The sequence below is a fragment of the Loxodonta africana genome, chromosome 19 (assembly GCF_030014295.1).
Source record: "Loxodonta africana isolate mLoxAfr1 chromosome 19, mLoxAfr1.hap2, whole genome shotgun sequence".
NCBI classification, from domain to species: Eukaryota; Metazoa; Chordata; class Mammalia; order Proboscidea; family Elephantidae; genus Loxodonta; species Loxodonta africana.
In genome coordinates this window covers 8279419-8562399 of record NC_087360.1, presented here as the reverse complement: position 1 = coordinate 8562399, position 282981 = coordinate 8279419, and the positions used below count along the sequence as shown (strand labels likewise).

Sequence of the window (282981 nt, the reverse complement as noted above, 5' to 3'; positions counted from 1 at the left end):
ATAAACGTTTTTAAAAGGTCCAGGCGGTTGAGTACACATTAAAGGCATACCGGTGGGCCACAAGGAAGGAAACAAGGACAGAGAAGAGTCGGGGAGCCTTAAGGAACGCTGTAAAGTTTTATTTCTTTTACTTAAAAATGGATTTGAAGCAAATAGTAAAATGTTAGCAACAGTCACTTCTGAATGGTGGATGCCTTGTTCTATATTTTTCTATTTTCTCCCCCAAAAAACATGTATTGGGGCTGGTGAAAAGCATTTGGGGCACTTATGACTCTGAGAAAGGGGTCAGCGAACTTCTTCTGTGAAGGGCCAGATAGTAAATATTTTAGACTTTGCTGGCCATATGGTCTCTGTCACAACTACTCAACTCTGCCATTGTAGCAGCCATAAACCAAAACCGAGCCAGTTGCCATGGAGTCAATTCCGACTCACGGCTCCATGTGTGTCAGAGTAGGACCGTGTTCCATAGGGTTTTCAGTGGCTGTGACCTTTTGGAAGGAGATCACCAGGCTTTTATTCTGAGGCACTTCTGGGTAGATTCAGACGACTGTCCTTTTGGTTGGTAGCCAAGTGTTTACCCATTTGTGGCCATAAACCCAAAACCCAGTGCCGTCAAGTCGATTCCTATATATGTAGCAACCCTATAGGACAGAGTAGAAGTGCCCCATAGAGCTTCCAAGAAGCGCCTGGCGGATTCAAACTGCCGACCCTTTGGTTAGCAGGCATAGCACTTAACCACTACGCTACCAGGTTTTCCATTTGTGGCCACAGACAACAGTAAATGAATGTGCATGGTAGTTCCAATAAAACTTTATTTATGAACACTGAAAGCCATATTTCATATAATTTTCATGTATCACAAATTATTATTATTATTTTGGGCTTTTCATCCAACCATCTAAAAATGTAAAAAACATTCTTAGTGGATCATATAAAAACAGGTGGCTTGCCAGATTTGGCCCAGAGGCAGTAGTTTGGTGACTAAAAGAAACAATTCTGTATGTTTATATCATGTTACTAAATTGCCTAGGTTTTATTGGAACACTGTAGCTAAAACAGTCGGTAACTATATATAACAGAAACTTAGATATACATGTATCTGTACAAAGTTAGGGTCCCTGTGTGGTGCAAGCAATTTGCGATGGTGATTTGAAGCCATCCAGTGGTGCGTGGAAGAAAGGCCTGGCAATCTTCTGTAAAGATTACAGCCAGGAAAACTCTCTGGAGCAGTCCTGCTATGTAATGCATAGGGTTGCCGTGAGTTGGAATCAACTCAACAGCAGTGGGCTGGGTTTTGTTAGAAGCCAATTCAGTAAGAAAGGTTAGAAAGTGCCCACACAAATCCAAACCCTGGCCCAAGATTCATTTCTTCCTGGAAGAATTCCCAGAAATACCATGATCTAAGCCCTCCTTGGCCTCACCTCTCTGATCTAAAGGACTGTAACATTATTTGGTGCTCAGTCACTATATTCTTTTTTTCTTTACTTTTTTCACTCATACCAAAAAAGCCATTGCCATCAAGTCGATTCCGACTCCTAGTGACCCTATAGGACAGAGTAGAACTCCCCTGTAGGGTTTCTGAGGCTGTAGTCTTTACGGAAGCAGGCTGCCACATCTTTCTCCCACAGAGCAGCTGGTGAGTTTGAACCACCAACCTTCCAGTTAACAGCCGAGTGCTTAACCACTGCACCTCGTGGAGTATAGGTAGGACCCACACCCACGACACTGGTATACTTTCAGCACTGTGGTTGACAGCAATGGCTTTGGAGTCAGACCTAGTTCCAGGCCCAGCCCTGGGCAAGTGACTTAATCTCTCTCAGTTTGATTTTACCATCTGTTAAATGGGGATAAAAATTGCACCTACCTCACAAGCTTGGTGTGAGGTTTAAATATAATAACTGTGTTACAAGCGTAGCTCAGTGCCTGCCCGTAAATGCTCACTGATGCTAGTTCTTATTAATACACTTAACACAGAGCTAAAAACTCCACTGTTATGTGCCTTCCTTATGACAGTAAATCAGAGTCAAGCAGAGAACATCACAATTGCCTTTGCTGAGACTCGACCCCTCTTACAATAAGAACCGTCCCAAACCATTCTTTTCGTAGATATCAAATATAAATATTAGCTTTGCCTTTTGGGTTTCCTCCTCCAAGAACACTGGAAAAATCCTATTCTAGGCAAACAGACCCTGTTGTCTTGACAACACAGGTTGCCAAAAGAATAAGCAAACAAAACATCTGAATCTTATTTTTTAAGAAAACTTAAAGAGTACGAGGGAGGGGGCTGAGAAGTAAGACTTGAAAATTCTCTCAACCACTGGGAGAGCCTCACAAGCTCCTGTCAGGGCTTTGTCCTTCCTTTCTGAGCTGTTCTGTGTTCCACTCACACTTGTTCACTGGAATGTTCTGCCTCCCGAACCTTGAACATCCGGACAGACACAGCACGATCAATCACACCGCTGTACTTTATTTGCTGCAATCTTTCCCATGCAACAGGGTGGCAGAAAAACAATGGCAAAATAAATACGTAAATAAAAGGACCCTGAGAAGTTTCCCTTTTACAGGCAGTTGAGATGAGTATGTTCAATGGTCCCAGACATAAACAACATCGTAAAAGGAGAAGCTAGAGATGAGGAAGCTCTCCGTTTGTCTTAGCATAGATCTCAAAGGAAGGAAAAAATTAACACAAACACTGAAACCGTCAGGACAAAATTTAAAGCACTCGGGCCAAGCAGAAATATTCAAGTTATATAAGTAAACACAAAGGCAGGCTGATGACGAGACAGAGTGTAGCTTTGGAGCCTCTCAGACCTGGAATGGAGTCCTGACTCCAGTCTGCACTTGTGATGGGCTAGGTGAGACCATATCTCTGGGGCTCAATTTGCTCACCTGTAAAACTGAGATAGAAGTCCCTGGCGGTACAAATGGTTAACGAGCTTAGGTGCGAGCAAGCTGTGCAGTAGCACAGGGCCCCGTGCTTAAAAGGCCCCGCACTTGGCTTAATGCTCTGCTGTTGCCACCTTAAAATTTTTAATGGTTTTTAAATAGACGCCTCATATTTTCACTTTACACTGGCCCCCACAAGTCATGCAGCTGGTCCTGGTCAGGCTTGATGTCTGGTTTCTACGTTGGTCCCTATGGAGTCAGTCAAACAACCTTGCCCCATGTCTTGGAAGTCCCTATGATGAAGGAGAGTAGAGAGAGTTAAGGTCACTTCTTACATCAGAAGGATCTTACTTTACATTAATCAAAAATGGTATCAGGTGTAGACTTTAAGACAAAATCTGCCAGAAGAGATAAAGATGGACATTATATAGTGATAATCATTAAAAGCATATTAAAAGAGTCATATACCATGACCCAGTAGGATTTATTCCAGGAACGTAGGGATGGTTCAACATTAGAAAATCAATCAAAGTAATACACCATATCAACAGAACAAAGGAAAAGAACCACATGATCATCTCTATGGACACAAAAAACATTTGATAAAATCCAAACACCCTTTCTTAATGAAAGTCCTAAAGAATAATAGAATGAAAAGGAAATTCCTCAGTATAATCCAGGGCATATATGAAACGCCAATGATCAACATTGTACTTAATGGAAGAAGACTGAGAGCTTTCACCTTGAAATTGGGACAAGTGGGAGAGGGTGCCCACTCTCACCATTTCTATTCAGTATTGTATTAGAAGTCCTAGCCAGAGGAATAAGACAAGAAAAAGAAAAAAAAGGTATCCAGATTGGAAAAGAAGAAGTAAAATTCTCTCTATTCCCAGATGATATGATTTTATACATAGAAAATCCCAACAAGTCCACAAGAAAACATCTAGAGCTAATAGAGGAATTTAGCAAAGTTGCAGGGTACAGGATCAACAAACAAAAATCAGCTGGGTTTCAGTCCTGGGCAGAGCTGAAGAAAAATGTAAAACAAAATTCTAACTCAAAAAGAAAGACAAGACTTGCTGGCCTGACAGAGGCTGGAGAAACCCTGAGAGTATGGCCCCTGGACACCTTTTCAGCTCAGTAATGAGGTTACTCCTGAGCTTCACCCTTTAGCCAAAGATTGGACAGGCCCATGAAACAAAACAAGACTAAAGGGGCACTTCAGCCCTGAGACAGGGACTGGAAGGCAGGAGGAAACAGGAAAGCTGGTAATAGGGAACCCAGGGTTGAGAAGGAAGAGTATTGACATGTCATGGGGTTGTTAATCAGTGTCATAGAACAATGTGTGTATTAACTGATGAGAAATTAGTTTGTGCTGTTAACCTTCATCTAAAGTACAATAAAATAAATAAATAAGATTACAGCCAAGAAACCTGAAAAAAAAAAAAATCAGTTGGATTTCTATACACCAAGGGAAAAAAAAAAAAAAACCCAAACCCATTGCTGTTGAGTTGATTATGACTCACAGTGACCCTATAGGGCAGAGTAGAACTGCCCCATGGAGTTTCCAAAGAGCACCTGGTGGATTTGAACCAGCGACCTTTTGGCTAGCAGCCATAGCACATAACCACTACACCACCAAAGAGAAATCAGGGAAACAACTCCACTTACAATAGCATCTACGAGAATAAAATACCTAGGAATAAATTTAATCAGGCACATGAAGGACTTATACAATGAAAACTATAAACCACTGCTGAAAGAGAGTAAAGAAGACTTAAATACAGGCAAAGATGTTCCACGTTCATGGACTGGAAGACTTAATACTGTTAAATGTAACTACCACTCAAAGCGATCTAGAGAGTCAAAGCAATCCCAATCCAAATTTCAACAGCCTGCTTCATAGAAATAGAAAAACCAATCCTCAACTTTATATGGAATGGCAAAAGGCCTCAAATAGCTAAAGCAATGTTGAAAGAGAAGAACAAAGTAGGAGGACTTATACTTCCTGATTTTAAAACATACTATACTCCTCCAATAATCGAAACAGCCTGGTATTGGTATAACAACAGAAACATAGACCAATGGAATAGAACTGAGAGCCTAGAAATAAACTCACATATCTATGGTCAACTGACTTTTTTTTTTTTTAGTTGTGCTTTAAGTGAAAGTTTATAGTTCCAGTCGGCTTCTCATACAAAAATTTATACACACATTTTTATGTGATCCTAGTTGCTCTCCCTGTAATGTGACAGCACATTCCTGCTTTCTACCGTGTCTGTTTCCCATGTCCATTCAACCAGCTCCTGTCTCTTTCTGCCTTCTCAGCTCGCCTCCAAACAGGAGCTGTCCATTTAGTCTCATGGATCCACTTGAGCTAAGAAGCACTGTCTTCCCGAGTATCATTTTTCTGTCTTATAGTCCAGTCTAATCTTTTTCTGAAGAGTTGGCTTTGGGAATGGTTTCAGTTCTGAGCTAACAGAGTCCAGGGGCCTTGTCTTCCGGGATCCCTCCAGTCTCGGTCAAACTTTTAAGTCTGGTCTTTTTACTAGAATTGGAGTTCTGCACGCCACTTTTCTCCTGCTCCGTCAGGGACTCTCTATTGTGTTCCCTGTCAGGGTGGTCATTGGTGTTAGACGGGCACCATTTAGTTCTTCTGGTCTCAGGCTGATGGAGTGGCTGGTTATGTGGCCCTTTCTGTTTCAAGGGCTAATATTTCCCTTGTGTCTTTGGTGTTCTTCATTTTCCTTTGCTCCAGGTGAGTTGGGACCAATTGATGTATCTTAGATGGCCGCGCGCTAGCTTTTAAGACCCCAGATGCCACTCACCAAAATGGGATGCAGAACACTTTCTTAATGTTCTGCCAACTGGCCTAGATGTGCCATGAAACCAGGGTCCCAAGACCCCCGCCCTTGCTACTCTGTCCCTAGAAGTGTTTGGTTGCATTCTATGGTCAAGTGATTTTTTACAAGGGTGCTAAGTCTATGTAATGGGGAAGGAAGATTCTCTTCAATAAACGGTGCTGGGAAAATTGAATTTCCTCCTGCAGAAAAATGAAATAGGATCCATGCCTCACACCATACACAAAAACAAATTCAAAACAGGTTAAAGACCTAAATGTGCAAAGTAAAACCAGGCGTAACACTGTCAGGCCTAGCTGTCAACAACGTATTACCTTATATAACAACAAAAGCACAAACAGTAAAAGACAAAATAATAAATGGAATTTCAAAAAAATTAAAAACTTTTGTTCATCAAAAGACTTTACCAAAAAAGTGAAAAGACAAGCTACCAATTGAGAGTATCTTCAGAAACCATATATTCAACAAGAATCTAATAACCAAAATATATATAAAACTTCAACAACTTAACAAAAAAAAACAAATAACCCAATCATAAAATGGACAAAAGACCCGAACAGACATTTCACCAAAGAGGACATTCGGATGGCCACCAAGCACATGAAGAGAGCATCATTAGCCATCAAAGAGATGCAAATCAAAACCACAATGAGATATCATTTCACTCCCAGTAGGATGGCCAAGATTAAAAAAACAAAAAAAAAAGAAAATAACAAATGTTGGGAGGATGTAGGGAAATTGGAACCCTCATCCACTGCTGATGGGAATGCAAAATGTTACAGCCGATGTGGAAAACAGTGTGGTAGCTCCTCAAAAAGCTAAAAATAGAATTACTAAATGACCCGTCAATTCCATTCTGAGGTATACACCCAAAAATCTTGAAAGCAGAGACTCGAAAAGAGACTCATACACCAATATTTATTGCAGCAATACTCACAATAGCCAAAAGGTGGAAACAACTTACATGCCCATCAGCAGATGAATAGATTAACAAAACGAAAATGTGGCACATACACACATGGAATACCTACTCAGTCAGTAGGAGAAGTGAAGTCTTGATACATGCTAGCGTATGGATGGAGCTTGTGGACATTATGCTGAGAGAAATAAGCCAATCACAAAAGAACAAATATTGTATGACCTCACTTGTATAAAAAGAAAAGGCAAATGTATAGGGACCAAAATTTATCAGTGGTTACCAAGGGCAGGAAGCAGGAGATGGAGACGGTTAATGGTGATAGGAAAATCACACTGGTTGAGGGTAGGGTTGCACAGCCAATTATTGTAATCACTGTCAACAAGCTGTATACCTGTGAGAAGTTGAACTGGCAAAAATTCTGTGATATTGTCTTCGTTATCTAGTGCTGCTATAACAGAAATACCACGAGTGGATGCTTTAACAGAAATTTACTCCCTCTAGTCTAGGAGGCTAGAAGTCCGAATTCAGGGCGCCAGCTCCAGCGGAAGGCTTTCTCTGTTGGCTCTAGAGGAAGGTGCTTGTCATCAATTTTCCCTTGGTCTAGGAGCTTCTCGGTGCAGGGACCCCAAGTCTAAAAGACGTGCTCTGCTCCTGGCACTACTTTCTTAGTGGTATGATGTCCCCCGTCTCTGCTAGCTTCTCTCTTTCATATCTCAAAAGAGATTGACTCTAGATACAATCTAATTTTGTACATTGGGTCCTGCCTGATTAACATCATAGAGGTTAGGATTTACAACCCATAGGAAAATCAAATCAGATCACAAAATGGCGGACAACCACATACAATACTGGGAATCATGGCCAAGCCCAGTTGGTAGATATTTTAAAAAATTCAATCCATAGCAGATATATTTATAACGATGGACAAAAAAAAAAAAAAAGAGCAGCTGCTGAGGCTGCTTATGTACAACCAAACACCTCATGGGATACGGTCCTTGGTCTAGATGTTTAGGGTCATGGTTTCATGGAACATCCCAGTTAATTGGCCTAATAATGTGCTTGGTGTTTCTGTTCTACTTCCTACTTCATTGTGTAGTATCTGGGTTCTTAAAAGCTCACAAGCGGCCATACAAGGGACAACTGGTCTCTATTCACTTGGAACAACAGAGGAAAAAGGAGAGTCAGGAATAGGAGGAGGATATGGAACACACAGCTTACTGCCTCCATGAACAACTGCCTCCTTTGCCATGAGACCAGGAAAGCTGGATGCTGGCCAGCTACCATTACTGAACATTTTGGTCAAAGATTCTCTAGAATTCTGATCAAAAGGGGAAAAACGTAGAACAGAATTTCAAATTCTTACAGTCTCTAGAGTTTCTAGAGCCATGGACAGTGAATGAACCCCTGAAACTATTGCCCTGAGATAATCTTTAAACCTTAAACCAAAAATATCCCCTGGAGTCATCTTAAAACCAAAGAATAGCTCAGTTTAACTAGTAAAAATATCTGCCTTAAGCATTATGCTATTTTAAGAACTATCTATATGGGATCAAATTGACAAGAACAACTCAGAAGATTAAAGGGGCAGTGAGTTCATGTTACTGGGAGAGCAATAACCCAGAAAAGGGGGCTGAGTATGGTTACACAACTCAAAAAATGTAATCCATATCACTAAATTGTACACGTAGCAACAGTGGAATTGGTGTGTGTTTTGCTGTTTATATTCTCAACAACAAAAAACAAAACAAAACGAAAAATGGCATCAGGTGAGAGTATATATCTGCAAAAACAAAAAGAAACTGATAATAGCAGTTACTTCCTGGGAAACAGAATTACTTTTTACTATATAGCCTTTAATAGCTTTTTAATTTTATTAAATGCATGTGTAACCTTTTTAAAAAATTTTTTAAGAAAATATTTTTAATCATCAACCTACCAGTGAGTGTCTCTGTCTCTACACTGAAACTCTTGTTTCCAAAGCTGCTATTTTTGGCCAGCAAACATGCCCTAATGGGTGGGAGTCATTCACACTGTTTCAAAGAGCTCTGGAGATAAATTATTCTCAACCCAAGGTTGAAATTCAACAGAGAAAGAGCCAATGATGCAAGCTGCAAAATATGGTTGGTTCTTTGTTGCTCTGTAAGAGCTGTTTACGTACAGATGCGTTTTTGCATTTGAAACACTGGGATTTTGCTGCAAATACTCAAGGATAAGATAAATACGTGAACGGACAGGGCAGTAACTGGTTTTTGCTTAATTACAGGGTTGAGATCTATAAATTTTGTACCATATATTTGAATGATAGCATCCATATACCTCTGAGCTTCTGACTCTTTTGTAATGTATAAAAAAAATTTATTGTGCTTCAGGTGAAAGTTTACAGAGCAAATTACTTTCCCATCCAACAGTTTGCGTAACTACCTTATTTATGATGAATTCTTAGACTTATTATCCAAAAACCAAAACCAAACCAGTTGCTATGAAGTCGGTTCCGACTCATGGTGACCCCATGTGTTGCAGAGTACAACTGTGCTCCACAGGGTTGTCATGGCTGTGACCCTTCGGAAGCACATCGGGCCCTTCTTTCAAGGTGCTTCTGTGTGGGTTCAAACCACGTGCTTAACCATTTGCGCCACCCAGAGACTCCTAAGTTATCTTCAGCCCTTATTTACATAATTAAATATAGAAAAAATATGCCCAAGCAGAAGACATAAGAAAGCCAGCACCCAGTGAATGAAATATGCTTTGTCACTGGTTTTAAAACCACAAAAAGACCTTTTCCTTTTGAATCCCCAGTCAGGGACTGATGCAGGCTCGGAAACCCTCACTGGCCCAGCACGAGCACCAATTCAGTGCAAGAAGGTAGAGGGCTCAGACGGTAAACCTGAGCTTCACAGAAGTCTGCGCTGACCCCTGTAGGGATCCACCAACATGCAAAGAGCTCTTGTCCGAGAGCGTAGGTGGCAAACGAGTTTACCTAACAATGTAGTGTGAGCACAACGTCTAATAAAGATACTGGCAATTCTGCCCAGAGTGCATGATCTGTGACACTGGCACCAACTGGTTAGCAAAGAGTTGTTTATTCATAAAAAGGTGGTGTACTTTGCTACCAAAAAGAGAGAGAAGGGGGAATAAAACAAATATGTACTTTCTAGCAACAAAATAAAATTACTCAGAGTACAGTTTATTGACCAGAGAGACAGGGTGTTACAAACACGTCATTCACATGGAGGGAGGGTTGAATAAGTCCTCAATCGTATCCACTGCACAACAGGTCCTGGCCTACGAGGCCCTCACTAGAGATGGTTGATCAAGGGCACCCCGTGAGAGGGCAGCTCCTGGTGCAGCTGCCGGAAGAGCATCGCACAACGGTTCCTCTCCTGGGTCTTCCCCAACGTGTGGTAGAGCCTGGCCTGGTAGTAAACCACATCTCGGATCTGCTCTTTGCAGTCGACCTTTGCAAAGTAGCTCTTGGCTTCGTTGAGGTTCTCGATGGCGGCCTCCAGAGCTGACAGAAGAGGGGAAAAAATACCACACACATTTAACTCAACACTACGTACAGTTTTTGAACTTGCCATCTAATTTTGTTGAACTTGCAGTACATACTTTTCTATCGCTGACAGAAAATAATAACACACTAGGGTGAGATTTTTAAAAGGTCTTCATCTTGATTTCCAACCTGGAACTTAGCTCTCAGGGTTAAAACAACCATTCATGCATCCTCAGCCCTCCTTCAAAGCATGCACATAAGAGCACCTTAAAAGCTGCCGGAAATTATAGCATAAATTTGTGAAGATTCAGGACTTAAGTACTGTTCCAAATTTAACGTCTTTTCTCCTTCTGGCCCCTAAATTTTATGTGTTTTCTGGAAAGGCACTTCCAGAATGCCTACCTTCTACTTTCTTTGGTGGATCGTAGGAAGCTGCCGAAGCCACCTGGCACTTGGCCACCAAGAACATGGCGCGGCCTTTGTCCAGGACTGCCCCGTCGGCCAGGATGGGTTCAATGGCTATGTGGAGAAGACTCAAAGCCTGTTCTGGGATTCCAAGGATGAGCTGAAAAAGAAACATCACAGACATCCACAAGGTCCACACCCACACCAACTGCCCGTGACCAAGAAGGACTTTGTTTACGGCTGGTCTCCACCTCTGGCTTATCTTCTTTTCCCTGACTACTACATTACAGCCTGCACCACACTCCTTGAAAACATGACGTGGGACAATCTGATTACGATGTCTATGGGGGGAACAGTTACTCTCCCTTGGGAAAGGTTTGTCTTTACAAAAAGATTCAGCATAGATATCCTTGAGATTAGCAACTCCCAAGGGTGGGGGAAAGGCAACTACTAAGAAAATAACTCAAAGGTACACAGTAAAAACAAAAAAAGAGTGTGTAATAAAAGAAATAACAAGGGGATCAAGATGGTACATTAGAAAATATCTGTTGCACACAAATTGAACATAATGGAGTAACTAAGGAACAAAGAAAACTATTAGTTTTTTTTTTAAGGAACAAAGATGATATAAGACGTACAGAGAGCAGCAAAATGGCAGAGGTCCTTCCTTATCAGCAATTACCTTAAGCGTAAATGCGTTAATGAAGGCAGACAGTGGCAGAACGGATTATTAAAAAAATGATCTAACTACATTCTGTCTACAAGTGACTCATGCTCTTGAAGAAGGAAGAGTCTCAATTCAGAAATGATGCTGAAACACCTGGATACCCACATGCAAAAGAATGAATCTGGACGCTACCTCACACCATACACAAAATAACTGAAAATGGGTCAGAGACCTAAATGGAAGAGCAAAAACTGTAACAGCTTAGAAGGTAACACAGGTGTAAAGCTTCAGGCTCTCGAATTAGGAAGGGTTTCTTAAATATGACACCGAAAGCACAAGCAACAATAGAAAAAAAGAATAAATGAAACCTTATCAAAATTAAGTTCTGTGCATTAAAAGACACCATCAAGAAAGTAAAATGACAACCCACAGAATGGGAGAAAATATTTGCCAATCATATATCTGATAAGGGTCTAGTACCCAGAATATATAAAGAACTCCTACCACTCAACAGTAAAAAGACAAACAATCCAAATAAAAATGGTCAAAGGACTTGCACAGACATTTCTCCAAAGAAGACATACAAATGAACAAGTATTTGAAAAGATGCTCAATGTCATCAGTCATTAGAGAAATGTAAACCATTGTGGCTTTGATTTACATTTCTCTAATGACATAACTTTGAGCACCTTTTCATGTGCTTGTTGTCCATTTGTATGTCTTCTATGGGGAACAGGCAGATACCACTTCACACCCGTTAGGATGTTTATAACCAAAATGGCAGAAATTAGCAAGCGTTGGCAAGAATGTGAAGAAACTGGAACCCTTGTGCATTGCTGGTGGGAATGTAGAATAGTGCAGCCACTATGGAAAGCAGTCTGGCAGTGCCTCAAAAAGTTAAACATAAAGTTACTGTAAGACCCAGCAATTCTACTGCTAGGTAGGAGCCCAAGAAAACTGAAAACATATTTGAACAAAGCAAAAGCTTGTACACAAATGTTCACAGGAACATTACTCATAATTACCAAAAAGTAGAAACAATCCAAATGTCTATCAGCTGGTGACTGAATAAGCAAATAGTGGTTTATACATACAATGGAACATTGCTGAGTCATAAAAAAGAATGAAGCTCTGACACATGCTACAACTAGATGAACCTTGAAAACACTACGCTAAGTGAAAAAAGCCAGACACAAAAGCCCCCACGTTGTATCACTGCATTTATATGAAATGTCCAGAATATTCAAATGCGTAGAAACAAAGAGTAGATCAGAGGTGGCCAGGAGCTGGGGGTGGGGGGCAATGAGGAAGGACTGTTTACTGGGTATGGGATTCCTTTTAGGTGAGATGAAAATGTTCTGGAATTAGATAGTGGTGATGGTTGCCCAACGTTGTGAATTATACATTTTAAATTTAAGTTGTACTGACAAACTGTTCTAATGGGGGCCACAACAGATGAACCCTGACAGAATGGGAGAAAAATGTGGTTAAGACTGGAGGACTCCCTGAGACTATTCCCCTGAAATACCTTCAAACCTTGGACAGAAACTAACCTCTGAGGTCACCTTGTAGCTAAATGACAGATTGGCTCAAAAAAATAATAAACATTACCTGTAAGTACTGTGCTCTTTTGGAAAATCACCTATATGAGATCAAATGGTCAACAGTTACTTTAAAACAATGAGGATGTAAAGGGACAGGGAAACTAGATTAATGGAAACGGAACAAGCAGAATGGAAATAATGTGAATGTTCACGCATTGTGAAGACTGTAACCAATGCCACTGAAAATTTGTGTAGAAACTGTTGAATGCGAACCTAAATTTCTGTGCAAACCTTTATTGAAAACACGATAAGATATTAAAAATTCTTTTAATTGTACTGAAGTATGTACTTTAAAATGGTTAAAATGGTAAATTTTACAGTATATGAATTTTATCTCAATTTAAAAAAATGAAAGAAGACTCACTGGGGAGACTGGTTAAAAAAACAGATTCCTGGGCTCCCCCCTCCTCCGCCGTCCCCGCAGAGATTCCAACTAGCAGGTCCAAGGCAAGGCCAGGTAGGTACAGATTTTTTAAATCTCCCAAAGTAATTCTAATGCACAGTTTGGGGTACCTCTGCTTTAGCTCCTCCAGTAAGTTCAAAATTCATCCATTTGCTCAATAAATGTTTATTGAAAGCCTACCATGTGTCTGGTTCTACTAGGGACAAAAATCAGTCCCTTCCTTCGTGTCATTTATATTCAACTGGGGAAGACGGAAAACAAACACCAAATACAATGTGATTTCCAAAGTCTCTCCATGAACACATGATTTCCTCATCTCCTTATTCTCCCCCTTGTTAAAGCAGGCAGTGCTCCGGCCAAATAACCACGGCGTGATGCCAGCATGCTCCCTGAAGACGAGGCCCCTGACTAGACTCGGTAAGTGAGTGCCACTGGACAGTGTCGCCCTGCCACCAAGTTCGTGACTCCACGGACTGCCTAGAGGGTTTTTCACTGCAGAATACGAGTCCAGACTTCAGTATTAACGGGGGAGTGCTCATTGTTATAGTTTTCCAAACCACAAAGTAGTAATACACTCACCAGGTCTCGAACACAAATAGGTACTGTGCTGTGAAACACAGGCCGGCTTACCTGGGCGAAAGCCAAGTTCAACACTGTTTCGGAGGCCAAGTACTGCAGCCGGTACTCCTTGGAGAGGGCCAGAGCCTGCAGGAGCACGGGCAGCGCGATGGTGGGGGAGGAGGATCGCCAGTACAGCTCGGCCACTGAAAGCAGGACGCTGGCCGCAGAGAGGGAAACAGGGGTGAAACGTCCTGCACACAGTCACGTCGGCGGAAGAGGTGGGAGCGCACGCTCACCTGATCACCATCTCTGTGTTTTTCACCTTCTGACAATGGATCAACAGCTTCTGTAAGAGCCTGTGTGCCTCCGACATTTGGTTCTGAGCTTGTAGTACAACTGCCTTTCTGTAACGGGAACAAAAGAGACACAAGAAGTTCTGCTGATGCCTTAAGTGTTAGAACTACGGTCAGCCTCGGGGTGGTGTTATCGTTGTGACGTATTCATCGATTCCCACTCACAGCGGCCCCCTGTGACAGAGCACAACTGCCCCATAGGGTTTCCTAGCTGTAATCTTTAAAGGTGCAGACTGCCAGGTCCTTCCCCCACGGAGCCACTGGGCGTGTTCAAACCGCCAACCTGTCAGTTAGCAGCCGAGTGCTTACCCCTTGCCTACCAGGGCTCCTTATTTCGGGGCTAGAATCTCTAATTCCTCAACTAGACTGCAAACCTCCCCTGGGGAAGGACTGGGCCTAATATAATTTTGGTTAAAAGAAAAAAGGTATGCATATGTATGAATGTGTGAGAAAGCATGTATACACACACACAAATATATGCATGCAAAAAAAGTTCTGGAATTACACACAGCAGAGTGTTAGCAATTATCTCTGGGGGATACTGATTGTTTCACATTGCTTATCTGTTTTTTTCTAATTTCCTGTAGTAGGGAGGTAATGAATAGAAAAAAGACCATTAATAATGACCCATTCACAAACTCTACAATGCATAAATAAAAATAAAGCCACTTAGAAATTCCTTCAGTCTGGGGCTGGAGTCGTCAATGTTTCTTACCTATATACGCCCTCTATGCTATTAAGAGCTGTGATTCCTGCCACAAGTGAGTCAGCCAAGTGGTATTTGCCATCATTCATTGCTCTGTCAAACTGGATTTTCTGATCACATAGCATCCATAACTAGAAAGAAAAAAGCAATTACGGAAAAAAAAAGGCCCATGTTCACCGCATTATTCAATGGGGATAAAAAGGTATTTTGGCTTGCTGAGAACACCCTTAGAACAATTCACTCACAGTTTTTTTCTTTTTAGATTTAGACTTAGAAAAAAAAAATTTAAATATTACAAGGATGTGATAAGGCACGAGAATAAAATAACAAACACAAGTATTCCAACCACCAACTTTGTCCAATTACACTCGCTGCCGCACTCGCTACAGATACCATGAGATACTACGAAGTCCCCTGTGTTTCCTTCACAAATTCCATTCCCCTCTCTTTTTCAAAGAAAGCACTTAATTTGGTGTATATTATTCACTTTTACAACATATACATTTATCCATAAGCAATACCACACCCATTGCTATCAAGCTGATTCCGACTCATAGGCTATAAATTTTTATGGAAGCAGACTGCCATATCTTTTGCCCATGGAGCAGGTGGTGGGTTCGAAGCACTGACCTTTTGGTTACCAGCCACGTGCTTAGCCACTGCACCACGAGAGCTCCTTTCATAAACAATTTACAGTATTATTTTGTACGCTTTTAAACCGTGTATAAATTAATAGTATCATAGCATACGCATCCTTTTGGCAACCTACTTTTTATTTTTTAGCTCAACATGATTTTTCTGAGACTTAACCAAAAAACCTGTTGCCATCGAGTCAATTCCGACTCACAGGGACCCTATACGACAGAGTAGGACTGCCCCATAAAGTTTCTAAGGAGCGCCTGGCAGATTCGAACTACAGACCCTTTGGTTAGCAGCCGTAGCCCTTAGCCACTGTGCCACCAGGGTTTCCTCCTGAGACTTACCCAGTTCTAGTTCTAGTTCATTTGTTTTCACCGCTGAGTAGTTTTCAACTATATGACAACAGTGCCTGCCACCGCCTGTTGCTCCACATCCTCCCCAACACTTGGTGTTGTCAGATACGTTACTTTTGGTCAATCTGATGGGTATGAAATACCTCATTATTGTTTCAATTTCTATTTCCCTGGTCACCAGTCAAGCTGAGCATCCTGTAATTATTTTCTGGCCAAACACATTTCTTCTCTGAACTGTGAATTCAATTGATTCATTTGTTTACTGTGCACCTTTCTGAAAAAACAACTGGAACTAAAACTGTTCCATCGCATTAGAGCTACTACATTTCATTCTTCCCTCCCGCAGCATCCCTGACTTCATTTTCTATCTTCTATTTTGCTTGCCTGCCACCTTTCCATCTGGGAACTCTGAATTCGGGTCACAGTCTAGTGAAAGGCAGGAAGGAGACTCCAGCACGAGCCCCACACGCTGACAGCCACTCACACCACATACAATGAGGTGGGGATAATGACCCAGGCAAATGACAGTCTCAGGGACCAGCATTAGGCGACTCCTAGACCATGGGGCTCTTACAATTTCAAATTCCCTAATCCACTGAAGACTAAACTTGTGAGTGAAGGAAGAAAAAGGAGCCCCCTTGAGACAGCTTTCTCGGCCCCCTCAGAGATGGAAATTCAGGCAGTAAGGAACAGAGGATCTTGGACTGCTTTGACGTTTATCCCCTCTGGGTCCGTGTTCCCGAAAAGTTATTCAACTTTGAGAGGGCAAGATTACAGTTGCCATGTAACAGACAACAAAACTGAGACATAATTCCTGATCTAGCCAAAGACACTGATGATTTCCATCTTACCCCTACACAGTTAGAGATGTACAGGATACTAACTTACACTCTGAAGGCGAGAAGGAGAAAATACCCTCCTGTAAATCTCAGCTTCTCAGCTTTCTTAAATGAACTCAGCTTACAGAGTCTCACACACTCCCCTCCTCACGCGGGTGAAGTAAAGGAGCCATGAGAAACTGAGGGGGTCCCGGTCTGACAACAGTATCGTAAAGACGATCTTTGCAGAAATAAATCGGATGGCACACAGAAGGAGGTTACCTGGGCGTGCTGACTGTTGGGTGGGAATCGTTCCTTCAAATGCTTTAACACTTCAGAAGCTGCAGCGAAACAACCCTAAAGTAGAAAGACGCCATTTGATTAGGGCGTCTGTGATGAAACCACTGCAAGCAGACAAGGACGCCGACACCACCCACGCGTTCTCGGGGCAACAACCTGCAAAACACTGGGCGGAGGCTGTGAGACTTCAAAGGGCCGTGCTTTCTGGGTTCTAATATATTTAATTTTCAAAAATTACACAGGTAATGCATGTCTACTCTAGGAAAAACGTACAAAATACATGGAAACAAGAAGAAAAGACAAATTACTTTTAATCCCGCCAAAGGAAATCACAGTTAACGTTCTTGTCTCTCTCCTTCTAGACTTTTTTCTGCACCTAAATATAAAAAATATAAATATCTCCAAAATAAGTATATACACTATTTCTGTAAATTGTCTATAACAGTTACATAGCTACGTAGGAGGCACGCAATAAATACTTTTTGAATAAACCAATCTTTCCAGTGTCAATCAATACAAACCTATGTCATCATTTTTGAGGGCTGCACTGTATTTCAGGAGGTAAATAGATTATGATACATCCAATAATCTTCTGCTTTGGGATATTTGGGTTATTTCCAATTTTTCCCTATTTTAAAAGCACTACAATAAGCATCTTGGCGCATACATCTTTGCATACTTGTCCAATCATTTTCTTAGCATAAAACCTTAGAAGCAGAATTGCTAAGCCAAATGATAGGCCTTTTTAAGACCTTGGGTACATATTACTAAATTGCGCTATAGAGGCATACCAAGTACCTTTATACAAGCCTTCTATGTCCTTCTCCTTGCCCAGTACTTGTGTCTTTGCCAATTTTATTGGTGAAACTGGTATTTCACTATTTTAATTTCTTTGATGACTAGAATGAAATATTTTTCATGTTTATTTGGCCACTTATACTTTTTCTGTGAAGACTTGTTTGTATCTCTTTTACAGTTTTCTATTGTTGTGATGCTTATCTTTATCTTGTTGTTAGCTGCCGACGAGTCACCCTCTGACTCATGCTGACACCGTGCACAACGAGGTTGGACCACTGCAATCCATAGACCCTTCACTGGCTGACTTTTGGAAGCAGCTCACCAAGCCTTTCTTCCTACTCCGTCTTAGTCTACAAGTTCCCCTGAGACCTGCTCAGCATCACAGCAACATGAAATCAAGAGAATTGTATAAACGACTTAGGCTGTAAGTCAAGGTTATGTTCAACTCTCAGTGCCCTTCTATGGAGTCAGCCAGACTTAGGTTGGGGGCTGAGCTCTGACATTTATGGTTGTGGGTATAGGATTTCTCTCCCTCGGCCTCAATTTCTTGCTCTGTGAAATAGGGATAATAATAAGTTGACCTCATAGGGCTATTGTAAGCCTTCAGTAAGATAATACGTGTATGACACCAGATACAAGGCCTGGCACAGAGTAAATGTATGACAAATATTCATAATTACCATTTTAGCTACATGTTTATTGCATTCTCCCTGCTCCTACAAACACACACGCGCCTCTACTACCTGAAACTTGAAAGACTCCTTTTTATTTCATTTGTGACATGGAAGTGGATGACACTCTTGTTCCCAGAAGGGAGCAAGTTCCACAAGCTCTGCAGACACCCTACTCAGTCCATTCTCAAGCCCTAAAGAAAAACAGCAGTGTCACCTGCATTGCCCCAGAAGCGCGCTGGCCCAGCCACCTGCCTACCTGCTCAGCGTGTAGCTCCGCAAGGTGGCAGAGTGCGACAGCAAAGGACTCGGTGTTGTTCTGCTGCACGCCGGCGTTTAGCGACTCCAGGCTGTTCATGCTGAGCAGCATCTGGGCTTGCTGAAGGGCCATGGTGCTGGGGGACGAGAGGGAAGACGAGGCGCCTGCAGTCAGTGAGCCCAGACTGCCCCTCAGCCACATCCTGAAGTCAGCTCCAGTGGAAATGGAAGAAAGCTAAAGCCCCCTCCGGACACAGCAGCTGTCTCGCAGTGCCAACGCTCCCACTGCAGGACAGGGAGCGCTGAAAGGCGCCCAGGTGTGCAGCCTTCAAGGGAACACTCAGCGGCTACGGCACAACCAGGAGCTTCCACCCCCACGGCCCCACCTCCCCATTGCTCACACGTGTTAATTCATTTCCACAGGTCAGTGCCGACCCGAGGTCGGCCTAGCCCCGGCTGCTCAGCAGCGTGCGCAGTGGCCGGTGTCTACAGCTGTCTCAGGCCACACCAGGCCAAAAAGCTCTCTGAAGTTCAGAAACAGGCAAAACAGGTGCTTCCTTTTATTATGGCATACGAAGAAAAAGTAGACTGGCTAGGTGGGAGGTGAGGTAAGGCTAGGGCTCCAGGATTAAAAATCTGGTCAAGAAGTTTATTTCTGACCCAAAGAAGGCTGAATGGAAAAGTAAACACGACGCTGGGGATATTCAAGAGCAGACACCTTTGTTAACGGGGAAGCCACTCTCTTCAGACAAGAGATTTGGGGTTCAGGGGATGCTCGATTTGAGCGCCTACAGACCAGGGCTTCTGTGAACCAGAGGAGTACCTGCTCCTTCCAGAAGTACAGGAGCACAGTCCTTGGAGTCAGGTGGCTGGGTCTGAGTTCCAGCTCTGTCAGCTGCTGACCACATTTGTGACCTGGGGCAGAACAGCTGTGCAAACCTGGGTTTACTCCTTCTGAATCATGGATAAACCATCCATTACCTCACCAAGCAGCTGCCAGGAGTAAATAAGAACATGTACGGGAAAAGGTTTGCAAAGTCCATGCAAAATACAGAAGTTTCTAAACTATAAAGGATTTTCTTTAATCCCCTGCATGAGTAATTTCTACCCAAGGAAGGGAAATAGTGTATGGCCTTTCATAGAATCAGGTGGCTACATCCTGCTTATCTCTAAAAGACTCGTGCTTCCATGGCCTTGACCACCGGCCTGGACGCCCACCTGCGGCCGTAGAGCCTCCAGATGGCCGTTTTCTGGGCAATGCTGATGTCGATGAGCTCCGACAGGCTGTGCTTCCAGTGCAGGAGGTCGGAGTCCTTCAAGGCGTCCATCAGCTTGTTTGCCGTCTTCCCAGCAAAAGCTCTCTGCTGCACCAGGGACTGTATTCCCAGGGACGCGAGGTACTGAGAGCACAGGCCCATAACCAAGGAGGGGAGAGAGGACAACACAGAATTTTTTCTTTTGCTGTTCAGAAATCTGGCATTTTTCACATTTTGGCACATGTACAGTGACAGGACTACTATTTAAAAAGAAAGTAAACACAGGTTAGAGGACTGAGCAAAAGGACTGCTCAAGATTCCTTCCAGTCAAAATCTGGTATGGGTTTACCCTGTTTTAGGCAAATCTAATACCCTAAATCCAACTTACAAAATTAAAAAAAAAAAAAGTGCGCAGGGGCTGCAGACGTATACTACAAAAGGGCTTTTTATGTATTAAAGAACCTTTACGAGTTTAGTTTAAATAACAAGCTGCCTCCTAGTAGACTTAAACCAGTGGTTAGTAAACGACAGCCGTGAGCCAAATCTGGCCTGCTGTTTTTGTAAAAAGGTCTTACTGGAACGCATAAACACAGACACACGCAGAAAGTACCCACAGCCTGACCTGGCTTTAACATATGCAACGTGTCCCTAAAAAATTGGTGATGAAAGAGAGGCTGATGATCTGAGCTGAACCACTGCCTCCGCCATTGTGTCACTTGGGACCAGTCACTTAGCTTCTTAGCTATGCCTCAGGTTCCTCATCTATAAAATGGGCTTCAAACCTGCCACGAAAAACTGTTGTAAGGATAAGATGAAATAATAAATGCAAAACACAGTGTGGGGCAATATACTAGGCCATAAAAAAAAAATTTATGATGCCTATCATGGACCATGGAGCCCTGGTGGTGCAGTGGTTAAGAGCTCGGCTGCTAACTAAAAGGTCAGCGGTTCCAATCCACCAGGTGGTCCTTGGAAACTCTATGCGGCAGTTCTACTCTGTCCTATAGGGTTGCTTCGAGTCAGAATCGACTCGACAGCAATGGGTTTGGTTTTGAGTTTGTTCTTTTTTATGAACCACAAATTATCTTTTCATTAACTCCTGGTATAATTTTCAAAGATGAAACCTCACCTAAAAAAAAAAAAAATCACTTTAAATCCATAACAAAAATTGTACTTAAGAAGTCTATCATTAAAAAAAGAAAAAAGAAATCTTTTATCATTTATTTCCAGGAGCTGCTTGCTGTTGGCATTATAATTAATTCTGTACATAAAAGTTTCCTTTCCCAGAAATGAGTCCAATGGACAATCTACAGAGTTCTCTCTCTTTAGTTAAAAACATACAGATGAAATTATTGCACACAATTACTGTCACCTTTCCCAGACTTTGTCCCAGGCTTTAGGAGACAAAGTGCTCTAAGTGGTCTCGCTGCCTCTGGTCATTTGCAGGACGTATTTTTGAGACAGAATAAGGTTCTTCGTGCAACAGAAATCTAGATTCTAACAGGTATTGCTATTTCAAAGGTGGAGTCCATGATCCCTCAGTGTATGTTTCAAAGATGAAGCCATTAAGGACTATAATTTGGGTGCTTCTCTGTCATTCACCACGAGAAATGACAGAGTTGCACATCAGGTTTACCGTTTCCTGGCTTTGTTTACTATTTACAATAGGGATCGGCAGTCTTTTTCCTGTAAAGGGCCAGAGAGTAAATAATTTAGGCTTTGCAGGCTACATTCAGTCTCTGTTGCATAACAGTTTCCCCCCCCCCCCAACCATTTAAAAAATCTACAAGCCATTCTCGGCTTGAGGGCCATATATAAACAGACAGGGAGTAAGACGAGGCCCAGCGATTTGCCAACCCCTACCTTAAAAATAAGCCTTTCCTAAAATTTTTCTAAGTAAAGATGCGCTAAGTTAATGTTGATCAATAAACTAAACAGCTCTTATCGAGTTGATAAATTGCAACTTGCACTGATATTATTAGGATAGAAGGAGCAGGGAGAAACCCATCAAACAGAACTTGGCGGCCTGATTAATAAGTAAGGTCATGTGAAGCTAACAAGAGCGAAAGCACACAATGAAACAGCCGTTCTAAACCCATCGCTGGTTCGCTCCAAAGGAGGGCAGAAATACCACTTCTTCAGTCAGTCTCCCCGTAAGATGGTGCCTTACCGGTAACCCAAAATGCACTGCCTTCTTCACAGAGTGCTCCAGCAGAACACAGCTGTCAGATCTCTTCTGCCCCAGCACGTAAAGCCAGCTCTGGCAAGAGAAATCATCAAAATGTGCCACAGTGAGGGGAGTGGCTAAAGTTCCACTGAAACAGCAGTGTGGCCACAAGAAAGAATTAACAATTTACAAGGGAGAAAATAAATCCTCTAAAACACTCTGTCAGGAGTTATGAACCTAAATGGAACCTGTCGAACACATTAAAACCCTCAGACTGAAACAAACAAGCCACTGATCTTTTCCACCTCTGACAGCTGTGAGGGGCGAGTGTTCCAGAAAAAAAGGATCCAGGCCCACACGGCCTTAAAGTGCAGAATGTGGTTCTCAGGTGACTGTAAATGAACCCTGTGTTCTACTTCTGCTGGGTGATTATCTTTTACAGAACACTGTCTCACCCAGTTACTGGGTGTAGCACACACCTTTCTGTTAATGTCAACGTTAAATGTGGCACTTAAAGGCTTACTCTTTTGCATGGCAAGTTGCATTAAAATTTGTAGACAGGAAATGCCCCAAAGCAGAACAGATGCCACGAATGAAGGAAAACTTAAATAAATATGGGTTGCCCTTCCTAAACTCCCACGACCACCTAACCAGTCTCCGTTCACTGCCAAGGACCTTGGAATCCAAATCAAATGAGGCCTTCCCAAAGCCAACACAACCCAGGCACAAAGGCCCCAGACAGGAGGGTGGCCTTACCAAGCAATGCTGCAGACACACATGATCGTTGGACTCCTGGGCAATCCTGATGGCCTCCTGGAGGGCGAGCTCGGCCTGCTGACTGATGACAGACTGAATGTTAACATCCCATTAACAACCACAGGCATGCTTGCCCAACGGGAGCAGGAAGGAGTGCCGCACTTGGACTTGGCTGTTGTAGCTATTTATGGGGCCATCCGGCAGCAGGAATCACTGACAGTGGACTCGTCCCTTCAAAGGTAAATTTCCAAAGAAAGGGCCATGAAGGAACGCTTTTCTCTCCCTCGGTTCCCAAGATTTTTATTTTAGCTTTCTACTGCCCGGGGGAAGGCCAAGGAGAAGACACAATTTTCACTTTTCACTGCATTCTTTTCTGCATTATTTGAATTTTTTAAAACCAGGTGGGTTTATTACTTTTATAATTTTTTTTAAAAACTAGTTATAAAAAGTATTTGGAGGGTTCCCACTTCTGAGATTTTGTGTGTAGCTGTGCTTAAGTGATTTCCTTCCATCTAGAATGTCTCCCCAAACTTCTCAACTTCTGGGGCTGTCATGGTCCCCCCAGTGCTGAAAACTCCCACAGCATTGCTGTCGGCACCGCACCTTGCTGTGTTTCATTAAACACCTTGGGGGTATCCCCTTCTATTTATTTAATCTGTGTTCATTTTATTTCTTCAACTAGTTTACAAACCTCCAGCAGGCATGGGTCACATCTTAAACGTTGTGTCTGCAGTGGCCAGTAATATAATAGAAGCGCTAGAAACACTGGTTCACTGAGGATCTCAAAATCAGATCCAAAATGCTGAGTGTCGCTTGTTTGTTTCTTTTTTAAAAAATTTATTTTGTTGTTGAGGATATACACAGGAAAACATAAACCAATTCAACAGTTTCTATGTGTACAATTCAGTGACACTGACTACATTCTTCAAGTTGTGCAACCATTCTCACCCCCCTTTTCTGAGTCATTTCCTCCCCCATTAACATAAGCTAACTGCCTCCTAAAGTTCCTATGTAATCTTTCAAGTTGCTGTTGTCACTCTGATCCCATATAGATAGTTTTTAAAAGAGCACAATGCTCGAGGCAGATATTTTTTACTAGCAAAGCTAATCTATTGTTTGGTTTTCAGAAAACTTCAGGGGACCAGACGGCTTCACTAGAGAATTCTACCAAACACTCAGAGAAGAGCTGACACCAATTCTACTCAAACTATTCCAGAATATAGAAAAGAAACAAACACTCCCTAATTCATTCTATGAAGCCAGCAAAACCCTGATACCAAAACCAGGCAAAGACACCACTAAAAAAGAAAACTACAGATCAATTTCCCTTATGAATATAGACACAAAAATTCTCAACAAAGTTCTATCCAACAGAATTAAACAGCATATCAAAAAGATAATACATTACGATCAAGTGGGATTCATACCAGGGATGCAAGGATGGTCCAACACTAAAAAATGAATCAATGAAATTCACCACATAAATAAAACAAAGGCTAAGAATTACATGATCATCTCAATTGACACAGAAAAGGCATTTGATAAAATCCAACACCCTTTCCTGATAAAAACTCTCAGCAAAATAGGAATAGAAGGGAAATTCCTCAATATAATTAAGGGCATATATGCAAAACCAACAGCCAACATTATTCTCAGCAGAAAAGATTGAGAGTATTTCCCTTGAGAACAGAAACAAGACAAGGATGCCTTTTATCACCACTCTTACTCAATATTGTATTGAAGTTCTAGCTAGAGCAATAAGGCAAGAAAGGGAAATAAGGGGGCAAACAAATTGGAAAGGAAGGAGTAAAAGTATCCTTATTCACAGATAACATGATCCTATACCTAGAAAATTAAAGAGACTCCACAAGGAAGTTGCTGAAACTCATAGGGTTCAGCAGAGTGTCAGGGTTCAAAACCAACAAACAAAAATTGCCTGGTTTCCTCTACACTAACAAGGAGGACTCTGAAGAGGAAATCAAGAAAACAATACCATGTATAATAGTCCCCAAAAGGATAAAATACTTAGGAATAAACCTAACCAGGGACATAAAAGACTTACACAAGGAAGACTATTAGCAACTGCTGAAAGAGACCTACATAAATGAAAAAACATTCCATGCTCATGGACTGGAAAACTTAACACTGTGAAAATGTCAACAGCACCAAAAGCAATCTATAGTTACCACGCAATCCTGATCCAAACCCCAACAACATTCTTTAATGAAATGGAAAAACTTATCTTCAACTTTATATGAAAGGATGGAGGCCCTGAATAGCTAAAGAAACCCTGAAGAATAAAAGAGTAGGAGGCCTCACACTTCTCAATTTCAAAACTTATTATATGGCCTGGTAAACAAAACAGCCTGGTTCTGGTTCAGTGACAGACACAAAGATCGATGGAGTAGAACTGAGAACCCAGAAGTAAATCCATCCAGCTATGGGCAGCTGATCTTCAACAAAGGGTCAAAGTCCATTCAACGGGGAACAGTCTCTTTAACAAATGGTGCTGATAAAACTGGAAATGCATACACAGAAAAATGAAACAGGATGCATACCCACACCACGCATAAAAACTAACCCAAAATGCATCAAAGACATAAATGTTGGAGCTAAAATTATAAAGATCCTGGACGATAACATAGGGTCAAAACTAGGGGACCTATTTTTTGGCATAAATAGTATACCGAACAAAACCAAAAATGCACAAATGACAGAAGATAAATTAGATAACTGGAACTTCCTAAGAATTAAATACTTAAGCTTATCAAAAGACTTTACCAAGGGAATAAAAAGAGAACTTACAAACTGGGGAAAAAAATCTTTGGCAACAATAAATTTGACAAGGTTCTAATCTCTAAAATATATAGAAAGCTTCAACAACTCAACAACAAAAAGACTAACAATCCAACCAAAAAATGGGCAAAGGACAGGCCAGACACTTCACCAAAGAGGACATTCAGGAGGCCAAAAAATAACATGAAAAGATGCTCACCATCATTAGCCATTACAGAGATACAGTGAGATACCATCTCCCCCCTGCAAAAATTGCACTGATCAAAAAAACAGGAAATAACAAATGCTGCTGAGGTTGTAAGGGGACTGGAATTCATATACATTGCTGGTGGGGTTGTAAAAATGGTACAAAAACTATGGAAAACAGTATAGCACTTCCTCAAAAAGCTAGAAATAAAAATACCTTATGATCTGGCAATCCCACTCCTAGGTAGATATCCTAGAGATCTAAGAGCAGTAACACGAATAGACATAGGTGCACCTATGTTCACTGCAGCATTATTCACAATAGCAAAAAGACGGAAACAACCTAAGTGCCCATCAGTGGATGAACAGATAAACAAATTGTGGTATGTATATACAATGGAATACTATGCAGCTACAAAGAATACCGAGGAGCTCATGAAACATAACATGATGAATCTGGAGGGCATTATGCTGAGTGAAATAAATCAATCAGAAAAAGATAAATATTGTACGGTCCCACTATTATAAACAGTAAAGAATAGATACACGTCCAGAAAGCAACGCTCTTTGATGGTTAACAGGCATGGGAAGGAGAGGGAGGGGACATCACTTTCTGGATAGAAGACACTCGTTAGTTTTGGTGATAGGGAAGGCAGTCCCAAATATGGGTGAAGTCAGCACAACTTCACCAAGGTAAATACACTAAGAAATACATTAAAAAAAAAAAAAAGGGATAATTTCAGTAAATGCTGTAATAAATACAATTTTGCAACAACCATAAAAACAGCTAAAAAATATGTGTATGGTTACACAGGTAGATACGGATGCATGTATACGTATAGGAAGACATAGGTGAGCAAATACACGTGTGTGTATGTACAGGTGTATCTGCAGGCATGTGTACAGCCACATACATAGCAAACCACTAGGGGGCACAGTTACAGAGGCTTCCTTAAAAAAAACCCAAAACTGCGGACTTACTGGTCAGCAGCCTGGTATCCGTAGCACTTAATGACTACGCCACCAGGGTTTCTGGAGGCTTCCGAGACTTATGCAAACAACTCATGGGATTCATTTACTGGGTTAAAAGCCTGGGGCCATAGTCTTGGGAACAATTTAGTCAACTGGCCTAACGTAATTCACGTAATATTTTACATCCTAGTTCAGTGAACAGTGTCTGGGGTCTTAAAAGCTTGTGAGCGCCCATCTAAGATACAACTATTGGTCTCTACTCATACGCAGTAAAACAGAATGAAGAAAATCAAAGGCTCCAAGGAGAAACTAGTCCATAGGACTAAGAGACCACATGACCCAAAGCCTCTGTTAACCTGAGAGCAGAAGAACTAGATGATGACCAAATAAATCTTATGTTTAGGAAAAAAGCTATTGAGAGAACTGCACAGGTAGTATGCTAAAACAGACTAAAAAGAGCTTATTTTTCCCAGGTAGGAGAAAGAGGTAGATCGCCAACACAGAAACTTGAGGAAAGTCGGATAAATCCTTCAGCGACCTTACGGGTCTCCAACACGGCTAATCAGAAAATCCACTGGGAAAAAACATTCAGTAAAAAAGTAAGAGGCAAACTGGTTGTGGTATCTCATACGCACAAGCTACTATTTCCAAAATGCCAGAGATAAAAGGTGTGTGGTCTCTAAATCACGGTTTCCTATGTCACTCTGAGTAAAAGCCGAAGTTCTGATCTGGGCCGACAGGACCCTAACTGCTCTGACCCCTGCCACTTCTCTGACCTCATTCCCTTCTATTCCTCCGTCACTTACACACTCCAACCACCTCCACCATGTCCAGTAGCCCTGCCTCAGAGCCTTTGCACTTGCTGTTCTCGCTGCTTTGAACAGTCACATCCACACCACTCACTCCCTCACTTTCTAATCTCTGTTTAAATAGAAAGATGGCAGGTCAGCCCTCCCTGGCCTCTGTGACTTAATATTCTGAGTTTTAAAGGGGTTGAGGGAAGCAGTGGTCTGTGCATATATCTGGAGGAAGGGTGCTCCTTAAGAAAAAACACAACACTCCCCAACAGCACTTCCTAACCCTGTTTCCTTACCCGTAACTACCTGATGTAATTATATTTAGTTTTGCTTATTGTACGTGTCTCTCACTACAGTATGAGCTCTATGAGAACAGGGTTTTTTCCCTCTTATTTTGCTGCTGTAACCTCAGCACCTAGTGCACAGGAGATGACCAAAAAATAACTATAAGGATTCCCAAGAAATTTGCACAGTCCCTGTTAGCTAAGTGACACTCACACGGGCCCACAGACCCAGGACCGGAAACCAAGAAGTCTGAAACTGAACAAATCAAGGACGAAGAAAAAGCAGCACATTAACACACAGTCTCCCTTCGGTGTACATATCCACGCACTCAGCTGCCTCCCCCCGATACACACAGTCCCCCTTTGGTGTGTATATTCCATGCACTCAGCTGCCTCCCCACTGATACACACAGTCCCCCTTTGGTGTGTATATCCATGCACTCAGCTGCCTCCCCGCTGATACACACAGTCCCCCTTCGGTGTGTATATCCATGCACTCAGCTGCCTCCCCGCTGATTGTACTGTAACGGGAAGGAAATTCTGTACATCAAAAGATTCTTTGGATCTAACCAGAAGGCTGTATGCAAATTTCCAAACTCCACAGGAAGTCTGTGTTTTTAACATAGAAATGGGTTACTGATATTTAATACAAATGGTAGTGCTATTTACTATGACTACCAAAAAAAAAAGAAAGGTCCTGAAGAAGAGGTTATTAAAGCTGGGCAGAGATAAAGAAGTTGGTTATTAAAAGATAGTATGAAATCTCACCAAATCCAGGAGTTTGGAGTGGCCTTAAATATTTTCAGGTCCAAGAACCAACCTGATGCTTGGATTCCTTTAGTGACACCTCCGGTCTAGGCTTGAGCAATGCACTGACACGTTTCTCAGAGGGTCCGTACGGGGAAACACGTTCCTTGCAACGAACAGAAACACTCTGCGTTTCAGCTTGCACTCCCCAGCTCTCAGTCTTCTCTAGGAGGCACACAGCTCCATCAGTCATAGTCCCTTTCATGTGACCTTTACCTACATGGAATGTCACACACATGCTTGGCTAAATCCTTTTTTCTCCAGGCTCAGTGTGCTCACATTCTTTATATGACACAACTGTGAGCAGTACGGCCTTCAACAACCTGAACACTGTCACCAATACAAGCCCCAGATTACCAATGCCCCTTTTAACATGGGACAACCAGAAAATACTGGAATTTTCTGCCTGGCTGTTGCATGGCCCATACAGAGAGAGGTAGAAGTCTCAATTATTGGACACTATAAAAACCAAAAAAAACAAATTCATTGCCATCAGGTCGATTTTGACTCATAGCATCCCTAAGGACAGAGTAGAACTGCCCCTTTGGGATTCCAAGGCTGTAAATCTTTACGGAAGCAGATTGCTACATCTTTCTTCCACAGAGCAGCTGGTAAATTTGAACTGCTGACCTTTCAGTTAGCAGCCAAATGCTAAACCACTGCACCACCAGGGCTCCTTTGGACACTATGATTCTGTTAATGCACCCTAAAGTCTCTAACCAAAAGCATTCGACTGTGTGGGTCATAACACATTATGGATAACATTGCAAAGAATGGGAACTCTAGAACACTTAAATTGTGCTCATGAGAACCTGTACTTAGACCAAGAGACAGTCATTCAAACAGAACAAGGGGATAATGAATGGTTTAAAGTCAGGAAACGTGTGTATCAGGGTTGTATCCTGTCACCACACTTGTTTAATCCGTATGCTGAGCAAATAATCTGAGAAGCTGGACTATACCAAGAAGAATGCGGCATCAGGACTGCAGAACGACTCATTAACAACCTGCAATATGCGGATGACACAACCCTGCTTGCTAAAAGTGCGGGTGACTTAAAGCACTTACTGATGAAGATCAAAGACTACAGCCTTCAGTACAGATTGCACCTCAACATAAAACAAAAATTCTCACAGCTGGACCAATAAGCCACATCACGATAAACGGAGAAAAGACTGAGGCTGTCAAAGATTTCATTTTACTTGGATGCACAATCAACACCCATGGAAGCAGCAGTCAGGAAGTCAAATGACATATTGCATTGGGCAAACTTGCTGCAAAAGACCTCTTTAAAGTGTTAAAAAGCAAAGATGTCACTTTGAGGACTGAGGTGCACCTGACCCAAGCCATGGTATTCTGAATTGCCTCATATGCCTGCAAAAGCTGGACAGTGAATAAGGAGGTTCGAAGAAGAGTTGATGCCTCTGAATTACGGTGTTGGCGAAGAATATTGAACACACCACGGACTGCCAGAAGAACTAACACACCTGTCTCGGAAGAAACACAGCCAGAACGCTCCTTAGAAGGGAGGATGGTGAGACTTCGTCTCACATACTTTGGACATGTTATCAGGAGGGACCAGTCCCTAGAGAAGGATATCATGCTTGGTAAAACAGAGGATCAGTGAAGAAGACCCTCAGTGAGATGGATTGATACAGTGGCTGCAACAATTGGCTCAAACATAATGACTGTCAGGATGGCTCAGGACCAGGCAATGTTTTGTTCTGTTGTACGCAGGGTCGCTCTGAGTCTGACCCGACTCAACGGCACCTGACAACAACAGAGTCTCTTTTCCAAGATGCCTGTACAAAGACCACATCTCCCTTAACTGGGACAACGCGACAGAGAACAAGGACTCTTTCAATTAATAATTTCCTATTAATTCACTTTTTTTTTTTTTTACTATTATTCACATTATTTCCTTGTTTTCAAAATAGCCTCCATATTTTCAGAGTTTTTATCTACTTGGTTCTATATAAAACCAAAACCAAACCCATTGCCGTTGAGTCAATTCCAACTCATAGTGGCCCTACAGGACAGAGTAGAACTGCCCCATAGGGTCTCCTAGGCTGTGATCTTTATGGAAGCAGACTGCCACATCTTTCTCCCATGGAGCGGCTGGTAAGTTAAAACTTTTGGTTAGCAGTCAAATGCTTAACCAGTGCGCCAATAGGGCTTCTTTACCTCTATATAATAGGCAATAATTGATCTATTTTCCTATTTTTATTCATTACAAACATAGGCACACCTGAGCAACTGAATAAACTAGAGTCCCCTCACTGACCTGCCTGACTGAATTCCATTCAAAAGCAAAAAGGAGGCTTTTAGTAAGCCCGTGCACTCTTGTACCCAGTAAAGGCACAACATCCTTTTGGCTTTATGAAATACTGAGAATAGCTTTTGCACCCGTTATTAGCTCCGAAAAATCCTTTTGGGAGTTTCTGGCCTGATGATCTCATTTCCTTTTAATTCAACGGCTGTTGTTCTTAGAAGTAATGAAAGAAAAGAGGCCATGCACTAAGATGGTGATCCCAAATAGTGACGCCAGGGGGCAGACTATTTAGGCAGAAGGTTTTGATTAACTTTTGTCCCAGTGCAAAAAGTTACCTCTTTAGAAGTTACCAACAAGTCCAGGTTCAAAAGTCTTTTTGTCTCTTTTTGTCCTTCCTTCCTCCCTCCCTCCTTCTCTTCTTTCTTTTTTTTTTTTTTTCTTTTAATACCTCATGATATTTGCAGGCTAATTTCTTCCACATCTGCACGGGCAAAGGTCTATAAACTTACTAGTGACCGAAGCGGCAGTGCAGGGCGGCCAGGTTCAGTGCTGCGTATCTCAAGCTCCGGCCGTAGCCCTCTTCCCCATTACTTTTGCTCTCAGCTCCGGTAAGAATCAGGCGGTCAAAATAATGAAGGAGGCTGTGTGTTGAACTGAAAACATCTTGGACCCGGAGATTGTTCAAGTAGCTGAGATAATGCTAAAATAAGAAACAATCAGCATATCTTAAACGTTCCGCTTCCTCTTGGGCAAGACTGCAACAAACACCACCTTCCTACCAAGACGGCCACAGTTTAGCTTAGTCTTTTCCCTACATGGGGAAAGAATAAGTTCACACTACACTGCCTTGGCACAGTTCCCTCTAGTGGGAGTCTCCAACTGAAAAATGGGAGTTTGGTTGGCATGTGTGTCAGTTTTATTCTAAAAATGCATACGTGATGCCACTAATTACATCAGGACCAATGGGTGATACATGAGGACAGACAGGGAACTCACTTAGTTTGGATATTAAGTATTATTTTAAAATAAAGATTTAAACCTGAACTCATATATAATTTATGAAATTAATTTTTCTAAACATCCAAGTTAAAGCACAGTGAAACTTTTACTAGCTTACTAAGTTAATCATGTTCTATTTTGAAACCATTTTTGTTTTGTTTGAATCAATGAGTTAAGTTTTCTTCCAAATGCAGCAATGTCAGTTACTGAGAAGCAAAACAGATCTATTTCTATATGTGGGTAGAGTCAGTTGACAAATCTAGGCACTACCAAGAAAGTCTTCAGAGAAAAAAAAAAAAAAAACCTGGTAAGGAATGGAGTTATTGGAAGAAACTCTGTCAAAAGAGGAGAGGGGAAAAGAATCGTTTGGCTCGAAAACTCTTTTTTTAAATCAGCCTACCTACTCTATCCTCTCCTGTCCATAATTAGCAACATCAGAGAGATGATGAATGAAAGGGAACATCAGTACTGTAAGACACTCCCTCTGGCCCAAGGGGCTTAGCGACCTATGCCAAGGTGTTTACCTGCCAGGAACATGATTTCTTTCAAGCACCCGGACGAATGGGCCAATCCTTATTTGCATGACTACTCAACATAAAAAATAACCCTGTTTTCCAAACTCAGCGACACATTCTGGAAAGACTCACCGCTTCGGCAAAATCAGGGTTAAATTTCAACAAGTTGTTCAATTCTTTCTGCAAAGAAGCTGGCGTGAGGGCTTTAGTCTCATCATTCTTTAACAAAGAAGCCTGAAATTTTAAAATGACCAATAAATACATGGAAATGTACATTAAACAGCCTCACCTGAGTACTTTTCTGCAGAGGCCTCTGCATGGTCTGGCCCCCACAGCCACCAGGCTCAGCACACTGCCCCTTACTCCGGATACACTGAACCACTATGGACCCGCCATGTGCCCGCTCCTCCTGGCCACACAATGCTGTGTCCACTGCCCAAAACAGCAGGCCTCCCAGCCACGCCTCCCCATCCACTCATGGGCCCCATGCCTAGCAAACTCCTGCTCATCCTTCAGGTCCCAGCTTCAACCCAGGTACCTGTTTCTACAACCTTCTAGACTAAGTAAGCTCCTATAAGCTCCTGCATATTCCCATAAACCCCCTGCACTGACCCTTCCTGTGGTACTTATCACACTGTATTAAACTTGCCAGTCTGACCTCGCCTGCCCCCAGACTGTAAGCTCCTTGAAGGTAGGTAGTGTGGTTTCCTTATCCTGGTCTCTGGAAGCACTTGTCAAGGGCCTTACGGCACCCAGTTGTCCTGCCGTGCCCCCACTGATTTGTTTCATATGAAGGGTCTCAATAATGAGTGCACAAAACACGTAGAAACCTAACTGTAAATTAAATGATAGGACTTAATTGGGTTACAGATACCTTACTCCAATATTACCATGGCAAGTTACTCTTTATAAGCAATCATTTCTAATCCGTAGAGAATTCCAAAAATATGGAAAAGCATACAAAAGAATAAAAAATCATCTGCAATCTTACCATCCAGAAGTAACATTATTAATGCTTTAGGGTATCTTATTCTAATCTTTTTTCTCTGTGTGTGTGTGTGTGTATGTGTGTGTGTGTGTGTGTACATGCACACATATATGCATATGTAAGGAGCCCTGCAGGCTCAACAATTAAATGCTCAGCTGCTAACTGAAGAGCTGGCGGTTCAAACCCACCCAGGGGCTCCATGGGAGAAAGGCCGAGCCATCCGCTTCCGTGAAGACGACAGCCTAGGAAACCCTGCGGGGCAGTTCCACTCTGTCACACGGGGTTGCTGTGAGTCGGAATCAATGTGACGGCATGAACATCATATGTGTGTATATATGCATATGTATGTCTATGTGTATCATATTTTTAATAAAATTAGAATATTATCAGTTTACTTTCTGCTCTTTCACTTAATACTACATTATAAACTTTGCCTTATCATCAGTCTTTGAAAATATGCTTTTTCTACCAAAAATATTAACCCTCTAACTGTCATATTTCCTGCAAGTGCTTTTTCCCATTTGGTTGTTTGCCTTTCACGGTGAAAACGGTGAGAGGGGAACTTGACGGGGCTGCCTTTTCTATTGCTACTTTTAGTGGAAAATGCTTGAGCAACCTTCTCTCCCACGGGTTTCTGCCTTACACAGGTCCTGGCTTTCTCAGGTTTTACTGTAATTTTGTTAGAACATGTTCTGACATGGGACATTTCAAATTTTTATGCTGAAAAATCAAATGATCTTCTCCTACATGCTTTCTTCCCCTGCTTTTATGTTTAGAAAGTCTTTCCCCACCCTGAGTCCAGTTGAAAGTTAATGTGTAGTTCCTTCTAACCTAATTACAGCTTTAGAGATTTATATTTAACCCTTTCATCCACCGGCAGGGTAGGAGGTGTGAGGGTGAAGTGAGGACTCAGCTTGGCTGTGCCCCCCAGAGTTGGCCGACTGTCTGGACAGGCTTTCCTAACCTCTTCAAAATTCATCTGCAGGGGTGAGTCAACCACTTGTACCTGGATCTCAAGATTACAACTTTCTGAAGAAAAAAACTAATAACAAAATGAGGAGAAACTAGAAAAACAGAACAAAAAAACAAAATTTGATGCTGGAAATAACATGGGAGAAAAACGTTCAGCTGACAGTACTGAAAAAATGAAAAGTATAGCTCAAAAGCAACAGCAAGAAATGCACCAAAGAAATACGCACCAAAGACTAAGATGAGACAATGGATCGATAGAGGGTGTGTGGAAAGTAAATACAGCACACTATCAACTGTAGGATCTAGGTAAGGGGTACATGGGAGCTCGCCGTGTCATGCTTCTCAGCTTTTCCTTCTGTCTCAAAGGATCATGATAAAATGCTGGGGGAGGAGAAGCAAGTCTCCCAAATCACATCCTTTTAAAGGGTGATAGTCACATACCATTACTAAATGAGCCTGCGTTGTAACTTTAATAAAAATAAAATAAAATCACACACAAAATAGGAAGGGACGCACAGACATATCGGCATCATTAGTGAAGAAAAGAGGACCAAGTGTCGGCGGTAATGCAGAGTAATTAATAAACCCACTGACCTCAGAGGCATTTTTAGTGCCATGGGATAAAAAACAGTTTATGATAAATTACAGAATGAACATACCTGTTGAGAAAGAAAAACCTCTGCTTGCTTTTGGGACAGGGGCCCACTGCAAGATACTTCTTCTTCTCTGGAAAAAAATTAAAATATTAAAGAGTTACACAATAGTACAAATGGTAACGCAAAGTCAGACAGACTGCTGCAGCAGGAGTTCAAAACTTCTTAAATTAACTCTCTTTTCAGAAATAGAAGATGTACTTAAAATGTGATGGTAAACAACCTACCAAAGTTCACTGTCAACACGGCCAGACAGAGACCTAAATTCCACACAGCTCCCAGCAGGATCCTTTGAAAATGCAGAACTACCGTGCCTCCTGATTTAAATCCCTCCAGGGGTATCCCATCACTTTCCACAATAAAGCCCACACTGCTTGGCAGGGCAGGCGCCATGCCTCCTGAGAGCTCCCACCTCTCCTCAGCCTTCTCTTTCTCGCCTACACGCCAGCCCTGATGAACTCCTTCCAGGGCCCCTGTCAGGCCAGGATGTTTCCGTTGCTTCCTCAGCCCACAGTGCCCGCCTTCCCAGTCCTTGTCAGACTGCTGGACACTACCCATCTTTCAAGGCTCGCTCAGTGTCATATCCTCCATGGCAACAAACGACATCTCTCGTTTGAGCTCTGTCTGCTAGAGACATTCATCATAGCACCTGTGCATCACCATGCTGACTGCTCTTACTTGTATCTGTATGCAGATACCCAGTACTGCGCCCAGGCAGACAACAGGTGCTCAAGGTTTAGGAAATGAATGAAGGAAGAGGCTCTATATAATTCTTTAGACAAAGAATTATAATTATAATACTTAATTAGAATTATTTACAAAAAATTCTATAAACACTTTAAGTAACAGAAATTCAGTGTACTAAATATTTATTATTATCAATATTTATTAATATTTATCATTTAGACGTATATTTACTAAACATTTTCTAAAACCCATACACCTTTATAGTAAATATGCTGGTTATACACGACTAAATTCTTAGAATAGGATAAAAACAAAAAGATGCAGTTAGACCTGACTAAATCAGATTGATCTGAAAGAAAGCCAAGCTAAAGTAAGAAAACTCTGAATTTTAGCAAATTTCTGAAGTGACATTTTACTCTATGAGGCAGAGAGTAGCTAGAACTAGGATGACACTACTGCCTAGAAACGTTCCTTAAAAGAATTAACAGAAAATAGATCTTAATAATGTGATAAGAAAAAAAATAACAAGCCCATCTGGGTCAATCTCCGGGCAAGGGGGCAGGTGGCTGAGGGGTGGAGGGTCTACCTGGAGAACAGGTGGCGAGGGGTGGAGGGTCTACCTGGAGGGCAGGTGGCGAGGGGTGGAGGATCTACCTGGAGAACAGGTAGCTGAGGGTTGGAGGGTCTACCTGGAGAGCAGATGGCTGAGGGGTGGAGGGTCTACCTGGAGAATAGGTGGCGAGGGGTGGAGGGTCCACCTGGAGGGCAGGTGGCTGAAGGGTGGAGAGTCTATCTGGAAAACAGGTGGCAAGGGGTGGAGGGTCTACCTGGAGAACAGGTGGCTGAGGGGTGGAGGGTCTACCTGGAGAACAGGTGGCGAGGGGTGGAGGGTCTACCTGGAGGGCAGGTGGCTGAGGGTGGCACGAGGACTCCGGATGAAAGAGGACTTACTGTGCTGGAAATCCTACTACTGCCCAGGCCTCGGCCCCTGTAAGAGGAGAGGGACCCTGCCAGGATAACCCAGCTTACCTGACAGAGACATCCAGCTCCTCTTTTTCCATTTTTCTTTCACTCTCCTCCCTATTTGTCAGTTCCATGTCAGTATCTTCCACTGTCTTTTTCTCACCATTTTGAAAGTACTGTTGAAGGGCAGTGTACAGTTTAAACACTTGACTGAAAGAAAGCTTACTGTAGGCCAGGATCATGTGACGTAGAAATAAACCTACCAAGTAAGAAAGGAACCAGGTAAAGCATTAGCTGAGGTCCAGGCTAGGCAATGTCAATGACTATTTGTCGCAATCCTGTCCTCAAAAGAAATAAAATAAGACACTTGCTACTGCCATTCTCCACACCTGATATGCTCTCGCTGACCCTCTACAAAGCTAGTCTCCTCTTAATGGTCAGGGCTCAGGCCCCAGGCTACCATCACTACCTCCATTTTATCCTCATCACAGCTGCTACTGTTGTTAGCTGCTGTTGAATCCGTCTCAGGCTCACGGTGACGCCACGCACAACAGAACAAAACACCGCCCAGTCCTGCGCCGTCCCCACGATCAGTCTGCTGAACCGGTTGCGCACGGCTTCCAGACTCAGCCCAAAATGGCTGTTACAACTACTTGAAATTCTCTTTGTTTACTTTTTACTGTCTGGCTCTCCCAAGAGAATGTAATCTCCACAGGGGGAAGGTCCATTTCGACCTTATCTTGTAAGTTCAGAGCCTGCCACACAGAAGGAGATCGACTGTCACCTATCTAAGCCTGAATAACAGAAATCTCCATGCAAAGAGCCAGCTGGACTAGGGCATGGATCTAAAGGTGATAGGAATCTGTCAAGAACTCCAATCTAATGCTCAGAAAGAATCTTTAGACCTTAAACCAAAACTATTCCATGAAGCCATCATTCAACTAAACAACAGCCCAGAAAGAACGCTGGCCTCGAGCATTAGAGAATTACCTATGCTAGGGTAAACTCCCAACAGTTAATCTAAAGCACAGATGAGAACTTTAAGGGGCAGAGAGAAGAAACAATATGGGTGGGGACAGAACGGTTACACAACGGGAAGCATGTAAGCAATGTTACTGAACTGTTTACGCAAAAATTGTGAATGGATGTTTATGTTTTGTTGTCTATATTGTCAATAAAAATAAAAATGTTTTTAAAAAAAGTATCGAGAAATTTCTTGTATGTCCTCACCTTAGACAGTATTTGAAATGATATCTATTTTACTTGCTTCTATTTCGTAAAAGTTTGGTGGGTGAACACAGTTGCACGATGCAATCAAGAAACCCAGAGGATGGTGAGAATGAGCCCAGAAACCCTAAGAGCCCCCAGGGACCAGGCCAATGCTCGGACCACTGCAGACAAAAGCAGAACATGCTTTTCCACAAGTTGATTATTTAAACATAGATCAAAACGGCAAGGCAATAAATATAAACTATGACAGGTCCAAAAGGCCCACTGTGTTGGCTCTCAGATACGGAAGAGTAATGATACATGTGAGTTAGGAAGCTGCTCACTTCGGTGCGAACTGATCTTCTTAGAAGAGTTTCATACCTACAACGCTTGTTTTGTGAACCTCTGGTTCAGTTCCAGAAAAAGAATCTGAAAGGTCATCAAAAAACTGTTCCATATCCTTTAATTCACCTTCAGCCATCAGTTTGATTCTGAATGAAAAAATTGAGGTACGTATTTTAGTAACGCCCTTTGAACGCTTTCACACATTTCATACTTCACAATTACTATCTAAAGTTAGTCTGTTTTAAAAGCAATTGGCATAAAGGTTACTTCCAGATGTTTTTTCTTTAGGCTGATTTAGCCTCTACATCTGCATGATCCATTATGATAGCTACTAGCCACAAGTGGCTGTTTAAATTTAAATTAAACCAAGAATTCAGTTCTTCGGTTATACTGACCGCACTGCAAATCCTCAAAAGCCACATACAGCTAACAGCTACCATGCTGGGCAGCACAGATATAGAGCATTCCCATCACTCCAGAAAGTTCTATCACACAAGCTGCTTAAAAGAAAAAAAAAAAAAAGGCAATTCAGAGTCATATAAAATGGTGGCGCATAAAAAAAACCTGATGCTGCAAAATGTCACTCTTCCATTTCTCAAATACCATTGCTATCTTTTTTTTATCATAAAATTTGTCAAAGTATCACATCAACCAGTAAAAATCGAATTCTCTGCAACAACTAAAAAGAACAAGGTAGACTCACAAAGAATGACAGACTTTGAAAAAAAAAGCTGTAAAATAGTGTATCTAATGTTATCCATTAAAAAAAATTTAAGTAAAGGTACTTAGAAAAACAACCAGTATTAATAAAAATAAAACCAACCCACTGCCGTCGAGTCAATTCTGACTCATAGCAACCCTATGGGACAGAGTAGAACTGCCCCACAGAGTTTCCAAGGAGTGCCCGGCAGATTTGAACTGTCGATCTCCTGGTTAGCAGCTATAGCACTTAACTACTACACCACCAGGGTTTCCTCATTAATAAAGATACCTTTTTTAAATAATTAATTAACACATGCCCTTTTTGGGCTTTCATCTACCCTGGTGCTTTTCATACATACAGAAGAAAACGGAGTTTACCTGATCTGTACCGAATTTGCCAGCTGAGGACAAGATTCTTCAATTAACTTGTATAGTTTTGACAGTGTAATATCAGGGCCCTGGGTAAAGGAGACACAGGAAGGTTATGGATGAATTTTAAAAACTTGGAGGTTGACAATGAATTGCAAACATGAATACATTTATCAACCACTGTACTGTAACCACCATCCCAAACATGAAATCTCAGATCAAGAAGGAAAATAAGCACTAGGCCACTTTAAAGAATAACAATGAATCCTCGAAACATCTCACGACACCGATGAACCTAGAGGACGTTACGCTGAGTGAAATAAATCAATCACAAAAGGGCAAATATTGTATGAGTCACTGTCTTAGTCATTTAGTGTTGCTATAACAGAAATGTCACAAGTGGATGGCTTTAACAAAGAGAAATTTATTCTCTCACAACCTAGCAGGCTACAAATCCAAATTTAGGGCATCAACTCCAGGGGAAGGCTTTCTCTGTCGGCTCTGGAGGAAGGTCCCTTGTCGTCAGTCTGGACTAGGGCCTTCTCCGCACAGGAACCCAGGGTCCAACGGATGCGATCTGCTCCTGGCGCTGCTTTCTTGGTGATATGAGTTTCCCATGTCTCTCTGCTCACTTTTCTCTTTTATATCTCAAAAGAGATTGGCTGAATACACTATCTTATCTTGCAGATCTCATCGATATAACTGCCACTAATCCATCTCATTACGTCATAGTGATAGGATTTATAACACACAAGAAATCACATCAGATGACAAAATGGTAGACATTCATACGATACTGGGAATCATGACCTAGCCAAGTTGACAGGTATTTTTGGGGGGACATAATTCAATCCATGACAATCACTATTATAAAAAGTTGAGAAAAGGTTTACAAACATTCTTTGATGGTTACCAGGGATGGGATAGGGAGGAAGGGAAAATCGCTAACTAGATAAAACCAGAAAAACCAAACCCAGTGCCGTCAAGTCGATTCTGACTCATAGCGACCCTATAGGACAGAGTAGAACTGCCCCACAGAGTTTCCAAGGAGCGCCTGGCGGATTCGAACTGCCGACCCTTGGGATAGCAGCATGTAGCACTTAATCACTACGCCACCAGGGTTAACGACACAGTAGACACATATTAACTTGGGTGAAGGGAAAGGCAATATACAACAAGTGGGAGGTCAGCACAACATGACCAAGGCAAAGGCAGACGCTGGGAGGAATGCAAGAATAAAACGAAACAACAGTAAAAACTACACCTACACAGTCCTGCAGTGACAACAATAACAAACAATAATTTACAAGCAGACACATGGGTAGATATGTAAGCTGAGCAGGTGTGGGGAGGCCAATGGGAGTACACCAGTTAGTACATATAGGTTTGGCAGAGGATATTTCTACATACGTGTTTCTACGTGCTGCAAATAGAACATACAGGCAGCAAAGTTATGAAAACTTCTCAGCCATAACTGAGTCACTGGGCTTGAGGGCTTAGGGCCATGGTCTCCGCGGACATCTAGGTCAACTGGCATAACAGTTAGTAGCAGTTAACAGTGTACACCATCCAGGGACCCCATTCACATTACTATTGCCATGGCCAAAATGGGATATGCCTGGAAGCTTTTTTTAAACTGTGCTTTAGGTGAAATTTTACAGGGCAAATTAGTTTCCCATTCTACAATTTATGTACCTTTTGTTTCCTGACATTCGTTGCCATCCCCTCAATGTGACACCATTCTACTCCCTTCCTCCCTGGGTTCCTCGTTTCCATCCACCCATCCTTCCTGCCCTTTCCTGCCTTCTGAGCTTTGTTTTTGGGCAAATGCTGCCCTTTTGGTCTCACTGGGTTGACTGTTCTGAGGAGCACATTCCTCATGGGTGTTATTGTTCACTTTATACGCCTGTCTAGACCACCAGCTGAAAGGCTGGTGGTTCAAATCCACTCAGAGCTGCCTTGGAAGACAGGCCTGGCAATCTGCTTCTGAAAGGTCACAGTGCTGAAAACCCTATGGCGCTGTTCCACCCTGCACAGGAGGTGGCCATGAGACAGAACTGACTGCTGGTAACTAACAACCAGGAGGGGACTAGAAACTGCAAGTTACAGAGACCACACTCCCTTCATTTAACTGACTGGCCATGTTAGTTAACCCCATCACCACCAAGATCAAATACAGGTGATGGATTAAAAAAAAAAGGCCCTTTATAAACTATCTTGAACTGCAGATATGCAACTCTGGGTAATAATGTTATTATATCCACCTCTTCAGATCCCATGACTTGGGTTCCAGGTACCCAGATTTTTGTGTCTTAAGCCACTGCTCCTTAACAGACAACTGCTCATCCCTCACGCCCCAACCTAACCCTCGCATCCTCTGAGAAGTCCTCCCCCTTCACCTAAGTACACCCATTTGCCTTTAGGAGGGCATAACACATTTCATTCATTCCACAAATATTGACTCAGGCACTGTGCTCGGCTTCTGAGGGATGCAAGGATGAACAAAAACAGGACAAAGCCCTGCCATCATGGAACTTACAGTCTAGTAGGGGAGGGAAATACCAACCACATCAATGGAAAAACCACAACTGATATCAGGGAGGTGCACGTCCTATGAGAATAAATTACAATGAAAATAAGAGTTAAGACTGAGCACTGACTGTGTGCCATGCTTTGACGTGCTTCACATGGATTTTCTCATCTAATACGGCTAGCCAATGAGATAGTGTCTATTACTGTTCCCATTTTACAGTGGTAAACCTGAGACGCAAATAGGTTAAGGAGCCTGGCCGAGTTGTACAGCTAATAAGTGGTAGAGCCTACGACCTGAGCCTGCAAAATGAAATATAACATGTAAAGTGCTTAGCAGCGCTCAGGAAGTAATCAATGTTGGTTGTCAGTTTCATGTCATTATTACTATTGATTACGGTCCTCGAGGGTAGGGGGCCTGTATTTCATCTCTGTATCTCCAACGCTGGGGACAGCGTGCAGCCCCGTTTTACAGAAGACGGGGGATCTGGGAAGGTCATCGCCCCCAGTCACTCGGCTAAGACTGCTGGCGCCAGGGTGTGACCTCGCGGGGAAACTAAGGCACGCAAAGCGCCGGGCCCGTTGTAGCCGCTCAGTAAGCGCTGGCTGCCGGGGTTGCTAGCGTCCTTTCCTCGCGGTCCTCCTGGGGACCTGGCGTGTCTGCCCGTGTCCCCAGGCTCAGAGGGGCGTCCGGCACAGGGCAGGTGCCCAGGGGGGTCTGCTGAGTAAGCGGGAGCCGCCGGGCGCCCCTCACCTGCAGCAGCGGCAGGAGCAGCTGGTTGAGCCTCCGCCGCTCCATCAGGCTGACGGCGCCGTCGCCCGTGCGGCCCATCTCGTTCAGCAGCACCAGCACCGCGATCTTGTACGGCGTCACCCAGTCCTTGATGCCGAACACGTTGGCATGCACCACCCCGTTGGTCATCATGGGGTTGAAATAGAGGCTCTCGTGAACACTGGCCATGGTGGCTCGAGCCTCAGTCCGGGGACCTCACGGCACCGCAGGCCCGGGCTCCACCCCGCGGTACCCCGGCTCGCGGCCTCCGTTCGCCGGCGCCGTAGCCCGGGAAACAGGGGCTCCTCGGCGGGGCGCCATGCCATCAGCCAATCAGAGCAGCGAGAGCAGAGCACGTGAGAGAAGTACAGCCAATCAGGCTATCCAGGCGTGCGATGAGGGGTGGGGCAAAGACGGTGCTCCTAAAGACTGTTCCCTACAGAAACTCTTGCAGAAGAAGAGCAAGTTCCTGTGCAAGAGCTGTTTCCTCAGCGACGTGGCCCGGGACCAAGTGAATCCGAGAGTCGACGTCTGCGGGCGGGGGCTGAAGGACTAGAGAGGCTACCTTTTTGTTCATTTATTTTTAAAGCAACTAAAATTGAATCTTAATGGAAAGCTCCTGTCCAGAGGCGAGATGAGAAGGCAGAAAGGCATAGGAGCTGGTTGAGTAGACAAGGGGAATACAGGGTAAAAAAAAAAAATGGTGGAGAGGAGAAATGTGCCGTCACATTACAGGGATAGCAACTAGGGTCCCATAAAAATGTGTGTATAAGCTTTTGTATGAGAAACTAACTTGAGCTGTAAACTTTCACCTAAAGCACAATAAAAAAAATTAAATTTTAAAATGATTATGTTTAAAAAGCAACAAACTTACCAGCCTGAGCCCAGAAGTAGACGGTGCCCAGCTACCACCACCTACCACCCGTGAAAAGGTGGTCACAAAAATGTAGAACAAAATTCAAATTCATAAAAAGGACCAGATTTACTGGTCCGACAGAAACTGGAGGAACCCCCAAGAATATGACTCTCAGACACCCTGTGAACTCAGAACTGAAGCCACTCCTGAAGTCCACCTTTTCATGAAAGGTACGACAGTACACAATACTGGGGAAGTCAGCACAACGTGACCAAGGCGAAGGCGTGGAAGTTTCATAGACACAACCAGACTCCTTGAGGGACCAAATTACTGGGCTGGGGACCATGGTCTCGGGAGACATCTAGCATTGGCATAGCATAGCTTATAAAGAAAATGTTCTACATCCTATTTTGGTGAGTAGCATCTGGGATCTGAAAAGCATGTGAACAGCCTTCTATCATACTGCACTGTTCTCACCCCATCTGGAACTAGGGAGAATGAAGAAAACCAAAGACACAAGGGAAAGATTAGTCCAAAGGACTAATAGACCACAGCTACCACAGCCTCCCACCAGACCGAATCCAGTACAACTTAGATGGCGCCCAGCTACCACCCCTGACTGCTCTGACAGGGATCATAATAGAGGGTCTCAGACAGAGCTGGAGAAAAACGTAGAAAAAAATTCTAACTCACAAAAAAAGACCAAACTTATTGGTCTGACAGAGACTGGAGAAACCCCAAGAGTATGGCCCCCGGACTCCCCTTTTAAATCAGTGCTGAAGTCACTCCTGAGGTTCACCCTTCAGGCAAAGATTAGACAGGGCCATAAAGCAAACAGTAATACACATAGCTCAACCGTGTATACAAGACTAAAGGGCACACCACCACAGAGGCAAGGAAGCACTGGAAATGGGGAACCCAAGGTCAAGAAGGGGAGAGGATTAGCACGTCACAGGGTTGGTAACCAGTTTCACAAAACAATATGTGTATTGGTTAATGAGAAACTAATTTGCTCTGTAAACCTTCATCTAAAGCAAAAAAAAAAAAAAAACGAAGCCCACCTTTCAGCCAAAGACAAGTCAGGCCTATAAAACCAACAATAACACTATCAAGTATATGAGACCACACGGGCAACACCTGCCCAAAAGCAAAGATGAGAAGGCAGGGAAAGGAAAAGTGGACAAATGGAAATGGGGAACCCAGAGCATAAAAGTTGGGAGTGCTGACACTTTGCAGGGATTGCAGCCAATGTCACAAAACAATTTGTGTATAAATTTTTTAATGAGAAACTAATTTGTGCTGTAAACCTTCATCTAAAGCACAATAAAATTTTTAAAAAGCAACAAAGTTAAACTTGCATCTTTAAAGCTTGTATTTGATTTACTACACTAATTTTTAAACTCAAAAGCCTGGGGGTTTCACTTAATTCTTTGCCTTTTTAAATACACGAATAATTTTTTTTTTCCTCGGCATTTCACAAATGCCATTTACCAACAGCCAGACCAGGTTACAAGAGGCCATGTATTCTTACATGAAATAGAATATAAATAATGTCACCTCCCTGTGGTGAATCTGTTTCCTCAGTGAAGCACAGGATTTTAGTCTGGCATTCAAAGCCCTCCACGGTCAAGCCCCAGTCAATACTTTCCATCTGATTTTTCACAAGCCCTCTTCCACGTACCTTCCCTCGAGAAACTTAGCTCCCTGTGTAGCCTAAATTATCATCAATAATGGTTACCCAGTAGAACTGGTCCGTGGATTTTCTTGGCTGTAATCATTACCCAAGCAGGTAACCAGGCCTTTCTTCCACAGTGTTGCTGGGTGGGTTAGAACAGCCAACCTTTAGCTTAGCAACTGAGCACAAAATTCAGTCCTCTTTCCTGCTTCCTTCTGACAGACTCCAGCACCAGTATCGCCTGTCAATTGTTTCCTTTCTCCATATTGCCTACTAGAAAACAAAATGCCCCTAAATCATAAAACACCAAGTCTTTCATGTGCATGTATGTTTCTTAAAATGTCTAACCAAAAAATTAGTATCTTCATAATAATACTCAGAAGTTGTAAGGTTTGGAAGACCCGGTTGTTGTTGTTGTTGTTAGGTGCCATCGAGTCAGTTCTGACTCATAGCGACCCTATGCACAACAGAACGAAACACTGCCTGGTCCTGCGCCATCCTTACAATCACTGTTATGCTTGAGCTCATTTTTGCAACCACTGTGTCAGTCCACGTCGTTGAGGGTCTTCCTCTTTTCCGTTGGCCCTGTACCCTGCCAAGCATGATGTCCTTCTCCAGGGACTGAGCCCTCCTGACAACATGTCCAAACTATGTAAGACGCAGTCTCGCCATCCTTGCCTCTAAGGAGCATTCTGGCCGCACTTCCTCCAAGACAGATTTGTTCGTTCTTTTGGCAGTCCATGGTATATTCAATATTCTTCGCCAACACCACAATTCAAAGGCATCAACTCTTCTTCAGTCTTCCTTATTCATTGTCCAGCTTTCACATGCATATGATGCAATTGAAAATACCATGGCTTGGGTCAGGCGCCCCTTAGTCTTCAGGGTGACATCTTTGCTCTTCAACACTTTGAACAGGTCCTTTGCAGCAGATTTACCCAGTGCAATGCGTCTTTTGATTTCTTGACTGCTGCTTCCATGGCTGTTTATTGTGGATCCAAGCAAAATGAAATCCTTGACATTTTCAATCATTTCTCCACTTATCATGATGTTGCTCACTGGTCCAGTTGTGAGGATTTTTGTTTTCTTTATGTTGAGGTGTAATCCATACTGAAGGCTGTGGTCTTTGATCTTCATTAGTAAGTGCTTCAAGTCCTCTTCACTTTCAGCAAGCAAGGTTGTGTCATCTGCATAACGCAGGTTGTTAATGAGTCTTCCTCCAATCCTGATGCCCCGTTCTTCTTCATATAGTCCAGCTTCTTGGGTTATTCGTTCAGCATACAGATTAAATAAAATAAATTTTTTTTTTTTTTTTTTTTACAGATTAAATAGGTATGGTGAAAGAATACAACCCTGATGCACACCTTTCCTGACTTTAAACCAATCAGTATCCCCTTGTTCGGTCCGAACAACTGCCTCTTGATCTATGTAAAGGTTCCTCATGAGCACAAGTAAGTGTTCTGGAATTCCCTTTCTTCGCAGTGTTACCCATAGTTTCTTATGATCCACACAGTCAAATGCCTTTGCATAATCAATAAAACACAGGTAAACATCCTTCTGGTATTCTCTGCTTTCAGCCAGGATCCATCTGACATCAGCAGTGATATCCCTGGTTCCACATCCTCTTCTGAAACTGGCCTGAATTTCTGGCAGTTCCCTGTCCATATACTGCTGCAGCCGTTTTTGAATGATCTTCAGCAAAATTTTGCTTGTGTGTAATATTGTTCTATAATTTCCACATTTGGTTGGATTACCTTTCTTGGGAATAGGCATAAATATGGATCTTTTCCAGGCAGTTGGCCAGGAAGCTGTCTTCTATATTTTCATATTTCTTGGCATAGACGAGTGAGCACCTCCAGCACTCCAGTAGTTTCACATAATTCTGAAAGGAACTTGCATTAGTATAGCCCTGAGAAAGGTTCATCTGTCAGGATAAAAAACAAGAAATAGAGAACACTCTAGATGTTTCAAAGAGAGGGAAATCAATACAGGGAAATTGGTTACGCAGGTGATGGAAGATCTGAGAAGCCACATGGGGAATAGAGATTAGTGACAAGAAGATGCTCCCACTACCAGGACAGGAGGGACAAGGAAAAGGGGTGGTGTCATCAGAGCCTAGAGCTAGGACCAGTGGGTGGGAGCTGGAGCTACAGGGTAAGACAGAGCCATTGCAAGAGATGTCGCCTCATGCAGAGAGAAAGGGCAGGAAACAGCCCGGCTTCTCCCTTTCTCCCTCCCTCCAGTCTCCCTCCAGAGCTTCCTATTAGTTGAAAGCAGCCAGCTGACTCGAGGATGTGGGGAAAGGATGTGTGTAACCATTATCACTATCCACTGTGAGAACATTATCATCACCCCAAAAAGAAATTTCTTAATCCTTAGCAGACACTCCTCATTCTTTCCTCCCCCTACCACCACTCAACCACTAATCTACTTCCTGTCTCCATGAATTTGCCTATTCTGGACATTTCATATAAGTGGAATCATATAATATGTGCTTTTTGTGGCTGGTTTCTTTCATTTAGCATCAGGTTTTCAAGGTTCATCCATGTCGTAGCATGTATCAGTATTTCATTCCTTTTTTATGGCTGAATAGTATTCCATTTGTATGGATAGATCACATTTTATGTATCCAGTCATCAGTTGATGGACATATGGGTTGTTTCTACTTTTTGGCTATTATGAGTAGAGCTGCTGTGAACATTCACGTACAGGTTTTTGGGTGAATATATGATTTCAATTCTCTAAGTACACCTAGAAGTGGAGTGACTGGGTCGTGTGGTAAGTGTATGTTAAGAAAATGGCAAACTCAGGGCTGCAATATATAGACCCTGATAGAATGGGTAAAAAATATGGAACAGAACCTCAAATTCCTAAAAAAAAAAAACAAAAACCAGACTTACCGGGCTGGTTGAGACTGGAGGACTCCCCAAGACTACTGTTCTGAGATATGCTTCAAACCTTGAACCGAAACTAATCTGAGGTCACCTTGTAGCTAAATAACTGACTGGCTCATAAAACAATGAATATCTCCCATAAATACTGTACTCCTTTAAAAAATCATCTATATTGTAGTCAACAATTACTTTAAAACAAAGATGAGAATGTAAACGGGCAGGAAAACTAGATTAACAGAAACAGAGCAACCAGAAAGGATATAATGAATATGTTCACACATTGTGAAGAATGTAACCAATGTCAACTGACCAATTTGTGTAAAAATTGTTGAATGGGAACCTAAACTATTGTGTAAACCTTCACCAAAAACACAATAGAATATTACGGGAAAAAAAAAGAAAGTGGCAAACTTTTCCAAAGTGTCCACACCATTTGACATTCCCACTAACAATGGATGAGGACAGAATGCACATTTCAATGAAGATAGGGAAGCCAGCTTACTATTTAATCAGGAATCACGTTCAGCAACGTCATGGTTAGGAAAGAAGTGAATAATTAGCAAAGATTTGTAAATTATTCTGAGTAATGGATAATGATGTCTGTGAGTTTATGTTTCTCTGAACACTGTACACCCCAAGTATAATTGGGCCACAGCCAATGGTCCTCAACGCTCATGACACAATAGCTCACCACCCGCAAAGCGCTGCCTGGTTATTGGCAGCTCCCTCAGCAGATGTGAAACCCGGCAGCATTACATAACTCAAGCCCTACCTGCTGCTGCACAGATCCAAAACTTAGGAAAATGACCAACCCTAAGCGAGGTGGTTGTGGAACCTAAGCCTAGGGAAAAGAGAAAATCGCTTGGATTGCTCTGAGCAAAGAAAGTGTAACGAGTGAACCAGTTCTCCTGCGTGCGTTTGTAAACAGTCTCTTGAAAAATTCCCCCAAAAAAAACAGCTGAGAGGGAAGAAAACACCTCCTACTGAATACAATGAGCCCTGACTTTGAGAGAGTTGAGCAGAGTTTAACTGCTCAATCAACACAGAAAGTTCTGGGGAATTAGCTGCTGGGGAAACTTGATCGCTAACCTGACAAGCATCACTAAGTATTTCCAGACCTAAGGTAACATTCCAGCTTCTCAAAGCTCACGGACTGAACTGACCTGGCTCCCCAGAGAAAGGAACCCTCGCTGTTGTCCCTGGACCTCCAATTTCATCTGCGGAGACATCACCAATTGCAGCTGGGAGGATCAATGGGCAAATTAATTAACTGGGGTTGGGTTTACATTTCTATTGTCTGCTCTCATCTTTTGTTTGTTTTAACCTACCTCAAGTATCTCTTAAGGCACATTCGGTCATTTTTACGAGTAGATGAGTGCATTTGACATCTTTTTCAATGCTTTGCGGAGACCCTCCCTCTCGATACTTGACCTAATGGAAGTTTCCCGTAAAAGTGGCTGCTTTTAGTAATAGAAGTGGAGACTAAATTTGCTCGTTGCTTTTTCTTCTTTGTAGGAGGTCATTTCCTTGGTTTGTAAAAATTGCACACATTTTCAGTTTGAAGGAGTTTCTGGACCTGTAACGTTTGATGCCACCACCCATCTCTCCGTTTGTGACACTGTGGTGGCCTGTGTGTTGCTGCGATGCTGGAAATTATACTGCCGGCATTTCAAATACCAGCAGGGTCACCCATGGTGGACAGATTTCAGCAGAGCTTCCAGACTAAAACGGACTAGGAAGAAAGGCCTGAGGATCTACTTCTGTAAATTAGCCAAGGAAAAACATATGGATCACAACAGAATAGTGTCCAATATAGTGCTAGAAGATGAAACCCCTAGGCTGGAAGGCACTCAGAGAATACACAGTAGCCAGAACAATGGACTCCAACATACCAATGATCATAAGGATAGCACCGGACTGGGCAATGTTTTGTTCTGTTATATATGGAGTCTCCAAGAGTCAGAGCCAACCCGATGGCAACTAACAACAACGTTCGATAAACTTTTAGTACCAAATAGTGGCGGCGTCTCGGTTCTCTACTGACACAGAATGCCGTGTAACAACCACAAGCCCACAGAGGTACAACAATAAACGTGTTTGCTTACACATCTGGGGTGGTTGGCTAGGCAGCTCTGCTCTCTTGGTGTGCTTCATCACAGGTCTGAGGGCTGGCTGGCCCACCTGAAATAGATGTGGCTGGGACAACCAGGGTGGCTGTCTCTCTGTATCTCTCCTCCTCTAGCAGGCTAACCCAGAGAATGTTCTTGTGGTGGGGACAGAGGTGCAAAAGAACAGGTGGAAACAATTCTGGAGTTCTGAGCTCAGAAGAGCACACCACTACTTCCTTATGTTCTACTGGACAAATCACACAGCCACTCCAGATTGAAGGGTTGGCTAAAAAAAAAAAAAAAAAAAAAAAAGATACTATCTCCCTAGCAAGAAGAGTCCCTAGGTGGTGCAAACAGTTAACATGCTCAACTGCTAACCAAAAGGTTGGAGATTTGAGTCTACCCAGAGGTACCTTAGAAGAAAGGCCTGGCAACCTACTTCTGAAAAATCATTTAAAACCCTACAGAAGGGGTCAGAGTTATGGACACTTACTAGTCAAAACCAAACACCTCACAGGATTGATTTTTACTGGGTTTGAAGGCTTAAGACCATAGTCTTATGGGGCAACTAGGTCAATTTGCACGATGTTCTAAATCCTAGTTTGGTAAGTAGCGACTGGGGTCTTAAAAGCTTGCAAATGGCCATCTAAGATACAACTATTGGTCTCTACTTGTCCACTGCAAAAGAGAAAGAAAGAAACCAACGACTCAAATAGGAAACTAGCCTACAGAACTAACATAGTCTACACAAACAACAGCCTCACTTGCCTTGAGACCATAAGAACTAGATGGTGCCCAGCTACCACTACCGATTGTTCTGACTACCAGGGACTCGATAAATGGTCCCACATACAATGCGAGAAACATGTAGAACAAAACCCAAATTCCTACCAAAAAAAAGGCCAAACTTACTGGACCAGTAGAGACTGGATGAACCCCCAAAATTATTGCCCTGGAATATCCTTTAAACTTGGAACCTAAACCACTCACAGAGGTCAGCTTTCAGCCAGGCGACAGATCAGCTCATAAAATAAATAATATCACCTGTGAGTACAGTGCTTCTCTAAATAATCATCTGGATGAAACCAAAGGGTAAATGTTTTCCCTAGACTAAACATGAGAAGGTAAGAGGGGACAGGGAAGCTAGATCAAGGGAAATAGAGCAACCAGAATGGAAAAAATGAGATCGGTGATATATTGTGAAAGATGTAACCAACGTCACTGAATGATAACATACAGGAATTGTTAAATGAGAACCTAATTTGCTGTGTAAACTTTCACCAAAACCACAACAAAATATTAAAGAAAGAAAACTCTATGGAGCACAGTTCTACTCGGACGCACATGGGGCGCCATGAGTTGGAGTTGACTCCCTATCAGTTGGTTTTCCATAGCAACAAGAAATGCAAAGTCACAGGGCAGAGAAGTGTGGCTACATGAAGGGGTGTAGAATTGAGGCCATAAGTCAGCCTACCAGAGGCAGCCAGCCCCTTTTCAGTCCATACATAACCCTCAGCTTTTTAGGCAAAGGGAAGGATGGAATCCAAGAAGAAGAGACCTGGCTGATTCTGTGTTTTTAACTGTGACAAGAAATTCTATTAATACATTTATGGGCTTAAGTCTAATAATTCAAGATTTAGTATCTTAATTCCTTTTTAATTCTTTCCCCAAAATACCTGTTTAATTTCTCATTGGGACCAGCTGTGAATAAACCCTCCTAACATAAGAACTCAAAGTCAAAATATAACTTTACAAAGTCTCAGATGTTGATTACAACAACTTGGAAACACAACTGTAGCATTTGTTCATCAGTCTTTAAGAAACACCTCTATGTCTACTATATATAGCTCAGGATACAATATATACATGATCAAAGCCTAACCGATTTTCAGGAAATGATTAACCTATCTTTGGCAGGCCCGATTTATTGGAAAATTCAAAGAGCTTTCCTGGTTCCCAGTCAAAGCATGGGAGGGCATGTTTCTCATAAAGTCCTAAAATGTCTAAGCATTATTCATTCAATTTTAAAAAGTGGATGATTCCTTTATTCTTAATTTCCATGCTCTTAATGGCCTTGAACCACAAAAGCAATTAAGTTGCCAGAGAACTTCTCTCCTATCCTACTCATTTTAAGTTCTTTGAAGGGATTTTATACATTGTGTGTTGGAGAGAAAGGAAGGAAATTCTTCTTTAGGCTCTTAATTTGTGTCAATTAATGAGTAAAAGGAGGAGCTCTCCTGGCACAATGGTTAAATGCTGGGCTGCTAACCCAAAGGTTGGCAGTTCGAACACACCCCGTGGCCCTGTGGGGGAAAGACCTGGTGGTCTGCTCCTGTAAAGATTACAGCCTAGAAAACCTGTGGTGCAGTTCTATTCTGTCACATGGGGTCTTTATGAGTAGAAATTGACTCGACGGCACCCAACAACAGCAATCAGTAAAAGAATGAAAGATTTTTAGAAGGGAGAAAGATTTCAGGGAAGAAACCCATTATTCCAGGGAAAAAAATGACATTAATTCATTTAGGGAACGACTGAAGATGGACTGAAGTATTTGCAATGAATTTCTAACCTGGATCCCCACACTCCACACCTGGAGAGGTGTAGCCATGGGAACAGACATTCAAGTTCTAGTTCAATCTTATCAATCTTATGGCAACAGCATTATTGATCAATTTTAATCAGCAAAAAGTTTTAAGAGTTTTTCCACCACCAATGTTACCATACTAAAAAAAAAAAACAAAAAACCCCGTTGCAGTCCAGTTGATTCTGACTCATAGCGACCCTATAGGACAGAGTAGAACTGCCCCATAGGTTCCCAAAGGAGCAGCTGGTAGATTGGAACTGCTGACCTTTTGGTTAGCAGCCACAGCTCTTAACCACTACAACACCAGGGCTCTGTTGCTATACTACAATATAGTAACATGGGAGGAATTTACGAAATAAAAGCTGGATTGTTGTTGTTGGGTGCCATCAAGTCGATTTTTGACTAAAAGTGACCTCCTGTGACAGAGTAGAATGGCCCCATAGGGTTACCAAGGCAGTAATATTTACGGGAGCAGAGCAGTTCACCTCTATAACACATAGGGTTGTCATGAGTTGGAAATGACTTGAAGGCAATGAGTTTGGCTTCCTTTTCAAAGAAGTTGTGCTAGATTGGCCTGTTTAGTTAATACCTTCTACCTTGTTTTCCAGCTCAAGCATGTTTGGGTTAGTTACTTGCAAATGAAGGATCCTAAGCAATAGAAGAGGAAAAAATATTAAAAGCCAATAACCCGGATTGAAATTAATTAATTAAAAATACACCAGATCCCATTGTGAAGAATGTAACCAATGTCACTGAACAATTTGTATACAAAATGTTGAATGGCAACCTAAACTGCTGTATAAACCTTGACCAAAAATACAATAAAATATTGTTTTTTAAAAAAAACACTGAATTACAAATAATTTGAAATCAAATATAACTGCTTCATCTGCTAGTCATGCATGTATATATTTCTCCTCTTGTTTCACTGAACAAGATGCTATATCTCAAATACTGTAAGATTCCTCTCTTAAGTATATCCTTGGGCTCTGTTTTAAACATAACCTAGGACTTTCTGTACCTCACAAAAAGTAATTTTTTCAAGCACCAAATGGTGAAATAACTATTCAAATAAAAGAGACCATTCTACATCAAGAGCTGAGTTGAATAAAAGAGATTAAAATGAAAACGAGACACCAAAGACATAATCTAAAGAATGGGAGAAAATATTTGGGAACCATATATCTGGTAAGGGTTTAATATCCAGAATACATAAAGCACTCCCACAATTCAACAGCAAGAGGATAAACAACCCAATAAAAAGATGGGAAAAGGACTTGAATAGACAATTCTCCAAAGAAGACATACAAATGGACAATAAACATGAAAAGATGCTCAACATCATTAATCATCAAGGAAATGCCAATCAAAACAACAATGAAATACCACTTCACTTCCACCAGATGGCTGTTATCAGAAACACAGAAAATAACAATTTGGTGAGGATGTGGAGAAATTGGAACCCTCGTTCATTGCTGGTGGGAAGGTACAATGGTGTAGCTATTGTGGAAAACCTTTGGGTGGTTCCTCAAAAAGCTAGACATAAAAATTCCGTATGATCCAACAATTCGACTCCTAGGTATATGCCCAAGAGACTTGAAAGCAGGGACTGAGATACTTAAATACCAGAGTTCTTGTTCACAACAGCCAAAAGGTGGAAAAAATCCAAGTGTCCATTACAAATCAATGAATAAACAAAACGGATATACAGACAATGGAATATTATTGAGCCGTAAACAGAAATAAAATTCTGATACCTGCTACAATGTGTATGAACTTAATGACATTATGTTGAGTGAAATAAGTCAGATACAAAAGGACAAGCATTGTATGATCCCACTTATATAAAAATATCTAGAATAGGCAAACACATACAGACAAAACTTTATTACTTATTACCAGGGCCTGGGGGGAGGAGGGAGTGGGAGTCATTGCTGAAGGAGCACTGAGTTTCTGCTTGTTGCTGTTACGTGCCATCAAATCTCTTCCAACTCATAGCAACCGTATGCACAACAGAACAAAACACTGCCCAGTCCCGGGCCATCCTCACAGTTTTGTAGTGCTTGGGCCCATCATTGCAGCCACTGTGTCAATCCAACTCATTGAGGGTCTTCCTCATTTTTGATGACTTTCGACTTTACCAAGCATGACGTCCTTCTCCAGGGACTGGTTCCTCCTGGTAACAACTCCAAAGTATATGAGACAAAGTCTAACCATCTTTGCTTCTGAGAGCATTCTGGTTGTACTTCTTCCAAGATAGATTTCTTCATTCCTTTGGCAGTCCATGGTCTATTCAATACTCTTTGCCAACATCATAATTCAAAGGCATCAATTCTTGTTGTTGTTAGGTGCCTTCAAGTCAGTTCCGACTCATAGCCATCCTATGTACAACAGAATGAAACATTGCCCAGTCAGTCCTACACCATCCTCACAATCATTGCTAAGTTTGAGCCCATTATTGCAGCCACTGTGTCAATCTATCTCAGGAAGGGTCTTCCTCTTTTTTGCTGACCCTCTACTTTACCAAGCATGATGCCCTTCTCCAGGGACTAATCTCTCCTGATAACATGTTGAAAGTATGTGAGATGTAGTCTTGCCATCCTTGCTTCTAAGGAGCATTCTGGCTATACTTCTTCCAAGACAGGTTTGTTTATTCTTCTGGCAGTCCATGGTATATTCAATATTCTTTGCCAACACCACATTTCAAAGGCATCAATTCTTCTTCAGTCTTCCTTATTCATTGTCTAGCTTTTGCATGCATATGAACTGACTGAAAACACCATGGCTTGGGTCAGGTGCACGTTAGTCTTCAAGGTGGTATCTTTGTTTTTCAAAACTTTAAAGAGGTCTTTGCAGCAGATTTGCCCAATGTAAATGACGTGTCATCTGCATAACGGAGGTTGTTAATGAATCTTCCTCCAACCCTGATGCCCCATTCTTTTTCATATACTCCAGTTTCTTGGATTATTTACTCAGCATACAGATTGAATAAGTATGGTGAAAGGATACAACCCTGACGCACACCTTTCTTGACTTTAAACCATGCAGTATCCGCTTGTTCTGTTTGAAGACTGCCTCTTGGTCTAAGTACAGGTTACTCATGAACACAATTAAGTGTTCTGGAATTCTCATTCTTTTCAATGTTATCCATAATTTGTTATGATCCACACAGTCGAATGCCTTTGCATAGTCAATAAAATACCGGTAAATATCTTTCTGGTATTCTCTACTTTCAGCCAGGATCCATCTGACATCAGCAATGATATCCTTCATTCCACATACTCTTCTGAACCCAGCTTGAATTTCTGGCAGTTCCTTGTCAATGTACTGCTGCAACTGCTTCTGAATTACCTTCAGCAAAATTTTATTTGTGTGTGATATAAATGATATTGTTTGATAATTTCCACATTCTGTTGGATTGCCTCTCTTGGAATGGGCACAAATAGGGATCTCTTCCAGTCGGCTGGCCAAGTAGCTGTCTTCCAAATTTCTTGGCATAGACAAGTAAGCACTTCCAGTACTGCATCCTTTCTTTGAAACATCTCAATTGATATTCCATCAATTCCTGGAAAAAAAAAAAAATTTTTTTTATGTTTAGTCATTGCCTTCAGTGCAGCTTGGACCTCTTCCTTCAGTACTGTATTAGTCTCTAGAGAAGCAAAACCAGTAAAGCATATAAATATACATACCCATTGCTGTCGAATCGATTCCATCTCATAGGTACCCTACAGGACAGAGTAGAACTGCCCCATAGAGTTTCCAAGGAGCACCTGGTAGATTCAAACTGCTGACCTTTTGGTTAGCAGACGTAGCTCTTAACCACAACACTACCAGGGTTTCCATAAGTATATACAGAGAGATTTATTTCAAGGAAACAGCTTACGTGGTTGCAGAGGCTGGAATGTCCCAACTCCATGGGTCAAGATAGAGGGTTCTCCTGATTCACATAGCCACAGGGGCTGGCAAACCCAAGATTGGCAGGTCAGAGAGCAGGCCTCTTGCTCACAGGCTGTGAAGATTGATGAATCCCAAGATCAGCAGGCAAGACCACCTGTAAGCTGCTAGCTCAGGTCCCAAGAATTAAAGGCCAGATGAACAGAAGCCAGCTGCAGGATCCAGCACAAGGAAAAAGCCCCCAAGCCTTGCCAGACTATCCACTTATATTCAATGCAGGCCACACACCCAAGGAAATTCCCTTTCAACTGACTGGTCACTCACAGCAGATCCCAACATGGAGGTGATCACATAATATCAAATCTCATCATGGAAGTGATCAGAACATCACGCGATTGCCAAAAGAATCAGGGCCCAGCAAAGTTGACACACATCCTTAACTATCACAAGTACCATCAGTTCTTGATCATATGCTATCCCCTGAAATGGCTGAATGTTGATCAATTCTTTTTGGTACAGTGACTCTGTGTATTCTTTCCATCTTATTTTGATGCTTCCTGCATTGTTTAATATTTTCCAGTAGACTCCTTCTATATTGCAACTAGAGGCTTGACATTTTTCTTCATTTCTTTCAACTTGAGAAATGTTGAGCGTGTTCTTCCCCTTTGGTTTTCTAACTCCAGGTCTTTGCACATGTCATCATAATACTTTACTTGGTCTTCTTAAGCCACCCTGTGATATCTTCTGTTCAATTCTTTTGCTTCATCATTTTATTCCTTTCTCTTTAGCTACTCGACATTCAAGAGCAACTTTCAGACTCTCTTCTGACATCCATTTTGGTCTTTCCTGTCTTTTTAAGGACCTCTTGCTTTCTTCATGTATGATGTCCTTGATGTCATATCACAATTCATCTGGTCTTCAGTCATTAGTGTTCAATGTGTCAACTCTATTCTTGAGATGTCTCTAAACTCAGGTGGGATATACTCAATGTTGGACTTTAGCTCTCGGTGACTTGTTCTAATTTTCCTCAGTTTCAACTTGAACTTGCTTATGAGCAACTGATGGTCTGTTCCACAATCGCCCCCTTGTCTTGTTCTGACTGAAGATACTGGGCTTTTCCATCATCACTTTCCACAGACGCAGTCGATTTGATTCCTGTGTATTCCATCTGGTGAGATCCTCATGTGTAGTCACCATTTATGTTGTTGAAAAAAGGTACTTGCAATGAAGAAGTCATTGGCATTGTAAATTCTATCATGCGATCTCTGATGTCATTTTTATCACCAAAGCCATATTTTCCAGCTACTGATTTTACTTCTTCGTTTCCAACTTTTGCATTCCAATCACCAGTAATTATCAATGCATCTTAATCACATTTGATCAATTTCAGACTGCAAAAGTTGGTAAAAGTCTTCAAATTCTTCATCTTTGCCCTCAGTGATTGGTGCACAAATTTGAACATTAGTCGTATTAACTGGCCTTCCTTGTAGGTGTATGGATATCATCCTGTCACTGACAGCGTTGTACTTCAGAATAGATCTTGAAATGTTCTTTTTGACAACGAATGCAACACCGTTCCTCTTCAATTTGTTATTCCTGGCATAGTAGACCGTATGATTGTCTGATTCAAAACGGCCAATACCAGTTCCATTTCAGCTCACTAATGCCAAGGGTATTGATGCTTATGCATTCCATTTCATTTTCGATGATTTCCAGTTTTCCTAGAGTCATACTTTGCACATTCCACATTCTGATTATTAATGGATGTTTGCAGCTATCTCTTCTCATTTTGGGTCCTGCCACATCAGCAAATGAAGGTCCCAAAAGCTCAACTCCAGCCACGTCATTAAGGTCAACTCTAATTTGAGGAGACAGCTCTTCCCCAGTTGTATTTTGAATGCCTTCCAACCTGAGGGGCTTATCTTTTGGCACTTATCAGACAATGTTCTGCTGCTATTCATAAGGTTTTCACTGGCCAATTATTTTAGAAGTAGACTGCCAGGTCCTTTTTCCTAGTCTATCTTAATCCTGAAGCTCTGCTGAAATCTGTCCACCAAGGGTGACCCTGCTGGTATTTGAAATACTGGTGGCAAAGCTTCCGGTATCACAGCAACTTGCAACCCACCACAGCATAACAAATTGACAGACACGTGGTGGTGAGTTTCTATTTGGGGTGATGTAAAACTTTGGGAAAATGGATAGTAGTGATGGGTGCACAACACGGTGACTGTAATTAATGTCAATGAATTGTACATTTAAAAGTGGTTAAATTGGCAAACTTTTTGTTATACATATTTCATCACAATTAAAAAAAAATAGAATTGAGTGAGTTGAAACAAAAAAACCCTTCAATACAAGGTCAAAAGGGCTATGTTTTGAAAATCTTGTCAACAGTCTTCAAAGAAAAGGCTCCTTTTAACCTTCAAGCAAAGATTAAGCAGACCCATAAAACAAATGAGACTATATGGACACACCAGCCCAGGGGCAAGGACAAAAAGGCAGGAGGGGACAGGAAAGATGGTAATGGGAACTTAAGGTGAAGAAGGGGAGAGTGTTGACATGTCGTGGGGTTGGCAACCAATGTCACAAAACAATATGTATATTAATTGTTTAATGAGAAGCTACTTTGCTCTGTAAATCTTCATCTAAAGTACAATAAAAAAAAAAAAAGACTAGGCTAACTGGTCTGACAGAGACTGGAGGGATCCCAGAGAATGTGGTCCCAGACACCACGCTAACTCAGTACTGAAGCCACTCCTGAAGTCCACCTTTTAGCCGAAGATTAGATAGGCCAGATAGGCCTATAAAACAAAAAATAACACACGTCAGCAATGTACTTCTTAGTTCAAACTGTACATGAGACCAAATGGGCAAGACCTGTCCCAAAGCAAAGATGAGATGGCAGAAAGGGAATGGAAAACTGAACAAATGGGCACGGAGAACTCCAGGTGGAAAAGGAGTGGGAAGAGTATTGACACATTGTGGGGATTGCAACCAATGTCACAAAACAATTTGTATATAAATTTTTGAATGAGAAACTAATTTGTGCTGTAAACTTTCACAGTAAAAAAAATTTTTTTTAAATTAGGGGGGAAAAGAAAAGAAAAGGCTCTTTAAGCAAAATTGTTTGGGAATAACGTTCAGAATCATGGTCTATAATAAACGATTTAAAAACATCATGAACCTGGACAGTGGAAGGGTTTTAGAATGAGGGTGAACAAAAGGCTGACATTTTAGGGAACAGTTATGAGGTGTTCACATATTTTTATATGATATTAAATCCATGTAGTGGTATAAAATCCAGATCAAACCCAGCGCCGTCGAGTCGATTCTGACCATAGTGACCCTATAGGACAGACTAAAACTGCCTCATAGAGTTTCCAAGCAGCGCCTGGTGGATTCGAACTGCCGACTCTTTGCTTTGCAGCCATAGCACTTAACCACTACGCCACCAGGGTTTCCATGTAGTGGTATAGAACGGAGGAAAAAGCTAACCTTTTATTTTGCAGAGCCTGAAATTGGAATTTTCAACAAGGCTGTCATTATCTCTACCATCTGAATGTCTTTCTCAGTGTTTAGCTTGTTTGTTTATGAGCTGACTTGATGATCGGGGGTCACTATATGTGTCCCATTTGGCTGGAAATGTCCATGAGCGTCAGCCTGTCTGTCTTGGATTGTAAACTGTTAGAGAGAGACAAAGTTGAGCTAATTCTCTCTGTGAATCATTTAGCCTGGCAGAGCACCACGCACAATTAGGGACTTAATAAATGTGTTGATTGTGGTCTTTAGAATAAGGCTTAGTCCTCCTTCGTGCCTTCATGATCCTGCCAGTGCTTCTCAAGAGGGTGGGGAAGGTTAACTTGATCTACTTTTAATACATTGTTAGCCTGGAAGCATAGGCTCAATGTGATAACTGAGGCCTGTAAGTGATGTCCATTGGTGAATGTCTGAGATGACATATTTCACATTTCTGTAGCTGTTTGATATGCTATTATAGCCGCTTGGAAATTTGACTTGGATAAATATGTTTTAAGGCTTGATTCACTTTACTGCAAGATTCAAATTTCATGGAATTCAAAGTGATTCCATGGACATAAGCGTCCATCAACTGATGAATGGATAAACAAAATGATGTCTACCCTAACGATGGAATATCATTCAGGATAAAAAAGAATAACGTAACAGGTTTAGTGCTTCTGTTCTGCCTCCTAGTTCCTTGCATAGTGGCTAGGGCCTTAAAAGTTGCAAGCAGCCACCCAAGGTACAACAATTGGTCTCTATTCACCTGGATCAACAGAGGAAGAACAAGAGTCAGGAAAAGGAGGAGGATATGGAATTTGTGGCTAATTGCCTCCTTTCCCATGAGAACAGAAGAACTGGATGGTGCCCAGCTACCGCTACTGAACATATTGATCAAAGATTCTATAGAAGAATCTTGATCAAAAATGGGGAAAAACAGAACAGGATTTCAAGGTTTCATGGATTCCAGGCTTTCTGGAGCCATGGAGCCTGGATGAACCCCTGAAACTAAGAGCCTGAGATAATATTTAAACCTTAAACCAAAAATACCCATGAAGTTCTCTGAAAATCGAACAACAGCTTAGCTTAAACTAGTAAAAAATACCTGCCTTGAGGCTTATACTCTTTTAAGAACTATCTATATGGGATCAAACTGACAACAGCAACTCAAAAGGTTAGATAGGAACCTTAGGGGGCAGTAAGTTCATGTTAATGGAGGAGGAACAACTCAGAAAAAGAGGTGAGAATGGATACACAACCTGAAGAATGTTACCAATGTAAATGACTCAGACATGTAGAAACTTAAGTGCTGTATGTTTTGCTGAGTATATTCTCAACAACAACAAAAAATAAATAAAATTTTTTAAAAAAGAAAGAAAAGAAAAAGGAATGAAGTTCTGATACATCTTCAACATGAATAAAATATGAAAATTGAAAGCACTTATATTGGCCATAGCTAGATAGCTAGATAACCAGTAATGCTTGCCTCACCTATTTCTCTGTTCTCTCACTTCATTTTGTTATTTTATTATCACATCTTGGTTTAGAAGTTTTAAAAGGACTTTTATATTTGTATCCATATCATCTTGTCTCTGATAGCAACTACATTTTCAATAATCGTAAACCTATTTCATGTTTACATATGGAATGAATATATTATGCTTTCTCTTAGTTTTTAAAAACTACATTTAATTCCTCGACATAGAATTTCCTGGAGTTTAGAGGATACAATTTGTCCAGGCACAATTCCCAAAATCCTCATTAAGCAGAGTCATCAGACAGTTTCAGACTCCAAGGCCTGGGTTTTCTTTGAAGTTAGAATAAAGAATGGTCAAGTTTTTCTGAAGTTGCCAGGAAAGGGCCTCAGCTTGAGAGACAAGAGACTTGGCTTCTGGTCCCAGCTTTGCCTGTAGGTAGACATGGGATCCTTGGTACATTTAACTCTTCAGTTGTAAAATGAGAATACCACTTCTGGTATTTCTGTTACAGCAGAACTAAGAAATTAAGACACCATACATTGGAAGCAACCAAGGTGCCCATCAGCAGATGAGTGGATAAATAAATTATGGTATATTCACACAATGGAATACTATGCATCGATAAAAAACAGTGATGAATCTGAAACATTTCATAACGTGGAGGAACCTGGAAGGCATTATGCTGAGTGTAATTAGTCAGTTGCAAAAGGAGAAATATTGTATAAGACCACTATTATAAGCACTCGAGAAATAGTTTAAACAGAGAAGAAAATATTCTTTGATGGTTACGAGAGGGCGTAGGGAGGGAGGGTGGGAGAGGGGTATTCACTAATTAGATAGTAGATAAGAACTACCTTAGGTGAACGGAAAGACAACACAGAACACAGGCAAGGTCAGCACAACTGGACTAAACTAAAAGGAAAGAAGTTTCCTGAATAAACTGAATGTTTCGAAGGCCAGCGTAGCAGGGGCAGGGGTTTGGGGACCATGGTTTCAGGGGACATCTAAGTCAATTGGCATAATAAAATCTATTAAGAAAACATTCTGCATCCCACTTTCGAAAGTGGCGTCTGGGGTCTTAAACGCTAGCAAGCAGCCATCTAAGATGCATCAATTGGTCCCAAACCACCTAGAGCAAAGGAGAATGAAGAACACCAACAACACAAGGTAATTACGAGCCCAAGAGACAGAAAGGGCCACATAAACCAGAGACTACATCAGCCTGAGACCAGAAGAATTAGATGGTCCCCGACTACAACCGATGACTGTCCTGACAGGGAACACAACAGAGAACCCGTGAGGAAGTACAGGGGGATGCAGACTCCAAATTCTCATAAAAAGACCAGACTTAATGGTCTGACTGAGACTGGAAGGACCCCGGTGGTCATGGCCCCCAGACTCTCTGTTGGCCCAGGACAGGAGCCATTCCCAAAGCCAACTCTTCAGACAGGGATTAGACTGGACAATGGGATGGAGAGGGATGCTGGTGAGGAGTAAGCTTCTTGGATCAGGTGAACACTTGAGACTATGTTGGCATCTCCTGTCTGGAAGGGAGATGAGAGGGTAGAGGGGGTTAGAAGCTGGCGGAATGGACACGAAAAGACAGTGGAGGGAGGGAACAGACTGTCTCATTAAGGTGAGAGCAATTGGGAGTATGTAGCAAGGTGTATATAAGTTTTTGTGTGAGAAACTGACTTGATTTGTAAACTTTCACTTAAAGCACACACACAAAAAAGTAAAAAAAAGACACCATACATAAGCTGTCTCCTACAATTGCAGCTTGCTGTTACCCTGTCCCCAGGGGGAACCCCTGTATGACCCAGCCTGGTAGCTGTCTCTCCTTTGGAAATGTAGGTAACAACGCATCCACCATTCATTTACCTGAGTGTCTTTATGTAGTGTCCTACCATCTAAAGAACCTGTAAACACACCTGATATCATATGATTATTAAAAGTCCTTGTGCCTCAGTCGATGACTGCCCTGACAGGGAGCACAACAGAGAACCCCTAAGGGAGCAGGAGATCAGTGGGATGCAGACCCCAAATTCTCACAAAAAGACCATACTTAATGGTCTGACTGAGACTAGAGGAATCCCGGCGGTCATGGTCCCTAAACCTTCTGTTGGCCCAGGACAGGAACCATTCCTGAAGACAACTCATCAGACATGAAAGGGACTGGACAGTGGGTAGGAGAGAAATGCTGATGAAGAGTGAGCTAATTATATCAGGTGGACACTTGAGACTGTGTTGGCATCTCCTGTCTGGAGGGGGGATGGGAGGATAGAGAGAAAGTTGGAAGCTGGCAAAATTACGATGAAAGGAGAGACTGAAAGGGCTGACTCATTAGGGGGAGAGCAAGAGGGAGTATGGAGTAAGGTGTATATAAACTTATATGTGACAGTCTGACTTGATTTGTAAACGTTCACTTGAAGCTCAATAAAAGTTAAAAAAAAAAAAAAAAGTCCTTGTGCCTTTTGGCCACAGAAGTTCCACTGAAGACCTTGGCTCTGACTTCCTCAGCCAGAGAACAAGAGCAGAGGCCGGTTTTTACTCTGTCACATATGGTGTGGGAGGCCAGGAGTTGCTTTGCGACATCAGGAAACTGAGTTCTCTATGTCACAGTTATGATAAAGGGAATACAGATATTTGAGGAAGCTCATTTCAAAGTACTGAGATAGAGAAACTTGTGGTATTTTTGAGTATAGAACCAGTACCACCAGTTTTCCTCAATCTTCCCCAGTCTAGCGGCTTCTCGCGTAGTAAACCTGGGTCCAAAGGATGCGCTCTGTTCCTGGCTCTGCTTTCTTGGTGGCAGGAGATCCCTGTGTCTCTCTGCTGGCTTTTATATTTCAAAAGAGATTGACTCAAGATACAACCTAATGTCCTAGATTGAGTCCTGCCTCATTAACATCACAGAGGCGGGGTTTACAACACAGGAAAATCACATCAGATGACAAAATGGGGGACAATCACACAATTCTGGGTATCATGGACTAGACAAGTTGACACACATTTTTAGGGAGAAACAACTCAATCCATAACAAGAGCCTTCTCCCTTTGAGCCTTCAGAGGGAGCACATCCCTGCTGACAACCTGATTTCAGACTTCTGTCCTCCAGAACTGTGAAACAATAAATTTCTGTTGTCTTAATCCACCAAGTGTGTGGTGTTTTGTTACAGCAGCTTTGTTGTTGTTGTTGTTAGGTGCCATCAAGTCAGTTCCAACTCGTAGCAACCCTGTGTACAACAGAACGAAACACTGCCTGGTCCTGCGCCATCCTCAGAATCGTTATACTTGAGCGTGTTGTTGCAGTCACTGTGTCAGTCCTTCTCATTGAGGGTCTTCCTCTTTTTCGCTGACCCTCTATGTTACCAAGCATGATGTCCTTCTCCAGGGACTGATCCTTCCTGATAACACCACTTCTGACTTTTTTTTCTTTTATAGTGGCTGTTTGAGCTCCATGAGAAGAGGGGCTGTGTCCCTCTGTTTGGTGCTTGGCACATAGTGGGCACTCAGTGTTTATGGAATGCAATGAGATATGAATATCAGTGGGAAATTGTGTGCACCCAGTGTTTCAGTGGTTGGTTAATTGTCTCCCCAACACTGATGTTTACAGTATCCATAAGAGGCTATATGTAAATGAAGAGTTAATGTACAAGAATTAACTTGTTTTGCAAGGTTTGTCTCTTTATTAGAAGAACAGTAATGCAGGTGAGAGCCTCATGCTGGAGCACACATTTCTGTCGCTCAGTTTCCCAAGCCATGAAAAGAAGAAAGCCTGTGCCCTTTCTGCCTACCAAGGATGATCATCAGGAGGGGAGGAAGCTTGCAAATTGCTCCAGCTTACTTACAAAAAATACTAATTGGCCCTACATTATTTGTTTTACTTTCTAGAATCCAATTAGAGTTCTCTTTCTGTTTCACTTTCAATATCAGGAGTTTTCAACTCATCAAAAAAGTGTAAGACATAAGCCACCAGTTAATAATCACTATTTGCAATCCCTGGAGAAGGATGTCATGCTTGGAAAAGTCAAGGGTCAGTGAAGGAGAGGAAGATCCTCAATGATATGGACTGACTGCAACAGTGGCTGCAACAATGGGCTCAAATATAGCTACTATTGTGGGGATGGCGCAGGACTGGGCAGCGTTTCGTTCCAAGTAGCTGTAAGTCACAGCTGCCTCAACAGCAGCCCATGACAACCACACAACAGCATCGCCATTTTAAGGATTGGGAAAACTAAGGCAGGGCTATAAGTCCAAGTCAGCAAAGCCATTCACTGGCACCATTCTAGAAAGATTCTAGGAGTCTAAGACAAAATGGCTCTGTGCAACCAACTCTTCTCCAGTTGTAGAGATGGTTTTCTGAAGTAGAGTAAGTATGGTTTCAACCATAATCGCTGTGGAGGAAGCCAGTCGGTCAGGATTCAGGTAAGATCCAGATGAGACATTTAAATGAAGAGATACTTTTTCATCCTACTAGTGAGTAGATTTTATGACCTATCTACAACTTTGGCAGATGCAAACTCAAGCTAGCTGAGGGTGGTCAGAGTCTTTCTGATCTTTTAAGTCATGAAATTGAAGCAATGGCCACAAAGAAGGTGGATTACCTTGACTGGGTAAAACAGGTATGTTTGTGAAGGCAGCTAAGGATAAATATAACAGAGCAAACCAGATCCAATTCTGAGATACTTTCATCTGGCTCATATCTAGGCAACCAGAGTCAAACACTAATTTAAGGTTGAAACTGAACTCAGATGGGGGGCAGGTGGGGAGTGGATGGGGAGATACAAGTGCTGGAGATGAGATACAAATGGCAGAACGTAGAGAATAGTGAAAACTGAGTGATGGAAGTTAAATATAGAATTATTATATGATCCAGCAATTCTGCTTCAAGGCAAATACCCAAGAGACATGAAAGCAGGGACTCAAACAGATACTTGTACACCAATGTTCGTTGAAGCACTATTTACAACAGCTAAGAGGTAGAAACAACCCAAGTGGGTCATCAAAAGTTAAATGGATAAACAAAATTTAGTATAGCCACACAATGGAATATTACTTGGCCATGAAAAGGAACAAAATTCTGTACAGTGTGAATGACCCTTGAAAACATTATGCTAAGTGAAAGAACCCAGGCATGAGGGAAATAATATTGTACGGTTCCACTTCTATGAAGTATCGGGAAGAAGCAAATCCACAGAAACAGAAAGTAGATTTGTGGTTACTGGGGTCTGGGGAGTTATGTCTTAAGGGGTGCAGGGCTTCCATTTGGAGTGATGAAAAACTTTTGGAAATGGTTGTACAACATGGTGAATGTAATTAATGCCACTAAATTGTACACTTAAAAATAGTTAAAATGGCAAATCTTACACATATTTTACACACACGCACATACACACATAGACACGCATGAAGCCAACAAGGTGATAGGCCCATGAGGGTTCATTGTACTATTCTGTTTATTTCATATATGTCTGAAATTTTCCAAAATAATAAATGGCTTAGTATAGCAAGTTGGCTGACCAACTTCAGGAAAAGGCTTACCTGGTCTTCCTTCAAAGACTTGTTAACTTTCATTCTGTTACTAGGATAAAAATAGCTATTCTCTACCCTATTGACTTATGAGTATATACTATATTGAAAGGAATAAATCCAGCAACTTAAAACTGGCTAAGAAAACTTTTGCTGCTTTTTGAACTTAATGAGGGGGCTTTTGGAATGATTAAGTCGGTTTTCAGGGCACTGTGAATTCAATAATGGGATTTTTCTTGAGGGTTTAAAAATTAAAAAAACACACAACGCAAAACAATCTAACTCAGAGAGCAGCCCCCACTACATCCTAGCAAGTCACTGAGGTGCAATAAATGATCCCATATGTCTTGGCAACCTAACTTTCTGTCTGTGGGATATAGAGTATTAGGCTGCTGTGATTGGCAAGCACACCAATTTTTCTGAACCACAATTGATACAATTAGCACACAATTAAAAAAAGGGTTTCATTACATAAAGTTTGAGACAAAGAACAAAATTGTGACCATATAATCTATGTCTAAGGAAAAACTATAATATTTGAGCACAAAATGCCTCTCCACCTTCAGGAGGCCAAACTGAAGTAGTTTGGGATTACCAATACATGAGTACCCTGTTCACTCTTTAAGATTTTTTTTTTTCCAATATCATATTCCTTCTCAGTCTTCCAGAAGAATTTACTCAACAAATATTTGTTGGGAGCTTGCTTTATGCTAGGCATAGAGCTGTGTGCTGGGGACAAAATAAGACAAGTCTTCTTTCTTCTTCAAGAGCTAATTGTACTGTTTTAGGAGAGGAAGCAAATAACCCGAATAAGAAATGAGATGGGCGATATCACAATAGATCTGATTGAAATTAAAAGAATCATATCAGATTACTACAAAAAATTGTACTGTAACAAATTTGAAAACCTAGAAGAAACGAATGAATTTCTAGAAGAGCACTACCTACCTAAACTAACACAAACAGAGATAGAACAACTAAATAAAGCCATAACAAAAGAAGATATTGAAAAGGTAATTTAAAAACTTCCAACAAAAAAAAAAGCCCTGGCCAGGACAGCTTCAGTGGAGAGTTCTACCAAACTTTCAGTGAAGTTAATACCACTACTACTAAAGGTATTTCAGAGCATAGAAAAGACTGGAATACTCCCAAACTCACTCTATGAAGTCAGCATATCCCTGATACCAAAGCCAGGTAAAGACACCACAAAAAAAGAAAATTACAGACCTATATCCCTCATAAATTTAGATGTAAAAATCCTCAACAAAATTCTAGCCAATAGAATTCAACAATATATCAAAAAAATAATTCACCATGATCAAGTAGGGTTCATACCAGGTATGCAGGGATGGTTCAACATTAGAAAAACAATTAATGTAATCCACCACATAAATAAAACAAAAGACAAGAATCACATGATTTTATCAATTGATGCAGAAAAGACATGTGACAAAGTTCAACACCCACTCATGGTAAAGACTCTCAGCAAAGCAGGAATAGAAGAATAATTCCTCAACACAATAAAGGGCATTTATACAAAGCCAACAGCCAACATCATCCTAAATGGAGAGAGTCTGAAAGCATTCCCCTTGAGAATGGGAACCAGACAAGAATGCCCTTAATCACCATTCTTTTTCAACATTGTGCTGGAGGTCCTAGCCAGAACAGTTAGACTAGATTAAGAAATAAAGGGCATCCAGATTGATAAGGAAGAAGTAAAAGCATCTCTATTTGCAGATGATATGATCTTATACACAGAAAACCCTAAAGAATCCTCAAGAAAACTACTGAAACTAATAGAAGAGTTCAGCAGACTGTTGGGATACAAGATAAACATACAAAATCAGTTGGATTCCTCTATACCAACAATCAAATCAATATCATTTACAGTAGCCCCAAGAAGATAAAATACTTAGGAATAAATCTAACCAGAGACATAAAAGACCTATATGAAGAAAACTACAAAACACTACTGCAAGAAACCAAAAGAGACTTACATAAGTGGAAAAACATACCTTGCTCATGGACAGGAAGACTTAACATTGTAAAAATGTCTAGTCTACCAAAAGCGATCTATAGATACAACGCAATTCTGATCCAAATTCCAAGGACATTTTTTAATGAGATGGAGAAACAAATCCACCAAGAGGCCCCAGATAAGTAAAGCATTGCTGAAAAAGAAGAACAAAGTGGGAGGCCTCACACTACCTGATTTCAGAACCTATTATACCGCCATAGTAGTCAAAACAGCCTGGTACTGGTGCAACAACAGATACATAGACCAACGGAACAGAATTGAGAATTCAGACATAAATCCATTCACGTATGAGCAGCTGATACTTGACAACGGCCAAAAGTCAGTTAAATGGGGAAAAGATAGTCTCTTTAACAAATGGTGCTGGCATAACTGGATATCCATCTGCAAAAAAATGAAACAAGACCCATAACTCACATCATGCACAAAAACGAGTTCAAAATGGATCAAAGACCTAAATATAAAATCTAAATGAAAAAGATCACGGAAGAAAAAATAGGGACAATGCTAGGAGCCCTAATACATGGCATAAACAGTATACTAAACACTACTAACAATGTACAAACACCAGAAAAGATGCTAGATAACTGGGAACTCCTAAAAATCAAACACCTATGCTCATCCAAAGACTTTACCAAAAGAGTAAAAAGATTACCTACAGACTGGGAAAAAGTTTTTAGTTTTTAGCTATGACATTTCCGATCAGCATCTGAGCTCTAAAATCTACATGATACTGCAAAAACTCAACAACAAAAAGACAAATAATCCAATTTAAAAATGGGCAAAGGATGTGAACAGGCACTTCACTAAAGAAGACATTCGGGTAGCTAACAGATACTTGAGGAAATGCTCACGATCACTAGCCATTAGAGAAATGCAAATCAAAACTACAATGAGATTCCACCTCACTCCAACAAGTCTGGCATTAATATAAAAAACACAAAATAATAGATGTTGGAGAGGTTGTGGAGAGACTGGAACACTTACACACCGCTGGTGGGAATGTTAAATGGTTCAACCACTTTGGAAATCGATTTGGTGCTTCCTTGAAAAGCTAGAAATACGACTACCATATGATCCAGCAATCTCATTCCTTGGATTATATCCTAGAGAAATAAAAGGCTTTACACGAACAGATATATGCACACCCATGATCATTGCAGCACTGTTTACAATAGCAAAAAGATGGAAGTAACCAAGGAGCCTATCAACAGATGAAGGGATAAATTATGGTATATTTACACAGAGGAACACTACACATCGATAAAGAACAATAATGAATCCGTGAAACATTTCATAACGTGGAGGAATCTGGAAGGCATTATGCTGAGTGAAATTAGTCAGTTGCAAAAGGACAGATATTGTTTGAGACCACTATTATAAGAACTCATGAAATAGTTTAAACAGAGAAGAAAATATTCTTTGATGGTTACATGAGTGGGGAGGGAGGGAGGGAGGCAGAGGGGTATTCACTAATTAGATAGTAGATAGGAACTACTTTAGGTGAAGGGAAAGACAACACAATACAGGCGAGGTCAGCACAACTGGACTAAACCAAAAGCAGAGAAGTTTTCTGAATAAACCCAACGCTTCGAAGGCCAGAGTAGCAGGGGCAGGGGTTTGTGGACCATGGTTTCAGGGACATCTAGGTCAATTGGCATAATAAAATCTATTAAGAAAACACTCTGCATCCCGCTTTGGTGAGTGGAGTCTGGGGTCTTAAATGCTAGTAAGTGGACATCTAAGATGCATCAATTGGTCTCAACCCACCTGGAGCAAAGAAGAATGAAGAACATCAAAGACACAAGGAAATTATGAGCCCAAAAGACAGAAAGGGCCATATAAATCAGAGACTACATAAGTCTGAGACCAGAAGAACTAGATAGTACCCGGCTACAACCAACGACTGTCCTGACAGAGAACACAACACAGAATCCTTGATGGTGCAGGAGAACAGTAGGATACAGACCTCAAATTCTTGTGAAAAGACCAGACTTAATGGTCTGACTGAAACTAGAAGGGCCCTGGAGGTCATGGTCCCCAGCCCTTCTGTTAGCCCAAGACTGGCACCATTCCTAAAGCCAACTCTTCAGACAGGAATTGGAGTGAGTTTCTTGGCTCAGATAGACACATGAGACTATGTGGGCAGCTCCTGTCTGGAGGGGAGATGAGAAGGCAGAGGGGGACAGAAGCTGGCTGAATGGACATGGGGAATAAAGGGGGGAGAAAAGGAGTGTGCTGTCTCATTAGGGGGAGAGCAACTAGGAGTATATAGCAAGGTATATATAAATTTTTGTATGAGAGACTGACTTGATTTGTAAACTTTCACTTAATGCACAATTTAAAAAAAGAGTTAATTGGACTGTTTTAAAATTCTCTCAAATACTCAATGTCTCCCTACCCTTGGTTGTTTTAATTGTCCTTTTCTGGCCACCCTCCAGCTGCATTGACTCTTTTTCACTGTTTCTTGTTGTTGTTGTTATAACAGCTTTATTGAGATATTCACGTACCACATCAACATGCAATTCAATAGTTTTTGAATGGAAAGTGCACTGTCTACATTCCCACCACCACCATTTGAGGATTCCTCTTTCCCCAAATCCTCACCAACACTCAGCACCTGTTATTTTCATTTTAGCTATCCTAGTGGGTGTGAAATGGTATCTCATTATGGTTTTAATTTGCATGTCCCTGATGGCTAGCAATGTTGAGCATCTTTTCATGTGTTTATTAACTCTTGAGGTAGACATGCCAGCTTTCTTCCCAATAAGAGAGAACTGTGGCTTTGTATAACCAGTGAGTTTTTATTAAGTTTCTTTGTCCCTAGATCACTAGTGGAGTTAATTAATATTTTCTCTTCCTCTGAAGCTCAGCTGCTGCCCTGACATGGTGAATGAAAGGCTTTCTCTACATTTTTCCAAAGAAGAAATCTCGGGACTGTCCTGGATAAGAAGTTAAATTACATTATCTGAGCAGTGCTTGAAGCAGTAAAAGTGAGTAAGTAAGCTAATATAAGGAGCCCCAGTGGAACAGTGGTTAGGTGCTCGGCTGTTAACGGAAAGGTCGGTCAGTGGTTCGAACCCACCATCCACTCTACAGGAGAAAGACCTGGCAATCTCCTTCCATAAAAATTACAGCCTTGGAAACCTCGTGGGGTCTATAGGGTCACCATGAGTCAGAATCGACTCACCGACTCACTGGCAATGAGTTTTTAAAGTTAATGTATTATTTCAGTCTGAGAGGGGAGTGGTGTGGTTTTGTGTGCATGCTTTAATCTGACATACGATACATAAGCAAGTCTGTTAAGAAGGGACGGAACAATTTTAGGTCTTCATGAGAAGTGAGGTGACACCATCATATCTCTCTCTTTCCTTATTTAAATACTTAAATACTGGCTGAGATACAGGTGAGAGGAAGAGGAGTAGGAACACTGGCAGAACGTCATCAAATCCCAGTTTTCCTAGTATCTGACATATTCTGAAGAAATCAGTACCTTAATTTACAACCTCAACTTCTCTGTCTGAAACAGTCAGTTCCAAGGGACTGTGCTAGTATTTGGTTATTTTGACATTACTTTAAAAGAGCAGTTGATGCTGGTGAGAATGTAAAATAGATCAGATGCTTTGGAAAACAGCCCAGCAGTTCCTTGAATGATTAAACACAGTTGGCATATGACCCAGCATTTCCACTCCCAGGTATATACTCCCAGAGTATGAAAGCTTATGTCCACACAGAAACTTGTACACATGTTCATAGACAACAGCATTACTCGCAATAGCCATTAGGTTGAAACAACCCCATAACCCATCAAATGAATGGATAAACAAAATGTCGTCCATCCATACAATAGAATATTGTTTAGCCATAAAAAAAGAATGAAGTACTGACTCATGCTATGACACGAATGAGCCTTGAAAACACGCTAAGTAAAAGACCCACTCAACACCCAGTGCCGTCAGTTTCCAAGTGAAAGAAGCCAGTCACAAAAGACCATATACTACAGGCAGTCCCCGAATTACCTATGCGTTCTGTTCCTAAATTTCTCTTTAAGTTGAATTTGTACGTTAAGTCTGGACAGTTGGGTATGGCTCCTATCTAATGTCAGTTAGTCAAATGTTTGTCATAGTATACAGTATGTAGTGTAGCTTACTATGTATAAACACATTAAATATTTCCAGATACTCTAAAACATCTTTAACCCAATAAAACAGTAATAATAATGTTTTGATGTGTGACACAAAGTGGCACCCGTTTTGTAACTGGGGGTTGGTTCTAGGGGTTGTACGTAAATCCGGTTTGTGACCTGGGGACTGCCCGTTTAAGGCTCCATTCATATAAAATCTGTAGAAAGTAGGTTAGTGGTTGCTTGTGTGTGTGTGTGTGTGTGTGCGCCGTTTGGTGGTGAGAGAAGTGACAGTTAATGGGGATTTCTTCTTGAGGGGAGGAAAATGTTCTAAAATTGCACATATCTGAATATGCTAAAAACCATTAAATTGTATGGTATATGAATTATATCTCAAAACTGCTTAAAAAAAGCAATAGGGATTTGTGAACTCTTGGTCGTTCAAGTATTTTCAATTTAATCTTTTCTTGAAAGGCTCCTCACTGGCCCTCGAATGAGGATTGAGGTTCATTAAGAAGCGTGAGAGCCTTGATGCCCTGCTCAGACGGTTATAACAAAAGCCATCAAACCAGCCGGCGTCTTCAAGTTTGCCGCGGCCCTTCCCGCCCTCACTACCCCAGGAACTTGACTACCCTCCCCCTAAGGCCAAATTCCTGCAGCAGGGGTCTCTCAAAGGCAGCCAACTCCGAGCTCCGCGACCGAACCTAGACAGCCGCTAAGAGAGCAGCCCTCGCCACGCCCAGACCCGCCCACCTCCGTGCGGGGCGGGATGGAGTCTTCCCTCCTCCCAGCCGGCAGCGCCGGAGGCCCCGCCCCACTCCCTTTCCCTTATTGGCTCTGGTGACCGTGCCCCTGAATATCGGCTTCGGATTGGCTGACTCGGCCGCCGCTCGGCGCTCTTCCCGGGGGCGCGCGGCGAGCGTGGCCACGCCCCTTACGTCCGGACGCTCGGTCGCCGCGAGAGGCGCCGTAGTCGCCGCCCAGAAGGAAGGAGGTCGGGCGTGCGAGGAGCTGCTATGGTGCTGAGCTCCCGGGCAGAGCCGACCGAGTCGAGGCGGTCGCGGCCATGAAGGTGAGGGGCCGGCGGATCTGGGCAGACCCTCCTCGCCTCTCTTGTCCCGCCGGGGCCCGCCCGAAGGGCTTTCTTTCGGCCTTAGCGGCTACCCCGCCGGCCGGCACCTCGGAGAGCTCCGCCTCGGGTCTCCCCGGCCGGCGTCTGGGGCCCTGAGCGCCCAGGGCTGAGATCCTGGGCTTCCTGACCCTCTCGAGCGCCCCCAGCGCCTCCAGTCAGAGATCCCGAGCGGGGGACGAGGCCGGCGCCCCTCGCCCTCGTGCCGGGGCCCCCCTCTGCCCGGGCCCGGGCGGCTCCTTGGGGAGCCTGGGGCACAGCCACTAAAGCTCGCCTCGGCCTCCGCGCCTTTGCCTGCAGCGTGCCCTCTCCCGCCCCGAGTCCTTGAACTAACCCACATGTCGGGGGCACGGCGGGACTGGGGCAGGATGGGGACTGCAGGACCCAAGGGAAGAGTGGTGGTGTGGGGAGACGGGAGGCTGGGGCCAGGCTCACAGGTCGGAGATGCCTCGGGGTGGGGGTCCCACTCTGAAGCTTTCTTCTTAGACCTAACGTGGTGGCCGTAACCTACAGCGCTAGCAGACTAGATGCGTCTCCATCACCACTAGGTGCGCAGCAAGTAATTTGGCAGCTTGAGTTCTCCAAGGTGGGTGTAAGCGCGTGGGAGCGTCACCAAGTGAGAAGTTTAACAAAAGGTGAGGGGAAGGTTCTCTCGACTTGGTGGCTAAGAGTTCTGAGGATCTCGGTGTACAACCATCAGTGCAGGTATATTGATTCATTTGCTGAACTCAACCCAAGTGGGGTGAGTCATAAGGTGGTGATACTCTTTCAGACACACGACTTCATTAATCTCAGTGGAGAGGTGTGCTCGATGTGGGTAATGGAAACAGCAAAGTGAACTGCTAAATAAAAACTCTACCTTGAGGAAGCGTCGAAGGTCTACTGTTGGAAGGCTGAAACGGAGCGCGACGTGGCTAGAGAAATGTTAGGCTTCTGGACAACTATATCTAGTAAATATTTTGTTGAACATTTACTGTGTGCCAGCTGAGAGGGAGCATGATGAGTGGAAGTTAATTTCAAATGCAGCCCTCACTCTTCAGGAGTTTGCCATTCTGAAGAGATGAGACCTTCACAAGTAACCACAGTACAAGGCAGAAAGTGATGTACGTATCAATAAAATGCAAAATCCTCAGGAGAAAGAAAGGATAGTCAGGGCTGCAGGAAGCAAGGAAGATTTTTGGAATAGGTAACTTTTGAATCGTGCCTTGAAGTGTGACAATATTGTAAGACTTTTTAGCCTCCTAGTTTAGTTATAAAGTATTATTTCAACTCAGAATACCTATTAAAATATTTACAACTAGCTTTATTTCTTGAAAACCATCATCTTGCTGTGTTAAGACCCCCAAAACAAAGCAGGGATCTTTAGCCTATATATAAAGCCTCAAAGAATGTTATTATCTTTATTCGTTTTAATTTCCTGGCCCTTCAAGGAATGAGATGTGGAAGGAGAGAATTAGGGACAGGTCCATTTTTAATCAAGAGCTTTAAAAACAAGTGTTTTTGAACTAAAGTGGATGGAAGACACGGCTTTCTGAGTTGGAATTTTAGAAGCAAGTTTCAGTGGCAGTTGGAAACATAACACGTGTATATTTTCTGAAGCAAAATGCAGGTTTATAAAGACATCATTTATTGAAAGATGACAGGAAGATGCTTCTTTTCATTTATATTTTTGTGAAACTGGATTCACAAAATTTAGGAATCCAAGCTGTTAAATTATTATTTAATTTTATATTGATTGATAATGAAATTGTTTTGATTGTGGGTGTGCTCATCTGTTCAGAGTCACTGATTCCTGCTGTAACAGGAATTCTAATGTGTGAATGTTCACATAAGCAGTACTTCTTTCAGTGGAATTAAAATTACTTTAAAAGCTAGGCAATTAGATAAGTACAGCTTCACTCAAAGCCAGGAGCAGCTAATTTTAGTATACTATGTGAGGAGTAGATATTTACTTTCTCCCTTTAATTTCTTTGTTTAGAAACATGTTGAAATAAGTTTTACCTCTCAAACAAAAACTCAGGGAGTAACTGGGTCTAAGTAACGTCTAAGAGTAACACCTAATTAACTCCCCATAAAGAATTTTTTAAGAAAATCCAAATTGGTGTCCCGTGTTAGTAATTTGATTTAATCCTCCTTCCTGTTTCTCCATATTTATATTGATCTCACTCTTAAGTGTTCAGAGCCCTGTTAGCGCAGTGGTTAACAGCTCGGCTGCTAACCAAAAGGTCGGCAGTTTGAATCCACCAGGTGCTCCTTGGAAACCCTATAGGGCAGTTCTACTCTGTCCTATGGGGTCACTATGGGTTGGAATCAACTTGTTAGCAGTGGGTTTGGTTTGGTCTTTTTTTTTTTCTTAAGTGTGCTAGTCATGTTCATTCTTCCAAGCTCAGAATGAGGTATCAAGGAGAAAGTAATCTACTGAATGTAATTTCCTTTTTTTCTAGTGAAAGGTGAGGAAATTAAATGTACTGTTTAAAAAAAAGAAAACAAAAATACAAACATATGTAAGGTAACATTTATGATCTACAGCACATATTATTTTAAAAATCTATCAATCACTTTGGCCAGATGTCTTGCCTAAAAATAATATAAACAACATCTTTTTTTGCAAGCTGCTTAATATCAAAATGATAGACATTTTAGGATGTAGAATTTTCTCCTTCCTGGTGTATGGTCAGATACTTGTTCATTAAGAAAGTAGCGTTCCCTGGCGTAGGACAAATAACTTCGTTTGTGCCTTTGACTCTGGTTTCAGAAAATAACCCAAGCAATCAAGGTGCCTTTATTTTCCAGAATTGTCAGGCAAGGAGGGACTACACAGGTCCCACACCTGGTGAACTAACTTCAGGAATAGAGGAGGCATGATGCAGTCAGTCATGCATATTCATTGATTGGATCGATCATAACTATGCATTAAGGCCCAAATCATGCATATTCATTGAAGTCCCAATGACTAGGGGTTCTCAGACCTTGGAGCATTCTTTGGGGCCTCCTGGATCAGGGGAGGGATCGGCACATCCCTGGGGACAATGGAAGTCCCATGCTGGGAACTCTACCAGATTTTACCTGATGCATCTCTTCTTTGCTTTTATCCTTTCTGATTATAATAAATGGGTAACTGTAAATACAGGTAATAAAACCAAACCCATTGCCACTGAGTCAATTCTGACTCATAGTGACCCTACAGAACAGAGTAGAATTGCCCCGTAGAGTTTCCAAGGCTGTAATCTTTACAGAAGTAGACTGCCACAGCTTTCTCGTGGAACGATCCGCCAACCTTCTGGTTAGCAGCAAAGAACTTAGCCACTGAGCCACCGGGGCTCCTCGTAGACACCTTAAGAGGTGGCATTTATTATTACTGCCATTTACCTAGTTTAATCAAAAGCAACTGACTTAGATCATTAGTTCTCTGCTGCTTTCAAACCCATCCATTTCTACTGTTTTCTGTCTCCCTTGGCTGTCATTTAATCTTTACAGAAACCAACATAGCTTTTCTTATTCTTCACTCTAGTCTGGTTGGTTAATACTGTATTTGGTGGAGTCAGTCAAAGGGATCATACCTTGATGTCATTTAGAATAGGATTCAACCTTTGTAGTAAGCATTCTTTCTTTAAATTTAGCATTTTGAAGTATTTTGCCCTCATAGGGATTGTAAAAGCACATTAGTTCATATATATACACATGCACTTTCTAAGACAGCTGAACCTTGACGCCATTTGAGAGCTCTGGCACTCTGCCAGAAACCGGGCTGGGCTGCTGCTCTTGGCAGAGAAACAACACATTTCCTCTTGCGTTTGTGGACTGAAATGATGACGCAGAGAAGGCTTAAGTTGTCTGACTCTGACTGAGGAGCCTGAAGGCATGCTTATAAAATTGGTGGTTTGTTGTAGTAGTGGAAATAGGTGTCACATAGTGGGGACTGTCACCCTGTTGTCACACAGACTGTGGAAACTTGGAGATAACATTGCCCTCCACTACTCTTAAGCTCCTACAGAAGGGTGAGAATTTCTAAGTCATTCCCCAAGAGGAACAGTATGGGAGGAACACTTCTAACTTGTCTGCTACCAGAGGAAGAAGAGGGACTTTATGTTGGTGAGTTTCAGAAAAGAAACTAAGCATCTTGACTCAGTGCTTTCTGGGACCTTCTCAGATCTGTCTTCCCACAGGAGGATGCCTTCTGGTCTCATCAGTGAGGTGGTAAGCTGCACCGGTCACCTGTGCTGTGACTAGGTGGCATACTGCCAGGACTAGTCGGCTGCAGAGCTAAGTCTTGTTCTCTAATTGATGTTATCAGTAAAAAAATATATACATTTTAATTTCCATTTGTCTGCCTTATTTCTCAATTAGCTCCAAATTGGGAGTGGGAAGAAAGTGTCATCATCCTTCTAAAATCCAAACATCTTGGTGTACTAGCTTTGAATCTTGAAAAAGAGACAAGGACTGGCAGTGGATACCAGAATAGCATAAGGAGATCTAGGTGATGGGGCAGTCCAGACCGGGGCTTCAAAGCTGAATTTCTTACTGTGGGCCATGTAAGCTTTTAATAGGATGGCTGGTTTTTAAATGATGCAAACCAGTCCGACCTTAGTAGACAAGGATTTAATGATCCATGGCTGCTGTATTCAGGAGTAGTTTTGACCTGAGGGGATGTGTCAGAAAGGGGTTAGATTATCAGGCAAAGTCTTATTTTCAGTAGTCACTGGTGGCTAGAAAATAAACTGCAAACACAGCTGAACTCCCTGAACTGGGAGCTGGTTTGCTGCCAGGCACAAGTAGGTGGCTGCCTCGTTCCATTATTCTCTACGTAGGTCACGGGAGGGAAGGTAACTGTCTTTACAGCTTACGGTTCTTTCTAACTTCTTGGATTCACGTGGTTTAGCCTGTGGAGTTACACTGTCAACCATAGTCCTGAGTAATATCTGGATTGTTAATTACATAAGCCCAAACCAAAAACCATTGCCCTCGAGTTGATTCTGACTCATGGTGACCCTGTAGGACAGAGCAGAACTGTCCCATAGGGTTTCCAAGGAGTGGCTGGTAGATTTGAACTACCGACCCTTTGGTTAGCAGCTGAGCTCTCAACCACTGCACTACCAGGGCTCCCGCTACATAAGCCCAGATCATGGCTTTGTATTTCAGAGATCCAGACTTTGGCTTCACTCACAGATGGATGGTGGATCTTTTTTTTTTTTTTTAATGAACATATAAAAGATGAATGGGGACCCTTAATAAGGAGTATACCTTTTTAGAGTAGAGGCAGAGAAACAACTCAGTGAGTTTACTGCAAATTCAAAACCTGAAGTGCTGTGTCTGGTATGCTGTCTGCCTAGGAGTAGGGTTTACTCAGAAAATCTAGAAATGGAATGGCTTGGAAAATAATGCTTCAATCTTACTATCAAGATGGAAGTGGTGAGTGAATAAAAGAAAATTAAAAGAGCGGTGGCTGATTGAACTGGGGAAGTTCTGAGAAGGCGGGGAAGACAGAAATGAAAAGAAAATGAACTTAAGTCTCTAAAACTGAAAGGGAGGATCCAGAAAGAGAAGTATTTGGTTATTCCCCTTTCAGATAAGAGAAAGTAATGGCTCCAAGAAAGAGTCTAGAGCCCAGAGAATAAATTGGCATGTCCGCCTCACACTCCTACACACTTTTTGAGAGCCCAGATCCAATGAACTGTTGGAAAATGCTCTCTGAAATAGTTCCGTAATTACTTTTATAGATTCTGTTGCTTGAAAACTGGGACCATTATGTCAGGTAGTTACAGAAAATTCGGACAGATTTGAAAGGGGGAAGATCAGTAGAGAGCACTTCAAGCATTATTAGTGAACGTCAGGTGACAGTTGTATGTAGGGATACCTGTGCCCGGAGGGGACATGCAGAAGAAATTTATGAAATTGGGACTTGAAAGTACAGAAAGATGAAATGGATTAAAGGAGAGCCATATAGATGGAACTCAAGCCTGGGAGAATTTGTTTTCTCGGTGGGATTTCTTCACCTTGCAAGCGAAGGACAAACAGAGTGTGAGCAATGGCTGCTACTGACAGACCAGAAATCATTGACTTTGTCTCAGCCTTGGAGATTCCCAGCAAGAAAACATTTAGAGGAGTAAGTTAGGGGAAAAAAAAGCTTGGGCAAAAGAGCAAATAAAATGAAGGAAGGCACCAGATTCCAGCAGACAGTTCCAGACCAGTGTGTGGTGAAAAGGAAAGGAACTAATTTAAGGATCAGATGAAATTGTTAAAACTCAGCCAGGCAAAGCTTGTGAAGGGATTAGGGGAGGCTGTAGAGGGAAAGGAAACACTACAGGCATATCCCACTACTGCAGAGAAGAAAACGTGGACAAATCTTGAGGCGCACATGGCCGAGGTGTCGGTCACAGAACTCTAGAGGCTTCAGAAGTAACCACGGGTCCTTCAGGAGTCTGCTGAGGAGAGTCTTGAGCTGCAAAGACGTCAGCAGGAGGGAGAAGTCTTAGACTGAGCAGGGGTTCCTAGCCACGGACCACCTAGGGGGTTTTAAAAAAAATTCTGATGCTCAGACCATACCCTGGACCAGTGAAATCAGCATCTCTGGGAGTGGGCCCAGTATCAGCATTTTTTATGGCTCCCCTGGTGAGCCCAGCTGCCAGCCAGGGTTGGGAACCACTGCTTAAAGGCAGTTTCATAGGCCTAGGCAGTTCCTTAGCAAGGGGCAATGCAGGCAGCCACTGTGGCACAGAACTAAAAATGCCTGCTCCAAAGAAGTTGGGGGGTACACGCACTAAAGGGTTCACTTTCATTTCCACACTGGGAAAGTGAAACAGAAATTAAGTTTTTAAAATATACCAGATGGGAAAGCAAGGTACTTCAAATAAAACGGGTTACTGGGGCTTTGACTGTTGTAAATTTGTAAACTTTGAAGAGGGCTGGAGTTTTGCAGATGCTACTCTCAGGATAACACAGGTAGACTCACCCCCGCTATGCTGCTAGGAGGATTTATTCTCTTGTTGGCAGATTTTGTCCAAATTTAAATTCACAGATCCTGTTGTTATTGTGTGCCATTGAGTCGATTTCAACTCACAGCGACCCCATGAGACAGAGTAGAACTGCCCCATAAGGTTTCCTAGGCTGTAGTCTTTTCGGGAGCAGATTGCCAGATCTTTCTCCCCCAGACTGGTGGATGCGAGCTGCTCACCCTTCCGTTAGCAGCCGAGTGCTCAGCCACTGCGCCACCAAGGCTCCTCACAGATCTAGCAAGGGTGAAACCTACATATTTTGTTTCTTCCTCTTTCCCTCTGCTATGGTTTTTGGCTGACAACAATAATATCTGTCTGGGTCGTACCTAATATTGGATTATAGCAACACACTGTTGTTTTAGAAGGTAGCTTGGGTTTTTTGTTTTTGTTTTTTTAGTTAAGAACTATAACCAATATTCTTGCATTTCTGGGATAAATCCTACTTGTTCAGTTATTATTTGAAGTCACCATTGAATTTGGTTTGTTAATGGTTGCATCTAGGTTGGTCAGTCAGGTTGGCCTGTGGTTTTCTTTTGATGTTCTCCTCTGACTTTAGTGTCAAGGTGGTGCTCACTTTTAGGAATAGTCCTTTTGGAAAAGCCTCCAGTAGAACTGCTAGATCAAGGAGTCTGTGCATTTTTGTTTGTTTTTGTTTTTTAATAATGAGAGGGCAGAAAGAAGAAATGTTCTTTTATTATTTTCCCTTCTGGGAAATGAAAAGGAAATCCCTCCCCTCCCCCCCTTTTTTTAGAAACAGGAGCCCAGGTGGTGCAGTGGTTAAGTGCTTGGCACTAACCAAAAGGTCGCCGGTTTGAACCCTCCAGCCACTCCCTGGGAGAAAGATGTGGGAGTCTGCTTCCGTAAAGAAGACAGCCTTGGAAACCCTATGGGGCAGTTCTACTCTGTCCTATAGGGCCGCTGTGAGTTGGACTCTACGGCAACGGGTTTGGTTTTTAGTTTTATAGAAACATGAGGAGTGGGGCAAAATTGTTACCCCCCAGTACTGATGTCCACAGAGATTCCACCTATTTTCTCAAAACAAACCCTTCTGTTCCCTTCACCACCAGAGCTGTGGTTGAAGAAAATACCTTTCAGCCTAGAATTGTAACGATAATAATCATGACCGTGGTTTCAGAATGTGTATCCTGCTTTCTGATCATTGTAAAATGCTGGCTCTGGTAGAAAGGGCAGTGTGTGCAGAGCTGTCTTTAAAGGGAGTATTTTTTGAGATTTCGGGCCTGCTAGGTCAGAATCATTTTTACCTTGATTATTCTTTACCAATAAGACACAATTTGAACTTTCTAAGTAGCATGCAAAATTTAAACAATGTTAAACTGCCTTTAGGGAGGTAATATAAAGAAACCTTTTACACAGTTATTCACTTGTCAGTGATATGGTGGCCAAACTAGATGCTATGGGAGAAGGAAGGAACTTTCACTCCACGTCGGGAGACAAACATCACACAAAAGTCGCAGGGGATAAAGCTAACCTAGTTGTTTAATTGCCTAGTAGCTAGGTGAGTAGGAAACTCAAGCTCCTCAACCATGATGGCTTCAAGCTCCGTGAATGAAGAGAAGTCTCTCCTTGTGGTACGTTCTGCAGGTGAGGGGTTTACGCCCTCCACCCCCCCCAAAAAAAAGTTATGTGCAAATTGAATTTTTAAAACACAGTATTTTTGGTGGTTTTAAGAGAGCTCACTGTTTAAAAGACAGCAGCTGAATCTTTTGGTAAAAGATCAATTGCCTAAAATTAATTGTTGGTAAGTTCGGATTTTTCCTGTAGCAGGCTATTAATTTTACCTGAATTTTAAAGGCATCACTATTGAGAACTACAGGGTGTAACGCCATATAATATTTGTATCAGTGACCCTGGTACTTAAGACTGTTTGAACCTTGTCCTGTGGTTTCTTATTGCTCTACTGTCTCCTTTCTCTATACTTAATATAACAATACTTGTGGGTAGCAGGAAGAATAGCCTCGTCCTTCTTGAGCATTCCAAATAGCCTTTTCCGATTGTTAAAGAGCTTGTCAGGCAAACTGTATACATTTTGACGGACTCAGATAATAAAGCACATGGAACCGCCTTACTGTTACGTGCTGCCATGGTAACTGATGATGCCTCACCTGTCCGGGATGCCGTATCTATCGCATGATCTAGGTTACAGAATACGTTTAGGAATCAGGACGAGGGCAAAAGCCTCTTGGCTCCAAACATCATAGCTTTTATACTTTAAGCATCGGAAAAGGCCTTGGTCCCCACTGAAAGTCTCTATTCTTTTAGACATACTTCTAACAAGTTTGGTTATGGAGTTTCTGAGTCTTCAGGAAAGAGACAAGTTGCCACAGTGAGTATAGTGAGAGCAGTGCTGCTCAGAGACGAGAAGAGAAAACAAGACCGTTCATTAGTTCTGGGGCCAGTTAATGGAGTGACAAACAGCCCTCACGCCTCGGGAGATCATCTTGTAGTGAGTCATTACAGTTACATATTTAGTATTTTCAGTTTGAAAAGGTAGGATAACTGCTTTTTAAAATGATAGTTTCCTTGATGTCAAATTTATATATTCTTTGTAAAGAATTTAGGAAGTAGACAAAACCACAGGAAAATAAAAGGCAAAAAAAAAAAAAAAATTAAATCTAGAGATTGTTTTATTTGATATTTTGATGTTTAGCCATTTTCTTAATAATAAATGTCTTATTTATATATGCCATAGTTTATTATACCCAGCTACAAATGAGAGAGAGAAGAGAGGTTTAATGAAATTAAGTAATAATTTGAATTTCTGTTCTTTCTGCTAAGTGACAGCTGGGAGAATGTGGCCCAGGCTCTAGAGCTATGCTATATGGTAGCCACCAGCCTGAGGCTGTCAGATAAAACACAGGACATCCAGTTAAATTGAATTTCAGATAAACAACAAGTAAGTTTTTAGTATGTCCCAGATATTGCATGGGACATACTTGTATCCAGTTGCTTTTTCTATGCTCTTGTTTGTGTCTGTGCGTATTTTGTCTTTTACAAAATTGGGACCGTGTTGTATTTAGGGCCCACGTCTCTCCAGAATGGCAGCCCCTGTGGATCAGAGCCCAGGAGTTACTGAGGTTTAAGCTGTGGTCCTGCTGTGTTCCTCTTCAGGCGGGCGCCACGTCCATGTGGGCTTCATGCTGCGGGCTGCTGAATGAGGTCATGGGAACTGGAGCTGTCAGGGGCCAGCCGGCAGGATTTGCAGGAGGCACTGGCCCATTCAGATTTACACCAAACCCTGATTTCTCCTACCCACCAGCAGCCGCAGAAGGGCCTAATATCGTTTGCAAAGCCTGTGGACTCTCATTTTCCGTCTTCAGAAAAAAGGTGAGTTGGATGCGTTACCGTTACATACAAGACCCCTGGTGAGAGTTCCCGCTGTAGGTTATTCTGAATAGCTAGTCTTCGTTTCTTTTTACAAAGGGACTGTATTCTGATGGGACAGTGTTCCATCAGGCATCCTTTCTGCCGAACTTTGGCCAGGTTTCACTATTTGATTCTTCTTGATTCTTTTTGTTGTTGTAGAGGATGCACACAGCAAAACATACACCAAAATTCGACAGTTTCTGCGTGTACAGTTCAGTGACACTGATTACATTCTTCGAGTTGTGCAGCCATTCTCACCCTCCTTTTCTGAATTGTTCCTCCCCCACTAACATGAACTCACTGCCCCCTAAGCTTCCTGTTGAACCTTTCAGGTTGCTATTGTCAATTTGATGATGCTTATTTTTTGAAGCAAGAGATTTACTTAGATTGTTTATTTCAGAGATGCTTTAGTGTAACTTGGACCTCAATTTTGCAAAAAATTCATCCCTAATCATATTCTTAACTCTCAAATGAAGCAATGAGTATAATAAGACAAATACTGTTTATAGAGTCAACATAAAATACTTAGTTTAAAACAGTTACTTTCCCCAGGAAGTAGTTCTTTCTACTCGATCATCAATTCATTCCTTCTGATACACTTAAGGAAACAAGTGTTAGCTTGTGGGAACAATGCCTGAAGCAGAAGTGACCGCACCACGGAACACTCCGTAAGCCTCATGAGGAGACTGGCTCTGGCAGTGAGTGAGGCTATGGAGGGTGTGGACGCCTGTGTCAGTGGGGTCCTTCGTTTTCTTGGATTGACCTTGAGATATCAATTGCCCTTATTTTTCCTTCTGTCATGGTTATTTCTTCCTCTTTCAGTGGGGAACATTGTTCACATAGGAAGAGAGTTTGTGCTTGTGCTTTCTGCTCAGTGTGGTTTAAGTCAGCTCTGTTCTGCTAATTACATGTTTGCACTAGGGGGTGGAAAGGTTTTAATTCATTAACACAAGAGTGTATGTTTTTCTTAAAGTGCTGTATTTGAACTTCTGTGAACCCAAAGAGCCTCAGCAGCGACTGTTGTGATTTTCCTGGCTTTTGGAACACTAAGCTGTCTGTGAAAATAGTCCAGTGCCAGAGAGGGCTTCAGAAGAACTCAAATGGAATTTTAATAGAAGCAAGAAGAAAACTAGTGCTTTCGTAACTGTTTGTATCTGAGTCTCAGTAAATGCTTCTTTTCTCTCTCTTTCTTGCAGCATGTATGTTGTGACTGCAAGAAGGATTTTTGCTCCGTTTGTTCAGTCTTACAAGAAAATCTCCGCCGATGTTCTACTTGTCACTTACTACAAGAGACGGCCTTTCAGCGCCCTCAGTTAATGCGACTGAAGGTGAAAGACCTACGGCAGTATCTCCTCCTTAGAAACATACCAACAGATACTTGTCGAGAGAAAGAAGACTTGGTGGATCTGGTACTGTGCCATCATGGACTCGGCTCCGAGGACTTGGACACGAGCAGTCTGAATTCTTCAAGGTCCCAGACTTCTAGCTTTTTTACACATTCATTGTTTTCAAACTACACAGCCCCCTCTGCTACCATGTCTTCATTTCAGGGAGAGGTTGTGGATGGAGACCGAACCTCAGCGCTGGCACAGGTACAAGGGAGTGACTGCATCGCAGCCTGGCATGCTGACTCTGCCACAGACGGTGCAGCCTTCAGGGCTTGATGACTCCAGATAAAGGAGCACCACAAGCGGGAACAGAGGTTCCACATCTGCTGAACACACACGTGCAGGCTCTTCTGATGTGAAGTCTCAGTAGTTAGGGGCTATCTGAAGGGTCCAAAAATAGCTCATCAATCCTTTGGCCTTAGTTACCTCGGTTTCTGTATCTTATATAGGATAGCATTTGCCCATAACTACTGTTTATTGGGGCTGTTAACATAACCAAAAACCTGAAACCAAATCTGTTACCATCTAGTTAGTTCTGACTCACAGCGACCCTATAGGACAGAGTAGAACTGCCCGGTAGGGTTTCCAAGGAGCGACAGGTAGATTTGAACTGTCAACCTTTTGGTTAGCAGCCAAGCTCTTTAACATATGTTAAAATAACACAAACTACTGAAATAATGACTGAAAAGCAGAGTACAAACGTTTGTAGGGTATTTGTGTAGGTATCAGTGCTCAGTTGCCTTACTACAGTAAAATTGTTCTAATTTAGGTTATGGGAACGAACCATAGGAATTAGTGGAAATCCAGGTTATTTACTAATTTCCGAGAAGTGCCAGTGCAGAGTATCACCCCAGTGAGGCCTTCCTGGGGCATCCTGACTGAACAACATGCAAGGGCTTGTAATTAATATTCATTTGTTTACAGGAGTGATTCTAGGGGGCTGAATTTTTTTTTTTTTTTTTAACAATTCTTGCACATTTAATTTCCTTCCCTGAATAATAATAAAAAAAAAAACCCAGATGTTACCAAGTCAGTTTCAACTCATGGTGACCCCATGTGTAAGGGCTTATTAAAAGCAGAGGGAAATTTAGCCTAGTTATCTTCCAAATAACCATAAATTAGGTAAGTCTAGGTAGGAGTTTTATTGTTTTCCCAAATGAGAATCGACACATCTGCCTTTTTTGCCATCTACCCAGAAGACCGTTTGGGAGGTGGCTCGGGTGCTACCGTGTGAATGCTTGAGTCAGTGGGGCAGAATATTTGTAGCTGGGAACTGACCTAGACTCTTGCAGAGCTATGGTCAAAACACAGTCAAAAGGAAAGACGTGAAAGAACGTAAAGACTCAAGTCTAAGGAATCTCTCCTTTTCCTAAAGGAGAGTACCTCTGATTGTTGAGGAATTTTTAAAAACTTGAGCTAGCATCAGCCACCAGTAAAGTCTAGAAAGCATTCTTGGAAATTAGGACGTCTGTGTACAATGCAGTAGGACTGAGATCTTTCAAATCCTATGCCCCTCACACTTGGGCTGATACCAGTCAGAGCTTTAGTGTCTATCTGTATGGTTGAGGCTCCAGTCAAAGCAGTCACCTGCAAGTCCTCTGACATGAGGCAGTGCTATCCCAGTGGTAGATGTATGCTTACAGCTTTGGCATTTCATGATGGGACCTTCCTCAGGGAGTTAATACTTTGGTTAGGTTCTACACATTCACAGACACACAGAAGTTGGCTTTTGAGGTAACTTGGAAAGTAAGTTCTTTATGAAATCACATAGGGTCCAGCTCTCAGGGAGGGGTAGCAGCATTCTGGATCCACAGAAGATGCCAGGTGTTGGGGTCATCTTGGGGAGGACTTATGGAAAGGCCTTCTCTAGTGGTAAATAGGTTGACACTGTTCAGAAAATATGATTCTTGTCCTAATCAGATACACTGTGTATATAGGTACACAGTGAACTAGCTTCAGCAAATACCGAAGACGACGACGACGATGATGATGATGATGATGACGACGACGATGATGACGATGACAACTTGGATGAGCAGGTAAGACGGCCTATAAAAACTGGTTTCCCTGACATATCGGCCTGGCAGGGAGGGGAGGTGCCCATCTAGATGATTTAGCTAGATCAGCTCAGGCTGTTCATTCTGGTTTGAATTCAGGGCCTTGTAACACTTCAAGGACTTATGAGAAGGAAGTCTGGGAAGAGTGTCTGAGGCCAGCAACAGATTAAGAGTGAGGGGAACAGACCCCTGACCTTGCTATGGGAGGTCTGGACTTGTAGGAATAGAAATAATGGAAACTATCTGTAATTTCAGACCCCTGGGCTCTCCAGAAAGAGAGCGAGAGCGTCTTTGTCTGATCTGTCAAGCCTTGAAGATGTCGAAGGGATGAGTGTGCGCCAGCTGAAGGAAATTCTGGCTCGGAATTTTGTCAGCTATTCCGGCTGTTGTGAAAAATGGGAGCTGGTAGAGAAAGTAAACAGATTATACAAAGAGAATGAAGAAAACCAAAAGTCATGTAGGTTTCTTTTTCCCCCTATAGTATCCTTCCTTAAGCTTTTAAAAGCTGGGCTGTAAATTAATTACTGATGTTGGCTTTGAGACCACCGCTGCAAGCGAGTCAGAGACTTTGTTCAGTCTGGTTTTTCTTGCCATAATTAACTACTTGGTAGAACCCTACTGAAATTCCCTGTCTTTAGAAAAATGCTCGTTTTCTCATTAACCCCTCTGGCAGGCCAGTGCTTTGGTTATTTTAATTGTTGCTTTCAAATCCTAACAGTAGGGGGAAAATTCCCTACAGCCAAGATGTTAAGTAGGTCTCAGCATCAGTTATCAGTAGGTTTCTTTGTACGTAGGAAGAGCTGAGGTCAAGAACTTCGGAACTATTCATCCATGAAGCTATGGAGAAGAAACCCTCCCTCAACCGGTGACAGGGCCAAGCCACAGAGCATTTATGATCCAGAAAACCTAAATTCAGTGGTGTTCAACAAATCTTATATGCCTGAATAGTCCTCTCATCATTAACTTTTATGACTGTTTTTGTTAAAGCTGGTTGTAATACAGCACTTGTTGATAAAGCGGCTTATTACCCAGAACGTGCAGCAACTATTCTGGCACACCTGTTTTTAAAATGATGCCACAGTGGTGGATACAGGAATCTTAATCCTCAGAGGCTTCATCCTGGTGGCAAAGAGATGACATTCTAGCAGGGAGGGGCAGAATCCTCTATTTAATAAACAAATGCCAGCCAGGCACAGTGTACTATGGTAACGCACGGCCATTCCCACCCCCCAGGAGGCCAGATGTGCCTTCCTTAACTCACTGCTTAATTGAACCCAGGTTCTGTCTACAAGTTTGGGTGGGACACATTTTGTTTCGAGCACAGCTGAAATCTTTCCTAGTTTGACTTTGGCTCCAAGCCACTTCTGCCAAGATTCACCCAAATAGCCTCACCTAATCGCCTTGACAGATTGGCTTCTCTGCATTATGCTCCTAGGTTGTAGAGTTGGAGGGAATCCTTCCAGAGAGGAAAAGGAGACCAGGGCCAAGACCTTTGGTTTAATCTCAAGAGCCCTTTAGCGTCTTCCCCTTTGGCTTTTCTGTCAAGGGATCCCATGGACCCTTTCTCCCCCAGACCCCAAGGAGTAGTCATAGGCCACAAACTAGACCCCAGGTGAGAATCTCCTGCCAAGGCCAGCTATGAGGTGTTTTCTTCTCTCCAAGCTAGAGACCACCGGCCCATCAAGCTTGAGTTCCTCTTGTTCTAACCATATTCATGACTCCCATGAGTCCCCTCTGTGGTTGGTAGAAAGGGAAGCCTCAACATCCATAGCTGTAAGCCAGATCTCAGGTGGAAGTTGACTTAATAAACCAATCATCCCCTTTCTTATTCAGCGCCTGGCTGGCCCTGCCCTTTTATGCCACAGTTAGATGGCTCCAGACGATTCTGAGGCTCGGGCTGCCTCCCCCAGCGTCAGCCACTTGCTGGACGATTCTTCTAACTCCCCCGAGTGCGGAAACGAACGCTGTTACTCCTGAGGCGATGAGGCTGAGGAGACTGTGGCTCTCCCACGGTCACACAGCTAGAGCAAGGTCAAACCTGGAAACTCTCATAGTGTTCTGATCCCACAACCTATGTGCAGGGCAGCCTAGTTTCCTTACTTCTGTTTTTCCTAGGGCCTTAAATATGTCCACTATAGAAATGACAGATCCTTATAACAAAAACTAAATTACATAGCAGTATAAGAGTTAAATAGCCAACGCTTGACTACTTCCTGTGTGGCACTAAGCCAAGCATTTCTCATTAATTCTTCATCAGACCCTCGGAGGTATAGGCATTATTATTACTGCCCTTTCTGGGTGAGGGGACTGGAAACCCTGGTGGCATAGTGGTTAAGAACTATGGCTGCTAACCAAAAGGTCAGCAATTCAAATCCATGAGGCTCTCCTTGGAAACTCTGGGGCAGTTTACTCTGTCCTATAGGGTTGCCATGAATCAGAATCGATTCGATGGCAAGGGGTTTGGTTTTTTTCTAGGTGAGGGGACTGAATGCAGAGAAGTTGGGATGGTTTCTTTTATAAACCCTGCGTCCTGCTGGGCCTGCTGCTGTCGCTGGCAGATGGCGGGTGGCCGTGCCGCAGTCCCATCTCTCTGTTGCCTTCCAGATGGTGAGCGGCTGCAGCTGCAGGACGAGGAGGATGACAGCCTGTGCCGCATCTGCATGGATGCCGTCATCGACTGCGTCCTGCTGGAGTGCGGGCACATGGTCACCTGCACCAAGTGCGGCAAGCGCATGAACGAGTGTCCCATCTGCCGGCAGTACGTGGTGCGCGCCGTGCATGTATTCAAGTCCTGAGGCCGGGGCCCTCAGAGTGGAGCCCAAACACCTCTGTGCACAGGAAGGGACTGTGCACAGGAAGGGACTGGAGACGTCCTGTTTGGAGGCTGAAGATATTTTATTTTCACTACTAATTGTGGACAGAAAGGTTCCTCCTAAGTTGTGGAAATACTGGTCCACGCTGTAAGCCCACCTGCCCGTGGACAAGCCCAGTTGCCCCCCGTCGGCCAGGCTTTGTCACCCACACCTGGTCACAAACTCTGGCAGCCAGACCATCTACAGCCTATCGATCTCAGCCCCTGCTCTCTCTGGAGAACACGTCGCCTGTTCTCTTATTTCCCCTTCATCCTATTTTTAACTCAAACAACTCAGATGTTTGAAACTTATGTTCCCTTTGAGTGAGTGAATGAGATCACTGTCCACAAGCAGCCTTCATGGTGTTTGATGAGCAGCGGGCCCTCTGAACGTCCACTTCAGTAGTCATGTATATTTTAAATGCTAAGTTTGATGAATGTAAGTTTCCATTGTTGCTATTCCCGCATTTAAACATAGTTGGGAACAAATGACATTCTATAGACAATTGCCAGGGCCTTAGACTAAACACATCCATTTCTGTTCAGGTACAGCTTTTGATAGCAAGGGCTGCATCTAGCTTCTTTCATTAGACGAGTGTGTGCGTGTGCGTGTGCATATTAAATTCTTTACTAATGTGTAATTCGTTTCCACGGTTTTGTATAGTGAAAGTGTATTTTCAGTGCTACCGGCTAGCTAATTTCAACTTTAGGAATAAAATTAGATTTTAAAAGATTTGTGAATACTGCCTTGGTCAGTCGCTAATCCACTTGGTTACAGCAGGAATGGGTGTCTGTGCCCTGGGCTAGCACCCTCTGCACAAGACATGGGATCGCCTTCAGGGATGCCCCCATGGAGCCACAGCCCCAGGGGCTCCCTCTGCTGCCACCTCGTCAGTAAGAGGTACTGAGCTGACTCCCTGTTTACTCTGACCACGCGCTGTGCTAGGTGCTGTATCGTTCTCTCCAGCAGCTCCCAAACCAGCACTCTTGATAGATACTGCCTGTCTTCCCAGATGGGGAACCTGAGCCCTGAGAAGTTAAGGAACTTGGCAAAAATCTCAGTTACAAAGTGACCTCATCAGAATTTGAACGTAGCTCTGCTGCTTAACTTTGTTTCTTAATCCTTTCAATACCGCACAGCAGATGAGAACCTTGAGACATTAGCTTATGCAAACAGATTCTTTGGTCAGGTCATTCAGGACCTGAAATTTGTTTTCCAGGTCCAGTTCACATCAGGGTGTTTTGGGTTTAGTCGAGATGGATTCGGTCCCACTGGTAGTAGGCAGACATTCTTTAAAGACATGCCTAACTTCTCAGCTGAGTCCTCCTGTTGATTTTTTTATTTTATTTATTTTTTTTGATTTTTATCTTTTGACCCTGCATCAGGTCTCACACACATGCCCTCCGGTACTCAGCGATCCACTAAACCTGAAAACAGTCTTGAGCTCAGGGAGGCAGGTGGTCCGTACCTGTGCTAAGGGCAGAAAGCCTGGCTTACTATGAAAAAAAAAAAAAGTCTACCTTTTCTGTTTTTGAGGGCCAAATCCTATAAAGCAAGGCCTCGCGGGCATTTAAATGCCCTCCCTCCGAACAGATGGCTCTTGTTTGCTGCAGAGCCAAGGGGCTTGCCTGTAACTGGCTTGAACAGGTCCCTGCTTCCCTACCGCAGCTGGGGCAGCTCAGCACCTGCTCAGCTTTACGGCGCGCTTGGCTTGTCTGCCTGCACCTTCCCTGAGATAACGAACTCTAAAATTCCACAACCCCCTCAAAACAGCTAATTTGGTGGTAGAAAGTCTTTAAATCTAGGCCAGCAGGTGATAGTAAAGAAACCCAAATAGAAGGCAAGCAGCAGGTGCTAGTTCTGTCTAAAATTAAGTTAGAAAATTCAGACTTTTAAGTTTCAGCTTAAAACCACTTGTTTAATGTTTTCTCCTGCATTTACATATAGTCTGAGTTGCTTGGAAACCCTGGTGGCGCAGTGATTAGGAGTTATGGCTGCTAACCTTAAGGTTGGCAGTTGAATCCACGAGGTGCTCCTTGGAAACCATGGGACAGTTCAACTCTGTCCTATAGGGTTGCTATGAGTCAGAATCGACTTGGCAGCAACAGGTTTTTTGTTGTTTTTTTCAGTTGCTTGTTTTTCTGAAGAGTACAAAAACTCTTCACGGTATGCTTTCTGGGTAGCATCTTGAAGTAATTGGTTTAGTGGCCTGACCTTTGGAATAACTGAGGTGCATGGTCCTAACTTAACTTGGCAGAGGCAGTCACTCTCCCCAGTCTGCACTCTTTAATAACTGGCATGCCCTGTCCTTTTAAATTAATCTTTTAAATAGGTAATATATCACATGGATAAAATTCCAAAGGTCCACAAGGGAACACAGTGCCGTCTCTTGTGCTGTTCTTGGGGAGCAATGCCCCTCCCTGAAGGAACTGGTGTTACCAAGGTCGTTGGGTGTGCTTCCAGAGATTTCCCTGTGGTGTGTAAAATCAAACCGAGTGAAAGCATTCCGATGTTCTTAGATGCGCCAAGTACCTTCCTTTGCAAAGAGCCAAATTCCCTGGAGAAAGGTGTGGCGTCTCCCCTCTTTGGCTCAGGAGATGCAGGCTAACACAGGAAGCACTTCTAATGATGCGGGCCTTTCATTACGTCATTGGATCCGGGGTGTGGGCTCAGAGCAGCTGTTGGCAGCAGCTATTTTAGGCTGTCCTCAAGCTCCTCATTTTTTGAAGTAAAATGTTAATGCAGAGACTGTGGGCTTGTCAGGCAGCAGCATCTCACGGGATTGTTCGTGACATGGGGGAAGTTCTGGGGTGGAAGGGGCCACTGCACTCCTGCAGCCTCTGAACCTGACGGGGGTCTGTGTCTTGGCTCCACTGGTGTCCCTGTTGTAGCTTTCAGCCCCACTTGTCAGCGTTCAGCCCCTTCTTAGCCTCCTCTCTTAGCAGATCTGTTGTGTGCTCTGGGAAACATGACAGGAAGAAAGTGCCTTCTAACCCCAAGCCCTGCGCCCCTTAGCCAGCCCCAGCTGCAACAAGGCTCGACGTCTGCTGGTAATGGGTGACCAGGAGGACAGTTCACCTGAAAGCCACGATTTCCCCTAAGGTGCTTGCCATGGAAGCCAATGGCCTTTGTGATTGTCAGAGTAACTCAGTCTTCTTTGGAGGTTCAAAGAACTCAGGTGCCAAGAAAAGAGAAACTTTACCTGTTGTAGGTAACATTCCGTCAAAAGATCAGGCTTGCAAAAATAAGCTACGTTTTTATAACTACACCAGAGTGTTAACTAATCTTAACTCTGCAAGTGGGTCTCCTCAATTACATTCTGGGGTGCAGAGGCTTCTGAGTTCTTAAGAAAGGGTCTTTAAATCCACAAGAGATTGGATTTTTATCCTACTTTAATAAAACCTTTTGGCTAGGGCAACCAAAAAGGATAAAGGGGCAATGATGAAATGATCATTAGTAGAAAAGGCTTGGCCCACGAGGTCAAAATGTTTACATCGCTATTGATTACTGAGGAGGGAAGGTGGTTATTTTTTCCATCTTCAAAATGACAGGTGGCAGGGCACTATCTTTTAAAAAAAATTCTGTGGTCTAAAATGACTTCTCACTGGTTTGTGTCTCCCATCTGGGACGTTTCCTCACCATCAAGTGCTTCCTCCCAGCCTGAGGCTACCAGAGCACAGCCTCCAGGGGAGGTTGAGGAAATGTCCCTCTTCCCACAGTGGGATCCTTTCAGCCTATGAGTAAGGCCAAATGGCCTAGCAAGTTGTTTTTTGGACAGGTGTGAGCCACCTGCCCCTGGAGGGAGTCTGTATGTGAGCCCTACAGCCCTACACATGGGCGCTGTCAGAGCAGTTCTTTCCACTGCCTTCAGGAGCCACAAATAGTAAGGTCTCTTTCTAAAGAGGGATAAAGAAAAAAAATGTTCCAAGGGCCACCGCATTTCTCAAGTGAATGAAAAACCACAGACTGTTTCGCCTCAAAACAACATATTCCAGTGCTGAGACCCTACTACTTGGGGCTTTCCAATTAAACATACAGTCTACCCCCAGAACAGAAACGCTCCAAGTCCAAGAATGATTTTTTTGTACAACTGTTTATACAAAGTCAACAAAGGTAAAACCGCATCAGGGGAGGTCTAGGAAAACACCACCTCACAACAATGGCACTTAGGAATGCGTACTGTTACAATGAGGAAAGGGCCATGTTATAAACCTTAACCGAGAACTCAACTCACACTTCAAAGGAGAGAAAACAGGAAAAGAAAGGCTATGTTGGGTCATTTATTCTACTTCTTGATTCACCGTATAAATTAGATCTAGACAGTACAAGAGCTCATGCTGGAGCGAAACCCTCCTGAGTGCAAAGGCTGAAGTCCGAATTTTAAAATCTTGAGAAAAAGGTGAACTCTATACAGAGAAAACTTGGCAGAGTGTCTTACTTCAACTATAATTTACATAATTCCACAACATGCTTATGTAACTTCTGGCCATCCAAAGCAGACTCCCAACCTCCAGTTAAACATGCTCTGGAATGGAAGGTCCAGCCCACTTTGTCAGATCCGGGACGTCTGTCGATGAAGTTCAGGTGAAGTTCTCTCCTACCTTGAGGAAACCATGAAAGTTGGCAATCTCCAAACAATAAAAACATTGCTATGCATTCAAACCTTGGCATAAATAACTTTTAAACAATTTGTACAAAAATAGTTCTGCGTAACGTAAGATGTAACAAAACCAAACAAAAAAATGTGTTGAGACGGCGGCAGAGATGTGGTGTGTGGTCCACTTTACGAGGACACCAGGAGCCTCAGAGATGTCGGGAATGAGGTGTCCAAAAACAGAAAACCAAACGCCACCACCAAAGACTCCTAAGCTCATGCTAAAATGAGACAAGTTCTCCAGAGCCCATCCTCCACCGATGGGAATGTCTTCTTGCTCAAGGCCGCCATAGAAATGGTCCAGAAAGCAGTGCAGTCACGGTTCAGAAAGACCCAAGGAAAGGGTCTGGCTCACTCATTCCAGAAGTGGCTGGTGGGACAGCTTTTTCCTTGGCAAGACTTGCAAAATGGAATCGTTCCCGTGGTTCATTGTTCCGTGTTCCAAATGAAAATAAAATCCCTCCTTTTTTTGTAAAGTCTTTCCCCCTCCCGCACCATCTCCCTCCCCCCACCTGCCCAGTATTTACATACTTGACCTTGGACTAACTCAGTTTTTGCAGGAGTTTTTCTTCCACTTGCCCAAACTGGACACTCACAGACATTTCAGCTATGAACTGCTCACAGCCTTCCTTGGTGACTTGCTTGCAGTACCTTAGGTCAATGTGACAGATATTTCCACAGCGTTTGAAGAAGGACAGGCACTGATCAGTGACCTTATTGCAGTCTGCAGGGACGAGGAAACAATGTGCGGTGAGACAGTGCGGAGCCCAAAGGCCCCCAAATCCCAGGCGCTCAGCGTTCGAGAACGGGACACAGCTCTGAAGCATTCAAGCCCCCACTGCCCTCAAGAAAACGGCAGGTGTTTAAAAGCTCTCTTCTCCAAACAGGGGTAGTTTCATCTACCAATTATAAAGACTAAGATATGCCTGAAAAACTTTCAGACGGTCGCAAGAGAAAACCACGTTTTATACGTAGGTCTCCCTACCTGGCTTTTTTTTTTTTAAAAAAACAAAGACAGGATCACATGCAATGTGGTTAAACAGCTTGCTTTTCCATCTGGTATACTACCGATGCACATTTCTCTCTGTATGAACATTTCTCTCTGTGCATCAGTGCACACCTAGCTGCTTATTTCCTGCAGATAAATCCCCCGAGAGAGTGGCTCAGTCAGAACAACTGCAGGGGCATCTCGCAACCTGTCCCTTCATCACGCTTTCTGGCCCATGGGCATTTTCTCCTGACCTCATTCCTGGGTGTTCTACCTGAATCCTAAGCAGAGAGCTGGAGAGGTTCTGTCTACCAAAAGCAGAACAGAACACAGACTCCTCCAGCAGCCCCTCCGCTGTGGACTCACTGTCTGACTGTGGGCTTCTGTCAACTTGTACTTTTCTTCTGTCGTACTCTTAGAACTGAATCCAGTCAACTGGCTGAAATGCCACTCAGCATCCAACTGAAACTTGGGGTCACTGCTCTGGGCCAGACTAGTGATTCCTAACTTCCTCCCGGGGTATCAATGTCAGGCCTTTGCCTAGCATCACTAGCATCCGCACTTTCATTTTTCCAGTCAGTGGAGCAGGAATAGAAACAGCGAGGCAAGCTGAGACAATGGGTAAGAACCTGTGCTATCTAATGTCATCGGAGTCCTTGCAGGTCAGCAGGTGGTTGGCGTGAGGAAGTACGAGTCAAAGCCCAACACCAGTCAATAATAAACTGGACGCTTTTGTAGAACTAGCCCCTTCAAGCCATCTCCTTGGGTCTGCACAAAATTTTTACACAGATACTCACAAATTCTTGGACGTAAATTTCAGATAGTGTAAATGTAACAGTCTCATGATGGCACCAGGATTTTATAAACTTGGAACAAATAATGTTGGAAAACTGAATAATACCCATAGCCACTAAAAAATGATGACTGGACAATTAGGTAACAGAAGAAGAGAAAATGAACAAGGATGCAGACAAAAACAGATGCTTCAAAAGATACATCCTAGAACTTAACAAACAGCCCAATTTAAAAAATGGGTAAAAGACCTAAACAGACATTTCATCAAAGAAAACACACAAATGGCCAACGAGCACATGCTTAACATCATGAGTTTATTAGGCAGATACAAATCAAAACCACAATGAGACGCCCCCTTCACTCCCACTGCCATCAAGTCGTCAAGTCCAACTCATGGAAACCCTATAGGACGGAGTAGAACCGCCCCGCAGGGTTTCCAAGGAGTGGCTGGTGGATTCGAACTGCCGACCTTTTGGTTAACAAACGAGCTCTTAACCACTGCATCATCAGGGCTCCTCACTCCCATTAGGGTGGCTAATATCAGCAAGGATGTGGGGAAACTGAAACATTCCTCCATTGCTGGTAGAAATGTAAAATAAAATGGTGCAGCCACTGTGGAAAACAGTTTGGTAGTTCCTCAAAAATTAAACAGATCATATGATCCAAGCAATCTACTCCTAGGTATATACCCAAAAGAACTGAAAGCAGGAATGCAAACAGATACTTGTACACCAATGTTCACTGCAGCACTATTCACAATAGCCAAAAGGTAGCAACAGCCTAAATGTCCATCAACAGATGAACGGATAAACAAAATGTGGTACATAAATACAACAGAAAATGAGCCACAAAGAAAAGTGAAGTTCTAATACATGCTATGACATGGATGGACCTTGAAAACACAATGCTGAGTGAAAATAGTTAAAAAAGGACAAATGTTATATGATCCCACTTACATGAACTATCTAGAACACGCACATGTACAGAGACCAAAGTTTATTAGTGCTTCTCAGGGGTGGGAGGGAGAGGGAAGGAGGGAATCACTGCTTAGGGGGCACTGAGTTTCTGTTAAGGGTGATGGAAAAATTTGGAAACGGACAGTGGTGATGGTTGTACGACATAATGTATGTAATTAACATCACTGATTTGTATAAGTAAAAATGGTTGAAACAGCAAATGTTTTGTTATATATACTTCTACCACAATTAAAAAAAAAAAAAGATAACAAATTAGGTTTTTCCAACAGCATCCTTTAATCTAACTAATCCCTCCAATATTTCCCCCCAAATGGCTGGCCCTCTTACAATCTTACTGCAGAAAAATGAGGATGCTGTACAATGCTATCACAAAATTCGTTCAGAAAAATCATGACCCCAAAATGCAACATTTGCTTCATTCTAAGCTCAAGTACATTAGGGATTTTGCCAACATAGGATAAAATACACTTACTTCCACAGATGTGTTTTGCTTTTCACTCTTTACTATTGCCGTTTTGGCCCCCACATTGAATAGACCTTTTCCTTGGATGAGAGCACGGATCCTCAAATAGCTTCAGAAGTCCCCACACTGCCTGACAGACCACAGTGGCCATGTGACCAGACCACACCGTCCATCAGGGATGGGACAGCCTGCTCATGGCGTAGGGGAGGCAGGCTGGTTACAAAGGTCTGCGGAACCAGCTGCAGGAACTCTGAAGCCAAAAAGTGGAAAACTGTCTTCCAGGCCCGGGGACCAAGGACACTCCATGGCAAAGCCCTCCTTTCTCTCCAGCTCCCTTGATGGAAGGGTTTTCACCAGAAGAACTCTGGCTGGGACCCTCAAGTAGGGGGGTGAGGGGGCTTCTAACCAAAGCTGCTTGCCAAAGACAACTCTGAAGAGAGCGAGCCCAGGCCAAGCAGTGATATCGGTACAAGACCTAAAGACGATGACGTCAGCAATTCTCCTAGAGACGACCTGCACAGACCACTCAACCACTGTGTCCACAGCATTAGGCTCCCCGCATGTGCACAGTGCTTCCCATCACCTCCCAGGGCCTCACTTTCAGAGGGCATGGGCAGGGAAGCATTGACTTCTGTCCATCGTGAGTCTCCTGTGAAGACCACTAATCCAACAGATGGAAACAGGGACCACGTAGGAGAAGAAACACACAGAAGTATCCTTACCATTCACAGGTAGAATAATCTCTGGACACAAGAAAACAAGAGCAGGCCACCTGGCACAAACTCAGAGAACAAAATACAACTTATAAAATTAAAAATACTAGGTTGGATCACATGACTGTCTTTCAGCAACATACACTGCAATTTCGCATGGCCTGACCTGGTAAGAGCACACGTGAAAACTTCACGTGTGGGTGCAATGAAGGGCTGTGGAGGAAAACTCAGAAAACAGAGCAAAAAGACAACTAGGTGGAAAACAGAAAAGAAAGTTAGAAGATTAAGTCCAGAAGGAGAAACCAGAAGGGGAGGAAATTAGGACATTAATTCAAGAAAATTCCTCAAAACTGAAGGACACAGATCTCCAGCTCAAAGGGCTCATGCGAGCACTTGGCACGATGGACACCACGGACTCCCTGCAAGGCTCCTCACCGAAAATGTTGGAAAATTAGAGCTGAAGAAATCTTCCTGCCAACGTTCAAACAGAAATTGATTCACTGAAGGATGAAAACAAAACGGCCTTCGTCTCTGGAAGGCAAAAGACAGTGGGGCAATGCCTCCCGATTTCTGCAGAAATGTGGTTCCCACACTAGAGTTCTACACCATCAAGTAAAGGTGAGGTACGATAAACACAGGGTCAGACACACAAGGTTTAGAGGATGTCACCCACCAAAGTGAAAGAGTAAGCCACCACTGCCTCCCTAAAACTGATATGAGATCAAGGAGAGAATCCAACACAAGACAGAGGTAAAGGGAACCTCCAGATGGCAGAGGAAGGCAGTCCCAGGATGCTGCTCTCGAACGGGTGAAGGAGTCCAGAAGGCAGAACAGAAAGGAGGCCGGGAAGAGACCAGGAGAGAGGTCTCACACAAAACTGGCTGGTACCTGGTGAATTTGAATGTGGAGCTGGAAGGAGGATTCAATCCTATTGTAGAGATTGCTCAGAAAACTAAGCAAGCAAAAGTGAGGCAACTGTTAACTCCAGAAAACAAACTGTGCAAGAAAGGAAACAAAGTCATAGTATTGATATTTGGCTCGACGGTGAACAATATTTACATGGGCATAATAGGATAAATGGTAGTAACTTAAAAAAAAACTATGACAATTAAAATTGTAAAGATGAAGAAAGCAAAAGGGAAAACAGGAGATATACAGTATTAAATCTTCATGGTCTGTAGTAGAAAATAAACAAATATACAATGTCTAAACAGAAAAAAGAAATGAAGAACAGCAGCTTAGGCTTGCTATTTGGAAATATGGAGGTAAATACTGGAAGAAAGATCTAGCGAGTTTAAAGTGGTTGCCTCAGGGGGTGAGAATCATGGGGAATGGGGAGGGTAAGGCAAGGGACTGCCTTGGGCACCCAACAAATATTTCTAGAATGAAGTTCAGCCCAAATAACAAAAGTAGACAACTGCAACTTCATTTTGTCACTAGCCCTGATCCTTCAACCAAGTCCAAGGATCCTGAAACATGTCTATCATCGTTTTCTGGACAGACTTATCATCACTCAACTAAGTTATATGGATGGGAGGGAGAAGAAAGTAAATAAAAAAAACCTCAAAGAACCTAGAAGAGCCTGGGTATAGAAACATACTCTGATAAGCCTCACACTCTTAACAAGAATGCAGAGATTGTCTGTACTGAGATAAAAAGGAGAGCTGGATGGATTGTGTGGTAGAAAACAAAATACACACGGTTATTTACACACACTCCACGTCATGGACTGCACCAGGGATGGAATTGGTACTGGTGTCTCTGCTACATGTCACAAGTAACTAAATTAGAATATAATAAAAGGAATTAATGCACAGGAAGTACTTAGAGAACAGGGCCTGGGACACAGTAAGTGCCATGGAAGGATCAGCTATTATTACTATTATTTGTTTTTAAATGTCCTATAGTGGAAGGAAAGAAGAGGAACCCTCATTCTCCTACCATCCAAACTTCCCACGATGCAGCATGGTTGGCTGAACAGTATCACTCAGACACGAATGTGGGATTCAAAAAGCGGCAAATGATTAAACATGTGAACCCTGACAAAGCACAATATCATAATTCGACTGAGTCAAAATGTAATTAAGTTAGCAAGGGTGTCCTTTATTACTTGGTAATTTCTAGAAGCAAATCACAGTTTTTTTGTCTGCCTTATCGAAATCTCACATAGCCTATCCCGACCTCCCTAAGCTAAAAAAATGCTGCCTCTGCCCACCTCGCCACACACTATGCCCTGAGTTCTTAATATCCTCTCCAGCCCCTCAGCAAGCAGAGGGGCTTGGGGATTCTGAAGAGTGCGACGGACACAAAGCAACAATGGAAAGACCTGGGATTTTCTGTTTCCTCCAACGACAGAGTCCCCTTGACATTACGGGTCAGGCGCACACGCACAGCCACGTCATTCGAGCCTGTGTGAACTGGCCTTGCATCCCGTCCCCAGCCCCCGCATGGCCACCAGGCGCCAGCTCATTCATTGCTACCTCAGGAACCCTTCCCTGCCCCTCATTTTGGGTCCGGAACCAGTTGTGTCCTCATGCTGCTAGCACTTTTTTGTAGCAGTCATTACAGATCCAACAGTAACTTATTACTTGTCTGATGTAGACTAGGCTGCATGGCTCTCTGGCCCTCTGGTCTCTCCTAGCACTGAACACCATCCAGAGCACAGAGGCCACTCATTTCCATTCAGTGTGAAGCTCCCCACCCTCCAGGTAGCTGGGCATACCAGGCAGGAGGCCCCCACTCACCTGACAGGTTGATTTCTGTTAAGGAGTCTCGGGTGGTGGTACCCACGGCGGTGAGCAGATTGATAGACTGGTCAGTGACGTGGTTACAGTAACTGAGGTGGAGCTTGGACAGCAGGGGCATGTGGCGGATGATGAGCCGCAGAGAGGCGTCCGTGATGTCCAGGCCTGCCAGGCGCAGCTCCACGATGTTCCGGAGCTTGCTTCGATTGTCCATCTGACCTGGTAGGACAAGACGGGGAGTGGCAACATGTCACCCTGACAAGGAAGATGTGGTTAGACAGACATGGCCCTCAAAAGACCTACCGGCTAGATGCAACACTTGAATTCTGTTTAGCCATAGTGTTCCCCAGAAATCAAAACTAGTTCCAACTTTTAAAAATCAGAAGATTTTCAGGTTTCCTGAGTCTCTGAGTGGTACAAGGGGTTAAAGTGTTCAAATGTTAACCATCCAGCAGTGCCTTGGAATAAAGGCCTGGTGATCTACTTCTGAAAGGTCTAAAAAAACAAAAAACCAAACCCGTTGCCGTCGAGTTGATTCCGGCTCACGGCAATCCTATAGGACAGAGTGGAACTGCCCCATAGAGTTTCCAAGGAGCGCCTGATGGATTCGAACTGCCACCTTTTTGGTTAGCAGCCATAGCACTTAACTACTATGCCACCAGGATTTCCCTGAAAAATCATAGCCATCCAAAACCCTATGAAATACAGTTCTACTGACACACATGGTGTTACCATGAGTTGGAACTGACTTGGGGGCAACTAGTAGAGTCCCTCGAAAAATCCAAAGATCAAGAAACACTGAGCCCCCAGTGGGAGGAGAAATGGCCTGGTGTCTCTGGGTTACACTCCTCACTCAATGAAGCTGTTGGCAAGGAGTGACAGTCCCGGCACTTGACCTAGGAGGGCTCCATCATCCTGTGAGCCCTGTCTAGCCATGCTGATCTCAGTGCCTGGTGCATGCAGAGTGGGGTCTCGGGGGAGCCAAAGGAGCCTGTGCTCCCTCCTAACGGATGCCCATAGAATCCGAGGCTGACTGAGAACACAGCAGCCCACACTCATCCCTGTGTTCTTGGGAAAAGGACTAGTCAAGGACTTCACAGCCAGGGAAGGCACCAGATGGCGTCTGTGGTCAGATCAAACCACATTGCCCGGCCACAGCTCCCCCGAATGACCCCCAGGGCCTAGCCCAGCCAGGCCACTCACCTGGCCTGTTATCCGTGGGAGGGGACAGGAGATCCCGCATCTGGGCGTCCTTGAGTCCTTCCACCCACTGCACATCCAGGGTCCGGAGCAGTGGACAGCTGGAGCTGCAGAGGGCCGAGACTGCGATCCATGAGCAGCCAGACAGCACCAGGTCTCGGAGCCCTGGGTGACAGGGAGGGGGTGGCAGGTCAGGCACTGCCCCCTGGCCTCGGCCCCACATGACTCATTTGGGGTCCAGCCGAGGGCTCACCAGGGAGCCGGTTGATGAGCCAGCTCAGCTGCTTCTTGGAGATGTTGGTCCAGCTGAGGTCCAGGGAGACAGGCTGGCGCCGAATGATGCCACTCAGCATCAGGGGTGTGATGGACTTGCAGTGGTTCAGGTCGATGCGGGTCCACAACCGCTTATCGCAGCACCTGGGCCAGCCAGTGGGAGGGGGCTGTCAGGTGTGGGGCATATCTGGAGGCCCCATATGGCTGTGGTAACTCTCTCCCACCCACCAAGCTCAGCCCTCCAACCCCTCCTCTGCCACCACAAGCTCCCATGAAGGCAGCAGCAAAGTCCCCATCAAGTTGTACTGTGTGCCTGCTGGGCCTCTATGTGCCATATCACAAACCCACCCTGTGAGGAAGACATCACTCTGTGTTCACAGATAAGGCTGCTTGACCTGACCAAGACCAGAAAGCTCATGAATATCAAAGCTGGGATTAATTACATCGATAGCAAAAGGTCCTGCTCCTAACCCAGGCAAAATCTGTAACACAAGGCTCATCTGGGCCTTAGTGCATCTTCCAAGAAGCTAGGTCCAGAAAGGCAAGTAGGTGCTCTCCTCTCACAAGACCAGCCTGGCCTGACTGCCGTGGCCACCTGGGACTCTTTATGGAGGGTAATAAAGGTGTTGTGAGGCCAGTGGAGCAGGCCACGAGTGACACATTACATCTGCTGTGGCTACACGGGTGGGGCACGGGGATACATGCACCACACAGTCTAAGCCTTGAACCCAGAACCCCAACCTGGACCAACCCACATGTGAGAAAGCAGCCAGCACCCTGCTCACCAGCGGTTCCAAGTCCTGCAGACCCGCATGCAGACACACAGGTCTGGGTGGCTGAGGTAGCTGAAGACGGCCATCCACACCTCCCTGTGCATGACATGGGCCGCCCCGTCATCCAGGGGCAGCGAGTCTGGTGGGGGGCTGATGGGGGGCGGCCGGATCACGTGCCGCTCCATCTGGATGCACTTGGGCGGGGACACAGAGGGCGGGGGCCGGGAGATGACGCGGGGCGGGCTCCGGAGGCCCGGGCCCAGCTGGTGCCGCAGCTCCCGGGGTGTGCCGTTGAGGCCCTTGCTGAAGCGGTGGGGGCGCTCACAGAAGCCCAGGGGGCGCTTGGGCTCCTCGTTCTCGCTCTCGGGCTCGGATTTGATGGGCTGGTGGTTCTCATTGGCCAGGCTGTTCTCTGTCTTCTGGATCTCTTGGTTTAGCTCCTTGCTCAGCTCCTTACTCAGCTCCTTGTTGGGAAGCCGCCGTTTCCGGCGCATCTTCACCTTCTTCTTCTCCTCGGGGCCCTCCGTGCCCTCGGTGCTGGGCCCAGCCGTGGGTGAGCTGGAGCGTGAGTGGTCACTCTCCCTGGACTTGGGGGGTGCCTCAGGCAGGTCATCCTCTGGCTCCTGCTTGAAGCGCCGGAGCGGTTTGTTGGCTAGAGCCATTCGGTCCTCCGCGTTCTTCCAGGACCGCCGCTGGGGGAAGAGATGGGGGGTGAGCCCCTCAGGACTGGGGCCCTCCTGACCCTCTGCCACAGGACCTAGGGCTCAGGGAGGGGAAGGGGAGACAGTACCTTTTTCCTGAAAAGCTTATCTTCTTTGCCAGATTTTAGCTGTCACAGGAAAGAAAAGATGCAGAGCTTGCTCCTAGAGTTCCTGGAGTCTGGTCCCCTCTATACCCAGCCCACCAGGAATCCCAGTCTCAACAGTAGGGGTGGAAGGGAAGCCTCCACAGAGCCCCCTCTTCCTCACATCTGACTATCAGATGGGGAGGGTTGGCTGCTGGTTTCAAGAAAGCAGCTGGGAAGTTGGAGTACAGTTGAACTGGTCCCACCCCTACCGACCTCCCACCCCGGCAGACCCAGAGATTTGGTGTCTCCCATTTGGCTCTGGAGCCAGTTCCAGGGCCTTTAGGCATTCCCAGTCAAACCTTAATGGCTAGACCACTGGGAGGAGAAAGCCGGGCGCCACCTGGTGGCTGATGGTGGGAAGGACTGGTGGGCGGAGCAGGGCCGGCCAGGTCCTGAGGTGCCCTAGATCACAGGGCTTCTCGTGGGCAGTGTCAGCTTCTGATCCCAACCGGCCCAGCACCTATCACACAAAGAGCTTCCCAGGCCCCACGCCAGAACCAGCCTCAGAGAGCAGGGCCTGAAGCCTGGAAATCTTCGGTGAATAGGTGCCTCAGGAGATTCTGCCGCCAAGGGACTTGTGGTCCAATGAGGGGGTACAGTCCAGGACTCGCAAGTCCCCAGGGCTAAGGAGGGTGGGGTGGGTGGGAGCACCTGCTGCTGGAAGTAAGTGAGACTGGATCTCCACCAGGGGCTGAGGCTGCTGCCTAGAGGGGGCCTCGGCGAAAGGTGAGAGGAAGAACCGGGGGACGTTGGAAGCGTCGAGGCCTAAAGGGGGTGGGAAGAGGAGTGACTCGCTGATTGTTCCCTCCTGTCACCTGGGCCGGGCTCTCGGGATGGATGTGACCTGCTCAGGGCAGCACGAGGCCAGGATCCCGAGTTCTGCCCGCTGCCACCCCTGCCACCCACCCTGCATCCCACAACCAGCAAGGCTACCCCCTCCCCACCAGGCTCCTTTCAGTCCATACTCGCTTGCGTCCACTCAGCTCCTGGGGCTTCTCGTATTTCCGCTTCCTCCTCAGGTGCACATCATCAGGCTTTCGGCGCAGGATGCCATCCGGGGGCACCTTCTTAGGGTGCTCGTCTGATCTGCGCCGGGGTGCCTCCTCACACTCGCTCCTCCGCTTGGCAGGCTCCTGCCCTTCCTTGTTGTCCCGGTTCATCTTCTGCTCTTTGAGCAGGGAGCCGGGCAGGTTTGAGGCATACTTAAAGCCTGGGCCACGCTTTTGCTTGTAGGCCAAAAAGAGAGAAGGAACAAACCAACTGTATATCTATGGACCTGTCCCCCCCGTCACACCCTGAGTCTGCTGCCCCCACCAGCCCAACAGCCCGGCACAGGCCAGGGCCTGCCTCCCTGCTGACCCAGGGACCTGGAGCCCAGCACTCACTTTCCCGGTCTTGCCAGCGTGGTTGCATTTTGGACACTCCCAGCAGTTTGGAAGCTCATCGTTGACCACACCCTCTGACTCCTTAATCTGCAAAGGACACACAGGAGTCAACAAGCTGGCAGGGTGGCGAGGGAGCCCTGGCTTCGTGGGCATGCAGGTCTCTGTGAGGCCCCATCGGCCAGGAACAGCAATACTCCCTGCCAAATGCCATTTCCATGTCACTGTTGGCCAAAAAAAAAAGAAAGAGCAGCAGAGAGCTGGGCAAGACTAGGGGCTCTGTAGTCAGACCAGAGTTCAGACCCTGATATTGCACTTAACTCACTCTGCAATCCTGGGCAAATCCCTTGGTCACCTAGCTCACTAGGGCTTTGCAAAGACAGGGCCAGACGCACAGAGAACACGCAGCACACTGCTTAGTCAGACGCGGAGATCACTGTGGGCACACCTACCCTGACTCTCCTAAGGTACGCAGGTCAATCGCCATGTATAATGCTGTGTCCCTGGGACAGAAGGCACAGCCCAGAGGGGTCTTGTTCCCAAATGGTAGGACCCGCTGCCTAGGTCAGGCAGGTCCAGCCTAGAGGTCACCAGAAGGTGGAGAAGGGAACCCTGCCCCGGGCACACCAAGAGAACAGGTTCCCAGCACAAAGGAACAGGAATGCAGCCACCTGTTGTTTCACAACCTGCCCTCCCCTGTCCCAGACGCCTGTTCTCCCAGAAGCCCCAAGGCAGGCTCCAGTGAGCAGCCAACCACCTGAGTCTCTCCCTCTGGCCCAGTCTTGAATGCAAGACACAGCATTCTCTGTCTTTGGACGCTCTCTGCAGTTGATGCATCGGCAGCTAGGTGCATAGACGTGTTCATTCCCTCGCAGACTTGGGCAGAAGCTCTGAGCTACTCCAGACCCTCCTCACCCTGGATTTATCACCTGACACTAGGAATCCCCCAGACTCAGGGGTCCTCCTGGAACTCACCAAGCTACCTGACGTCCCCACGTCCTTACCAGCGGTCTCCAGGGAGGGAGTCTAAGACCCCCTCCCCAGCATCAGCACCACCAGAGGCCCAGGTGCCACTCACCTTCAGGCATCCGGGGTGGATGATCTCATTGCAGATTGAGCACTCCATGAGCATGAGGTTGAACTTGCCTTCTTCCTCTTCCACCGTGTCTTCCTTCCCAGCCTCGCCACACACAAGGCACACGGCGGTGTGGGGCAGCACAGGCTGGAGGGCGGGGGGCAGAGTCAGCATGCGGCAGGGTACAGACCCACTGGGAACACAGGTCCAGGGGAGAACTGCTCTCCTCAGGCCCGCCAGAGAATGCCAGAGAAGTGGCAGCAGCACTACATATCCACCCACGCATCTACCCACCCATCCGTTCATGTACTTCCTGGGCTACCACCTCTTGTGCCAGGTTCTATCTTAAGTGCTAAGAATATAGCAATGAACTAGCGAGACCCAAATCCCTTCCATCCTGAGCGTGGAGGGAGACAGACAGACAAAGGAAGGACGGCACATCAAAACTGATATCATAGCACTGTATGTGGGATGCTGACAAGGGACAAGGAGGGAGCGATAGGAAGGAGGTTTACTGTGAATCGGGGGTCACGGACGACCTCACTCAGGTGACATGAAAGAAGGCAGGGAGTGAGCCAGGCCAAGATCCAGGTAGGCAGAGGCTGCACCTCAGAGGGAACCCCCAAACGAGCAGGTATTGAGGTATAGTTCGTAGGCCCCTTTTCAGGGAGGTCTGCGAGGTCAAAGCTATCTCCAGAATAACAGTAAGACATCCGGACGTCCTTTTCCTTTTCGATGTGTTGATACCACACCACTGGTGCAGAGCCGGACAGCGCAGCACCTCAGCATCTCAGCACCGTGACTAGTTGTCACGGGATTACTGCCACATATACAAAAAGTGCCACGTTTTGCTTAAGAATGTCTTTGATTAAACAGTAAAAATTACTAAGTTTATTACAATCTCAACCTTGAGTACACATCCTTTTACCATTCTGTATGACAAAACAGAAAGTGTGCGTAAAGGACTTTTGGTGACAGACAAAACAAAAGCACTGGTGTGACTCAGCTGTGAGCTGAACAACCACTTTCTTCAGAGAACATCATTTTTACCCAAAAGAATGACCAGTAGAAAAATCAGTTATGTAAACAGAGAATTACCACCTGATGTAGAAATTCCATTCCCAGGTATATACCCAAGAGAACTGAAAGCAGGAGCTCAAATGAATACTTGTACACCAGTGTTCACTGCAGCACTGCTCATGATAGCCAAAAGGTGGAAACCACCAACCCCATTAACAGATGAATGGATAAAACGTGGCATAGACACACAACGGAATATTACTCAGCCCTAAAGAGAAAAAGTTCTGACACATGCTACGGACAAACTCTGAAAACAGGATGCCAGGTGAAAGAAGTCAAACATAAAAGGACAAATATTTTATGATCCCGCTTAATATAAAATACCTTGAATAAGCAAATGCACAGAGACCAAAGTGTATTAGTGGTTACAAGGGGCGAGGGGGGAATTGGGGGGGCGGTGCTTACAGGGCACTGAGCTTCTGTTAAGAGTGATGAAAAAGCTGAGAAACATGCAATGGTGATGACTGCACAGCACGATGAGCATGACTAGCGTCACTTAACTGTACATGGAAAAACGTTGGAAATGACAAATGTTTTCCTATATATATTTCACCACAAAAAAATTATTAAAAAAAAAAAAACTCAAGTCCCATAAGGAAAAAAAACAAAAAACCATGGAAACCTGAGTACTGGGCAGATATTTTCTTACTTAAAGATGAAAGAAGTGAGCCTGTCACTTCTAGGAAAACAACTGACAGCATTTGTTACAAATGATAAAATTTAAGTTTCCAAAATAGAATTAGGATTTTGGAAAACTTACATTAGTCAACACAAACTGGGCAGGTTCCCGATACCTAAAGATCTTTCTGATATAATATTCGATATGCCAATATTTGGAAAATCCAACTCTTTTGAGTCGATGTTTTTCAAATAACCAATGCATGACGCTACGAGATCACGCGTGAGTAAATGAGCGATTCCGAGGGCAAAAGAGATGAGTGGATTTAACGTAATGGCACGGAAAGCTGACCGATGCAATTTCAGAGTCTATATGGCAACTAAGCTTTAAGAGACTGTTACCTGTCGAGTTCCGGTAGAGTATCAAAAACTATCCACAATTACCTGAAAAGGCTGTTAGGACACTCCTCCTTCTCCTGACTGGAAACCCTGGTGGCGCAGTGGTTAAGTGCTATGCCTGCTAACCAAATCCACCAGGCGCTCCTTGGAAGCTCTCTGGGGCAGCTCTACTCTGTCCCATAGGATCGCTATGAGTCGGAATCGACTCGATGGCAATGGGTTTTTGGTTTTCCCAACTATATATTGGTGTGAGGTCAAATTTCCCTCATATATTTCCACCAAAACAACATACCACAACAGATTGAATATGGAATCAGATATGAAAATCCAGCTTTCTTCTAATGAACCAAATTAAATTTGTAAAAACATAAAACATTTTTCTTACTAATTTTTTTTGGAAAATATAACTCTTTTTCATAAAAACACATTATTTATGTTAATATGTAGTGGGTTTCCTGTTACTTTAAAGCAAACTAAAAATATCTCTTACATTTCTTGGTTTTAATTTTTAATACAATATTTATAGCCCACATCCCCGTGTCTGTCAGTATGTCGTACTGTGGGGGCTTTCGTGTTGCTGTGATGCTGGAAGCTATGCCACCAGTATTCAAATACCAGCAGGGTCACCCGTGGCAGACAGGTTTCAGCTGAGCTTCCAGACTAAGATAAACAAGGAAAAAGGACCCGGCAGTCTATTTCTGAAAAGATTAAGCCAGTGAAAACCTTATGAACAGCAGCAGAACACTGTTTTATATAGTGCTGGAAGATGAGCCCCTCAGGTTGGAAGGCACTTCAAAGACAACTGGGGAAGAGCCGCCTCCTCAAGGTAGAGTCAACCTTAATGATGTGGATGGCGACAAGCTTTTGGGACCTTCATTTGCTGATGTGGTACGACTCAAAACAAGGAGCAACAGCTGCAAACATATATTAATAATTGGAACCTGGAATGCACGAAGTACGAATCTAGGAAAATTGCAAGTCGTGAAAGATGAAATGGAATGCATAAACATTAATATTCCAGGCATTAGGGAGCTGATACGGACTGGTACCGGCCATTCTGAATTGGACAATCACATGGTCTCCTATGCCAGGAATGGCAACTTGAAGAGGCATGGCGTTGCATTCCTCATCAAAAAGAACATTTCGAGATCTGTCCTGAAGTACAAAGGAGTCGGTGATAGGATAATATTCACACATCTACACGGAAGGCCAATTAATACTATTATTCAAATTTACACACCAACCACTAAGGCCAAAGATGAAAAAATTGAAGATTTTTACCAACTTCTGCAGTCTCAAATTGACTGAACATAAAATCAGGATGCACTGTTAATTACTGGAGATTGGAACGCCAAAGTTGGAAACAAGAAGGATCTGTAATTGGAAAATACAGCCTTGGTGACAGAAACAATGCCAGAGATCTCATGACAGAATTCTGCAAGACCAACGACTTCTTCATTGCAAATGCCTTTTTTTTCATCAACGTAAATAGCGACTATACATGTCGATCACGCCAGATGGGATATACAGGAATCAAATCGACTACATCTGTGGGAAGAGACTATGGAAAAGCTCGATATTATCAGTCAGAACAAGGCCAGGTGCCAACTGTGGAACAGACCATCAACTGCTCATATGCAAGTTCAATTTGAAACTGAAGAAAATTGGAACAAGTCGACAAGAGCCAAAGTACTACCCTGAGTAACCCATTTGAATTTAGAACCATCACAAGAATAGGTTTGATGAGCTGAACATCAATGATGGAAGACCAGACGAGTTGTTGAAGGATATCATACATGAAGAAAGCAAGAAGTTATTAAAAAGACAAGAGAGAAGAAAACACCTAAACGTATGTCAGAAGAGACTCTGAAACTTGAACATGGGCGTACCTAAAGCAAAAGGAAAAAATGATGAAGGAAAAGAGCTGAACAGAAGATTTCAAAGGGTGGCTCGAGAAGACAAAGTATTATGATGACACGTGAAAAGACCTGGAGTTAGAAAACCAAAAGGGAAGAATATGCTCAGCATTTCTCAAGATGAGGGAACTGAAAAAACAAATTCAAGCCTCAAGTTTTAATACTGAAGGATTCTACAGGGAAAATATTAAACGACACAGGAAGCATCAAAAGAAAGTGGAAGGAATACACAAGAGTCATTATACCAAAAAGAATTGGATGACGCTCAACCATCTCAAGAGGTACCATATAAGCAGGAGCCGATGGTACTAAAGGAAGAAGTTCAAGCTGCACTTAAGGCACTGATGAAAAACAAAGCTCCAAGAATTGACGGAATACCAATTGAGATGTTTCAACAAACCGATGAAGCACTAGAAGTATTCACTCATCTATGCCAAGAAATTTGGAAGACAGCTACCTGGCCAACCAACTGAGGAGTCTATTTTACGCCTATGCCCAAGAAAGGTGATCCCACCGAATACGGAAATTATCCAACAATATCATTAATATCATGCACAAGTAAAATTTTGCTGAAGATCATTCAAAAGCGGCTGCAGCAGTGTACTGACAGGGAACTGCCAGAAATTCAAGCCAGATTCAGAAGAGGACGCGTGACCAGGGATATCACTGCTGATGTCAGATGGATCCTGGTTGAAAGCAGAGAATAGCAGAAAGACGTTTACCTGTGTTTTACTGACTATGCAAAGGCATTCGACTGTGTGGATCATAATAAATTATGAATAACACTGCAAAGAATGGGAATTCCAGAATACTTAATTGTCTCGTGAGGAACAAGTATGTAAATCAAGAGGAAGTCATTCAAACAGAACAAGGGGATACTGCGTGGTTTAAAGTTAGGAAAGGTGCGTGTCAGGGTTGTATTCTTTCACCATACCTATTCAATCTGTATGGTGAGCAAATAATCCAAGAAGCTGGACTGTATGAAGAAGAACAAAGCCATCATCAGGATTGGAGGAAGACTGAGGAACAACCTGCGTTATGCAGATGACACAATCTTGCTTGCTGAAAGTGAAGAGGACTTGAAGCACTTACTGATGAAGATCAAAGACTACAGCCTTCAGGATGGATTACACCTCAACACAAAGAAAACAAAAATCCTCACAACTGGACCAATAAGCAACATCATGATAAATGGGGAAAAAACTGACATCAAGGATTTCATTTTACTTGGATCCATTATCAACACCCACGGAAGCAGCAGTCAAAAAATCAAAAGACGCGTTGCATTGGGCGAACCTGCTGCAAAAGACCTCTTCCAAGTGTTGAAAAGCAAAGATGTCACCCTGAAGACTAAGGTGCACCTGACCCAAGCCACGATGTTTTCAATTGCTTCCCATGCATGTGAAAGCTGGATGATGAAAAAAGAATACCGCAGAAGAATTGACGCTTTTGAATTGTGGTGTTGGAGAATACTGAATATGCCATGGACTGCCAAGAGAACAAACAAATCTGTCTCAGAAGAAGTACAAACAGAATGCTCCTTAGAGGCAAGGATGGTGAGGCTACATTTCATATACTTTGGACATGTTGTCAGGAGGGATCACTCCCTGGTGAAGGACATTATGCTTGGTAAAGTACAGGGTCAGCGAAAAGGAGGGAGACCATCAATGAGATGGACTGACACAGTGGCTGCAACAATGGGGTTTAAAGATAACAAGACTGTGAGGATGGCAACGGACCGGGCAGTGCTTCATTCTGTTGTACATAGGGTTTGCTATGAGTCAGAACTGGTTCGATGGCACCTAACAACAATAACTCACATAAAAAAAAGTTCTTTGGGAATCTTCATAATTTCTAAGAGTATAAAGGGATCCTGAGACCACAACTTTGAGAACTAATGTACTAGACCATAAGCCCCTTGAGAACAGGTGCCAGTTAAGACTTATCCTTGCCTACTCACAGTACATGCCCTGCCTCCCAGTACCTACTACAGTCCCCAGTAAGACATGGCAATCTACTTCTGAAAAAAAGCGGCCAGTGAAAACCCTATGGATCACAATGGTTCAACTGGACCAACTATGTGCATGAGGTTGCCATGGGTCGGGCTGATGTGACAGCAACGAAACAAACACAGACTGAGCACACAGTAAATTTTTGTTAAAATGTTTTAGGGGTGCTTCAGATAAGCTGGCATATCCATTCTACTGCTAAGTGGAAAAGTCTCCACAAAATGGCACAAAAATTTGAACCCAAACGCATAGAACAGTGAAGGTAAGAGAGACATCATCCACTCAACAGATACCTAATGAACATCTAAAAAGCATGGGACAAGGTACTGAGAGGGATATAGCAATGAGGAAGACAGCTACTCCCTCCAGGTATTTGGGAAAACAAAGGCATAACTCACTAAAACCCAAGGAAAACATGGCAGCGTCATGCTCAAGTGTTAAAATCAGAAGCAGCAGAGACTGATTTCTGGAGGACTCAGGGGACAAGGAATTTAGGTTCTTACAGAGACGGAGAAATGGGCAGTGGGAAGGCAGAAGGGACCTCCAACAGTGGAGACCGACACGACCAGGGCAGGGAAGAGAGCATGGGACACAGCAGCAGCAGGGTGAGGCTGGAGTGTGGCAGGTGAGGGCACCAGGTAGGCAGGAGACGGTCCCTGATGAGGGGTGGGGTGATGGCTCTGAAACAGGTGACATGGTGAGAAGGAGAAGCAGAGCAGAGGCTACTGCAGAGATCCGGGCGGGGGCAGGGGGGCGGTACGGAAACCCAGGCCTGGGCTTATGAGAAGCCAAGGCTGGAAGGGAAGTGGAAGGGGAGGAAGTCTATGGAGGAGCTGCACAGAGACAAGAAGCAAAGGGGAGGGCTCAGCCTGCTTATGGGAAAAGGGAGGCTTTGGCACAGCAAGAGAGAGGGCAGCTGAGTGCAATAAGCCAGGCGCAAAAGGGCAAATACTATATAACCCCACTTCCATGTAATATCTAGGACAGGCAAATGCACAGAGACAAAAATAGATTAGTGGTAACCAGAGGCTATGGGCAGGGGGACTGGGACTTACTGCTTAAGGGGTACAGAGTTTTTATTTGGAGTGATTAAAAAAAGTTTTGGAAATAGTGGCTACGGTTGCACAAAGGAGCCCTGGTGGTGCGCTGAAGCACTTGGTTGCTAACCAAAAGGTCAGCAGTTCGAATCCACCAGCTGCTCCTCAGGAGAAAAGATGTGGCAGCCTGCTTCCATAAAGATTTACAGACTTGAAAACTCTACAGGGCAGTTCTACTCTGTCCTATAGGGTCACTATGAGTTAAGAATTGACTCAATGACAGTGGGTACATTTGTACAACCTTGTAAATATAAGTAATGTCACTAAACTGCATACTGAAACATGGTTGAAACTATAAATTTTAGGTTATATATATTCTCCCACAAATGAAAAAAAAAATTTCTACCAAGGTTGTCAAAAACAAGGAAAGTCTGAGAAGCTGTCACAGCCAAGAGGAGCCTAAGGACACATGAAAACTAAACGAAATGTGGGATCCTAGATGAGATCCTGGGACAGAAAATGGACATCAGGAAAAACTAAGGAAATATGAATAAAGTATGGGACCTCAGTTAATAACCACATATCACTGTTGGTTTGTAAAAACACTAATATACTAATAACAGGGGAAATGGGGTGCAGGGTATATAGAAACTCTCTGTACTATCATTGCAATTTTTCTGTAAATCTAGAACTTCTTTAATAAAAAATAAAAAAAAAAAGGGAGCTTATTTAAAAAGAGAGAGAGAGAAGGGCCCAGAAAATGGATAGAGATGGACTTGCATATGTCATAAGTGGGTACAATGTGGAAGGAAGTCCTCAACAAAGTAGAAGGACCGGAGGGTAACAGAGCTGGCATCTGGAAGCCACAGCAGGTTGGGGAGAGGAGGCCCACACCAAAGTGAGCTTTCCTCAACCAACACTCACCACGCCGGAGAGTGGCAAGGGTGCATGCGATGCGGTCAGAGCAGATGCCCAGCACAGTGGGGCTGCGAGAGACCATAAAGACCAGCCAGGCAGTCGTTATAGTGTCCCAAACTCAAGGTGGTGATGGCTCAGCCTGGCAGAGGGATCATAGAAGAGAAGAGGCAGGAACCACATGGCTCTGGGGAAGGGGAGGAATGTCTCAGGGAATGACAGGGGTGGGGGGGCGGAGGGTGGGGCAAGGAAGCCAAAGTGGAAGATAATCCTGGGTTCACTGCCAAGGTGTTAACTTTTAGGTGAGACTGTCTTCAGAACCACCAGGCCCAACAGACAACCTCTCTTAAATCCTGACCAAATTCAACGGCCACATGGACCCTCTCAAAAAAAAAAAAACCCAAAACACATACACATACATGCACAAATACCCAGATTTCACTTTAGGGGGCTCACAGATCCCCTGAAGTCCATGCAAATAGCCTGGGGCATAGGTACTGAAAACCACAGTCCAATCAGTGTGTGTGTGGTGGGAGGAGAAGGGACCTTGGGCTTGGAGGGGAATCAGCAGCCAGGGAGAAAGGCCTCTGGAGGAGCGGGGTACCCCAGGACTGAAGAATCCTGCCCCTCCAGCCCAGCCTGATTTTCCAGGGCAGAGAGAGATCACTGCTCCTACAGGAGGATCACTGGACCCTGCGAGCAGCTCCCTACAGAAGGCAGAGCGTATGGGTGGGGCTCTGCTTAAGTCCATGAATAGGGGAGACTCATGCGTAAACCAAGGACCATTCCAAGCTACCAACACCAAAGCCTGCACCCGTGACCCTGTCTGAGAGCAAGGCTTGTGACACTACCCCCGCCGGAGGTGAGGCAGGCTGGAGGGGCTGGGAGGCACCATAAATCATCCCTGCTGCTCTGGGTAGCCCCTCAGGAGAGGCCCTGACCTTCCACTCAGACCTCTGACTTTGAAGACAGGGCAGGAAGGAAGGGAGGGCCCCGAATTAAATGTTGGCAATGGGGTCACAGACAGGACAGGCTGCCTGACATCTTTAATGGCAGAGGACTTCAAAGTATGTGGCCATCTCAGGAAGGAAGAAGTCGTGAGGCCACCAGGCTGTGAAGGAAAAGAAGCCTGAACACATGGCAGGGCTGACCGAGTGCTGCACGGAGGGATCTGGGAATAGCACCCACCCAAATCCCCACCTTCCCACAAGGGAGCACCCTCAGATGGTCCGCAGTCCCAGTTTTCTTTAAGTGGATGAACACCCAGGTCTAACACTGAGAGGAGCGATATCTGGAGTAAGAGGCAGCCCAGGGTTCTGCAGGGTGGAAGAGCTCCCACCTCCACTCCCAGGGGTCCCCCCAACCCCAGCACTGGGGTGCCGGCTACGCGCTCACCGCGATGCACTGCCGCATGATGCAGCTCTGCTTCATCCGCCCGGGGCCCCCGAACTTCTTCATGTCCTTGCAGAAGTGGCACTCGCCGCACTCCGTCCGCAGGCAGGCCTCGCACTTGCGGCATCGCGTCCGGCGCCGGCGAGCTCCCGCCGTGGTCCGGTTAGCAGCCAACTTCACCGCGGAGGCCGGGCCCAGCTTCCCCTTGGGCCGACCCACCGCCCGGTTCTGCAAAGGAACAGATAGCACTGGTGAAATGGGAGGCTGCAAGGGGGGCCAGACCTTATTCCAGAGCATGAGCCCTGCTTCTGCCCACAGTGTGACCTGGCATAAGGCCCTCGTGTGCCCCCCTGTGCTCCACGTCACAGGGTGAGGCTCTGCTGGCCTCTGGCCTCACCTGCTGCCAGCCAGGCGGTGCCACTCGAGCTTCCCCAGCTGGCCCTGCCCCTCTGCAAGAACGTCAACCCCTTCCACTCCACTGGGCAGGGGCCTCACGGCTCAGGACCCAGTTCACACTCTGCTTTCTTCTAGAACTCTCCCCCCAGTCATCCTGCACTGGGTCCGGGCCCTCCCCTGGGTGCCATCGCAGCACATCTGTCATAATGGTCTGCTCCCTCTGAGACAGGAACACAGGAGGGCAGTGACCAGGGCATCTTGTCCACCACTGCATCTCTAGACGACTGTCTGGCACGACAAATATTTGTGGCATCACCAACCCAGGGAGAATGAGATTTAACTCCAAGGTCCCTTGACTTCTGAGACCTTCCCTAAGTTGGCTCCAAACTCCTTGTTCCCTGTGACTCAGGAAGAGCAGCAGGAAGGTGAACAGAAAACCAAAACACTTATTGCCATTGAGCTGATTCTGACTCATGGCAATCCAACACGTTACAGAACTGCTCCATAGGCTTTTCTTGGCCATAATGTTTATGGAAGCAGGTCACCAGGCCTTTCTTCTGTGGCACTGCTGGGAAGGTTCAAACCACAAGCTTTAGGTCAGTAGTCAAATGCAAGCCGCCTGTGCCACCCAGGGACCTACGTAAACAGAAAGCGGTACTAAATCCTAAACAGTGACTGAGACAGCATGGTTCCTGTCCTGTGGCACCTACATCCTGGCCACCGGCCCCGAGCCTCTTACACACCCAGGATCCGTGGTGGAGTGCCTAGACAAGCTGCTGGTGGACCCGTCCCCCTAGATCCCCCGTTACCCTAGAATCTGAAGTGGAAGGTCTAGGATGGTAGAATTCATCTTGTCTGAAACATCTTTTCTGAAGTTTGCTGAAAATTGGTTAGTCCCACTGTCAGGGAGACAATTTACTCACCCCTTGATGTGATCTAATTGACATATAAGGCTTAGGGCCCTTTTCGGCTCATTGAACAACCTCAGTCACAAGGTTTCAGTTTTTGGTCACACTTGGCTCCCTAATCAAAATTCTACGCAACATCCTTTTGCTGACCTGTGTGTTCAGAGGTTACTGCTACTATGCACAGCAACAGTGGAGAGGGTCCTCCTTCCATATCCCCATCTCCCACAACACCTCCACACCACAGGGGAGAAAAACCATCCACCTGCCTCCCTGGTTAAAGCCTCCCCCTCATCAATTCCCTCTACAGTGTGGTGGTCCCTGCAGAGAGCTAGCAAGTTCACACACCACCGCCCACCCCCCTTTGGTGCTGACACCTAAGGTGATTCTTCCCTAGGATCTGGTTTTCCCCACAGCCTGCAGCATACACAGAAATCGCCAGACCCCTGACAGCTAGAGTGCCCACCTCAAGTGCACTGCTGCTCTGGGACTTTGTCACGCTCAACTTGCTCTGCCCTCCAAAGAGGAAAGGAGATGCTGGACCTGGCTTCCCTGCACACGTCTTTGAGCCCTCTGCCCCCAGCCTGGCCTCTCCCACAAAGGGACCCCAGGCTCGCTCAGTCATGTCCACCTTCACCTGTGGGGCTGCCTAACCATCAGCCCTGCCATGAGGGAGGTGCCCGAGGACAGACAAGGCCAGGGCTGAAGGGCTGCCCGTGGGCGTGCTGACACACAGACCAGCTGCCTCAGGAAAAGGGGCTGCTCTGACACCAAGTTACTATTCATTCAAGCAGCACAGGGTTTCTCACTAGCCCTTACAAGACACTCCAATGAGGCCTGTGGCGCCCTCTAGTCACACACATTAACAGTCCACAGCAAAGACCAAGTGGCATAAATAGGATAAAGTGTCATGTCAATTCAGGCCAGGTTTTGCTGCCAAATGAATAGTAAAGAAATGATCCGTGTTTAGAGCTTTGTGGATTTTACAATTGCACACAGGGACTCTGGACCTGAACACAAAAACAGCTGACCAAGTTGACCAGGAAGAAGCAGCAGTAGCACAGATGACAACCTCAAGAATGGGGGTGATGGCAGGCACTTGCTGAGTGCCTACTACATGTAGGTACTGTGCCCATCATTTTTCATGTGATTTTACCTCATTTCCCCAGTAACAGCCCTCTAAGATGTATTAATGTTCCCATTTTGCAGATGAGGGAACTAAAGCTAGAGATTAAGTGACTTGCCCCAGGTCACTGAGCCAGCTGAAGATCCCTACACTGCAGAGCTACACTCCTAACACCATAAATGAAGGCAGATGTACCTGAAAAACATGTGAGGGCCCTACTCAATCCAAGAAACTGTCCCAATCCCCTGGAAGAGGCTCACACTTAGTGCTTAGACAACCTTAGAAGGAAGGGCGCCAACCAAAGGTGCAGAGAAGTACTTCCTCTTCCAGGGAAGTGGAAGGCAGGAAGGATTCCCTCTCTCTTTCCAGACCATAAGACTCTCGATTCTACCCCTTTTACATGTCCTGTTACCAACTCATCCTTCAAATCCCTGAGCCAACCCCAAGGATCCAGATGCGGCTCAGGGAGATCAGGTGAAACGCCCTGAAAAATGGGCAAAGACGTGGCCAGATTCTGAAGCCCTGAGTCAGGCGTAGAGGGAGTAGGCAGGCCACAGCTTCCACGGAACAAAACCAAAGAAGACGGGCGGGAATTCCAAACTTCAAAGCAAGAGATACTAAGGTCTAGCTTCTTTAGAGAAGGACTTCAAAAATCCCAGGAGTCCGAGAATGGCTCCCTCCTTCTACTCAGATATAACGACCACTAACAGCCTCTGACCACGAGAGCAGTGTCTTTGGGATGTAAAAAGTGGGACCAACCCCACTAGAGTCATAAAATTCGCATGAGACTGTGAAACAAGACCACCTTATCGTGCTTTCCAAAGCACTTTTCCAACTTATGGATAAAACAAATCTGCCTGGATTTCAACAGCAGCTGATCCATCCTGGAAAACAACAGAGAGCAGCAACGCATCCAAAGAAAAGGTGCAAGAAGCTGCTGCTCGCGAAGACCTCCATTCAGCCCGCTCTACCCAGCTGCCAAATCAAGCTACAAGAGCTTTTGCTCCCGGTAGCTTCACTGTCCAGCCTTTGTAGGAACTGGCCACGGGCTGGCTTGTCTAGAGCAAACTGAGAAATACCTGAAATGCAAAATCCTAATAAAGGACGCTCACAAAACCAACAGGTAAGACAGAACCTCGGAGGTGGTCTCTACTGACAAGCCCAACAAGGATTCTGAAGAAGCCATGAGGTAACCATGTGATGGCAGGACCATGGAAAACAGTGACACACAGGGGACAAAAGGAATAATAAGGAAGGTGAGTAAGTCAAAGCACTCTCATTCTGGCACAAAGCTCCTGTCCAAATCTCTTTTATGTGACATCCAAAGGTCTACACACCAAATCTCAATTCCATTTTCTCCTATCCTTGCCTCGCTTTTTTTTTTTTTTTTTAACTAAACCAGAATGCCTCTTTGTTAATTTGAGTGTAAGTTCTTCTCAGCAAAGCGAATCACGGCATCCGGTGATTTTCACTTACAAACCAGTCTCCCCAAACCCAAGGCCACTTGTTGATTTTATCCACCCAGGATCCTCAGCACCATCTGGTGAAGAAAATATGGACTCCACACAAAGAAGTTCTACTATCTAACACCTTTTCTCCATCAGCAACTCAGAAGTGTCTCCCTTAATGGGAGTGGCTAATTCATTCATTCCAGAAATATTTACTGAGTGTCTCCAATAAAACAGATACTGTCCTTTAGAATACTCGTGAGTAGAACCTCCTCAATCCATCATCTCTAAATTACTGGGATTAATTTACCAGGATTAACCTAAATAAACGGAAAGACACCTCGTGTCCATGGATCAGAAAAATTATTATTGTTTAGATGGCAGTACTTACCAAAGTGTACAGATTCAATGCAATCCCTATCAAAATTCCAGCTTATTTTTTACAGAAATGGACAAGCCGATCCTAAAATTCATATGAAAATGCAAGGAACCCTGAATAGCCAAAGTGATCTTGAAAAAGAACGAAGTTGGAGGACTCACACTGCTCCACTTCAGATTTTACTACAAAGCTATAGTAAACAAGATAGTGCAGTCCTGGCATAAAAATAAAAATAGACTAATAAAACAGAATTGAGAGTGCAGAAATAAATCATCAATTGATTTTTGACAAGGATGCCATGACCATTCAGTAGGGAAACCAGTGAAAAAAAGCCAGCTGCCATCAAGTCCATTCTGACTCACGGAACCCTCACGTATGTGAGAGCAGAACTGTGCCCCACAGGGTTCTCATGGCTATCTTTTCTTCTGAGGCATCTCTGGGTGGACTCAAAACTCCAGACTTTTGGTTAGCAGCCAAGCGTGTTAACCATCTGAACAACTCAGGGACTCCTTCAGTGGGGAAAAAAATGATCTGTTTAATGAATGGTGCTGGGACAACTAAATATTCACACCCAAAAGAATGAAATGGATTCCCATCTCAAAACAAATACAAAAATTAACTCAAAATAAAACAAGATCTAAATTTAAGAGCTACAACTATAGAACTCTTAGAAGAAAGCATAGGTATAAATCTTCACGACCTTGGATGAGGCAAAGGATTCTTAAGTGTAACGCCAAAAGTACAAGTGACAAAAGAAAAAAATAAACTGGGCTTCACGAAAATTAAAAACTTTTGTGCTTCAAATGACACTATCCAGAGAGTAAAAAAAACCCAGAATAAGATTAAATATTTACAAATCGTATATTCGATAAGGATCTGTACAAAAAATTCTTACAATACAACAAAAAGACAACCTAATTTTAAAAACGGGCAATGGATCTGAATACATATTTCTCCAATGAAGATACACAGATGGCATATGAGCACATGAAAAGATGTTCAACATCATTAGTCAATAGAGTAAGTAGCCTACACTGGAGACCCATCGATTACCCTTCTCATTCACACATTCACTCACCCACCCACCCAACCTACTCCCACTCCAGTGCTTGTTGCTGTTAGCGGATGTACAGTCGGCCCTGACTCATAGGGACTCCATGCACAATGGAACAATCATCAGCTGTGGGTTGGACTGTTGTGATCCATAGGGTTTTCATCCATGATTTCCAAAAGCAGATCATCAGCTCTTTCCTCCTAGTCCATCTTAGTATAGAACATTTGCTGAAGCCTGTTCAGTGTCATAGCAACACACGAGCCTCCACTGACATGGGTGGTGGCGGTGCACTAGGTGCACGGGTAGGGCAACAAACCCAGGTCTCCTGCACGGCAGGTGAGAACGCTAGGTGCATGGGTACAGAAATGAACCCAGGTCTCCCGCACGACAGGTGAGAACACTACCACCGAAGCACCGCTGCCTTCACAGACCAGGATGTTTACTGGCTGTTAAGTATGTACCAGACTCAATGCTAGGTGCTGGAACTACACAGGTGAGTAAGACATGCTCCCTATCCTCAAAGGCATTACAGTCTGCGGGGAGAAAGACCTGTAACCACACAAACGCAACGCAACACGAAGATAACAATAATGACATTAAAAGCGAACATCTAGTGAAGGCTTACTAAGTGTTAACTATTCTTCTCAATACTTACGCCAATGATCTATGAACAAGCGGTAATTATTATCTCCGTTACAAATCAGAAAACCGAGGAACAGAGCAGTTAAATAATTTGGCCCACGTCATGGCAGAATTCTCACCTGTCACGCACAAGACTCAGGCTCCATTCTCAGCCAATCCACCTCATGAACAGCCACCACCTGTCTGCAGTGGAGGCTTGCTTGTTGCTATGACACTGAATAGGTTTCAGTGGAGCTTCCAGACTGAGAAAGTAGGAAAAAAGGCCTGGCAATCTACTTCCAAAAATCAGCCAATGAAAACTCTATGGAACACAGTGGTCCATCTGCAACTTGTCAAGGGGATGGTGCAGGACTGGGCAACATTTCATGCTGTTGTGCGTGCGGTCGCCACGAGGTTAGGGCCAACTCAACAATGGCAGCTAATAACAACAACATACTGCTAATAAGTGGGAAAACAGAGATATGAACCCAGGCCGTAGCTCCAAAGCATGGAACCTAGAGTGCCGACCTAGAAGATATACCTCATGCTCTGGGATGGAAGGCTAGGAAAAGGGTCAGCAAACAAAGAAGGTGTTGACAGATGTGAGTCTGGGAGGGAGACTACAACTGTGCAGGCCAGGGGTAGGGTGGGGTTAGGGAGGGGATATTCTAGGCAGAAGGCACACTAAGATAGAGATGTGAAACTATGTGACACACTCAAGGAACTGCTAATAGCCTGACAGGGCTGCTGAAAAATGGCTCTGAGGTGGCAGAAGCCTAATCCTCCAAGGGCCTCGTGGCACATGAGGAAAATTTACCCTGTGAGAGAATTAAAGGACTTTACATACAGGGGCTACATGATGGGATTCTGACAACAGGGTGGGAAGTGGCTAGGTTTCGGATGGACAGCAAGACTAAAAACAGGGAGGTACACTAAGCTACGGCGGTCCAGCCTGAAGATTAGGAAGGTGTAAGCTAGAGCACCAACAGAAGGGGCGAAGAGAAGGAGACGGACTCAGGCAGGGTTTTATAACTGGACTTCCAAAGACCCAAGTAACTGATGGAGCATGCAGGAATACAAGCATAAAAAGTCACCAAAGGCACTGAGGTTTCCGGCTTGAGCGATGGAAGAACAATGGGCTTAGGAGAGGGGAGAAAACAACGTCTCCACTTAGGACACACTTAGACTCACGGACCGTGGGATCCAAGGAAGGTGTCTAGCAAGCACATGGGACCAGAGCTGAGATACACAATCGGGAATCAACACTGTATGTTGTTGTTGTGGACAGGCGCCATCGATTCGGTTCCAACCCACAGTGACTCTATGTATAACACTGCCCGGGTGTTAAAACTAGTTACATCAATGCAACTGTCCAGGGAGAACAGGCAGAGAGAAAAGAGGGTCTTGGACAACACTCAGAAGACTAAAAATATTCAAGAGGCAGATGAGAAAGAACCACCTGCTGAGGAACAGCCAAAAAGGCAGGAAAAGCAGCAGGGGTTATGGCATCACAGACGCCAAGGAAGGGTTTCCAGAGGGGCCAGGCAAGAGTTTCCACTGTGAAGAGAAGGTAAGTTAGAACAAAAAGGCAGATGTTATATTTTTACAACTAAGACTTGCTCTCCATCGTTCCCAGACCTTCTTTCTGTTAGCTCAAGACAGGAACCATTCCCGAAGCCAACTCTTCAGACAGCGACTGGACTGGACTAGAAGATAGAAAATGAGTGGGCTCCTTGGCTTAAGTAGACACATGAGACTACGCGGGCAGCTCCTGTCTAGAGGGGAGATGTCAAGGCCAAGGGAGACAGAAGCCAGCTGAATGCACACGGAAACACAGGGTGGAGAAGGAATGTGCTGTCTCTTTAGGAGGAGAGCAATTAGGAGTATATAGCAAGGTGTATATAAGGTTTTATATGAGAGACTGACTTGATTTGTAAATTTTCACTTAAAGCACAATTAAAAAAAAAAAAGACTGTTCTCAGCTTTCCATCTAACTACCCCTAACAATAGCACACTGACACTTAGGCCCACAAAGGGTAGTCATAGCCCCTCCAACAGCCTGGGATTCCTGTCAGGCTAACACTGCATTCTAATACCTGTATATTTACTTCAATGGTACGTCTGTACCCAAATCAGGCATAAACGGATGCCCCAAGGAAAGTCTTATTTTACCAGTGTTGCAGGCCTCTTAACATACATTTGTAGGCTCCAGGGAGGGCTTTAGTTTGTTTATATACCGAGGATAAGCAGCAAGAGAATAAAAAACACAGGAGCTACCAAAAAGCCCAGGAGATAGGAGGACCACTGGAGAGTCTGAAGAAAACCAAGGACCTTTTCCTCAGAAAAATGCACACGGGCATCAGGTCATAAAACATGAGTACGCGATTTCAGGAAGGTTCAAGGGACTCCTGTCTTAAACACTATTTAAAAACCCATAATGGGTAACACTGTGGTCATGGCTGCATAATTTCTAAGCGGTTTTCTTCTCGGTGATTTTATAATTATTAACGACATTTTCAACAACAAGCAGTAATCGTTTCTCCAGTTAAAAAAATAAGGCGGTAAGGCAATAAAGCTATTTTCACTTCAGTGGGTTAGAAAAACCCCACTGAGACAAGAACTCTTCTCACTAACGGCCCTTCTTTAAAAGCACCTACCCAAAGTGGGAGCAGAGCTGAAGAATTTTCTGGCACTTTTTGACTGGAGAAGCAAACGAAGTCCTCAGGAACTGGCCCAGCCAAAGATGCACACTGGCCAGAGAACATGCAAGCGGCCCCTGCCAAGGAGGCTCACTCCAACCCCACTGGCAGCGGCATGTGGGGCTCGAGTACAGGGGAACCCCAGGTCTAAGGAAGCCTGATGCAACACACGTCTGGACCCCATTTGAAGGTAGGATGGGAGAAGTACAGACTTCTGAGGCAGGGCAGGTAAAATTCTGCTGGGGGGCGGGTGGGGAGGACTAGGCCCCACTGCAGGGACAGACTAAGCAACTGTAACTTCCCAACAGAGCCTCCAGTTGGGTCCTTCATCTAGCACGTGGGTGAGTGTGCCTCCAGGACTTCTACCCCTCCTCTGAGCCAAATCCATTCTGACAGGGTGGGTGTGGTAGTAGGGAGTCATTTAGACCTCCTGAGCCCTCCTTCAAGGACACTTACTTTTGAAGAGTGAGGTCTACCACCTGCAAGGTGGAGACTCTAGCTTTCATTTAGAAAATGCAAATGGCTTTGAGATTGTCAAAATCTACTCTTAGGCCCAAAAAACCCCAGGGGTGAGAACACTGTTGAGCAAAGGGTGAAGTGAGGCAATGGGCAGGGTACTTATGTGACAACCACCTTCTCTCTGGGACTAAGGGAAAAGCTTGCTGCCCTGCTGCCCTGACTTACACGTCTCCCTCAATGCACCTAAGTGGAAAACAATCAACTTAGAGTGAGCATCACAGCTGCAAGAACTTCTGGCTACAGGGTTTACAGGTCCTCTCTGGATGGAAATCTCTGCCAGGAGTGGCAGGACCTAAAAATGTTTCTAGGCCCAAAGACACACAAAATGTTGCCTCATGCAGTGTCAAAGATCTTATCCACCACAGGACATAGGGTGTGACAAGTTAACACAAATGCACTCCAGGTAACAGGAACCTCAATCCTGAAACGCCAAGGCCCCAGCAACACTGAATACAAACGTCCTATGAACCACAAGATGCCACAGGAATGGTACTGTTGGCAGGGATTAGGTAGATCCCTACCGATCTGAAGGTTTTCACAGGGAAGCTGAGGTGTGAATAAGCAGCAAGAATTGGAGAGCCGGTGACACACTGTGCTACTGTTCCACACAGAGGTTCCACGTCAAAACCACCTGCACTGTCGCTGGGTTAATCCAACTCCAAAAGAGCAGTGAGATTCAGGAACACCTCATGAGGTACATTTGTCTGAAATAATCCAACAAAACTGAGAGGAAAAAAGGAAAAAAAAAAAAAAAACACCAAAATTTAACTTTGTTTTTGAAACAAAATCGCTTAATAAAATGACATGTGTGATTGGATTTAAGCTCCGCCATTTGTAGTACTTCCTCAGTGACGCCTAATGTGAGGCCAAACGTTCCTACATTTCGGCCTGAACATTCCAAAACATCTTGATTCCACTAAGGAAATTCCCTGGGACTATAAATAAGCATCCCATTCAATGCCCACATCATAACTCGCCCCATCCAATCCTCAACGCCTTCTACACGGCTACCCAGGCGGCACCCGACTTCGAATATTATTTGGCAGGTTACTTCCTAAAACCTAAACTTTGCTGCCCCGCTTCCTGGACACGAACCTTTCCGGAGCCCATTCACGCCGCGAACACACCCAGGGCTTTGTTTTACACGCGCATTTCTCCTCCCTCCCGTCCCAAGAGAGGGTGCTTTTCCTTCTCAATCCGGCCGAGGCCGAACGCTGCCACCCGGGGTCGCGGCTGCCCACGCCGCCGCGCGGACTCGCTCGGTTCCGCCTTCCCGGCCGCCCGGCCGCCCGCCGGCTCGCGCCCTTCCTGCCCCTCGGCCCACGGCGCGCGGGCAGCGCGCAGACAAAAGCCCGGCCGTCGGGCCCACGGGCCTGCCGCCCACCCGGGCCGCGCGCGGCGTCACCCGCCCGGAGGCCGAGGGTCTCGGGGCAACCAGCGACGGAAAGGCGGCGGCGGCGGCGGCACGCGCGGGCCCCGGGCTAGGGCGCGAGGAGGGGAGGCGCGCCCGGCGCCGCCACTCGCCCGCGGCAGTGCCCCGGCCGGCAGGCCCGCCCGACGGCGAGGCCCTGCGCGGCGCCCGGCGGCCACATTGTCCTCGCGGCGCCCGGCCACGGCTGCCCGCACACGCCCCCTCCCCGGGCCGCAGCGGGTCCCCGGCGCCGGGCGGCCGCCGCCTCTGCGCGCCTCACGGCCGCCCCGGCCCGGCCCTGGCGGCCCCGCCGCCGGCGGCTGCAAAACTTTCTCCTCAGCGCGGCGTCGCGGCCGCCTCGGCGCGTCAGGCGGGCGGGCAGGCGGCGGCGGTCCTCCCTCAGCCCCACCCGGCCGCCGACCTGGTCCGGCTCCGATTCATAGTCGTCGTCTTCAGCGCTCACGGACATGGCCATGGCTCATGGTGGGCCCCGGCTCGGGCGCGCTGACATGGCTGAGCGCCGCCGCCGCCGCCGCCGCCCGCCCGGAGCAGGCTCGGCGCCCTGGCTCGGGCTCGCTCGGCCCCGCCGCCGCGAGGAGGGAGCGCCGCGCGCCTCGCACGCCCGCGCTGGAGGGGGCGGGGCGGGGCGGGGCGGGGCGCGAGGGGCGGGGCGGCCGCGCTCATGCATATGCATAAGGCGGCCAGGAAGGGGCTGGCCCCCGACCGGCGGGCCAATGGCGCGGCCGCGGCGCCCGGGCCGCACACAAAGGGAGCGCGGCTTACGGTGACACGGGGGCGGGCCCTCGGGGCGGCCCCGGCGGCCGGCGCGCGGGACTGGGCTGCGTGGGGGCGTGCCCGCGCCCCGCCCTGCCCGCGCCGCGGGATGCACATGGGTGGCTGCACGCCGCCGCCGCGGCGACAGGAAATGCACGCCCGGGGCTGGGGTGGGGTCTTTTGTGTGGTCCTGCGGGGCGCCTCGCGGGAGCCCCGGGGCGCACGGGCCACGGGCGGCGCTGCACGCGAGGCCAGGCTCAGGGCTCCGGGATGGCACAGGCTCCGGGACCAGGACCGAGGCCCGCGTACCCGGGAGCCCCCACCTGGGGCTTGCAGGTCAGAGGGCCCAGGTTCCCCAGGCGCCGGCGGTTGAGTTGTTCCCTCCTCGGGACGCTGCCTTCCTGATTGCCCTTTCAGGTAGAGAGGGAGTCCGCATCCAACGCGGGACGGTGCAGACGGGAGTTCTGCTGGAGCTGCCTGACTTGAGGACTGCCAGACAGAATGCCCTGGGTGGGCCCCCCAACCTCCTGGACAGTACCCAGGAGTCAATTTTGCAAGGGGTGGGGGGCGCCACTGGCAGAACCCAGTTCTCCCAGGCAACTGGCAGCCCCTGGGTTTACCCAGAAGGTGTGGATTTCTAATTTCTTAGCGTGGTAGGGTTCCTCGTGCTTACTCCAAAGCAGCCACCCCTGCAGGACATAATTACTAGAAATTCAAAATTAAGATTAATTAAAAAAGAAAGTCGGGCATTTCTAGGTGCAGCCCCTCACCCTGAAGGAGGCACTCACTGACCAGTGCTGATATATGCATCGAAACCATCGTTCAACACAAGCTAAGGAACAGGAGGACTTGGCTGGCCAGGTGGCACACGAATCATCTAACTAGGAATGTCCAAGGTCACACTACATATGTGTGCATGTACATGCCACGGAGCTCAGTTTCTTCATCTGTAAAACCCAACAGAGGGCCAGGTAACCTGTAAGAGATCAAAGGCTTTCCAAGAATAAGCCCCATTAGCTGTGAAAGCGGGCAACCAACTCTGCAACAGCCACTGAGCCTGTTATCCTTGCCCAGGCCACCTGCACCAAAATCCCCAGGTGAGAACAAAAGGGACCTGAAGCTGTTCATGGCTTCGGCATTCAAGGAAAGCAGCATGTGTATGGAGGCAGCTAGCTGGGAGTCAGCAGGACTGATGGAGCAGCATGTCAGTTTTACTGAGTGGACCTCAAAGCCTGTGTGAAATTGATATACCCACTGACACTACAGGAAAAAAATCCCAACCAACTGGCTCCTTACTAAACCATAGCTGTTCTGTGTTTCCTTCTACCCCTCTTAATTTTTCACAATCTGCTCAAGGTTACCAACAAGAAGCAAACAAAAGGACAACCCCCTACTTCGCTCCACCCCCAAAGGTCTCAGCTTCTTAAAAGCTACCTTATCTGGACTGAAATCTTTATCTGACCCAGGAGGAAGGCTTCTAAAAAAGGGGAAGAGGTTGATAAGATGCTAATCATGCTTTCACTTCAGTGGTCATAATGACTGGTCAAAACAGGAGGGTAAGGAGGCACCCAAACCACATGATATATATCAAGAGGAAAGTCTGGAAGCAGGGCTGTTTCTGGAATGTCTCTCCCCATCACCTATTAGGAGACCAAGTGTATTTAGAACTGTCTTTGAGGGGATTTCTTTTGAGGGCTCTGGAAAGCTCACCTTTGTGTGTTTAAGGAAGTTAAGACAGCTAGGTCTCAATTATCGAAGCTCAAACAAGAGAAAGGGGAGGCGTGGATACACAGAAGCTGCAGCTAACACAAACTTCATGTTAGCCACCAACTCCTTCCTTCCGTTATAGTCATTTCAGAGCCCCCTCCCCCCTTCAAGGGTGAGGAAATGGAGGCCTAAGACCATTAGAAAGCAGCTCTCATACTGAGTGAGGGTCCCTTATATAACATCGTACCATCCCCTCCAGGGGCCCACACAATAACAACAGTTAAAATATATTAAGGAGTCCCAGAGTGTCACAAACGGTTAAGAGCTCAGCTACGAACTGAAAGCTCACCAGTTCGAACCCATCCAGTGGCACCTTGGAAGAAAGGCCTGGCAATTTCCTCCTGAAAGGTCATGGCCATGAAAACCCTATGGAGCAGTTCTACTCTGCACACATGCGGTGGCCATGAGTCAGAATCAACTCCAAGGCGACCGGTAATATTTACCAAGCACATTCAAAGGCCACACACCAAGTGTGCTGCACACATCTCATTCATTCTCAAAAGCCCCGAGGTAGGTGCTACTGCTGATCCCATTTTACACATGGAGAAACTGAGGCACACTGCTGTGAACAGTGAAGAAACCAGGATCTGAACCCCGAGGAAGTTGGAGCCCTGTGACCAGGCTCATAACCACACCACTCTCAAGCCTTATGCCAGAGGCAAGACCACTGTAATAATTCAAGTGAAAAACCCAGGGTTATGTAGGAAAAAAATTAACTGTTCTTTGGTAGATCTTATAAACTCTGCATTCTTGGTTCAAATCCAATTCCAAGGTGGATAGGTATGGTTTTGATATGCCTATTTGGCAGGGGCACCACGGAACTAGTAAACTAGGGTTTAAGACACAGTGAGTTTTCTCTAAACCCTCAGAAGGCTCCTACCAGCCATAAAAATTCCTCTTCTAACACCTGCAAAGAGCTTCTTACTCCTCTATTTCCCTCAATCACGTTTCGTTCAGTTAACTTCTGCAAACAATTATCCAACGTTTATTTTATATTAATAGTGTGCTGGATTGTATGTACAATACAAATCACATCTCTTACCCGGAAGAACTGCCACCTTAAAACTTAGCATTTACACTGCACATTGCCCTAGACTGGTCCCTTCTCTCTCTCTGACACATCTTTCAGTGACCTTAAGGACTGAACAGGGGCCGTGGTGGTTCAGTGGTAAAATTCTTGCCCTCCATGCGAGAGATCTGGGTTCAACTGCCTGCCAATGGACCTCCTGTGCAGCCCCACCCATCTGTCAGTGGAGGCTTGCACATTGCTCTGATGCTGAACAGGCTTCAGTGGAGCTTCCAGACTAAGACAGACTAGGAAGAAAGGCCTGGTGATCTGCTTCTGAAAATCAGCCAATGAAACCCTGTGAAGCACAACGTCTGGTGCACAACCCATCAAAAGGATGGCGCACGACCAGGCAGTGTTTTGTCCCGTTGTACGTGGGGTCGCCATGAGTCAGGGGCCAGCCACACGGCAGCCAACAATAACAAAGACTGAGCACACTCCCTGCTCCACTTAGCCAAGACCTTCTTTCTTAGAAAGAGCTTCCCAAAGCTGATTCCACCAGGACAGTCAGGAGGATAGAGAAGCTCCACCAAGTGGTGACAAAATAAGCAGGAAGAGAGGATGCCAAGGCCTCCTTGGTCATTCAATCCCCTGCTTTCTCCCTGGATGTCATTTAATTTTCCAGTTTGCCTATCATATCCTGAGGCCTCAGCAATGGACCCCTGGCTGCCAAGGGATTTTACCAGGACTGAGCCACCTCCCTGGAAACCCCAGTGGCGTAGTATTTAAGAGCTACGGCTGCTATCCAAAAGATCGGTAGTTCGAATCTACCAGGCGCTCCTTGGAAACTCTACGGGGCAGTTCTACTCTGTCCTACAGGGTCCCCAATGAGTGGGAATCAACTCCACGGCAGTGGGTTATGGAGCCACCTCCCAGGGCAGGGCGGGGTAATGCAGTAAGGTGAGGGGAGGAGGAAGGGGCATGGACGTCCACTCTTAACTGCCGCCCTCTCCGTCCCCACTTCAGGGAAAGGGAAGGGACAAAGACAGGCTCAGCAAGTGCTTCCAGCACCCTGGGCTTCCCTAAAGGGAAGGTCTCTCCGGCATGTGGTTCTACCCTTGTGCCCATGTCCTAAGGAGCTTAACTGAAATTTGGCAGCATTTTTTTCTCCAGAGGATCTGGATAGGGAAAAAGACAGATTCTCTTTGTGTCCAGACCAGTGACTGGCTGGTACTTTCCTGGACCCATGGACACCCTTTTGAAAACCTGGTGGCAGAATGGCTGAGCGCTCAGCCGCTAACTGAAAGATTGGTGCTTTAAACCCACCAAAGGTTTGACTCAGTGGCACCTCAAAAGAAAGGCCTGGCAATCTTCTTCCATAAAGATAACAGCCAAGAGGAAAAACCAGAACAGAAACAATGAGCAGGTTGACACACTGTGAAAAGCGTAACAAATGTCAGTGGACAAACTGTATAGAGATTGTTAAATGGGAACCTAATTTGCTGTATAAACTTTCACCAAAAACTCAATACAATATTGTAATTTAAAAAGAAAGATTACAGCCAAGAAAATCCTAAGGGACAGTTCTACTCTGTTACGTGGGGTTGCTAATGAGTGGAATCGACTCAACATCACCTAACAAGAACAGCAACAAGGCGGGGACAGAAATGACAGAGCTGCCAAGCAAAAGGTTGCTGCCTATTGCAAGTCATAATTTATGTTTAACGAGCAACAGAAAACAAATTCTTCAGTTATTTTACTATTATTTTATCATTTGTCTCTTTGTTCTTCAATAGGTTCCCCTCCTCCCTTAATGGCAAAAACAGAAGATCTTTTGGAGAGCTATTTTTCTGATAAAATGTAAATAAGATAAATTTTTGCATTAAGTCAAATAGCAACTCAGGACTCTAGGGTTACCTGGGTGCAACTCTGGTTCAAAGAGTGACTGTGTTTGACGGACCAGGTTGACAGTTTGAACCCACCCAGTGGTGCTGTGGAAGAAAGGCCTGGCGATCTCCTTCCATAAAATTTACAGCCAAGAAAACCCTATGGAGCACAGCTCTGCTCTATAACACATGGGGTCGCCACGAGCTGGAACTGACTGGACAGCAATGGGTTTAGTTTTTAAATACATAAAATGCCATCATTAATTCCAGCCTACAATAGAGACTGCTGTGATTTTCAACTACTTTTCTTAAAAAAGCCAAATATCCCCCTCTGTCATCTTGTCAACTAGACAACCCACCAAACACTTGTCTATCCCCGCATCCTCCAAACGAAAACCTTGGAGATACAGGATCTAAAATTATGTGAACTTAGACTCAAAGAGAAGACAGAAACAGTGATAACAACCAAAAAAAAAAAAGTATGTAGGAAGGCATACGTGAGCGTGTACGTATAGGTATATCTGTAGGCATATGTATATACATCTTTGTGTACGCTGCATATACATTCACATACATATTATAGCACATAGAAGGCACAGTTACGGATACTTCCTAGATATAACCAAACACCTCTTGCGAGTTTGAAGGCTTGGGACCCAAGTGTCACGGAACAACTCAGTCAACTGGCATAATACAGTTCATAAAGATAATATTCTATATTGTTTGGTAAGTAGCATCTGATGTCTTGGAAGCTTGCAAGCAGCCATCTCAGATACAACTAATGGTCTCTACTCGTCTGCAACAAAAGAGAATGAAAGAAACCAAAGACTCAGAGAAGAAACTATGCCACAGGACTAACAGCCCACAAGAACCACAACCTCATCGAGCCTGAGGCCAGAAGTACCCAGCTACCATACCCACTGTTCTGACCAGGGATACAATAGAAGGTCACTGATAGAAAGGGAGAAAAATGTAGAACAAAATTCAAATTCCTAAAAAAGGCCGGATTTACTGGACTCAGAGAGACTAGCAGGACCCCCAAGACTATTGCCCTAAAATACCCCTTGAACATGGAACTGAAGCCACTCCCTATGGTCACCTTTCATCCAAATAATAGATTGGCTTATAAAATAAATGAGCTCCTTTAAATAATCAACTATATGAGACCAAATGGGAACATTTACCCTAAAACAAAGATGAGATGGTAAGGAGAGGGAGGGAAGCTAGATCAACAGAAACAGACCAAAGAGAATGGAAATGAGAATGCTGACACATAGTAAAAAAATGTAACCAATGTCATGGAACAATTTGTATAAAAATCGTTAAACGGGAGCCTAATTTGCTGTGTCAACTTTCACCAAAAACACCATAAAATATTAATAAGGGAGAGAGAGAGGAGACAGAAACCAAAGGTTATTTACTCAAAGTGGGAGTTTAAATAAAGCAGAGCATTATTGTTGCCAGGTGCCATCGAGTCGGTTCTGACTCACGGCGACCCTATGTACCACGGAAAGAAACACTGCCAGGTCCTGCGCCATCCTCACAATCGTTGCTATGCTTGAGCCCATCGTTGCAGCCACTGTGTCAATCCATGTCCTTCGCTGACCCTCTACTTTACCAAGGATGATAGTAGTGAGGTGAAATATGAGTAGAAATATATTCATCATTCATTGCAGCACTATGACAATAGGTAACAGGTGGAAACAACCAAGTGTCCATCAACAGATGAACAGATAAACAGAATGTGGTACAGACATAAAATGGAGTATTTTTCAGCCATAAAAAGACATGAAGCTTTGATTCCATGATTCGACACGGCTGAACCTTAAAACATTATCCGAAGTGACATACGTCAGGCAAAACAAGCCAGGTGCTACTTGATTGCATTTATCTGAAATATCCAGGCTAGGCAAATCCACAGAGGCTGGAGGCAATGAGTGGTTGTCTGGGGCTGGGGCCTGGGGGAGACGGGAGTGGCTGCTAATGGGTACCTACCTGCGTATGTGGTTTCCTGGGGGGTGGGCAAATATTTTGGAATGAGATAGAGGTGACAGTTCACAACATTGTGAATGTACTAAATGCCACTGAATTGTTCATGATTAATGATTAACTTTACCTCAAAAAAAAAAAAAAAAAAGAGGGGAGTATGTGTGGATATGTGTATTTCGTTGTCGTTAGCTGCCACTGAGTCATCCCCGACTCACCAGGAACCCATGTACGACAGAACAAAACATTGCTCAGTCCCATACCATCTTCACAAGCACTGATATGCTTGAGTCCACTGTCGCAGCTAGTATGTATTTGGAGTGCATGCCAACCTAGGAGGAGCCCTGGTTGTGCAGTGGTTAAAACACTTGGTTGCTAACCAAAAGTTCGGCGATTTGAACCCACCAGCCGCTCCTCGGGAGAAAGGTGTGCCAGTCTGCTTCTGTAGAGATTTACAGCTTTGGAAACCTTTGGGGCAGTTCTACTCTGTCTTATAGTGTCACTATGAGTTGGAATCAACTAGACGGCAGTGGGTTTGGTTTTTTGGTTCCACCCTAGGGGCTCATCTTCCGGCACTGTATCAAACAGCACTCTGCTGTGATCTGTAAGACTTTCACTGGCTAATTTTCAAAGGTACAGCACCAGGCCTTTCTTCTTCCTTAATCTGTCACAGTCTGGAACCTCCACTGGAACTGTCTACCAGGGGTGATCCTCCTGGTATTCAACATACCGGTGGCATAGCTTCCACCATCATAGTAACACACGACACACCAGGGTATGACACACTGACAGACGAGTGGTACAAGGCGACCCCAGAGGACAGAGTAAAGTAAAACTGCCCAATAGGATTTCCAAGGAGCGGCTGGTGGATTTGAACTGCTGACCTTTTGTTTAGCAGCCATATCACTTAACCACTGCGCCACCAAGGCTCTACAATAAGGCTAGGAGGTGGATATTATATTCTCCGCTGCAGTTGGGGAAACTGGGAGCCCAGAGAGGCATGCCTATACATCTGGGGTCACACAGCTAGTCAATAGTCAGGCGCCTGTTCCCAGGCCAGGGTGCTTCTTCCACCAAGCAATGAGAAACCCAGTGAAGCGTGGCGAGGGGGAGGGGAGCCCTGGTGCTATGTTTAAGCATTTCCTGGCCGGTGGGGTTAAAAAGTTAACAGGAAAGGAAGAAGTAAGTAAACGACTGACTGCCGGGGCCGCCAGGTCCTTGGGTTCCCAGGTTTGCGGTCGGCTGGCTTCCTCCCCATTCAGTGGGGGCTGGGTTGAAAGATCAAGGGTGCCCATTGAGGCTGTCAGGAGGCGAGCTGGGAGCAGGCTGGGGTCTGGGTCGGATTACTTAATTAATGCTAAACGATGATTCCCAGGCAATGCTTTGATCCCCCACCTCTCCTCAGGAGAACAAAGCCCTTTTCTGGAACTGATTAGGTACTCTAAGGTCACAACTGATGTGCGCTCCTCCAAATCAAAGGTGCTCCTGAATCGCCACCATCCGTCACCATGCACCTGACCGGCTCTTTCCTCCATGCTGATGGGCTGGTTTGGAACCAGCCACCCTCTGACCGTTTCCTTTTACGACCAGGTGGCGAGATTTGGGGGGCTGCACTGTGACTTCAGAGCCGAGTTGAGGGAACTGAGCTTATCTGAGGCCCAGCCTCTGACCTCAGCGTCATTAGTGAGTTAACCTTCTGCTCACCAGCCAGACACTTCTATGCCCTGGCTTGCCAGTGAATTCCCTAAGAAGGAAGCTGAGGAGGGAGAGGAGACCAGGCCACAGCTGTCTCTGCAAAGAAAGCCTCCTGATGCCTCCTGCTTCCAATCCATTATCTCTAGTGGCCAAACCAGGCTGCCACTTGAATTTCAATTATTGGTAATTTTTTCTGGAGTGTAGGTACTGAGAGTCTGAAGTGTGCGTGAACAAGTGTCCGGAAAGGGGGACACCGGGACAGCGCTCTTCAGTAGCTACTGGGTCAGCTTCACAACGAGGCCACACGAGAGTCATGGGAGGAAGCGACATAAACACACCTGTGCTGTTTCTTAGGGGGCAGTGAGTGTATGTCAATGGTGGAGGACAACTCGGAAATGGAGGTTGAGGATGGCTGTATAATTTGAAGAACGTAATCAATGTCACTGAACTGCAATGCGCAGAGACTGCTGAGCTGGTGTATTTTTGCTGTGTGTATTTTCAGCACAGGAGCCTTGATTTTGGCTGCTTTGGGGTTGGCCTCGACATTGGGATTTTTAAAAGCCTCTCTTCCCCTGCCCCCGCAATCTCAAAAACCAAATCCGTTGCCACTGAGTTGATTCTAACTTACGGTGACCCCAGATATTCCAGAGTAGAACTGCTCCAAAGGGTTTTCTTGGCTGTAATCTTTAGGGAAAGGAGCCCCGGTGGCGCCATGGTTAAGCATTTGGCTGCTAACCGAAAGGTCAGCTGTTCAAACCCACGAGTTGCTCCTCGGGAGAAGATGTGGCAGTCTGCTTCCGTAAAGATTCATAAGCTTGGAAGCCCTAGAGGGCGGTCCCACTCTGTTCTATAGGGTGGCTACAAGTCAGAATTGACTCGATGGCAACAGGCCTATTTTCAGCAACAACAACAAATTAATTACTAAAATAAAAAAATTAAACAAAACACCCTCTAGAAGACAGGGGCTTGTCTTAATAACCTTTCTCCTCATTCATTTTCTGTGTCTGTCATGCAACATTGCCCCAGATAGCAAGCACCCAGGAAATACTGCTGAATGAATGAACTCAATAGCAAGATCGCCCCAGAGCATCTGAGAGATGAAGTCATATCCTGTGAGTTTCAGTCTCTTTGCCCTTTCCGCTGCTCCCCAAATGCACCTGAGTCCTCTCCTTGGTGACCGAATCTCTCCTCCTTTAACTTTTGTCTCCTACTCCCAGCCAACTGTTGAAAGAACACTAAATGGAAGATTCCTCAGGGCTCCCTGCACTCACAATGTAGGTGCCTCCCCTACTCGCCCTCGTCCCGTTGGACTTAGAAAGCTCTTTTCTCACTTGGGAGATCCCTGGGTGGTGCAAATGGTTAATGTGTTTGGCTGTTAACCCAGAGGTGCCTCAGAAGAAGGGCCTGGTGATCTAGTTCTGAAAAAATCAGCCATTAGGAAAAAAAAACCCTACAGACTCACTGCTAGGAATATAGTAATTTTTTTCTAGAGCTGGTTAGGGGGCCTATGGTATTCATTACTGTTATTCTTTACATGTTTTCGTAGTTCTGAAATAATATATAACTTTAAATAAATTTTAGAAAACAAACTAAGACTGCAACAGAACGACTGACTTAGACCAGGTTCTGTAGAGAAGCAAAACCATTAGTGTACAAATATAGAGAGAGACAGATTTATATCAAGGAAATGGCTCACACTGTTGTAGAGGCTGGAACGTCCCAAGTCTGTGGATCAGAATAGAGGTTTCTCCTGACTCAGGTAGCTACAGGGGCTGGCGAACCCAAGATCAGCAGGTCGGAAAGCAGGGCTCTTGCTCACAGGCTGTGAAAGATCAATGAATCCCAAGATCGGCAGGCAAGACCACAGGTAAGCTGCTAGCTCAAGTCCCAAGAACTAGAGGTCAGATGAACAGGAGCCAGCTGCAGGATCCAGAACAAGCAAAAGCCCCGAGCCTTGCCAGAATGTCTGCTTATATTCAGATGCAGGTCACATGCCCAAGGAAACTCCTGTCCACTGATTGGCTGATCCCATCATGGGGGGTGATCACATATCAAATCTCAACAGGGAAATGATCACAATATTATATGACTGCCAAAACACTGAGAAGCAAGGCCCAGCCAAGTTGACACATAATCTCAACCACCACAACGACTGTAGTCAAAAACTCGGAAAATAATAAGCGCCAGCGAGGGTGTGGAGAAACTGGAACCCTTAAGCTGCTGGTGGTAGTCTGGAAAACAGTCTGTCATTTCCTCAAGAAATTAAACATGGAGGTACCCTACCCTACGACCCAACAATTCTGCTCCTAGGTATAGACCCAAGAAAAATGAAAACAGATGTCCACACGGAAACTTCTACACAAATATTCACGGCAGCGTTGTTCAAAATAACCAGAAAGTGGAAAAATCCAAATGCCTATCAACTGATGAATGAATAAATAATATGTGGTCTCTCCATACAGTGGAATATTATTCAGCCCTAAAAAGGAATGAAGTATTGATACAGGCTACAACATGAAGGAACCTTGAAAACATGCTGAGGAAAAGAAGCCAGGCACAAAAGGCTATATAGCATATGATTCCATTTATATGAAATGCCCAGAACAGGTCCGTCCATAGAGACAGAAAGAAGATTAGTGGTTACCACAGCCAGAAGGGGGGGAATGGGGAGTAGCTACTAATGGATATAGGTTTCTTTTAGGCAGTAGGAAAATGTCCTAAAAATTAGATTGTGGTGAGAGCTGCAACTCTGTGAATATACTAAGAACCACTGCGTTGTATACTTTAAAGAGGTGAATCATATGGTACGTAAATTACATGTTTTATCATGAGCTGTTGATCAAAAAAAAAAAAAAGATTAGCACCCAGGAGCCCCAGAGGCACAGTGGTTAAATGCTTGGTTGCTAACCGAAAGGTTGGTGGTTCAAACCCACCCAGTGGCTCCAAGGGAAAAAGACCTGGCAACATGCTCCTGTAAACATTAACCCATTGCCATTGACTCAATTATGACTCCTGGCAACGCTATAGGGCAGATTACAACTGCCCCATAGAGTTCCCAAGGCTGTAAATCTTTACAGAACCAGACTCCCACATCTTTCTCCCAAGGAGTGGCTGGTGAGTTTGAACCGCCGACCTTTCTGTTAGCAGCCAAGCACTTAACTACTGCACCACCAGGGCTCCTCCCTTAAAGATTACAGCCTAGGAAATCCTGTGGGGCAGTTCTACTCTGTCACATGGGGTTGCCATGAATTGCAATCAACTCAACAGCACACAATAACAAGTCTTAAATGTAGACTGTTCTTTCTTCACCCTTTTCCAATCAGCCTAAGGCTCGGATTTCTCCCACACCACCCGTGTGTTGATACCCCACCAGGGTGCTCTCAGGTAGAGACCAGCACTTAGAAGCTCCCCTCTACAGGAACCTTAGATGAAGTCTACTCCCCACAGAAGCCATCTTCCTGTTCCCAGGTCTTTGGAGAGAAATGAGAAGAGGGGAGGTTAATTATTTTTAAAGTGCCTATACACCCCTCAAAATGAGCCCTGGTGGTACAGTAATTAAGTGCTCAGCTGTTAACTGAAGCGTCAGGGGTTTGAGCCTACCAGCCGCTCCTCAAAAGAAAAGACCTGGTGATCTCCTCCTGTAAAGATTACAGCCTTGGAAACCCTATGGGGCAGTTCTACTCTGTCTTACAGGGTCACTAGGAGTCAGAATTGACTCAATGGTTACAGGCTTGGGTTTTTATAAATGCCTTGGGGGACCGAGGGTCTCAGGCACAGACAACAGGGCACATCTGTCTGCCTGGCACTACCTTCCTGGAGAGGCTCATTTGGGTGCCCCCGCCCCCGCCATTCATTCTGAGATTACAGTGGGCAGTATAGAGCTGATTTTTAAAAAAAGCCCTTGTTCTGCAAACCGTAGTAGCTCCCTTGGAGCAATTCCTCAGCCAGGAGGAAAGCAGCAGTGAGGCAAAGCCTGGCTTTACTCTTCAGGTTCAGAGCAGCTGTGGAGCCAGGATGGGCTATTTCAGGTGCTGTGTCTGCAAGTACAGTTTGTGGCCTGGTAAACAGCACCAGTGTTTATCGTACAGACAGGGGAAAGCCAACTTTAAATCTGTACACACTTCTAGGATCGGGAACCAAAGGCAGAAAATATGGAGAGGCTACTCTTTTTTTCGTCTTACAGTCACCAGTTGTTGTTATGGGCCATGGAGTCAATTTAGTGATTTGACTCACGGCAACCCTATGTGACAGACCAGAACTGCCCCCATAGGATTTCCTAGGCTGTAATCTTTATGGGAAGGAGCCCTGGTGGCACAGTGGTTAAGTGCTCGGCTGTTAACGGACAGGCTGGCAGTTGGAACTCACCAACCACTCCTCGGGTGAAAGATGTGGCAGTCTGCTTCCATAAAGATTAAATCCCGAAAAACCAAACCCACTACTTCCGAGTCAATCGTGACTCAGAGTGACCTCATAGGGTTTCCAAGGTTGTAAATTTTTATGGAAACAGACTGCCACATCTTTCTCCCGCGGAACCAAAGGTGGTTTCGAACTGCTAACCTTTCAGTTCACAGCCAAGTGCTTTAACCACTGTGCTGTCAGGGCTTAGCCTTGGAAACCCTGTGGGGCAGTTCCACTCTGTCCTATGTGGTTGCTATGAATTGGAATCGACTCGACGGCAACAGGTTATCTTCACAGGATCAGGCCACCATGTCTTTCTCCTGAAGAGCTGGGGGGGTTCAAACCACCAACCTTTTATTAGCAGTCAGGCGCTTAACCGTTGTGCCACCAGGACTCCTTCAGGGAATCGACTTGACAGCAACAGGTTAACATTAACATTAATGAAGGGGTGTCCTTCTCCCCAGCAATTCCACACTTATGAATGCATTCTAATTAGATCATCAGATAAAAGCTAAACAAATAATCTAGAACAGTGCCGTCCAATAGAGGTATAACGCCAGCCACATATGTAATTTTTAAAAAATTTTCCTGTAACTACATTAAAGGAGGTAAAAGAAACAAATGAAATTAATTTTAATCTATATTATTTAGCCTGATATATCCAAAATATTACCATTTCAAATCAGGCTGTCAGATTGGGCAAATAAAAATCCAGGGCACCCAATTAAAAATTGTTTTTTATTGTGGTAAATTTTTGTGTAAGAAAACATTTGCCATTTCAACACTCTTCACATGTTCAGTTCGTTGACATTGTGTTCGTCATGTTTTCAATTAAATTTTAATTATAGACAAACGACAATTTTTTTTTTTTTTTTGGTATAAGTATATCCCATGGAATATTTGGGTCATACTAATACTATGAAAAATTTTTGTTAATCTAAAATTCAAATTTAACTGGACATCCTGTTTTTTATCTGGCAACTTTAATTTTAATGAGGTCTGTTCCATTCTTTTTTTTTTTTTAAGACTTTTAAATCTGGTATGTATTTTGTACTTACAGCGTATCTCAACGTGGACTAGCCTCATTTTAAATGCTCAATAGCCACATACAGCTAGTGGCTACCATATCAGATAATCCACATCTAGAATGTTCCTCTCAGTGTTTACTACAGTAGCAAAAATATCAGAACTTAGGGAAATACCCAAGCAACTGAGGTCTGCATAAGTTATAGTAATTAACATTTAGAGAGCACTAACTGCAGTCAGCCCTTGTCCCAAGGACTGCATGCATTACCTCCTTTAATCCTCATAAAAACCTTCGAAGTAGGTACTAGTGTAAGCCCTTTCTACAAACGAAGCAAGCAAGGTTTAGTAAACTTATGTAACTTGTTCAAGAAAGCAGTGGAGTTGACCGCAGATAGATCGATGGCTAGACAGATGGACTCATACAGTCCCATGTCGGTTAATGTCCATGATACCTTCTGTGAAATACGATGTTATGTGATTTGGACATTGTGTGAGCACCGTGCCAAATCAGGCCCCTGGAAGCCACTGTCCCACTGCCCGGGGTGGCCTAGAAGGTGGGGCCCATGGAACTTCGGGGCATTGAGACCCCGGGGGCCCAGGGGAGCCTGGTACAGTTGGCACAGTTTATCCACAATCAAATCCTGGAAAGTTTCCTTTTATGTTGTGCTTGGTCTTGTTCTGCGATATACATCCCATTCTCCAGTCGGGATTTCTGAATTCTGTTTTAACCTTATGGGACCACTGATGTATATGCGGTCAGGTGTTGCCTGAATGGACGTTCTGTGGCACATTAACTGTATATCCCACTGTGGCATCCCTGGATGGCACAAACTGTTAAGGTGTTCAGCTGCTAACTGAAAGGCTGGAGGTTCGAGTCCACCCAGAGGCACCGTGGAAGAAAGGCCTGGTGATCTACTTCCAAAAAACCAGCCAATGAAAACCCTAGGGAGCACGGTTCTACTCTGACACACATGCGGTTGTCATGAGCCAGAATTGATGCGATGGGAACTGGTTTGCCTTTGGAAGGATCATCACCACAACATCACTGCTTTCATCTCGATAATGTGCTTTGAAAGTTTGGTCTGAAGGCAACCAAAGTCTCAGAGAAGAAACTAGTCTACAGGGCTAATAGCCTACATGAGCCACAGCCTCACCTACCCTGAGACCAGAAGAACTAAATGGTGCCCAGCTACCACTACTGACCGTTCTGATCAGGACCACAATAGATAGGCCCTGACAGATCAAGAGAAAAATGCAGAACAGAACTCAAATTCTCAAAAAGTCCAGACTTACTGAACCAGTTGAGACTAGAGGACTCCTTGAGACTATCTCCCTGAGATATGTTTCAAACCTTGAGTCGAAACTATCCCAAGGTCACCTTTTAGCAAAATAACAGATTGGCACACAAAATAAAGGATGTTGCCCATGAGTACTGTGGTTGATTAAGAAATCATCTATGAGACCAAAGGTTAGCAGTTACTCTAAAGCAAAGATGAAAAGATAAGGGAACAGGGAAACTATAGAGCACTGAAAATGGAACAACCAGAACACAATTAAAGAGAATGTTGACACATTGTAAAAATGTAACTAATGTCACTGAACAATTTGTTTGGAAATTTTCAAATGGGAACCTAATTTACTATGTAATCTTTCACTGAAAAAACAATGAAATATTGTTAAAGAAAAGCAAGTTTGGTATGTACCATCAAAGAGACCAATCATCTAGGCCTGGCTCTGCCATTTACTAACCAAGCACCACAATAAGTGACTTCACTTTGTTAAACCTCAGTTCTCTCATCTGTAAAATGGGAGCTACTATTGCCTACCTCATAGGGTTTTTGTGGCATTAACAAGATAAAGGCTGTGGAGAACTACACAACGGCGACTGGGGAGAATGTGGTAAGTTCTCAGTGAGGTAATTTATTCTTCTTACGAGTTTCTTTGTCCTTTGCTGTTTGTTTAGATGTTTTTAAGATGAACATCGATGATTTTACAAAGAGGAAAAAAGTTACTTTAAAAAAGGGAGAAAACAGCCCATGAAGCAGCTGGAGGAAACGAGGAATTCCGGAAGGAAGAAAGAAGACAGGGAGGGATAGAAAAAGGGAAGGAGAGATGGAGAAATCCTCCTGACAGGAAAAGACGAGGTGCCTCTTCCTCGCAATTTTCCAAGTGACAACCAGGGGGCGCTGACTGCAATTTCCACGTTGTTGGATGTTGACGAGACAAGTGGACTTCAACTCATAGCAACCTCATGTGACAGAGTGGAACTGCCCCATAGTATTTTCTGTAATCTTTACAGGAGCGGATTGCCAGGTCTTTTCTCTCGAGGAGCTGCTGGAGGGTTCTAACTGCCAACCTTTCCATTAGCAGCTGAACACTTAACCATTGTGCCGCCAGGGGCTTTGCAATCTCTATAGCTTGGTAAAACAATCCCCTTTACAAAACAAAAACTTGCAAAGAACCAGAATCATTCATCTTAACTGGGTTGCCTTCCCCAAGGAGCTCTCCCCTAAAAGGTGGCCATTGTTTACCCTACAGGAGGAGCAAAAGGCGGAGAAAAACACGTATTCCCACACTGTGTTAGGCAGTCTGCATCTTACCTTTGGCGTCTTCTTTGGCCAAGTGACAACAGGGACCCCAGTGATAGCCAGACTGGGGTCATCATCCGCATGCTCCTTCAGGACGTTCTGTGGCCAAACAAAGGAGCCATATTAGGCCAGGGCAGAGGGGAGATCTTTGAAAGGGGTCAGGGCTAGGACTAAGCCAGAGGCAGGTGGAGAGCTTTCCACAGTCAATGCCTGGCCCCTACGCAGACACTCAACACAAACTGCACCGCCAGGGTCCCCTAGGGTCCCTAAAACACGCAACAGTCCCCTTTTCCGTCTCAGGGTTCCTTCTTGAAGCGTTCCTTCTAGAACACTCTACCTGTTGTTGCTGTTATTGCCGTCGCTTCCATTTCCTCTCATAATGACCCCATGTGACAGGGTAGAACTACCCCATAGAGTGTCCTACCCCGTAATCTTTAAGGGAGCAGATTGTCAGGCCTTTCTCCCATGGAGAAAGACAACCTTTCAGTTAGTAGCCAAGTCTTAACCGTTACACCACTAGGGCTTCTTATACTCTACTTATTGTTGTTTTGTGTGCCACTGTCCAGACGTAGATCAGTAACTAGAAATTAGCCTCTGAAAAAGGAGGGTGCTGAGGCTGAAGAGAGAGGTGGGCAGCTCCAGTGTGGCAACAAAGGAAGACTTATAGACAGCCCTGGCGGTGGAAGGACCAAAGTAGATCTCCGCATTCTGCAGTGGGAGCGCAAAGGTTTTATAGTGGTGGGGGTCAATAGTGGCTCCATGCCAGGGGCTTACATAAAAAGCAAACTGTAGTGAATTGGCAGACCACATGAGGGTGCTCACATTTGGCCTTGCAAAGCCTGTTTCCCCTTCAGCCGTCAAGTCGATTCCAACTCATAATGACCCCATGTGACAGTGTAGAACTGCCCCATACGGTTTCCTAGGCTGTAACCTTTATGGGAGCAGACTGCTAGGTCCTTCTCCCATAGAGCAGCTGGTCGTGTTCAAATGGCTAACCTTAAACAGCCAAGCACTTAACCATTGCACCACCAGGGCTCCTTACACCATACCTAGTAGGGCAATTTGAAGAGTCTAATAATTCAATCAATCAATGTCATCTAATCCTCTTGACTACACTGTGAGATGCATTAGTACCATCTCTGTGGCACAGGTGAGGAAACCAACGTTTCAGCAGATGAAATGAACAGTCAAGACTATATAGCTAATAAGTAGTGGAGACTAGGCTGAACCCGCATCCATCAACTCCAAAGCTTGTGCTCTTTAACTGTGACATGATTCAACCCATCTTAAAAAAAAAGTGGAGAGTGGGCAGAGTAGTCCCTCCTTATGCAATATACTGAGAGATTCTAGAAAGTACAGCATAGAGACCCAATATCTGACTAGTTAAACTGTTGTTATTGCTACGCTTGGGGAAAAAACCTGGTTCTAGACTCAGAAGTTCTGCAGGCTCCGTGACCTTGGCTAAGCCTCAGCTTCCTACTGCCCCACCTGGGGGCAGAACAGATACTCACCCACTGTTACTATTAAGTTTATGTGACTTTTACAGTTCTTACTAGCATTTGTTGAGCGCTTACTCTAGGCATTAAAATGATCCTATCTGTGGGGTGGGCTGACTCTCCATTTCACAAAAGCAGAAATTGATATTGGTCCGGGTCTATCTGATTCCAAAGCTTAGGACATAAGCCTGAGGTGGATGGAGCCTCAGCAAACCATCCCAGTGCCCTCTTCATCTGATCTAAACTCCGCTGTTTGAAAACAGGACACCCAGAAGACAACCCAGGCTCCATACTCACCACTCCATCAGCAAATATGGAGGGGAGCCATCATTATCTAATCCTTTTAATGTGCTTGGCTACAAACCAGAAGGTTGGAAGTTCAAGTCTACACAGAAGCACCTTGGAAGAAAGGCCTGGCAACCTACTCCCAAAAAATGAGCCACTGAAAACCCTAGGGAGCACAGTTCTACTCTGACACACATGGGGTTACCCCGAGTTGGAAACAACTGGACAGCAACTTGTTTTTCCTTTTGGTTTTTATCTATTCCTTACAAATCAGACAGAGAATTAATTCAGCCACAAAGACAGCATTTCTCAACCCCCCTCCCTCAGCACCTCACCAAGTCACAGAGCAGCTGCTCCTGCCCGAAGTGGCCCATCACAAGCGTGAGATTTCTTTGACATTTCTTGTTTTCTCTTAACAATCCACATGAATCTCACACCCTCCTCCAGAATATATCAGTGTCTATTTAATTCTAAAAATAATGTTTACCCCCCCGCCCCCAAAAATCATTAAGGAACAAAAAGTCTTTCCAGGAAGATACTGTGTGTTTAGCCAAAGCCTTTCAAGTCCCCCTCATAGGGGGCCCCATCTGGGTGTAGAAGGAGATTCATCATTTCTAGAAGACATTCTGCCCCCTTATCTTAGACCCAATCTCTAGGCTGGAGATGGCAAATGTAAATGCCACCAGGGACAAGGCAGATAAAGTGATAGAATGTAAGGGGACTAAGGTGACAGGGTAATAGGGAGTGGTGAGGCCTGTGGCAAACTAGAGGCCACATTCTACATTTAAAAGAGGGTAGATGCTTCTCAATTCCAACCTACTGTCCTGTGGAAATGTCAGCCTCACCAGGTTTCTGATTTTTCAGAAGAATACAAAGATTCAGACTTTTAAGTAAAATCTCTCCAGTTTGAAATGTTGGTCGCTGATGAGAACTGTTTACAAAAGGACCAACGTAAGCCAAACACATCTGTGGGCTGATGGGGGCCACCAGTTTGCAAACGATGCTTTGCATGTTTGCATGAAAATAATGCCCACTCGTCCTGGGTTTGTTTTTTTTTTTTTTAACTTCCTTTCGAATTACCTCAAGATGTCTTTTCTTGTTAATAATATTTTATCGCGATCCTGGTGAAAGTTTACACAGCAAATTAGGTTCCCGTTTGACAATTTCTGCACAAATTATTCAGTGACATTGGTTACATTTTTCACAACGTGTCAACACTCTCTTGAATTGCATTCCGGTCGTTCCGTTTCCAGTACTCTAGTTTCCCTGCCCCCTCATCTTCTCTTCTTTGCTTTAGAGTAACTGTTGCCCTTTCGGTCTCATATAGATGGTTGCTTTTGTTTTGGGGTTTTTTGTTTGTTTGTTTTTTATTTTTGTTGTTGTTCTTGAGAATATACACAGCAGTATGTATACCAGTTCAACACTTTCTACGTGTACAATTCAGTGACACTGACCACAGTCTTCAAGTTGGGCAACGATTCTCACCCTCCTTTTCCAAACTGTTCCTCCCCCATTAACATAAACTCACTGCCCCCTAAGCTTCCTACCTAACCTTTTAAGTTGCTGTTGTCAATTTGATCCCATACGGATAGTTCTTAAAAAAGCACAATGCTCAAGGCAGACATTCTTAAGCTAAACTGTTCAAGATTTCTTGTCATTTCAATTATCAGAGGTACAGTCGGTAATGCATACACATCCGGGAGAGGCCTCTTTAGAGGGACATCTGGATACTAAAAGTTACTGCTGGAGCTGTTGTTGTGTGCCGTTGATTCTGACTCATAGTGACTCCATGTGACAGAGCAGGGTTTCCTGGGCTGTACTCCCTGGTGGCACAGACGTTAAGAGCTCGGCTGAGCACCTTTTGGTTAGCGAAAGGTAAGCAGTTTGAATCTACCAGCTGCTTCTTGGAAGCCCTATGGGGCAGTTTAATTCTGTCGTCTAGCATCACTATGAGTCAGAATCGACTCGAAGTGAATGTTTTTTTTTAATCTTTACGGGAGCAGGTTGCCAGGTTTTTTCTCCCACAGAGCGGCTGGTGGATTTGAACCACGGACCTTTCAGTTAGCAGCCGAGTTCTTAACCATTGCACCACCAGGGCTCCTCATCAGAGCTGTGAGTATTATTAAATAAAGAGGCGTCCCTAAGAGCCCTTGAGTCTGAAGATCTCAAACACAAGCTCCCGGCAGGAAGCGGAGTTCTCCTCCATGTGTGGCCCCCTCTGGCCACCAGGGGGAGATCTGAGCTCTGTCCTTCGGGGAAGTTTTTTCTTGGTGTGTGACAGGAATCAGGAAGAGATTATTCTAATTGGAGATTTTTCTCTCCGAGAATAAAAAAATAATTGTGCTGGAGGGAATCATGTCACTAGCTTCCCTAGGTTCTGGCTGAATTTATACACGCTCTGGGGCTCTTGGAAGCACAGAGACAAAGGAGGCTGGGTGTCTGTACCAGCCCAGGGCCAAAGGTTACATCCACCAAAAAAAAAAAAAAAATCCACCAAGCCACCACTTAAAGAGAAAGTCCCGGGGCATGGAATTTTCTAGAAGGTGCCTGTATTTGACCTACCAAGATAAACAAAGGCTTGCAGGACCTCTGTGCCCTTTATGCCAACTTCCCTCAAAGAGCTTAATTAGTAAACAATGGATTCAGGCCGCATGCCTCCCCAGGAAGGGGTGTTAATAATTAGAAACTACATTGATGCTGAGACTAAAAATACCACCACTGTGAGAATAAGGCAGAGGCAGACATCAGGAGAGAATTACCAACCACGGGCTGGTTAAAAAAAACAAACCAACCAGTCGCCACTGAGTGGATTCTGAAATCGAATATGGACTAGAACTGCTCCAGAAGCAGACTGCCAGGCCTTTCTTCCGAAGCTCCTCTGGGTGGGTTTGAACCCCTGACTTTTCAATTAGTAGCAGAGTATTTAATCTGCGCCAACAGAGAAAGTAAAACGGCAGCGGAGCAGCATGGACCGCTGCTCTGGGGGAACTCAGTAGTCTCAGGGGTCCCCCCCCCCACTGCCACTGTAAGGGCCCTCACAAATGGGCATCAAGGCACCCTGGTCCTCCCCTAAGATCCCTCTACTCCAGCCAACCATCTCGTGTCTGTCTGTAAAAATCCAAATGTAGCAGGCTGACCTGTGTCCTCGGAAAGATACATTCAAGTCCTAACCCCCAGTACCTGTGGATGTGACTTTGTTTGGAAAGAGGGTCTTTGCAGCTGTAATTAGTTAAAGATCTCGAGGTGAAATCATCCTGGCTTTAGGGTGGGCCTAAATACAATGACTGGTGTCCCTACAACAGAAAAGAGAGGGAGATTTGAGACAGAGGGAAGACAGCGATGACAGCAAAGACTAAACTGATGAGGCCACAAGCCAAGGAACACCAGGAGCCACCAGAAGCTGGAAGAGGCAAGGAAGGATCTTCCCTTAGAGCTTCTGGAGGAAGCGTGGCCTTGTCAACATTTTGATTTTGAACTTCTGGCCTCCAAAACTGTGAGAGGATAAATATCTATTGTTTTAAGCCACCCGATTTGTGGTACTTTGTTACAGCAGCTCTGAAGGAAAAAACTAAACCCATTCCAACTCACAGACACCCTACAGGACAGAGCAGAATGCCCCATAGGGTTTCTGAGACTATAATCTTTACAGAAGCAGACTGCCACATCTTTCTCGTGTGGCGGGGCTGGTGGCTCCGAACCACCGACCTTTTGGTTAGCAGCCAAGCACTCAACAACTACGCTACCAGGGCTCCTTTACAGCAGCTCTAGGAAGCTAATATACACCGCTCCACAAAAACAGGGCTCAGCGCAGCGCCTGGCCCCAGCAGAAGAGGCCTGACCCAGGGCTGGGCAGACCTGGCTGTGCCCTGTCTTCTGTTCTCCAGGTCATCCCCAGCGTGTGACCAGGCCTGGCTGCAGCCCTCCACTGACTTCTGCCTTTTGGCTCCTCTAAGGGAGGGAGGCTGTAATGATCTAAAATAGCCAACCACGCTGTTTCCAAAACAGCAAGACCCAGGAGGGACAACTTAAGTGAGCAGGTCTGATCCAGGGTTGGGGGCTAATGAGCCCAAGAGAGAAGCTGTGTACCTTTCAGGGTCAGGGGCTTCACAAAGCTCCCACACTTGACCCTAAATGGGCCTGTGTTCATGCCACGGTGTCTGAAATAACGATAACCAGCTCTAGTTTAAACACTGCAAGGCCACATGCTAAGGCGTTCCAGACCCTCTGGACCAAGGAGCATGCCCTCTTACACCCCCACTTTACCAGGAAGAAAACTGCAGAGTTTTGAATTGAGTTCCTCAGCTAGGGTATGGTGCAAGGGATTCAGCCTGACTCCAGAACCTTTGGTCTCCAAAGACGGCATCAGAAAGCAAGGGACCTTTGTGGTCTCTTCCAGCACACAATTCCACACACTAAGAGCAGCGGGTTGTCTATAGTGAGCTGGCATTTTGCCAATGTGGGAAAGCAAGCCTGGCACTGTCTTATGAGAAGGCCTGCGGTCTGCTTGTTGTAGAAGCCGGTCCAGATCACCTTGCAAAAGAGTCTATGACCAAGACCCTCTCACCTCCAGCCTCGGGAGTCTCTGCCCACTAAGGCCCAAGCTCTTCAAAAGCTTTCAACATACCACTTACTACTAGCAAGTCATTTACAATGGATGTGGGGCTTGGACCTGCTCCCAAATAGCCCTACACAATTCCTTCCCTCCTCTCTTTCTCTATTCTAGTTTAAAGTATAGATGCTTCTAAAAGGGACAGCACTCAAGGCAACTCCCATCCTACTGTGAATTGCTCTGTCCACTGGTTAACAGTTGCCAACCCAAGAGGAAAGAGGGAAAAGGTGGCTACTGATAATCTGAAGGGAGAGGGCTGAAAGGTGGGGAAGGGGGAGAAGAAAGGAGAAACCATTAAGGAGAGGAGCTGGCCCAAAGCCAGTCTGGCTCTCCTATGACTGTTGCCTCAGAATAGCTAACTCTCCTCCAGGGACTTACTAGGTACATTATACCCATGAACTCACTGTTCCTCAAAATAATTCAATGATATGTTGTTGTTAGCTGCCTTCAAGCCAGCCCCCGACGCATGGCAACTAAACACTTCCCGGTCCTACTCCATCTGCATGATCAACTGCAGATCAGACCATTGTGATCCACAAGGTTTTCACTGGCTGCTTTTCAGAGGTAGACTGCCAGGCCTTTCTTCCTAGTCTGCCTTAGTCTGCAAGTGCCAATGAAGCCTGTTCAGCATCACAGCAACATGCAAGCCTCCAACGACAGACGGGTGGGAGTTGTTCATGAGGTGCATTCGGCAGAAATCGAATCCAGGTCTTCTGTACGCAAGAGGAGAATTCTACTGCCTCATTCTATGCTATAAACCCAAATCCAGTGCCGTCGAGTCGATTCCGACTTAGCAACCCTATAGGACAGAGTAGAACTGTCCCAATAGGTCCCTGTTATTAGACGCATTTTACAGTGAGGGCACTGAGGTTTCAAGAGGTTAAGCCAAGGAACCACAGAATTTGGCTTCTGGAAGGACAGAGAACATCTACTCCAATATCCTTATTTTATCTATAATTAAACAGAAAAGTGGAGTGACTTGCCCAAAGCCACACAGCAAGTAGCTAAGACCAGAAGCTGAACTTGAACTTCAGGGTCTCTTGTGTCCCGATTCTTTTCCCTGTTACACACAGGCCAATATCCTGGCACCTCCTACAGAATAAATGTCTTCGTAGGAAATCACCGAATGCTCCTCAATGCCAAATTCCGAAAGAGTTTTGCAACTATGGGGAAGGGAATGGATTTCTTAGTTAGACTTTTACAACATGCTAGAATCTCCTTTCCTTTCACAAACTCACTTAAAAACGATGGTCATTTCTGTTTGAATCTAAATCCAGGTCCCTAAAGACAAGGGTTCAAGGTCTAAAGAAGCTTACTCTGATTTGCCGAAACAACAGGGTCAATGAGATACTCTCAGCCACATGAGCAAAGGGACTGACTTTCAAAGGGACGTAGCAGCACTACTCACAATAGCCAAGAGGTGGAAACAACTGAAATGTCCGCCAACAGAGGAACAGATAAACAAAATGTGGTCTATTCATACTATAGAATATTACACGGCTGTAAAGAGAAATGAAGTTCTGTTCTATGCCACAACGTGAAGGAATCTTCGAAAACATGATGCTGAGCAAAGTAAGTTAGTAGCACTACTCTGTCACATGGGGTCGCTATGAGTCAGAATCCACTTGACAGCACCTAACGACAACAAGGATGGAAGGTGGAGGGAGGGGAGTTTTCGTTTGAGGGGCATTTAGTTTATGTTACTGCTGGTGGGATTCTCTGGAAAAGGTTAGCAAGAATGGCAGCTCAACATGAAAAATGTAATGAACGTCACTAAGATGTAAATGTGGAAGATGGTATATTGAAAAATGTTTTTGTGTGTATATCTTCACCACAATAAAAAAAAATTTTAACATAAAAAATTAAAACCCTGAGAACTGAAGAACTACATGTTGCCCAGCTACCACTACTAACCATTCTGACTAGAGACACAACAGACAGTCCTGAATAGAACGTAAGAAAAATGCAGAATAAAATTCAAAATCTTGCTGGACCGGTTGAGACTAGAGGAGCCCCTGAGACTATTACTCTGAGACATCCTTTAGACTTTGAACTGTAGCCACGCCCAGAGGTCACCTTTCAGCTAAATAACAGGTTGGCTCATGAAATAAACAATATCAACCCTTAAGTATTTGCTCCTTTAAAAAAATCATCTGTGTGAAAGCAAATGATGAATAGTTATCCTAAAGCAAAGATAAGGAGGTGGGGCAGGGAAACTAGATTAATAGAAACGGAACAACCAGAATAGAAATAAATGAGAATGTTGACACACAGTGAAAAATGTAACCAACATCACTGAATATGTATAAAAACTTGTTAAAAGGGAACTTATTTTGCTGTGTAAACTTTTGCCCAAAACACAATAAAATATTATTAATAAATAAATATTAGCCTGTTAGAATACCCATTGCCATTGAGTCAATTCCAACTCATGTCAACCCTATAGGACAGAGCAGAACTGCCCCAGAGGGTTCCCAAAGAGTGGCTAGTGGATTCGAACTGCCGACCTCTTGGCCGCCAACTATAACTCTTAACCACTGCACTACCAGGGCTCCACATGTTAGAATAGGAAAAAAAAAAAAAAAAAGATTCTGCTCACTAAAAAAAGTAAGGTAGATTTATAGGTACTGACATGAAAAAGGAAGTTTCCAGGGGAAAAAGCAAGTTACAGAACGGTACGATCTATTTTTTTTAATCATGTACGTATACTGGTACACAAGGGTGAGTATACAGTGTTTACCGTGAGTATACAGTGGTGATCGCCAGGGTGGGAGAATTAGGGAGGGGGGTGTTTTCTATCTTGCAGTCTATAATGTTCATTGTTTTCTTTTATATTGACGTCTGAGCGTCCCTTGGCCTCCCCTTCCCCTGAGACGTGGCCGGCCCCACCCCTCGCCCTCCGGACACACACCCCCCGCCTCCTCTCCAACGCCTCCCCAGCTCTCTCGCCGGAGCTCCTCGGAGGCCTGCACAGGGAAGGCGCCAGGATGAGTGGCTCCTTTGATCGCAAGCTCAGCAGCATCCTCACCGACCTCTCCAGCTCGCTTAGCTGCCATGCAGGCTCCAAGGACTTGCCCACTCTGCCTGAGTCTTCTGTCACTGACCTGGGCTACTACAGCGCGCCCCAGCATGACTGCTACTCTGGGCAGCCCTACGGCCAGACCGTGAACCCCTACACCTACCACCACCAGTTCAATCTCAACGGGCTTACAGGCACTGGCGCTTACTCGCCCAAGTCGGAATATACCTATGGAGCCTCCTACAGGCAATATGGAGCGTACCGGGAGCAGCCGCTGCCTGCCCAGGACCCAGGTGAGGACCAGGGGGTCGCTGGGAGGTGGGAAACAAAAGATTCCGGAGGAAGGGAAGACAGGAAACCGCAGCAGAAATCTAGGGAAGACTTGAGGGTGAGGAATTTACTGCCAAGAATTAGAAAAGGTGGGCTAGATGACCCCTGACATTTGCTCTTAAAAAACTATCTTTGTAAAAGTTTTAAGTATAATGGTATTATATAAAAAAAAAAAGTCAGAATACAAAATACTATGTAGGTAAACGTGCAGAGACCAAGGTTGAGCAGTGGTCACTAGAGGCGGGTGGGAGGGAAGGGGGAACAGGGATTCGTGCTTAGCGGGGGGACACTGAGCTTCTGTTAAGGGTGTTGGGAAAATGTGGAAATGCCTAACATGACTAATATCTCTGGATTGTACACCTGAAGAATGCTGAAATGCTCAACAATTTGTTACATATATAAGTACCAAAATAAAAAACAGAAAACAATGCAGTACTATGAAATACCCGGAACAGGTAAAGCCACAGAGACAGAAAGCAGGTTAGCGGTTGCGGGCACTAGCCGCGGGCGAAATGAGGATTGGCTGCTGATGGGTACAAGGTTCCATCTGGGGTGATGAAAAGGTTCTAGAAGTAGACAACGGTGGTGGTTACACAGGACTGTGACTGTACTAAATGCCACAGAACTGAAGACTTCACAGTGGCTGAAATGGTAATTTTTGTTATATGTGTTTCACCATCCACACACACACACAAAAAAACACCCTACACATCACAAATGAAAGAAAAAAATGTGTTTCTGATAAAAGCCAAAACATAGCCATCAGGAGACTGAGTTGCGTTGGGGACCATCCCCAACCCCAGGGGTTCTGGTTACCACAAGCCATAGCAAGTAGTGGTCTCTGAGGTCCCACAGAAAGGGAGAGAAGGAAAGGTGTCTTTTTGCCAACCACGGCACAGATCATAGCTAGCAATTCATAAAGGGGCAACCGCCAGTGGCTAGAAGCAGGCATCATTAAATGGAGTGGAAGCAGAGGGTGAGAATTCTGTCTACAACTCACACCTCTGAACTGTGTTTTCCTTTTCAGCCAATGCAAAAGAGACCCCAACATCTGAGAAGAGAGAAGGAAGAAGCTACCAAGTGGACAGCCAGAAGAAGCTGCCTACCACTCTGGGCCTACACTCCACCCTGGAGGTCAGCCTTGGTTTTGAATCTTTCCTGGGTCTCCAGGGACGGGACACCCTGATGGGCTGCCCGGACACTGGGAATTCCCTGGCTCTGGAAGACTGGACCTATTTCCTCCACACAGGCTCCTGGCCATGCAGCATGTAAGAGACTGTAGCAGAAGCTTCCATTTTCTGGGGGTCAATAGAGGCCTGTCCACTTGATTTACAGGCTTGCAGCCTGGAAAAATTCCCCTTGGATAAGGCTCAAGAACACAGATATCTCTAAAGACAGCCAGATCCAAAAATAAGCTAAGTTGGGTAGTTTATACGAAAACATGCTGTGCAAGCCTGATGATAAATGATAAATGGCAAGTGGCACTGAGCCTCAGAGTCAAGGAGGCAATAGGGAGTGGTGGGGAGTGGGGTGTATCCGGTCAGCTACAATTATCCTCCCACAGATTGTAGCAAGTCAGGAACACAGGCCCAAGACAACCAGGACATTTTATGACTCTCCTGATTTTTAATGTTGGCAACTAACTACAAAAATACATTTCCTACTGTTCAGGCCAAACACAATTTCTGGAAGCTGGACTTGGCCAATTTGCAACTTCTGTCCCAAGATCAGATCTGTTGCTTGTTCTGCCCTGAAAGCCCAAGCAATCACCTCACTACCTTCTCCCTGGATTTGGGGTGGCCTCTGAGAGGGGAGAAAATCACCTTCTCTAAAGGCACCAAGCAAAACAGTATCACGTAGTGGCTAGCCATATGGACTCCTCTGATGACTACAGTATGTGGCCTTAGGGAAGGTATTTAACTTCTGTGTTCCTCAATTTTCTCACCTGTAAAATGGGGATAATAAAAGCAACACGGAGAGTTGCTGGGAGGTTTAAATGAGTTAATATATATGGAAAACACCTACACATCATCACACATGACCACACGTTGCCACTGGAAGCCCATGGCATGGGAGAGGTCTGAGTTTCTCGTAATTTGTCCTAAGCCTCTACCCCAGGCCTCCTCCATAACAACAAGGACCAGAGAGGCCCAGCAAGTGGGTAAAGCTAGAGAATCAAGCCTGGGTCCTCATCCCAGCTCCACCACATACCAGCTGTGTAAGTTCAGGCATGTCCTCTCAGCCACTCTGAGTCTACTTTCTTGTCTGTTAAGTGTAAATAATAACAGTATCTACCACTTGCCTGGGAGCAATGGTGGCTCAGTGGTAGAATTCTCCCCTTCCATGAGGGACACTGGGTTCGATTCCCAGGCAATGCACCTCACGCACAGCCACGACCTGTCTAACAGTGGAGGTCTGAACGTTGCTATGATGCTGAACAGGTTTCAGCAGAGCTTCTAAAGTAAGACAGACTAGGAAGAAGGACCTGGTGATCTACTTCCAAAAATCAACCAATGAAAAACCTATGGATCCTGTTGTGCATGAGGTCACCACGTGTCAAGGTCAATTTCACAGTAGCTAACACCACTGGCCTAGCACTAATATCCGGCAGGTAGTAAGATTTCAACAGAGGTTATGATTATGATTACCACAGGGCATGGTTTCCCAACTGTTATGGCAAGAACTGTGCCCTCCAAAAAATATGTGTTATAAATCCTAACCCCTATAGCTGTGGTTATAATCCCATTTGGGAATGGGTTTTCCTTTTCGTGTTAATAAAGCAGTATTAGTGTAGGAAAAAAACCCATTGCCGTCAAGTCAATTCCGACTCATAGTGACCCTATAGGACAGAGTAGAACTGCCCCCCCAGAGTTTCCAAAGAACTGCTGACCTATCAGGTAGCAGCCGTAGCACTTAACCATTATGCCACCAGGGTTTCCTATCAGTGTAGGGTGTGTCTTAAATCATTCTCTTTTGAGTTCTAAAAAGAGCAGATTAAGCAAGGGAGCAGAGGTGGGAGAAGATAGATGCCACGCTATATAAAGATCACAAGAAGTCAAGGAATGGGGGCTGAAAAGAGAGAAGGACCTTTCCCACTAGAACAGAGAGCCTTTCCCTAGAGCTAGCACCCTGAATTCGGACTTGTAGCCTCCTAAACAACAAGAAAATTAAATTCTGTTCATTAAAGCCACCCACTTGTGGTATTTCTGTTATAGCAGCACTAGATAACGACGACACCAACTATTTCCTGTTTCTTAAACACTCTACACCTTTGCACATACCACCCCTCTACCTGTAATAGGTTTCCCCAGCTAGAAAGCTCCTATGCAGCCTGTAAGCCCAGCTCAATTGCCCTTTGCAGAAATGTCCCAGAGCCCTGGCCCCTGGTGTGGCCAATCAGTGTCCCCTCACCCAACCCCATGCCCTTAAGAGTACTTCTCCCTGCTCGGTGGCACTTACCTCCCTCTCGTGGCTTCTTCACGGTCTGCTTCCTGCTAGGCTCTAAGCCACCTGAGGGCAGTGACTACGTCTTCCTCTGTTCTGCCCATGACGCCCAGCACAGCAGGTGCTCCAGGGGCATTTGCTCAGTGACTGATCCCCACATTGCCCAGCAGGCTCTACATGGAGCCCTCGGAACCCCGGACAGCCATGTGGCACCTTGTGGAGGACCACCAGAATGTACACCTGTCCTATGCAACACATGCTGCTCCAGGGGAGACCAGCCCAGAGCAGCGGGTCATCCAGACCAGGTCGGGGAGTCTGGCCCCCAAGCCCCACAATGGCATCACTGCTGCACCCTAATGCCTTCCTCAGTGAAACCTCAGGTTTCAAACAAGGGCTGAGAAAGAGCATGTTGTCAACCACAGTGCAAGGGGCCACCAAGAGACCCCTCCGAAGCTCACAATTGTGGTCCCTCCTTTGACACCCTAGATGGGCTCACTTGGCCCAGAGGGCCCCTCACAGCTCCTGGACAGACCCCTAGAACAGCGTGCAAGCAGAAACCCCCAGCCAAGCCCACTGGACAGAACTTGCCTGCCCCTCCTTAGCTGCCCACCTGCTGCAACCCCTGCCCACCCTAACACCCTCCACGAGAGCCTGGGGGTCAGCTGCCAACCGGCTGAGACCCCTGCCCACCTTGATGCCCTCCAGGAGTGCCTGGCGGTCAGCTGCCCAACCTCTGAGACCCCTGCCCGCCTGGACGCCCTCCAGAAGTGTCAGGGGGTCAGCTACCCAACCTCTGAGACCCCTGCCCACCTTGACACCCTCCAGGAGCGCTTGGGGGTCCTCGATGCCCTCAGGGACACACTTCTTGTTCTCCGGGAGAGACTCAAGCTTCTCCACCAAAGCTTTCAGGCCCTTCAACTCAAACTCAGTGAGGTGGGTCCATTTGGCAGAGACGTCGGTGGTGGGTGAGCCGGTGGGCGTCTTGGGATAGTCTGCAGGCACCGTAGTGGACTTCACGCTCTCCTCAGACTCATTAGACAAAGTCCTTTTGAGAAACCGCATGGCAGGGGCTTTGGGCTTCTTCCCGGGAGCCTCCGGGTCCTCAGAAGGGGTACTGGGGGGTGAGGCGGGGCCATCAGCTGGTGGTCTGGGCATCTTCTCTCCACCCTCCTCCTGCTCCTTCTTCTCTTCCTCCTCCGGAGGGTTCTGCTCACAGGACTCCTCGTCCATCTCTGGCCAGGAGTCCGATGAGAAGCCGTCTATGCTGGGCTTTCTTGGGGCATCTGCGGGGGGCAGGGGAGGGTCACAGAAAGACTGAGATAAACACTCCAAACTCCCTGCTGGAGGGGTCTCTGGAAACTTCACTCACTCACTAAAGCCCACCCCTAGAGATCAAGCTGCTTCTGACAGTGCTAATGGTCTGTCCTCTCTCTCTTCTAGAAAGAGGATACAGCTTTGGGTCAGTGAGACGCAGGTTCAAATCCCAGCTCCGCTTCTTCCCAGCTGGCATTTTATTCCTTTAATGTAGAAAAATAAAACAAAAGAAACGTTTAAATTTTTTTTTTTTTTTTTTAAGGCAAAGACGACTTTCACTGAAAGTGTGTCGTGAAGATTACAAACAAGGCATCACCAAGCACGATTTCTGGCATATAACCGTCAGTTGCCGCTGAGTCAATTCTGACTCATGGCAACCCCATGTGTTGCACAGGAGACCTGAGCTCCACATGGTTTTCAAGGCTGTGACTTTTTGTTAAGTAGATCACCAGGCCTTTCTTCTAAGGTGTTTTTGGGTGGACTTAAACCACCAAACTTTCAGTTAACAGCTGAGTACAAGCCATCTGTGCCATCCGGGGACTCCCTGGCATGCATCCAATAAATGAGTCTCTGCCTAACCCCTCCCCTTCTCTTTTGTGGATGGATTAGACAAGTCTGGGGGAAAACAGCGGCAAGAGGATTTAGGAAAAAGGGGGGCACCACTTAGAAGAATATAGGAAACGTTCTCCTAATTCCCTAAATACCCAGAGGAGAGAACTGACCCTTGGTCTCCTGGCTCTGGGAACAGCCCCAGAAGCAGAAGTCTTTTCAGTTTCCAGGCTCTCAGTTCCCTCAGGGACTTGTAGCTCTACAATCCCAGCATTGACTACACTGTTGTCATCATCGTAATTTGCTGTCAAGTTGATTCTGACTCATAGCGACCCCACAGGGCAGCGCAGAACTGCCCCACAAGGTTTCCCAGGTTGTAATCTTTATGGGAGCACATTGTTAGGTCCTTTCTCCTGGGGAGCCACTGGTGGGTTCGTACAGTCAACCTTTCTGGTTAGCAGCCGAGCACGTCACCATTGCACCACCAGGTCTCTATGTCGTGACATTTACCATCCCTCTTTCTAGGCTGGGCACTTCAGAAGGGTAGGTTTTAGAGTGTCGGTATTTTTCAACATCTGGATATCCCATCATCTGACAGAAATGAGACTCCAGAGACACCCCAGAGAAAACGAACATTTCCCGGGAGGCAAACAAGCCCTGCCCACGACAGATCCTCAGCCAAAGAAGCGTTTGTTCCTCCTCACGTGCAGGTCTTGACATCCCTCAAAGTGACTGACGAGAGGGAGGAAAAAAATAAAAATGAAAACCTAACAGTCCTGGAGGCTGCAGGAGGAATCATGCGAACTCCAAAGGAGACAGGCCAGTCTCATTTTCTGTCCCCCGTTGGAAAGGTCACTGTGATCGAGGCACAGCCGGCTTCAAGCATCCAGAAAAAAACTCTCCCCAGTAACCACTCAGAGAGAGCCGAGGGGAGGGATCGCGTTTTCCTACACATCTCTGGTGGGAGCTCACTGCCAGCTGCAAGATGCAACTTCAGGTGGGCGTCAGCGGAAGAGTTTTAAGAACAGAGCCATTCTAGGGGGCTGGAGTCCCTTTAAGTAAAGGCAGTGGGGCAGGCGCTGCGGCTGCAGCTATAAACGCGCTCTCTCGGCTGCCTGTCCGTACCACCCACTGCTCCTCCCAGCTCCAGCCCTGGTCACCTCCCTCAGGTTTCAAGATGGCCTGGGGTTGGGAACCCTGGCTGCATATCACAGGCCTGCTCCTGTACAGGAAAAGCCCACTCAAAGCTAGTGGCCACGGAGAATAAGAAGAGCCAGGATTCCTTACTTGATGGGTCTCTTGTGTCAGTGACCACACCATGGACCTAACTACGCAGTCTCGGACAAGCCCCGGAGACCACAAACGTAACGCCCTGGGGGGTCAGGAGATCATTTTCTTAGAGTCAGTATTCCAAGTGGGAACCTGACAAGGAATAACGTACCCCTTCTCCAGACGATACAATCTCTAGGGCTCTTCCCAACACCCTGGCTCAAGAGAATTCCCTGAACCGAGGGCCCCATGGAAAACATTCTTTTTGCCCAAGCTGACCAGCTGAGGCCACTGGCTGCCGGGGGTCCACTCACCAACCAGCATTGATTCTCTCTGGTGTTCCTGAGTGAGGTGGGACCGCTGGGTCACACAGTACACGTACCGCTCCAAGACATACCAGCACATCTCATAGTAGAAAGGGTACCGGAATTTGGGCTGCACCTGAAACCACAGACCCAGGCGGGGGAGGTCAGCGTCCGAGGGGCAAAGGGGAAGGAGAGAGAGAGGTTTACCGGGAGGGGGAGCCACGGAAGCATCACTGTCACCAGCTTAGCAGCAAGAGCACAAATGGGGGGAGCAGTTGGAGGGGGTAAGCTGGAAGGAAGGCGGCGGGAGGGAGGCACTGGAAGGGGCCAGATGCCAGTAGCATGCACAATGCAGAGAAGGAGGAAGAGGCAATGTGAGCACATCTTTTCAAAGTCTGCTGATCTGCATGCCCAGGACGTTTATGGGGTCCGCTCTGTGCTTCGTGAGCTGCAGAAAGAGTCCCCTGATTCGCTGACAGGATGGGAGCCACTGCCTGCTTCTAGCCATAACAGACAACGGGGCCTCTTATCTCTAGAACATTCTTGCACAGACTCTGCTGTCCTCCCCTCTCCCTCAAAAAATAGAAGTCAACTTCGAAACCTTACAGACAGGTTATAGGCATCTCCCTGCCCTCTGGGAGAAGGAGGCCATGCTGGCTGGCCAATGAAGGTGGGGGAGTGGCCTCAGATGGGTGTAGCCTCCAAGTTCCCGCCTCTGGCTCCTCCCCCACAACCACCTGCCACTGCCCCACCAGCCTTTCCACAAAGGGCTCCCAGGAGTCAAGTCCTTGGTGTGCCCCAGGTCCCATCCTAACTCCAGGGATGCACACCCCAGGTCTGGAGCAGAGTCTGGATGGAACGCCCCTCTTGGTCATTTCTTAAGGAGAGCAAGTACAGGTGGACATAGCCTGGGCATAGGAACTTTAACAAGGCCTGGGCCCCAGGAGATTCAGATTGTGGCGGGGCAGGATCTGTATGGATGAGAAGGTGGGGGAAGATGGGACAGAAGCAACACCACCGATGGCACTGGCAAGGATGAACCTTCCAGAAGCTGCATCCAGAGCAGGCAAGGAAGGAAGGAGGGTAGTGGGAGGGCAGTCGCTGCCTCCCCCACTGGGCTCTCTTCTCCAGAGGCTACCTCATCCACTTCTGCAGGCCTGCGTGTCTGCCTCGAGGCTCTGCCGATGCTAGAGAACCCTCCTCGCCTCCTCTAGCCTCCAGGAACTCAGGGAGCTGAGTGTTGAGCAGGCATGTTCTTGCATGCCCAGGAGCCGCAGCCTCTCTGCTGATGCAGTAATCACTCAACAGGTGACATTCTACGTGGGGAGGGGGGGAACAAACCCACTGCCCTCAAGTTGATTGCGACTCGTGGTGACCCCATATGTTGCAGAGTAGAACTGTTCCATAGGGCTTTCTTGGCTGTGATCTTTATGGAAGATGGCCAGGTTTTTCTTCCACAGTGCCTCTGGGTGAGTTCAAACCACTAACCTTTAGGTTAGTAGTTGAGTGCAAACCGCTTGCACCACTCAGGGACCTTCTACATCTAGGACAAGGACACAAACACAAGCAGACCGAGGTTCTCTAGCTTCCCCTAAAATACTCCTCCCCCACCTCTCTCGTACTGCCCATCCAGAAAAGGCCCTGACTCTGCCCTCTTTGAGTCCCTAGCTCTCAGCTCCTCGGCCACTCCAGGTCCTGCTGACTCCGTTTTCAGCCTTTTTCCTAGATTGGGGGTTTCACTTTCCCCATTCGCATAATGGGTCCATTTGCTCTCCCTGCCTCTGGTGGATGGTATGCTTTGGAATGAGACCACAGCCGTCGCATGCTTTGGAGCTCCGAGGGGAGGTGCGAGGAATCAGGATCATACTCTAGCGGTTTCCTTGGCTCCAGCTACTTTCCCGAGAACTCCAGTTTCATTGCTGGGAGAGTATTCGTCTTTACTCCAAGTCGCTGGGTTGGTGCCCCTCTGAGTTTAAAAAGAATTGAGGATCTTCAGCCTGAGGCAGACCCTGACCTCCCATAAGAAGGATTAGGGGGTCTCAGCCCTACCCTCACTCCAGAGTGAGGGACAAATGATTTTGAACTATATCGCCAATACCAGGCCGGCCAGCCCCTCCTCAAACCTCGCACGCCTCTCTCGACTCTAGAGTCGACTGGTAAGACTCAGAAGTTGGTTTTGACCTTGCAAATTTTCGGAAACCCATCTGAGCCACTCTACCATCGACTGGCACCATGACACCGGAGAATCTTCCTTGGTTAGGAGGGAAAAAAAAAAAAAAGTATTTGCTTTTGGCTGTATTTCAGGAGGGGATGAGAAGTCTCCCCCGATTGTTGCTGAACCCAATGGAAACCAGCTGGGTGAAAACAGATGCTGATGAAAGAGTTCAATTTTTTTTTATTTTTAATAGTTTTTTTTTTTTTTCCAAGAGAATATCACAGGAAACAAAATGTGCAAAGAACGGACTTACAAACGGGTTGTCGCTTTCCACCCTTCGCCTTCAAAAGGTTTCAGCCACACGCCTGGGAACATTAAACACAGGATTGCTCAGCATTACTTGGTGACCAACGAGGAGCCTCACCAAAGTAAGCCGTTCACCAACTTCAGTCCGAAAGGAGAGACAAGGCAGTCAGCATGCAAAACGCCATCTGTGACTGGATCTCAGCGGTTCAATTTGTGTTCCCAAAGGCCCATTCGAGGGGCACCTGGCCTTTTTAGCTCTTCCTCGGAAACCCGAGTCATCTTAAAGTTAAATGAATCAAAGGTGAGTCTAGAGCTCCCAGGTCTTAAGTATTTGAAAACTACAATAGGAGAGTGGGTGGAGGTGTTTTAAAATTTCATTTTTTTTTCTCCTGGAAAAAAAAAAATCAATGGCAAAAAAAAAAAAAAGAAAAACCCAATGGTAGGGGAAAGGGAAGAAAAAGGGTAAATTGTTTGCAATTTCCAAATAGATTCACTGACCACGGGGCGGGGGGGCGGGGGGGAGCTGAGGCGTGGGCATTACCTTTCCAGGGAAGGCTGCTTTCATTAAAGCCATTAGGGGGGAAAAAAAAAAGTATGAGAGACGGCAGTTTAAAGAATAATCATTTGGACCCTCCAATCGTTTATCAACCTAACTGGAGTTAGAACTACATAGTGAAACTTTGCGAGATGTTATCTTAAAATAACCAGCCGCAACGCGTCCGCTCTCTGGAGTACTGTAGTAGTTCTTCCAGCCATCAGGACGTCTTTACAACGGGAGGGAGAAAGACAGGAACTACGCTGGGCAAAAATGGAAACGCTTGTCCGTGCTTGACGAGGGGAACTGCAGGGAAGAAATTACATTGCAATGGCTTCCCAAACCCAGGAGCACCATCTTGGGGCTCCCCAGTAGGAACAGGGGTCCATCAGCCTAGCGCTCCAAAGGCAGATTCTCTGTCTAAAACCTAATCCACAGGGCTTAGAGACTGCTGCTGTCCTCTCTCTGCCTCCCTGCACCCAACCCTCCGCCTTTGGTTTCCAACCCAAGCCACGTTTTCGGACTCTTGAAAACCTATTTTTAAGTGGCCATAACCTCCTTAAATTAAGCCAGCGTGCAGGGATGTGAAGAACTGAGCTATAGTGAGCTGACAAGCCCTGGCATTTTATCTGGCTGTTAGTACTGCTCCCCAGCACCTTTTGTCTGCCTTGGCACCTAAGACATAAACAATGGGGCCTTGTAGCCAAGCCCCTCTCCAAAGACCAGAAACCAAAGCAAATTAAACAGCCTGCTGCTGGTTCCAGCCCGGCCTCCCCACCAGCCTCCCCCCTCAACCCATCCACCTGCTTTGGGGAAGCCAGATGGGCGCCCACTCAGATGACAAGGACAGTGGGCCTCAGGGGGAGGGGAACCGTGGTGGCTTATCTTGCTGTGGGCTCAGAACTCCATGAGAGGTCGGCGTGAGGCATGGGTCCCACCACATTATCCTCCTGCCCTGCTCTCGCTGGGGCCCAAATCCACCAGGAAGAAAGATCCACATTGCCTCGTGCAAGGAGGTGGCTGCCCAGAAATCTCGGCCCAATGTGGCTTTCAGGAATTGCCTGGAAAGTCATGGGCCTGCTCTCTCCCTCTAATTTCTCCTTTTGTACTCTGCACCTGCTACTCCGCTCACAGACAGACTGGTTTGTTCTTCAGAGCCAGCCAAAGAGCAGTTGGCCAGAGCCCCAGACTGTACTTGACCCAGACCGTGATGGCCACTCATGCCTGGATGGTCAGTGCGTTTCTCCTGAGCGCTGCAGGGCGTCATCCTCCAGAGCAGGGCTGGCCTTCCCCTGGCCTGGACGGACCGGGAAGAAACACACAAATGTCCACAAAATGAGGGCCTTGCAAATAGCAATGGCACAGATCCCAGTCTCCGCAGATCTGGGCATCAACAGGCCAACATACCAAACTGCACACTGCATATGTGCCCAAACTCTTGTCAATCATTTGACCGCTGAATACAGCCCCAGGGGCCCCAGGAAGCCCTAGCCAAGGTCCCTCAACACCGGGACTGTTAAAACAGTCAGATACACACACAGCAGCTGAGACCTGAACTCCTTCATGCGACTCGGTGCAGACCATGCCACAGAGTGTGAAGATGGCGCAGGACCCAGAGACGTTTCGTTCAGTTACACATACGGTCACCATGAGTTGAAGTCAACTCAAAGGCAACTAGCAACGCCAACAACACGCTGACCAAAGCCTGAAAGAAGCGTGGGGAAGGCAGGACTCCGAGCTTCCACTCCAAGAGAAGGTCCTTTAGGGTCCGGGCACGTCAACACCTTTCTGGGACCAAAAGTCATCCCCAAGGCAAAGCCCAAGGAAAAATGGTGCGGTCGATCCATACAATGGAAAATTGTCCTACCGTGAAAAAAGAATGGAGTACTGATATGTGTACACGGACCTCAGTTTATCAGTGGTTATCAGGGCAGGCGGGAGAGAGCGGGAAAGGCAACTCATTCCTTAGGGGGCGCTGAGCTTCTATAAAGGGTGACAGCAATTTTTGGAAACAGATAGTGGGTGATGATTGAACAACACGATGACCGCAATTAATGTCACCAAAGTGTACATGTGAGGGATGGGCAAATGGTAAATGTTTTCTTACATATATACTTACCATAGTTATAAAAAAAAAAAAGAAAGAAAGAAATGAAGTATTGCTACATGCTACAGTGTGGATGAACCCTGAAAATATGAAGCTGAGTGAAAGAGGTCAGAAGCAACAGGAAACAAAGGGTAGGACGCCATTTATATGAAATTCTAGAACAGGCAAATCCACAAGAGGCCAAAAACAGATGGGTGGTTGTCAGGGGCTGGGAAGAGGGGAGGCAGGGAAGTGACTGCTAACAGGTATGGGGGTTTCTTTTTGGGGTGATGAGAATGTCCTGGAACTAGATGGTAGTGACGGTAGCACAGCAGTGAATGTACTAAACGCCACTGTGTCGTACACCGTCAAATGGTGAATTTATGTTAATGAAGGAGGGACAGCTCAGAGAAGAAGGAAGAGAATGGATACACAAAACTCAAGGAGTGTATGTAATCAACGTCACTGAATTGTACATGAAGAAACTACTGAGTTGGTGTATGTTTTGCAGTACATATTCTCAACAACAACAAAATAAATTTTTTCAAAAATGGGTAAATTTTATGTTGTGTGATTATACTCAATTTAAAAAAAAGAAATATTTGAATAGTTATTAAAAAAGAAGAAATGGGCCCATTTTGCCCGGGGCTCCAGCCTCCCCGGCTCCACCCTGTCTCAAATGCCTGGGGGACATGAGATCAAGTCCCAGCATAGGAAAGGGAGGCACGCATCAAGCCACCCATGCTGTTCAGGAGAAACGTGCAGAGAGGAGCGGAAGACACCTGCAGGTGTCTACCGCCTCTGCCCGGACACTGGGTGTCGGGGGGAGCAACCTTGATGTCTGGGCAGCAGTTGATGTCACTGTCACAGGAAAGGCAACCCTCAGCCCGAGACAGCTAGGAACCCACCAACCAGACACTGAGCTCAGGGGCAGTGTGTGGAGAACTCACAGACACTGGCCACCCCAGGGACTCCTCCCCTGTCACCTTGTCAGGGGCACTTGGCCAAGATCTGACCTTGGCCTGGGCTGGCTGCCTCTCAAGGTCCAACCCCCCACCATAACACAACAAAAATCCCCCCACTCCTCGCATTCCATTCTGCACCCAAGAAGGAAAAAGTGGGGTTCCTGATATCTCACGGTGCTTTCTCAAGAGGTACTTCCTCATGAGCGAGGGGGTTTTGGCAGCTGCTGGCCCAGAGGTGAACTGAAACTCCAGGGGGCTCGGGGCGGGCTCTTACGGGCATCCCCTGCCCTGCACCGCCAGGACCAAGGCCGGCTTCGGGCGGGAGCTGGGGGACAGAAGGGAGCCTCCTTACCCGTGTCCTGTCCTCGATCTCGTAGATCCGCAGCTGCATGGGCACGTTAAAGCTGTGCAGGATATTTCCGCCAAACACCAGCGAGTCCACTGGGGTGTAGACTGCATGGATCCAACCTGAGGTGGGAGGGCCGAGAAAGAGTGGTCTGCGGCGTCCCCCCTAACCAGGCTGAACGCCAGTGTGCAGGAGGGCAAAGGGGACGAGGGGAGCGCCTGGGGCCAGGAGTGGATGCTGATGGCCAAAGCCGAAGTCCCTGGTTAGACTGGAGGCCACAGCCCCGAAGCCCCACTGAACTGTGAGTGCATAGTAGGGGGCCCCTGACTAGCACAAGATGGCTGACAGGAAACTGTAGACCAGCCCTCTCCCTGCTCCTTCCCCCTCCCTCCACATCCTCGAAGACCATGATGACAAAGGCTTCCTTCCATACCTGGTTACAGCAGCCAACAAGCTTATTCTTCCACCCCCCCATAAGCGAGAGACCCCTCGATGAGGCAGCATATCAATCCAGTCACAGGAATGAATTGAATTGTGCCCCCCCACAAAACATGCTTTGAATTCCCGTGGGTGTGATCCTACTTAGGAATAGGACTTGTCTATTGTTGTGTTAAGGAAGTCGTACCAGTACAGGGTGGGTCTTGAACCTAATCCCTCCTCATAACCCCATGTTTGTTAAAGTAGAACTATGCTCCCTAGGGTTTTCGTGGCTGATTTTTCAGAAGTAGGCTGCCAGGCCTTTTTTTCCGAGGTACCTCAGGGTGGATTTGAACTGCCAAACTTTCAGTTAGCAGCCGAGCACTTAACCATTTGCACCCTACAGAAACAGGGGAGGCGAAAAGAGAGACGGAGAAACAGGAGAGATGTGGCAGAGGAAGGCACAGCCACACAGAGACCCCCTGTCCTTTGCCTAATTCCGTCACACTGAGGAAAATTAAAGACATGCCCCCAAATCTTAGCCCTTCCAGCATGTCCCCCAAACAAACAAACAAAAAAAAAAATCAAGCCCATTGCCAAGTCGATTCTGACTCACAGCAACTCTACAGGACAGAGTGGAACTGCCCCAGAGGGTTTCCAAGACTTTAAATCTTTATGGAAACAGACTGTCACATTTTTCTCTCGCAAAGCGGCTGGTAGGTTCACACTGCTGACTTCAGTTATACGTCAAGCACTTCGCCACTGAGCCACCAGGGTTCCTCTCTGTCTCCCAGCAAGGCTCACACATGCTGGGCTTCAGCAGGGGCAGCCACGGGCACCTGGGAGTAGAGCTGCCAGCTGGGAAGGGAACACGGTGTCTGGGAGGACACCAGTGGCTTCTGTACCAGCTCCACAGACACCCCTAGTGGCTCCCAACCCTGCTGGGGGAAGTGGGTGGGAGAAACCAATGGTCCTCGGGGGAAGGCGGCAGAAAGCTGCTGGGGCACAGGCCCCAAGGCTTCTGGAGCCTCGTTCTGCCCTCAGCTCCCCGCGTCTTGAGCTCAACAGGTATGTCTTTGCAATCTGGGCGCCCCCATCTCCATCACCTCGCCTGTGCGGAACAAGCATGGCTACAGCCTTTCTTTCACAGATTTTCCATTTCTACATTTGCTCCATGCGTATCAGCTTATTTTCTCAACAGCTACATTTTTATGTTTCTTGGTCCCGAGGTGGCGCAGTTTGTGCTTAACTACTAACCTAAAGGTTGGCAGTTCAAACCCATTCAGTGGTACCATAAAAGAAAAGACCTGGTGATCTGCTTCCGTTAAGATTACACCCAAGAAAACCTTAGGGAGCAGTTGTAGTCTGTAACAAAAGGGGTCACCATGAGTCGAAACGAACTCGACAGCAACCAACAACAGCAACAACTAAGTGGAACTGTGCTGTCTAGAATGATTGTTATTATTACCATGCTTACAACCATCAGTGTTATTTAAGCAACGTTTCCTCAGACTGGGAACTAAGGTCACCGGGTTCAGGCTGCTGAGCAGGGTGGGGGAAACATCTGCAATCAGACCAAGGGCCCCTGGTCCCACTACTATACGGCCTCACGTGCCCACCCACGTCCCTACAGACAGAAGAAGTCCTGAGGCCTGGGTTTGAGGCTTGTCCCAGCACTGACTTGCCATGTGACCCAGGGCAGCTGGCAGCCCCTCTTCTGGCCTCGACTTGCCTGTGTGGAGAACGACAGAAACCACTTCCTGCCTTGAATGTGGTAAGCAAGACCTCCATCCATATAAGCAATTACCACGGATATTCGAATTAGTCTCATTAATGGTGAAAACGTGGCCTCTCCCTTCCCCTACACATGCTCACCTGTCAGGTGGAAACGTGCCTGACTTACATCTGTAACTCTCACATGTGAGTAAAGAGGATAGCAGAGAAAGTAGTTGTTGTGGGGAGGGGGTGGAGAATCTGTCCTCCCAGACACTTGAGGGATTCTGGAAGCTTCTCCCAACTCTCCTTCCCAAGCCAGGGCCTCACAGGTGGGTCAGGCAGCCGCCCCTGGATTAGAGTGGTTGCTGAGCCCTCCTCACATATGCTCTCCAGGGAGGATTCAGGGAGGGGGAACATCACATTCCTAAGTCCTCCTAATGGCGTGAGAGAGCAAGTGTCCCCAGGCTGGTGCCTGGGCTGAGGCAGCTGGCAGTTTGTGGTGCAAACAGGATGGAGTTATCGACAATGTGAAGGCAATAAACAGAGGATATTGGGTCCAAGCGACAGACCAGTCATGTAAGCAAAGCAGGCAACCCATAAAGCTACTGCTGGTGTCCTCTGGGACCTGGGGGGGCCAAGAAGAACAGTGGGGCCACATGAGAAAGAAGGGCCAGTTCAAAGTCACAAAGAGTGTCAGCAGCAAGGCCGAGACCATTCCAGTGCTCCTCTGAATCCACTGGCCCAACCCCCCACACCTGCAGAGCGGCTTCAGCACACTTAAGAAGGACGTCTCCTTCCTGAGTCTCCATCCACACCTGCCTCGGTGTCTGCCATAACGCCACCCATCAAATATAACCCCTTCCTCTCCCAATCAGGGGCTCTGCCCCTGGAGCCAAGCAGTCCTGAAGACTGACCTAGGGCCAGCCATGGTAACAAAGTCACCCCACTAAAACCTGCTATCTCCAAGCCCCAAATTTCCCTAACAGCAAAGTCTCTACCTTCTGCCCAACTTTCTAGAAAAGCCCAAGTATGCAGGTCCCATCCCCGTGGTGAGAATTGCTACAACCACACCCATTTCACTTGACACCACATACTACTACTTCATGTCCAGGCCCAAGGCCAGTTTCCAGCCTGACCCTCAGAAACCCAAGTGTGGCCAGCTTCTCTAGCCTATGGATTCTAGAGGCCTCTAGGGATACTCCTATTTTCTGGTCCAAGCTGCTATCCAGTCACAGATTCTCTGCAGGCTCCTTGACACACCCATATCTGGCCTAGACTTGTATACCTTCAGTGACGGGAAGCTCACTACCTCACAAGCAAGTAGCTCTAATACCACTTGGCTACACCTCGTCTTCCAGGAGACACTCCTTCACCTGACTGACTGCAGCTACCATCTATCTTCGCTTCCTCAGCTAAGAGCCCCAGCTCTTTCCTCAAACTCATCTCGCCTGCTGTGGTTTCCGGACCCCTCTTTCTCCAGGTCGACTTCCACTCCAAAGTACAACGACCAACAGGAACGCAAACTTCTACATGTGGCCTGATCATCCCCTCCCCACACAGACCACCCTCATTGTGGGTAGAATGCTCCCATTAATGCAGCCTGAGACCGCAACCCCTGGCTCCTAAGTCGCCAGCCACATCAACTAGTGTCTAGCGTGTAGCCAGTCAAAAACCCTCAGTCCATCTCCTAAGATCTGTAAACAAGCAGGTCTTAGCTCACTCAGTCCTCACAACCACCCTGGGAAGTCTTACTCCCATTTTATAGATGAGAACACTGAGGCACAGGGAGGTTAAGTCACATCTCTGAAGCTACAGCTTGAGAGCAGCAGAGCTGGAATTTCAACTGAGGCTCTAGGACTCCTGCTCTTCACTACTGCCCTCAGCTGTCCTTATAGGGTTAATCTGTTTTTTTTGTGTTTTTCCTTTTTTTGAGTATAGGAACCAGTATTGACCCCAATTCCATTTCATCCTGTTCTGCAGGAAGGAGGCTGGATCCTGGCCCTCCGCCACATTCCCCTCAGCCCACCCTCCAGGCTTTCAGGTACCTGTGAAAAATCACTTCAGCTCCTTGCCCCTCAGGTCCACCTATCCGCAGAGCTGCCTTCTGAGCCTTCAGGGCAAACCTACACCCTGTCGGCAGGATGCCTGTAACCCTCTCACACAGAACTCTCCTGCAGGGAAGGCCTGGTGGAGGTATTCGAACTTCCCTGGGCAGGGGAGCAGTGGGGGGGTGCTTCCTCAGAGAGAATCTAGGAGAGAGAGAACTCTAACCCCTTAACGAACCCCAGTGGTGTAGTGGTTAGGAGTTTGGCTGCTAACGAAAAGGTCAGCAGTTTAAATCCACCAGCCACTCCTTGAAAACCCTACGGGGCAGTTTTACTCTGTCCTATAGGGTCACTATGAGTCAGAATCAGGTTAACAAGCCCCGGTGGCACAACTGACTGCTAACCAAAAGGCTGGCGGTTCCAAAACACCGGGAGCTCCAGAAGAGAAAGAACGCAATCTGTTTACAAAAACCTTGGAAACCCTATGGGGCCGTTATGAGTTGGGATTCACTTGACAACAGTGGGTCTCTGGTTTTTTTGAAGAAGCAAGGAGAAAGGAGTCCTGGTAACACAATGGTTAAGTGCTCAGCTGCTACCTGAAAGGTTTGTGGTTCGAACCCACCAGTCAGCCACTCTGCAGGAGAAAGAAGTGGCAGCCTGCTTCCCTAATGATTACAGCCTTGGAAACCCTATGGGGCACTTCTACTCTGTCCCATAGGGTTGCTACGAGTAGGAATCAACTCGACAGCAATGGCTAAGCAGGGAGAGAAGTCTCTGGGTAGTGCAAACAATTTGTACTTGATTATTAACCTTTTTGGCAGTTCAATCCCACCCAATGGTGCTGTGGAAAAAAGGCCTTGGCGACCTACTTCCATAAAGATTACCAAACCAAACCAAACTTATTGCCGCTGAGTTGATCTCGACTTACAGCAACGCTATAGGCCAGAGCACAACTGCCTCATAAGGTTTCCAAGGAGCGGCTGGCGGATTCGAACTGCCAAACTTTTTGGTTAGCACCTGAGCTCTTAACCATTGTGCCACCAGGGCTCCATAAAGATTACAGCCTAGAAAACCCTATGGGGCAGTTCTACTTGGTCACGTGGAGTCCTTATGAGTCAAAAATCGACTTGATGGCACCTAACAACAAGCAGAGAGTGAGGTCCCTAGGCGGCACAAACAGTTTGCACTCAAGCACTAACCTAAAGGATGGCCATTTCATCCTGCCCAGTAATGCTCCCAAAGAAAGACTGGCAATCTGCTTCCATAACATTGCTGTTTTTGTTGTTAGGTGCCGTCAAGTCAGTTCCGACTCATAGCAACCCTATGCACAACAGAACAAAACACTGCCCGGTCCTGCACCATCCTTACAATCACCGTTATGCTTGAGCTCATTGTTGCAGCCACCGTGTCAGTCCACCTCATTGAGGGTCTTCCTCTTTTCCGCTGACCCTGTACTCTGCCAAGCATGATGTCCTTCTCCAGGGACTCATCCCTCCTGACAACATGTCCAAAGTATGTAAGACGCAGTCTCGCCATCCTTGCCTCTAAGGAGCATCCTGGCCGCTCTTCTTCCCAGACAGATTTGTTCGTTCTTTTGGCAGTCCATGGTATATTCAATATTCTTCGCCAACACCACAATTCAAAGGCGTCAACTCTTCTTCAGTCCTCCTTATTCGTTGTCCAGCTTTCACATGCATATGATGCAACTGAAAATACCATGGCTTGGGTCAGGTGCACCTTAGTCTTCAGGGTGACATCTTTGCTCTTCAACACTTTGAAGAGGTCCTTTGCAGCAGATTTGCCCAATGCAATGCGTCTTTTGATTTCTTGACTGCTGCTTCCATGGCTGTTGATTGTGGATCCAAGTAAAATGTCTGTAACATTACAGTCTAGAAAACCCTATGATGCAGTTCTACTCTGTAATACATGGTGTTGCCTTGACTTGACATCAACTCAAGGGCAACAAGTTTAAGCAAGGAGACTCAAGTTAGATGTGAGGGGAAAACTGAGTTGTTTTTCCCTGCAGCCTCAGACCTGCTCTTCTCAGGGACTTCCAATGACCAGTTCGGCCCACAAAACCAGAGAAGCCCCATCACTTAGCCTAAAACCCTGGCTGAGGCCACCGGGCCACGGGAGACTGTTCCAAATGCTAGAAATGTCGGTGACTAAGTGAGAGCCATCCCCAACCCCACTGGAACCTACCAGAACCTACCAGAACTTATTGGAACCTACCGGAAGGGATGAAAAACGTGTAACCCTGTTTCAGCTCAATTCTTTGGCATCGCTCCACACGGTCTCCCAGAAAGATGTCGCTCTGTTTGCCTGATAGCACCCACTCTTCATACAATGCCAAGTTATGCAGGGTTGGCGGGATCAGCCAAAAGATCTTGGGAGGAAAAGAAAAGAAGACAATCAGCTGAAGACCAAAAACCACATCTCTTATTTCTTCAAGACTCTACCACAATCCAAGAAAACACCACCTGCTTTGGGGAAAGTTGAGGGGGAGAGTGCATCCTTCTGGAGCCCACCTCTTTGTCCAGGCCCAAAGCATCACTGGGGTGGCAGGGAGGGCTGTGTTAGCCCTTGGGGCACTCCCTTTGCCTAAAAGGAATCTTCATTCCAGCTGAACAACCAAAATGGGAATACTTCCTGTATAGGGTGGGACACTCCTGAGCCACGGGCTTGTCATGGAGGTAGAGGAAGGAGAGGAAGGGGAATTTCAAAAGTTGCAGGGTAAAATGGCCCAATAAATAAACCCAGCTTGGGCTCCCTTTGGAGAAGGAGGAAAAACATGCGGAACCAAGTGGAATGGCTTCCTCCCAGAACGTCTCCCAATACGTTCAGTTCAGACACACGCACAGGAAGACAGAGCCGGGCAGGGCTGCACTCATGCATGCCCGGGAAGCACAGACATCCGGGAAGCACAGACTGCCACCTCCAGGAGGAAACACAAAGGAGACACAGCAGGACCACCTGGGGCACACATCCCACCTTTTCTCTGGGGGACATCTGTCCCGAATAGAAAACGTTCTTGGAGACAGCTGGAACTAGCAACTAGACTTTTAAGTAAAAAGGTCCCACTCCTGGAACTGGGAAAAAATAAGGCTGGAGGCTCTCGGAGACCACCAACTTGGGTGTTCAAATCCGGCCGAAGCTGCTTAGACACCAGACTGGGCCAGAAGGTGACCAGAGGTGATGAAGGAGAGCTGACTGGACCTTTCTCACCAGGAGGGAACAGAGAGCCAGGAGATGGCCCCAGGAGACCCAGGGCTGGGGCTGCCGGGGGTCGGAGGGGGAGAAGGAGGAGAGGGAATGAGCTCCTTCGCACTCGAACAGCCAGAGAGCTACCCAAAGTTGAGGAGTCTCTATCGGAACTCACCTTCCCACCCCGGAATACATGGTACCAGACGGAAGTGCCTCCAAAGTCGATGTGGAAGTCAGTGAAGCAGCCTTTCACGCTCATCAGACAGTACCTGCAGCGCAGGGCCAGGGGAGCAGAGAAAGCCAGATGTGAGCAGGCAGCTTCTGAGATGCCCGGCCGGCTGCCCTTTTATAAATGCTGACGCGGGGGGATTTTCTTTTAATCCAAATCAAATTGGAGTTCCCCACAGGGGAAGCTTCCATGGTCAGGTGACGAATCTCAGGCATTGGCCACCTGCCCTGAGGCTGGGGCGGCATTTTTTCAGGTTACCGCGAGAGCAGACAACCCACAGGCGACTTCGTTCTTTCCTTGCAGTGGGTGTACACCCTCAGCCCGCCCCGGCCCTACCCAAGCCACAGGGAGGCTTCCTTTCTGCTCCTTTGCAGCTCCATACCTGCAGTTCTCCCAAGCTGCCAGCCCCCTGTGCAGCAGCTGGGCCCCCTGGAATTCAGTTGTAAGCCACATGCATAGCTTGCCAATTACCAGAGACACACAGTCCCCCCATTCACTTCCTCATTCATTCAACAAGCATTTACTGAGAGCCAACTAGCGGTCCAGCCCCAAGGAAGGAGTGTCACTGAGAGAAACACAGAGGAATGCATAAGATCCCTGCCCTCACGCATCCCCCCATCGGAATGGAGCAATGCCCAGCAAAGTTAACCAGCAGCCCCAACTACACTAGCCTGCCCGGTGAGCAGTGCAGTAGAGAGGAATACCAGCCACAAAAGACCACAGACTGGAGGGTCCCATTTATGTGACCTGTCCGGAAGAGGCAAATCCACAAAGACAGAAAGTAGATTAGTGGTGGCCAGGGGCTGGGGGCGTTGGGACGAAATTGGGAATGACTGCTAATGGGTTTAAGACTTCTTTTGGGGTAAGGAAAACGTTCTAAAATGGACTGTGGTGAAGATTGCACAACTCTGTAAACATACTAAAAGCAGTTGAATTGCACACATTAAGTGGGTGAATTGCACCGTATGTGAACTGTATCTCAATAAAGCTGTTAAAAAAAAAAAAAGTAAAGCGATTAAAAGAAGAAGCCTGTGGGGGTGCTGGGCAGAGAGGGAGCAAGGGGGAGAGCCTGGGACAGCGGGGAGGCAGTAGGCAGCCACAGAAGGGGGGAGTGTATTCAAGGACCCTGCCATCCCTCCTGAGCTCCAGCAGGAACTAGACTGCCCACCCCTCTTAGCAGAAACCTCCCAGTCCCCTCCCTCTTCTCATGATATGCTGCCCTTGGGGGGTGGGGGGTGGGTGGGAGCAGAGCTTAAGGAGGAGAGGGATAGAGCAGGCTTCCAAGTCCAGGCCTGGCAGATATCAGCGGGCACCCGCGCTGTCCCCCTCCGTCCTCCCCACCCTTCTCCCACCAGCCTGGGCCAGGAAGCCACCCTCCGCCTCATGCCTGTGCACCTTGGCACCTCCAGAGGCACGCACACGCAGGCTTACCCCACTGACCTCTTTCCCCGAAGCTGCACATTGCTTTTCCATGGTTTGGGGAAGAGGGGAGAAATGGGGCGGGGACGGGAAGGGAGGAGCCCGCAGTAGAGAGGGCGGGTGGAGAGAAAGGGGGGCGTGAGGCTGAGATGGCGGGAGGCGGGCGACTCGGAGCCCCCTCCCTCGGCTGCCTTTGGCACCTCACACTCAGGTGCACCCGGGGCTCGGCAGTATGCAGGCGGCGTGCCCCGCGTCCCTCCTCGGATAGGCTGGAAGACGCCTCAGCCATGTGTCTGCAGGAGACTGGCAAATCAGGAGGCCTTCCCGCACATCAGAGCGCCGCTGCCTAGCAACCCCATCGGAGGGTGTAGTTGACAGCGCAGGACGCAGCGCAGGAGGGCTGCGGGGCTAGGCGCTTAGAGTCCCGGCTCCCAGCTGCACACCCTCCCGGCTCCACACCCTCGCCGCCTCGCCCTAGCCAGCTGCCCACGTGCCGCTCCCCCAGGCCTGGGTGACCTCCTTCTCTCCAAGGCACGGGGGGGATTCTGATCCCTAACCCACCCACCCCCGTGGACCACACTGGACTCTTCTCTGGAAGCGCCACTTCAAAATATTAGCCCTCATTTTCCTAAAGCCACCTCTTCGGCTGATATTTTTTCTCTTTTAGTCTAACCTTGGTTTCCACCCCCTCCGGGGGGCCCCAGCGGAGCGCAGTCTGAGGGAAAACAATCTGCGCGCGTGCGGGGTGGAGCCAAGAGAACGTGCCTCCTTTGGGTTGCAGCTGGACACCCCCCGGTCCCGCAGCCAAGAGGGACTCCGGGCCTGGCTCGTGGGCTTGGGCTCCTGAGCGCCTGTCTGGCTAAACTGCTCTCCCCAACCCCAGCCTCCCAGGACATGTGGACACGGGAATCCCAGCTAACTACTCTGAGCCTGCGAGCAGAGAAAGTTCTCCAAGTTGTGACTGGGTCTGCTCTGCCCTCGAGGTCACACTTCAGCCTCCAAGGAGGCCTCTCAGGGCCTGGGGCGCCACAACCTGACCCCTCTCCCCAGAGGAGCCACTCTTCCTCCCGCTGCCCCCGTCCGGGCCCAGGGCCGCCCCTCCCTCGCAGTGATGACATGCGCGGGCGGCCAGGGCGGCTGTGACAGGGCGGCTTTGTCCCGGGCCCTGCAGCAGCCCGCCTGCCCGCCCGCCCGCCAGCCTGCCTGCCCGCTAGCGCTCTCTCCGGGGCTCCCCCCTCGGCGCTCGCTCTGGCGTGACGCCTTTGCACTGACCTCTACAGCTTCCTCTTCCCCAGCTCACCGCAGTCACATGGGCGCCCGGCTCGGTGCCACAGCCAAGCTCTCTCCACGCCGGCGGACCTGGCTCCGCTTCCGCCTCGGCTCCCGCTGCCCGCAAAGCCGCGCCCCCACGGACACTAACCACGGCCCTCCAAGAACCCCTCCAAATTGAGTGCTGGAAATCCGGAGCCCCCGAACTACACGCTTGGGGGGCCCCCGCACCCCAAGACCACGGCTGGCTGGAAAGGAGCGTCGGAGGGGTTGCTGCACCTGCAGCATCAACTTTGGGGCGCTGCTGGGTCTGGAAGCCGGGCGGCTCCACCAGGCCTTTTCCCTCCAACTTAGAGAAACTGCCCGGCTGCGCAGGCGGCGTCGCCCCTGGCACAGGTCTGAAGAGACCTGGAAACCTCACGCATAGCCAGTGCTAGAGGCGGCAAGCGCGCGCCCACAGCGCACACACCCCAGGAGATACAAAGAGACGCCGGCCGTACAGCCCCGGGTGGGAGGCGACCCACACGGGCCCGCGCCGCAGATGAGTCGCGCGCAGAACAGCGACTGCCCGCCCTGCCCCGCCCGGCGCCCGCGGTTACCCTCAGTGGCGGCGTGGGCGGCGCAGATCCCGGGCGTCCCCTCCGGCGGCGGCGACCGAGGCTCGACGCGCGCACGGCCTCTCCACCGCGCTGCCAGGCCCCAACCGAGGACCGTGGCTCCCTCGCTAGCTTCCTTCCTGCCTCGGGGAGACGAGCGCAGCCTGAGCGCATCCCCGCGCTGAAACTGAACACCCGCCCGCACGGTGGCCGCCAGGGAGGGCGCAGGGAGGCCGCGGCGGCGACAGGAAAGAGCCCCGGCCAGCGCCACGGAACGCCGCCGCCGCCACCCGCGCCCCCTCGCCCAGGTGGCCGGGAGGGGGCACGAGAGTGACTCCCATCCTCGCCCTCACTCTGCGGGTGGGCACTCGAGGACTCCAGCGTCCCCGCTTCCTGGAGCATGGACGCAGACCTGGTGCTGGCGGTGACCACCCAGCAAAGCCCCCTAAACGTGCCCATCTAGAAACGGCTTGGGAAAAGGCCGGTGGTAGGGGCAAGGGGGGTGTGAGATCCCAAGTATGGCAGCCAGGAGATCAGGGATCCAGCTCTGGCCCTGAGACAACAAAGAGCGTGACCATGGGCAACTCACCCTTTCTGAGCATTTTGTCAAGAAAGCTGACCTGAAGTTCAACTCTACTTTCTAAGAGGCTCCTTTACTGCCCTGCCCCTTCTATACCCGTCCTTCTTGTTGCTGTTAAGTGCCCTCCAGTCTGTTCAACTCATAGCAACCCCATAAACAACCATACAAAACACTGCCTGGTAGGTACCGTGCCATCCTCACAATCGTTGCTATGTTTGAGCCCATCATTGCAGGTACTGTGTCAATCCATCTCTTTTAGGGTTTTCCTCTTTTTCACTGACCCCCTACTTTACCAAGCATGATGTCCTTCTCCAGGGACTGGTCCCTCCAGATAACATGTCCACAGTAAGTGAGATGAAGTCTGGCCATCTCACTTCTAAGGAGCATTCTGCCTGTACCTCTTCCAAGACAGATTTGTTCGTTCTTCTGGCAGTCCACGGTATATTCAATATTCTTTGCCCACACCATAATTCAAACACATCAATTCTTCTCCAGTCGTCCTTATTCATTGTCCAGCTTTCATATGCAGATGAGGTGACTAAAAATACTATGGCTTGGGTCAGGCACACCTTAGTCCTCAAAGTGACATCTTTGCTTTTTAACACTTTTAAGAGGTCTTTTGCAGCAGATTTACACAATGCAACACGTCGTTTGATTCTGTAACCGCTGCTTCCGTGGTCATTGTGGATCCAAGTAAAATGAAATCCTTAACTTCAGTCTTTTCTCCATTTATCATGACGTTGCTTATTGGTCCAGTTGTGGGGACTTTTGTTTTCTTTATGTTACCATGTAATTCATACTGAAGGCTGTAGTCTTTATTCTTCATCAGTAAGTGCTTCAAGTCCTCTCAGCTTTCTGCAAGCGAGATTGTCATCCACATATCGCTAGTTGTTAATGAGTCTTCCCCCAGTCCTGATGCCTTGTTCTTCTTCATATAGTCCAGTTTCTCAGATTATTTGCTCAGCATACAGACTGAGTAACTATGGTGAAAGAATACAACCTTGACGCACACCTTCCGTGACTTTAAACCACCAGCATTCCCTTGTTCTGTTCAAACAACTGCCTCTTGGTCTATGTACAGGTTCCTCAAAAGCACAGTTAACTGTTCTGGAATTCTCATTTTTTGCAATGTTATCCATAATTTGTTATGATCCACACAGTCGAACACCTTTGCATAGTCACTGGTAAACACCTTCCTGGTATTCTCCGCTTTCAGCAGAGATCCATCTGACATCAGCAATGATATCCCTCATTCCACATCCTCTTCTGAATCCGGCTTGAATTTCTGGCAGTTCCCTGCCGATGTACTGCTACAACTGCTTTTGAATTATTTACATGTGTGCTACTAATAATATTGTTGGATAACTTCTGCATTCTGTTGGATCACCTTTCTTTGGAATGGGCACAAATATGGATCTATTCCAGTCAGTTGTCTTCCAAATTTCTTAGCATAGACACGTGAGCAGTTCCAGCATTGCATCCATTTGTTGAAACATCTCAATTGATATTCCGTCAATTCCCGGAGCCTTATTGTTTGCCAATGCCTTCAGCGCAGTTCGACTTCTTCCTTCAATACCATCAGTTCTTGATCATATGCTACTTCCTGACATGGCTGAACACTGACTAATTCTTTTTTGTACAGTGACTCTGTATATTTCTTCCATCTTATTTTGATGCTTCCTACATCATGCAGTGTCTTCCCACGTTGTTGTTAGGTGCCATTGAGTCAGTTCTGGCTCGTGGGGACCCTATGTACAATAGAATGAAACATTGCCTGGCCCTGCACCATCCTTACAATCCTGGCTAATGTTTTAGCCCACTGTTGCAGCCACCGTGTCGGTCCATCTCGTTGAGAGTCTTCCTCTTTTTCACTTACCGTCTGCTTTACCAAGCATGGCGTCCTTCTCCAGGGACTGGTCCCTCCTGATTATGTCTTGCTTCTAAAGAGCATTCTGGCTGTACCTCTTCCAAGTCAGATTTATTTGTTCTTCTGGCAGTCAGTGGTATATTCAATATTCTTCGCCAACATCATAATTCAAAGGCATCAATTCTTCTTAAAGGTCTTATGTATTCATTGTCCAGCTTTTGAATACATACGAGGCAACTGAAACACCCTGGCTTGAGTCAGGTCCTTAAAGGGACATCTTTGCTTTTTTAACACTTGAAGGAGAACTTTTGCGGCAGATTTGCCCAATGCAAATACATCATTTGATTTCTTGACTGCTGCTCCATTGTCCCCATAGAATCCTTCAACATTTCAACTTCAGTTCTTTCAGCTTGAGAACTCCTGAGCGTGTTCTTCTCTTTTGGTTTCCTAACTCCAGGTCTTTGCGTATTTCATTATACTTTACTTTGTCTTCCTGAGCCACTCTTTGAAATCTGTTCAGCTCTTTTACTTCATCATTTCTTCCATTTGCCTTAGCTGCTCTACATTCAAGAGCAAGTTTCAGAGTCTCTTCTGACATTCGTTCTGGTCTTTTCTTTCTTTCCTGTCTTTTTAATAACCATTTGCTTTCTTCATATATGATGTCCTTGATGTCATCCCACAACTCATCTGGTCTTTAGTCATTAATGTTCAATGCATCAAATCTGTTCTTAAGATGGTCTCTAAATTCAGGTGAGATATACTCAAGGTCATATTTTGGTTCTTGTGGACGTGTTCTAATTTTCTTCAGCTTTGACTTGAACTTACATATGATCAATTAATCGATGGTCTGTTCCTCAGTCGGCCCCTGGCCTTATTCTCCCTGATATTGAGCTTCTTCATCGTCTCTTTCCACAGACGTAGTCCCCTTAGTAGCTGTGAGCCCTACATCATAGAATTCTTGTGGGAATTCATTGAGAGAAAGGAGTTGCCCATATATACAATGGGGCACAGTTATGGACACTTCCTAGACATGTCCAAACACTTCGTGGGATTGATTTACTGGGTTTGAAGGACTTTAACCACGGTACCACCCAGGCTCCACTCCAAATAGCTTCTACAAGGGCAAAAATAAACCTTCTCCATTCTTTACCCAAACTCCATCCACTGGGCCACTCAGCGATATTATCAAGTTATATAATCATCGAAGATTCCTGGTGGTGCAACAGTTACGCGCTCAGCTGTTAACCCAAAGGTCGGTAGTTGGAACCAACCCAGAGGCTCTGCAGGACAAAAGACCTGGTGATCTGCTCCCATAAAAATTACATCCTAGGAAATCCTATGGGGCAGTTCTACTCTGTTACGTGGGGTCACCATGAGTTGAAAATCAACAGGAGGGAACACAACAAAAAGGATATATAATTATCAAGTGCTAAAAATAATACAGCGGAACTTGTGAGAGCCGGAACTCAATGGCACTGCCTTGTTTTTCCAGGTATCGCAAGTTTTCCACCTTTGATAGGAAAAGTCTTACTACTTTTTTTCTTTCGCTCTCTATTAGTGGAAAATATTTGAGTTTTCCTTCTCTGAAAGGTTTCTGCCTTACACAGGTTCCAACTTCCGCAGGTTTTACTTTATCTATTTCCATGCATGACACCATTTCACCCTTAAGAGAACCCAATAAACTCCTTTCTATGGAAGTGAACGTTGAAGGCATTTGATGCCCTGGGCCAGCGTCTTGCTTCCTGGTGTCATCTGATGGGAGGCCTCACCTATTAGTACTTCCCAATGGCCTGCCCTTGAGGTTATATGCAACTAGTTGAAATTTTTTTTTTTTTTACTACTCGATGGCACTGGGTTTTTTTTTTATGTGTATATTTGGCCTATTTAAAAGAAAAATTAATAATTCCGAAGAATGATCTCCCATCTTGGATTTGGGCACCAATCATTGAGTGACCTTGAGCAAGGCCACTGTCACACCTGTAAAATGGATGTGGGGTTAAATGACTGAGCTGACACGAGAATGCCGTGGACCCGATGACAGCTGGACCAGGCTGCCCACATGGGAGGGATATTCTATTTTAGCCACAAATGCCTCAGCTCCTGATGGCAGGGGCCATGGCCGATTCATCCGTATAAATGCAGCACCCAGCAACCACCCCAACAATTATTTGAAACAGCTGTGTGACATCGGACCAGATCCTCCTCCTTTCTGGAAATCAGCATCCCCATCTGCTGAAACAGGCAGAGGCCTCTAATTGGTGGCTTCACGGAGCCAAACTAGGCCCAGATGTGCTTGGTTTCCCCAACACTGTTTAAAAATACATTTTTTTTTTTTTTTTCGTTTTTGAAGGCCTACCTCTCCAGTTAGCCACAAGCCCCACTAGCCCCTATTGTCTTACACTCAGCTGCTTCTCCCATTACCTGCCTGGATCCTGGTATCCTAGTCTGTGAAATGGGGATAGTAACACCTGTTTCCTAGCATTGTTCAGAGAGACGTGCCAAGTGTCTAACCCAATGTCTGTCTGCATACATGGAATAAAGTGGATGCTGGCTTTATTTGTTCCTCTTGTAATGAGACACTGAGGTAGAGAGGAAAAGGCAGAAATCCAGAGGCTTGGGGTCTGGTGGTCCATGCCCCAGGGCTTACTCCCTGTGTGGCCTTGGTAGCTTCTCTAGGCTTCAGTTTCCCTTGCTGATTATTACACAGGGATGATCATTTATGAAGCCATAAAACATGGCTGCTAAGAGATCCTCACCAAAGTGATAGTGGGGTGTAGAGATAAAGCCGTCCACAAATACGAGACCTTGAAAGCCAGGGGATACCTGAATTGCCACTACGGCTGGAGCCCCTATGTTTCTTCAAGAGGCCACATGGACAAGCATCTTGTCCCATATGTGAACCACACTCTAAATTGACATCCACTGTGGTCTTTGTCTTCCCCACAACCGTCGGAGGGAGGCAGAGTAAGAATGACAGGATCCAGGGGCTTTGCAGAAGGGAAAACTGTTTCTAAGAGTATGAAAGACTTGCCGTAGCCACCAGGGGGCGGCAGAGGCAGCACCTGACACTTGGTTCTAGCGGCCGGTTTTTCTGTTTCTCATCCAAAAATTTCCCCCCACAGCTCCTCCTGCCACCCCCAGAAAGAACACAGGGAGAAGAATCCAGGCAACTCTCAATTGTTTCAGGACCAAGTATATGCGTCACGCGGGGCCCTCTTTTCCTTCGCCTTTTGGACTCACTGCTTGTCAGCCCACAGCGTATCTTCAATACACAAGCAGACCTCATTTCTGCAAGGCCTGTGTGCTACAGGAGCAGACTAAGGAAGAAGAAACTTGCTAGCCCCTTCCTGGAATGCACCGTAAAACCCAATGGTCCTAAATGAAAAAGGTCACATCAGACACCTAGGGGATTGTGGAGGATTTAAAGTATGTTCATAAATTCCTTGATACTTCTCCCTTCTAGTTGTTGTTGTGCGCTGTCAAGTCTTGCGACACATACCGACCCTATAAACCAAAAACAAACCGAACCCATTGCTGTCGAGTCAATTCTGACTCATAGCGACCCTACGGGACAGAGCAGAACTGCACCATACGGATTCCAAGGAGCAGCTGGTGAATCCGAATTGCCAACCTTATGGTTAGCAGCCATAGTTCTTAACTGCTGTGCTTCCAGGGCTCTTAGACGACACCGTAAAACTGTCCCATTAAGTTTCCTAGGCTATAATCGTTACAGGAGCAGATCACTAGGTCTTTTCTCCTGCAGAGTGCTTAGTAGGTTCAAACTGCCAACCTTTCAGTTAGCAGCCAAGCACTTAACCACTGTGCCACCAGGGCTCCTTCCTCCCTTCTAGAGGTAGAGCTTAATTCTCCTCCCCTTGAGTTTGGACTGGACTTTGTGACTCCCTTTTAACAAATAGAATATGCCAGAAGTGACTTATGTGACGTCCAAAATGAGGTCATAAAAGGTACTGTGGCTTCCCCTTGTTCTCTCTCTCAAATCACTTGCTCTGGGAAAACTAACTGCCATGTTGTGCAGATGCTCAAACAGCACCGTGGAGAGATTCACACGGTGAAGAACTGAGGTCTCCAGCGAACAGGCACCTCGGAAGTGGATCCTCCGGCCCGAGTCAAGCCTTCAGATGACTGCAGCCCAGGCCTATGTCTTAACTCAAGTTCCTGAGAGATCCTGAGCCAGAACCACCCAGGTCGGCCACTCCATGACTCTGAGACAAGGTTTGTCGTTTTAAGGTGCTAAGATTTTTTTTTAAGATGCTAAATTTTGGTGAATTGTTATACAGTAATAACTAACCAATATAGGGATATTCCCAAATAACTGTCACAGTTTTTGTAGTTATAAGGAGTCTTCCAAGACAATTCTAGATAGCTAAAACATTTCTGCATGAGCACTGGTGGTGCACATGGTACAAACAGTAAGCACTTGACTGTTAACCGAAAGGTTGGCAGTTCAAATCCACCCAGAGGCTTCGGCGGAGAAAGACCTGGAAATCTGCTTCCATAAAGATTACAGCCAAGAAAACTCTATGGGGCAGTTCTCTTCTGTCACATGAGGTCACTATGAGTGAGAGTCAACAAGAAAAACAAAACATTTCTGCAGGATGGAGACGGAGGAGAAGCCAACGACAGAAGTACACAATGAACTCACTCTGTCTCCCCTCAACCTCCTGTATGTTTCTTCACAGACCCTAGACCAAAAACCCGATTCCAACTCATAGCGACCCTATCGGAAGAGCAGAACTGCCGAGTAAGGTTTCCAAGAAGCAGCTGGTGGATTCAAACTGCCGACCTTTTGGTTAGCAGCCGAGCTCTTAACCACTGTGCCGCCAGGGCTCCAAACTGCCTCCTAAATTTCAGTAACGGCCACTGAAAACCCTATGGAGCACAGTTCTACTCTGACATAAGCAGGGTCACCATGACTCACAGCTGACTCAATGGCAACGGGTTTTTGATTTGCCTCTAGAACTGTCAGACGATAAATTTGTGTTCTATTAGAGTCTTTGAAACAGCAGCCTTAGGAAAGGAAGACACCCCTCACCACGACGGAGCAGCATAAACTCAGGAACCAGAGAGAAAACAGCAGCATGTGTGGCTACCACGTCCGCTCTCCCAGCGCCTCCAGCACAGATGTGCTGTGACGTCTAGAAACAGTGTCATTTTAATTAAATTCCACAGAAACACCCTATGGTCCCAGAGGGCTTCAGCACCGTGGGATTTTTACCTTGCTTATTAACTGAAATGAGTGTTCTTTTCAGCCGAACAAATGGACTCTTTCCAAAGGAACAATTTCCTTTCTAACAAGGTTCAAATCCTATAACACATTCCTATGGCCACTGGTCGGGTTTATAATTCTATTTGCCAAACAATCCAACCAACACGTTGAAGAGATGTGTTCCTAGAAAATTGTGACAACATATACATATATTTTGTGTAATTAGATAGTATTCTAAATGTATTAACAGAGCTCACTATTTAAAAGAATCTTTCAATAAAGTGAAGAATATACTGAAAATCTCAGGGAGGCCACGCATACATTAATTGGAGTCTATGTCACCCAACATGATTTGACCTTCCTAAATATATTTCAAATCTGTCTTCAACTTTCATTTCCCTGCCTCGTCATTCTCTCTCTCATCTAGACACTGCAGATGCTGCTATTGAGTCAGCTCCCAACTCATAGGAATCTACACACAAGGGAACGAAATGTTGCCCAGTCCTGCACCATCCCAATGACTGGTTGCAGATCGAACCATAGTGATCCACAGGGTCTTCACTGCCTCATTTGTGGAAGTAGATTTCCAGGCCTTTCCTACTGGTTTGTCCTAGTCTGGAAGCTCTGCTGAAACCTGTTCAGCATCATAGCAACACACAAGCCCCCAAGCCTTCACTGACAGACAGGTGGTGGCTACACACTGGTGCACTAGCCAGGAGTAGAACCCAGGTCTACTGCAGGAAACGCAAGAATTCTACCACTGCCCCCACAGGATGAGGGTTGTTGTTGTTGCCGTTGTGTGCGCTGAGTGAGTTCTGACTTATAGCAACCCTATAGGGCTGTAAGACTGCCCCATTGGGCTTCCTAAGCTGTAAACTTTACAAAAGCAGACTTCCACATCTATATGCCATGGAGCAGCTAGGTGAGCTTGAACCACCAACGTTCACTGAATGCTTGACCATTGCACCACCTGGGCTCCTCAGAATGAAAGTTTTTTAAAAGCCATCACCGTCGAGGCGGCTCCGACTCATAGGGACCCTATGGGACAGAGTACAACTGCCCCATAGAGTGAGGATTGGCAAGTGCAAAGGGCTGAAGGAGCCCTGAGAGGGGCAGAGCTCCTTTCCCCTGAATTCCCATCTCCTTTGTCATTTAAGCCCAAGTCAAATGTCCCCTCCAGGAAGCCTTCTTGAAACCACCAACCAAAAAGGACTCCTCCCTCTCTGCCCAGCCCCTGCCCAGGGTTAGGGCTGCACCCAGACAGCATGTTCTCTGGGGGCTTTTAGTCTTGCTCATCATTCGACTCCCCATCCTAGGGGCTCCGAAAATTCTGCTCCAACTGAATCAGAATGGAATGAAATGAAAAACCCTCCTACTCTCCCCTCATCCCTCCTTCAGCCAGATCAAAGGGGTATCCAGAGCATCAGCTTGGAGGGGAGGAAACATTCCTAGGAGGCAATTAAAGAAAGAGAGAGAAGCTTGAAAGCATAACTCAGAGCAGCGCAGGGTCCAGGGCACCAGGTTCCCTTACAAGTCTGGCACAGAGTCCACATTCAGTATCCATGAATAAAGGACTGAGTGAAGGGCAAGTTCACAGCCATAAGCTCAGGGGGGCTGCCTGGCAGCAGGCTGAACATAGAGATGTTAATGGTTTCTGGGCCAGCAAGGCCAACTCTTCTGCGAAGCCCAGAGCAATGGCCCTGCCTGGGACAGACCATGTTCTCCTGCCCATTTTAGAGACAGGAACACTGAGGGTTTGAGATGGTGGCAGCCTCGAAGGTGACTCCCTCTTTACAGGGGTCCACTGCTTGAGTCCTTGAACATGGAGGGGGCGGTAGGAACACCTGCCCATGGTAAACACCTGGTCTCCAGACACGCAGGTGCCAATCTCCACAGCTGGACTGTGGTCCTTCCCAGCCCAGCACCAGCGCCCTTCCTAGAGGGTCCCCTAGGAAGTTAGGCCAGCTGAGTACATGGTCCCTGGGTTCTAAGGTTCTTCTGGGTCAGGGTCCTGGTTCTAAACACCAACAGACAAAAACACTAGACTTCTCCCCACCCCTTGCCCAGACCAAGTGTCTGTTGTGGGCAGGTACCCCCAAAACGCCCACTCCCGGGGCACGCTGTCACTTGGAGGGAGCAGACAAATGCTTGACAAGACTCACAGACACACACACCTAGATGCACACAGAGACACGTCCACATTCCTACTTCTCGGGTCACATCCCCCAGGAGAGCTGGTGGGAAGGCCAAAGGACCATCTGGGATGGTCAGAAATCAGAGCTGCCACATATCAGGGATGTAGTAAGGTGCTCCCCACACACCAAGGACACCCAGCCTCGTACCCCAGCATCGTTGCCACAGGGCTGGGGGCTCAGTCCTTCAGCTCTGAGGGGCAGCACCTCTAAGACCTTCTTGGACGGCCAGGCCCTCCCTCCCTCCAAGCTCCCGGCCCACCGTGGTGTCTTACTTCTTTACTTTCGGATACTTCATCTCAGCAATGGCATTGGTGGCTTCCGTCTGCTTCTCCTTTAAGTGCTGGGGCCACATGTTGTCCACCCAGTCTACCAGGTCGATCTGAAAGCCACACCACCATCAGCGCTCTCTGTCTCCTGCAGCCCCAGCCAGAAACAAACACCCTCTTTTGCCCTGGGGAGTCTCTAGCTGTCCTTAATCTTGGCTCCCTCACCTCCTGGGCCCCTTCCTCCAGCCTCAGCCAGCATTTAAACCAAAACCCTGTTCCAGACATGCCCAACCACCCCTCCTCCAGGGACCAGCCTTAGCCAGGACACGGGGGACCCAGGGGAAAGGAGCCGTGGTTGGCAGTGAGAGGAGGGGCTGTGACCAGGGCCTACCACAGTCGGACGCTTGACCAGGTGCTCCAGCTTGGTGTGGCTGAACTCGAGGCTGATGACGTTGTAAAGCTTGTCCCGCTGGGCCTCGGGCGTCTCGTAGTAACGCACAAACTGAGACATGCTCATCTCCGTGCCCTTCTGGGTGTTCACGTCCATCACATCCACCAGCCGCCGGCTCCCTGCAGGGAGAATCCACTCACTGGGGGCTGCCACCCACGGAGGACTCCAGATCTTACTTGGGACCCCCCACAAAACCTGCTCCTTCTCCAGATTTCCCCATACTCCTCACCTCTATTTCATGTCTGTTCAATGACCTCATCCTCTTGCCTTTCCTTACTGAGCCAGTCTCCAGTCCATCTGGTTTTTTCTATCCCCACTGCCTCAAACCTAGCCCAGTCCACCATTAGCGGTGGTGGTGCACTGGTTTAGCACTCAGCTGCTAACTGAAAGGTTAGTGGTTCAAACCCACCAGCCTTTCCAAGGGAGAAGAGACCTGGCCATCTGCTCCTGTAAAGATTACAGCCTAGAAAACCCTAGGTTCAGTTCTATTCTCTGACCTACAGGGTTGCTATGAGTCGAAATCGACTTGAGGATGCACAACAACAAAGGCGACCTCAAGAGCTTCCCACGGGTTCTCCAGGCTGCCCCTCCTGTCCATCCTCCACACTGCAGTCAGGGTGAGCATTCTAAAACAGAGGCTCTCTACAATGTGGACACTCCTCTTTCTGTATAAGACCCTCCAAGGCTCCCCATTGCCTACAGAATATTCCCTTAGCATGGCACTCAAAGCTTTTCTGTTTATTCACAGCACTAGAATAGTACTTAACTCTGTAGCTAGTTAGCTGTTTGGAAATGAGGTTTGGAGAACTCACTTGCCCCAAAATGCCCAGTTAGTGAGCACCAGAGCTGGGAATCGCATCCAACTCAGTCTTACGCCGCAGCCTAGGTTCTCAGCCCTCTGCATTACTGAATCTTGATCAAATGCTAAGGCCTCGAGGCGAGATGCGAGGGCAGAGGGGGTCAGAAGCTGGCCAAATGGACACTAAAATAGAGTGGAGGGAAGGAGTGTGCTGTCTTATTAGGGGGAGAGCAACGAGGAGAATATAGCAAGATGTATATAAGTTTTTGTATGAGAGACTGAAAAAAAAAAAAAACAGGAAAATCACCTCAGATGACAAAATGGTAGACAATCACACACTACTGGGAACCATGGACTAGCCAAGTTGACACACAGTTTTGGGGGATACAATTCAGTCCATAACAGAGCCTAACACTAAAATGATCACACCTGCCCCCTCGCACACACCCACTGCAACTTAGACAATTCATAACAGAAACAGTAGAACAGATCTAAAGAACTCTAATAAAATTTTGATATTTCCCCCCAAAAATGATCCCCAGCTCTGGTGGACAGCTCCGCGCCCCAGGGATCCTGTACCGCTGGGGTGGGAAGCAGCTTGGTTTTTCCGTCGGGGCTGCAGGTCCACCAGGGGGCAACCCTGGTCTTTGGTAGAAATTCTGGCCGGGATCTCAGCAGGGCTGGCTGGGCTCCTGGAACAGGTGGGCTCTGCTCAGCTTTCCTGACAAGCCCACCTGGCAGACAATCTGCTGCCGGGTTAGAATGGGGTGGGGGAGGGGGAGATGGGGGAGTGGGAGGAGAATGGGCTCCCGACCCCCACTTCTCTGACCTCCACATCTCCACCTCTCCTCCCCTCCAGACTCTGCTAAGGATCACGTCTGGAGCCTTCCCCTCTTGCACCCCTCTAAACAGCACCGCTTCTGCCTGAGAACAGTGGTATTTGCTGCACAGGTAGGAAGATGGGATTTCCCATTACCATCAAGTCGATTCTGACTCACAGCGACCCCATGAGTTACAGAGTAGAACTGCCCCACAGGGTTACCAAGGCTGTAATTTTACTGAAGCAGACTGCCACATCTTTCTGCGGCAGAGTGGCTGGTGGGTTTGAACCACTGACCTTTCAATTAGCAGCCAAGCACTTTAATCACTTTGACACCAGGGCTCCTTCCCCAAAAGAACTGTTGTTGTTGTGTGCCCTCGAGTCGATTCCAACTCATACCGACCCTATAGGACAGAGGAGAACTGCCTCGTAGGTTTCCAAGGAGCAGCTGGTGTTTTCGAACTGCCAACCTTTTGGTTAGCAGCGAGGGTGAGCTCTTAACCGCTTCGCCACCAGGGCTCCCCCATAAAGATTACAGCCTAGGAAACCCTATGGGACAGTTCTACTCTGTCCTATAGGGTCACTATGAGTCAGAATCGACTCGATGGCACCTAACAACAACAAATCTTTACAGACACAGATCTCCAGACCTTTCTTCCACAGCACTGCTAGGTGGGTTCGAATCACCAACCTTCAGGTTAGTAAACTACCACAAACCATTTGTACCACCCAGGGATAAAGGATACAAAGACTGCAGCTCCAAAGAAGCTCAAAGAATTCAGCACTGAAAGACTGAGCTCAGCTGCCCCCCAGGATAATGCAGCTAAGACTTTGTGGGTTCAAATCCCACCTTGGCCACACTCCAGCCCCAGACAGCTTCACTGCTCTCTATAACATGGGGATAAAAACAGGACCAAGTTCATGGACTGTCCTGAGGCTTAAATGTGAAAGTCCACACAAAACACTTCAGGGCATATGGTCAGCAAATTTCATCTGTTATTACAGGTGGAGAAAGGGAGGCAGACGGAAGGTTAGGGTCTTGCCTAAAATCGAAGCAAGACAAATCTCAATTCCAATGGTCTGACCACTTACAATCCTTAAGTTATAATCAGGAATGGTTACGAGGGAAGAAAGGGGCGGGGAGGGGAAATCACTAACCCGATAGTAGACAAACATTAACTTTGGTGAAGGGAAAGACAACACATAATACAGGGGAAATCAGCACAACTTGGCCAAGGCAATGACAGAAACCTCCTAGACACATCCGAACACCATAAGGGACCGAACTACTGGGACTGAGGGCTGGGACCACGGTCTCGGGGGATATCTAGGTCAATTGGCATAACACAGTTCATAAAGAAAATGTTCTACATCGTACTTTGGGGAGTAGGGTCTGGGGTTTTAAAAGCTTACAAGCAGCCATCTAAGATACATCTGGTCCCATCCCATCCCATCCGGAGCAAAGGACTACTAGACCATATGAACCACAGCCTCCACCAGCCTAAGCCCAGAAGTACTAGATGGTGCCCAGCTACTATCACCAACTGCTCTGACATGGATCACAGTAGAGGGTTCTAGACATAGCGGGAGAAAAACGTAGAACAAAATTCAAATTCACAAAAAAAGCCCAGATCTACTGGCCTGACAGAGACTAGAGGAACCCCCTAAGACCATGGTCCCTGGAAACACTGTGAGTTCAGAACTGAAGCCACTCCAGAACTCCGTCTTTCAGCCAAAAATCGGACAGGCCTATAAAACAGTAATACACGTAAGGAACGTGCTTTTTAGTTCAATGACGTATGAAACCAAATGGGCAAAACCTGCCCAAAAGCAGAATTGATAAGGCAGGAAGGGACAGGAAACCTGGACAAACGGACATGGGAAACCCGGGGTAGAAAGGGGGAGAGGACTGACACATTGAGGGGATTGCATCCCATGTGACAAAATAGTTTGTGTATAAATTTTTGTATGAGAAACTAATTTGCACTGCAAGCTTTCACCTAAAACACAATAAAATTATATATATATATCAAGATCACCTGTGTGAAGAGGGTTCTAAAAATGCTCTAAAACTGATCATGGTGTTGGTTGCACAACTATGAACAACTAAAAACTACTGAATTGTACAGTTTTAATGGGTGAATTTATGGTATATGAAAGATATCTTAATAAAGTTTAGTACTCAGGCCCTCAACGACCAAGGAAATTGGTTTTCCTGTATTTTTTCTTTCATAAAAATCTATCAGCTTAAAAGCCACATAAAAAAAGTTAAAGACATTATTTTAAACCAATCTCATTATTTTAAATCAACCCCATACTACTGGGGTACACAGAGCCACACAGCTCAAGAGCTTTGGCCACAGTTCTTCCAGAAGGTTCCAAGGAGCCTTCACATAACTTGTCCTCCTAGCCTCTTCCTTCCCCTATTGTATAGTTTATCTAGTGGCTTTACAAAGAGAAAATTATCATCCATGGATGACATCATACCATTTTATCCTAAATACTAGATTTCTTTGCCCATTCGTGTCTCACCTTTCTGCCCTACTACTCTGTAAGCCCTGTGAGGGCAGGAATCCTGTCAGTCTTGCTCACTAACCTATCCCAAGTATTAGAATGGAGGCTGGCACAACAGAGAGGCTCAGTAAATACTTGTTAAATGAATAAATGATAAATGTTGGATATTGTCCATGTGTCCTGTCCAGCATGTGACATGAATTCACAAATAAATGACAGCTGAAATGGCCTGGGGTTGGCTATGGGTAAGTGTCTTAGATATTTAGTGCTGCTCGCTACGAGTCGGAATCGACTCAATGGCACTGGGTTTTTTTTATAGCAGAAATACCACAAGTGGATGACTTTAACAAACAGAAGTTTATTCTCTCACAGTTTAGGAGGTTAGAAGTCCAAATTTAGGGTGCCAGCTCCCAGGGAACTCTTCCTCCCTCTGTCGGTTCTAGGCGAAGGCCCTTATCATCACTATTCCCTGGTCTAGGAGCTTCTCAGCACAGGGACCCTGGGTCCAAAGGGTGCACTCCGCTCCTGGAGCTTCTTTCTTGGTGGTGTGAGGTCCTTTTCCTCCCTGCACAATTCTCTCTTTTATATCTCAAAAAAGACTGACTCAAGATACAACCAAATCCTATAGATTGAGTCCTGCCTCATGAACATCACTGCCTCTAATCCTGCCTCATTGACATCGTAGACGTTAGGATTTCCAACACATAGGATAATCACATCAGACCACAAAATGGTGGGCAAGTACACAATACTGGGTTCCACGGTCTAGCCAAGTTGATACACATTTTTGGGGGACACAATTTAATCCATAACAGTGGGTATGTACGTATAACTGCCCCTACAATAGGGAAGATGAACCCCCCCATCTGGAAATCACCTTGTAGTCTTGAGCAGTCAGGAGCCCTGTTGCTGGGACAACGGTCACTGAACACAGACGGAGTGTCAGCATGGTATGAGAGGTGGTTTTCACTTTCTTGAGGGTGAGATCTTCCAGTCCTCCCATTCCAATCCTCGGGGCTTTTTAAGTATCTCTCTTCCCTCTGCTTCTCTGCAGCTTTCTTCAGCCAAAGAGGCTACTCTGAAGCAATGCAGGCCTGACTCCCCGCCCCATGCAGGTCCCCAGCTGAACCCATCTCTTCCTGCTCACCCAAGGATGAAAGCGGAAGTCAGGGCTGGAGTGGCTCCACTCAGCCACAGTCCTTCCCAAACCAGGGTAGCGCTCTGAGGAGCAGCCGGGCCAAGAAGGAGGGTGGCATGGTGCAGTGAAGAGCCCCAGGGGTGAGGGAGGATGAAGTGACCGTGCTAGGAGTGGAGGGTTGGGACTCTTGACTCTAAGAATAGCCTCCATCCAGCTCCCCAGGTGTCCTGGAAACAGGAGCCCATAGGGGATAGAGTGGGAGAGGGAAGAAGGAGGAAGGGAAGTCAGTGCCTGGACTCCACAGACCACCAGAGGAACACAAATGCACCGGTCACTGAAACATCCAACACTGCTCAGTCAGGCCCTCATGCCGCAGCAAGAAAGCAGAAATGATGGCATGATTCACAGGGAGACAGAGAGACAGTAGTAAAAGAGACCCTTGGCTTTAGAGTCATGCGTTCTGGGGTAAGGGCCAGCTCTGACCCAAAGCAGGTGAGGGCAAGTTTCCCTCCATAAACTCAATGCCATTGAGTTGATTATGACCTATAGCAACCCTGTAGGACAGAGTAGAGCTGCCCCATAGGGTCTTCAAAGCTGTAATCTTTACAGCAGCAGACTGCCACATCTTCCCCCCACAGAGTGGCTGGTTGGTTTAAAGTGTTGACCTTTAGGTTAGCAGCCAAGTGCTTAACCACTACAACACCAGGGGTCCTTTTTTTCCATTCACAGATGATGATAAATGACAAAGACACATACAACAAAATTCTAACTCACAAAAAAAGACTAGACTTACTGGTCTGACAGAGACTGGAGAAACCCCAAGGGTATGACCTCTGGAACACCTTTTAGCTTAGTACTGAAGACACTCCTGAGGTTCACCTTCAGCCAAAGATTAGACAGGCCCATAAAACAAAATGAGACTATATAGGCACACCAGCCCAGGGGCAAGGACGAGAAGGCAGGAGGGGACAGGAAAGCTGGTTATGGAGACACAAGGTCAAGAAGGGGAGAGTGTTGACATGTCGTAGGATTGGCAACCAATGTCACAAAACGACATGTGTATTAGCTGTTTAATGAGAAACTAATTTGCTCCACAAACCTTCACCTAAAGTACAACAAAAAAAAGAAATGACAAAGACAATGGAATTAGACACCATCACCCTTTTGCAACCCCTAATGACCTAATTTGCTTTTAAAAATCAAAGATGTCACTTTGATCACTAAGGTGAGTCTACTCAAGCCTGGTCTTTTCCATCATCTCATATGCACATGAAAGCTGGACAATGAAAAAAGAAAACAGAAGAAGAGTTGATGCATTCAAATTATGGTCCTGGCAAAGTATACTGAATGAACCAAGGACTGTCAGAAGAATGAACGTATCAGTCTTAGAAAAAATACAACCAGAATGCTACTTAGAGGCGAGGATGGCAAGACTTTGTCTTCCTTACCTTGGATATTTCATCAGAAAAGATCAATCACCAGAAAGGACATCCTATTTAGTAAAGGGTCAGCGAAAACGAGGGGAACCCTCAATGAAATGGACTGACACAATTGCCTCAGCAATGGACTCAAACGTACCAACGATCACGAAAATGGCACAGGACTGGGTAACGTTTTGTTCTTTTCTACATAATGTCGCCACGAGACGGAGCTGACTCAATGGTACCTAACAACAGTGCATTATTGGAGTAAGGCATTAAATATCAGTGCTGCTAACATGAGAGAGAGAGAAATAAGGCTTGATGTCATGTACCTCCTGATAGAAGAACAGAACACCATCTATGGAGTAGTCTTGCCAGAAACAATAAACATGTATCTGTTGGGTTTTTGGGTTATCTGCTGTTGTTGTTGGGCACCCTCAAACAGATTCCGACTCATAGTAACCCCATGTGTTACAGAGTAGAATTGCCCTATAAGGCTTTCTTGGATGTAATCTTTACAGAAACAGATTACCAGGCCTTTCTTCCATGTGGCCACTGGTGGGTTCAAACCACCACCCTTTTGGTTACCAGCCGAATACTTAACTGTTGTGCCACCAGGGGTCAGGGAACCCTGATTAACATTAAACACATAGATCCAACTACCGATTTACGGAAATATAGGGGACAAAGAAACATGTTAAACTACTCCAAAAGTGTGCCATTGGCAAAATCCAGGCAAAGGAAAACTCCACAGGTCAAATAATTCGATTCCTTTGGATTGGAGGGAAAATTCAGAGATCAAAAGAGGCTTAAAAGGCATATCAATCAATCACAATGTATGGTCCTTATTTACATTGTCTCATACAACAACCAAAAAAGAAGGAAGTAATAGTTATGATATACAAGAAATTTGAACAATGTACATGGACATCTGATGATATTAAGAAATTATGAGAATGCAAGAAGGGATAGGAAAACTGGACCAACAGACACAGAGAACCCCGGGTATAAAGGGAAAGGGGGAGAGTGCTAACACATTGTGGGAATTACAACCAATTTCATAAAACAATTTGGGTACAAATTTTTTAATGAGAAACTAATTCACACCGTAAATTTTCACCTAAAGCACAATTAAATTTTTTTAAAAAGAAAGAGTTTTTGAAAAAATTAGGTGTGATAATGATATAGTAATTATGTTTTCAAAAATTCTGTATCTTTAGAGCAACATACTGGACAATTAGGGATGAAATTGTATAATGTCTGGATATGCTTCAAATATTGCAGGAGAGGAGGAAATGGATGAAGGTATGGATGGGGAAGAACTGGCCATGGACTCATGGGTGCTGGGGCTGGGTGATGGGTATGTGGGAGTTCTTTATATTATCTACTTCTGCTACTATTAGGAGTCCCTGGGTGGTGCAAATGCTAACCAAGAGGTTGGAGGTTCAAGTCCACCCAGAGGTGCGAGGCGCCTTGGAAAAAAGCTTGGCAATCTACTTCCGAAAAATCGGCCACTGAAAACCCAATGGAAAGAGTTGAACTTTGACACACGTGGGGTCGCCATTAGCTGGAGTCAACTCAATGGCAACTGGCTTTTTGTTAATACATAAAATTCTCTACGACAAAAAAAAATTTTTTTTTTTAATTTGTCACTAGCTCTGATTTGGCTTCAGAAAACTCACTTGACTTTTCTAGACTTGGAGAGTCTTCATTTGTAAAACGAGTCTGTTTGTGGAAGTAGATGATATAAACAATGGAAGAGCCTAACGTCAGGTACATGGTAGCGTCTATAATACACTTCCCACTACCTGCACAGCAGGTATGAGATGCGGAAAGAGCCGTGAGGTTCTGAATACAGGCGAGGAAGTGTTCTAATCAGACAGTAAGAGAAAAGGCGCTCTTTCCCCCGTGTGGGACTGCGCAGACACCACAGCCTCCACCTGGAGAAAAAGGATTCTTTTCCTCTCACTTGAGTCTCTGGGTGATGGTACCAACGGTTAAGGCACTCAGCTGCTAACTGAAAGGCTGGCAGTTTGAATCCACCCAAAAATGCCTCAAAGAAAGCCCTGGTGATCTATTTCCAAAAAATCAGCCATTGAAAACTTAGAGTTCTACCTGACACACAGGGGGTCGACACGAGTCAGAATCCACCTGACGGCAACCAGTTACTGGTGAAGACCCCGATTTGGGATACAGTGAATGACTTCTGCTTTGCTCAGCTGGGGCCCAGGGAAAGCCACAGCATAAACTGTGGGTACTCCAGGGCCACTGGGACGGGAGGGCCAAGAGCTCTGGACTGAGTTCTAGTCCCAGCAACTGCAATAGGTGGTCCCTGGGCCAAGTCACTGACCCCACTCTAGGCCTCTGTCACCTTGTGTGTGAAGAGAGGAAGAGTTCACCTTTCTTCTTCTCTGCCACAGAAGGCTTTCTTCAAACAAAAGCTTTGGCCGGTGCCATACACATTAGTAAACACAAGCAGCTGCGCCTGAAGCAGGAGACAGAGGGGCCCAGAACTCAGACCTGGAATCCTGGGAGTTCCCTGTGAAAACCCCTGGCTCAGATCACATCAGGTCCTTTTCCAGGGCCAACACACTGGTTTTCAGTCGAGTTCCTGCGTGCTCAGATCAATTCCCTTCGATGCGAGCCAGGGGGACATGGAAGGGGGCAAGAGACCAAGAGCCCTGCCCAAGGGGTCACTGGGGACACTGGGGGCCTGCCAGTCCCTTTTGGCCTTAGCTCGGAGATTAAGAATTAGCACTCCATCTTCTCAGGTTCCCGGGCTGATCGGCCACCCACAGCAAGAGTGAGCTGGGCATGAGTGCCCGTCTTGGACAGAAGCTCAGCATGGGGAGGAGGCAGCAGCCCAAAGGGACAGGTCAGTGCTAAGAATGGAATGTGGCCCTCCAAGCTCTGGGGAGCAGCTGCCCCTGAAACAGCTGACAGGGACAAGCTGCCTGTTGGGATCTGCAAGGGATCCACAGAGCAGGACCCCCCCCCCGCCTCCACCCAGCTCCTAAAGTCAACGGGTTGCAGGAGAAATTTTCCACGAGGAGGGTGCCTGGCGTTCCTAAGTAGGCCAACAGCCCAGGCTCAGTACAGCCTTCCCTCCCTCCTCTCTCGTCCCCACCTCCCCTCCCCTACCCACGCTCATTGGTTCTCTGGGCTCACAGGCTGCACACATGTCCGACAAACTCCAGCTGCAGAAATTCATTGCAGCCCAGTGGCCCTTGCTTTGAAGGCTCCATTGGTCAGCATCAAGAGCCGTGAGTGAGCCTGGAGCCAGGAGGATGCCACTGAAAGTCACCTTGAGGGCTAATATGAAGCACACACAGGCACTGACCCTGATTCCCTCCAAGCCCCACACTTCAGAAAGTGCACAGCCCTGTCCCACATCATAGTTTTAGAACCTTCTCCATCATCCTCCAGTTTCTGGACCCATTTTTATTCTGCTCTTTGGGAGTATCTCCTTATCCATCTCACAAGGGGAGCGTATATTCACAAACACACTGGCCACAAGTTCAAATCTCACTCCATGACTTCCTAGCAGTGAGGCCTTGAGTATGGCTGTGAGCCTCTCTGGGCCTCCATTTCCTCATCTGTAAAGTGGAGATGAAAGGACCTGCCCTAGTGACCTGACACAATGATTGAAAGCACTTCGTAAACTTAAAAGCAAGGCTCCTAGGGAAATCTACAGACAGAGAGAGTAGATTGGTTTGGTGGTTCAGTGGTAGAATTCTCACCTTCCATGCAGGACACCCAGGGTCGATTCCCGGCCAACACACCCCATGCACAGGCACCACCCTGTCAGTGAAAGCTTGCAGACTGCTATGGTGCTGAACAGGTTTTAGTGGGGCCTCAGACTAAGATGGACTAGAAAGAAATGCCTGGCGATCTACTTCCAAAAATCAGCCAATGCACAGCAATGGTGCAGGAGCAGACAGCGTCTGGTTCTGTTGTGCATGAGGTGGCTCAAGTGCAGCTAACAACAACAACAGGGTTGGGGGATGGGAAGACAAGGAGGATACCCAAAGAGTAGCGTTCTTTTATGAGGTGATGAAAACGTTCTAAAATTGATGCGGTAATGGTTGCACAACTCTGTGAATGTACTAAAAACCATAGCCTGGTATACTTTCAATACCCCCTGCTAAAGGTACCCTGGTGGTGCAAGGGTTAAGTGCTCAGCTGCTAACTGCAAGGCTGGTGGTTCAAATCCACCCAGCGGCTCCATGGAAGAGAGACCTGGCAATCTGTTTCCATAAAGATTACAACCTAGAAAACCCTATGGGGCAGTTCTACTGTCACGTGGGGTGGCTATGAGTCTGAAGAGACTCCTCGGCACCTAACGACAACAGTAGGTGAATCGTATGGTATGCGAATGATATCTCAATAAAGCTGTAGGTACGTAAAAAAATAAGCAGGGGTCCTATTGAGGACACTGTCTCAAACTGAGGGAGGAAAGGTGTAGGAAAGGAGGGGGGTTTCAGGGCTGAGGTCTGATCCCAGGTCTGATGCTATGTCACTGCACAACTTAGAGCAAGCCTCTTCCCGGACCCAGGCCTCAGTTTCCTCAATGTACGCTAAGACAATAGAGAAAAAAGTCCCCCGGGTTTTCCCTAAGGACTACTATCTTCCAGCTCCTCACCCCCATCACCTATTTTCACTACCCCAGGCAGATTCTGCCAGGCTGGCTGTCCCCTGTGCCCTGGGCTGGAGACCCCAGCCCTCTGAGACAAATGGACATGAGAAGATACAAACCTAGACTAGCAAACCACGCTAACCCCGACCAAACCAAAAAACCCACTGCCGTCGAGTCTATTCCGACTCATAGCAACCCTATAGGACAGAGGAGAACTGCCCCATAGAGTTTCCAAGGAGCACCTGGCAGATTCGAACTGCCAACCTTTTGGTTAGCAGCCGCGGCACTTAACCACTGCTCCACCAGGTTTCCAACCCCAACCAGGCATGAAAATCAGAAAAGTCATCAACAGCACAACACCAAAGACTCCTGGACTAAGAGACACGGAGTGTGGACCACAGTGTCGTCCAGAAGTTACAAGCACGAGCTCTAGGGACAGACAGATTTGGATACAAATCTCAGCTCTTCCACAACCTAGCTATTTGGCTTTGGATAAGTCACTCTGAACCTCGGTTTTGACATCTATTAAACTCAGATACTGATAACCAGGGCTTTATGAAGATTAAAACCAAAAACAAACCCATTGCCATCAAGTCAATTTCGACTCATAGCAACCCTGTAGGACAGAGTAGAACTGTCCTATAGAGTTTCTTAGGAGTACCTGGTGGATCTGAACTGCCAACCTTTTGATTAGCAGCCGTAGCACTTAACCACTACGCCTCCAGGGTTTGCTTATGCAGATTAGATGATATAATATAGAAGTTGTCCCTGGTTCATAGGTCCCTAGGTGACGCAAACTACCTGCACTCGATTGCTAACCACAAGGTTGGCTGTTCAAACCCACTCAGCGGCACTGTGGAAGGAAGGCCTGGTGACCGCTTCTGTAAAGATTACGGCCCAAAAAACCCTATGGAGCTCAGTTCTACTCTGTAACACGTAGGGCTGCCATGGGTCAGAATCAACTCGATGTCTACAGGTCTGTCTCTCTCCCTGGCTCATAGTAAGATCTCATACTAAGGTCTGGCAGCTGATGCTCTTATCCACGTTTCTGAGAAGTTACCCCACAGAGGAATAATTTGCATTAGGAAAACAATGGGTAGTGACAAGTATAGTTTCCCTAGGCTTCTACTGCTATCAAGACTCTGATTTCAGAACACTAGTGCTTCCAGAAGAAAGAAGGTGAGACAAATCTGTGTTCATTCCACCGGAAGAAAAACCACACCTGCGGACCAAACTGCTGACCACTCCCTCATGAAGCCTTCCTCCCTAAGGCCCATGATCCAGCGTACCTGACTTCATACACCTGCCCCTTCTTCCACCTCTAACCATCCTGCCAGATGGATGTTTCTCCACCTGCCTGTCCAACCCTGACTTCTCTCCTGAGCTCATATTCAATGAGGCCAGTGTGGAATTTATCTACCCTCCCCCCCCCCGCTCCCACAAGCCTGCTTTTCCTCTGGGGTTCTGTTAGCATCAGCTGCTCTCATTGCTAAGATTCAGACCCACATCTAAGTTCTACTCTCTGATGTGCCATTTACTATCTGAGCAACTCAGGCAAGTCACTGCCCTCCAGGCCTCGGTTTCCCCCATCTGTGAAATGGGAAAGCAGCACTAGAGAGCTCTAAGAACTATTCCAGGACTTAAAAAACAAACAGTCTACAATTTTAAACAAATTTAAATAAGGCTGGAGGTTCCTCAAAAAGTTAAATATAGAATCACCATATGACTCAGCAAGTACACTTCTAAGTATAAACTCAAAATACTTGAAAGCAGGAATACAGATTATTTGTACACCAGTGGTCATTGTAGCATTTTTCACAACAGCCAAAAGGTGGAAACAACCTAAATACCCATTCATAAATAAAATGGATAAACAAAAAGCCATACCATAAAGAGACACGAAGGTCTGATGCCATACAGAGAAATGAAGGCCTGATACATGCTACAACATGGATAAACTCGGAAAACGTTACGCTGAGTGAAGTTAGTCAGTTACAAAATGACAAATATTGTATGATCCCCCTTACACGAAATATCTAGAAGAGGCAAATGCATAGAAACCAAAGTTTATTAGTGGCTACAAGGGGTGGAAGGAGCCCTGATGGCACAGTGGTTAACCGCTGGGATGCTAACTGAAAGGTCAGCATTTTGAACTCGCCAGTTGCTCTGCAGGAGAAAGATGTGGCAGTCTGCTTCCATAAAGATGACAGCCTTGGAAAGACCAGATTTACTGGACTGAAGAAACCCCAAGAGTATGGCCCCTGGATACTCTTTTAGCTAAGTAATGAAGTCACTCCCAGGGTCTACCCTTCAGCCAGAGATTAGACAGGTCCATAAAACAAATGAGACTAAAGGAGCACAACAGCCCAGGGGCAAGGACTAGAAGGCAAGAGAGAACAGGAAAGTTGTTAAGAGGGAATCCAAGGTCGAGAAGGGAGAGTGCTGACATGTCGTGGGGTTGTTAACCAACGTCATAAAACAGTATGTGTACTAACTATTTTATGAGAAACTAGTTTGTTCTGAAAACCTTCATCTAAAGTACAATAAAAAAAAAAAAAAAAGATTATACCCTTGGAAACCCTGTAGGACAGCTCTACTCTGTCCTATAGGGTCGCTATGAGTCGAAATCGACTCGATTGGCAATGGGTTTGGTTTTGGTTTACCAAGGCTGGGAGGGAAGGGAAGGAGGGATCATCACTTAGGGGCCACTGAGCCTCTGTTAAGAGTAATCAAAAAATTCAGAAATAGATAGTTGGTGATGGTTACACACCATAGTGAATGTAACTTATGTTACTGAATTGTATGTGCAAAATATAACGAAATGGCAAATGTTTTGTTATACGTATTTTTACCATAAAAAAAAAAAAAAAAGATGTTATAGAGTAATGGAGACAAAACAGGCATGTGGGATTGAAAGCCAAAATAAAACAGTACTGCTATAAAGGACATTCTGGGGACAACTAGGAAATCTAAATCCAGACTGTCCATTACCTGTTAGTATTATCAACGATGTTAAATTTCCTGAGTGTGATCAGGAGGATGTTGAAAGTATGGAGGAGAACGCCCTTGTTGTTAGGAAAGGCCTGCTGAAGCATTTAGGGCTGAAGTGTTTATGGGGTCTTCACATTATCATGGTATCTGCAACAAACTCTTGAACAACTGGACAAATGTGTCTGTGTTTGTGCATATGTAGAGATAAATCAAACATAACAAAATGTTAACAATTGGTGAGTTTGGGTAAAGGCCATATGTGGGTGTTCCTGCGATTTTTCTGTAGGTTTGAAATTTTTCAAAATAAAAAGTTGGGGGAAAAAACACTCTTCTTCCGTGCCTCACAGGATCTTTTAAGTATCAAAAGGAATAAAGGAAGTTAAAGAACTTTTAAAAGTGTACTGTGAATGGAGGTCCCAGCCAATGCAATAAGGCAAGAAAAATAAATGAGACAGCATAAAGATTGGAAAGGAAAAAATAAACCTGACTTTGCTAGCAGACGACATAACTGTTTAACTTAAGAAGATATTCTTTACTATAACAACCCAAAAAAAGAAAACACCTAGGCATAAATCGAAAAATCTACACAAATCCTCTACAATAAAACACTATAAATAAAGAGAGGAGCATGCCATGTGCATTAATTAGAAAACTCAATATTATAGAAATGCCAATTTCCCTAACTGGTTCATAGAATCAACACAGGAGTCCAATCAAAATCACAACTGGGTTTTTTAAAATACTGATTAACTGATTTTAGAATTCATATGGAAATGCAAAGGCAATCTTGAAAAAGAACAAAACCAGAAGGCTTTATCAGATAGCAAGTGCTATTGTAAAGTTAATTAAGACAGTGAGGCATTAGCTTCTGGGCAGGCAAACTGACCAATGGAATAGATGAGAGCATCCAGAAACAGACCCACTCAAATGCAGTCATCCAATGTATGACAAAGACAACACTGCAGTGCCCTGAGGCAAGAGGACAGTTTTTTAAATAAATATCCTGGGTCAACTCCATATCCATACGGGGAAAAAAAAAAAAGGAGTCTTGATCCCTATCTCACACCAAACAAAAAATCAACTCTGGAAGAACTACAGATCTAAATATAAGTTAAAAAGTATAAAACCTTTTAAGAGAAACCTGCAAACATCTTCATAACCTTAACCCAAACCCGTTGCCATCGAGGTGATTCCAATTCATAGGGACCCTATGGGACAGAGTAGAACTGCCCCATAGAGTTTTCAAGAAACAGCTGGTAGATACAAACTGCTGACCTTTTGGTTACCAGCCAAACTCTTAAGCACTGCACCAGCAGGACTCCTCACAACCTTGGGAGTAGATAAAAATTTCTTAAGCAAGACACAAAAAGAACTAATGGACTAAAAATAGCAAAATGATCTATCTGAAAATGAGAAACTTCTGTTTATTCAAAGCCACCTTTAAGATCATGAAAAGACAACGCACAAAGTAGGAGAACGCTTTTGGAATACGTATACCCAACAAAGAAATCATATCCAGAATATATAAAGAACCCTTACAATGAATAAGAAACAGGAAATACTCTTTCAACTTTAAACCAAAAATATCCCCTAAAGTCTTCCTAAAACCAAGCAATAGTTTAGCTTAACTAGCAAAAAAATATCTGCCTTGAGCATTATACTCTTTTAAGAACTATGTGAGATCAAATTGACAACAGCAACTTGAAAGATTAGATAGGAACCTTAGAGAGCAGTGAGTTTATCTTAACGGGGGAGAAATAACTCAGAAAATGAGACTCGTTGCATTATTCAAAGAATGTAATCAATGTCACCGAACTGTAAGTGTAGAAACTGTCGAGCTGGTGTATGTTCTGCTGTGTATATTCTCAACAACAAAAATAAAAGAGAGAAAATAGAAGAGAAAAAAACACTCATGCTAATGGCTATTACAGGCAGCCCTCAAATTTTCCGAGTACATTATAATACTTTACAAAGCACTTTAATATTCATCATTCCCTTTGATCATCACAGAAATGCCAGGAGGGACATGGGGCAGGTATTACTGCTCCCACTTTGCCATTCTAGGCTTTACAAGAACTGGCGAGGATGTCAGAGGCCGAATCACTGGATACCCTGCTTCTGCGACGAGAGACGAGAAGAATGAGACCCAAGAGAATAGAGAGGGAGCCTGGACACAACCAGAGCATGAGAGATCATTCCTCAACAGGCTCAGGTGGGCAACATCTGCCCTTCTTGTTATGTAAGGAAAGCCATAGGTATTGACAGAGGCTGTGGTGTTGCCTAAACCCCAAATTTGAGTATCTGGCTTTAAATCTCTGATTACAAAGAGAATCTCATCAAATCCATGTCCTGCTCTGTTATGGGTTGAATTGTGACTCCAAAAAATACGCTGAAGTCCTAACCCGTAGTACTTGTACGTGTGGCCTTATTTGGAAACAGGCTCTTTGCTGATGCAATTATTGAACATGAGATCATACTGGAGTAGAAACCAAAAAAACCAAACCCGTTGCTGTGAAGTCGATTCCAACTCACAGTGACCCTATAGGACAGGGTGGAACTGCCCCATAGAGTTTCCAAGGTGCGCCTGGCAGATTCGAATTGCTAAACTTTTGATTAGCAGCTATAGCACTTAACCACTATGCCACCATGGTTTCCCACTGGAGTAGCACTGGCCCTAATCCAATGACTGGTGTCCTTTCAGAAAGGGAAGACACACAGAAGGAAGACAAATATGTGAAGATGGAGGCAGAGATTGGAGTGGTGCTGCCACAAGCCAAGGAATGCCTAAGGCCATCAGAAGCTAGAAGAAGCATGGAAGGTTCCTTCCCTTGAGTGTTCAAGAGCATGGCTACATCAGCACCTTGATTTCAGACTACTAGCCTCCACAACTGTGAGACAATAAGGTTCTGTTGTTTTAACCCACTCACTTTGTGGTACTTTGTAATGGCAGTCCTAAGAGACTAGTATGTGCCCTTATGATAAATAATGGAGACCATTTGTTGAGTACCCATTATCCGGCATAAGCATTCATTCATTCCTTCACAGGAGCATTCTGGCTGTACTTCTTCCAAGATCAATTTGTTCGTTCTTCTGGAAGTCCATGGTATATTCAGTATTCTTCGCCAACACCATAATTCAAAGGTGTCAATTCTTCTCCAGTCTTCCTTATTCATTGTTCAGCTTTCCCACACATACGAGGCAATTGAAAATATCACAGCTTGGGTCAGGCACACCTTACTTCTTAAAGTGACATCTTTACTTTTTAACACTTCAAAGAGGTCTCTTGTAGCAGATTTGCCCAATGCAATGCCTATCTGATTTCATGACTGCTGCTTCCATGGGCGTTGACCGTGGATCGAAGTAAAATGAAACCCTGGACAACTTCAATCTTTTCTCCATTTATCATGATGTTGTTTATTGGTCCAGTTGCGAGGATTTTTGTTTTCTTTGTGTCCAGGTGTAATCCATACTGATGGCTGTGGTCCTTCATCTTCATCAATAAGCCTTGGGCAATGGTACCGAAAAACCTGTTGCTGTCAAGTCAATTCTGACTCATAGGTACCATACAGGACAGGGTAGAGCTGCCCCATAGAGTTTTCAAGGCTGTAATCTTTATGGAGGAGCCCTGGATGCACAGTGATTAAGCACTCAGCTGCAAACTGAAAGGTCAGCAATTCGAACCCACCAGCCTCACTGATGTGCCAAGGGAAAAAGATGTAGCAGCCTGCTTCAGTAGAGGTAACAGCCTTGGAAACCCTGTGGGGCAGTTCTGCCCTTTACATGAGGTCGCTATGAGCAGGAATAGACTCGTAGGCAATGGGTTTGGGTTTTGGAATCTTTACAGAAGCAGACTAACGTATCTTCCTCCCACGCAGCAGCTGGTTGGTTCGAACCACAGACCTTTTGGTTAGCAGCTGAGTATTTTCACCACTGCACCATCAGGACTCCTTTCACCCTCACTAGCATGAAGATAATAATTTTTTAAAAAAACTGAAAATAACAAGTTTTGGCAAAAATGTGCAGAAATTGAAACCCTCATGTATTTCTGGTGGGAAAGTAAAACAGGTTGGTGGTACCTCTAAAGGTTCACCCTAAGAGTTACCATGCTGTGACTACTGTTAGATGTCATCAATTCTGTTCGGATTCATGGCGATTCTATTATGTACAACAGAACGAAACATTGCCCGGTCCTGTGCCATCCTCACAATTATTGCTGTATTTGAGCCCACTGGAGCCACTGTGTCAGTCCATCTCCTTCAGAGTCTTCCTCTCTTTCGCTGACCCTCTGCTTTACCTAGCATGATGTCCTTCTCCAGGGAGTGGTCCCTCCTGATAACATGTCCAAAGTTCCTGACAGTCTCGTCAGCCTCACTTCTACAGAGTATTGTGGTTGTACTTCTTTCAAGACAGATTTGTTTGTTCTTCTGGCAGTCCATGGTATATTCAATTCTTTGCCAACACCACAATTCAAAGGCATCAATTCTTCTTCGGCCTTCCTTATTCATTGTCCAGATTTCGAACGCATATGAGGCAAATGCAAATGCCATGGCTTGGGTCAGGAGCACCTTAGTCCTTGTTACAGATTGAACTGTGTCACCCAAAAATATGTGTCAACTTTGTAAGGCCATGACTCCCAGTACTGTGTGGTTATAATTTTATGTTAAAGAGGATTAGAGTGGGATTGTAACACCCTTACTAAGGTCACATCTGTGATACAATGCAAAAGGAGTTTCCCTGGAGTGTAGCCTGCACCACCTTTTATCTTACAAGAGACAAAAGGAAAGGAAAGCAAGCAGAGAGTGGAACCTCATACCACAAAGAAAGATGCACTGGGAGCAGAGTGCATACTTTGGACTCAGGGTCTCTGTGCGGAAAAGCTCCTAGTCCAGGGGAAGACTGATGAGAAGGACCTTCCTCCAGAACCAAGAGAGAAAGAAAGCCTTCCCCTGGAGCCGACACCCTGAATTTGGACTTCTAGCCTACTTGACTGTGAGAAAATAAATTTCTCTTTTTTAAAGCCATCCACTTGTGGTATTTGTTAAACCAGCACTAAATGACTAAGACAGCCCTCAAAGTGACATCTTTGCTTTTTAATACCTTAAAGAAGTCTTTTGCAGCACATTTGCCCAATGACTTCTGTTTCCACAGACGTTCGTTGTGAATCCAAGTAAAATGAAGTCCTTGACAACTACGATATTTTCTCCATTTATCACAACGTTGCTTATTGGTCCAGTTGTAGGAATTTTTGTTTTCTTTATGTTGAGGTATAGTCCATAATGAAAGCAGGAGTCTTTGATCTTCATCAGTAGGTGCTATATAAGTCCTCTTCACTTTCAGCAAGCAAGGTTGTGTCATCTGCATATTGCAAGTTTTTAATGAGTCTTCCTCCAACCCTGATGCCCCATTCTTTTTCATATAGTCTGGCTTCTCAGATCAGTTGCTCAGCATACAAACTGAGTAAGTACAGTGAAAGGATACAAACCTGATGTACTTCCTGACTTTAATCCCCTCGTTCTATGTACAGGTTCTGCGCAAGCACAGTTAAGTGTTCTGGAATTCCCATTCCTTGCATTGTTATCCATAATTTGTCATGGCACACAACTGAATGCCTTTGCACAGTCAATAACATACAAGCAAACATCTTTCTGGTATTCTCTGCTTTCAACCAAGATCCGTGAGACATCAGTAATGTATCCCTCATCCCATGTCCTTTTCTGAATCTGGCTTGAATTTCTGGCAGTTCCTGATTGATGTACTGCTACAACTGTTCTTGAATTATCTTCAACATAATTTTACTTGCAAGTGATATTAACATTGATCAATAATTTCCACATTCCACTGGATCACCTTTCTTTGGAATGGGCACGAATATGGATCTCTTCCAGTTTGATGGCCAGGTAGCTGTCTTCCAAATTTCTTGGCATAGACAAGTGAACGCGTCCAACATTGCACCTGTTTGTTGAAACATCTCAATTGGCATTCTGTCAGTTCCTGGAGCTTTGTTTTTTGCCAATGCATTCAGTCCAGCTTGGACTTTTCTTTCAGTACCATTGGTTCTGGATCATATGCTACCTCCTGAAATGGCTGAACATCGACCAATTCTTTTTGGTACAGTGACTCTGGGTATTCCTTCCATCTTCCTTTGATGCTTCCTCTATCGTTCAGTATCTTGCCCGTAGGATCCTTCAAAACTTCAATTCGAGGCTTGAATTTTTTCTTCAGTTCTTTCAGCTTAAGAAATATCGAACGTAATCTTCCCTTCTGGTTTTCTAACTCCCAGCCTTTGAGTTACCACATGACCCAGCATCTACCCACGCAAGAGAGATGAAAACATTTTGTCCACACAAAAACCTACGTATACGTAAATATTCACAGCAGCATGATTCACAATAACCAAAAAGTAGAAACAACCAAAATGTCCATCAACAGAAAAATGGATAAATAAAACGTGGCATAAAAAGGAATGAAGTACTCATACATGCTACAATACGGATGAACCTCGAAAACATTAAGCTACATGAAAGAAATCAGTCACAAAACGCCACATATTCCATGATTTTATATGAAATATCCAGAACAGGAAACCCTGGTGGTGTAGTGGTTAAACGCTATAGCTGCTAACCAAAAGGTCGGCAGTTTAAATCCACCAGGTGCTCCTTGGAAACTCTACGGGGCAGTTCTACTCTGTCCTATAGGGTCGCAATGAGTCAGAACTGACTTGAGAGCAGTGGATTTGGGTTTTTCTGGTTTATCCAGAACAGGCAAATCTATAAAGACAGAAAGTAGATTGGTAGTTAACAGGGAACGGAGAAGAAGCGGAGCTGGGCCATATGGAGAATCCTTTTGGGGTAATGGAAACACTCCAGAGTTAAGACAGTGGTAAAAAATGCACAACATTGTGACTATACCAAAAATCACTGAAGTGTATACCTTACATTGGTTACGATGGTAAATTTCATGGTCTGTGAACTTTATCTCAAAAAAAAATTTTTTCTTAATCCCTCCCTCCAAATAAAAATCAGATCACATAGCCACCATGTTCCACTCCCTGCTGAAAGCTCCCCAATGGCTTCCCATTGCACTAGGAGTCAAGGCCAAGTTCCCTCAATGGCTACAAGCCCCTACATGACCTGGCCCTGCTCCCACCTCCCAACTCCTCTCCCCACCTCGCTGGCCCCACCCCCTGCCTGGAATGTTCTTCTGCACAGCTGGCTTCTCATCAGTCAGGTCTCTGTCCAAAGGCCCCCTCCTCAGGGAGGCTCTCCTGGCCACCCCATCTAATAAAGCCCCATCGCGAATAATTCCATTATCTTGCTTTATTTCTTCACAGCTCTTATCACTATCCAAAAACACACATGTATTTAAAATCTGTTTACGTCTTTATTACCTGTCGCTCCAACCACACTGGAGGGACCTGGTCTGTCATATTCACAGCTCTGAATATGACTCTGCTTAGGAGCTGCTTGAAAAACACTTCTGAAAAGAACAGATCTACTCAACAACTTCCAGTAAGATCCAAAATGCCACCTGACCTGCTACCTGGTAAAGAGCCCAGAGCGCTGGTCATCAACGAGCCACCTCTCTATTAATAAGCATAGGCTATCAGTGGTGAAGTTCCTGGGGGGTGAAAATGGTTAAGTGCTCGGCTACTAACCAGAAGGTTGGCAGTTTAAATACACCCACCCCCCCCCCCACCAAAAAAAAAACAAATGCAGTGCCGTCGAGTCGGTTCCGACTCATAGTGACCCTACAGGCCAGGGTAGAACTGCCCCATAGAGTTTCCAAGGAGCGCCTGGCGGATTCGAACTGCCAACCCTTTGGTTAGCAGCCGTGGCACTTAACCACTACGCCACCAGGGTTCCCTTAAATACACCCAGGGCAATTTAAATACACCCGGGGTGCCTTGGAAGAAAGGCCTGGGAATCCGCTTTTGATCATAGCCATTGAAAACCCTGAGGAGCAAAGTTCTGCTGTGACACACATGGGGTGGCCATGAGTTGTAATGGACTTGGCAGCAACTGGTTTTTTGTTTTTGTTTCCCGAGCTATCAGTGGAAGCCCCAATCTAGGCCTGTCGGAAACACTGGGGACACAGGAGGAAAGATCCCTTCCCCCACTCAAGAAACTGAAAGTCTTTTAGGGGTCACAAAGCACACAATGTTTACCCAGCAACCCACAAGCAAACGCCAAGGAGACCCTGAAGATTGCTTTGCTGACACCCAAGCTGAAGGCCAGGGTCCAAATCAGCCTCATAAAACTGTACGCCGGCAAAACCTTCTAACATGGCTTCGTGCGACTTTGCAATCTGACCTGGTGTCCAGAATGAGCCGGTTGCAGCTAACACCTGCTCCCCTCCTCCCTCCTTCTCCTGTGAGGCTGTTTCTTTTCAGAGGCAGTTACAAGTCTAAACAGACAGGTGGTAGAGGCGTCTTCCCCTGCCCTCCTCCTCCTTCCCACTCCAGCATCTCTGTGCTGCCCGCATATCAAGGCACTCACCCACAAGGAGTTTGACGTCTCGGACTGTGAAGTCAGGGTCAGGCATCCTGGAGGAAGAGGTAGCAAGGCCTTTGGTGAGAAGCCAGAAACCCCAGAGCTAGACCCTATCCTGGGGCAGAGGGAGGCAACTTTTTCCAAGAGTTCCTTTGTTTCCCATTTGGGAACCCAAATGAGATAATCCTGAGGGATGGCAGTAAACCAGTTAGTGCCTCAAGGGAGGGCCATCCCAGAACCACTGAGCCCCGTCCCCATCCCAAAAGGCAAACCAAACCCCCTCCCTCTTCTCCACACCTGAACCCCTATACTGCTGCGGAAGAGGCTGGGACACCCACTCCCACCTACTTCTCCAGGGAAGATGGAAACATGGGGTCAAGGGGAGGGCAGACAACTGGGCAAACACCTGCTCTTTTAAGGTGGGCAGCCTTTTCCTTGTCTCTCTCTGTCTAGAAAATACTCCCCATAGGAGTTGTAAGGATGGTGGAGGGGACCCCTTTAAGTTCAGAAGGATAAAAAGACACACATGATGCTAATTCCAGGCATTTGTTAACATTGGGTAGAATGACTGTGGAGTACCCTGGGAGAGACAAATGATTAATAGTTGCTAATGGAAAGGTAGAAGCTTCAAATCTACCCAGACGTGCCTTGGAAGAAAAGGTTGGTGATCTACTTCTGAAAAACCAGCCATTGAAGACCCTATGCCACACAGTTCTACTCTGATGCACATGGGGTCAGCATGAGTCGGCACCAACTTAAAGGCAACTGGTTTACGATGATTGAGGTTTCATTCATTATTAGGTAACAATGACAGGAAGTTTAATTTCTGCCCACAGGAATGAGCGCCTAAAGCAAGTCTGGCAGTCAATGCTCACTCCATGGATGCTCAGGAGAGAGGCACTCTGGGATGACACCCTCAGCCTCCTCCCCTGCTTGAGGCTGAAACCTGTTCTTCCAGCCTGCCTCCTGCTCTCTCCCCATCCCGGGGCTCTGAAAGACTCTCAATGTGGGAGAATGTAAACAGAAGGCAGGAGAACCAAGCTGCTCTGGCAGGCACAGAAAGGGGAGACATGGGCGGAAAACCCCAGGAAACATTCCCTCCATAGAAAGGGACCAGTTTCAAACCACAGAGCGGGAGTCTGTCCAGAGAAGGGTATCTAGGTGCCCTGCCTCAGGGCTTAGAGGATGGCCAATTTCTTCACAGCTCAGGCCCTGCCTCAGCTTCCCCCTGTGGTTCGATTCTCTTTAGGAAGGCCCTGCATATATCTGACGGTAGGTCACAGGGGAAAAAAAAAAGACACCGCCTAAGTACCCTAAGTTCTGTCTGCCCAAATTGTCGGAAAAAGGCCAATCCTTGGAAAAGTTTTTTTCCTTTTGTCAGAAACAAACAAACAACAACAACAACAAAAAAAAACCAAATCAGTGCCATCCAGTCGATTCTGACTCACGGCAACCCCATATGTTTCAGACAGGCCTGAAGCAGGAGACAATGATCCCAGATAATATAGAAAGATCCTTCTCTGTGATGGGAGGTGGGAAGAAGCTACAAACTGTGTCAGGGAGGGAGAGAGGGGAAGAAGCAATTGGTTTCATCAACTTACTTAATTCCCAGTCCATCCTTTTCTCGGAATATCAAGGGGACTCTAAGGGCTTCTCTCTGCACATACTCATAGTTGAAATCTGTTTGGATGTTTGAATTAAAACAAGTTGGTTAAGTCAGGAAGCAGAGATATGGGGAATAAAACACCATCGGCTGATGAGGGGAAGAATGATGGCAAAGGGGCAGGGTTCACGTTTGACACAGGGACCAACTCAACGGCAAATGTTCCCAGGAAAATGATAAGAGTAATAGGTGAGGTGAAGCCACAGCACAGCCATGCCAACTCTCAGCTCCTCTGCCCACTCAGTCATTCCCCGCGTGCCCCACGGGTCAGAACTTGTCAATGAATAGCACAAGGGTTGGGTCGGGAGGCTCAGGAAAGAACCCCACACAGAAAGAGCCACAGTTACTGAGGGGCAGAGAACTCACTCCAAGCTGAGCTCAGAAGGTATAGGGACCGCAAAATGGAAGACTTCCACTTGGGAGGATCTGAAGCCCCAGGGAGGAGGTTGGGAGGAGGACACCCATTGTAGCTGAGTATCAAAGAAGATCTTATTGTAATATCCTGCATAGTGAAGGGGAGGGGAAGAGGGCTGGTTTCCCTGGAAACTGTGTATTTGGTGCCAAAATCACAGGGAACTGGGCACAATGCTACTGTCTGTAATAGGGAAATTCTGCTACGGCCATCACAATACTTGCTTCAACTGGATAAGCAAGAGGGATGCTCCCCAGGTGAGGGGTAGCAAAGGAGACATCCACAGTAAGGCCTAAAAAAAACTCATATGGTAGTTTTCCCTCTAGTATAGACCCCAAACTCCTTATCCACAGCTGCGGAGAATGAAGAAAGCCTCTTTCCTCACCCAGTTCCAAAACCCAAGCACACCTCTGAATACGGAGTCGAGTGAGACGGAGATAAACTTGCAACTAAACCAGCCCAGGAAGACACAAGTGTTCCCTGGCCCTTCAGAGGGAGATAGAAAGGCCACTGAAGCCCCTGCCCCAGGGAAATAGTTCACCGGGGCAGTCTGGGAGGAGGAGGAGGCTAGGGCAACTGGGCCCAGAAGAGAGGGAGCGAACAAAACCCAGAGCCGAGGAAAGCCCTGACCTCAGCAGCTCAGAATCCCAGGGGCTCTCAGTGAATGGGGATTCCTAAGGATTTAAAGGAAGAGAAGTTTAAGAAGCTTCTACTTTGAATCCAGACTAAGGGATTCTTTTTCTCAGCTCCTCCCTCGAGTTTTGAGGCCAGATCTGAACTAACTAGCAGAACTCTAAGGCCCTCTCCTTTGAAAGGAGCCTGGACAACAGATTTAAGGAGGATACACTTTAGAACTTCCTTTCTGGAATATTCTACCCCCCACCCCACAACCATATCCACACACCCAGCCCACCCCCTGTGGTCAGGGACTTCAGGACAGCTTCCAATTCCTCACTTGAGCCTGAGAGAAAAGACTGACACCCCGGGATAAGAATTCCTCACAAATGGCTAGGAAGAGTTTGCATATTGTTTTCCCATAAGATTTGCCAAACAACTAAAATGGGAGGGGGGCAGGAGAAAGGAGAGGCATTAAGATCCTTAAGGAAATTTAAATGGAGCTGGGACAAGCCTCCCAGCCAGTTGGCAGAACCTGCAGGCTGGAAGAAATGTCTTCTTCCCTCCCCCACAACTACCCCCACCATCCAAGCCCAGCACCCCAGGAGGCCAGGGGCACAAAAGAGAAACTTCAAAAATGCAAAGCCGGATGGTGGCTTCTGGGGGATAACCCCACAGCCCCAGCCTGCTGAACCGGAACCCTGAGGAGGGAGGCACTTCCCAGGTTATCAGCTCAAGGAGGGATGGAAGTGTTTTCCATGAAGGGAAGTAAACAAAATGCAAACGAAGCTATTTAAAGGAAATTCGAATATCTGAGGAAAAAAAATAACCTACAAACCCTGGAAGGGTATATAAAGATCCCTAAGTAGGCAGGGGCATCTCCAAAATGCAACCCCACAGGCTGGTCTGAGCTCCGGGGGGCAGGGGCTACTCTGGGCCCAGGCTGGGGTGGGCCTGGGCTCTGGAGTCCTCAAACTCAAACTGGAGCATACCTCTAAGTCCGGAGGCCGCCCCTAGCTGTCCTCCCACTGTCAGGGGCAAGGAGCAACTCAGGCCCTGAAGGCCTCAGGCTGGAGTGGCACCCCAAAACCCCAGGAACTCCTGCAACTTCTGCTCTAAAACTGGATGGGCCTACAAGAGGAGGAAGCTCTCAAGGTCTCAGGCCTGGGAAGAGACCCTGTTTCACGGAGAGTGCCCCAATTCTTGAATTTGAACAGCGAAGAGAGAGGAGCCTCACAGCCTTAAGTCCAAACGTAACCCCATTACTCCTCGTCCCCATTACTCCTCATCCTCGCTTCAAACTGTCAAAGCTGCAGGACTAGAGGCCTTAGGTGTAAGTGGGGGCGTCACCCCAATAACTCCAGCTCGCCCAGCCCCTGCTCCAACCTGGCAGAACCCACGCGAGGAAGGACCACTGCAGGCCTCAGGCCTGGGTGGGGGCGTCACCCAGTTAACTCGGGCGCCTCCGGTTCCTAACTGGCAGGGCCCTCGAAAGCACAGGACTCTAGAAGCTTCAGGCCTGGGGGGCTTCACCCTGATGCCCCGAGGGCTGCCCGGCTCCAGTCTGGCAGAAGACGCGCAAGGAGCGCGGCCGGCTTGGGGAGGGGGAGGACGCAGCGCTCCAACCCGCCCTCGGTCTGACAGCCCGTCTGTCCGTCCCCAAGTCCTTCTATCCACGGCCCCTCAGCTCTGCCCACCCTGGGGATGGTGACGCGCACGCACCGGGCCTAGGCCCACGCCTGGCCGCGTTCCCGCCTGTCCTCCTCCCTCGCCACCCCACCTCACCCCACCCCCCAGTGCTCGGCCTCGTTTCGTCACCGGATCCCCTGGAATGGGGGACGCGGGCGCGAAATACGAACCCAGCCACCGGCAGCTCCCTCCCCACGTGCGCGCGGCCCGCGGTGCAGAGGGCGGCGCGGAGGGGGCGCCTCACCTTTGCCCTCCATGGCGTGCACGAAGTCCCCCTGATACAGCTGGCTGCGCAGCTTCTCCTCCAGGCTGAAGCCCCGGACGCTGACGATCTCCTCCACGTCCGACAAGTCCTCGTTCTCGTCGTATCTCTGGCGGTCGATCGGGCGCTGCGGGGACGCAAAACAGAGTCTGGGACGTTATGGGGGACATGGGGGTCCCCCCCACCCAGAGCCCAGCACGAACAGGTGGAAGAGTAGGGAACCCCTGCACCCCACCTCTGCGCCCCGAGCAACTTTGCGCCCCTGCCAAAGATGCTGAAAATCAGGATAAGGAGAGGGGCCCGCACCCCCGGTCCGGCTGCGCCCTACACGGAACGCCTCCTCCTGTGAATGTGGAGGCAATGAAAGGGACATCTGGGGGGCTCCCCTTACCCCCATCCCCACCCCCGAGGTGTGTGGAGCTGTGCCCATTAGCCGGCAGTGCGGTTATGTAACCCGGGCAGGGGGCTCCGGCGCGGGCTGGCGGGGCAGACGTAGGCCCCGGAGGCGCAGCTGCAGCGCCAGGCTTGGCGGTCACACAGCCCCGGCGGCGGCGGCGGCAGAGCCGGGCAGCCGGAACCCAGGTCCGGCGGCATTTCTGAGGCTTGAGCCGCCCCGGAGCTGCCGGGGAAGCAGCGAAGCGGCGGTGGAAGGGCTGAGCCCCCAGCCGCCCCCGCCGACCGCCCGCCAGTGCCAGAAGAAGAAGTGAGGGGGGGTTCGGGGCTTGAGAGGGGGAGAGGCAGCCAGCCCGCCACAAAGCTCCCATCGGAGACCCCCAAACGCACCAGCAGCTGCCTCATCGCCCCACCAGCGCGCGCGCACTCACTTCCTAAGGAGACTCCCCCGCCACTCCTCGCATCCCCCTACCTCCTCCCTCCACCGCCCAGCGCCCGGCCCCGAGCCCCCCAGATCCGCGGCGAACCCCGAGCCCGCGCAGCCCCCCTCCACGCCTTTCCCCGCCACCACCTCCCCACTTAAGTGTCTGAGGCTCAGAGCCTCACAAGGGACTGGAGGAGTAAGCTGCTTGCTTCCTTTTGCATGCAATTTATTATATTTTTTCCGGTCCTCTTGCAAAATACAGAAAAGGAAAGAAAAGGCAGCAGGAAACCAAAAAAAAAAAGATCTATCATATACCAGATACAGATTTGGGGGAAAAAAAAAAAAAAGCTACACACCAATCTTCTTCCAGAGTCTTTCTCTGCCTCCATTTTTTTTAGGAGAGTTCACCAATTAATTGTCAACACTCCTGCCCCCAGCATTTTGGCCGAGGGGGGAAGGAGGGAAGACCAAAGAAAACAAACCAGAAAATAAACAAATAAAGCAAGCCAGACAGCCGAAATCTACAAAGTTTTGCACCAACACTTGGGCAGCTCCGTTTGCAAAGTCCTAGGAAACCATTTTCAGCAGTTGTGGGGTGGGGGGGGGAGGCGTCGACGTCATAATCCCCGGAACGTAAACATTGTTGCCGATCGCGCTCCGAGCCCGCGGCGGGGCTAGTGGGGGGGCCCTCGGCCGGGGATCTGGGGGCGGGGGCGGCGGCCTAAGGAGGCTGGGGTGGGGAGGGGGCCCTGGCGGCCCCGGGCGCTGCTCAGCGCCCTGGCATCGCTGTTTTGTTGTTGGGTCACGAGTGCGCCTCTGCACGCAGGCGCCGCCGCCGCCCGGGAGTTGTGTGCAGAGCTGACTTTTGGAGGCTGACTCGCCGGCGGCGGGCGCATCCCGGAGATGGCGGGGTGGGGAGGGCGGCCAGGAGGAGGGGGCAGCCGCGAAGTGTAGATTTGCACGGCTTGCCGCAGCGGGAGGCGTGAGAATGCAAGCCAAGCCTGCGGGCGTGAAAACCCCCGGGCCTGGCACCCCCCAAAACGACCCCCCACCTCAGTCCCTGCCCCCACTTCCCAGGGTTCCCCCCACGGGCTGCCCTCTTCTTCCTTCATTGGATCCACCGCGTTACCTACGTGGCCGACCCAAATGCAAAGCATTTTGTGTGTGTGTGTCTGTATATATATATATATATATTTTTTTTTTTTTTTTTTTTGCTTTTCTACTGCATGTCTTTTTTCCAAATTCGGGAGTGGAGGCGCAGCCTCTCCAGACCCCTCCACAGGCGGGCCTGCGGTCATAAGGAAGAAGCACTTTGGGGCTCAGGATGAAATTAGCGCTTCCCCATACCTGTACGGACTACATAACTTTTACACGCCCGGGACTGCAAGCTGTGGACCCACATACACAGAAGGCACAGGAAATACAGCCAGACCAGAGTGACCGAGAAACCGCCTTTCATTCATTCATTCATTCGGCTACCTCTGTGGAGTCCTTTACCAGGTGGCAAGCCCTGGAACAGACCCTGGACCATTTTTAAAGGTCCTGTGCTTGCAAAGAAGAGGAAAGAAATGATCAGAAATGAAATAACAAGAGAATCGGATCTGGCGGCTCCTAACACAGCCTGCGTGCGCACAGGCGAAGGGTAAGCCCTCAACCGCCACTTAGAGGAGAAAAATCGGTGGAACATGGCACTGCGCGCTGGGATGGGTCGCGGGGAACTTTGGGCGCCCCTTGATTAATCCTAGAGGGCTTCTTGGTGTGGGCACTCTCTATACATACATGTGTGTCTTCTATTAGATCTGGGCATGCTTCCCACATCCCTAGTGTTTACACCGGCCCCCAGAGCTGGAATCCTCAATGTGCTGTTGTATAAATCCATCGCGAACAGCATTCAGGTCGACTTTGGTTGTGAAGCAAAGTTGGCCCTAAACGTTCCTCCAGCTCTATTCTGGCATCCTGTTGGGCCTGATCTCCTCCTGGGATGATATAACACCAGGGCGACAATAAAGGAACGTTTTAGATGCTGAAAACAGACTTTACAAAGAACTTCCCATGCTTTTGATTTAATTTTTAATTTTATTTCGCCATCCACCCTGCGCAATAGTTGGAGCAGGCCATTTTGCAGATGGGGAAACTGAGGCTCTGAGAAGTTATGAATCTGGATGTTTGCTCAGCCCCCAGATCCTCCCCACGTCAACACAGCCTTCAGACAGACGTGTGGGGAGGAAGTGGCTTCCCTGACAGAGATCGGATGTGAACAGTCAGCCCTGTATCTGTCGCCCTAAGAGACCGCTTCCCCCTCACCCACCTTAACATTTCCTGCCCTATCTTTTTGTAATTCGTTCCCATCCACCCCCAAAGGCAGCTCTTTGAAGTTTGTTTTAATCGGAGTCCACTGGCTGTAAAATCTTTTAGGTAGGGATGAGCTGCTAGCGGACAGCAGAATTTGTTTCTAATCTCAAATCCTCCTTGGCTCTGCCTGGAACATCCAGCCCACAGCACTTGGTGGCCCCCATTAAGAACCAGGGACTTCGTTGTATTTGCTTCTCACTTGCTCACAACAACCCTTGAATAAAGGGAAGTTGTAGTATTATTCCCCATTTTGCAAACGAGGAAGCCGCGACTCCAAAAGGCACAGCTGCTCACCCAAGATTACACAGCTAGGACGTGGGGTTGCTGGGGCTCGGGCCTGAGCCTGGCTCTGGGTCCAAGCTTTCCTGAACAGGGACAGTCTTTACTACTCCCACATAATGAAATAAACATGTTTCAAGGAGGGCGTGTGGGCTGGAGAGGGGCGAAAAGTGAGTTGAGTGGAATAAAGCGAAACCGTGCAAAAACCGCTTGATTTCTGAATTCTCCTTCCTTTTCCTTCCAGGAACCCTAGTCTATCCCCCTGTGGCCTCATGGTGTCCCCCAAAGATGGTGTCAGGGAAAGATTCGAGGGCAGCCAGTTTCGTGTAAAAAAAAGTGAAGCCCATATATCACAGCGACGGGGAGTTCCTGGCCTCTCAGAGGGGGAAGGGGTTGAGTGGTCACCCAATTTAAATCCCCTCCTTTTACCAAAGGAAGCCGGGGACCCAGGAGAAGAATGGGCCTACCTACCGGGGTTTGTTCCCCTTTAACTCCCCCAGAATTGCTGCCCAGCCACCTGGTCCTAAGTGGTCACTCAATAAATGTTGGGCCCCGATTGATTGATTACCTTCCCCAGCGATATTTGCATTTTTCCTTTATCAGTAATTGGCAGATGAAAGGTTTTGTCCTCCTGCTGAAAGAATTCCAGGCATTTGCTTGAAGGTGGGGGAGGTTATTTTGGGCCAAAGGGGGAAGGGCCAAGACCCTTGAGCTCCCTGTGTAGGCTAATTGTCCCCAGGGAGGGGAGAGAGGGGAAGGAACCCTAAGATGCTGATGCAAGAGATGTACTTTTTCTTGCAGAAAAAAACCCTCAATACCAAGGAAATTCAAAAAGTCATAATAATAACTTCCGGGACCCTCTAGCTCAGTTGTACAAAAGGCCCAGTCAGATCCGCCTGTATTATCCCCTTTCAATCATTTCTTCATTCATCAAGAGTCGATTAAGCGGCTCTCTGCCCCAAAATGGAGACAACTGAGGAAAGATAGAAGAAACAGCTCCTGTCCCTGTCATAGGCAAACTTCCAGGATGGGCAGGAGGAAGGTGGACTACGCTTTTCCCAAGGGAACTAGTTAGAAAGGACAGTGGATATACCTCAGAGCTGAGAGTCTGTGATTTTCCAGTTATTAGAAAATAAATGCTGATTCGCACAGAGCTGTTTTCATACTCACTGCAATGATAATTATATACTAGTTATGATTTTTGAGACCCTGCTATGGACCACGTATTAGCAAAACCCCTCACATATGCTCGCTCTGAATCCTCGCCAAAGCTCCCTGAAGGAGGTGCTGTCGTTCCCCACTTCTACAGGTGAGGCTCAGAGCAAGGTCAGGTTACTTGCACAAATTTCACAGCTGTGAAGTAACAGGCAGAATTTGAAGCCAGGGCTTGTCCTATATCTGCACTCCCCGGTACATGTGGCTACTGAGCACTTGAAACATGGCTAGTGGAATTAAAGAAGAGCATTTTTAATTTTATTTAATTTTAATTAAATTTGAATAGCTATATGCGGCTAGCTTCTACCTTATGGAACAGTGCAGCCTTAGAGTGTTGTCCAGCATGTGTCTTAACTCACCTGAAAAGCAACTGCCAGCAAGTCACCTCTGACTCATGGAGACCCCATGTGTGTCAGAGCAGAACTGTGTTCCACGGGAAATGGCTGGAACCATTTCTGGACGTAGACTGCCAGGCCTTTCTTCTGAGGCATCTCTGGATGAACTAAACCCTCCCTCCAACCTTTTGTTTTGCACCCAAGAGCATGAACTCTTTCTACCACTCAGGTACTCCCTAACTCACCTACCAGACTGTATATCCTCAAGGTCTGCTTCAGGACTAGTTTCCCATAATCAGCCCTCCAGAAACAGTTGTGAAATGAATGAAGGGCCCTGCAGAAAATGAAGTTTTGTAATGAGGGGTATCAGCAAAGGTTTCCTGGAAGAGGCCCATCCGATACAACTGTGAATGCTTAGAGTATAAGCCTTTAAGCACCATTTCCTGTTCTAGGGTCTGCCAAGATCATGGCACCACGTAAGCACCTGGGGGCGCCAGTTGAATGTGAGTTGACCCACCTGCCCAGATTTTATTTTCTTTTTATAATTTATTTTTTGTTGTTGAGAATATACACAGCAGACATACACCAACTGAACAGTTTCTACACATACAGTTCAGTGACATTGATTACATTCTTCGAGTTGTACAACCATTCTCACCCTCATTTTCTGAGTTGTTCCTCCCCCATTAACATAAACTCACTGACCCCTAAGGCTCTTATCTAATCTTTCCAAGTTGCTGTTGTCAATTTGATCCCAATTAAAAGACCCCAATTCTCAAGGCAGAACTTCCTTACTAGTTAAGCCAAACTACTGTTTGGTTTCCAGAAGACATCAGGGGATATTTTTGGTTTGTTTTAAAGATTATCTCAGGGCAATATTTTCAGGGCTTCATTCAGCCTCCATGGCTCCCGAAAGTCTGGATTTGAAATTCTGTTCTACATTTTCCCCCTTCTGATCAGAGGTCTTCTATAGAATCTTTGACAAAAATGTCAGTAATGGTAGCCAGGCACCATCCAGTTCTTCCGGTCTCATGGCAAAGGGGGTAGTTGTTCATGGAGCCACCTGCCCAGACCTTACAGATAAACTTCTCAAGACAAGAGGCAGGAAGCCTTAGAAATGGGTTGCCACTTCCAGAAATATAGCCTACTGATAGACTCAAGCACTAAGATCTAATCTATTGTAGCCCTGTTTGCAAGAGAAAAAGACTGAAAATGATCTAACTAAAAGTTGGAGAACTGATTAAGTAATTCTTGGACCACCTGTCCACCAAATTAAATGCTATTGAACCATTAAAAAGAATAAGGTAACTCTATATAAGCTAATGTGGAATGATTTCATCATATCTTTAAATTAAAAACACAAAAAGCAAGGTGTAGGATAATAATTTTAAATGGTGCTGACCACTTACGCAAACCAAAGGAGATACTGCTTTCTATACATACATGCCCTTATATGCACAGAAATTTCACTGGAAAGAAATACAAGAAAATGGAAGAAGAACTGGAGACAGGAAAGAAAACTTTTCTTTAGTACGATTTGAATTTTTCACCACATGAACACATTATATTACCTTATTTTGAACTTTATAGACTTAGTTTTGTTCCACATAGATGTATTACTTACTTAAAAATTAATTTCACACATAAAAAGACTAGACTTACTGGTCTAACAGAGACTGGAGGTACTCCCAAAACTATGGCCCCCAGACATTCTATTAACCCAGAACTGAAACCATTCCCAAAGCCCATTTTTCAGACACAGATTAGACAGGCCTGTCTGTCTAAAATAGCACACATGAGGAATGTGCTTTTTAGCTCAATCAAATATACAAGACCAAATGGGCAGCTCCTGTCAAAAAGCAGGATGAGAAGGCAGGAAGGGACAGGAACAGGATGAATGGACACAGGGAACCCGGGTGGAAAGGGGAAGCGTGCTGACACATAGTGGGGATTGCAACTGATGTCACAAAACAATACATGTATAAATTTTTGAATAAGAAGTTAACTTGAGCTGTAAACTTTCACCTAAAGCACAAAAAAAAAAAAAAAAATTTCAAGTATAAAACCAAAAGAATGAAAATCAAGGACTCAAACAGCTACTTGTACACTAATGTTCATTACAGCGTTATTCATAACAGCGAAAAGATAGAAACAACTCAAGTGTCTGTCACCAGGTAAGCGGATAAACAAATGCGGTACGTCCATACAATGGAACATCACCTGCAGCCATACAAAGGAATGAAACTCTAATACATGCTTGAACTTTGAAAACATCGTACAAAGTGAAATTAGCCAGACACAAAAGACAAATATTGTATGGTCCTACTTACATGAAATGTTCACACTAGGCAAATGCAGACAGAAGGCGGATTGGTCGTTGCCATGGGCTAGGGGGGTAGGGAGGGGTACCTTGTGAATATAATTAATGCCACTGAATTGTACACTTAAAAGTGGTTAAAATGGCAAATTTCGTTACATACATATTTACCACAATAAACAAAATCAATTTCATCTGCTTCACTTTTTTCAAGTCTGTAAGGTTCAGGATTAGGCAAATCTAAACCAGATAAATACTGCTTAGATATGGACACATAAGCAGTAAAACATAAGTAAAAGCAAGGGAGTGATTAACACAAATTGCAGGAAGTTAAACTCTGGGGAGGAGAGAAAGGAATGTAATCAGCAAGTGGTCCTGGTTGGGGACTGTTATAGACTGAACGGTGTCCCCCCGAAATATGTATGAAATCCTAAACCCTGTACCTGTGATCCTGTTTGGACATTGGGTCTTTTGATATGTTAATAAGGTAGGTCCTAAACCTAATCACTCGCAGTTATAAAATGACTAAAATAGACAGAGACGCACTTGCAGAGGGAACACAGATGCCCGGGAAGGTCAAGGATTGCCTGCAGACACCAGAAACCAGGAGACAGGTTCACAGAGGAATCCACTTGGCTCAGACCCTGATTTGGATCTTTAGCCTCCAGAACTGTGAGAAGATTAATTTCTGTTCTTTAAAGCCACCCACTTGGGGGAGATCTATTATGGCAGCACTAGTAACTACCAAGGAACCCTGGTGGCATAGTGGCTAAAGCACTCAGCTGCTAACCTAAAGATCGGCAGTTCAAACCGACCAGTTACTCTGCAAGATAAAGCTGTGGCAGTCTGCTTCCATAAAGATTATAGCCTTGGAAACCCCATGGGACAATTCTACTCTGCCCTATAGGGTTACTATGAGTAGGAATCGACTTAATGGCAATGAGTAGATAACTACGACAGTTACTTTGGTATCTTAATCTAAGGATATCAAAAACCAAAGAACCAAACCTGGTTGCCGTCGTGTCTGAGTCAATTCTGACTCACAGTGACCCTATATGACAGAATAGAACTGCCCCATAGGGTTTCGCTGTGAGTCAGAATTGACTTGACAGCAATAGGTTTGGCTTTTGGTTATAGGGTTTCCAAGACTGTAATCTTTACGGAAGCAGATTGCAGCATCTTTCCCCCAAGGAGCAGCTGGTGGGTTTGAACTGCCGACCTTTCGGTTAGCAGCTGAGCACTTAACCATGGTGCCATCAGGACTCCTCAATCTAAGGACATCTGAGTGTAATTCTTTAAACCGTACTTATCCGGTCTATTATATTTGTGAAGTATTCCACAATTTTAAAGATGTTTTAAACTTGCTTTAAATCTCTCTCCCCATCCCTATCCACCTGGGTTTTCCCCTCCCCACCTCCATGCCCAGAAAACCTTAGGTACCCTCCCAGAAATAGTCTGCAATTAAAACTGTCAGGACAGAAAAAAAAAAAAAGGTCAGGATAAATTGTTGGTTGGAAAAAAAAGTCACAGAATAACTTATATGACTCCATTTATGATAAAACAAGCCAAGAAATAAACTACATATGTATTAATTTGTATATATAAGACACACACGCACACCTGGGGAAAAAAAAACTTGGGACTAAGCAGCCACCCATTATCTTTAATCACCTCTGGAGAAGGGAGAAAATTTTGAGGAGTTTTTATAGGGACTATACTATATTTGTATGTTTAACAATCATTGTGACTTTCTCAATTTTTCAAAATATTTGAAATATAAAGAGAGGCACAGAATAGAAAATAAAGATCACAAATTAATAAAGCAAATATCTGTGTATCCACCACCCAGCTTTGCCAAATTTTATTTATTCATTGATTTATTTGCCTGATTTTTTATTACTTTTGCAGTTAAAAATATAAATGCTTTGGGGGAAAACAGATCACATTATTTCTGCTAAAGTGATTAAAGTTCCCATAGAAATCAAATCTTTTTTTTTTTTTTTTTTAATATTCCTCGCCCTGTAAAGAAGGGCAGAATTATATACAGCCTGAGTGTCCGTCCTCGGCCATTTTGGGAAGAGTTAAATTTACATCTAGAGTTCTGCATGTTATAATGTCTCCTTTCCTGTGTGAGAATTGCTAGGAAGTCTGGACACAGCAGGTGAGTTAATTAAGGGGTTAATGCCAGGAAGAGCGGCAGGGAAGTTCAGAGATTCTTTCAAAACTTGCGACTTTGGATTGATGGACATGCGCGTGAGCCAACAGGAATCAAACTTCAAGCATGACTTCATCATGCTAAATTGTCATTGGCTGATAATCTCCAGGGGCGGGACGGTCGGGCTGGCAGTTAACCCCTTAGGGAAGGCTCATGCCCTTTGCATTTATTTTACTTCCAAAGATTAAATAAGTAGAGACCGATGAAAATCCAAGAAAAGCGCCCAGGCCTTCAGGTGCCACCTTTCCACCTAACCCAGAAGGCAGGATTTCACCTCCCAAAGAAACACACAGGGACAATTTTCCCGGAGCAAAGTTTTGAACTTTCCAAACTTAGCGAGCAGAGAGTGGAGGAGTGTGGTTTGAGGCACTCTGTGCTGTCAGAGCTAAGCCCAGCGTTGGAACCCATTCCATTCATCTTCCCAAGTGATCAGTCACTGTGCAGATTGAATTGCATTTCCTGCCCCGAGACCAGGAGACAGATGACCTTTGCTTCAGCCTCAGCCCCCGTTCACAGCTGGAGAGAGAATGTTTAAGCATTTACTGTCGGGTCTCACCCTGCCCATTGTTCAAAATTCAAACTCTTTGTGCTCAGGCTGCTTGCAGGGGTTTTGTAGTTGTTGATGCTGCGGATCTTTTTTTTTTTTTTAACCTCCCACGTCTTACAGCTTCTGAGAAACAAACCCTCCATCTGGAGGTGCCCCAAAGAGGGGACTAGACTAGACTTGGGGAATTTTAAGAGAGGCCATGGGACCTTTTAGAGTCCTAGTGGTGCAGTGTTTAAGAGCTACGGCTGCTAAGCAAAAGGTTGGCAGTTCGAACCCACCAGCCACTCCTTAAAAAATCTATGAGGCAGTTCTACTAGGTCCCATAAAGTCGCTATGAGTTGGAATCAATTTGACGGCACTGGGTTTTGTTTTGTTTTGTTTTTGGCTCCAGCAGTTCAGTCTGCAGCACCCAGGGAGCCCAGGAAGGGGCAGCCAGGAGTCCAGCAAAAAGAATAATGAGGCTTCACCTTTATAGGGCTCAATAACAAAAAACCTTTTACACGCATACCTTATTTAAAAAGCACTGTTCTACTCTGTAACACATGGGGTCTACCTGAGTTGGAATCAACTCGCCAGCAACGGGTTTGTTTTTGTTGGTTTTTACCCAGAGCACCCTCTCCTGCCAGCCCTCTTCCCCTCCACAGCTCCTGCTTATCCTTCTGGAATCCGCTTAGCTCTCTTCTCTTTCCTGACCCCTCATTATCTCATTGTTGCCTGTGGCCCCAGCAGACTGTGAGCTCTGCGAGGGTGGGTACCTTGTCTGTCTCACTCATTGATATATCTCATACCTAGCACAGCACTAACACCTGCTCCAAAATACTTGACAAATGTAGGTTCAGCACCCCAGTCGTGCCTCCTGTAGTTCCAAAACTCCTCATCCTTTCAGAAAGCCAGGAATAACAATGCTGAGATTCTCTTTGCCTGGCTAACCACCGTCTAACACCTTTGTCAGGGGAAGTTACAGAAGTACAGCCAGAGTGCTCCTTAGAAGGGAGAATGGTGAGACTTTGTCTCACGTACTTTGGACATGTTATCAGGAGCGACCAGTCCCTGGAGAAGGACAACATGCCTGGTAAAGTAGAGGGTCAGCGAAAAAAAGGAAAACCCTCAGCGAGGTGGATTGACCCAGTAGATGCAACAATGGGCTCAAATATAGCAATGATTGTGAGGATGGTGCAGGATAGGGCAGTGTTTCGTTTTTTTAGGGTCGCTATTAGAAAAAAAAAAAGATAAAATTTTTATTTTTTCATGAGTAGGAACTGACTAAAAGGCAGCTAAGAACAGAGGGAGTCAGTGGCTTTTTAACCCTTCTTGAAATGACATCCATGAATTCACCAATTATTTACTGAGTGCCTCCTTGATTCACACACACAGCAATCAGGATAGGAAATCTTCTTCAGCCGCGGCACCTATTAATGGCACCTTCCGCCCTGGTGACGCTGGAAACGTTCTGAAGTGAAGGGGAATATCTGCTTTCCCCCAACCTGAGGAGACCGCCCTTTGCAAACTGAGAGCAGGAGAGTTTGCCCAATTTACCCTCACACAAAACCTTTTCCTCATTGAAACTCTTCTCACAATTATAATGAAATATTCACGTGGGTAACAGCGTAACATTTGTGTCTCTTAATAGAAGGAAGGGTCCCTAAGGAGACTGACCTTGTCTGTCTTGCTCACGGCTCCTAGGGCTGGCTCATAAAATGTGCCCAACAAATGTTCATTGAATAAATAAATGAATTCCTCAACATCAGACATATTTTCAGCTTGATCAACTGTATCCAAAAGTGTACCTCTATGAACGTACCCAAAAGCGCATGAAGAAGATGCCCTCTTGAAATGCGATAGGTATGGTGGCGGGCTGGGGGGAGGTGATGCTCTACAGTCTTCTAGCTCCAAAGCCCAGGCTCTCCCTCAAGTTATTTCAGACCTTCCCTGTTTCATGAGATCTGTTGGGCAGAAACTGAGTCCCAGGGTACCTGGGTGCAGGGGACCAGCCATCACTGCCCACAGCTGAGGCCTGTAGACATGCACCTTATATCCTCTGCCCCAAACCTCAAAATGCTGGGTGGGGGTAAAACAAAGGTGGGGGAGGGGAGGCCAATATTTGCAGGTGGCTGTGGTTTCCCCAGGTCCCCAGATGGTAAAAAAGGTTTGTGCTCAACTACTTACCTAAAGATTGGAGGTTTGCTCCCACCCAGCAGCACAGCCGAAGATCTGGCAATCTGCTACTGTAAAGATCACAGGCAAGAAAACCCTATGGAACAGTTCTGCTTTAACACATGGGGTCACCATGAGTTGGAATCAGGTTTGATTTGGTGGTTTCACCAGGGTGAATCACTGGCTGGAGTGCCTAGGTGCTGCAAATGGTTAACGGACTTGGCTGCTAACCAAAAGGTTGGGGGTTTGAGTCCACCCAGAGGCACCTCAGAAGGAAGGCCTGGCAATCTATTTCCAAAAATCAGCCACTGAAAACCCTATGGAGCACAGTTCTACTCTGACACATATGGGGTCACCATGAGTCGGAGTGGACTGGATGGCAACTGGCTTTTTAAATGGACCTGGTCTGGGGCTGGGGAGGAAGTCAGGGAAAGCTGCCCCAAGGAAGTAATACGTAGAACTGAGCTCTGACGGAAGGGGAGAGCTGAGCTAGGCTGAGTGTGGGGGAAGTGTTCTGGGCAGAGAAATAGCATATGCAAAGGGCCCATGGTGTGTACTGAAGGAACTGAAAGAAGGGCCATTTGACCCCGGCATCTAGAGCTGAGGGTGAGGGTGGGGCTGGGGGCAAAATGAAACTGGAAAAACATGTAGCCACTTTGGAAATTTTTTTTTTTTTATCTAGTAAAGAGGAAGGTGTTAGTAGCCTGTGGTCCAGCAGTCCCAGTCCACGGAACATCCTAAAAAAAGAAACACCAGGGCACCTGGAAGCATCCATGGACACGGCATTCTATGCAATCACAAAAAACTTGGAACAGTTCAAATGTTCACCAACAGGAGGATGAACGCATCGCGGAAGGTGCATGAGCCTGAGTTCCCAGAAAGCAAAGTCTGACACAAAAGCTGAAGGCGCTAGTTCACTGGGGAGTGCGGGCCCACAGAAGCAGGTGTGAAAACAGGGCAGTGCGGTGGGGAAGGAGGGCGAGCCAATGAGGGGCTCCTGAGAGGCCCCATGAACCACAGCGGTTCCTATGGGGCAGTTCTATTCCATCCTACAGGGTCATTATGAGTTGGAATTGGGTTGATATCAACAGGTTTGGCTTTGGTTTGAGAGGTCCTGTGAACCACAGCATCTTAGAACAGTTCCTGGAGGAGGGAGAAGAATTTATCTACTGGCTCCTGGTCACAGGTTCTTCCCATGGGGTGTTAACTCCGTCCTACCTCAGTCCACACCTGGAGCCCTGGTGGTGAAGTGGTTAAGCACCCAGCTGCTAACCTAAAGTTTGGGGGTTTGAGCCTACTCAACAGCTCTACAGGAAAAAGAGCTAGCGATCTGCTCTCATAAAAATTACAGCTTAGAAAACCCTTTGGGGAAGTTCTCCTTTGTCACAAGGGGTTGCTATGAGTCAAAATCGACTTAACAAAAATAACAACTTCAGCCCACAGGACTGAAGTTAAGCACTCAACTACTAGCTGAAAGGTTGATAGTTCAAACCCACCCAGAGGTGCCTTGGAGGGAAGTCTTGGTGATCTTGCTTAGGGTCACAGTCTTAAAAACTCTATGGAGCACAGTTCTACTCTGCACCGCATGGGGCCATCACGAGTTGGAGCTGACTTGATGGCAACTAACAACTTCAGCTCAAACAGCTGTGAGCACCCAGAAGGACCCTCCATGCTTCCCATTTTGGCCAAACACAGAAGCCCTGGGTCAGAGAAGAGGTGCAGAGGCATCATGATGAAGCCTTCTGCTTGTGGGAAGTCGCTGGAGCTCACACAGAATAAATGCCATAGCAGCGGTCAGGATGGAACAAACCAGTGGCCGAGGGAGGTCACCTGGAGAAGGTGAGGCTGGGAGGATATGAGGAGGCCCCGATACGTACGTTCCTACCTCAGGATACCGTACAACAGTGAATACGAATGACCTACAGCTGTATGCATCCACATGAGGGCCTCTAACTGAAAAACGCTGAACAAAAAAGTGAGTTGCAGAAGTCTGCAGACAGTAAAGATTATTTACATAAAGTTTAAAAACAGGTTAAATTAAACGGTGTGTGTGTGTGTGTATGTGCGTTGTTAGTTGCCACTGAGTTAATTCCAATAGAACTGCCCCGTAGGGTTTCCAAGGCTGTAATTTTTATGGAAGCAGGCTACTAGACATTTCTTCTTCGGAGTGGCTGGTAGGTTTGAACCACTAAGCTTTCAGTCAGCAACTGAGCACTTAACCACTGTGTCACCAGGGCTCCTTATAAATACCACAAATCTGCTGCCATAGAGTTGGGCCATTTCCTAGACTATAAATCTTTACGGAAGCAAATTGCCACATCTTTCTGCCACGGAGAGGCTGGTGGGTTCGAACCACCAACCTTTTAGGTAGCAGCCAAGCACTTACCCACTCCACCACCAGGGCTCCTCCTTTAAATACATACATTTTATCAGTTGCGTTACTGGGGGGGTTACAGAGGTGCAAACCAAATCTGGTGGCACTGTCGGAGGGGGTGACACCAAGATGGCTGCCTACAAAATTTCTGTGCAGTGTCTCAGCAGAAATTTATTATTTTTTATAAAAATACCCCTGTAGACTTCTAAGTCAATTGGCAAAATAATTCTATCATGAAAACATTCTGCATCCCACTTTGAAATGTGGCGTCTGGGGTCTTAAATGCTAACAAGTGGCCATCTAAGATGCATCAATTGGTCTCAACCCATCTGGAGCAAAGGAGAATGAAGAACACCAAGGTCACACGACAACTATGAGCCCAAGAGACAGAAAGGGCCACATGAACCAGAGACTTACATCATCCCGAGACCAGAAGAACTAGATGCTGCCCGGCCACAACTGATGACTGCCCTGACAGGGAGCACAACAGAGAACCCCTGAGGGAGCAGGAGATCAGTGGGATGCAGACCCCAAATTCTCATAAAAAGATCAGACTTAACGGTCTGACTGAGACTAGAGGAATCCCAGCGGTCATGGTCCCCAAACCTTCTGTTGGCCCAGGACAGAAACCATTCCCAAAGACAACTCATCAGACATGGAAGGGACTGGACAGTGGTAGGAGAGAGATGCTGACGAAGAGTAAGCTACTTGTATCAGGTGGACACTTGAGACTGTGTTGGCATCTCCCGTCTGGAGGGGAGATAGGAGGGTAGAGAGGGTTAGAAACTGGCAAAATTGTCACGAAAGAAGAGACTGGAAGGGTTGACTCATTAGGGGGAGAGTAAGTGGGAGTATGGAGTAAGGTGTATATAAGCTTATATGTGACAGACTGACTTGATTTATAAACCTTCACTTTAAGCTCAATAAAAATTATTTAAAAAAAAAAACCCTGTAGTTAGTGGTAACAACAAAAATATTTTTCATAAGCCAGCTTACATGTATCAACATACCTACAAAGCTAAAACTCTACGCTAATTTACTTCTTGAACCCTCTAATGCACTCCACTCCGAGCAGTCATTATTGCCCAATTACAGTGACGCATCGGATCCTGTGGTTTTGTCTGCACGCACTCCAAGTATACACGCTCATGCTTTTCTTGCTGCTGGTGGTTTTATAGGCACTGACTGTGTCAAATTTTCTGGTGTTTTAGCTGCAATATTGTGGTAATTAGCACAGGGGAATGACACCATGAGTTACTGCAGTGGGTGACCCCAACCCTAGTGACATCACTACATTTTATATATAAAACCAAAAACCAAAACAAAACCAATTGCCATTGAGTCAGTTCTGACTCATAGCAACCCTATAAAAAAACCAAACCTGTTGCCGTTGAGTCAATTCCGACTTACAGCAACCTATAGGACAAAGTAGAACTGCCCCATAGAGTTTCCAAGGAGTGGCCGTTGGATTTGAACTGCCGACCTTTTGGTTAGCAGCTGAGCTCTTAACCACTGTGCCACCAGGGCCCCAGTGACCCTAAGGACAGAGTAAAACTGCCCCATAGGGTTTCCAAGGCTATAAATCTTTACGGAAGCAGACCACCACATCTTTTTCCCATGGAGTGGCTAGTGGGGTCGAACCCCCGTCCTTTTGGTTAGCAGCCGAGCACTTTAACCATTGTGCTACCAGGGCCCCTATTCCTTACATACACATATATATAATATAATAATATATTATTTATACGGGAGAAGCCCTGGTGGTGCAGTGCTTGCATTTCTTTACGTATAAACTGTTTCACTGCATTTCTTTATACCATTGACATACAGATACCGACAGTATAGAGAAATGCAGCGGAACTATCAGTGATAAACACAGCATCAAGGCTAGTGGTTATCCCCCAGGCAATGGGGAAGAGGTTGGAACAGAGTCATGGAGAATTTCAAGGAAAGATATTGGTAATGTTTTGTTTTATTTTATCGTTTACGTATTTATTTATTTTTATTTAATTTTTTTATTGAGGTAAAAGTCACATACCATTCACCATTTTAAAGTGTACAATTCAGTGGCATTAAGTACATTTACAATGCTGTGCACCCACCAGCTCTACCTAGTTCCAGAACATTCTCCTCACCCCGAAACAAAACCCTGTACCCATTAGCAGTCTCTGTCCATTCTCCCCTCTCCCCAGATCCTGGCGCCACCAATCTGAGATCTGCCTCTATGGACTTGCCTATTCTGGACATTTCATAGAAATGGAATCCTGTAAAATATGTGGCCTTTTTTATGTGGCTTCTTCCACTCAGCATAATATTTTCCAGGTCCATCCACATTGTTGCATGTATCAGTACTTCATTCCTTTGTATGGATGAGTAATTTTCCATTGCATGTATTGTTTTACTTTATTATATTTTATTGTATGTCTTAATGTTTTGTTTCTTAAGTTGGTGGTGACAGTGATTTTTTTTTAAACCATACAGATATGTTTCACATACTATTTGTGTGTATACTTCCCAATTTTTAAGCTTAGAACTGTAGTGTTCTTTATTTTTATACCTGTCTACAGTGGCAAAACCTTTATTACTTTTTTTGACAGTAAGTAACTCAGAAAAGTAATACAATGACTCAGTTTTGCCATGACAAACTCTGTAGTAGCCATTTCCTATCAAAATAATTGGTACATATGAGGCAGTTCTACTCTGTTCTATAGGGTCGCTATGAGTCGGAATTGACTCGACGGCACTGGGTGTTGGGTTTTTATTAATGTTACCTTGGTAAATGTTTTAAACTAATTAATGACTAAACACAAGACGACTACAACGGGCAATGAATAAATTAGTGTCATATATATATATTTTAATTAAAAAAGGAGGGAGGAGGCACTGAGCTTCTATTAGTGGTGGTGGAATAATTTGGAAACAGTGGTGATAATTGCACATGATAAATGTAACCAATGTCGCTGAACTGTACAAGTAAAAAATTGTTGAAATTGGCCAATATTTTGTTAAATGAATCTTTATCACAATAAAACAATTTTTAAAAAAAGAAGGGAAGAAGAGCAGGAACAGTTCAAATCATACAAGGCTTTGTAACTGATAAGGATTTGAGTACTTAATGATTTCTATGCATTGTTTGAATTTTTTCAACAGAATAGTGTCAGAATGGTTTGGGGGCGGCATCTGACCTTCTCTAACTTCACCAGGGGGAAGGAGAATCAAGATCAATAGCCCAAGGCTGACTGCTATGAGGCAGAGGTCTGACATGCCTCCACCCTCCAACCTTTCTACCAGTTCTGACATCAGCTGTCCCTCCTACGGCACTCTCTACTTCTCTGCTGGGTTCAGTAATTCTTTGCCATGGCCACACAGCATTCACAAACCATGCTCGCGATTATGGGGTTTATTAGGGAAGTAACAGGGTACAACTCAGGTATGGGATCAACTTGGAAATAACAGGAACAACTCAGGATACAGTTCCTTCATCAGGACAGCTTCTTCTCTACCTCTGCTGCTGGGCCCTGCTGGGGGCCTTCTCCCGCAAGTGTTATACCTCTGAGCTCCGTGGGTCAGCAAGCCTAGTTCCAACAAGTGCCTGGAGGCACCCCATTCCACCAGCAAACTTCCTACCCAAAGACGCTCAGCTTTCTAGCTCCATGGGACAGGAAGCCGACCTCACCGGCTTCTGCTGGTCTTCTGGTTCTCCTGCCTCTGCTGCCACTGTTTCTTTGCCACTGCTTCTCACCATCTCTAGCTGTCTTCTGTGTTATAGCGCCTCTCTCTGTCTCCTGGATCTAGGAGGTTCCCAGCATAGGGATCCTGGGTCCAAAGGATGTACTCCACTCCTGGCTCTTCTTTCTTGGTAGTCCTGAGGTCCCCTTTCCATCTCTGGGATGGCTCATTTTAAGCCTAGCAGAATGGCAAAGCTAACCAATCTTCTTGTTAGGATTCTATACACCTTCTTTGCATGGTCCCACCCCCACAAGGATGCCATGCACCTTATTTACCTTATTAGCAAGCTATCCAGTCCCCTTTGTGGGCCACAAATACCTCATTTGTATAGCCCTACCCAGTCACTTGGTGGGAATTACAAAGACTATGGCCAAAAGGGCCATGTTAAGTAACTCACTGTACCTCAAATAGATTATGTATTAACTCTACAATTAAATTATTTCAAAATTTGCTATGATAGAAGCCCAGGCAAGGAGTTACAGGTATACAAAGAGGGAAGAGTCAAATCTCCATTTGATAGCTGGAAGACTCAGGCCAGATGGAGGGTGGGCAGCTCAGCAGAGGCCCATGGCTCATTGCCAGCAGAACTAGGCTGCTGCCCTCTTGCCTGGTATATGAAGGAAGGAACACCTGGTGCTGTGGGAAGGGGCAGTAATGGAACAACAGGCATTCACTGACATATGCAACAGGCAAGGTCCTGTCTGGGTGCCAAGGGGCATGGAGGGGCAGGTGAGTGAGAGGTGGGCTGGCCTTCCCTTCAAAGAGCTAGTTCCCAGGTGAGAAGATAAGACTCTGGAAAGGCACCTAGCAGTGCAAGGTGATAAAGTTTCCCTCTGCACTCTGAACACACCCACAGTACAGCCTTATCTTTGTGTGTTAGAGTTATTTATTTACAGGCCATGTTATCAGGAAGACTGAGGGATCCTTGAGGGCATTCATTCATTCAGGAATTTACTGAGGACCTGCTGCATACTAGGCACTGATCTGGAATAGCTGGTATACAGTAGATGCTTGATAAATGGACATTGCATTGACTAACAAGCTCAGAGCCTAGCATTCAGTAGGCACTCAATAAATGCTCCTTGAATTGAATAAATTACAAATGAACAAATAAGGTGCACTGGACCTGAAGGAAGAAATAGAACAGGTTCCAGCATACAGTTGGCATTCAATAAATATTGAATTTACATGATGAAGGAAATAGAATGGGGCCTGGTACACAGTAGGTGCTCATTAAGTGTTCTGGGATCTGTCTTTCTGACCTCCCTCCATCCTTAGCCCGAGTCCTGGACACTTAAGCCCTGAGACCAAACTGGGAGTCCAGGCCATTCATTCATGCATTCCATTCATTTGACAAACATTTATCAAGTGCCTGCTGTGTACCAGTCACTGGGGATACGGCAGTGAACAAAGCAAAAAACAGGGTTTTTGTCTCTCTCTTTTGCTCATATTTTAGTGTGAGGAGAGATAATGCATAAGCAAGTAAATAAATAACAGGAAGTGATGAGGGCAATCTTAGTTATTTAGTGCTGCTGTAACAGAATGTCAGGGATTACACTGTGTCCCCAAAATACATGTGTATCATTTTGGCTAGGCCATGATTTCCAGCATTGTATGACTGTCTACCATTTTGTCATCTGATGTGATTTTCCTGTGTTGCAAATCCTATCACTATGATGTTAATAAGATGGATTGGTGGTGGTTATCTTGATGAGATCTGTAAGATTAGATAGTGTTATAAGCCAACCTTTTTTGAGATGTAAAATAGAGAAGAGAGCAGAGAGACAGGGGGACCTCATACCACCAGGAGCAGAACCTCATCCTTGGGTCTGAGGTTCCTGTGCAGAGATGCTCCCAGACCAAGGCAGGGCTGATGACAGGGAACTTCTTCCTACAGGGCCAGCAGAGAGACGAGGCCTTCCTCTGGAGCTGGCAGCTTGAATTTGGACCTCTAGCCTACTGGACTGTGAGAGAATAAACTTCTCCTTGTTAAAGCCATCCACTTGCGGTATTTCTGTGTCTTGGTTATCTAGTGCTGCCATAACAGGAATACCACAAGTGGATGGCTTTAACAAAGATAAGTTTATTCTCTCACAGTCTAGGAGGCTAGAAGTCTGAACTCAGGGTGCCAGCTCAAGGGGAAAGCTTTCTCTCTCTGTCAGCTCTGGGAGAAGGTCCTTGTGATCAATCTTTCCCTGGTTTAGACTCTTCTCAGTGCTATGCTCTTGGCTCTTGTTTCTCGGTGGTATGAGGTCCCCGTCTCTCTGCTTCCTTCTCTCTTTTATATCTCAAAAGAGATTGAATCAAAACACAACCTAATCTTGTAGATTGAGTCCTGCCTCATTAACAAAACTGGCAGTAATCTCACCTTATTAACACCATAGACGCAGGATTTACAACACATAGGAAAATCACATCAGATGACAAAATGGTGGGCAGTCACACAATACAGGAAATCATGGACTAGCCAAGTTGACAGATATTTTGGGGGGACATGATTCAACCCATAAAAAGGGCTAATGTTGAAAATGAATACACTTGGGTGACATAAGAGGTAGGAATAGCAGAAAGTGGATGGGTGAGATGGGGTAATCAGGGAAAGGCCTCTCTGAGAAAGTGAAGTCTAAAAGGCAAGAAGCAACCAGCTATGTGTAGATCTGGGGGAAGAGCATTACAGGCAGAGGGAACAGCTTGTGCAGGGGCCCTGAGGCAGGAATGGATTTGGCCTGTGGGAAGAACAAGAAAGAAGGCAAGTAAGGCTCCCATACAAATCAGCTAAGCAGAGAGCCAGAGAGCGTGGTGTTGCAGAGATAGGAAGAAGTAGATCAGATAAGGCTTTCTGGTGGGTAAGAAGCTTGAGTTGTATTCTAACTCAGATGCAAAGCCAATGAAAGGCTTTAAGTACTGTGGTTGCCTCAATGTCGTTGATGTTGTATGTTGTCAAGTCATTTTTGACTCATGGTAACCATACAGGATGGAGTAGAGTTGCCCCATAGGGTTTCCTAGGCTGAAATATTTATGGGAGTCGATTGCCAGGTCTTTTGGTTACCACAAAGTACTTTAACCACTAGGCAACCAGGGTTCTTGCAGGCTCAATAATGCCCCCCAAAGATGACCATATCCTAATGCCTAGAAGCTATGAATATATTACCTTACATGGCAAAAGGGATTTGCAGACATGATTAAGTCAAGGATTTTGAGATGAGTAGATTACCTTGAACTGCCATGGTGGGCCCAATGTCATCATAAGGGTCCTTATAAAACAGAGACAGGAGAGTTAGGAGAAGGCGATGTGACAATGGAAGCAGAGACTGCCAGTAATGCACTTTGGAGATGGAGGAAGGGGCCACAAGCCAAGGAATACAGGTGGCCTCCAGGAGCCAGAAAAGGCACAGAAATAGAGTCTCCCTGCAGAGCCTCCAGAAGAAAGCATAGCCCTGCTGACACCTTGGTTTTAGCCCTTCATGATACATTTTCCCTGGGTAGTACGAGTGGCTTGCACCCTACTGCGAACCTAAACATTGGTGTTTTGAACCCACCCAGCAGCACCACAGCAGAAAGGTCAGGCCTGGTGATCTACTGCCATACAGATTACAGCAAGAAAACCTTATAAAGCAGTTCTACTCTGTAACACATGCAGTCGCCAGGAGTCAGAGTTGACTCGACAGCAATGGGTTGTGATGCATTTTGGATTTCTGACCTCCAGAACTGTAAGGGAATAAATTTGTGTTGTTGTAAAGCCACTAAGTCTGTGGTCATTTGTTATAGCAGCAATAAGACACTAATACAAACAGAGAAAGGACATGATCTGATTTATGTTCTAGAGAGCCTTTTCTGTTTGCTGTGTAGAGAATGGATTTTAGGAGCGAGAGTGGTAGCAGGGAGACCAGTGAGCAGGTTACTGCAGACCCTAGGAGAGTGATGATGGTGGCCTGAATAAGATGGAAGCAGAGCTTTTAAGAAAACGTTAGGGGCGAAAGGTGACTGAACTTTCAGATGGATTGGATAAGGTGGAGAAGGGCACAGTGAAGGGAAGCAAGGACTCAGAGGTGACTCCTATGGGATCAGCACCCCAATTCCCCCACCTTCCTTGGGACCCTCACAGCCCCACACTGCACTTGACAGGCTGTCCCAGGGATGCTGGGAGGTTTTCTATGATTAGACTAGAGAATTACTCTGGGAAATAAATACCCTCAGTCTAAAAGGCTTTTATGAGCCAGGGTAAAGGATTAAAGGCAGAAAGCCTGAGCAGAAATCCCAGGGTCAAGAGACAGCTGAGCCTGGAGACTTCATCTAAACCTTAAACATTTCTATTTTTCACTCCCTGAACTCAGGGTGTCACTTTAAATACATGTTTGGAAACATCGGCTGTTCTATTTTTCTTTTTAATTATACAAAGACAGATTCTGGAAACTGGCTCAGCCCTGGAGTGGGAGAGGCAAGGGAAGTTTGGCAGCAGTTTGAGGCAAAGACACCGACTTAAAATTCAATAGATTTGAAATCTTTTTGAGGGAGTGTGAAGACCAAACTCACAATGCCCGAGCTCGGTATGGTCAGCCCTGACTCAGGATTTCTAAAAGGAGATTGCCGGAGTCACCAGCTTAGAATGGAGAGAGCACAGACAGGCACATCTCCGGGATAAAAATATCCCCACCATTAGCTCTGCTCCTGTACCCTGAAGTTATTCCTGGGCCTCTGGCCTCATTCTTCTTTCATCTTCTGGGCAAAAAGCAGCTAACTAGATCGTTCCTATACGTTTACAGAATACTTCCTACAACCAGGCACTGGGCTAAGATATTTACATGAATCATCTCTTTTCATGTACTCAGCTACCCTCTGAGGGGATACTATCATTATTGCAGAGTCTCTGGGTGGCACAGTGAAGTGCTTGACTACTAGCCGAAAGGTTGGCAGTTCGAACCCATCCACAGTGCCTCAGAAGATAGGCCTGGAGGTCTGCTTCCGAAAGGTCACAGCTTTGAAAACCCTATGGAGCAGTTCTACTTGGCACACATGGGGTCGCCATGAGTCAGAATCGACTCAAAAGCAACTAACAACCACCCCCCCAGGCCCCCAAATAGGTTCTTGCGAAAATGTTCCTGTCAACATTTCAGAGTCATCCGCTCATTCATATAATCACTCAGTCTCTTGATAGACATTCTCGCTGTTTTCTAGATGGGGATCTGAGGCTTAGAGAGGTTCAGTGTAGCCCCCACCCCAGGTTGTGTCCCTGGGCTTGTTTACCCTCAAATCCATTTTGTGCCCTTCCACTGCTGTGCTCTGTATCCCAGGGAGGTTTACCCCTACAGCTGTCAAATCAGCTGGCTTCCTGCACAGACTGACCAATGGGAGGCCACAAGAGGAGCCTAGAGGGCAGGAGGAGGGGAGAAGCCAGGGTATTTCTTCCCTTTTCTCCAGTTTTAGCAGCAGCTGCATTTCCTGTGTGACTTCAGGTCTCATCAGACAGGTTCACTATGGGTCCAGGTTCTACCTGGGCCTGGAGTCTACTCCCTCCTGGGTACCAGAAACAGGAACCACCACCTCTCCCTGATGTCCCTTCTGAGTCCTTTGATGGTAGTGGCCCTCCTGCTGTCACTAATCTGTAGGTGCTTCACCCTTTCTTCCACAGTTCTTCTACTACCTATGAAACAATTCTTTGTATAAGTTCCCCTCTTCTGGAATCTCTTTTCCCTGGGTTGATGTTTATTGATAAATAGCCTTTGGCAAATACACACAGAATATCCAACTAATTAGATTTGGAGTGAGTACATTCCTTGAACACATCTCACAAGAGGGAAAAAAAGCAATAATAATTTATTGAGCATTGTGATAACTGCTGGGCAAATGTTCTTTAATGGAACACTCCTAACAATGCTTTCTGCTAAGTACCATTCCCATTTGACACATAGGGATCAGAGAGGTTGGTTTACCCAAAATGGCACAGTTATAAAGTGACAAAGCTGGGATTCAAACCCAGGCATGCCTAGGTCCAAAGTCTGTCTCCTTTTCTAATCTCTACTGCCATCCTCAACACACTTGGTAGCCCCTGATAAATCTACTAGCACTCAACTTCCTGGCTCAAGAGCCCATCCCGGGTCACTCCAGGGTCCTGTCTGATCTCAGGTAGTTAATCTCTGCCCTGTGGCCTAGTTGGTCCTGTTATGATAATGGAGGATGCTAAAACCCCAAGAAGATGTTTAGCCCTGCTCACACTCCACCCTTTTAAGAGTTGCACAGATTCCCCAAAGGGATGTATGTATTGACAACATTTATTCCAACATTTTACTACAATCTGTATGTAGAGATGTATAGGGCTTAGTATAGACAGCCAAAAGAATTCTGAACAAGAACATAGTTGAAGGACTTCCAGACTTTTTATAAAGCTAGTGAGTCAAAACGGTGTATAGTGGCAAAAAACAGACACATAGATCAACGGAATACAATACAGTTCAGAAACAGAGCCTCATTACAGAGTCACTTGGTTTTTGATAAAATGTCAGTGGATTTCAGTGAGAACACTTTACACTATATTCAAAAATCAGTTTTAACTCTCGTCTATTGCTGGTGGGAATGTAAAATGGTGTAGCAGTTACGGAAAACAGTTTGGTGGTTCTTCAAAAAGGACTAAATCTACCATCTACCATATGACCCAGCAATCCCACTCCTAGGTATATACCCAAAAAATTTGAAAAAAGGGATTTAAATAGATATTTGAACACCAATGCTCACTGTAGCATTATATTATTCAAGAGGGGGAAACAATTCAAGTATTCACCCAGGGATGAATAGATAAACAAAATGTAGTATATCCATACGACAAAGTGTTACTCAGTTCTGAAGTTCTGATACATGCTATAAAAAACCAAAAACCAAACCCGCTGCTGTTGAGTCCATCCAAAAACCAAACCCGCTGCTGTTGAGTCCATCCGACTCCTAGCGACCCTGTAAAACAAAGTAGAACTGCCCCATAGAATTTCCAAGGAGCGCCTGGTATATCTGAACTGCCGGCCTTTTGGTTAGAAGCCATCGCACTTAACCACAATGTTACCAGGGTTTCTGGTATGTGCTATAGCATGGATAAATCTAGAAAACATTACAGTCAGTGAAATAAGCCAGACACAAAAGGAGAAATATTGTTTGATCCCACATATATAAAATATCTAAAACAGACAAATGCATAGGGTCAGAAAGTAGATTACTGGTAACCAAGGGCTAGGGGAAGGAGGGACTGAGGCCTTATTGCTTAACGGGTACTGAGTTTCTGTTTAGGGTGATGAAGAAGTTTTGGAAATAAATAGCGGTGATGGTTGCACAATATTGTGAATATAATTAATGCCACTGAATTGTACATTTAAAAACAGTTAAAATGAAAAATTTTTATGATTGTATATTTTACAATTTAAAAAAATTGGTTTGAGATGGATCATAGTCCTAAACATATATGCAAAAACAATGAATTTTTTAAAAGAAAACATAGGTGAATATCTTCATGACCTCAGAATTGGCATCCAGTTCTTAGCCAGGACACAAAAGCACTAACCATAACAGTTCTGACTCACAGCAACCCTGTGTACAACAGAATGACATGCTGCCCGGTCCTGTGCCATCCTCACAAAAGGCATGGATGGCCACAAACACATGGCCCAATGGTGCCTTCCAACCCAGGGGGAAGAGTAAGCCCTATATACCCATGAACTGGGGAGCAGGGAGGCAGGGCACGTACTCCACTGTGGATAATCCCTAAGCTCTAGGCCCAGAGAATCATTTTGAGGCTGTTGTGGGTTTGTGGGTTGAACAGTGCCCCCCGAAAACTCATGTCCACCTGAAACCTCAGACTGTGACCTTATTTAGAAACAAGGCCTTTGTAGTATAATTAAGATAAGGTTTAAGAAGAGATCATACTGGATTGGGGGGGGCCCCTAAATCCAATGAGAGTGTTCTCATGAGAGAAAAGAACACACAGAGACACACAGACAAGAAAGAGATGTGAAGACAGAGGCACAGAGTAGAATGATAGGTCTACAAGCCAAGGAACGCCAAGGATCGCAGGCCGTCACCAGAAGCTAGGAGAGAGGCATGGAATGCATTCTCCCTCAGAGCCTCCAGAAGGAACCAGCCCTTCTCACACCTTGATTTCAGACTTCTGGTTTCTAAGACTGTGAGAATAAATTTCTGTTTTTTTAAGCCCCCAGTTTGTGGTACTTTGTTACAGCAGACCTAGAAAACTAATACAAAGACGAACACCAGAGTTCACAAATGCTAATCCTGAATTTTACACCCACTTCCCTGCCAGTGTCTAACTTGGTTTCCAGCTTCCTTTCTCCCAATTCTTTGATTGTGAAGACCCACCAGACTGCTCACGAAAGTTGCCTTCCAGGCATCTTGTGGATTGGCACCAGGGCTGGACAGCAGAGGGCTTTCACACATCCTACACAACACTCATAGGGAGTCACAGGGAAGCAGATACCAGCTCCATAAAAGGGGAATTTCTGAATTATAAGAAACAGCCAATACCGAAATCCATGGCTTCTGGAAGGATTAAGCCTTCCATCACCAGAGGTATACAAGCAGTGCTCTGTAAATGCACACACTCAATAAAAGCAGCTGCTTTTAATATAATTAACAGGGGGCTTTCAAGCTTCAGTGTAGTCAGAGGTGAGGCATAGATGAAGGGAGTAAACAAAGGCAGGAGATGATGTTAGGCTCCAACAAAATGCCCTCCTTTTGAACTGAAATGAAAGTGGAGGCTTCCTTGAGGCCTTTTTGGGTAGGAAGGGGCAAAGTAGGGTCCGCTTCAGTTCAGCCTTCTGAGACATCGCCGGAGAGAGTGACTGGAAGTCCGAGTTCAAGGTCCATGAATAGGTATTTGTAGTAACTCCATTATACCCAAGAGGACTGGGGCTCTGAGAGTTCAGGAAGTTTGCCCAAGGTAACAGTGCAACTGAGTGTCCAAAGGGGCACCCAACACAGCTCTTATAAAGCCTAAAGATCATGTAGTTCATAATTCTCAAACTTTACCCAAAGTACTTGCAAAAACTGAAATGCTTGGATGAGGTTTAGTAGTCTGCATGTTAACAGAGGAGCCCTGGTGGCGCAGTGGTTAAGAGCTTGGCTGCTAACCAAAAAAGGTCAGTAGTTTCAATCACTGTTAGAGATTCTGATGCAGGAAGTGGGGATGGTGGTTAAGCCCCAGACGCTGGAGACCTATCCTTGTTGTTACTGTGTGCCATTGAGTCAATTCCAACTCATAGTGACCCCATGTGACAGAGCAGAACTGCCCCCATGGGGTTTCCTAGGCTGTAATGTTTACAGAGGAGCCCTGGTGGCGCAGTGGTTAAGAGTTCGGCAGCTAACCAAAAGGCTGGCAGTTTGAATTCACCAGCTGCTCCTTGGAAAGTCTATGGGGCAGTTCTACTCTGTCCTATAGGGTCGCTATGAGTTAGAATCGACTCAACTGCGACATGATTGGTTTTTTGGAGTCTTTTTGGTGGGTTTTATGGCAGCAGATTGCCAGGTCTTTCTCCTGTAGATCCACTGAGTGGGTGGGTTGAAACCACCAACCTTTCATTTCGCAGCTGAGCACTTAACCACTGTGCCACCAGGGCTCCTTGGAGGATTAAAAGTCCTGTCCTATTACTTGCTGGCTCTCTGTGGCTCATTTTTCTCAACTGTAAAATGGTAGTATTGAGTTAATATAACGGCATGCTTAGAATAGTGCCTGGCATGGGATAAGTGCTACTTAGTGCTTCTCATTGTTGTTGCTGTGTGCCATTGAGTTGATTCTGACTCACAGCAATCCTATAAGACAGAGCAGAACTGCCCCATAGGGTTTCCTAGGCTGTAATCTTTACAGGAGCAGATTGCCAGGTCTTTCTCCCATGGAGCGCTGGGTCAGTTTGAACTGCAGACCCTTCAGTGAACAGCTGGGTGCTTAATCATTGCACCACCAGGGTTCCTCTACTTAGTGCTAACTATTGTTATTACTATTTTTTGTCACCCCACGTGATGAGGGTTCCACAATACCTCCCCAGGCAGCTCATGCCATCTATGCTCAACCCTGGGACATGGCCACAGACCACCACGGGGCAGGTTGCCGCAGCCCTTTTACTTGGGTCTCTACACCCTCACGCGCAGAGGGAGCTGCAAGCACACCTCCTGGCCACTAGGGGAGCCAGGCCAGGTGCTTGGAGGCAGTGGTGGGGTGGGGAAGGAGGAATGGGAAGCCTGGGTTCTAATTCAGATTCCCTACTGGCTTCTTTTGTTTCCTTTTTCAAGGTGCTTTCTCTCTGGGGCCTCAGTTTATCCATCTGTAAAATAGGGTTGGGGTGCCATTGATGCATCTCATGGTCCCAGCTGGCCCCAACAAGGGCAGGGAAAAGTTAGTAACCGCGGTGCCATTGGCACTCCATGACCCTGGGGCTGGGAGCAGGAATTCCCCAGACCCTCTCTATGTCCCCACCAAAGGCTGGAGAGTATTTTCTTCTGCTCTGCGCAGACCAACCTGTTGCCGTGGAGTTGATTCTGGCTCTGTGCAGATGGAAAAAATCAAACCCACTGCCCTGGAGTCAATTACGACTCATAGTGACCCTATCTATAGGACAGAGTAGAACTACCCCATAGGGTTTCCAAGGAGAGCCTGGTGGATTTGAACTGCCGACCTCCTGGTTAGCAGCCGTAGCACTTAACCACTAAACCATCAGGGTCCTCCCTTGATGCAGGAGCAGGAAAAGGGAAACCTGGCCCCATCTCCACCTGAAAGCCCCCTTTTGAGTTGCCATTGCCAGACTCTTTTTGCCTCTTAAATCAGCAAATCTCTGCTCCAGCGGGGAGCCCCTTCCAGCTCCAGCTCTGCAGGCCTCCCCCTCTCCCCATCAGCTTCCTAACTCTGAGTGTAAGGTAGTCCTCAATTTACAAAGCTTTGCAGTTAATAGGAACTGAGCTTAATGACCATCTTTTTTTTTTTAAACATACATCTTGACCCAAGCCATGGATTTTCAACTGCCTCATATGCATGAGAAAGCTGGACAATGAATATGCAGCACCTAAGAAGAACTGATGCCTTTGAATTGCACTGTTGGTGAAGAATATTGAACATACCATGGACTGCCAGAAGAAGGAATACATCTGTCTTGGAAGAAATACAGCCAGAATGCTCCTTAGAAGGGAGGATGGTGAGACTTTGTCTCATGTACTCTGGACATGTTTTCAGGAGGGGCCAGTCCCTGGAGAAGAACATCATGCTTGGTAAAGTAGAGGGTCATCAAAAAAGAGGAAGACCCTCAACAAGATGGATTGACACAGTGGCTGCAACAAAGGGCTCAAACATATCAATGACTGTGAGGATGGCGCAGGACTTGGTAGTGCTTCGTTCCATTCTGCACAGCCACTGAGTCAGAACTGACTTGATGGCACCTAACAACATTCTCAGTAATATGTAGTCCATATAATGTTGCAGCGCGTAATCTGCTGATGTTATCATTCACAGATGTTCGATGTTATGATTTATAAAGATACTAATAATAAACCCATTGCCATCAAGTTGATTCTGACTCATAGCAACCCTATAGGTCAGAGTAGAACTGCCCCGTAGGATTCCCAAGGAGCAGCTGGTAGATTTGAACTGCCAGCCTTTTGGTTAGCAGCATAGCTCGTAACCATTGCGCCACGATGATTGATAATAAAAAGGCAATAATAATTGTAAAAATGGCGTGGAGGAAGCATCTGACCTCGTCTAACTTCACAAGAGGGGAGAATCACGATCAACAGCCCAAGGTTGATTCCTGTGAGGCGGAGGTCAGACGTGCCTCCACCCTCCAAACTTTTTACCAATCCTGACACTCTTTTCCCCCCCACAGCACTCTATGTCTCTGCTGGGTTCCATAATTCATGACAATGGCCACACAGAACTCACAGACTATTATGGGGTTTATTAGGAAAGTAAGAGTTTACAATTCGGGATAAGGAACTACTTAGGATACAGTTCTTCGGTCAGGACAGCCTCTTTTCAGCCAAGCTCGCAGGCAGGCCTCTCTCTGGTCCTCGGCCCCTTGGCCTCAGTCCTGCTCTGGCAAGTGTTACAAAGCTCTTTAGCTTGGCCAACAACTGCCTGGAGGAACCCCATTCCACCAGTAAGCCTTGGGCCGAAGATGCTCAGCTCTCTTATTCCATGAGTCAGCAAGCCTAGCTCCACTAAGTGCCCAGAAGCACCCCACTCCACCAGCAAGACTCCTGCCTGAAGGTACTCTGCTTTCTCGCCCTGTGGGCTGGGACACTCACTGAACCAACTCCTGCCGGTCTCCTGGTTCTGTTGTCTCTGCTGCCGCCGTTTCTCTGCCACTGCTTCTTACAGTCTTGCCATCTTCAATGTTACAGCTCTCTCTCTCTCTGACTCCTGCGTCTAGGAGAGTCCCGGCAAAGGGATCCCAGATGAGCCCCACTCCCATCTCTTCTTCTTGGTGGTAGTCAGGTACCCCTCTGCTATGGGATTGGCTCTGTTTTAAGCCTAGTAGGATGGCAACACCAACCAACCCCCTCGTTAGGATTCCAACACCTTATTTGCATATTCTCATCCCCACAAGGGTTCTGTGCACCTTATTTGCATTATTAGCAAACTGTCCAACTCCCTTGGTGGGCCACAAGCACCTTATTTGCATAGTCCCACCCAATCACTTGGTGGGAGTTACAAGACCCTGTAAGAAGCAATCCATCGCACTGCAATAATGAAAGCTAAAAAAAAAAAAAGTCTAGTATTTGACTTTAGAACAGGATTACAACAGAGTCACTGGAACGAAACCCCACCGTAAATCAGGGACTACCTGGATACCCAACTCTAAGCTGGGCATTTCTGGAAGACCAAGGACATTTCATCATTTTATTCAGTGAACATGCTCCTACAGAGAGTCTCTGATGTGCCAGGCCCTGTGTGAGGCCTAGGGAGAGGGAGAAATGATCTAAACAGACAGAAACTCTGCTCTCCCCAAGACTCCGGATGGCTAGCTCATCTGCTAGTAGGGGAGAGAGACAAGTCAATACGTAAGACAGACGATGTCAGATACTATAGTGATCTCTGAAAGAAGTAAGACAGGGTGAAGTGATAGAAAGTCACACGGGGTAGGGGGTACTTTAGATAGGGAGGGAGGCCTCTCTTTGGAGGCAACATTTGAGCTGAGACACAGACAGTAAGAGGAAGGAGGACGGCAAGAGCCACCAAAGAAACAAGCCCAGGGGGGTGGAATTTCACATTCCAAGTTCCCTAGTCTTCCCTCTGGGGGAATCCAGAAGCAGAAGGGGACCTTCAGTTTTATCCCACAAGGTGGGTGGGAGGAGAGGCGCTCTCTAGTGGTGACAAGAATTAAATTTCAATTACCAAATAGAAAAAAAAAAAACAAAAATAAAAACAAACCTGTTACCTTGGAGTAGATTCAGAACTGTCCCACAGGATTTCCAAGGAGTGGCTGGTGGGTTTGAACTGCTGACCTTTTGTTTAGCAGCCAAGCTCTGAACCACTGTACCACCAGGGCTCCTGCCAAATAGAAGACACATGTTAATACTGGTGAAGGGAAAGGCCATACACATACGGAGGAAGTCAGCACAACATGACCAAAGCATGGGAGGACACTGAGAGGAACACAAGAACAAAGGGCAACCACAGTAAACACTATAGCATTGACAATCCTACAACAATAGGATCAACAAACAATAAATTATGAATGAATACGTAGGTAAAAAGGCCTAGACATGTGAAAGGATATAAGGGAACACTGCCACCTGCAGATATAGGTTTGCTGGTAGATATTTCTACATACATAACTGTAGGTGCTGCCTATACATTAACATATACAAATGAACACACAAGGACCACAGAGCAACTTCTTAGTCATAATCAAACACTTCACTAGATGGAGCTCCCAAGCTGGGAGGTGAAAGACATAGACCCAGGGGGGACATGTACATCAACTGCCACAACATAATTCATAAAGACAACATTTTGCATTCTACTTTGGTGAGCAGCATCTGGGGTCTCAAAAGCTTGTGAGTGGCCCTCTAAGATACTACTATTGTTCTCTTACGTCCAGATCAAAGGAGAATTAAGAAAACCAAAGATCCAAGGGAGCAATTAGTCCAAAGGAATAATGGACCACGGGAACCACAGTCTACACAACCCGGACACCAGAAAAACTAGATGGTGCCCAGCTATCACTACTGACTTCTCCGACTGGGATTACAACAGAGGGCCTTCAACAGAGTGGGAGAAAAACTACAGGACAAAAAATTAAATTCTCAAAAAAGACCAGACTTACTGGTCTAACAGAGACTGGAGGAACCCCTGAGACTATGGCCCTAAGACACCCTTCTGAACTGGAACTGAAGCCATTCCCAGAGACCACCTTTCAGTCAAACCATAGACAGGCCCATAAAACAAACAGTAACAGCCAAGAGGACGGCGCTACTTAGAACAATCAATTATATAAGATCAAAAGGACAACATTTGCCCGAAAGCAAAGACGAGAAGGCAGAAAGGGATAGAAAATTGGGACAAAAGGTAACCAGAAACCTAGGATAGAAATGTGGAGAGCGCTGACACATTGTGGGGAATGACACCAACGTCATGGAACATTTTATGTACAGACTATTGAATGGGAAACTAATTTGCTCTGTAAACTTTCACCTAAAGCACAAAAAAAAAAAAAAAGAGTTAAATTTCAGGGCACTTCTCTGGAATGCAAAATGCTGGGGTCTAGGCTATGGGCTAATTCTGAGTTTCATTCATCTCTCTCTCTCCCACATTTATTCATTCAACAAATATTTACTGAGTGCTACATAGGTCCCAGGGAATGTTCTGGATTCAGGGAGTGGAGCTGACACCCCAGGGGACCGTTCCTAGCCCCCACCCACCTCTGCCCCTGAGTATTCCACAGTTAAACTGACCTTCTACTGCTTCAGCGGCCGGGTAGTAGTCCCAGGTCTTTGCATTTGCTGTTTCCTTCCTCTTTTTTTTTCCCCCTCTGGAAAGCTCATCCCAGTTCTTGCATAGCTTGTTCCCTCACAAAATCCTGGTCTCAGTTCGTATGTCAACTGCAAGAAAGGTGTGAATTTACCTTCTTTGCTTATGCCCTGTTCTCCCCCCCCCCCAAATATAGAAACCCCATGAAAGTTATTTTTCCTGTATTCCCTCAGCCTAGGCTTACTAGGAGTCTCTGGGTGGTGACCCTCAACTGCTGGCATAAAAGTCTGAGGTTTGAATCCACCAGCTGCTCTGCAGGAGAAAGGCCCAGCAATATGCTTCCATAAAGATTTACAGCCTAGAAAACCCTATGGGGCAGTTATAGTCTGTCCTACGCAGTCGCTATGAGTCTGAGTCCACTGGACGGCACCCCACAACGAGCACTAAAAAGGAGCCTCCAGACAGGTGGTGCAAACAAGTAACACACTAAGCTGCTAACCAATACTTTGGCAGTTCGAGTCCACCCAGAAGTACCTCAGAAGAAAGGCCTGACAATCCACTGATAAATCAGTCATTGGAAACTCTATGGAGCATAGGTCTACTCCGACACACATGGGGTCGCCCTGAGTGGGCGTCGATTCCACAGCAACTGGTAGAACTATAGTTTATTCACTTATGTTTGTGTCTCCTCTGTAGAATGTAAGCCCCACGATGGCAGGGGGTTCCGTTTATTTTGTCCAGCGCCCTGCCCTGAGCTCCTAGACAGGGTCGGCACTCAGGAGGCGCTCACTAAACACTGAATTCTACCTCAGCCTGCTCTATGTCCTGCAGCACTTGCGCCACCTCCGGAGGGAGGTGACCTCAGGCGGCCCCGGCCCAGGAGTTCGAGCTCCGGGAGCACTGCCATTCGAGCAGCTGCAGACACTGCAGGCGCCCAAGCGGAGAGCGCGGAAGCCAGGGGACTTGGGGCGCTTCCTGGAAGAGTGGCGCCTGGCGCGGGGCGGGGCCGCCCGAGGGGCGAGTCACATGACTCGCAGCGGCACCGCCCACCTCCTCGTGGGCGGGGAGTCTGGGGCGGGGCACATGCAAATCATCCCGGGGCTGCGGCCAATCGCGGCGCGCGCCGGGGGTCCCGGCCCGGGGATCCGGGACGCTGGCTCGCGCGCAAGCTTGCGCCGCAGCCGCCCCGGGCTTTTGCAAGCGGCGCCGGGGGCCTGCGAGCTGGGGTGCAGACGCTTCCTCGACCTCCCGCTCGTCCTTTGCGGCAGGCCGGGGCAGGCCGGACCCACGCGGCGTGCAGGCGGCGGCTGCCCCAGTCGGGAGGCGGACGTGCGGCGGGGGTGGGGGCCGCTGCCGGTGCAGGCGCCCCGGCGGCCCGCGCCTCGGCAGCGTGCTCCATGCATCCGGAGCCCGCCCCGCCCCCGAGCAACAACAGCCCCGAGCTTCCCCTCAGCAGCGGCAGCCGCCGGAGCCGCCGCCGCAGCGGGGACGGGGAGCCCCCGGGGTCCCCGCCGCCGCCGCCGCCGCCGCCGCCCGCCGTCACCTACCCGGACTGGGTCGGCCAGAGTTACTCCGAGGTGATGAGCCTCAACGAGCACTCGATGCAGGCGCTGTCCTGGCGCAAGCTCTACTTGAGTCGCGCCAAGCTCAAAGCCTCCAGCCGGACCTCGGCTCTGCTCTCCGGCTTCGCCATGGTGAGCGCGGGCGGTCCTGCCCTGCCCCCTCTCCGGCCCGGGCTGCGCCGCCCGCAGCCCCGACGGGGCCCAGGGGGAGCAGGCTGGGCGGGCGGGCCGGCCGGGAGGGCTGGGGGTGAGGGGAAGAACTGGGGGAAGGGTGTCGTGGACGCTAGAGGGGGCCAGATGTGGCGACAGGTGGCACCCGATGTGGGAGATGGGGTTGTGACAAAGCCATACAGATGTCCAAGGCTGGGGGGCTCAGGTGCCTTTAGAAGGACAAACTTGATGCAGCAAGTGGGGAGGACGTAGTAGGAATGAGGGATCCCTGAAGGTAGATCTGTAAGAAGACGGCCCCGGTATGTTCAGGGGTGAAGAAGGGCACAGAGGGTCTGACCCACCTGAGGTTAGGTGTCAGGAGGTGGGGATGAGAAGGAAGACCCCCGAGCTGCCTCTTTCGTGCCCCCACACCTGAGGCTAGCAGACATTGACCATGTTCATATTAGCTAACAAGGTACCCGGGGATTTCCCGACATCCCTTCTCCCAGCACTTTTCCAGAACCTCAGCCTGGGGAGTTGAGGGTTCACAACCACTCCCCACCCTAACTCGCCACTGAGTCACAGGGTGTGGAGGAGGAGGGGTGGGACATGTTCTTTTTGAATGGGCTCTTAATTTACGGGGGAGGCAGCTTCTCCCACTAGCTGGAGTGCAAACAGGTCTCCCAGGGGTGCAGAGCGTAAGGCCTGCAAGTGAGCCCCAGAAGTGACCCCGTGATTACCTTCAGACAGGAAATCTTGGAGTCTTGCTGGGGCGGGGCACCACATAACAAGTCGTTATTATCACATTCGGTGACATCAGCCTGCCTGACTGGGGTCTGACCCCCCCAGCCCAGAGCACTCCTGCCCACTTCATGGGTGAGCTAAGCCCTTGGCCCTGGGGGAGGGCGTGGCTGCACCACTTGTGTTTTCTCGTGAAGGGAGTGTGCTTGGGTCTTTCCCTGTGTTCCACAAACAAGTGGGCCACTGTAGTAGAAGACTTTTTAGAAGCACTGCGGAGCCCAAGGAGCCCTCATGGTGCAGTGGTTAAGAGCTCAGGCTGTTAACCGAAAGGTCAGCAGTTCGAATCTACAAGCTGCTCCTTGGGAACACTATGCGGCAGCTCTACTCGGTCCTATAGGGTCGCTATGAGTCAAAATCGACTCAAAGGCAGCGGGTTATAGGAGTGAGCCCAGAGCATGGGAAAGGCCATGAGTTTGGGGCTCTCCCAGCCCTGCACTTGCTGCCTGTGTGACCTTGGTCAATCTCTATCCCTCTCTGGGCCTTGATTTCTGAATGTGTAAATGAAGGCTGCTACTCAGAAGTTAGCCCTGGTGATGCAACGGTGAGCCACTTAAACAAAAGGTTGGCAGTTTCAACCCCTCCAGCGGCTCTGCAGGGGAAGGACCTGGCACTCTGTTCCCATAAAGATTATAGCCTGGAAAACTCTATGGAGCAGTTCTGCTCTGTCACATGGGGTTGCTACGAGTTGGAATTGACTCCATGGCAGCTAACAACAACTCAGAAGTTTCTCCAACTTTGAGAAATAAATTGAGGGAGTGTGTGTGTGTGTGTGTGTGTGTGTGTGTGTGTGTGTGTGTGTGTGTACGTATGCGTAAGGGAGGGGCGTTTTAGCTTAGGCCCATGTGATGGAGTTCTGTTCTAGCAGTCCCAAATCCTAAGAGGCCAATCTTTGTGCTTCATATCGGAAGAGTCACTAAGAATAGCTGACCCTAACTGAGCACTCACTGTGTGCTAGGCGCTGTGTAGGTTCCCTAACTCTCGCACTAACTCCTCAAGGACACTTTGAGGGGATGTTGTCAAGCGACTTCCGGAAGGTCACAGGGCTGGTTAGTGGCAGAGGGGGGATTTGAACTCAGGTGGGCAGGCATGCAGAAACCTGTTGCTTAGGTACTTGGACCCTACTTTCTGGTGGACTGAGCTCTGGTTGATGTCCAGCCAGAGATATATTGGGATCAAGCCCAGGGAGTGAGAAATTGGGCAAAAAAACTTATTTTTTTAAGCAAAAAAAAAAAAAAAAGAGTTTGCAGTTTGCGGGAGAGGAGGAGGCAGGAATGACCCCAGTGATTGTTAGCTCTTCACTGCAGTGCTCTGAATTTAAAATGGTGGGGTCACATTCCCTCTTTTCTTGGGGTCATAGATGCACAGTGGCCCAGAACCCTTCTCTCTCCATGGGAGGTGTGGACCAGGTAAGGGCCCTTTCCGGCCTTTTCAAGTTCTCTCTTCCTGTTGAAGAACCTGAGCCTCTGAGCTCAACACCGCCTCCCTCTTCCTCTTGCTAAAAACAGTGTGGGGAAGTCAGAAGGCTGGGGCAGCAAGTGGCACTTCGGTGGGCCTTGCCTCACCCAGACTGTCTCTTGGGGAGCTTTATTTTCCCCAGCCAGGGTGGAGAAGGCTTCCTGGGTCTGCTGATGAAGCTCCCAAAGTTCTGCAGACAGGGAAGGGCTGAACCCCAAGTCAGCCTGCAGCCTGGGGAAGCAGTTTCAAGAGGGTAATTCCGTTTGCCACGAGGCTGGAAATCCACTGGAGAGATGGGATTGGTGCAGGGAGGTCTGCAGGGCCTGTCTGACCATGCCCCACCCCCACCACAGACACCCAGCTTGTGGGTGAGCCTCAGAGAAAAAGGGGTACTTATACACCTGATGCCGTGGGAACAAGGATGAGCAAGTTTCCTGGATTACTCTCCCTTGGCCTGTGAGTCAGCACAACGTACTTCCTGCCCCCAAAAGGCTTCCTTCTGAGACCTGGAAAACCCGAGGGGCTGACATGACCTTTCATCTCCGTGGGGGGGCAGGGGGAGTTGGCGAGGATGTCAAGCTGGGGAGGGTGTCCTAGAGAGCCAAGAAGGGATTGAGAGGCCCCTGTAGTGCCCATGACTTGTGGAGTATAGGCCGTGTGACCTTGGGCAAGTGGCTTTCTTGAGTTGGGGCAGTTTTGTTAAAGTGGGGTGAAGAGTGTCCTCTCCCATGGGCTTACATGAGGATTCACTACAAGGCCCAATGGGGACCCTTGCAAGGTCTGATGGCACACACCTTGGCTCCACCCGCTCTGGTCTGCTGACAGATCCCCACCTGCTCTTGACACCATTTCCGGTAACAACAGGCCTTGCCTGGGCTCAGCATCCAACCTCCAACATCAGATACAAAACAGGCCCTAGATGCAGCATACCATTAGTATCATATAGGTGATCCTTGAGCTGAGGGTACCTTTGTGGGCCATGATTCAGGCCATCCCTGCCTCAGTTTACCTCTTGGCAAGAGGCTCCCAGCCTGGGCCTGAGCCTCTGCCCTCCAGGGCTTTAGGGTTCACACATGGGTTTGGTCTGCTGAGGTGGGCAGTCCTGTAACATTAGCCTAAGCAGAAGATAATTGGGAAGGTCAGCCTGCTGCCGTAAACAAAATGCCTTCCAGGACCCAGGATCAATTATTTTTGGATTATCTGCCTCCTCAAGGTCTGTGCCTGCCAGCACCCTTTTGTTCCCAGGTCCCAGAGCAGGTTCAAAAGTTGCTCGGAATTTCTGCGAAAATGAGCTGGAAGGAAGGGTTCAAATCACAAGACTGGAGTGAGCGTCTGTGACGTCTTTGGGATTTAGGGGTCGTGGAGATGAGCAAGAAATTACCATGATTACCACTAGTAGTAGTCATTGTTAGTATTGTTGACTGGGCTCTTATAATCTTAAAATCACGCACTGTGCCAGGTGATCTACGTGTTCCATCTCTGTGGTCCTTGTACAACCTATCGGGGGCAGGTACAGTTGTCTCGGGTGAATGGCTTGCTTGAAGTTGCCTGGCTGGTAAGCTATGGAGCCCCGTGCCCGTGGTGTAGCCTTGTTGTTGTGGGAGAGAGAGCATCAGAGAATGAGAGGACGACAGAGCTGGGAGGCTGAAGTACAGCAGAGCAAAGAGAAAACAGGGACTCTGGAGGTAGGCAACTTGGGTTCAAATCCCAGCATGGGACCTTGGGGAAGTCACTTAATCTCTCTGGGGCTCAGTTTCCTCAGCTGTAAAATGGGATAATAGCAGTACCAACCTTGTAGGGTTGGTGTGAAGAGTCAGTGAATTATGTTTGCTAAGCACTTAAAATCTATCTGGCCCAAGGTAAGGATGGTTTAGAATACTTCAGGAAGAATGGGATTTCAGCTAAGCCTTAAGGATCAATTGAGTTTTGGTTAGTGGAGTTAGGGCTTAGTGACAAGCTCTCCAGTCAGAGGAAATGACACCAACAAAGCTACAGAGAAGAGAAATTATAGGGTCTTGGGGAAAGCAAAGAAGCCCTGGTAACACAGTGGTTAAAGTTCTCGGCTGCTAAGCAAAAGGTTGGTGGTTTGAACCCACCTAGCCACTCTGTAGAAGAAAGACCTGGCGATTTGCTCCCATAAATATTTCAGCCTAGGAAACCCTATGGGATAGTTCTACTCTGGCACATGGGGTCTCTATGAGTTGGAAACACCTTGATGGCACCTGACAACAACAACAATAGGGAGCAGTAGAGAACAAAGAATCTAGCCAGGCAAGGTAATGGAGGGCTTTGAATGACTGTTTGAGAAGTCTGAACTCTTATATAGGCAATAGGGGGCCATTGAAGGTTTTGGAGCAGAGGAGTTATGTTATTCTGCGACGATGATGATAATGACGTTACCTGCGGTGCCAGGTGTTAGTCTCAGCCCTTTTCGTTCATTCTCACCTAATCCTCCTAACAGGTCTTGAAGAGCTGTACTGGAGACCGGAAAACTAAGGCTCATGAAGACTCTTAGAGGCTAAGATAAGATACCTAGCAGTAGGATTCCAGCCCTGGGGTGTCTCACTTGGAGCCTGGGCCCCTTACACTGGACCACCCTCTTGCCTCCATCACCCCCTCGTCCCCCAGCTGGTTGATAACTGGGCTTTTGAAGTCTCCCAGATGCCCGATTCTGCACACTGGATTTGCCGGCTGGGCTGTGTATAAATGGAATTTTGCCGAGTGCCCCAGAGGGGAGGGGCTCCGTGCCCGGCAGAGAAGCCTTTTGTAAAACTTCACAAGCACGTATTTCTGGAATTTTCAGCCCAGAGCAGTGTTGAGCCTGTCTTAGTTATCTAGTGCTGCTATAACAAATACCACAAATGGGTGGCTTATACAAAACAGAAATGTATTTTCTCACAGTTTAGGAGGCTAGAAGTCCGAATTCAGGGCGCTGGCTCTAGGGGAGGGCTTTCTCTTTCTGTCACTCTGGAGGAAGTCAGGTCCTTGTCTCTTTTAGCTTCTGCTCCTGGCTGATCTTGTGGCTTGGCATTTCTCCTCCCGCATCTCTGCTTGCTTGCTTGCTTGTTTTAATCTTGATCATATCTCAAAAGAGATTAACTCAAGATACATCTACCCTAATCCAGCCTTATGAGCATAACAAAGACAACCCATTCCCAAATGGGATTATAACCACAGGCATCAAACCAAACCCATTGCCACTGAGTCATTCCTATTCCTAGCGACCCTATAGGACAGGGTAGAACTGCCCCCATAGGGTTTCCTTCGAAGACTGTAATCTTTCCTGAAGCAGACTGCCACCTCTTTTTCCCACAGAGGGGCTGGTGGATTCAAACCACCAACCTTTTGGTTAGCAGTTGAACACTTAACCATTGTGCCACCAAGGCTCCTTTAGCCACACCCATAAATCAAAAAAAAAAACCAAACCCATTGCTGTAGAGTCGATTCCGACTTGTAGCCACCCTAAAGCCGTAGAAGTTAGGATTTACAACACATATTTTGGGGGGACACATTTTTTAAGTTTTTAGGACTAGGCTTGATATCTGTTCATAAAGCATATACGTGTTCTAATAACAAATGTCATATAAGCCTGTATCAAATAAAAAATAGAAAAGTTTAAAGGATGAGCTAAGAATAATTGAATGTCAGTTGACTTTCTAATATGATCTTCCGAGTCTCAGTGGATCACCTGGGATTGTTTACTGTAGACTTTGGAAACTATGGGCCAAAATACCCGGAAGGTCGGGTTTTACCTTCATATATTCATTCAACAACCTCTTACTGAGGCCAGTGAGAAACAAAAACAAAGAGAAATATCTGAAAGTAGAGTGGAGAAAACAAGACATAAAATTATGTCATTATAATTGTTTGCTAAGTGCGGCGATGAGGAGCAGTTACTGATGGACACGTCACAGTCTGAAAATACTCAGTTGCTTAAGTGTTATTGTTACTCTCTCCTTGGGACAAGGATTTTGCTGTCATTTGTTGTTGCTGTGTCCTGTGTATTCCAACTCAGTGACCCTATAGGACAGGGTAGAACTGCCCCACAGGGTTTTATAGGCTTTTTTAATCTTTATAGGAGCAGATCACCAGGTCTTTCTCCCGTGGAGGGGCTAGTGGGTTCAAACTGCTGACCTTATGGTTAGCAGCCAAGCACTTAACCATTGAGTCTCCTGCAGGGCTACAAGAGCTTCCAGACATGTAGTGACTTCTCAATCAGTATTTTTTTGTGACTGAATGGCACCTGTGCTTACCTGGGAGGCTAGGGAAATAGGATGTGACTTAGAAGGTAAAACTTGAAGGAGTCAGAATAACCCAGATGAAGAGACAGCCTTGGCCTATCCCCCACCCCACCCCCCACCTTCAGGTTGTAACCTAGTAAACCCATTGCCATCAAGTGGATTCTGACTCATAGAGACCCTATAGAACAGAGTAGTAACTGCCCCATAGGGTTTCCAAGGAGCACCTGTAGATTCGAACTACTAACCTTTTGGTTAGCTGCAGAGCTCAACCACTGCACCACCAGGGCTGTTTGTAAACTATTAGTGACTGTAATATAAATTTAGTGAGCTGCAACTGGCAACAATTGTTTTTTTTTTTTTTTAATGAAATACGGATGGGATAAAATAAAAGGTAGCAGCATGTGTTGTAGTGTGCCTGTATAGTGGCCTCTGACTCATAGCGACTCTGGGGGACAGAGTAGAACTGCCCTACAGGGATTTCTTGGCGGTAACCTTTACAGGAGCAGATCCCCGGGTCCTTTTGCCATGGAGCTGCTGGTTGGTTCGAACCACCGAACTTTGAGTTAGCAGCTGAGTATTTAACCATTGCGCTCCCAGAGCTCATGTAAAAATAGACTATCTTAGCAGGCTTTGAGGGTAGGCTTTGTGTGGTGAAACTTTTGTTGCCGTTGTTAAAAATGTGTGTCTATTTATAGATGCATTTGGAGTACTGGGCTGCAGTGGTGGAGAGATTTGTAAACGCCTGGCCTAGGCCTTAGGGTTCTCGTAATAGATGGTTTGCTCTTGGGGTTGGACGGGCAGGCTCAGACGGCTCTGGGTGGCTCTGGGTGACCGTGGCTCAGAGGTGCACATATTCCACCACCTTCCTTGAAAGCCCAAACAAGACAAGCCTGAGACATGAGAAAGAAAAGTCGCATCTCCCAGCTGTGGGGGCCTGGCCAGGCACAGGAGGCTGTTTAGGTTTATTGGACATCTGTGTGACAGGTGGGTCGGGGTCCCCGTGGAGCCCAGCAAGGTTAAGGAGAAGCAGTTGGCATTTGGGCAGGGTGGACCCAGCCCCTAGCGGGATGAGACAGTTCGACTCTTTGATTCGTGCTTGAGGCCTGGCACCCCAAATATCCGCTGTGGGGTCTATGGCCAGCCTGAGGTAGGGATGGCATTTCCCACCCGTTTTGTCTTTTGAAGACCCTTGTGGCCAGGTTTAGGCAGGCCCATGGCTGCCGGGAGCTGTTTATTTTGGGTTAACAGCAGGCTCAGTGCTCCGGCTATATTTACCTAGTGAAGCTTCATGCAATCTGATCTCCGGGACTCCGCAGGGCCCTAGGAGGCAGTGGCCGGATTCTAGGAGGCCCCTTGTCTTGTCTTTGCTTTCCCAGATTCTCAGGGTCCCACCCATGGGGAGGTATCCCAAGAGAGCGGGAAGCACTCTAGGGAAACCAGAGGCTTTTATACCTATGAGTGGTTTTCACCAGGGTCCATGATTTGGGCTTCTTCCTCACTAGAATTATGCTTTCACGCAGCCCCACAGCACTGAATTTGGTCCCACATGTGAGCAGTACCTGTGCCCGACCCGTGTGGTCAGAGTTCCAGGAATGGGAGGGTTGGGCAAGGTGACAGGGTTCATTCCAGAGTGTGGCGACAGGCCCTTTCCTCTGGCTGGAGGTGCCAGCACTGCAGGTTGAGCTGTCCAGCTTCCCCCAGCGCTGGGCCTCAGGCAGGCGGGCAGGTTCTGTCCTCCCCAGGCCAGGGCTGCCCCCACAACCATGTTTTTCTGGTCCTGGCCCCTGTGGCTGTGAAAATGGTGGGAGGGATCCTCTGTCCTCTGAGGTAGTGAGCTGGCCAGGCGTGGTTTGGGACACCCAGCCTCCTGGTTCCCAGGGTTGTTGCTGGGGCAGACACAGCTGAGTTGGAGGCCTGCGCCTCTCACCCTGCCAAGGGTCGGGAACATGGGGAAGCGGACCCAGCTCTCAATAGCTTGAACTGAAGGCATTTCTCTTCCATCCAAGCCCTGGGTTTTTCTTATTAACTAACATCTATTGAGTACCTCCTGTGTCCCCCGACCTATGCCAAACAGTTTATAGTCAAGGCCTCATTTAATCTCCACAGTGACCGTTTGAGGGGAGCAGTCCTTGCACCCGCATTTTACACAGGCTTTAGAACCAGTTCAAATCCAGGCTCCACCCAATAATTGTTGACACTGGATAAAGCTTATTATATGCCAGGCCTTATTCTAAGGGCTTGATATTCATGAACTCATTTAATTCTTGTAACAACTCTAAGAAGTAGGTTCCTTCATTGTTCCCATTTTATGGATGTGTAAACTGTGGCACAGAGAGGTTGAAATACTTGCCCAAGGTCACCAGCTTTATAAGTGGAGAAGCTGAAATTCTGGCTCCTGGGCCTGTGCTCTTCATGGCTGTGTAGAGGGGGAGACACAGCTACCTGGGGTGGCTGTGATACAGTGAGGCCTCAGGTAAGGGCACAGGTAGGAGTGTTACCTATATGCACCCCCAGCGGCCAGCTCAGGGCATGACCCATGTAATGGGTCCGGACATTTCCCGTGAGTGAATAAATAGCCAGTGGCCCTGGGTCAGCAAACAGCGGCCCCTCCTGCCTGTCCCTTCTGGGTTTCAGGTTCCCGGGCAGTAGGCCAAAACAGGAAGAGGAAGTGCTGGCGGGGGGCGGGGACGGGGGCTGACAGGAGATACATGTAATGCTGGAGGGGCTCCACTGTTCCAGGTATGGGCAGGCCTGGGGCGCAAGCAGGGCGCCCACAGGACGCAGCCCTGAACTCACTGGCCCGTTGGCCTGCCCAGAGGCCTGGTGTCCAGTGAATGGTACCACCCAGAACCCTTACCCTCATGTACCAAGAGTTCTTGGGCTTGACTTCAGGCAGCTGGTGATCTTAAAAACGGTAGAAAGCCTGATGGCCCTGTCCCAAATTTATATGAGCTTGAAACATTTTGTAAGCTCTGGAGCTAAAAAGTATGTACAGTCTCAGTTCTGGGAATTCTTAGGCAAAAGTCTATGAGTGAAGGGGGCAGTGTCTGTGAAGTGAATCGAGTTGGACTTGTCTAAAAAGTCCGGTGAATATACACACCTGGATGTTTGGAGGAGCGTAGCGACCTCCTTTACGAGATTCCTACAGGGGTCTTACCCCCAATCCCTTCTAGCTGTGGCCTTTTTCTCACCACACCCCCTTGTTTGACAGAGAGGGCCTGGTAGGTCCATAAGAGAGGGTCTTGACCAAGGTCACACAGTGAGCAGTGTGAGTCCGGAGCCAGAATCAAAGACTGAGGATTAAGCCTGGATGGTTTCCCAGCCCTAGTATAGCTCTCTGTTACAGGGGTAGAAACCCCAGGAGGACTTCACGTCAAGCTGGTGCGTTTAGGGATGAAGTTTCTAAACTGCGTAATAATTATTGAGGGTTTCCTGTATGTTTTATATGGATTAACTCATTTAATCCTTACAACAACTCAGTGAGGCATGTATCCATTTTGCAAATGAGGAAACTGAGGCACAGGAAGGAGAAGCCACTTCCCAGAGTCATACCACCTGTAAAGAACAGAGATCCAGGGTTTGGAACCACGCAGCCCAGTTCCAGAGCCTGTGCCCCTAATCACTGCCCCATACTGCTTTTCCAGGCCTCATGAAGGGTACAGGGGACAAGAAATGACAAGAGTTTCTTGGGCACACATTCCTTTCTAACAGGGACAAGCGTACAGGCAGAAGGAGAGTTGGGAGAATAGGAAGGAGCCCACCCCGCTTCCCTGCCTGTCTGTGGGTCAGGCTGCTGAGAGCCTAGTGGATCATTTTCAGCATGAGACCCTCCTCTCTCTGAACTTGGTACGTACATACCAGCCAGCTAGCCAGCCAGCTGTAGTTGAGTTGTCTCCGACTCCTGGCAGCCCCATGTGTGTCAGAGCAGAACTGTGCGCCACAGGGTTTTCAAGGACCGCTCTTTCAGAAGTAGACGGCCAGGCCTTTCTTCCGATACACCTCTGGGTAGATTTATCCCTCCAACTTTTCAGTGAATAGCTGAGTCCGTTAAAGTTTGCACATGCATAGCAAACAATTTATAAAGAGCACCTGGCCTCGATGGTTGAGGGCAGTGGTGGTTCAGCGGTAGAATTCTTCCCTTCCACGCGGGAGACCTGGTTTGATTTGCCGCCAGTGCATCCTAAACGCAGCTACCACTCATCTGACATTGGAGGCTTGTGTGTGGCTCTGATGCTGACCAGGTTTCAGTGTAGCTTCCGGACCAAGGTGGACTGGGAAGAAAAGCCCTGTGATCTGTTTCCAAAAATCAGTCAGTGAAAACCCTGCGGATCACAACAATCCGATTCTGTTGTGCTTGGGGTTGTCATGAGTGTGGGGGGGGGGGGCACTTGTTGGCAGCTAACAACAACAAAACCCTTGATGGTATTATTGCCATCAGCTGCCGAGGCCCCTCCAGTCCCTGCTGAAGCGGGCAAACCTGGCCACTTGCCCACCACCCGCTGCTCCTGGCCCATATCTGATAAGCTGGGCTGCTTTGCATGGGGGTGATTTGCAAGGCCCAGGTGAGAAGCAGCAGGTGGTGGGCCTGGAAGTGCCCTTGGTGACCTCAGATCTGCAAGTCTCTGGGAACTGGGCAGCAACTATTGCCTCAGCCCTGGAACCTTGAGCCCAGAGCTGGGGCTGGGAGGAGACACCCTTAGGGCTTGCTGGCCCCAGTCCTCTGCCACCTCTTCTGGGAAGCCTCTCTCAGTTCTTTGTTTATCTGTGCACTGTGTTCTCAGGAAGGGCCTGGGGGCCTTCACCTCTCCAGCCCCTATTCCTGTCCTTGTCCCCAGAGCAGGGCATAAAGGAGAAGCCTTTCCCTGGTGGGGCGTGTAGGGCTGACAGCATGGTGGCTGGTTGTTAACCACTGGCTGGGTGATAATTGGAGTGGTTTCCATTTGAGAGGTTTTACTGTGTGCTAGGAGCTCTCATTTAATTGCTGAAATAGTCCTGTGAACTGATACTATAGCCTCATTTCACAGGTAGGAAAATGGAGGTTCAGAGAGGTTAATTCTTTGCCCAAGCACACACAGGTCGTAGGCAGCAGAGCTGGGACCCAAATTCAGGCAGCCTGCTTTCTTCACCAGTACCGTCTGCCACTTCCCAAGTGGGTAGGTCTTACTGTCTCCATTATACAGATGGAGAAACTGAGGTTCCGTGCAGCCCATTGACTTGCCCCGAGATTGATGGGAGCAAAGCCAGGGATTGAGCTCGGCCCATCACTTCTTCCCCATGGGCCATGGCTGTCATCTGGCACTCACCCTGCCTGTTCTTGTCCCCACAGGTGGCGATGGTGGAGGTGCAGCTGGATGCTGACCACGACTACCCACCAGGGCTGCTTATCGCCTTCAGTGCCTGCACCACAGTGCTGGTGGCCGTGCACCTGTTTGCACTCATGATCAGCACTTGCATCCTGCCCAACATTGAGGCCGTGAGCAACGTGCATAACCTCAACTCTGTCAAGGAGTCGCCCCACGAGCGCATGCACCGCCACATTGAGCTGGCCTGGGCCTTCTCCACTGTCATTGGCACACTGCTCTTCCTGGCCGAGGTGGTGCTGCTCTGCTGGGTCAAGTTCCTGCCCCTCAAGAAGCAGCCAGGTCAGCCACGGCCCACGAGCAAGCCCCCAGATGGCGGCGGGGTCCTCAATGTCAGCAGCAGCAGCCCCGAGGGCATCACCCCAGGCCAGGCAGCTGCCATCGCCTCCACCACCATAATGGTCCCCTTCGGCCTGGTCTTTATCGTCTTTGCCGTCCACTTTTACCGCTCGCTGGTCAGCCACAAGACAGACCGACAGTTCCAGGAGCTCAACGAACTAGCCGAGTTTGCTCGCCTGCAGGACCAGCTGGACCACAGAGGGGACCACCCCCTGACACCCGGCAGCCACTATGCCTGAGCCTTTGTGGGCCTGGGTGTTTCCAAGCTTTGGCCTTAATGCCTCTTCCTGAAGGTGTTGTCCTGCCCCACCTTCAAGGACAGCCTGTACAGGGGGCTGGGCTTCTGTCAGGGGCAGAGAGTGGAGGGAAGAGGGTTTTTTAAAAGAAATGACTGGACTTTGAAACTTGCCTCTCAAAGAATCAGCACTTCCTGTCCTTCCAGACCCAGATTCACCTGCTGGGAGGCGGTAGGGGCTGGAGCAGGGACAGACACTCCCTTTGTCCTCCTCCCGTCCTGTGCCAGGGCCACCTGGGTGCTTCCTGCCTTTTCCATCTCGACCTCTCGCCCCATTTGGCATCGAGAGTGTATGCGTGTGTATGTGTGTGTGTGTGTGTGCGTGCGTGTATGTACGGACACAGAAATATACTCTTAAGGGACAGCTTCTCCTTGTGTCTCTATCTCTTGGGTCCAGGCTGTCCTGTACTATTTCTTCCCCCTGCCGCCGCCCTAACCAGTTGAGCTCCTAAGCAAAGTTTTTCATTTCTTTCAGCAGTTTGAGAAATTTTAAGCCTACCAAAAAGTCACAAGAATAGTAAGTGAAATATATAATTCCCCTGAACCATATGTTTTAGTTACAGATAGCACAATCTTTCATGCCTAAATAAAAACCAGATACTAAAGCTGTTGCCGTCGAGTCGATTTCGACTCATAGCAACTCTCTAGGACAGAGTAGAACTGCCCCATAGAGTTTCCAAGGCTGCAGCCTTTAAGGAAGCTCACTGCTACAGCTTTCTCCCATGGAGCAGCTGGTGGGTTCTAACTGCCAACCTCTTGTCAGCAGCCGAGTGCTTAACCACTGTGCCACAGGGCCCCGTTTCATGCCTAAATACTTCTAAAAACACGGACATTCCCCTACATAACCACAGTTCAGTTATCAAATTCCGTAAATTTGACATGAATAGAATACTGTTACATAATGTCCATATTCAGGTTTCCCACTTGTCCCAGTGATGTTCTTTTCCACCAGTGTTCTTTCCAGTCCAAGATCATGTATTACATTGAGTAGCCTCCTTTAATCCGGAGAGTTCCTTAGCTTTTGTCTTTCATAATATTAAACCTTTTTGAAGAGTCAAGGCCAACAGCTCTGTAGACTGTCCCCTCTGGTTGGTTTGTCATTAGTCCATTCAGGTTATGCATTTTGGCAGGAATATTATGTAAGTGACCATGTGTCCAGGTCTTTTTAAAACAACAACAAAATAACTGCTAGTGTTTGTGCAGATACTGTCCTAAGCACTATGCATCAGCATCCCTGTGAGATGGGTACCATTACTATCCTCACTTTACAGATGGCACAGCTGATGGCCAGAGAGGGTAAATAACTTGCCAGAATCCAAACCTGGGACGTCCGACTTAAGAGACCTCACAAAAATCTTAAACCTGGGCTGATTCTGGACTTGCTAGAAAAACTGCAAGATCCAGCAGCCCCACGCCCACCTTCTTTTAGAGCAAAAATGAACAGGAATTGTGCAGCAGCCACCGCCTTCCACCTGTTCACCACAATCCCCACCACTCCCTCTTGCCTCACACCGGGCCAGCTTCACTTGCCCGGCCCCCAGAGGCCCTTGAGTTTGAGACCTCTGTCTGTTCCATATATAAAATGGCTTTTTAAAAGCCAAGTGCTATGGCTGAAATGAAAATTGGGGCATGGACAAGCCTGACATTTTTGTCTTTCTTATAATGGTTTCCCAGGATGCTTCCACAGAACCCCAAGTCACTTGAACAGTTTGGAAAGTGTGGCCTTAAGCTCTTATCCTCCTGCGCTGACTTGGGCACTGAGTAGCAGCTTTGTGGGTTGGCCAGGGAGGGGCCTGCTTCTTCCTGCCGAAGCTTCTCCCCACCCCTCCCCTATCCCCGGATGCCCTTTGGGGTGGAAGGGCTGGGTAGGACTAGGCAGCGGCCCCCAAGGGAAGCCCCCCACTACTCCCCAGAGAAGGCCCAGATGTCTTTCACGTGTTTCCTAAGGTGTCTGCCTCCCTATTTGTACAGAGGCCCCGGATCTGGTGGAGTCATTTCTGGATTCCGATTCCAGCATAGAAGTCTTAAATTTGCTCCTAAACTGGGCTGAATTCAAGAATCACGAGCTTGGCTTGTAAAAATGGAGATTTCCAAACCCTTCCCCTGGAGATTGATTGGAGTCAGGCTGGGTGTGTCTGTATTTTTAACAAGCACCCGAGGTCCTCTCACACCCAGCAACTTGGGAAACAGTGGTGCTTAGGAACACAGTCTCTCTTCAATTTCAGTTTTATTTCTATTTTGGATAGACAGTACATTCACGGGGGTCCAAATACGACAGTGAAAAGTCCTCTTCCTCCCCAGAGACCACCGTTGTTAACCAGTTTTACTGTGTTACCCTTCTAGAGAGATTTTATAGATCAAGGGCACACCACATACTTATTCTGTAGAGTGGTAGTCTTCTGTACACACTAGTGTGCACCTTAAGAGCAGATGGATCCAAATACAAGTGCAGGCACACTCTAGCTTGGTGACTTGTGGACCTCCCTGAACCTCAGTTTCCTCTTCTAAGATGGTACTAATAGCAGGACATCTACAGGTTGGGGTGGGGGAGGAGGTCACAGCAGAGACATGCAAAGCTGTCAGCACAGTGCCTGGCAGTTACTGTTATTGCTGTATCCCAGGGTGGCCAGGCTCAGCTTTCTGAGAACCAGGCCCTTGGTCAGGCCACCCTGCTCAAGATTTAGGGGGCAGGGTAAACCTCAATGTCAGTGAGCGGTTATTGGGTCTTTACTCTGTGCGGATACTTGCTGAGAGTATTACCAGCTTCACTGTATTTCAGAGTTTCTTACCCTCCTCACTGTTGATGTTTTGGGCCAGATCATTCTTTGTGATGGGGGGCTGTCCCGTGCTTTGTAGGACGTTAGCAGGAGCCCTGGCTGCTACCCACTAGGTGCCAGTAGCACTCCTGAGTAGTGACATCCAAAAATGTCTCCAGACATTGCCAAAGCTTTCCTGGAAGAGGGGCAAAATCGCCCTGGTTGAGAATCACTGCCCTATTTCATCCTCAAGATAACCCTGGGTGGTAGGTACCACTATTGTCCCTGAGTTACAGGGGAGGAAACCTAGAAAACAGGGATGGTGACATTCCCAAGGACACAGCTAATAACCCACCTCCAGGATTCACACCCAGAGAGTCTGACTCAAGAGCGCATGCTCTTACCATTATGCAAAGGTCCCTCTTAGCTGTCTGGGTTAGAATTATGCAAAGCTCTTCGCTGGTATCTGGCCCACAATTAACCTCAGTACATGTTATCCAGCATCATGACATCGGTTCTCATCAAATCCTCAAAACACCCCTGTGAGGTCTCATGAGGTCCATCTTACAGATGGGGCAACTGAGGGCACGTGCTTAGGGACCCACAGTAAGTCAGGCTCTCAGCCCTGGCTCCACATAACAATCACCTGCATAATTTATTACAAAGTCCAGGCCTCACTCCAGATGAATTAGCATCTCTGGGCGTGGAACCTGGGCGTCTGTTGCTGAACGCTCCCACGTGATTCCCAGGTTGCGAGCCCCTGTGTTAAACTGGAAATCCAGGTCAAGTTTTAATCTAAGATCTTGTTGACCAGGCTCCTCTGACTGCTTGCAGGCTGTCTCATCTCTTGGGTACTCAGGGGTCAGAGACCTGGAGGCGCTGCCCCTTCTCCCCAGGTAAATCCATGGCCCCCATGGGAACCTCCTCCCTCTTCTCCACCTGGGACTCCTCCCAGGGCATCCCCACTCCCTGCCTCACCCCGCAGCCCGGCTCACACCGCCAGGCTCTCCTTTATTCTCATGCACTCAGGAAGGGTATAGGGATGAAGTCAGTGAGGAGAGGGAGGGTCCCCGCCACCAGGCCGGTGAGGAAGTCCTGTCCCCTCCATGGGCAAAGAAGGATCCAGCCCTAGCAGGAGTGAGATGTCCTCTGAGGGTGCCAAAGGTGTGTCTGGAGCCACCACTCACTTCTCCCAGGTGAGCGGTACTGGTCTGCGCAGTTTGGTGATATTTGCTTGGATTTCTCCCAAAGGGCCAAGCTTTGGTATTCTCTCTGCAGGGGGCAGGGGACAGTGGAAAGCTGGCATTTGTAGGTGCTGTGCCAATGCCCTCTCTCACACTCTCACTTATCCCCCCGCCCAGGAGAGGATAGGACTGGCCCAGGGCAGTTGGGGCAAACTGACCCCCAGGCTCCTAATCCAGTGCTTATCCCAGCAAGCCCAGGGTGCAAATGGGAAGCTTTGGGCAGGATTGGAATGAACTGGTCTTCTGTGAAATGGGATTTGAAGGGGAGGAACCACAAGGGACCAGCTGGACTCCAGAAGGCAAGAAGCCACCCAGTCTGGTCCTGCCCCAGAGCCCCTCGGCCAGAGGAGATCCCAGGGGATCTGGGTTGTGTTCCAGGCTCAGCTGCTGCCTTGGCCATGCCAGAGGGTGGAAGGGTGTCCACTCCTCACCTGGCATCAATCTTCTCATTCCTCCTCAGTCTTCTTGAACATGGCCAGTGCTTCTTCCAGCACACCATCAGGGTCTAGGATTTTGACCTGGAGGGAAGCACCAAAGGTGGGTTTGGGGGCCATGGAAGCCCAGGGCTGCCAGCCTCGCTGGGGATGCCCAGACTGAGCACACAGCTTGCTTGTCTGTTCCCTGGTGGGGCAAGGTGGGCTGAGGATGCTGGTGTCTGTCTGTCTGTCTGGGTGTGGCTGCAGGGCCCTGGTGAGGGCAGGAGGAGGGCTGCCCACCTGAGGAATGGGGAACTGAGTGGGTTCAGGGGCCTCGTCACGGCCAAAGTCGATCATGGTGCCACACTTGGCCACGCTGTCCACCCAGAAGCCTTCGAACAGCTGACCGTGGTCCAGGTGGAAGAAACGCCCTGGCCCATTCTTCATGCCTCTCTGCCAGTAGCCTTCGTAGCGGTTTCCATTCTCTGGAGGGAAGGACAGGAGGTGTGGGTGCTGGGCCCATTGAACCAGGCTGGACCCTCCACAACCCCCACCAGGCAGCCAGAAGGAAGAGCATCAGGATTGGGAGGAGTTGGGTGGCGGACAACTGGTCTTTAAATGTTAGAGCCCTGGGTCAGCAACTTCCGGAATCCAACCTGGTTCAGATTTCACCTCCACCACTTACCTGACCTTGGGCAAGCAACTCTTTTAGCATCAAGTTTCCTATCTGTAAAAAATACAGCTAATGAAGAGGCAACATCATATTTTTACACAAATAATGCACACGTCACATGTTTTTGCCAACTGAGCAACACTCCATCGCTATCTTCATAAGCAAGTTGTGCCACATGTGCGCACGTTACGTGAGCGCGTTATTTGTGTAAAATATGGTATGTTCTTTAGTTCTTACTCTGCCTGGCTCCATACTATATTCCTGGCCTCACTTTACCCTCACAAACATAATTCTATGTCGTATTATCAACTCCATCTTACAGATGGAGCTTGGGAGTTTAACTGACTTGCTCAAGGTCACAGAGCTAGGAAGCAGCAAAGGCAGAGCTTGAAACCAGGACCTGTTCGTCCCAGGAGCCCATGCTCTTAAAAAAAAAAAAATTTTTTTTTTTAATCACTAATAATTCTACTTCTCATTTGATGGTGCTGTTGTAAAAATAATAACAGTAAAAGTAACCCTTCTCAGTTCAGACACTTAACTAGCTGTGTGACCTTGGGTAGGTCACCTAAACACTTTGTCTTATTTCTAAAGGGGATAACAGTAGCACCTACCTGGTAGATTTGTGAAGGTTAAAGGAACCAAGACACAGAAGGAACTTAGAACAGTACTGGATAAACTCTAGATCAGAGGTCAGCAAACTTTCTCTCTATAAGGCCAGATACTAAGTATTTTCAGTTTTGCAGGCCATACAGTCTGTGTTGCAACTACTCAGTTCTGTCATTGCAGCGTAAAAACAGCCATGAACAATACGTAAATGACCGTGTCAGTGTCAGTGTGCCAATAAAACTTTATTTACAAACGAGAAATTGGCTTTACTTGGGAGTGATGGAAATGTTTTGGAACTAAATAGAGGTGGTAGTTGCACAACACTGCGATTATACTAAATTGTTCTCTTTAAAATGGTTAATTTTATGTTATGTGAATTTCCCTTCTATAAATTTTTTTTTTTTTTAATTATTTACAAAAACAAGTGTTGGGCTGAATTTGGCCAAAGGCTCATAGTTTGCCAACCCCTGCTCTATATAAAAACCAAACCAAACCCGTTGCCCTTGAGTCAATTCCGACTCATACAGACCCTATAGGACAGAGTAGAACTGCTCCCTAGGTTTTCCAAGGAGTGGCTGATGGATCTGAACTGCTGGCCTTTTGGTTAGGAGCCATAGCTCTTAACCACTGCCCCACCAGGGCTCCACTCTATATAAGCTAATAATATTATCACTGAGTACTTACTTGGTGTCAGGCACCATGCTATACACTTTAAAAATTTAAATTGAACCTTTACAATAACTTTAGAAGAGTTTTATTTTTATCCTTATTTTATAGATGGGGAAACTGAGCCACAGAGGGTTTAGGTAAATCGCCCAAGGCCATACAGCTAGCAAGAGCTTGAGGCAGGATTTGAATCTGACTATAAGTCAATCTAGGAAACCCTGGTGGAGTAGTGGTTAAGAACTACGGCTGTTAGCCAGAAGGTTGGCAGTTCAAATCCACCAGGTGCTCCTTGAAAACTGTATGGGGAAGTTCTACTCTGTCCTATAGGGACGACTATGAGTCGTAATCAACTCGAAGGCAATGGGTTTGGTCTTTTTGGTTTATAAGTCAACCTAAACTAGGCCCTGTCCCTCAATCCCTTAGTCTTCTCCAGCACACCTTGCTCTTTTCTATTCTCCTTACCAGGCTGTGTGACCTTGGGCAAGTGTCTTAACCTCTCAGTTCATCTTTAAAATGGAGATGTATGATAAGAGTATGATTTTATACAGTTGTTATGAGGATTAAATGAGTCAGTATAACCACAGTGCTCAGTGCTGCCTAAGTATAGGCTATTATTATGCGGGCTTAATTATTATTAAGACAATAAGAAATTGTCTTGCTTTTATGTGTTCATTGTTAGTCTCTGTATTAGAGAATAAGATCTCTAAGAACAGAGATCCAGTCCCCTCATCCATCGTATCCCAAGCTGATAACCAGCCGGACTTTGGGGTGGGGCGTTAACCAGGTGGGAGTGGCCTTGCGTGGCGTAGCGGGGAGGGACGGGGCCAGAAGGGACGGGGTGGGCGGGGCACTCACTCAGGCGCAACATGCCCTCCCCGTGGGGCTTGTCGTTCAACCACTGGCCCTCGTAGATGTCGCCGTTGCTGTAGTACATGCGGCCCCATCCGCTGCGCTGGTTTCGACACCAGTCACCCTCGTAATACTCCTTAGGTCCGAAAAACTGGATCCCATAGCCCTGAAAGCACGAAGGCGACCCACTTCACGGCATCCCTCCACCCCTAGGCAGACCCCACCATCCTCTTAGGCACCTGAGCCAGCCACCTGGGATTTTTCCTGGCTTCCTCCCTTGGCCCCACATCCAGGCCCATGCTGCTGCCTTGGCACGTCTCTGCCCGTTTCTCTCCATCCCTCCTCTACTGCCTTCCTGCAGCCCACCTGTTTCTGTTTCCCCCCTCCTCACTGGTCCCACTGCCCCACTCTCGCGCCCTCTCTCCAGCATACAGAGGGCAGGAGGATCTTTAAAACGGCCATCTGATCACTCCCAACTCTGATTTTGACTCTGAGTCACACGGAGTCCCTGGATAGTGCAAACACTTAACTCTCTAGGTTGCTAACTGAAAGGCTCCAGTCCACCCAGAGATGGCTCAGAACAAAGGCCTGATGATCTACTTCCAAAAAATCAGCCACTGAAACCCCTATGGAGCACAGTTCTTCTGTGACACACATGAGGTCACCATGAGCTGAGATCACAACCCAAAGGCAATTGTTTTTTTAATGGGTCACAGATCCCTCTGAAAATCACACAACAGCTAGGTCCTTTCTCCTCCAGAAAAGAAACACAAACATAGTGGCCAACCACAGGGATTCATGGATTCCCCCACAGGTCACACCCAGGGAAGTCTGGTCAAGCAGCCCCAGTCTACTCCTCACTCCTGCCCCAATTACCCAGGGGGCATACACCCTGCTGTTTCTCATCTCCTCCCTTTCCTGCTGCTGAATCCATTCCCCTCCCCCCCTTTCTCTCTCTGGCTAACTCCTAGCATCTTTTGGTGTCACCTCCTACAGGAAGCCTGCCCTGAATTCTCCAGGCTGGGCTTAATGACCGTCCCCTGGGCTCCCTGCGAAAACGTTTATCCTAAGACTATACTATATGAAAAAGAATGTGGCATCAGTTGGTAGAAGACTCTTTAATAACCTCCAACAAGCCGATGACATAACTTTGCTGAAAGCAAAGATTTGAACCACTTACTGATGAAGACCAAAGACTACAACCTTCAGTATGGATTACGCTTCAACATAAAGAAAACAAAAATCCTCACAATGGGACCAATAAGCAACATCATGATAAATGGAGAAAATATTGAAGTTGTTAAGGATTTCACTTTACTTGGATCCAAAATCAATGCCCAGGGAAGCAGCAGTCAAGAAATCAAACAACATATCGTACTGGGCAAATCTGCTGCAAAAGACCTCTTTAAAGTGTTGAAAAGCAAAGATGTCACTTTGAGAACTAAAGTATGCCTGACCCAAGCCATGACATTTGCAATAGCCTCATATGCATGTGAAAGCTGACAAGGAATAAGGAACACCAAAGAATTGATGCCTTTGAATTATGGTATTGGCGAAGAATACAGAATATACCATGGACTGCCAGAAGAACCAACAAGTCTGTCTCGGAAGAAGTTCAGCCAGAGTGCCCCCTGGGAGGATGGCGAGACTTTGTCTCACGTGCTTTGGCCACATTATCAATAGAGACCCATCCCTGGAGAAGAACATCATGCTTGGTAAGGCAGAGGGTCAGAGAAAAATAGGAAGACCCTCAAAGAGATAGACTGACACAGTGGCTGCAACAACGGGCTCAAACATATCAACGATTGTGAGGACGGCGCAGGACTGGGCAGTGTTTCGTTCTGTTGTGCACAGGGTCGCTATGAGTCAGAACTGACAACAACATAGGTGTAAATTGTTTATTTTGGAATCTCTCTCCCCAACGGTCAACAAACAATTTGAAAACTGTTGCTGTAGTTGTGTGCCATAGAGTGGATTTCGACTCCTAGCAGCCTTAAAGGAAAGAGTAGAATTGCCCCATGGCATTTCCTAGGCTGTAATCTGTATGGAAGCAGACAGCCACATCTTTCTCCTGGGAGCCATTGATGGGTTCGAACCGCTGACCTTTTCGGCTAGTGGCCAAGCGCTTTTGAAATCCTGGGCTCCACCACTTACCAGCTGTGTGGCTTCAGGCAAGGCACTTCACCTCTCTAAACTTGTTTCCTCATCAGTAAAATGGGAATGATAAAAATAATGATGGTGATGTTGTTCTGAGAAATGGAAGTACCATATATAATGTTCCAGTTCACAATAGTAGTTGCTCAATAAATATTGATAAATACTTATTTATCAATTTTTAAATAAATATTGTTATCTGTCTCCCTGGTATATGGTGGGAGTTCATTCAAGTCTGTGAGAGTAGCTTGAGGAAATCTGTCCCCAGTCTGGGCATTTGTAGGGTGCGGACACCCCTCTGGCTGGCTTCTACCCCTCATGACCTCTCTCTGTCCCTTCCTCTCTTGTCCTGCTGCCAAGGTTCGGACCTCTGCCATCTTGCACCCACCCTTCCTACCATCCCCCCTTTTATCCAGGCCCAACAGAAGGGGAATTCTCAGAAATGGATATCCAGGAAAAGAAAGCCAGGAAATGAGTGGGGAAGAGGGTGGGGGAGACTTTGCCCCACGCAGACTGGCAGGCTGCTTGTAGCAAAAGGGTTTCACGGGCTCCTCCTGGGCCCTCTCTTGCTTCCTGTTTCCTGGGTTTTGTTCTGAGAGGCCCTGACAACCCTCCACCCCTTCCTTCTCCCACCACAGCCTTGTCCTCCTCCCTCAGATCCCCCAGCCTACACACACACAGCTCCTCCCCACAACCCCAGGGCATGATGGGAACTACTCACCGATTTCTTATCGCCTGCCCACCAGCCCGAGTAAACTTTCCTGTACTTTCCCGTCTCTTGGTCAGGAAGGCTGAGGGTGCCATAGCCATCTCGCTTCCCAAGCTTCCAATCCCCCTCATAGATGGCACCTTTCTTCTTCCAGATCTGTGTTCCTTTCCCTGGTGACGCACAGATGGGCCGAGGCTGTCAACATGGCCGCCATGGGGTGCAGGTGGGGTGTCTGCCCCAGCCTCCGGGGGTCTCCTATCTCCTAGACTGGATGATTCTCCAGGGCTGGGGCAGGGTCTGTGTCTCTAGACTCCTAAAATCCCAAAAAAGTTCTATTTCTCGAAACACAGCTCTCCAGCCCTGTGCTCCGAAGCCAGATCGATAGACTGATTGCCCAAGATCACAGAGTCAGGAAGTGGCACAACCAGGCTTTGAAGCCAAGCAATCTGATTCTAAAGCCTGTGCTCTTATATGAACAAAGCCAGTGAGATGAATAACCGCATGATCATAAAAACACTCACGGAAGCAAGCAGCAAGACCACTTCTGCATCCAGCCCGCCATATTCTCAACCCCACTGCTGACCCACCGACAGGGTGGAGCTTCCGGTCCCCTTCCCCCTTCCTAAACAAACTTAAATCAAGAGCTGCCGGCAGGCCCCAGAGACGGCAGAGGTGAAAGTCCTCCAGCTTCCTGTTCAGGGGGCCTGGAACATTAACCTTCTTCCAAATGGTGGTCAACAGCCTGGACAATTAAACCTTAGGTGCCTCCAGGAGCGGGATGTGTGGAGAAAAAAGATATCGTTGACTTCTACCCCCTAGAACTGTCTTCTGGCTACAGAGAAGACCCCAAGAGGAGGTCATCTTCTACTCCATCATGTTGGGGCTGAGTCAGGCTATACGACTGTCTCCAACAACTTCACCATTTGCTGGCAATAGATCCTACTCCCAGCCACAGAGGGAAGCCTAGGACCCAGGCTGGCCCAATCCCAGGCTTCCCTGGGATTTAAAAACACTAGAGTTGGTGAGGATGTGGAGAAATTGGAGCCCTCATAAATATATGTAAAGCCAAGGCCAAAAAAAAAAAGGCCTTGGCTTTACATATATTTATATATAAAATGGTACAACTGCTGTAGAAAACAGTCTGACAGTTCCTCAAAAAATTAAACATAAAGTTCCTCTGTTGGGTGCCATCAAGTCTATTCTGACTCATAGTGACCCTATGTGACAGCAGAAATGCCCCATTGGGTTTCCTAGGCTGTAAATCTTTATGGGAGCAGATCACCAGGTCTTTTCTTCCACGGAGCATGGCTGGTGGGTTTGAACCTCTGACCTTTTGGTAGCCAAACACTTAACCATCGCATCACCAGGGCTCCTTATGACCCAGTAACTCAACTTCTAGATATACACCCAAGAGAACTGGGTCTGAGGGGAAGCAGGACTCACACAAAAGCAAGGCTCAGGGCACCAGTTCAGCTCACAACTTCCTATCATAGATGGGGAATGGGGAAGCCGAGATCCAGAGAACTTACTTAGAGTCACACAGCTTCTCAATAGGAGAGCCGAGCTCAGGACCTTGGGTCCTAATTCCCAGTCCAGGGCACTGTCCACCCACAAGCTGCCCCCAAGGACTGAAGAACACACTCAGAAATCTTTAACCACACGGAGAGCGCAGAACGGCCACACGACTCGCCTTTGGGTAAATGTTGAGGGTGGCTGTTGTGCTAAACATTGAGTGGGGTCAGCTTTGAAAGGCTGCCATGTTCTGCCCACAAAGAACATTCCAGGAGTTCCCCTTCTGTACCAGCCTCTGGGCTAAGCACTTGATAGATGTCATCTCTTTATCCTTACAAACAGGCATTATTCCCATTTTATGGATGGGGAGCCCGAGGCTCAGTCTAGTCACTCAGTCAAGGTCATAGTCGGTAGAGCTGGGATTCTAACCCGGTTTAGGGACTCTAAAGAACTTAACCCAGCAAGGCAGGGGAGGAAAGTGGTTAAGAGCACGGAATCTGGAATTGCAAGATTGGAGTGAGAAGTCCTGCCATGGTTTTGGAATAAAAACTTAGCTTTATTTATTTATTTATTTATTTATGTATCCAGTACTCTGTATCCCAGGGAAACCCTGGTGGCATAGTGGTTAACTGCTACGGCTGCTAATCAAAGGGTCGGCAGTTTGAATCCGCCAGGCGCTCCTTGGAAACTCTATGGGGCAGTTCTACTCTGTCCTATAGGGTTGCCAAGAGTTGGAATCGGCTCAAAGGCACTTGGTTTGTTTTTGGTTTGGTTCTGTACGCCAGGACCTCCTGGCCCCCTGCTGATCCGACCGGGAGATCAGCTCAGTCAAGTCGGAGCACTGCTACTTCTGGGGGCCTCCCCTGCCCCCTGCTGGTCAGACCTTTGAGTCAGCTCTCTTCAGAGCATGGGGCTGAGACCAGAATCGCAGTTGCAAGATGGTTTCTGGGGGGTTGCCTCTTCTTGATATTAACAAGCTCCAGGCTTAGGCCAAGTCTCAGTGGGTAGGGACTGAGCTGGAGCCCCAGAGCCCAGCTGCAGCTTGGTTTCTCAGGGCCCCTGTGTCCCCTGCTGGTCCAGGGAGACCCTTGCTAAGTCTGAGTCAGGGCTGAGTTTGGAGCTCCCTGGCTGGTCAGGGTCAGTGCTCACCCTTGGAGGAGTCTCGGAGACCCACCTTGTGCACCCTGAGGGGCTGCTGCATGCTGCTTTCTTGGCCCCGGCACCCATCCTGGCTCAGACGCCACACTCGCCTGCCCTCGAGGTCCCCCCACTCACCATGCCTCATGTCGTCCTTCCACTCGCCCATGTAGCGGTCGCCATTGACAGCATGTACCTCGTGCCTCGGCCCGTTCTTCTGGGCCTTCCGGTCCCACTCCTTCCACAGGGGCTGTGACTTCTGGGGGTACTTGGTGATGGGCATGTCAGCTGCTTCGGTGGGGCCACAGGTGCTGGCAGGGGGTTGGGGACATCAGTGACCCTATGCACCCGCGTAGTGTCCAGAATCCTGGGGACTTCCCAGGAGGTGCCTGCTGAGCTCAAATGGCACGAGTCATGTGTGTGTTCCAAGTCCCAGGGGCAGATGAGCAGCCCTTGGTGAGGACCCTTTTTGCTGGACTGACCCTTGGCTATACCCTCCCTTGCCTCCTCCTGGGGCCCCCCCCTACCAGGGGTCTGATGGCATAATCACTTGGGAACCCCAGGAAAGCAGGGGGTTTGTGATGCCATCATGAAAAAGCTGCCCACAGTAGGGGTGACAGTTATTGATCAACCATTATGGCCAAAGCTGGCTCTGGGCGGGTGCTTGGCCTGAGGACCCCCAGGGAGAGGGGCTGGGACATGGAGAGCACTGGGATCCACTTCAGGCCATGCTGGCTACTGGCACAGCCTGCAGGGATGTCCCAGCCCAGCACCCAGCATTTGGCTCCTTTGGTCCTGCGTCACCTGTCTGGTAGATGAGACGGTGGTGGAGTCCAGAGGCTGGCTTTGCAGGGGTTTTTGAGCTGTTGGGAGAGCCTGGTCAATAAGTTCTTGGACCCAGACTTTTGGTGCTATAACGGGGACAATCCCAGGCACGCCAGGATGGTTGGTCACCTTTCTACCTCTGATTTCCTGGGATTATCCCATCACCTGGTTAGATCTCCCCACTAGACCAGGCAGTCCTCCTGGCCCTCCTGGTGGAGCTGCAGAAAGATCCTGGGTGGTCTAGGGACTGTCCCCAGCCTGATGTCCCAGGCATCCACCCACCAGGGCTGGCTTTATGGGCTGTGACTTGTGCATGATTTGGGAATCTGATGTCACTGTTTTGAAATTCTTAACAATGTATGAACAAAGGGCCCCACATTTTCATTTTGCAGTGGGCCCCACAAATTACATTGCCGGTCCTGTACCCACCCTTTAGTTGCTGGATTGTGGGGAAGTCTGGGGTGCTGGAGGAGGGGAGTTGGGGCAGTCCTATGGAAGGACTTCACTTCTGGCTGAACACTGGCATTTTGCCAATCTGCATTTGCAGTAGTCCTGTATGTCCTCCACCAAAAACCAAACCGGATATTGTTGAGTTGATTCCGACTCATGGTGACACAATGTGTTTCAGAGTAGACATGAGCTACAATGGCTGTGACCTTTCAGAGGTAGATTGCCAGGCCTTTCTTCCAAGACACCTCTGGGCAAATTTGAACTGCCAACCTTTCAGTTAGTCACTGAGCACTTAACCACTTGCATCACCCAGGCACTCCTATGAGGCCAGCCTAAATTGCACCTTCTCTGGGAATGCTGGGGATTAGAACTAGCTGGTCCTCTCTGCCCCTCACCTTGAACAGAAGCCACTCCTTGAGGGCAGGTACTGGGATTCCTGTCTGTGGCCCCAACACCCCCAGAGCTCAGCACATAGTAGGCCCCCAGCCAAGGACAGCCAAGCAGCTCCTGACTCTACCCTTTTCTTCTCCTCCTATCCTCCTTCCTCTGCCATTTTGTGTTGCCTCTCATTTCCATCTTTTTCCAACCTGGGTGGTAACTGGAGTTGAAAGAAGCCCCACCCATCCCAGGGTAAACCCTGGCTACAGCAGGGGCCTCCAGGAGTCTGACCCAGCTCTGCAGCCTGTACCATACTGGTTGTTACATATTTTGACAATCATACCTAGAAATAAGAGAAAGGATACCCCAGACCAAAAAAAAAAAAAAAATAGCAAGAGCAAAAGGGGTGGGGGGTGGGTAACCTCAGGTTCTAAATTTGATAATTTTTTTCCCATTCCAAGTACTACCTGTATGATTACTGGTCTTTGCATTTAAATGATCTTGCTTTAAAGAAAATAATACATCTATCAAAAAAGGAGACTTTACATATCATTGCTATGAATGGAAAACCAATATTAGGTGCCCTAGGGTGAAGGTAACCACAAAAATAAAAATGTTAAAAAAGAAACCACACAACATGATGAAAATAATTAATGTCACTAAACTGTACATGTCAAAAATGTTGAAAGGGCAGATGTTTTGTTCTATACGTTTTTGCCACAATAAAAAAGAAAGAAACCAATGCTTAGGTCTTAGCTAGACATGTGTTAAAAAAAAAAGAGGTTAGCAAATGCTGATAGGTGTTAATACCTTATTAGCCCCAAATTGACACTTTCTCCTTGGCTTACTCAGAATTGTAAGAGCACCCTGAAACAAATACGGTTCTTAGGGTGTCACAGGGCGTTACTGAATGTCTTGTCCGTAAGACATAAACTCATCCCCCAGCCCACACTTTTGGGGACATACTTTCAACTCAGGAGGAGGTTGACGTTCTAATACAGAAGCCATTGACAGGGAAAAGGAGGCCTCGCGTTTTGGTTCAGTCCGCGGACTCTGCCTGGTTGTTCTGATATTAGTAACAATAACTACAACAATGGGAGGAAGCTCCCGCCCCACCTGCGTCCACTCCCCTGCGCTCACCTGTCGCGGTGCATTGAACCCAGGGTCCTGGGGCGGGCACGGTGGCTCGGAGGCTCTTGCCCCTAGTCCGCGCCAGCTGCGCTCTCTCGGCTGGCCCGGCCAGGGTCGCTATGGCAACATGGAACCCCAGCAAAGAAACTCACCCTTCGCCCGCCCCTTCCTGCCGAGAGGCAGAGCGCTCGCTGGGCGAAGGGTGGGGACTCGTGCAAACCTCGAGGCGGCGGCGAAGGACATCTTCAGGCGCTGAAGGTCAAGTGCCATCTGCTCTACGACTTGGTGGCCGAGGGTACCCCCACCTATCCCCATTTGGGGTTCCCCAGGGCAAATACAATGCGCGAAGCAGGCGGGAAAGGGCTTAAAGGCTTTTCTACCAAGTTGCAAAGACAAAGCTGCAAAATTTTAAGGGAAAACCACTACCACTCAGTTCTTAGCCTTTGGGCATCTGGGACGCCTTTGAAAATCTGAGGCAAGCTACAGAACCTCCACTTCTCCGAGGATGCATACCGACTGCCATGGAGTGGATTCTGACTCATGGTGACCCTATGTGACAGCCTCATAAAATTTCCCAAGGCTGTAATCTTTAGGCCAGCAGACTGCCACATCTTTCTCCTCTGGAGCCGCTGGTCCGCCCACCGCCAACCTTTCAGTTAGCAGCCGAGCTCTTAACCACCGCACCACCAGGCCTCCTTTGGAAGATGCATACATTTTACGTATACTTAAGGCGGTCATGTCACTCCTCCGCTCACAACCTTCAGTAGCTCCCTTTGTCAGTCAGTCCTTGCAGAGGCCCCACGTGACCTGCCTCCCTCCCCTTTCCTCTCTGACCTTGTCCCTAGCTCCTCACATGCAGCCTCACTCTACTCCAGCCGCACACTGGCTTTCTTGCTGTTTCTGAAAAACGGTGGGTTTCTTCCTTCCTCCAAGACTTTGCCTTTTCTGTGCCAGCTGCCTGGACACCTCCTCCTCCAGAAAGCAGCCAGGAGCATTCTCTCCTCTCCTTCAGGGCTTCAGCCAAATGCCACCTTCTCTGGGGGTTGGAGTTTCTGAGCCCTATAAAACCCAAAGCCAAACCCATTGTTGTGGAGTCCATTCCGACTCATAACGACGCTATAGGACAGAGTACAACTGCCCCACACGATTTCCAAGGAGTGGTGGGTGTATTCAAATTGTCGACCTTTTGGTTAGCAACCAAGCTCTTAACCACTGTGCCACCAGGGCTCCAAAATTTATATATAAATTTTAGCCCTATTCCCGTTTTATGCTCTCTTTAGCACTTAGCACAATCATATATCTGCACACACACACACACACACACACACACCCCTTTTTTGTCTCTGTGGAATGAAAGCAAGGATTTTTTTCCCTCCCAAGTTTTAATTATGAAAAACTTCAAACACAGACAAGTTTAAATAAGAGTACAATAAACACCTACCACAATCTCTGCCTATATCTAACAATTACTGGCATTTTGCCATTTTTAAAAACAGTGTTTTTTTTTTTCTCTTATCTCTCCCTAGGACCTAGAAGACTCCCTGGCACATAATAGGTGGTCAGTAAACATTCGTTGAATGCATGAATGAATGACTGTGCTTTCAGCACCTCACCTCTCCAGGGGTCCAGGTCCTTAGGTTAAGGTCTCCTGCTAGAGACAGCCCTGAAGAATTACGTTTCCCTGGGGTGCAGACTTGCCCCAGGTGTCCAGAAGGAATACTATCTTGCCCCAAACTCTGTTCTCTCTGTGCTATTCCCGGCTGTACCCCCAACATCTAGCACAGTTCTGCCCTTAGCATGCACTTCGTTATTTGTTGAATGGAAGGAGGTAAGTGTCCCGGTCATTGCTCGTTTATCCTCAGTTCTACTTTTGGGGCTTCTGCTCTGCTCGGTTTTGCGAGGGGGCTGCCTCTCGGCGGCTGCGTTTCTCGGATCACCCGGGTCAGTGGACTTCCGTCCGCGTTCAGCCAATGGGAGACTCCAAGGAAATTGAGTGACGGGTGGGAGGAAGGAAGCGTATGGGGCAGTTCTCCTCTGTCCTATAGGGTCGCTGTGAGTCGGAATGGTTTGGTTTTCTCTCTGCCTCTAAGGAGCCCTGGTGGCGCGGTGGTTAACCCGCTCGGCTGCTAACCCACCAGCCGCTCTGCGGGCAAAAGCTGTGGCAGTCGGCTTTGGTAAAGATTACAGCCTTAGAAACCCTAAGGGGTAATTCTCCTCTGCCCTACAGGGTCGCTAGGAGTCGGAATTGACTCGATGGCAATGGGTTTGGTTTGGGGTTTCTCTCTGCCTCGAGTCGTGTCTGCGGCAGGGTGGAATATCTGGCTCCGTCCCTGCTTCACAGGTCCAGCCCCGGCCCTGTTACCTTAAACCTCCTTTTGGCTCTCTAGCCCACACTGGGGTATTTTTATTTTAACAGCTCTTTGCCACTCTCAGAGAAATAAATAAATATCTTGTTTTGATTGACTTTTCCCTGATTATCCATGCAGTCTTCGTTGTTCTCATTATCCCCTCCAGAATGGGAGTTTGGCTGATTTCCACATTTATTACATCATGTATATTTAATTCGTTGGGGCTATGTCTCACTCTTCTGTTAGGCTATAATCGATGGACAGGGAACTTCCACAGTGTCTCTTGTCTCACCCAAGGTGCTTTTGGGTTGCAAGTTGGGAAACCATCTGGTACTAGCCAAATACCCGTTGCTGTGGAGTCTATTGCGATCCCTAGCGACCCTGAAAGACAGAGAACTGCCCCATAGGGTTTCTAAGGCTGTAATCTTTACCAAAGCTGACTACCACATCTTTCTCCTGCAGAGCTGCTGGTGGGTTCCCACTGCGGACTTTTTGGTTAGCAGCCGAGGGCTTAACCACTGCACCACCAGGGCTCCCCACTAGCCAAAAAGGGAAATTTATTACAAGGATATTAGAGTGTCTTA

The 282981-nt window shown here is 46.4% G+C and overlaps 5 protein-coding genes across 25 annotated transcripts; 2 read left to right on the top strand and 3 right to left on the bottom strand.

Annotated features, from left to right (window-relative positions):
• Nucleotides 1-9704: 9704 nt before the first annotated feature.
• ANAPC5 (anaphase promoting complex subunit 5) lies at nucleotides 9705-42979 on the bottom strand. Its single transcript, XM_003420297.4, has 17 exons — nucleotides 42671-42979; nucleotides 39397-39476; nucleotides 38353-38462; nucleotides 36829-37021; nucleotides 35119-35185; nucleotides 32632-32733; nucleotides 31495-31685; nucleotides 22872-22953; nucleotides 22119-22208; nucleotides 19911-20092; nucleotides 18694-18829; nucleotides 16948-17022; nucleotides 14865-14986; nucleotides 14093-14200; nucleotides 13866-14013; nucleotides 10559-10721; nucleotides 9705-10174 (listed from the first exon to the last, which is right to left on the bottom strand). The coding sequence occupies exons 1-17, from the start codon at nucleotides 42875-42877 to the stop codon at nucleotides 9963-9965; spliced, it is 2268 nt and encodes a 755-aa protein (XP_003420345.1). The 5' UTR covers nucleotides 42878-42979; the 3' UTR covers nucleotides 9705-9962.
• Nucleotides 42980-74343: 31364 nt separating this feature from the next.
• RNF34 (ring finger protein 34) lies at nucleotides 74344-91920 on the top strand. Of its 9 annotated transcripts, none has more exons than XM_064272165.1 (8): nucleotides 74380-74458; nucleotides 82259-83096; nucleotides 83788-84421; nucleotides 84546-84852; nucleotides 86088-86483; nucleotides 88217-88318; nucleotides 88592-88793; nucleotides 90941-91920. In XM_064272165.1, exons 4-8 carry the CDS (start codon nucleotides 84652-84654, stop codon nucleotides 91129-91131), a joined length of 1092 nt encoding a protein of 363 aa, XP_064128235.1. In that variant the 5' UTR covers nucleotides 74380-74458; nucleotides 82259-83096; nucleotides 83788-84421; nucleotides 84546-84651; the 3' UTR covers nucleotides 91132-91920. The 9 variants fall into 9 exon arrangements, with proteins under 9 accessions (XP_010598168.1, XP_010598169.1, XP_064128235.1 ...); XM_064272163.1 differs by having other exon boundaries at nucleotides 82259-83971; nucleotides 84304-84421; XM_064272164.1 differs by having other exon boundaries at nucleotides 82259-84421; nucleotides 84637-84852.
• A 3528-nt stretch (nucleotides 91921-95448) lies between these two features.
• KDM2B (lysine demethylase 2B) lies at nucleotides 95449-251227 on the bottom strand. 12 transcript variants are annotated; one of them, XM_064272160.1, is made up of 25 exons: nucleotides 250875-251227; nucleotides 250325-250471; nucleotides 248806-248918; nucleotides 217048-217192; nucleotides 214026-214104; nucleotides 212431-212477; nucleotides 189557-189735; nucleotides 189172-189278; nucleotides 175693-175786; nucleotides 174546-174699; nucleotides 168142-168257; nucleotides 161752-161878; nucleotides 159116-159588; nucleotides 145135-145221; nucleotides 117442-117666; nucleotides 108076-108219; nucleotides 107001-107087; nucleotides 106581-106850; nucleotides 106267-106380; nucleotides 105559-105597; nucleotides 104781-105460; nucleotides 103976-104139; nucleotides 103726-103887; nucleotides 102523-102741; nucleotides 95449-96566 (listed from the first exon to the last, which is right to left on the bottom strand). In XM_064272160.1, exons 4-25 carry the CDS (start codon nucleotides 217058-217060, stop codon nucleotides 96385-96387), a joined length of 3762 nt encoding a protein of 1253 aa, XP_064128230.1. In that variant the 5' UTR covers nucleotides 217061-217192; nucleotides 248806-248918; nucleotides 250325-250471; nucleotides 250875-251227; the 3' UTR covers nucleotides 95449-96384. The 12 variants fall into 12 exon arrangements, with proteins under 12 accessions (XP_064128230.1, XP_023395035.2, XP_010598163.2 ...); XM_023539267.2 differs by lacking the exons at nucleotides 248806-248918; nucleotides 250325-250471; nucleotides 250875-251227 and adding exons at nucleotides 217301-217408; nucleotides 217849-217901; XM_010599861.3 differs by lacking the exons at nucleotides 248806-248918; nucleotides 250325-250471; nucleotides 250875-251227 and adding an exon at nucleotides 218239-218497.
• A 495-nt stretch (nucleotides 251228-251722) lies between these two features.
• LOC100669326 (calcium release-activated calcium channel protein 1) lies at nucleotides 251723-264912 on the top strand. The gene is made up of 2 exons (XM_064272159.1): nucleotides 251723-252034; nucleotides 263876-264912. Exons 1-2 carry the CDS (start codon nucleotides 251738-251740, stop codon nucleotides 264485-264487), a joined length of 909 nt encoding a protein of 302 aa, XP_064128229.1. The 5' UTR covers nucleotides 251723-251737; the 3' UTR covers nucleotides 264488-264912.
• A 78-nt stretch (nucleotides 264913-264990) lies between these two features.
• MORN3 (MORN repeat containing 3) lies at nucleotides 264991-280157 on the bottom strand. Of its 2 annotated transcripts, XM_010599858.3 has the most exons (7): nucleotides 280059-280157; nucleotides 277404-277576; nucleotides 274629-274786; nucleotides 271760-271919; nucleotides 269260-269444; nucleotides 268975-269061; nucleotides 264991-268571 (listed from the first exon to the last, which is right to left on the bottom strand). In XM_010599858.3, exons 1-6 carry the CDS (start codon nucleotides 280070-280072, stop codon nucleotides 268990-268992), a joined length of 762 nt encoding a protein of 253 aa, XP_010598160.2. In that variant the 5' UTR covers nucleotides 280073-280157; the 3' UTR covers nucleotides 264991-268571; nucleotides 268975-268989. The 2 variants fall into 2 exon arrangements, with proteins under 2 accessions (XP_010598160.2, XP_023395030.1); XM_023539262.2 differs by having other exon boundaries at nucleotides 268975-269444.
• Between the last annotated feature and the right edge of the window lie 2824 nt (nucleotides 280158-282981).

Bases quoted from the DNA above. Each gene is read 5' to 3' on its own strand.
- MORN3 (XM_023539262.2), bottom strand. The intron at 271,920-274,628 runs GTGAGTAGTTCC...TCGTGCTTTCAG, and splicing joins GGGCAGGCGATAAGAAATCG to GGCTATGGGATCCAGTTTTT. The intron at 269,445-271,759 runs GTGAGTGCCCCG...CCTTCCCTCCAG, and splicing joins GGAGGGCATGTTGCGCCTGA to AGAATGGAAACCGCTACGAA.
- LOC100669326 (XM_064272159.1), top strand. From the start codon at position 251,738: ATGCATCCGGAGCCCGCCCCGCCCCCGAGCAACAACAGCCCCGAGCTT. The intron at 252,035-263,875 runs GTGAGCGCGGGC...TTGTCCCCACAG, and splicing joins TGCTCTCCGGCTTCGCCATG to GTGGCGATGGTGGAGGTGCA.
- KDM2B (XM_023539264.2), bottom strand. From the start codon at position 217,438: ATGTCCCTTTCATTGCCTCCACATTCACAGGAGGAGGCGTTCCGTGTA. The intron at 105,461-105,558 runs GTACTGTCTCCC...CTCTTCCCCCAG, and splicing joins ATAAGCTTTTCAGGAAAAAG to CGGCGGTCCTGGAAGAACGC. The intron at 104,140-104,780 runs GTGAGCAGGGTG...TGGCTGGCCCAG, and splicing joins TGCAGGACTTGGAACCGCTG to GTGCTGCGATAAGCGGTTGT.
- ANAPC5 (XM_003420297.4), bottom strand. From the start codon at position 42,877: ATGGCCAGTGTTCACGAGAGCCTCTATTTCAACCCCATGATGACCAAC. The intron at 37,022-38,352 runs GTATGAAACTCT...CTTACTTGGTAG, and splicing joins TCACAAAACAAGCGTTGTAG to GTTTATTTCTACGTCACATG. The intron at 14,987-16,947 runs GTAACCTCCTTC...TTTTCTTTCTAG, and splicing joins CCAACAGTCAGCACGCCCAG to TTATGGATGCTATGTGATCA.
- RNF34 (XM_023539273.2), top strand. From the start codon at position 84,451: ATGGGACATACTTGTATCCAGTTGCTTTTTCTATGCTCTTGTTTGTGT. The intron at 86,484-88,216 runs GTACAAGGGAGT...CTGTGTATATAG, and splicing joins GAACCTCAGCGCTGGCACAG to GTACACAGTGAACTAGCTTC. The intron at 88,794-90,940 runs GTAGGTTTCTTT...GTTGCCTTCCAG, and splicing joins TGAAGAAAACCAAAAGTCAT to ATGGTGAGCGGCTGCAGCTG.